This window comes from Arvicanthis niloticus, chromosome 28 (assembly GCF_011762505.2).
Source record: "Arvicanthis niloticus isolate mArvNil1 chromosome 28, mArvNil1.pat.X, whole genome shotgun sequence".
NCBI classification, from domain to species: Eukaryota; Metazoa; Chordata; class Mammalia; order Rodentia; family Muridae; genus Arvicanthis; species Arvicanthis niloticus.
The window spans coordinates 16,799,170-17,039,244 of record NC_133436.1 but is presented as its reverse complement, the minus strand read 5'-3'; the positions used below and the strand labels follow the sequence as shown (position 1 = coordinate 17,039,244).

The window sequence follows — 240,075 nt, the reverse complement described above, 5'->3', positions numbered from 1 at the left end:
AAACAAAAGGATCAAAGTTCAAGGCCAAGCTCAGCAAACGTAAGATCCAAACTAGCCTGAGTTGCATGGGAACCTGTCTCCAAAAACCAAAAGGAGAGAAGAGTTTTAAAATGGAATTATAAGGCTGAGAACCCAGTCAGAGGTTAAAAGTACTTGCTGCTCTTTCAGAGGACTGGAGTTCTCAGCACCTCAAAAACCACTTGTAACTGCAGCTGCAGGGGACCTAAGACCCTCTCCTGGCCCCTCTGCACGTGCACATACATGCATTTTTAAATATATAAAATAAAATAGAGCCGGGTGGTGGTGGCACACGCCTTTAATCCCAGCACTCTGGAGGCAGAGGCAGGCGGATTTCTGAGTTCGAGGCCAGCCTGGTCTACAGAGTGAGTTCCAGGACAGCCAGGATTACACAGAGAAACCCTGTCTCGAAAAACCAAAAATAAAATATAAAGAAATCCTTTAATTTTCAATACTGATATTACCTCTGCTAGAGAAAATAAAAATGTCCCACACATTCTGCTATAATCACATTTGTCTCAACTACATAACCATAGTATCATCAGTTATACACACTTCAAGTCCAAAGCATCAAAGTTTTAATCATAAATTTTCTAAGATAAAAAAAAAAGGGGGGGGGTTGCTGCAGAGATGGCTCAGAGGTTAAGAGCACTGACTGCTCTTCCAGAGGTCCTGAGTTCAATTCCCAGCAACCACATGGTGGCTCACAACCATCTGTAATAGGATCGGATGCCTTCTTCTGGTGTGTCTGAAGACAGCTACAGTGTACTCATATAAAATAAATCTTAAAAACAATAACAAAAAAAAAAAGTAGGCTGGTCCAAGGATGACAGCAGTGGACATGCTAACATAGAGGTCCAAACCTAGACAGAGAGCTCAAGGCAACTAAGCAATGTTACAAGTGGGAGATAGTCTTCCCCAGGAAAAGCACACCAAATGGTTATCTGAAATATGGTCAGTCCTGAAGCCATATCCATACAAGTAACATCATATGGACTGAATAGGTTTATGTAAATATTGATGTGTGTAGGAATACACACAGACACACAGAGAAAAGGGCCATGAATTTGAGGAAGTGCAAAGCGGGGAACATCGGAGGGCTAGAAGGAGGGAAGGAAAGCGGGGAACATCGGAGGGCTAGAGGGAGGGAAGGGAGAAATGGTTTCATTCTACTTTGATTTAAAAAATTAAGAAATTATATAAAAGTAAAAATCTCAAAAATACTATAAATTGGCATGGTAACCTCATGCTCAGTGGGTAAAGGCACTTGCCTCAAAGTCTGACAACAGGATTCTATCCTGGAACCATGTGGTTGAAGGAGGGAACTGAACCCCACAAGTCCTCTTATCTCTTCAGGCATGCACAAATACCACACATAAATGTGGAAGGAAGTTAGAAAAATAAGGAAGAAAAGACACATGGATAAATAAATCAAGAGAGAAAGAAAGGCAGGCTGCTAAGATTGCTCAGCGGGTAGGATACAAGTCTGATCCCAGCATCCGCATGGTCAAAGGAGAGAAACGACTCCTGAAACTTGTCCTCTGTCCTCCATGTGTGTATGAATGCCTCCCAATAAAACATAATAAAAAAGTAACATAATTCAGCTTTCCAGTCATAATTGAAAAATTTGAAGTTTGCCTTGTTTTATTGTCCCAGCAAATATTACACTAGAGAAAATGATTGGGAAAATACAAATAGAGTCATTAAAAACAAACTGATTATTTGTTCTATTACATTCAGAAATATCCAAAAACAGTTGTTATATTGCAAAGCTGTAATTTTCTAGCAAAGCATTGTTTTATAAAATGGTAGTGTTGCCGTTGATTCCATTTTAATACAAAATACTTATATACATAATACAATATAAAAGTAAACTGGGTAGTGCCCTCCACAAAGGAATATACTAAGGCACTTTAAAAATAAACCAATATGTTGATCCAAATTACATTTTTAGGTTCAAAAACAAACTGTTTTACTTTAAATATCAAAGGGATTTTTTTTTATTAAAGAAAAATTTCTAAAGTACCTTGGGTAACAGCAGCAGCATATCTAAAAACTCCTCCCACTGGCTTTCTAATTTCTAACATATTATTAAATCAGAATAAAACATTTCCACTCACAGTTTTGCACTTCTCAACAGCAGAAGGTAAATAACTTTTTTAAAAAGTCAATCTCAAAGTGACTTCTTAGTCATACATTCTATAGTTTCTATTACAAATAGGAAGGTAGGACAGATACAGCAACAGGGCCTGCCTCAGGACATCACTGAACAATACGCAACAGTATGTACAAGTACATAATTATAGAACGCATTTTATAAATACCACTGATACACATTAAGGGGCAAGCACAGGAGACAGCAGATTTGAAGGGAGAGCTGGAGAACAGCGTCTTTGCCCTGTTTTAGTTAAGTGTCTGCATTTTTTATGCTCTTCTCATTGTTTGCTCAGAAAGCATCAGCTCCTATGCTGGGAGAACTGGTGTAGTCAAGGGGTAAAATAACCAACATGAGCATTCAAAATGTTAAAATTGTGGATAAAATACTAAAATCACAGATTCCAAATCCTTGTATACTGCCTCCGACAAACGCTAGCAGCTTATACTGTCAGAGGGAAGCATAGAAGGACATATAATCTGTAGTGTTTACATTCTGAAGAAACATGGTTGTGGAGAGGAGGCAGCACCTTAGCAGTCCTGCAATGTGAACATGATGAAGCTGGTTTTCTCCTGTATTGCACCATAATCCAGGTGTAAAACCACTAAATGGAAAGTCAGTCTGAGTGAAGAGCCCAGAGAACAAGAGGGCTGTCCTACAAGCGTGGGAACCGAGTCGAACATTCCTGAATACATGTTCTGTATAGGATTTTATAGACTCTCCAAATGCTCCATGTTGTAAAGACTGTTTGGTGATAACACATTCTCTTACAGTTCTCATTAGGAATTCTCACAAACATAAGACATTTCAGTGCCGTCAAAATAGTGTCTAAAACATGTCAGTGTTGTGCCCGCCTTCATAGGGTCATTCCAATAGCAGACCATTATTTTACAAATGTGCTCATTTGAGCACTGTGCAATAAATTAAAAGGGAGTTCTCACTTTGATATAGCAATTTACTCACAGGATGTAGGTCTTTAACCTGTTGTCTTGAAGTTTTATCACACCCAGGGTCTCTTGAGAATGCATGTAACACTTTTTAATGTATGTGTTGATACACACTTTTTTCAGTAGGGCCTGAGTTCACACAGCCTTTATCTCAAGAGAACCCATGGCCCAAAGGCTCTCTTAGACATGTGACAGGTTCCAAGCTCTACATGAAAGTGTTACCTAATAATGTTTTTCTCTCCTCAATTCAATCAAACAGCTTTGCCTTTAATTTTACTATACATACGGTTTTAAACAAATTATCTTTTATAAGAAAGCAAGATAGGTAAATATCATTCCTACCCATAAACATTAAGTCTGATAAAGCAATTCATGTCAATAAACCTTGAAAAAAATGAACTAATATACAAATTTTACTAAGGTCAGAATACAGCCCCATTCTTCCTAAAAGATGTTACTATGCATTTGTTATGAATTCACAATTCTTCCTTAGAACCTAAACATTATATAAATAGGACATTAATCTTAAATAACTTAGGAAGTCTTCACTTTCTAAACTACTATGTATCTAATTAGGAATGGTCATCCCAATTAAAAGTTAATAATTATTTTTTAACCAATTAATCTACTCTTAGGTATAATAGTGCCAAATAGTTACATTTCCTTTGCCAAAAATTTGTATTGTAGCACTGTTCTGAAAGAGGAAATCTATAGCATCGATGACACAATCAAGATTGGTTGGTCACTGTATGACAAAGGTACCTTTATGTGGCAGAGGCTAGGGATTGAACCCAGGGCTTTGTGTATATTAGGCAAGTGCTCTACCACTGAGCCATATCCCCAGCCCCTAAAAAATGTACTTACTTAGTGAGTACATACATGTAAATTCCAATAAAAATTTTACAAACTGAAAATAATTTCTTTGCTTAGAAGATGGAACTTTTTCTTCTAATTGTAACATACAAATATTATAGACCTTAGTTTTCAGTTTGAAAATTCAATTTATGGCAACTTTGTTCCCTTTTAAAACTGGAAACAGCTGGGTGGTGGTGGCACATGCTTTTACTCCCAGCACTCAGGAGGCAGAGGCAGGTGGATCTCTAAGAGTCTGAGGCCAGCCTGGTTACAGAGAGAGTTCCAGGACAGCCAAGGCTACACAGAGAAATCCTGTCTCAAAACAAAAAACTAAAAAAACAAACAAACAAACAAACAAAAAACATCCCCCAAACCAAAAACCAAACCAAACCAAAAGTCCCAACAAAACAAAACAAAACCTGGAAGCAGCATTAAAACCAATACGGAAACAAAACTAGTAGTGCCCTGGCTTCTTTTAAAGCCGGTATTTGAAAGAAAACTGCTAGGTTAAAGACTTCTGTGGCGGGAAGGGGTCAGCCGCAGTATTTCTAGTGAACGTTTCTGCTCTGTATTTGTGATTCCAGGATATGACTTCAAGATCAGAATTACTCTAGAACATCTTCTAAAATGATGGCTTGATTTCTTTAGCTTATTGTGAACTAAAACCCAAGTTACAAGAGAAATATCGATATGTTTCATATTTGGTTAAAGCAAGATAAAACTGTCTTTCAAAAATCTTCAAAAACTCTTGAATTTTAAAATTATTTAGCATATATACAAAAAATACCAGGCTTCTCTTTTTAAACAGAGCACTATCTTTTAAGTACTTTAAGTACCAAGAACTGACTATAATACTCAGTTCATAATTTATTCGTAACAATTTATTCTAAATTACTGAATTAAAAGGGTGGAATAAATTAACATTTTAAAACAATTTTCCATAACTTAGGAAAATAAAATATTGTATACAGAGCACACAAACTCTGTCACATTTGCATAATCTTCTCAAAACCTCAAAAACCCCTGCATTTCAGGCCTTTCTGCAAATTCTAGTTTATTAAACATACACTAGATCACGGTTGTTTACATCTGAGCCTGTGTGTTGATCGTCTTCATCAGACTGTTGCTCGGAGCCCTGTGAATTAATGTATTCATATTCAATAGGCTTTGGATAATTATATGGGTAGCCATTGTCATCAAAAAACCTCCGAAAGGTAAACTCATAGAAAGCATGCTCAGGATGCTTTCCGTTTTTATACCATCCGTTCAGAGTGTCATTGATATTTTCTTCTTCGTTATCATCGCTCCACAACTTATCAGGATCAACGGGGTCGAAATTGGACGTATCTGTCGGATGCGTGATTCTAGGGATGTATGAAGCAGACTGCTGTCGCAAATCACTAGAAAAATCAATGGTCTTAAAAAATGGATGCGCCTTTATTTCATCAGCACCATTCTTGCCGAGGCGGTCTTCTGGTCCTCGGCAAAGCTTGATAATGAGGTCAGAGGCTTCAGGACTCAGCTTAGCTTGAGGAGGGATGTGAAGAGAAGTTTGCCAGTTGATAACCTTTAGAGAAGAGTTTTAAAAATTAGGAAGAGATGAAACACAACAATTTCTAAAGTTTTGTACCAAGTGTCTTACTGGACTACTTGATTTTCTAAATAATTTGCATGGTACTTTACCTTTAATAGTAAATCAATGCCAAATATACTTTTTTCTATCCTCTCCTTGTGAGAAGACTCACAGTAAGGTTGTTTTGTTTGATATTTATTGTTTTGTGTTTTGAGACAGGGTTTTCTGTGTGTGGCCCTGGCTGTCTGTAGAGCAGGCTGGCCACTAACTTAGAAATTCGCCTGCTTTTGCCTCCTGAGTGCTAGGATTAAAGGCCTGTGCTACCACTGCCCAGCCATTTGTTTGGTTTTTGAGACAAGATCTAGTAACCTTGGCTGTTCTGCAACTTGCTAAGTAAATCAGGCTGTCCTGGTACTCACAGAGTTTGTCTACCAATTCCTAAAATTAAAGGTGTGTATAGGTATGCTAGGCTTAAACAAGTTGAACATTCCCAATCCAAAAACTTCAAACTCTGAAACACTTTAAAACATAAAAATTCGGGGGCTGGAGAGATGGCTTAGTGGTTAAGAGCATTGAGTGCTCAAGAAGTTCTGAGTTCAATTCCCAGCAACCATCTGGTGTTTCACATCTGTAATGGGATCCAATGCCCTTTTATGGTGTGTCTGAAGAAAGCTACAGTGTACTCATATAAATAAAGTAAATAATTAAAAAAAATAAAAATTCTTAATGTTGCTATGATATCATAAATAGAGAGCTCTATACCTGAGCTATGTTGATTACATTCACAAAGAATTCACAGGAGCTGGGGTACAACTCAATGGCAGAGCAGAAGTTTGGCATATCCAAGGTCCTGGGCTTGAATCCTACCGCTCCAAAAAACCAAAACAACCATAAACAAATAAAGGTACACTAAAACTACAATATAAAATTACCGTCAGGCTGGTTAACATGTACAGTGATTTCATGTTTGAACATGGGACCCATCCCTAAGAAATCTCAGCGTGTAGATATCAACATTTAAACACCTGGAGGCAGAGCAGACCTCCATGAGTTTGAAGCCATCTGTCTATATGGTGAATTCCAGATCACTCAGAGCAACACACTTGAGACCCTGTCTCAAAACAAAACAGCATCTGAAAGAATGTGCACTACTTCTGTCTCAAGTGTTTCAGGAAAGATATATAAGTACTAGAGCACATTTAAAGATTTATGGGATGACTTTTCATGCAGGTCCTATATCTTACCTTCATTTGTGTTTCTAATGGTGTTTGTGCCAAGAAAGGAGGTTGTCCCACCAACATTTCAAAAAGAATAACACCAACACTCCACCAGTCACACAGCTGTGTATATCCTAAAGGTACCAAAATTATACAGTTATTCTCAAGAATGCTTTTAAAAATGCTCAGATACAAACATTAGCATTAAGTCAACAATTTATAATGTAAAACCAGCCTTTTATCTTAAACCTGAAAGAAATACGGTATATTCTAGAGTAAGGTTGGCTGATTTAAAATACTACAGAAATACTGATGAAAAAAACTGCTTTACCTGTTCGTAGTAGCACCTCAGGTGCAATATAATTGGGAGTCCCAACCAAAGAATGTGCTAGACATCGCTGGTGCTGGCGGGCAGCTCTCCTCTCTAGTGGCTTCAGTCTGTCCCCACACCGACAGCTGGAAGGATCCCCCCATTCATTACTGAAATCCATGCTATCTTGCCGTGGGTGATCCCCTGTGCAGGAAAAAGGGAAAAATGAAATGAAAGCAGTAGGACAAAAATAACTTCAAGTCTGATAGCCTCTGGTCATGATGCAGGGCCAGTAATATTTTCCCTGTGATGGATAAGTGCACGAAGGACATCAAATCACTGGCAGTGGTATTATACTGATGGGAGACTGCTGTGGTATCAATAAGAAAAGGTTTGAACTAAGAGACATTAAAGATTCAATAATGTAGTCAATGTTAAATGATAATGTAAATCATGAGTAATGGAGAAAGTATCTCATTCAGACTGTTTTATTATTTTTTCCCTGGGGATAGTTTAAAATACATTTCATCAATTTTATTCATTCAGCAGGTGACAATCAACAGAAAGATTCTTCCCTCAGCTCATACCCTGTCAGGGGAGAAGCACAACAATCCAACAAACATGTAAGAAACAGCTGATGATGAAGGGTGGGGGTGGGTCTCAGCTTGCACTGTGTTTGCCTTGCCTGGGCTTCCATGCCCAGACCTGCAATGACTTGGCTTGGTGGAATGCACCTGCAATCCTACCATAGCTTTGTTGGCTCCTAGTGAGTTTCTTTTCTTTGTGAAGATATCTTCATTATGTGTACACATGCTGGTGTATGCACACGAGTGAGTACAGTGTCCTCAGAAGCGGCAGTGTCAAGTCTGCTTGGAACTGGAGATACAGGCGGTGTGCACTAACTATATGGGTGATGGGAACTAAACTCGGGTACCCTGCAAGAGCAGTGTGCATTCTCAACTGCTGAGCCATGTCTTGAGCCTTAATTTTTTTTGAGCCGGTGTCTCATTATAACTCAGTCTGGCCTCAACCTTGCTATGTAGCATGACTTTAACCATTTAGGAGGTCTCTGCTGACTTCAAGGCCAGCCTCATTTACATATTGAGTTCCAGGAAATCGGAGCTTTGGAGAAAGAACTTGTCTCAAAAACAAGAGGACCAGTAAGACAGCCAGTCCTCAGGACCTGAGTTTACTCCTCAGGTGATGGAGAAGCGACTGTGGCAAATGACCTCTAATTTCCACATGCTCACATACACAAAATGAAGGTCATACAGTAAATATTCAACAAGCGTTAGATCACCTTACACTTCCATTAGTGCTTGAAGGGTTCTTGGTGAGGCAGTGTGGTACGGATAACATGGGCCCTGAAATCAGACAAACCTGGGTTCACAGCATAACTGCTGTCTGACCTTGGATGAGCTACTTCACTTAAATCTCGCCTCTTCATTCTGCTTCAGTGTCATATGACTAAATAGCAACTAAACAGGTTGTATGCTCTAAAGAGCCGTGAAAACAAACGTATACACTGTCACAGAGAAACCTCAAAAACAAAAGTAAAAAAAAAAAAAACACAAAAATACAGAATGATTATATAGTTTTAAGAATAGAAAACAATGAAGTAATATATTGTTGACAAATACAATATATAATGCTATCAAGTATGGTGTTCAGGCCTAGTCCCACAGGCCTGTAATCCCAGTTACACAGGAACCCGAGGCTGATGGAACCCAAGTTGAAGGCTTATACTGAGTAGTCTGGGCAACCTATTGAGATGTTTCAAAACAAAGAATACAAATGGTGAGCCTGTACTCAGGGTAGAGTACTGGTCTAGCAGGCAGGGACTGAAACAACAGTAGCAGCAAATCAAGAAAAGTAAAGAATGGATCACAAAGTTCTAAATAATAGACGTCTCTGGAGGAAAGAAGGGAAAATAGTTATCAAGGGTGTTTACCATTTACTAGTTAGCTTGGTGGAGAGATTTCATTCAAAAATTATTTTAAAAATTGACATTTCAAAAGTGACAAAATTTTGTAGTAGTTACTTAAAAACTTTAATAATATATAAAAATAAACTTTATACACTGTTTAACGTTATAAATGTTCATGCTTAAGGGATTTATCTAAATTTATTGAGAGTAAGAACCAACCTATGTCTACTGGTCTCATCCAGTGTTGAAGCCATTGTAAACCGTACTGCATAAATGAAGGATACTAGGGTGAGTTAATGGAACTTACAAGCTCACTTACCACTCTGGTAGTACTTGGAGTCATGTGTCCATCTGAAGCCAGTGCACAAGCCAAAGTCAGTCAATTTAATATGGCCATCTCGGTCAATCAAAATGTTATCAGGTTTAATATCTCTATGAATAAAGCCCATTTTATGAACACTTTCAACTGCACAGGTAAGTTCTGCTATGTAGAATCGTGCTAGATTTTCGGGAAAGATGCCCATTCTAATTAATAGGCTCATCATATCACCTCCGGGAATGTAGTCCATCACAAAGTACAAATTGTCCTTGTCCTGGAATGAGTAGTACAGGCGGACCACCCACTCATTGTCAGCTTCTGCTAGGATATCTCGCTCAGCTTTCACATGAGCCACCTGATTGCGGAGCAGAACGTCTTTCTTTCGCAGAGTTTTTGTTGCATATAAAGCTTTAGTATCGACTTTTCTTGCTAGGCAGACTTCACCAAATGCTCCTATTCCTAACGTCTTTATCTTTACAAACATAGACTTGTCCATTTTAGCCCTTTTAAGACGAATATAGTTAGACTCTTTCTGGCAAAGCATCTTTCTCATTTGATCCTGGGCATCTTGAGATAATCCGACCTAGGTAAATAAACTAGAGGTTAAATGAGGAATTGTACCAAAGGGTAAGACATAGCTTAAGAAACAACTCAGGCATATTTTTGAAAATTAAATGCATAATAATTTTTAATAAAGCATGTTAGAATTCTAGAATGTATTTCAGCGAAAAATTAATAATCAAAGTCAAGCTTAAGAGATAGTAAACAATACGCAAGGTGAGTATATATGCAAACTCAGCTGTGGGGAGCAAAAAGAGGATGTCAACAGTCAGGCTTCTATTCCTCTCTAAAGCATTCAAGGAATAGTTTCCAATGCACAATAACACAAGTGTCTGTGAACAGGCATTCTCAGCTCTCTCCATGCATATCCCCAGACTACAGGGTTAGACGCCTTCATTAAATCCTCTTGGTAGACTGGCTAGGCCACAAAAATCTTCCCCTTGACTTTCTTTCACAGAAAGAAATTCTTTCACTCTAGCTTCAATCATTCTTTAAAACAGAGAGAGAGGAGGAAGGGGGGGGAGAAAAGGAAGGAAGGAAAGAAGGAAGGAAGGAAGGAAGGAAGGAAAGAGGGAAGGAGGGATGGATGGATGGACAGAAGGGCTCAGCTGGTAAAGGCACCTGTGGCCAAGTCTGACTCTCCCAGTTGATCCCTAGGACCCGAATGGTGGACAGAACCAACTCCTTCATGTTGTCCGAGGCTAAAAAATATACAAAAGTCATGGTAATCTTGTTTTTTTTCCTTAGGGCATCAGCATAAAGGTGAGACTCCTAGTCCACCCCTAACAAAGTACAAAAGGGACAACATGCTTCTTAACTTTTAGATATTCTGAAATACTTTTTAAAGTTATTGTGAATAAGGGCATTATGAAAACAGATGAACACAAAGGTCAGCAGTGACAGAAAGCCTGAACTAAGGCCTGCAGGGGTTCTTCAGCTAATGAAGAATTTACTAAAAGTGAAAAGGACAAGACTTGGAAAAGTAGAGTCTGATTTTAGAAATGCAAGACTAATTTCAATACAGCAACCTCATGCTTCTGTTAGGATGTGCATTTGCATGCAAAGTCTTTTCAGAGTGGTAGCATGCCAGACTTAGTGCAGAACTCTTTCTCTTAAAATCTTACTTGCCTACACAGTAATGGAGGCTACAGAAGGCAGCAAAGCTTCCAACACCATGAAAGTTTAAGTCAGCTATTAGTGGAAGTGAAGAGGAAAAAGGAGAAATAAACTAAGAAAATAGACAGACTTAAGTAAGAAATTCTAAGAACAATATGAAAAAGAATTTGGGGTATTTCTCATTTAACATAATTTTTTATAGTTAGAAAATTGGAAAAGAAGCATAATCTTCTTACACTTTGAATGGTTGATGTCAAAGGAGGCATTCTGAGCATATGACAGCCATGATGATGACAGCTGTACCATGCATGTACCTACCAAAGAGCTCCCGAGAACAGAGCAAAGCCCATCTGAAGGGACCCTCTGCTCTCCTCCCCCATTCAACATTTCAGCACATTTTTCCTCAAATAAAATTAGAACAGTAAAGTGATGATTTTGACATGTCTTTTTATTTTTGTTTTAATTTTCTCTTTGTGTGTGTGTGTGCTTTGCTATATAGCTGTGGCTGCCTTGGAACTACAGTGTAGACTACTGGCCTCTGCCTGCTGAGTGCTGAGATTAAGTGTGGGAGCCAGGAGCCACCATGCCTGGTGATTCTAACACCTTCTAATAATGCGTATGTAAAGAATAAATACCAAATTCTCAACCAAGTAACAAGGCTTTTTATATGTATCAACAGGTAACTCAGATTTCCTAGCTCATTTTTGTATGTTGTAAAATAATACATAAAACCTAGAAACTGCTGGACACTGGTGGCATATGCCTTTAATCCCAGCATTTGGGAGGCAGAGGCAGGCAGATCTATGCGAGTTCAAGGCCAGCCTGATCTGTAGATCGAGTTCCAGGACAGCCAGGGTACACAGTAAAACCCTGTCTTGGGGAGGAAAAAAAAAATTAAAAATTAACCCTTGTTTCAATTTCCATATTTCATATACTTTATAAAGTATATGATTTAAAGTCACATAAGAACTTTATTACAGGAAATGCTGAATAAATCACTGAAAATGATATAATCAAAAATTCTCAAATTATTGACAACACACTACATTTACTACAAGAATACTAGAGCCTAGTATTTTAAAATACCAGGAAAGAGATGATGAAGTGTGAAAATATTTCAAAGTTTTACCCGCATCATTTCATTTTCTAGCTGCTTCTTCCGATGCAGACGCTGCTGATGAGACTTCAGGACGTTCTCTACGTGCTGCTCCATGAAGAACTTAAAGGCCTGTGGGGAGTAACTCTGAATCCGAGACTCTCTTCGCTCTTCATCTTTCTTGTTCTTCCGAACAGTGATAGGTGAAGTTGTGATCTGTTTCTTTTCTTTATCCCCAGAGTCAACATTGTCCAGACTCTTTTCACTATCCTCTTCCTTGGGTAAGCTAGGTTGGTCATCCTTGACGGGCTTACTTACTGACTCATATGGAGGAACAGACGGATTCTGGTGTAGCAGATGTTTTGGGTAAGGCGGTGGTGGACCTTGATAGCTCGGCGCTTCAGCAACAGGTGGGATGACAGGCACATTTGAAGCTGTACTCTCAGAAAAAGGATTAGGCTGCACGGTCTGAACTGGCTGTGGTATCCAAGAAGGATGGGTTGGGGCTAAAGCAGTCTGCAGCTCTGGCTTCAGAACGCGCATGCTTTTCACAGGCTGTTGAATAGGAGCTGGCGTGATCGCAGTGACTGTAGTGGCAGAAGGCTGAGAATTAGTAGAGTGACTTGCTCTACTTCCTAGTGGGTTATTAAAAGAATTTGACCTCACTGGTATGTTAGGTTGCCATGTAGGAATTTCATGCCCACCGCTTGGGGATGACTGCACAGGAGCAGAGGATGACGGGGGCCACGCTGTTGGCAGTCCAGGGACATTAATATTATAAAGCTCCATGTTGTGACTGTTCCTGTTCGGCACCATCATCGACTGAGGAACATTTCCATTGGCATAAGATGGTGGAGCAGCAGAACCCCCTGTTTGTAAAGAAGAAGGGCTTTGTCCATTAGCTGGGGTCAGAGGATATGGAGGTGGTGGTTGCCGATTCACAGCCCCAGTGGGGACAACATTTTGGTGCATCATAAAATCAGTCTGGCCACCACCATTCTGAACTCCAGGTCTCCCTGGTGTAAAGTTAAATTTGCTAGTACTCTGCATGATGATTGGCTGTCTACCGACTGGCACAGAATTAATGCCTCTCTGTCCCTGGGTAGGGGGATTCATGGGAGAAGTGTTAAGAGGTGGTGCAGAGTAGCCCTCCTGCCACGCCCCAGGTGGAACAGGAGAGATTCGGGAGATTACGTATTCCATGTTCCCAGAGTAGCGCTTTGTCTGAGAGTTTGGCTCCCATGAGGGGGGAGGTGGAGTTGTGCCCCGAGGAGGTGGGGTCTGGCCTCTCGGAGGTGGTGGAGGAGTAACACTCCTAACTTGAGGTGGTGGTGGTGGGTTCACTCTCTGTCCATTGCTTGGGTGAGCTTGAGCAAACGCTGTAATGCTGGGCCCAGACAGGGGTCTTCCTACATCCGCCTGTGAGTTGGGGCTTTCACAACGATAAACCACATTTTCTCCTAGAGATGGGCCGTGTCTCTGAGGAACTAAAGATTCTTTAGAACCTTTCCAGCTTTGTTTTCGGTTAATTGAATGTTGCACATTTCCTATGATTATAAAAAAGAGAACAGTCATGTTTTTTAACCTCTCCTTTAAAGTAATTTATTTCAGAATTGTGATACTACTGATACTCAAGTTTAAAAATTGTAGAAAAGGGTTATGTCAAGAGATCAATGTTTACTACAGTTAATAAAGTATATTCTTGGGCTGGAGAAATGGCTCAGGGTTAAGAGAGCCTGCTGCTCTTATCGAGGACCTATGTCCAGTTCCCACCACTCACACGGCAGCTCACAATGGTAACTTCAGCTCCTGGGGACCCAACACCCTCTTTTGAGCTTCACAGGTACTAGAAACTTATCCGTCATACAGCCCAGGCTGGCTTCAAAGTCTGGCTCCTCCTGCTATAAGAAATAGACTATCATGTTCTGGGAAAACCAAGATATACCAATCCTGCCCAGATCTAAGAGAGCGGATTTTAAGTACTCCCATCAAACCCTCCTGACAGGTGAGATAATTCATATGGTAGTTAGCATGATTTAGCCCTTGTCCCCAAAGGTTATGAAATAAAATTTCAGCAAGTGGCTTTATTTAAAACCATGTTTATTATATCTTAACTTTGTGTTATGTGCGTTGATATACATGTGCCACAGTATACATGTGTAGGTCAGAAAACAACTTGAGGGAACTGGTTCTCTCCTTTCATTACGTAGGTCACAGGGATCACTCAGTTCCTCAGGCTTCGCAACAAGCACTTTTACCCAATGAGCTGTCTTTCCAGCCCTTATTTTACTTTGTTGGTGGTGGTGAGGAAAGACAGGGAGTAATGTTCTTTGGGACATCCAGGATGATCTAGAACATACCAAGTTTGAGGCTAGTCAAGGCTACAAAGACCTTGCTTTTTAAATTATTATTATTATTATAAATATTATTAGTATTCTCTGTGTAGCTCCGGCTGTCCTAGAACTCACTCTGTAGACCAGGCTGCCTGTGAAGTCAGACATCTGTCTCCCTCCCACGTGCTGGGATTAAAGGTGTGCATCTCCACTACTTGAAATTATGTGTATGTGTCTGTGCCATGAGTGCAGGTGCCCTTGGGGGGTTAGATGCATCAAATCTTCTAGAGTGGGAGCTGTAAGCTACTGGACAGGGGTGGTAAGACTCAAACTTAGGTCCTTTTCAAAAGCAATACCCATTCCTTTTTGATTTTTGCTTTTGTTTTTATTTTAATCTTGGTGTGGGTAGTTTGAATGAAAAAATGAGCCCCATAGGCTCATTGGAAGTGGCATTATTTGAAAGGATTAGGACTTGTGGCCTAGTTGGAGAAAGTGTGTCACTGGGGGTGTGCTTTGAGGTTTCAGAAGATCTAGCCATGCCCAGTGGCTCACTCTGTTTTCCTGTTATCTGTTGATCCAGATGTAGAACTCTTGGCTCCTTCTCCAACACCACATGCCAGGCTGTCTGCCACCAAGATGATAATGGACTAAACCTCTGAAACTATAAGCCCGCCCAAATGAAATGTTGTCCTTTATAACAAGTGCCATGGTCATGGTGTCTGTTTACAGCAGTAAACCCACTTCGTTTTTACTCCCCACATCCCCCACCCGAAAGTATACATTCTTAACCCCTAAACCTGGAGACCTTGTCTCAAAACAACAACAAAAATTTTAAGGGAGAAATTAGTTTTGTTGGTGTTCTTTTTTTTTTTTTTCAAAACAAAACAAACAAAAATGTGGGCCTCAAATTTGTTGAGGCCCACACAGCCCCACGATTTGGGGCTAAGTGCTCTGGTCAAGAGAGAGAGTGGGGAAAGAAGGGGAAGAGACATGAGGAATGGAGACAAGCCAGGGGGTCTGATCACGTCTCTTTTAGTTTATTGTCACCTCACTGTCTCCTCCTCTCTTATTGTCTCCTCTGCTGCAAGGAAATCCTGGGTATTTATGAGCACGAGCAGGGGACCACAGGTGAAGACTCTTTACCACGTGCACCATGCAGCTGGGGTCACTAAACAGCAAAACAAGCTATGTGGGATAAACAAGATATTTGTCAGAGTGTGCTCAGCTGTTGTAGGCTGTTGAAAAACAAGTCTCTATCAGGGTATATGGTTCCAGATGGCTGCAAAGTTGATAGCTGCTTTCTGCTAAAAGTCAGCTCCCAACACAAATTGGGGTTGTTTTTGCTTTTGATTCCTTTTACAAAGCTAGTTCTTCTGAAGTATTTCCTACCTAGAGGGACACACTTAGATTTTCTCACATGATAAGTCTCTTCTCCTCTCCTCTTTCTCCTTTCTAAGGACTAAGGACTGAACCCAGGGACTCACATTTTTTGGTTTTGCATTTTGAGACAGGATCCTACAAAACGGCCCAAGTTAGCCTTGACTCGTAGCAATGCTGCGTCTGCCTCAAGTGCTTCAATTATAGACATGAGCTCATGTGCAGCTTCACTTTGTCATTTACAATGGTGTTTGATCTACCCTCACATCTGCTATCATTATATAACTGCAACATCTAGATGGATCGAGATCCGCTGCCTTCATCTCAGCTTTATCAACTCCTGTACTTTATAAAATGAAGTTCATTGTGGTGGTGCATACCACCAAATATGTGAGAAGCAGAGGCAGGTGGATCTCAAATTCAAGGCCAAACTAGTCTACATAGAGTTCCAAGCCAGCAAGAGTTACATAGTGAGACCCTGTGTGTCCATAATTCATGAATAACAAGAAATTGAAGAAATCTGAGATCCTCCTCCACTGACAGTTTGATTTGCATTGTTCTCTTCAATGTCTTCAGTCTGACCTAAGAAAAACATCTCTGAAGAGTTATGCACACTTTTGCTCCTCAGTCAGTTCTGGCTATAATTATGGTCCTGTGAATGGATGGCAATGAATCATTCAGGTGTTATGTGCCAAACTGTACCTGCAAATCACTCACTATGCTGAAGTCCTAATGCTGTTCCCTGTCCCTGACATAAATAACACATGAATAAATTTTGCTATAAGGTTAAATGATATTGTATGGGGTAGGCTCCATGCAGTATCACCTGTGTTCTATAAGAGGACGTCTGAAGCCAGGGTAATGCTTTCATGCCTACAATCTCAGCATTTGAGGAGCTAGAAGCTACTGTCAATTCAAGGCAACCTGCTCTATTGTGAGTTCTGGTCCATCGTGAACTACATGGCAAGGTTCTGTCACAAAATAAATAAACAAGAAAGCAAAATCAAAACAACCTACACACTACACACACACACACACACACACACACACACACACACACATATCCAATTCTTAGGGAGTTTTCCTCTGACCCTGATCTTCAATATATTTTTTTCAAGATAGGTTTGCTATGTAGCCGAGGCTGACCTCCAGCTCATGAGTTACTGGGATTATAGATGTGACCTATCATATCCAGCTTGATCTTCTTGATTAAGGCAAAAACAAAAAAACAACAAAACAAAACAAACAAACAAACAAAACCTCTCAAAGGAGTCCAATACCATGTAATTCTTTCCTTTTTTTTTTTTTTTGGTTTTTCGAGACAGGGTTTCTCTGTATAACCTTGGCTGTCCTGGAACTCACTCTGTAGACCAGGCTGGCCTCAAACTCAGAAATCCGCCTGCCTCTGCCTCCCAATTCTTTCCTCTTTACTCACATAACTATAATGCCACATGTATTTTGATTGTCTGGGTTCTGATAACTAGAATATAAATTCTATACATTACCGGGATCATACTCAACTAACAAGAAAGGTCTCAAACAGTGGTTGGTCAAAATTTGTGTTGAACAAAAGGAAAAATGAATAAAATCCTCTTGTAAGTCAATGGCAAAGAGAAATACAATTGAAAACAGTTAAGTACAACATATACTTACTAGTATGTGTGAGGCCTCAAATTCAACTTCTGACACCAAAAAACAAACTACAAACACTACAAAAAATACTAAACAGGGATGAGAAAACGGCTTAGTTGGGAGAGCGCTTTTAACAGTACCCATGTAAAAGTTGGGTGATGTGCAGGAAGCTATAAAGTAAGCACTGGGGAGACAGGAAAAAAAAAAAAATCTATGGGAATTGCTGCCCAGTCAGTCAAGTGAAATTCGTGAACTCAAAGTTCAGTAAGAGACACTGTCACAAAATACAGGGTAAAGAACAACTTAGGAAGACATCTGACAGTCACCTCTGGCCTCCAAACACATGTGCAATTACACATTACCCCAAATATTTACATGTGTCCACACACACACAACCAACCAAGACAAAGCCATTGAACAAATGCTCATCAGTGCTCAAAGCAATGTTAACATAAAATGAGATAGAGCAGGGCATGATGGTCTGTGTCTTTAAACCCAGCACCTGAAGGCTGAGATGCGTGGCTCCCTAAAGTTTGAGGCCAGCCTAGTCTAAACAGTAAGTTACAGGCCAGGAAAGGCTTCAAAGTGAGACCTAGTCGCATTCATAGATAGATAGATAGATAGAGATAGAGATAGAGACAGACAGACAGACAGACAGACGTGGAGAGCTCTTGGGGCCACTTCTAGAAATTTGGCAGGAATTAGACATCAGGGCAGGACACAGAAGTAGGCTCAAGATGAATACAGCTGAGGAATGTGTTCTTTGTATCTCAATGGGTCTTGTTAGACACTGAATACAATGATCATGAGACCTTTGTTTTTGCTGTGTTTGTTCCTTAACTACTCTGTTTATGTCTTAAGACTGACCATATTCTTTGTATGTACCTAAAATGATATAAAAGCAGACTGGAGAAAAATAAACCTGCTTCAGCCTCACAACTGGTTGGAGTTATAACGTTGTCTAATTGTCTTTTTCTTTTCAGTCCTCACTCCCTCCCTCGAGACCCTGTTGACTGACTGAGCTGGCTTGGTCACACAGACAGATTACTGGTATCACCTTTTCTGAACAGCATTATCTATGAAGAACCTCAAAAAACTGCCAAGTTCTTTGAAATTTACCATTAGGAAGTTCAAAGCCTTAGATGTACAGGTTTAAAAAGAAGTGGAGGTACTTGGAGATTTAGCACAATGATAAAACCACTTGCTTAGCATGCCCAAGGACCCAGGTTCAGTTCCTAGAACTGGGCAGAAAAAAAAAAAAAAAAAAAAAAAAAAAAAAGAAGCAAGAACATCCCCTACAAATGGTACAGTGGTTACATGAAGCATGAGTGAGTGTCAATGGACTTAACAGATTAAGGTGTTTTATGCTTTACCATAAGAAAGGAATAGCTGAGGGAAGGATGATCAGTCACCTGGTTTCATGGTGGCATTAATAGGTCTGGCAGCTGCTGCAGCCATCTGCTCTCGACGAGAATCTTGGTAACTCATTTTACTAATGAATTCAACAGCTGCTTCTATGCTTCTGTTATTGGTTTTCTGAAGAGCTTGAATAACCATGTCCTGATAAAAAAATATTTACAAAAAGAAACATAGTTTAAGTATAATTAGCAAAAGGAAAGAACAAAAGTAGTAAGCACAAAAGTGAGCACATGAATTCCTAGATATGTAAGACAGTGCCCAGAACTCGGCTGTGTCTACTTCACCCTCATTTACTGTGTGTGCGCGAGCGTGTGCGAGCATGTGCATGGATGAATGCCAAGGTGAGTGTGTGAAGGTTGGAGGACAACTTGCAGGAAGCAGTTCTCTCTGTTCATTATTCAAAGGTCCTAGGGGTCAAGCTCAGGTCTGCAGGCACCTTATTTATTAAGCCAACTAGCCAGGCCCCAAGACATATTATTAGTGTCTTCTTTGTAATTACTAAATAAATCTCAAATACTACTATTTATAGGTATTTGAGATTTATTTAGTAATTACAAAGTAATTACTACTTTGTATTATTACTATTATTTAAATTACACTTTAGTATTTAAATTATTACTATTTAAATACTAAAGAAACAAAACAAGCCTTCAAATCTTAGAAGTGTTTCTCTAACTTATGTACCACATCTGCCACTTGATTCCAGTATTAACTTTTTTGAACTAAAAATAATAATATAGTTTTATTTTTCATTCTTGCATAAAAATGATAATCATTTTAAAAATCAATAAAAATACTGAAGATGGGCAGCAGATAAATGTGCTGGCCATGCAAGCCTGGCAACTTGAATTCAATCTTCCATAAAAATGAAAGGAGAGAACTGAATCCACAAGGCTGTTCTCTGACCTCCAAGTGTGTGAGAGCAGACGCCTGCCCCTTAAGCACACACCCAAACAACAATAAAACATTAAAAAAAAAAATTTTAAAGTCTAGAAATGACTTTTTTTTTTTTGCATCATTAAAACATTTTATTAAGAACTTTTGCCAGTATGTCTAACTAAAGAAATTCTTAACTTGTTTCTTCTCTTAAGTGGTTACATCTGCCAAGCATAGGGCTAAAGCCTTTAACCCTCTGGCAGAGGACCTGAGTGTGATTCTCCGTGCCTATATCAGAAAGTTCACAACCTCCTTTAAGTTCAGTTCCAAGAAATCCAATGCCCTTTTCTGGCCTCAGATGGCACCTATATATACACATAATTTAAAATAACAAATAAAATAAAAACAAAATTTCTAGCTGGGCAACGGTGGCACATACCTTTATTCACTGTACTTAGGAGGAATGGCAGGCAGATCTCTGAGTTCACGGCCTGCCTGGTCTACACTGAGTTCCACAACATCCAGACATATACACAGAAACCCTGTCTCAAAAACAAACAAACCAACCAAAAACTAACCAAATAATCAAATCTTAAAAAAAATAAAATCTAAAACAAATTAAAAGCTGTCCCTTGTATTCCCAGTGAGGCAGAAGCAGGTAATTCTGTCTCTATGTCTGAGTCCAACCTGGTCTACATAGCAAGGTCTAGGCCAGTCAGAGCTATACAGTGAATTCCTGTCTTAAAAAAAGAAAAATAAAGGGGCTGGGATGCTGGCTAGAGACAGCTCAGTGGTTAAGAGCACTGACTTCTCTCCTAGAAAACGGGATGGACTCTAAGCACCCTGCCTGTAACTCCAGTTCCAGGAGATTCCATGCCCCCTTCTGGCCTCCCCAGGCATTGCACACATGTGGCACACAGACATACATGTAGGCAAACCCCAAATACATAAAATAATAATTTGTTTAAATAAATTAGGTTTACATTGCAAAGAAATATATTTATAGGAACATAAATACAGAAAAATGACAAAAATATTTAGACTAGATATGATGAAGACTTTTAGGCTAGATACTAGCTGAATCAAATATACATGTTATTTTGCCATTTTTAAATATAATTTATTTATTTTTATCTGTACTGGTGTTTTGTCTGCATGTGTGTCTGTGTAAGAGTGGTGGATCCCCTGGAACTGGAGTTATAGGTAATTGTGAGATGTCATATGGGTGCTGGGAATTGAACCTGGGTCCTCTGGAAGAGCAGCCAGTGCTTTTAACCACTGAGCCATCTGTATTATTATTAACAACTGTGTTTGTATGTCTGTGCACCACCAGTGTGCCTGGTACCTGAAGAGGACAGAAGAGGCTGTCAGATCCCCTGGAACTGAAGTTACAGGCCACTGTGAGGGGTCATGTAAATGCTGGAAGTCGAATCCAGATCCTCTGGAAGAACTAGCTCTTCTCTAACTGAGCCATCTCTCCAGCCCTGAATAATTACCATATTCAAAGCATTAATTGAAATTTTTGTTAGAAGCACCCAAACTCAATCTGTAACTGACACAAGGCATACTGTGGGCATGTTTTATGCCAATCAGATTTTGTAAATCTGTAATAAGATATGAAGAAATTACTCTCACTTTAAATGTTAGTTTAATTTAAAAACTAGTTAAATCATGCAAACTGTAATGATGCTATTATGTTTATCAATATTGTGGGAATCCTATTTTTGTTACATGCTCTAGAATTTCAACCTATGGTTGTAGTGATGATTACCCTGGCTTCTGTTTGTGTCAGGATTTCCGGTAGCACGAAGTAGTCTTACACCGGATATAACATTTAGGATGACGTTGATCACCCCACTGCTGTTGATCACGCCCAAGTGCTGTGATCACAAGGCAGCGACTATCACACAGCCTGCTCTACTACACTAGCTTGAATAGAACCCTCAGATCAGCTCCTTTCATACAAGTGCTGCCATTAAAAAAAGAAAAGCACACAGTTATGCCTCCATTTTCATGTTTGTAGGAAACAGACTTTAGTGATTACATATTTACGTCCTCCACAAGGCATCAATGCCACTTAAATGTCCCCAGCTTGGCCTGTGAGCTGCAAGCTCTTGCAGCATTTTGCTAATTGATGATTGATGTGAGAGGGCCTCGCTCACTATGTGGAGCTACTTTGGACAGGTGATCCTGGGTGCTCTAAGAAAGCAAGCTGAGAAAGCTATGAGGAGCAAGTCAGCAAGCAGCACTCATCCACAACTTCTGCTCCACTTCCTGCCTCCAGGTTCCTGCCTTGGCTTTCTGAATGATGGACTTACAAATTTTAAGGTGAAATAATCCCCTTTCTCCCCAAGTTGCTTTTCAGTCATGATGTTTTATTATAGCAAAAGAAACTATAATTCGTTGGTGCCAAGTTCACGGGATAGTGTTGGGACAAGACCTGACCATGTTTTAGGACTATGGAAAGACTGGAATTCTGGGTAAGATAAGCCATGGAGAAAAGCTCATCAGCACTTATGAACTGCCGTGGCAACCTGGAAGATAATGCTAGGGCTGAAAAAAACAGCTGTGATTAAGGAGAGACCAGCATCACTGAGGTAAAGTATTCTAGGAAGGGGTTCCTCAGGATAAGTACACAGAAGCTGTGGTCCAGAGGAAGCCAAGGATTTACCTTGTGCTAAGAGCCAAGCTCAGCAATGTGTAAGTTTCCCAGGTATACTACTTTAGCTGAGGCTTTGTACTGGGAGAGGTCAGGAAAGGTCAGTGGTGAATGTGCAGCCTCAGTTGAAGTAGAAGCCCCAGGAATTTGAAGAGGTCGTGGAGAGATGTTGGAAGCTTGACACCAAGTAGCAGAGTCAGAGTCCCTGAGAAGGGCCCAGAACATGTAGCCCAGTTATACTGGAGACCCAAACACATTGGAGATGCCAGTATAACCGGATGACTGCCAAGGACAGTAGTTGCTGTGGAGTGGAGCCAGCCTGAACCTAGAGGACAAGCTATAAGCAGTGTGGATGGCAGAGCCAGAGAGCCATGAGTGGGATCCCATATATTAAGCACTGAACTTTTTTTTATATTGCTGAGCTTTGGTTTTGGTTAGATCTGACTGTAACTCTGCCCTGGACCTTCCTTTTTGAAATTAAAAAGTATGTAAGTTATTATTATTATTTTTTTTTATAAGAGCCCACAGTTATCCCAGAACTTAAAATCCTCCTAACTCAAATGTTCCCAGAGCTAGCTAATCGTGCCTGGCTGTGACTCCTGATTTTTTTTACCATTAGTTACATATTACATAGCTAATTTTTAAAGATTAATTTATGTGTATGAGTATTTGTCTGAGTGTATGTATCTGCACCATGTGCTTGAGGAGACCAGAAGAGGGTAAGGAATCCCCTGGAACTGAAGTTATATAGATGGTTGCAAGTCTCCACGTAGGTGCTAGGAATCAAACCTGGGTCCTCTAGAAGTACAGTCAGTGCTCTTAACCTGTGAGCCGAGGCGCTGGTCTGTACACAGCTGATTGTATCTAAAATGATTTCCACCATCTAAAATACTCACAAAGTATGTTGTTGTGAGAAACAAATTTTATTAATAATCTAAACAAAATGTGATTAACTATGAAAAGGCTTCACAAGGAGCTCTGGAGTAGACAGTAAAGACTTGGTTTCTTGAACTAAAATGTAGTAGTTAGGGAGAATTTAAAACTGGATCTGAGTGATATAAATATACTTCTTAGTTACTGTAAGTGTCTCCCTACAATGAATCTAGACTTCACAGGCTTGGCACTACCACCTCTGCAGCAACAGCCGAGATCACAGTGTCCATATTACAGGCTGCGACCAAGCCCATCCACACCTGCAGCCTTCTTCAACTGCACCTCCACTCTGGTTTCATGACCTCACTAAGAGAAACTCAGGTTTAGGGGCTAGCACTGAAGAAACTAAAGAAATAATAATCATTTTGTTATACTAATTAGTAAGATTATTAATATAGTATTCCTTGTTAACAGAACACACACATTTAAATGTACAATTAAGTCTTCTCAGAAGAAACTTTCTTTTAAGCTCTCCTGGAAGTCGTTTGTATCACAGGATAAGAAAAACCATTTGTGGGTTGTTTGTTTGGTTGGTTGGTTTTGTTTTTTAAAAGTTCTTGCCTCAGCTGGGCAGTGGTGGCGCACACCCCCTTTTAATCCCAGCACTAGCACTTGGGAGGCAGAGGCAGGTGGATTTCTGAGTTCAAGGCCAGCCTGGTCTAGAGTGAGTTCCAGGACAGCCAGGACTACACAGAGAAACCCTGTCTCAAAAAACCAAAAACAAACAAACAAACAAAACAAAACAACAAAAAAAGTTCTTACCTCATCAAAGCCAGCAGCCTGCAAATCCTGAAACATCTGTGGATTAACTTCTGAAGGGCTCCGGGAAGAACTCGCCTCGTTTGCAAATGGGAGTAGAGAGTTTCTGATTTCCTGCAGAGCTTTATGATGTGTGCCAAATTTGGGTGGATTTCTCACCTGCCTGGGATCTTCAGTCGACATCTTGTTCAGGTTTTGCTCAGCCTTCGCAGCATCAGATGGTTTTGATAAATTCCTAAGGGATTCTCGGATTTCCTGCAGCATTTGTCGGCTGCTGCCAGGGTAGTTGCTGGCAGGAAAGGTCTTAGGCCTCATCTGTCTGTACCCTTCTGGCTTTTCACCCCTCTTCATGAAAGCATCTATATGTGGCCCCTTGCAAAGCACTTCTTCAGGAGCTAACCCACAGACTCAGAGCTTCCTTCTGAGCCAAAGTGAAAGAGGAAGTCCCCAGGAAAGTTAAAATCCTTTACGGTGGAAGTAACTAACCTAGGAGAGAAAATACAAAACCAAAGCTAGAGTGATCAGTGAAGCAGTTGGTTGTGTCAGGGGAAATCCCTACTGCTATAGAGTTGACAGCTCCCAGTGGAAGCTCAGACTTCATGACATAGTGCTGTAGGACCAGAGTACGTTACTACACCTCTCTGTGCCTATTTCTTAGTTTCTAAAGTGGGTTTACATTATTTCTAACTAACAGCATTTGTGATAAATAAATAAATCTTGAGGCTGTTTTAGAAAGGAAAGCATATACAAATGTAAAGGTGAAACCAAGTGAACCTTAGGCAACTCCCTCCTCCAATTTTAAATCTTGGAAATTAGACCTCTGTTTAAGATTTACTTAGAAGGGTATTAGTTCTTTTAAAAGGGTTATACATTAGTTTTTCAGAAGATTCAAAACTTATGTTTGGGTTTACTCCCCAAACTACAGAATGTGAAGAAGAATATCTGTAACATGGGTTAAGACACAGGCGCAGGCCTGCAGTAAATGCTTTTCCTTGATGAGCCATCTCACTGGCCCTCCAATTGCTTTAATAAACACGCTGCAGCAGACTGCATTCACATAGTGCCTCCTGCCTTTTAATAAACACGCTGCAGCAGACTGCATTCATATAGTGCCGCCTGCCTTTTAATAAACACGCTGCAGCAGACTGCATTCACATAGTGCCTCCTGCCTTTTAATAAACACGCTGCAGCAGACTGCATTCACATAGTGCCTCCTGCCTTTTAATAAACACACTGCAGCAGACTGCATTCACATAGTGCCTCCTGCCTTTTAATAAACACGCTGCAGCAGACTGCATTCACATAGTGCCTCCTGCCTTTTAATAAACACGCTGCAGCAGACTGCATTCACATAGTGCCTCCTGCCTTTTAATAAACACGCTGCAGCAGACTGCATTCATATAGTGCCGCCTGCCTTTTAATAAACACGCTGCAGCAGACTGCATTCATATAGTGCCGCCTGCCTTCCTGGGCAACTCCAAAAATGCCTTTTCAACAGGTGTCACATGTCTCAGTTTTGAACTAAGGCAGTTAAAAGTTTGAGTGCATTGCTTGCTTCAGGTACATTAACAGGACTCATTTTGAAATAGTGGGATTATAACATGAAGGGAGGGAGGGTCTCTAAATTACTACACTCAGTTCCTACTGACTCCCATTAGACATGTGAGCAAGACAGAAACCTCTGTTGGATTAAACCATCAATATTTTCTTATTTTTATTTCTAAAAAGCAGTATTGTTATAGCTTGAATATGACATGTCCCAGGGACTTTAAGAAGTGCATCCTAAATGAAGAAAGGTCACTGGAGGAACATGCGTGGAGGGCTGTATTTTGTTTCAGATCCCCTTCTGTTCTCTTTACTGGCTGTCATGTGAGATGGTCTGCCATGGATCCCTAACTGAAACCTCCAAAACTATGAACCATCATCATATTTTCCCCCTAACTTATCCAAAGTAATCTGTCACAGTGGCCAAAAGTCTAAGAGAAGTGCCAGTGAGATATCTCAGCAGGTGAAGGTGCTTGCTGCCAAGACTGATGACTGGGTTTGATCCTTAGGATCTACTGTGCAAGAAGACAGTAATTCCCCAAAGTTATCCTTTAACCTTCACACGTGCCATGGCATACAAATGCATACACATACATATAAGTAAATGAAAAAAAAAAACATTTTAAACTCTTACAATCATTTCTGGGCCGTTTTGCTAACACCAAATGTTGTATTTGTTCTTATTAGTATAACATTTGATTCTCCCTCTGAGAACAATATATTAGATAGATATTTGGAGCTGAAATATGGACTGGCACTTGTCTTATTCACTCACACACCCCCCTGATATTGTGTACCCTCAGGCAGTCATCCTTCAGGGGACTAAAAACAGTAGATGCTCACTTTGTAGCTAACAACACTCTGAAGGTCTTACTTTCTATGTTGGAAGATCACATATGCTTTGTAAGTAATCAAGTGTGTTTGAACTCAGTGAACTGTTTTCCACCTTGGCTGTAAAGCACACAAAAGCTTGCTTGTATTAAAATATTCTTAAATTTAAAAAATCTAACAGAAAATTAGTATCAAAGAAAGGGGGTTATTGCTCTGAATGACTATATGGTTCAGGAGCCTTGGGGATTGGTTTATAGGAAGATTCCGAAAACTTTGAGGATGTGGCTAGAGAGGCTCTGGAGTGATTCGAACAGAGCCCAAGGGGCAACTCTGGTACAAAGGCAAAACCACAACAGTAGGAGAAACACAGGTAGGAAAGGCTTTCTATGCTCATGAGATTTCAGGCTGGAACAGGAACTCTACTGAGAACTGAACTAAAAGTCATTGTGTTGCATTCTGACCAAGAATGTGTCTGGAGAAATTTCCATTAGGCTGAATGTAAAGATGATGGATTAATCAGTTTAGAGGAAAAAGTTTCACTGGAGTTCACACTATGCTTTGATTATTGTTGGCTTCCTTGGCCGGACTTAGTATAAGAAAATTTGAAGAAGAAAAAAAAAAAAGTAGTTTGGTCAGAAAAGGGAAATAGTTTTAGACAATAATGGTATGGTTTTGGGCTGGTGTTAAAAACACTGAGCTGCCGGCGATGGTGGCACACGCCTTTAATCCCAGCACTTGGGAGGCAGAGGCAGGAGGATTTCTGAGTTCCAGGCCAGCCTGGTCTACAGAGTGAGTTCCAGGACAGCCAGGACTACACAGAGAAACCCTGTCTCGAATAACAAAAAAACAAAACAAAAAACCAAAACAACAACAAAAACCACTGAGCTGAGTAGTGGTAGTGCATGCCTTTAATCCCAGCACTTGGGAAGCAGAGGCAGGCAGATCTCTGAGTTCAAGGCTAGCCTGGTCTACAAAGCAAGTTTCAGGAAAGCCAGGGGTACCACACAGAAACTTCCCTTGGGGGGCGGGGGTAAAAAAAGAAAAGAAACCACAAGGCTGGAAAGATGGCTCAATGGTTAAGAGCACTGACCAAGATTCAGAGGATCGGGGTTCAGTTCCCAGCATCCACTTGGCAACTCATACCACCTGTAACTCCAGGCACAAAAATTAAAGAAGCTAAAACATGCATGGTGGCTCTCAGCTCTAAGTCCAGCTCTTAGGAATCTGAGACAGGAGGTCAGATGCAACTTCCAGCTACAGTAGTTAGAATCCTAGTATTCTATATAATCCTGCCACTGTTGCTTGTATATTTATTATCTGATTATAAAATAATGCTGGAGGCTAGGAAAATGGAGAACTGTTTCATGATGACAAAATATTTCAACAAGCCTGGTTTGGTACCAGGCAATGTGGGGAATGCATGTAATGCCAGCAGCTGGGAGGCTGAAGCAGCATTCTCAGTTCTGGCCCAGTCTGGTCTACATAATACTCTGTCAGAAACAAAGTATGTGCTGCTTATGTGCTTGTTATAGCTAACATGATGATAAAGAACCTTACCTTGTAGTCCTATGGAAAGATTACAAGAGACTCTTAGAAGATTATATTGACTACTATTGACTAATGGATAATGTATAGTCATGCCATATATTGATCTTTCAACTAACAAAAGGCAGTGTCTAAGACAGTACTCCTAACACTAAAACAACTCCCTATCACCAGGTTAATGCCATCTCACCATGCATCACTCTGTGATGTCTGTGATGATGTAAACACACTACTTTGCTGACAGCTGTACAAAATGATGACAACATAATTATGTTCAGTATGTAATACTCAACAATGAAGACAAAAGACCATGTTACTGGATTATGTACTTCTCATGCTTATCACTAGAGTATACTTGGTAGGGACTGAGTGAAGTCTCAAGTGGATATGTATTGCTGACATGGGCACTGCCATGTGAAGGACCAATGCCCCAGACCTGCAGGCATGGTAACACCTTCCCAGGTGAGGCTCAGAGGGATGGCAAAGCCTTCCTCATGTCTGAGCATCATGTTGACAGTGTGCACAGAAAAATGTCCACCATATCCCACAGCCCCACCCCAGAAATGTTTACAGCCTGAAGGATGCTCCCCTAGAGACATTGCTCCTAAAATTAGCTAAACCTGTCTTCTTGTTCAGTTGTATACCATAAACTCAGCCTCCTATTCAACTGTATATAATAAGCAAATACACTGAGCTTCTGAGAGTACTTCAGCTTCTCTGAGAGCCCAGACCAGCAAATGCCAGGTTTTCTGTGTACATCCTTTCTATATTCCCCCATTGTCCCTCATCACCCTTTACCGGGGTTCCTGAACCCAAGCTGTGCAAGGATGTGGCACTTATTAAAGCCAAAGTTTATATGCCAAGGGCCAGCAAGATGTCTCAGTAGAAAAGGTGCTTGCCACCAAATCTAAAGAGCCGAGTTCAATCCCCAGAACCTCTGTGGTAGAACCAACTCCCACAAGTTGTCCTCTGATCTCCACATTTGCCTGTAGCAAGAACACACAAATAAATGCAAACTAAGCAAACAAAAATTCCACTACTATGCCAGGTAGTATAAACGTGTGTTTACAACATCTGCGATCTAGACCTATCTGAGGACAGAGAACCTATCTCAAAAATAAACAAATGGGGTGGGGGTATCAGCTAGTAGAGTGCTGTCCTAGAAAAGGCCTAGGACCTCTCTCCAGCACGAGAGTAAACTGGATGTGATGGGACGTTGGTCTGCAATCCCAGTACCTAGCACTTGGGAGGCAGAGACAACAGGATCAGAAATTCAAGGTTATCTTTGGCTATGTAGGAAAACTGTGGCCAGATGAAATGAGACCCTGCCTTAAAAAATAAAATGAAACAATAGTTGGTAAAGTGCTTGTCTAGCAAGCATGAAGGCCCGGATTTAAATCCCTAGTATCATATAAACCAAGTAGAGTAGTGCACACTTGTAATCAAAATTCAAAGACATCCTTAGCTACATAGTAAGTTCAAGATAAGCCCATGGGATATAAGACTGGTAACCTCAATTACATGACTATTCTACTTCTCAGAACGGGGGAAGTCAACGGATGTTCATTAATTATGCTTTATAGTTTACATACATATAACATAGTCCTTGAATATATCAAAGTCAGTTAATAAAAATATGCCACAGGCCAGACAGATATGGGGGTGGGGGGACAGGTCTGTAACCCCAGCACTATAAAGCTGAAGGAAGTAGGAACATGAGTTCTAGGCCAGCCTGAGTTACACGGCAAGATCATGCCTCAAACAAAAGAAATCACCTCTACCAACCATGCAACAAACATTTTTGTGTACAGTGTTGAGTACTCCTTCAGGTAAATTCTCAGAAGCAGAATTGCTGGGTCAAAGAACTTATGGCTGTAGGTGTAGTTCAGTGGAAGAATGCTTAGTATTTGAGAGGTCCTGGGTTCTAGACCCAGCACTGCAAAAACAAACAAACAAACAACCCTACAAATATATGTGTTTATGAAAGGAAACACTTTTAAAATCAGGACACTGGGCTGGCACTATATCTCAATAGTAGAGAAATTGTCTACTATGCCTAGAACCCCAGGCTTGATCTATAACACCACAAAAAAATTAGTTAAAATTCTGGAACTGTAAGCTCATTTTCCAGGAAAGTATACTAATTTACAACCCCTCCAACAAAGTATGGCCAACTTCGGCAGTATCAAGTCTTAATAATCTTTATTACTATGATATGACAGGCAGAGAGAATCTTAAAAGAACTCAAGGCAAAACAGCTTACTGCATTAGCTCAAGGAACAATGGTGCCAGATTAGAATTTATAATGAATAATTCAATCATGTTACTTCCCTACTCCATAACTATAAATGACTCCTTCCTTCATGGGCTCTTCAACAGCACACTGCCCAGGTAGGAAGCTTAGCCTTCCCTGTGACCCCCACTCCAGGGTCTCTGTGTAGCCTTGGCTGGCCTAGAGCTTCCTATGCATAAGAGATCTGCCTGTTTCTGCCTCCAGTTGGACTCTCAGCTTTTCAAACTGACTAGCTGTGTGACCTTGGGCAAGCTACCTAGCTTTTGTGCCTATTTTTCATCTTCAAATATGTGCGAAAATTGGGTCTATTTCATAGGGTTGTTATGAAAATCAAATAAGTTCAATTGTGAGTTTTCAACAAGCACTGGACCAGCTCCCTTCAGCACGGAGGAGTCCTGAAAATTGGTAGCCTTACTCTTACCTTTGTACCTCAGGTCCATACTTCTCCTATCTCTACACTTGTACTTCACATTCTGACCAAGCCAGATGATTGGCTCTTAGCTGAGATGCTTCGTGCTTTTCTACTTTAATGCCTTTACTCGTCTGTGTTCCTGAGAGAGCCTCCGCCATATTTCTTGTAAAAATTACACTCAACTTTCAAGGCTTCATTTAAATGCTTCCCCTAACAGAAAATCTCTTCAGGTACTACTTATTACCTGAACATAAGATGTATTTTACATGACTCAAATAGAATGTATGCTTTTGTTATATTTTTATTTTTCCTAGCACGCAGATTCAGAGGATTTGGTGTCTTGAGTGTTTCTTTAGTGGACAAAGAAATAGATCTAGAAGTAAAATGCCTTGCATAATCTACTTGCATAAGGTTATCTTGTAGCCAGCTGAAAGTAATGCTAGAATGGATTCCACAGACTCTAACCTAGCCCAGGGCATTTTCATCATGCCAATGTTTTAAGCTTTCTAGATTACACTCAACCTTGGTAGGACAGTTAAAGTGCTTTAGATTGAAATAAAGCTTCCAACCTTCTTCAAAAATGCATTAAACAAAAACAAACAAACAAACAACAACAACAAAAACCCTAAACTGGTACAAATATGAAGTAAGATTTCAAATCGATAACATTGAAGCCGGGTGTGGTGGCATACACCTTTAATTCCAGAACTCCAGAGGCTGAGGCAGGAGGATGCCCGTGAGTTGAAGGCCAGCCTAATGTATAGTGAGTTATAGGACTGGTAGGGCTACTACAGTAAGAACCAGTCTCAGAAACAAACAAGAACAAAGGTGACTAAAGACAGGATGTATTGTTCCTCAGCAGCAGTCTCAGGTGCCAAAGAGAGCAATACCGACACATCTGTCCACTGACAGTTTCTCCCAATTACGTTACAAGAATTAACTGATCAAGGGGCTAAGAGATGGATCTCAGTGATTAGAGCACTAGATGATTTTCCAGAGGACATGGGTCCCAATCCCAACACCCATAATCAGCAGATCAATTCTCTGTAACCCGAGTTACAGAGGATCCAACTCACTCTTCTGACCTCAGTGGCACTAGGCACATACATGGTACCCAACATACATGCAGGCAAAACATCCCTCCACACAGAAAACACCTAAGGAAGGAGCCGGAAAACCAGGGCTAGGGCCATAGGTGGGTTTACAGCACTGCTGGGCATGCACACAGCCAAGGATTAGACATCCAGCACCACCTAAAAATGGGTTTGGTGGTTATGTGATTACAATCTCAGGAAAATAAATTAATGGTCATCCTTAGGTATAAAGGAAATTCTAGGCCAGTCTGGGCCACAAAGACCCTGAAAAAACAAACAGAATGAAAACTGCTGAATGTAGTGCCAAAAACCTGGGCAACTTAGTGAGGTCTGTCTCAAAGAAAAATGGGTGGCGTAGAGGGCTTCTTTACCATCGTCTATAAGGCCCTACCTACATACAGTGCTCAGTACAAGAAGAACAAATGGAAACCATCACTTACATTTGTATATTGATACTGAATAATGATCATTTCTACTTGATAGTATGTATCACTAAACTTTTGTGGTGTACAAAAGTCATCTATATATCACATCTAAATGAAATTAAGTAATCACAGTAGGAACCACTCAAGATTATATGTATTTAGAACAACAAGGACTAGCATGAAAAACAGAAACTTAAATGATGAAAATAAAGCCAAATAGCTTACACACAGCTTAGAAGAAAAAAATTATCACTTTGAAAAGTCTCAAATTGTATTCGGTCAATAATCAGGCACAGAAAGAGAGCACCTTTCCCAGCCTGGGCCAAGATCTAGTTTCTTGCAATTACAGCCTGTAAGAGAAACGCAGACTAGCCTGCCTGCCTGCCTGCCTGCCTGCCTGCCTGCCTGCCTGCCTGCCTGCCTGCCTGCCTGCCTGCCTGCCTGCAAGAATCACCTAGCCCATATTACCTACCTAACTACCTACCAGGTAAGAGAAAACTTTAGTTAAAGCAATAAAACTGAAGATATTAAACAGAGAGCCATAGCTCAGGAAGGAAAACTGATTTTAAAAGACCAATAACCTTAACATTTGCAGGGCATGGTGGCTCATACCCCAATCCCAGAGGCGGGCAGATCTTTTTGAGTTCCAGGTCAGCGTGGTCTACATAGTGAGTCCCAGGCTAAGGAGTACATACTGAGACCCTGTCTTAAGAAAATTATAATAACCTCCAATAAATAACCTATAAACATTTGACAACCTTCATGCCAGGCATTCGGGCTAATTTCCAAGCCTTGAGTGATACCATATTGTGTGAGGGTGTACTTACTGTTCATCTGACTTGTAACTTCTAGCGAATACAGGTATTTTAAAAAGTCATATGTACAAATGGAGACACATATTTTAACCCCGTTCCCTTAGAAAATGATTTTCAGCTGCATTAGTAGGAGAACTGGGAGACCCCGAGAGCTTTTCTTTTCCTCCCTCTTTTTTTTCAAGGTACAATAAACAATCTTCCCTTGATTGTGTTTCCTTCGTTTTCCAGTACTTAAAAAAAAAAGGAACCCCGGACAAGTGACACCGGCTCTCCTACCCCCTGCCACTAAGCGGCGAGCACCACATTGCAGCGGGCTGGAGAGATTCCCGGGACGGCTTCAAAGGTAGACCCCGACTGAAGGCCCGCTGCGAGGCAAAAGAAGTGCGGCCGGTTTGCTGCAACCTGGCGTGGAAAGCCACCCTTCGCTTGTCTCCCCTCTAAACCTGGGAGGGATGACGGTTGTCCCAAGCCCCGACCCGCTCTCCCCAGCCGAGCTCGCACGTCCGAGGCCTCAGTGACCCCGCGGGCTCTCCCTGCGGCGTCGGGTGCGGCCAACCTTCACTTCCCCAGGGCCGGGCTCAGCTCTGGTCAGTGCAATCAGCCCAGTCGGGCCTGGACCCGGCCGGCCGAGCCCGCCGGTCCACAGCGGGAATGGGCGTGGGCCCCGCCGGCCACCGCCCCGCCACCAAGGGACTCCCGAGGAGCCTGAGCCCCACCCGCGGCGCCGGCTCCGGACCTACCTGCAGGGGACAGTGAGGCTTCTGGACAGCGGCCGCGGGCCCGAGGACCGGCGCCGCGGCGGCCCGGAGCCCGTCCCCCGGGGCCCCTAGCGTCGTTCGGGGTTCCGGATGGGACAGGGCGGGGACACACGCCCGGGGGGCTGCGGCCGGCCAGCGCGGCCCGACGCGGGGTCGCGAGGACCTGGCTCTCCCCTCAGCACCAGGCCATCGCTGCCGCCGCCATTTTGCCTTCCACTCCGTGTCGCCACCGCCGCCGCCGCCGCCGCCGCCGCCGCCGTCCGCCGCGGGTTTCCCGGATGTGGGCATTTCCCGGCGTCGCTTGCGCGGGGGCCCGAGGACTGGGGGCTTCAGGCCGCCCCGCTGCGCTGGGCCCCGGAGCGAGTGCTCCGCTTGTGGCCTCTCGGCCGAGGCTCGCTCGTCCGCTGCCCGAGGCGGGTGAGTGTTGCCCAGACAGTGGAGTCTGTATCTCCACTTTCTGGCTCCCGGCGCGACACGGCGAGCGTGGGTCACACCAGGAAAGGGCGGTGAACGGCGCTCCGAGACCTCGGACTTCATGAGGCAAGATGTGTAGGGCTTGAATAAAACCCGAGTCTTCGCGAGCTCGGAGCGAATGTGTTTTTGGAATAAGCCACGTGCAGTGTTCTTGAAACTGAACCTATGGGTTCGCAGAGTTCCGTTCGGCGGATTTGCAGGAGAGGTCATTGTAGCCATAATTGGAGTAACGGGGCCGCTGTCAGAAGTTCTGTTTCTCTTGAAATTGAATCTGCCGTTCGAGATGCATCATTGACTTTGGTTTTTAAATGCATTGTTCTCTTTTGCGGGGATTAGGTCCAGATAGGGGATCTCTAGACCGCACCAAGTGGGCCAAACCTCTCAATCTCCTGCCCCGCTCCACCTTTCCTAGTGCTGAGATTCTACATGGTGCCAGCCAACACTGGCCTGTCCCCTGTAAATATGGAAACCATCCCCGGTTTTGCTGGTAGGTAATATGTGCAATTATTACTCCCCCCCCCATACTCTTTTGTGTTAGACTAAAAAAGTAAAAACGTTGACATCCCTGTGTAACCAGGAATTGAACCATGTTATAGCTCTACCACTGAGCCATGTCCTCAGAACATTTTATAGTTTTTATTGCGACTGGGCCTCACTAAGTTATTTGGATTGGCTTTGAACTTGTGATCCTTCTGCCTCAGTCTTCAAGGTAGCTGAGGTAACAAGCCTGCTCCATAAAGCTTAATTCTGCTTTTTGCTGAGGTACTGTATCCAAAAGTTCAACTATGAAAACCTCAGATGATCAAATTTAGATGTCAGGGAAATGTTTTAGTGTAGCTGCTGCCATTGCTTTAGATTTGTTGTCATAGTAAAATCCGTAATGTGGCCTCAGCCCACTCTGCTGTTGAAATCTTCCTACAAATCGAGGTCCCTACCATGTGCTTTGGTAGGTAGGTGCAATTTTAAGTGACATGTAATTCAATGGACCATGCCTGATAATTTGAACCATTAAAAATATTTTAACCACACGGAGCTGGAGCTGCTTCTTGAGAAGGCTAAGTCACTGCTCCATGCCAGAGTGGATTGAAAAACCCTCGGGAAAGAAGCACAGTGAGGAGCGGAGGCCAGGCCAGAACCCAAACCCACACCTCCAACCTGGAGTTAAGGCTGGGAGAGCACCAGCATTACCAGCTTTGCAATGATGGTATGGTTATTTTGTAAATATCTTCAACTTTTAGTAATCATAATAATTACCTTTGGAGCACTTTCTATATTAGCTCATACTTTTTTAGATGTTAGAAAACTATCACTAAACTTAAGAGAAGTTATAATTCAAGGATATATATTGTTCACAAGCATTGATGTGAAAATATTTGGCTCAGGTAAGAATGCACTGAGAAGTGGGGCAGTGGTGGCGCACGCCTTTAATCCCAGCACTTGGGAGGCAGAGGCAGGTGGATTTCTGAGTTCGAGGCCAGCCTGGTCTACAGAGTGAGTTCCAGGACAGCCAGGGCTACACAGAGAAACCCTGTCTCAAAAAACCAAAAAAAAAAAAAAAAAAAGAATGCACTGAGAAGCTGGGGAATCTTGGTATATGATGTAGCTGGTTTTCGAGGGGCAAAGCCAACATTTGCCAGCCTTTGAAATAGCTGAACCCCATATTGCTCCATGTGCACAGCAACCTCCTTCCACCTGTTTCTGTTGACTATATAGTTTTATATAGTTTTCTTTTCTTTTTTTCATTTTTTGTGTGTGTTTTCTTTGAATGTGTATGCTATGGGTGCCTGGTACCTCCAAAGGTCAAAAGAGGATGTCAGATACCCTGGAACTGGAGATATGGATGGCTTGAGTCACAATGTGGATGCTGGGGATTGAACCTGGGTCTTCTGCAAGAGTAGCAAGTGCTTTTCTTTTGTGTTGTTTTTGTTTTCCCAGAAAGGGTTTCTCTGTGTAGCTTTTGCTGGGTTGGGACTTTATAGACCAGAGGCTGGCCTTGAACTTTGAGATCCATCTGCCTGCCTCTACCTTCAAAATGTTGGATTAAATAAAGGCCTACAAAGGCCCCACTGAGTAGCACATGCTCTTAACCACTGAGCTATCTCTAGCTCCTGGCTATATAGTTTGAATTCACAAAATTCTATGTGGATTCTACTTTCTACTTTGTAGAAGTGTTAAGTTAAATGGAGGCATGTATTACAGTACTGGGACCCTCCAATGCTCTCCTGATCTTTTGCCATCAGTCTTTGATCAGATTCTAATAATGTTGGGGGAAGAAGCAACAAGCCAACATTGGGCACTAACATTAACAGTTTATTGTTTCCTTACAAATACCACTTTCTGATGATAAAATTTTGCACAGGTGTGATAACTATAGGTTTTTTCACTTTCATGAAAATAGTTGTCTGGTAACATAAATAGCTTCTGCATCAGTTCCACAAACAAGACAGGGACCTAAAACATCCAAACTGTTTACAGACAGAGTCCTGCTAGGAAGCAAGCTTGTGATTTCAATTCGGTCTTTGGCAGGATCTGTGCTGAGCCAGGAACTTATTAGAGACTGATGAACACTGGCCTGGTTATTCATGCTATGTGACAGGAAAGTACTACTTCTTCCTCCTGTGAGAAGAAAAGAGAAGGGGAAAGAGATGGTAAGACTGTCTTATGAGATACCATGTCCAAGGCAACTTATAATAGAAAATGTTTATTGGGGATCAGAGTCCCCATGGTTAGGGGTAGGGAGCATGGCAGCAGGCCGGCTCTGGAGCAGCAGCTCAGAGTTTACATCCTGATCTACAGACAGGAGACACAGACACTCCGGAATGGTTTTGGCTTTTGAAATCTCTGAGCCCCACCCCTTCCAACAAGACCACACCTCCTAATCCTTCCAAAGAGTTCTACCAACTGGGACCAATCATTCAAATATGAGCCTATGGGTTCATTCATATTCTGATTCAAACCACAGGGCTAACTCTGTATCACTAAATATAGTTTCTATTGATATTTCAAAATCAATTTATTTTACTCTGTTAAAGTGGCTAAAGGAGAGGGTGAATAAGCACAGATAATGAAAAGAATTCTATCATCACACTATCTTTTGTTTGTTCTTTGAAATGCCTCTGCCTCCCAAGTGCTGGGGCTAAAGGCATGCACTAACTACCATACCCAGTTTTTATCAGGTCATCTTGATTTTTTTTTATTATATTGTGTGCACACACAATGCGCACAGCATGGAAGTCAGAAGACAACCTGTAGGAATCGGTTCTCTCTTCCACCATCTGAGTCCTGCCAATCAAACTCAGTTGTCAGGCATGGTAGCAGTGCCTTTACCCACTGAGCTATGTCACTGTCATTTTTCTTATTTAGTGTTAGTAGATACTCAACATTTGAAGGGAAACTATGGATACCAAATTTGTAGTCTTTAGGGAAAACAGAAATTTAGTCGTTCTTCATCTTTATTTATTGTTTTAATGGAAAATTTAATGGAAAGTGAGGTACCATAAACAACCAAAAGTAAGGAAAGAAGAACCCAAAATGTACACAGAAATACAAGTTCCTTGCTTGGGAGGTAGAGGACCTTTGAGTTCAATGTCAGCCTGGGCTAGTGAGTTCCAGGACAGTCAGGACTACATAAAGAGAACCTGTCTCAAAAACAAACAAAAGAAGTATCTACTGCCGACTACACTCATATACACATTCATGAATATAAACATACAAAAAACATAAAAATAAAATGAGTCTTTTTTTGCATTCCCCTTTGGTTTTATTCTATGTGCATGGGTGGTTTGCCTGCATGTGTGTCTGTATGCCATTTGTGTGCCTGGTGTATGGAGACTGGAAGAAGGCATTGGATCCTCTAGAATTGGAATTACAGATGCTTGTGAGCTATCATGGTGATAGTGTGAATTGAAACAGGATCCTTTGGAGGAGCAGCCACTGATCTTAACTGTTGGACCATCTCTCCAGCCCGTTCTCCCTCTCTTGTTGTTCTTTGGCTCCTGGCTGGCCTTAAACTCTGTAGCTTAGAATGGCCTTACAGTGATCATCCTGCCTACAGCTCTCAACTGCTGAGACTACACTCTCCCTAGGCCTATCTTGCCCTTTTTATCTACCTGCTTACTCTTCTACACAGTAATTTTGTGTATTCTGCCCAATTATTTCCTATCTTATTCCACCATGGTCAGTGCTCTTAACCCCTGAGAATGTTCAAGTTAGAGATGGCATTTGCGATCACTGCACAGATATGGTGCATGCTCATACATGCAGGTAAAACATCCTTGTAAAATAACATTGAATCGAAAATAATAAGAGGATGTGGGCCAGTTTGGTAGCACACACCTTTAATTGGAGGACTCAAAAGGCAGAGGCAGGCAGATCTCTGAGTTTAAGGCCAAGCCTAGTCTACATAGCAGATTCTGGATCAACATTTAAAATGTCCTAAAGCAGCACACAAGAACCTTTACCTTGGTGAAAGAGAGAAGACTTTTCAGGGGCATTTGTGGAGGCATCCCAGTGCCAGAGGGATCCGTCTTCAGAACAAGTAAACAGATGATCTGGGTTGGATGGGTGGAAGTGAACCTCCCACACTGAAAGACAGAAGGTAATCAATTTTAACAGTCCACAGAGGTTGTTTTATGGCCCACCCACAAGTAACGGCTCTTACCTATCTGCCATCTCTTTACTTTTGAAACCTTTGACTTAAAAAGTTTATAGGTTCCCCAGCTCATCTGCACAGGAATAAGCTGCTTAGTTTTTCTCTATTAGTGTGATCCCAGTAGCAGCTGGGACACAGGCAGGTTGACTTTGAACTCCTTCCCCCAACCCCCCCCCAACCCTTTGAACACCTTCCCCCAACCCCCACCCCCACCCCCACCCCCTGGTTTTTGGTTTTTTGAGACAGGGTTTCTCTGTGTAGCCCTGGCTGTCCTGGAACTCACTCTGTAGATCAGGCTGGCCTTGAACTCAGAAATCCACCTGCCTCTGCCTCCCAAGTGCTGGGATCAAAGGTGTGCGCCACCACTGCCCAGCAGCCTTGAACTCCTAATCCTCCTGCCTCTGTGGCCTAGCTGCTGGGATCAAACATTCCTGGATGAACATTTCTTAAACTGGGTTGCGTTGCAGTACTGGTTTGACGTTTGTCTGTTTGAGTAAAGGCCAGAAGAGGGTGCCGGATCCCCAAGGACTACAGCACTCAGCGACAGCTGTGAGCCGCCATGCAGGTGCTGGGACAGAACATGGCTCCTTTGGAAGAGCAGCTAGTGTTCTTAGCCCATTGAGTCAGCTTTCTAGCCTCTTGTCTTTATTTGTCATTTTTTAAAAAAATAATGAAATGATAAAGAGTCTCTTTCTAAAAAAAGGGACTATCAAACAAAAAGATGAGTTGGAGCTTGAGATGTAGCTCAGGGAGAGTACTGCACTAAGGGCCTGGAGCATTCCCCAGTACCGGGAGTGGGGATGGATTTTATCAAAGAGTGTAGCTCATGCCTGGAATCTCAGCATTTGGGAAACTAAGGCAGGACTGTGTAAAGTCACATCTAGTCTGGGCTACACAGTAAAATCCAGGTTTACTTGGGTTACAAAGTGAGATCCTATCTTAAAACTCTACAAAATTAGTTACCTCATAAATAAATTAGCAAATATGAAGTGATAATTTTATACAGAACAGTCAGTAACCTGACAACATGCAGTATGACAGTTTGGTCTATTGGTTCTAGTTTCAGGGGGAAAAAGCCCTAAGACAATCGGCTCAGTAAGCTGAGCGTGTTGTAATACTGTAGTTGTAGATATGATGAAACAAACATTAAAGCACTTAAATATAGTAAGAGATTATCTAGCTTATACTGTTCAGATATTCAAAGCGCTGATGTGAAATGATCCTCTGAATAATTACATGCTTAGAAGTAACTCATTCAACAAAGCTTTCTGTGTCCCCACAACACTTACTTTCAGCCTCATGAGCCTTCAGTAATGACACAGGCATGGTACCTTGTCTGACATCCCAAATACTCAACATTCCATCCTGGCCACCAGTGGCTACAACATGCTGCTGGTCCGGATGTCTGTCAACACAGTGGAGTGGCACTCGGTCACCAGTCCTTTTAAGGAAGACAGGACAATATCAAACACATGGTAAAGAACAATTTATCTTTGCCTAATAAGAAACATTTCATTCTACTAACTAGATGATAAAAAGTTATGTGGCTGGACATACTAAATCTTAGTGAAAGCAAAATACATTTATGAACAATAAAAGTTTAGAATTAAAGGCTAAAATTACTCACTGTTTAATTTTGAAATACAGGAGGCAAAATAACACAATGGTAAGATGTGTAAGAAAGATTTCTATTAAAAAGTATATATAAAGCCAGAGAGCTGGCTCAGCAGTTATAGACAGGCGCTATTTCAGAGGACCAGAGTTCACACACACACATCAGTGGCTCACAACCATCCAGTTCCAGGAGCATCCTATAAACCTGTCCTGTGGGTACCTGCAATCACATGCACACAGCCAAGCCACACCAATACACAGTTTAACTAAAAATAAATTTAAAAGTAAAAATATGTATCAATCACAGCAACCATTCTTTATGCCTATATTTTTAATTAGTTCATACAACTTTTTCTAGTTTGATAGTACATTCTAGTTTCTTAAGAAAGCAGCAAAGCAGCAAAGGTTGCATATCTAGAAAGCTCTGGAAAAATGACCCTAAATTGTATTTTATCTGCAATCACATCTACAGTGTATTTTTTTAACCTACTATCATATAATCATTTGATAAACAGAAACAAGTTCTCTGTTAAATAATATATACTTCAAAGACATAAAGGTTCTGAATTAATACAGGTACTTGCTAAATATAAAATGGTAGAATCAACTCCACTGTGTTATCTTTGCTTTATCAGTTTAATCATGCATCAGTGTTTCTGAAATTCATTAAAACACAAGAGAGACATGAGTTAGCAGTTATGACCCAGGTTCAATCCCAGCACCCACATGGCAATTTCTAACTTTAACTCCAGTCCTAAGGGACCAGTGCTCTCTTCTGATCTCTGGGGGCACTACATTCATGTGGTGCATAAATATACAAGCAGGCAAAACACTCATACAATAAAAATACAAAACACTCATAAAATAAAAATACAAAATTGACTATAATAACGAATTAAACACAAAACTTACAATGATAATATCTGACAGGGGTCACTTCCTTGTTGTCTGAAATCCCATATTTTTAACTGTCCAATTGAATTTACTGTAACAATCTCAGGAGTTCGAAGGAAGGTTACAGCATGGAGTGTACTGCTGTCTGCATTATCTGCAAGTTTTAAAAATGCGTTAACAGGCTCCTGTTAAAGAGATTGCCAGCTGGGTGGTAGGAGCACACGCCTTCAATCCCAACGCTCAGAAGGCAGAGGCAGGCAGATCTCTGAGTTTGAGGCCAGCCTGGTCTACAGAGTGAGTTCCAGGACAGCCAGGGCTATACAGAGAAACCCTGTCTCATAAAACAAAACAAAACAAAACCAAAACCAAAAGGAAACTGCATTCCCCTTACTGGTTGACCTCTTGTAAATGCAGTTTCTGATGACTCAGCATAGTTTTAATGGAGAAATGGAAGTAAAATACACGTCTATACTAGTTCTTCTCTTCCAGTCTTTGGTAGAAAGCCTCACTCCCAGGCCATCTGTTTTGTAAGTACAGGGCTGACTGGCCATTTGGTTTTTTTATACTGAATTCTTCCTTCCTACTTTTCTTTTCCTCCTGCCTTCAGCTTCCAGTGATGGAATTGTAGGTGTGTATCACTGCAACAGGCACTATGTCTGAGATAGCTGTTCAAGCCCCTGTACATCCAATCTCAGCTCTGCTAGTACTTGACAGAAAACTCTACTCACCGACAGGTACAAAGCTTACTCTGATTCCATACTGTTGTACAGACTCACACAGCAGAATTTTAGTAGAACTTTTATATCTAGCATGAATCTGAAGTGATAGAACCTAAGCTTTGAAGTATCCTTTTGTCAGTGATTGTTATCTAAAATTTTATGGGGTTTGCAAAGTTTAGTCCTGAGATAGGCTTGGCAAACCAGGAAGAAACTAGGAAGTGTCCTTTAGCTAAGAACTGCTTAGGAGATGGGTCTTTCAAGACAACCCCAGATCAGATAAGAAATTTTGGTTTGTGGAAATTGATTTGCTAAAGATGCCTTTTGTATGACAATAAAAAGAGCTTGAGGGCTGGAGAAATGGCTCAGCAGTTAAGAGCACTGACTGCTCTTCCAGAGGTCCTGAGTTCAATCCCAGCAACCACATGGTGGCTCCCAACCATCTGTAATGGGATCCAAGTGTACTCATACATAAAGTAAATAAATCTTCAAAACAAAACAAAAACCAGAGCTTGAAGCTGGAACTGGTAGAGGGAAGAGCAGGGAGGCAGAGGGAGAAGAACCACCTTGGCAGGAGAGTCAGGTCCAATCTGGATGGCTAGCTCAGGAGACTGCTCCAAAGCAAAAAGGCTAACACGCTCATACTATCTATGTCTTTATTATTAAACCCCAAGTGGGATCCCCAAAAGCCCCCAAGACAGACTCATGTCAAATCCATCCATCTTCACCTTCATCAGCAGAATTCTCATCTCCACCTTTCATGACTGGTAAAATGGTCTTTAGGAAGGTTTAAGCCAGGACTTAACTATGTTGTTCAGGTTCACCTTGAATTTACTCCTGCTTCATCCTCCAGAGAGTTGAAATTATAAGAGTGTGCCCAATACCTTCCTTTTATAATGGTTCTTAAGTGTTTAGACTTGAGACACATGATAGATACTTCCAAACTTAAACGTGTGCCACGTCTGTACACTGCTAAGAGGCAACAGCCCTTAGCAATTAAGTGAATGTTGTAACTCAGAAATTAAGTAATTAGAACAAAGAACACAAACTGATAGCCTAGTTGCAGATCCTGGAGATTCTGATTCAACAGGTCTAGGGTAGGGGCCCTAGAATCTCCTTAGGCAAGTCTTAGTGAAGCATAGCTAAGAACCATCTCACTAGAACACTGGTCTAAACACCACCGGCCTCTGTCATTCCCTGCGCAAAGACTTTCAAGAGCAATTTGTTTACCACATAGAAATCCTTAGCTTCTGTTGCTATGCAGTCAATACTTTCGAAGTTGATCCCAATTTCCCTTTCCGGCTTCACCTTTCATCTCTCCAGTAACACATATCCAATGTCAGCTCACAGGAAACTGTCATTTGCTGTCTGTTTCCCATCTCCATGCTATCTCCTGTTTTCTAGTGTGTCATATATTACTATTATTTATGGTGTAGAACTGAGAATATACTAATTGCCACTTGTTCCCTAGTTACATAATAATTCGTTTTAGTTAGAACAAAACACTACCACCTACTCCATCTTTCTGCTCTGTTATAAATCATTTACACTGGACTATCTACACACTCTTATACAAAGAACCCGCCAAGTGTAATTTCCACACCTTCAAACTTTTAAGATCATGTCTACTTAGTTCAATTATTATGTAATGGCTAGAAGAAATAGGATTGATTCCTCACCTATAGTTCTTACAGCCTCCTTGTGATCAACTCTGAAGAGATTTATTCGGCCATCCTCTCCAACTGTAACGATTTCTGGGTTGTCGCATACAATTCCTGTACATGGCGCACTGCTACATGCAGGACTTCCAGGCCCTGTATGGTAGTGAGCCGCAGGCCACTGCTGACTGACGGACAGAGTCTAGGCACCAGAAATAAGCACACGGCTAAGCAGAGCAGAGTTCTAACGAATGAGCCCTTCTCTCCAGGAAGTTTTGGTTTTTTGAGACAGGACTTCCAAGTGTTTGGGACTATAGGTGAGCCACCAGGCCGACCTAATAATATTATTTTTCAGTTGTATTTCATGTCCTTCTAGAAGAAAGAACAAGTCTCCCTTTTCCTTTGTATTTGAGCATACCGATGTTTAGAAACTACTTCCCTTATGTTTTGTATATTCTGAATAGACTCAGCACACTTATCTCAAACTAATGATTTTTGTTACTAAAATTTTATGAGATTAAATTCATATGTAAGGAACTAACCTCTACATCCTTTTCTACATGATTCCATTAAGAAAACTAACTAAAGCTGGTCATAGTGGTACAGTTGGGAAGCAAATGCAGGTGGATGCCTGAGTTAAAGGCCAGGCTGGTCTAGATAGGGAGTTCCAGACCAGCCAGATCTACATAGTGAGATCCTGTCTTAAAAAACAAAAAGAACAAAAACTTTATGTGCACATGTGTGTGCCTGCCCGAGTTTATGTGCACCATACATGGGCAGGGCCTGCCCAGGCCAGTGGGATTTAGATCCTCATAAAGTGGCGCTACAGGCTATTGTGAGACATCTGATTTGAGTACCTGGAATAGAACCACGGGTCTCTCCAAGAGCAATGCACACTTCAATGGCTGAGCCACCACCCCAGCCCCAACAGAAAGGTCTTTAGTAGTAGATCCTCTCTCTTAATGAAGACATGGCTTCGCCCAGCTTTCTGTGGCATTAGATTGAGAAGCTAAGCATGCACACATGAGGTTGCTTGCATGTCTTCTCCCTTCATCCCTCCAAAAGACTATTAGAGGAGCTCACAAAAATGGCAGGAAAATTATTACCAGTAGATCATATCATTAGAGGTAATTAACACAGTTCATTTAAAGGAAACACTGATTTCCACAGAAGCAAATGTAAACACGATTGTAGTAACATGGGGCTGGGGGTGAAGCTTAGTGCAAGAATGCATGCTTACCACATCTGAGATTTTCAGCAACCCCTAAAAAGCAGACAGTATATTCTCCTTTCTCCTTAAAGTAAGGTGGTACATGTTGCCCAGGTTAGTCTTGAGCTACTTTTCTCTCAGCTCTGGAAATGTGAGAGCTCCAGGAGTGCACCCAGTGACTGACTCTCTTCATATTTAAACAATATAAAACACTGTGCACTTATTAACACAATCTTCAGTAAGCCTCCCCAGAAACAGTTAAAAATACAAGTTTACTTTCCCAACAAAGTTCTTTACCTGGTTATTTGGATGGTGAAGAAAAACGGTTACACAGCCTGTTGATGAAGCAGCTACAATTCTTTCCTGGTCAAAAAACTAAACAGAAAATTTCTGCATATTATTATAGATTACTTGAAAATATCAGCCAGGCAGTGGTGGCGCACGCCTTTAATCCCAGCACTTGGGAGGCAGAGACGGGTGAATTTCTGAGTTCGAGGCCAGCCTGGTCTACAGAGTGAGTTCCAGGACAGTCAGGGCTACACAGAGAAACCCTGTCTTGAAAAACCAAAAAAAGAAGAAGAAAATATTAACAGTCCACTGGTTCAACTTGATTAACAGCGAACCCTGTACAAATTTAAAGAAGCAAATAGCCTATATAAACACTGAAAAAAATGAAATGTGTTAACATCTGAAAGTAAAAATTTTTATACATGACATAATTTTTTATGAAGGATAAAGAGTAAGCTTAAATTTTACTCCAGATTTTTTATTTTGGGCCACAATAATAAAAGTATGGAAATATTTCACTCCTAAGTGTAGACATCTTTTTATACCAAGTAAAATACATCCCATCTGAATTCATAAGGATTTTTTTTTAATTGGAGTATGCTTGTGGGGGTAGTGGTGGTATCTGTTGCCCAAACTCATCTTGACCTCCTGTTGTCTCAGTGTCCTAAGTAGCTGGGACTGTAAGCATCCATCACCTTACAATCTTGCACTAAGCTTCACTCCCAGTCCCATATTAACTGTTTTACATCTTGATAAACCTTTAAAGTAGAAAGGCTAATTTCTATCAAGTTGTTTAAGAATCATGTAAGAACAATCCCGTACAATATTTACTATGTATGTTCAAAAGATACCAGTCCCATCTATGTGACCAGTGAAGTACTGAACTCAAACATACACTCAAAGTAGTGATCGATTCCCTTGCCCTCATGAGTCCTGAGATTATCTTCATCCCAACACACAATGACAAACCTGACTCGAAGACATGCAAAACAAATTAGCATACCTGTATAAAACACACCAAACAGCCTTTGGCACATAAATGGACAAATATTATAATGGATAAGGTTTTGCTGTATAGCTCAGGCTAGCCTTGACATCCCTCCTGCCTCTGCATCCCAAGGACTGGAGTTAGAGGCTTGTACCACCATGCCCGGTTTGGGCAATTCATTTTAAAACTGATTTACCTGAATTCCATTTCCCAGCCCGACTTCTGCGACTAATGATGTGGCAAATTTTAAATCATAGAGACTAGTCCTGTAAATCAGGGGTGAGGGTAGACAAACTATAAGGTGCTTCATTATCTCTTAATGTAGTCTCAAATTTCCAAAGTTAGCTTTAGCAGACAACTCAAATTTACCCGTAAATCCATGACATCCCCATGATGTCTAATATCGCACAGTAATTGATGGTCTCCTTCAAACCCTCCGTCAGAATCCAAGTTTCCAAAATCTCCAATGGACCACAGTGAAACGCAATTTTCCTGCAAAGCAAAGTTTTATCTTGAGGTGACGAAAACATCAACTCTAGGAATGTAAGACTCAGATTGCCTTTCGGGCGACCTTGCTTCAATAGCATCTCAGACAAACGGTATGGTTAGAGTTGAAAAGATCAGAGATATGGCCAAGTTCGGACAGTATGACTACTGACTTGGTGAGGATTTAAAACCAGATCCAAGGCTCAGACACACTACCGGGGCTCTCAAGTAGCGGGCAGCCAAACCAGACTGGCAAGCTCGCTTTCCCGCGCCAGCGCGGGGGGCGTGGAGTCTCTGCTCCGCCCAAACCCGGGTACCTCATTGTCCCAGGAGCCCGTGGCGAAGATCTCTGTGGTCTGCAGGCTCCCGGAAGGCACTGGCCGCCAACGGGTTTTGCTAATTTTCTGAGACACGAACTTAGCATAAATTTCCTCCATACTGACACCAGCAAGGAGGCTCAGCAGAAAGCACACTGCGCGCTCCACAAGCCCGCCCCTTCCTGCGCAGTTCTGATTGGATGAGACCTCATGAGGGAGACGGTGGCTGCAGACAGCCAATTCTCGTCAGGAGGACACGCCAGGCCCTGAGCTGAAAGAGCTTGTGACAAAGACCCAAACACTTTGTCAATAAGACACACTTGTAATGCCAAGTCAGTTTAGGAACACTGACAAATGTATTTGCGCAATAACTGTGAAATTCAAGAAGAATTTTCTTTAAAAAATTAGGGTTTTTGTTCTTTTTTAAAACTTTATTATAAAAATGTTGGAAATAAAAAAAATCATCACACACCGAAATTAATCTGACCCCAAAGACTAAACAGTCCAGTGTACTTTTGTACTTTTAGCACAATCATATCGAATATATTTTTATCCAGTTATCCACCACCAAAACCAAAAAATTCATTACAGATTTAGAACTCAGAAAACAGTTACCTTTATTATTCTTCTTCGATAGCTCATTTTTTAAAAAATATTTTTAGTTTTTTAAAAGAGGTTCTAAAGTTGTATTTTATATGTGTGAATGTTTTGTTTGCATGCATGTATGTGTGTGCTGCGTTTGTTTATGCCTGGTGGTAAGGCCAACAGAGGGGATTGACTGACGTGTCTGGAACTTGAGTTACAGAAAGTTATGACCTGCCACGTGGATGCTGGGAAATGAACTCAGGTCCTCTGGAGGAGCAACATGTGTTTTTAACTGCTGATCTGTTGGGAGCCGTCTTTAAGCAGAAAGCAGCTAGAAAGCAGCTATCAACTTTGCAGCCATCTCAAACCATATACCCTGATAGTGTGAGAACAAAATTTGAAAGCAGCATTGTAACAATAACAAAAATTCATGGTCAGCAAAGACCACCAACAAGTTGTTAAATATAGTCATAATAAAAATATTAAGCCCCTGCAGGGGCAGGGTGACAAAAAATAAAGGCATATAAGGGCATGCCCAGACAAGTCCAAACAAGCCCAAGTGAGTAATGGGCTATCTGGTGTTTACTTTTCTCTCCCTCCCTTTTCTGGGAGGTCCGAGTTTCTGCAAGTTCTGCCAGTTCTGCAAGTTGCTGATGTTTGAAATATCCAATCATATGTAACCGCGCCAAATTTTCCCCTACCGATAAATATCCCAAGTTCCCTGGGTCGAGGGCGCGGAACCTCTATCTCCTGTGTGAGATATGTTCCAGCCCGAGGGCCCTCGTCATTAAACCTCCTCTGCAATTGCATCAAGGTCTCTCGTGTGTCCTTGGGGCGTGCAGGTCCGGACTTGGGTGAGGGTCCCCTTGCGGGGGTCTTACAATAGAGACTTGTTTTTCAACAGCCTACAACAGCTGAGCACACTCTGACAAACATCTTGTTTATCCCACATATAAAACATAGCTTGTTTTGCTGTTTAGTGACCCCAGCTGCATGGTGCACGTGGTAAAATGTCTTCACCCTGTGTTCTCCTGCTTGTGCTTATAAATACCCAGGATTTCCTTGTAATAGTGTCAATAGGTGGAAGTGAATAGGAGGTGTGGAGTCTATGGGAGACAGTAAACGAGACTTGACTACAGATCCTCTGGCTTGTCTCTATTCTTCGAGTCTTTTCCCCTCCTTGCACCCCCCCTTGCTAGACCCTGACCCTCAGACCGGAGCAGCAGAGCAGTCTGGGACATTTTGACTCCCAACATGGGGCAGAGTGGTCCTCAACATCTTGACCCTCAACATGGGGCAGAGAGGGCAGCAACATTTTGGCGCCCAAAGTGAGGCTCCAGCATGGGTCTCAACATTTTGGCCCCCAAGCGTGGCGCGGTTGTCAACACTGGTCCATGTCTCCAGCTCTTAAAAACAACTTTTACTATTTTAATTATTCATATGTATGTATCTGCATGTGTATATGTGCACGTGAGGGCAGGTGCCTGAAGATCTGAATGTCCTGGACTGGAGTTATAGGCCATACCCTTGTGGGTGCTGAGAAGTCAACTCTAGCTCTCTGCAAGAACAGCAAATACTTTATAAATGCTGAACCATCTCTCTAGCCCTGACAGAAAAATCTAAGAGAAAAAAAAAAAAAAAAAAAAAAAAGCAGAAGGATATATCCTGCACCACCTCTACATAATAAATACTTTTGAAAACCTTTAGGGTTGTAGGGATTGCTGAACCAGTAACCGCACTTGTTTCTTGCACAGGACTTGGGTACAGTTCCCAGCACCTACATCACCGGTGGCTCACAACAATCCATTGGTACACGTAAGATGCACATACACACGTGTAGACAAAAACATGACCGGGAAGGGTGGCACATGCCTTTAATCTCATCACTCTGGAGATACAGGCAGATCTCTGTGAGTTCCAGACCAGCCTGGTCTACATAACGAGTTTCAGAACATCCAGAGCTACATAATGAGATTCTGTTTCAAAAACAAAACAACAAAACATCCATATGCATAAAATAAGCCTAAAAAATGTTTAACCTCCTCAGCTAGGACTGAGTGTGTAGTTCCATATTAGGATTCTAAGTCCTGGGTCATATGCCCAGCCATAAGAAAAAATGACCCTTAAATTATCCTGGAAGTATTTTCATTAAGGTACCAACTTAATATCATAAACTTCTTCCTCTTCTGTTTCAAAGTTCACACACACACACTAGGAAGAGCCTGGAATTAGAAATTGGAACTCTAGTTTTAGTTTGTAATTTTAAAAAAGATTCATGTATAGGTGCTTGTCTGCACATTTATGTATGCACCACATGCTTGCCTGGTGCTCAAGAAGGCAAAAAGAGGGCCTAGGATTCCCCTGGAATTGGAGTTACAAAGGATTGTCAGCCACCGCGTGGGTGCTGGGAACTGAACCCAGTATCCTCTGGAAGAGCAGTCAGTGCTTTCAACTGCTGACCCATCTTTCCAGGTCCTTTGACTTTAGTTCTTTTCTTGCTTTGTAAACCTGGTCGGTTCATTTATACATGTTATTAACACTGAGTTTGCTGAGAACTGTCACTAGGCCACGAATCCCAGTTCTAAGGTGCGTCTGTGCTCTTGGTAACACCTACCATACCCTCTACTCCTCACTATGCATAATCCTGTCCATCCTTCAAGCATCAATACCCATGTGTACCTTTTCCTGATGACTCCAGTCTATGTTGTTCTAGCTGGAACCAGCAAGCACTACTGTCTAAGTCATTAATGGCACTTGTAGTTCTCTTTCTGTTGTTTGCTGTTGTTCATGGTGCTGAGGATGGAACCTAAGGTCTTTCACTAGCTAGGCAAGGCCTCTGCCACATCCCCAGCCCACTGATTTTCTTCTAATCAGATTTCCATGACTAGGATGTAAGTCCTACATAATACAAGAGGGAAGACTTATTTCTATTCTCCTTTATATTATAGGAGTCCAAAACTGTTTTGGCCAGTTTCTTTCAGAGGAATCATGATATGAGGCTGTGATGGTTTGTATATGCTTGGCCCAGGGAGTGGCACTATTAGAAGGTGTGGCCCTGTTGGAGTAGATGTGGCCTTTTTGGAGTGTGTCACTATAGGTATGGGCTTTAAGACCCTCATCCTAGCTGCCTGGAAGCCAGTATTCTGCTAGCAGCCTTCAGATGAAGATGTAGAACTCTCAGCTCCTATACCATGCCTGCCTGAGTGCTGTCATGTTCCTGCCTTGGTGATACTGGACTGAACCTCTGCACCTGTAAGCCAGCCCCAATTGAATGTTGTCTTTTTATAAGACTTGCCTTGGTCATGGTATCTGTTCATAGCAATAAACCACTAAGACAGATAGTTATTAGATTATAAAGAGTTCGAGGTTTTTCATTTTTGTTTTTCCAGTAGCAAGCCTGTTACCCAACTTGGTTATTTCTTTCCCCCATATAATATGCCAGTCACCGAAATGATAGATTTTGCAAGACAGAACTTATGAGGTGACGAATCATTTGAAAATGGAGAAAGCAAGACCATCTCTGGACCACCTCCCCTAAACTGAGGTTGAGTGATATTTTTGGGCTGAGTGGTGGGAAAGGGTGATTGGATTAAACTCAAGCTGTAATCATCATGACCCATACAGAAAATCAGAGTCAGATGAAAGTACCTAAGAGCAAGGAGATTCTGCTGAACGTTTAAACTCAGAGTGGAAGAGCAGAAGGCACTTGATAGGAAAAAAACGGATTAGTCTAAAACTCATTTCTTTATTATTAACGTTGAAGAACACTGACATTTATAGTTACAGGAGCCATGAAAATAGGTGACGGCCATTTCAGAGTGGAAGCAGGTTGAGTGTTGGATTTGACGAAGTTTGGTAAGAGCTGTAATTTGGAAATTGCTACTGATGTCATAGATAGAACAGCACAGATGTCTTAACTTTGTTTCCTTCCTGGAAGTTTACTGGAGTCACGGTTGTGTCTCAGTTCTAGTTAGCACGAGCTGGATGCAGCAGGCAGTGTTTCTTGTCAACTTCTTAGAATGTTGCAGAGATGAAAGCAGTAAAATTCGTGCCCAGTCTAAGGATGGAATTTGTAAGGCTTAAGCTGAAACTCATACTTGGGTAGGAGTAACACTTCCACCATCGGATACTGAGTTTATTTTATAACCAATTATAGCTCTCGGCTACTTTTGTTCTCAACCAGGGAAGCATCCCTACCCTCAATTCCATGTCACGGTATTCTTCCACCTTGAATTCGTGCTTTCAGAACTGAAAACAAATCAGAGCCTCTGCTTCACCAGCACCGTGCTGTGACAGAGATCAGTGGATTTCATACTGGAGAGGGCCTTTGCCCTTGGGCTGTTAAAATCATTATTCGGGCCCCATAGCAGAAGCCTTGGCTCTACTAGCCTAAAGGTTAGTGCACCGGGTTGGACGAGACAAGACCGAGGCAGCACACTATCTAGCAATCTAGACAGCCATAGGAGCAGACCGGCCGCTCGCAACAGCTGACGGAGCGGCGACTGCGGAGCCCGAGGAGGCGGCGCACGTCGGACCCGCCATCCCGGCGCCGCGCATCAGCCGAAGCTGCGGCTAGGAAACAGTCCCACCGCGCAGAGTACCAGTTCGCCGGCCGCAGGACGGAGGCAGGTGCAGGCCTCAGCAAGGGGCACTCAGCGGCGTTGATCTGTCCGACCTCGCTGCGGTCACCACACCCGCTACTTGGCTCCGGGACTCCCCCGCCTCCGGCCTCGCCCGGCCGCACCCCGGGCTGCGCGGCGTCACAGAGCGCATGCGTGCCGCGGGGGATGCCGGGAGCGCGCAGTGGCGGCAGCGGCAGCGACGGCAGTAACAGCGGCCGCTCGAGCGGGGACACCAGCGGGGCGGTGACCGTGTGGGAGGTGGTCTCACTCTTGGGGAAGCTGCTAGGGACCGTCGCCGCGCTGAAGGTGGTTCTGTACCTGCTCCGGGTGTGCTTCGCGATGGCCTGGAAATCCGGCGGCGCTAGCCACTCGGAGCTAATCCACAACCTCCGCAGTAAGTGCCACCCCCGCCCGGCGCGGGCCATGGAGCAGGGCCGGGCCTGGACGCTGTCCCCCCCGACCGTCCGGAACGTTCGGTCTGCACCCCTGCGCCTGCTGGAGGGCGTCGCTGCGCGGTTGCACCGGGAGTCCGGAACGCCGTGCGTTTTTTGCAGTCTCCTCTCCCGGGACCTGCCACTCAGCGATGTGGATGGGAAGAGGGTTGAAGCCAAGAGGGAGCTGCTGCGGGTGGGACGGGGCAGTTGCCTCCTGGCAGGCTGCGGGGGACGGGGTGCGGCACTGGTGGCGGGGCTGTTGCTGGATTCTACGGTCCCACCGGCGAGGGGCGTGACTTCGGGGTGGGGAAGTGCGGGCTTGTGTTTCTGGTGACTGGGCTGTTAGCGAGGGGACACCACCTTGGCCTACGGGTTCTCTCACCGTCCTACTCTGTTGATTCCCTGCGAGCTTTCTGTTTTCTGCCTCCCCCGCCCTCCGTTTTTTCCTTTGGAGGGAGATGCTGCTGTCTGATACCAGCGAGGGGAGGGAGAGGACGGTCCGATTATTGCGGTTACTAGTGGCTGCTGTTTCTCAGGTTGCTGTCCAAAGTATAGGCTCTTTGCGGGGGGGGGGGGGGTGGTGGTGGTGGCGGGGGACAAGGGACTGTCAGAGCATGCTGCTCCTAAGAGACTTTGTTTGGAGCCTTTGGAGGTCCTGAATCCAGCAGACCATTGTGTGTATATAATGTTCTAACTTTTTTTCAAGACTGTCCATTGGCTTTTAAAAGCGTGTTTGAAAAGGTTTTTTGTTGTTATTTTCGTTTTTGTAAAGAATAGCATTCTCTGTAGTCGTTGTACTCTATTCCTTCCTTTGATGATAGTTTCAGGGTAGAATGAATGCTGTGTCACTTCCTTTTCTAAATTGAAATAGAGCGTTGTCTGGTTCAGAGACCAAGACCAAGAAGAGCTGCAAGTTCTTATTCTCACTCTGGTCAGAATTCACAGTTCCTTTTGCCACCAAGTTTGCAAAAATAATCATAGTCTGCCGGGTGATGTTTTTAATTTCTCTTGAGCTTTTTCCTCCTCCTCCTCTTTTTGTTTGTTTGTTTGTTTGTTTGGTTTTGGTTTTTCGAGACAGGGTTTCTCTGTGTAGTCCTGGCTGTCCTGGAACTCACTCTGTAGACCAGGCTGGCCTTGAACTCAGAAATCCACCTGCCTCTGCCTCCCAAGTGCTGGGATTAAAGGCATGCGCCACCACTGCCTGGGAGTGTCTTCTTTTAAAAGCCTTTCAGGTGTTTGTCTTACCTCCCAACTCTATTCATAATCTCCTGGAGGGCTGGAACCATAAACAATGGAATTTATCAAAGAATCGGTACTCATTCCCCCCAACCCTGACCTCCCAGGAATGCCAGTTCAGGTGGCATTAAATGCTGAGGTCTGTGTAGGGAACAAAAGGGTAAATGAGAGAAGGAGGACTATTTGGCACTTAGTAGTCATCATTGCACAGTAGTTAAACAAACATTAGATATTTACTGTTTTGCAATGAAAGGCGATGAAGTGTGTTTAGATGGCAAAATGTTATCGACCTTTGTCAATATTCTCTTTGTAGAAGTACATCTTATAGGAAGTAGATGTTTAAATACTGAGTCAGTAGTGAAAAGTGTTTATGTTCTTGTGGCTTACACATAAGCTCAGTATTAGAAATGTTCTATAAAATTTGTTAACATGAGCTAAGTGCCTCCAATTGCAGCGTATACTATTCTGAACATGAATTGTGACTAGGTAATTTCCCCCAGGAGGTTAGCACGGTAGACACTTGGCTGTGGTAGACATTTGGGATCTATCAGGCTTTTAAAGTCTCTTTTGTAGCCAAATTTGTGGTAACCCCAGACCAAATCTTTTCCGAGTGGTTTATAATCACTTTACTTTATTGTATTACTTAACTGAAACTTCTAAGGATACAAGAAGTATTTGACATTTATAGGTGGTAGATATTTAGTTTTATACTATACATCTATAGTATATAGTGTGTATATATATATATATATATATATATATATATTAGATATTTAGTTTCATACTAAGTGTATAATTCATTAGTAAGAGGAAATAAGAGAATTCAAATTACTTAGCTTTCTTTAAAAAATACTTGAACACTTCTGGGACTTTAGACTTGAGACAATTCTAATTAAACAGCTGATTTTTATTTATCTATCATTTATTTAAAAACGGTATTTACCCAAATGAAAATTGCCTTTGGCACACAATTCGAAAATATATGCTTCTGCAGGGTTGTGGTGGTGCATGCCAGCAGTGGGGAGGCAGGGGCAGGCAGCTCTCTGAGTTTGAGGCCAGCTTGGTTTACTGGTTTACAAATCAGGTTCCAGGATAGCCAGGGCTATACAGAAGAACCGTGTCTTGAAAAACAAGCAAACAAATCCAAAAAAGAAAATATCTGCGTCTTTCTTTCTTAAAGATTTTTCCTAAATTTTGTTTTTTATTCTGTGGTGCTTGAGTTTGAACCTAGGGTCTTAGACATGCTAGACAAGTACTCTCCCATGAGTGGCCTGCCAATCTCCAAAATTAAGGGCTTTTAATTGAAGTCTTAGAAATATGATCATGATGATACTGAAGTAAAGGGGTGTCCAAATTGGAAGTGATTTTTCACAAAATGTGATTATGTGAATATTGTAATTTATTGAAATTGTTTACTTTTCCTTTTGTATTTGATTTTATAGTTGATACATCATTTGAGACCATGTGATAGATTTCTTATCATTCATTGGCTTATGTTGTGATGACTGTTCTTTGGTGAGTTTGAACAGTTTTCTCTAAAACGTAAGCAGGCCTTACAGTCCTGGATCACCTGCAGAGCTTGTTATACTAGACTGCTGAAGCTGGAGACTGTAGTGAAGGAATTCTTTTTTTTTTTTTTTTAAAGATTTATTTATTTATTTACTTATTTATTTATTTATTTATATGTATGTGAGTACACTGTGGCTGTCTTCAGACACACCAGATGAGGGCATCAGATCTCATTATAGATGGTTGTGAGCCACTGTGTGGTTGCTGGGAATTGAACTCAGGACCTCTGGAAGAGCAGTCAGTGCTCTTAACCATTGGGCCATCTCTCGAGCCCAGCTAATGAATTCTTGAGTTGTGCATGTGCAGCTGCAAACCCTGGGACTACATAGACACAGAGAATTGAAAATCCCAGGACAAATTCTGCCACTGTTTCAGCTTTATCATTAATATTTTTTTAAAATAAAGTTTAAGGAAAATTCTGGTTCAGTCTTTTAGCACTCTGTGCATGGCTGACTCAGTGTTCAGGGGGCACTTGATGATGGCCAGCTTCTAGTTTGTTGGGCTGCTGCGAGGTAGTAGCTGTGGCCGTGGATGCCTCTCAGCAGTGCCTTCTTGGTTTTCAGAGCCTTCCCTTTTACTTTGGTTCTTTGAGGGGCATGAGATTCTTGCTTGGATTTCAGTGTCATATTTAAATAATTTACACTGGCTACTTAAAATAAGATGAGCAATTTCTTCTCCTCTTTCCAACTAGTTTATTCATAAAAAGGGCAAAATTCAACCCAGTTCCTTAATGTATGGATTATTTCAAAATATGTTTCCTTTCCATCCTTGATTGTTTCACTTTGCAAATAAAATGTTTTAGGATTACCAGTCACCCAGTGAGTACTTGAATGCTTTCTCTTTATTTATTTATTTATTTATTTATTTATTTATTTATTAAAATTCAGGACAAGGTCTTCTTTTTTTCTTTTTTGGTTTTTTTGAGACAGGGTTTCTCTGTGTAGCCCTGGCTGTCCTGGAACTCACTCTGTAGACCAGGCTGGCCTCGAACTCAGAAATCCTCCTGTCTCTGCCTCCCAAGTGCTGGGATTAAAGGCGTGTGCCACCACTGCCTGGCAGGACAAGGTCTTAAATTGCCCAGGCTAGTCTAGAATTGGGCCTAATCATCCTCCTTCAACCTCTTGAGTAACTGCACTGATTGCACCTGGGAGGTGGGTACTCTCTAAGTGCCAATCACTAGGGCCAGAGGAAGAGCAAAACAAATACCCTTTCTTCTACAGTGAACAGCTAAATAAAGTAAATAGAACCTCATAGGATGACCATTGTCAAAGCATGGGACAGGGGATTCGTAGTCGCAGGGGAGAATGCCTCACTAGTACCTCCTTTGAGCAGAGACTTGGTAGAAGGACAGACCAGCTAGGAGGATAGAGCTGAGGTCTGAAGAGCAGTCAGATTAACTCATATGAGTTTGATATGAGGTGTGGAGAAAAGACCAGGGACAAGCCAAGGGTATGACAGCAGAAGTTTTTAGAGGGGCACCTGGGATGCTTTGCTAGTTTCTAAGTTGGAAATAAGTGAGTGAACAGCAGACTTTGGTTTGGTTTGGTTTTTCCAGGGTGAGGAGCAGATCAGGAATTTATTTGGGAGAAAGAAGAGATTTGTTATGCTATAGTATACCTAAAGTAGAGTCCTTTATTGGTATTTGAATATATAAGATTATGATAATTTACAGTTGTTCAGTCCTAAAAGCATTTTTATTGTTGTTGTGTCCGGTTTTATCTGTTTGTTTTGTTTTGTTTTGAAACAGTTTCTCATGTACACCTAGACTATCCTCAAACTTGCCATGTAGTTGAGAGTGACATTGCACTTCTGATCCTTCTGTCTGTACTTCTGAAATGCCAGCTGATCATTCACCCATGGATCTAGACGGTTGGCTCTTCTATTTAAAGTGAAGTTAAGCTGTAGGAAGAGAAAGTTGCATTGTGCTGTTTTTGTTTGCCTGTGATTTCTGACTGAGCTGGTTTATGGGTGACAGTGGTACCAAAGACTGCTGGACATGTGTGACAAACATAGCAACAGAGTTGGCATCGTAGACGGTACTTTGATGGACTGAAGTGACCAACGTAGGAAACTGAAGGTTGTATGGAGTAATACTATACTTGAAGAAAGGAGAGGGTCAAAGCAGGTGGCAGATTTGGGCTTACTACAAAAAACTCACAGAGCTACCCCAGCCTAACCATCAGGTTTGCTTTGAAGAAGCCAGGTGGTGCTGGTACACACCTTTAATCTCAGAATTCGGCAGGCAGAGGCAGGCAGATCTCTTAAGTTCGAAGTCAGCCTGGTTTACAAAGGGAGTTCCAGGACAGCTAGGACTACACAGAGAAACCTGGTTTTGAGGGGGGGAAAAAAGGAAAAATGTTTTGACAATGATGCTTTTTGTCACTGGGTATGATCAGAGGATGGCTGACCATTTCACTGTAAGGAACACTGCAGGGGGATTTGTTGTCAGGTTTGAATATACACCAGTTCTCAGAGGAACCTTGTAAATCCACGATCATGTGATTTTATAGCATCAATGGTTAGGTGATGCTATGCAGTATGTATATTTCAGGAGCCAGACAAGTAAACATTTTAATACTGTCAGTGTTACCTACTTTATATATGGGTGAAAAGGAGCCCAAGAAGCATGGCTTTCCTTGGGAAGTTATGTTGAAACAGTTTACTTTTTACAGATCAACTAAACCGACAGGTATAGAGGGTGACAGCGTGTGTGAATAGCATCTGTACTTAGCACACTTTGCGTTGCTTGCTGTTACATAAATTACTTTGATTATAGTATGAATTTAAATCTAGTCTTTTTTAGACTTTCTATCCTCAGTGTGTTTTGAGTTTGAGTCAACTGGTACCTTATTTAACCTTTCTGGATGAAAAAAGGTGAGAATTTTGTCAGCTTGTTGATACTCACCAGGACAGTGAAGACTGGAACTCTTGGAGGAGGACTAAATGTATCCACCGCACAAAATATATTTAGTTCTCCAGGAGTTTCAGTTCTCACTGCTCTGGGATCAGTGCTCCGAAGTCCAAGGTCTCTGAGACCCAAGGCAGACTTAGCTCTGAGTCCCTGTAAGATATCAAAAGGGCACCTCACATTCTTGTAAGATACAGCATTGGGACAAGCAAAGGCATTACATTTACATTCCAAGAGGGAATAATTGGGGCATAGAACAATGGGTTGGACACCCCCTCCCAGCAGAGCAAACCGAAAGCTCCCCAACTCTGAGGTCTGGTATTCAGGTTGTTTCCTCAGAAGCTGAGGGTTTGGGCAGCCCTACCTACAGGTGTTGTCTTTCACTCTTTCAGCCTGCACTTTTCTTTGGAAGGTGTTGCATGTTGCTGAAAACTGTGACTTCCCAGGATTTTCACTGCGGCCCACACTTCACTCCCTCAGCCCCACTATTTTTACATCATTCAGGGCTCCTTACAGGGGCTTCTAACTCTACCTCACATTGCCTGGCTTCCCAGGTTTTGTTTTGTTTTGTTTTGTTTGTATTCTTAGTGGATATCTAGACTTAGACCATTACATAATTTCTATTAAAAAGATTTATTTGCTTAATGTGTCTGATTATTGTGCGCACACACACCTGTATATATGCATGTATGGGCACCATAGGGCCCGGTGCTTATATAATCCAAAAGAGGGTTTGGGATTGTTTTTATTTTTTGAGACAGGGATTCTTGGTACAGCCCTGAGCTGCCAGTGCTGGGCCCATAACTGTGTCCTCTGCAAGAGCAGTAAAGTGGTCTTATCTGCTGAGCCATCTCTCCAGGCCCAGAACTTGGCATTCTCAGTTCCTGGAAAATAATCATCAGGGTAATGCCACTGTCTGCCTCTGCGCAGTGGACTCACTACGGTTAGGACCTCTTGGGCCTTGATGGTTGCAAACAGAATGAGTCCTAAATTGATGCTGTTCTAGGTCTCTTATCTCTTTCTTGTTTCTTCTTCTTTTTGAAAGTTACTTTTACTTTATGTATATTTGTGTTTGCCTGATCATATGTTTATGTACCATATACATGTCGGGCCTGCAGAGACCAGAACTGCATTGGGAGCCACCACGTAGGTGCTGGGAATTGGAGCTAATTGGTGCTGGGAACTTCTGAGCTAATTCTCTAGCCCAAGTCTCTCTTCTTTTAATACAAGGTTGGGGGGAGTGTGTGAGCGTGGGTGAGCGTGGGTGTATGTGTACATGCACGTGGAAATCAGAGAACCACTTAGTGCCTGCCTGCCTGCCTGCCTTCCTTCCTTCCTTCCTTCCTTCCTTCCTTCCTTTTTTCCTTCCTTCCTTTCATTTTAGACTTAGGCTCTGGGGATTAAACTCAGGTCCTTGTGCTTGCAAGGCAGGCACCTTGCCAACTGAAGCTACCTCTCCAGATCCATGGACATTGCTTTTTTTTTTTTTTTTTTTTTCTTTTGACTCCAGCTCTGCATGGACAGTTTTTGAAGTAAACTTTTTATTGTAATGAATGGGGTCTTACTGATTCCCCAGATGCATACTGTTCCAGGGCAAAGCATTTGCCTTATTTTAGTGGTGTTCATCTCAACGACTGCACCTTTAATAGGTGTTTCTTCTGGCCAAACTACAAGTTTCTCAAATTATTCTGCTCTGTTCTTTTTCCTCCTACTCCTAGCTGTAAATTTGGCTAAAAGCATTTAGCTGGTAATATTCATACCACAGCTTGAATGCTGGTTTTGCTCTAACATTTTCTCTACAGATGTACAGATGTCTAAGCTCAGGCTCCCACCGTCTTGAGACATGGATAAAATGTAGTCCAACTGTTTCCTACAGGTTAACAAGGGTGATGTTTAGCCCAGTTGCCATAGAATCACTTCCATGGGCCCCTCCTTGGGGTAGCATTCAATGTCTGCTTTCCAGTCTGTGTTCTAGCCCTCTGAGTCTCCACGGGAACCACCTGTAAACTGCGCTTTAGCGCCTTTACTTTCCTCTAGTTTGCTTCTTCGGTCTTTCAGGTTCTCCCCATGGCGTTCCCAGGACTGGATTGTAGTGTTTCAGGTGTAGGTGTAGTCAGTTGTCCTGCATTGCAATGCCAACTTCTATTAGCCAGCTCTCTCTTGTTATAATAAGTACCTAAGATAATTTATGTAAGAGTATATTCTGCTTCGCAGTTTTGAAGACTTTGGTCCATATTGATTGGCCCTATGGTTTTGGACCTGTGGCAAGACTACCCAGGGATAGATGTCAGGTTGTCATGTTTGGTAGCAGAGACCCTTACCCACTGAGCTCCTTTAAAAAGTTTTTTTTTTTTCTTGTTTCTAAATCATATTTTTAAATGGCTTTCTTATTGTATCACTTTCAGATACCAGCTTTTGTCCTGTCAATTTGGCCCAGTAAGCCGAGGCTCCCCTAGTCCTCACTTGGCCACATCCTAATCCCTGGTTTCTCTTTGTAGTTTGCCTTGTAACTGTTTTAGAGGTGATGGGATAGAACCTAGGGTCTCTAACGTGGTAGGCAAATGCTCTGCTCCAAGCCCTGCCTTTGTGGTAAGTTACATCCTTTCACATTGCTTGGGTCTATAACCTGACACTACTACTTGCTCCGTCTTTTTAAAGGTCTGTCTTTTATTTTGTGTATGTGTTTGTCTGTGTGGGTGCAGGTATCTGAGGAGGCCAGAAGAGAGCATCAGATCCTCTGAGTTACAGGCACTTGTGAGCTACCTGCTGATAGTGCTGGGATCTGAACTCTGGTTCCCTGGAATCGAGCAGGGCACACTCTTCAGCCCACCCATCTTTAAAGAAAGGATGTTAGCAAGCTCTGTCTCATTTCCAGTTTAATAACAATGTGTTTACTAAAGTAAATAATGTTTTATTCTGAAAACTGAGTAAGTCTGCTCTGCCAACTTAAAAATCATAAACAAGTGACTATCACTATTCATGAGGTGCAGTGTGCTGTTTTTCTTTGGTTCCCTGCATCCATTATAACAGACCTGTCCTAGTGACACTAGACACAAAATAGCTTTCTTCTTTTTATAGTCTTATCATCTGCTTGAAACTGCCTCACCATAGTTTTATTGATGTATAAATCATGATGGTTCTGTAATTCTGCAATACTTTTTTTTTTTTTTTTTTTTTTTTTTTTTGAGATAGTCTTACTGTGTTTCCCTGACTGTTCTGGAACTATGTAGAACAGGCTGTCCTCAAACAGAGATCTGCCTTCCTCTGCCTCCTGAGTGCTGAGGTTAAAGGCATGCCCACCCACCTCCCCACCCCACTTTGGCCTCTTGTGTAATAGTTTTGTGATTTTTTTTTCCACCTTAAATTTGATTCACTCTCTGTCCTTTTCTATACCCCAAGTTGGAAAAAAAATGTATCCATTCTTAATATGGCCTTTAGTTTTTCAAACTTTTAAAATTTTGGCTTATAATTAAAATTCTGTTACATTTACTTTTAAAACTCTTATTTGGATCAGCTGCATATTTGGACCCACAATAGCCATATTATAGTTAATTAATTAGGGCCCTGGTACCCTAAGGTTGCAAACAGATTGAGTATGGGTGGGTTGCAAGTTGTTCACTATTGAAAAAGGCTAATGGTAAGTGTATGTTTAACTTCTAATTAGTCTTCACATGCAAAGCAAACAGTACATTTTTTTTGCACATCTAAAGACAAAACATTGCTATTTGAAAGAAATATTTCTGCACAGTGGTAACTAAATATGTCATAGATTGCCAAAAATTATCGAATGTAGCATGGTTTAGCCTTCTGATGTGGGTGCTGATAACTGAAGTAGGGTCCTCCAGCCCCCTATACACTGTCAGAAGCATTTTACTTGTTGTCCCACTTTTTTTTTTTTTTTTTTTTTTTTTTAACTTCTACAGTTAGAGGGCTGTGACTCACGTTTTAAGAAGCTAGAAGGGAGCCGGGCGGTGGTGGCGCACGCCTTTAATCTCAGCACTTGGGAGGCAGAGGCAGGCGGATTTCTGAGTTCGAGGCCAGCCTGGTCTACAGAGTGAGTTCCAGGACAGCCAGGCTACACAGAGAAACCCTGTCTCGGAAAAAAAAAAAAAAAAAAAAAAGCTAGAAGGGTTACGTGTGTGCCATTCTTAAATTCATGCACATTCAGAACATTTCTCCCCGAAACCTTGATAGTTGAAAGATTGACTTGGAATGGAATCCTCAGCTTACACTTCAATTGAGTTAGAATGTGACAAACCCAATGCACAGCCATCACTGAATCCTGAAAAGGATCAGGGGTAAACTTAACAGTTCTCTGACCAAATCTGGCTGATTCCAGGTTTTATAAACACTTACGGTGACAAAGGCATATATGTCGTTCACTGTGTGGCTGTTCTTGCCCCACTACAGTGCCCCACATGGCCAGCAAAGCCTAAAATGCTTCCTGTTTTGCCCTTTGCTGGTTATCACCACAGAACATTTCTTCTGGAACAATGCCTTATGTCCCTTTTGCAGCTCCCTTCACTGTGGAGTTTACCTGGCAGCGGCAGGTCGTCCCCTGCTGGGATGCTTTTGCCTAGATCTTGGTTTACTGGCAGTGCTGTAAGGTGTAGGCTGAGTGTCTGCCTTCAGCTTGGGCTGGGGCTCTTGAGGTCAGGGTGTGGCCGCGGTTTTTCCTTATTGCCTTGGGTGGTCTTCAGCTGACTTTATTGAACATTGCTTCATCTGCACTTTGCTTTGAATGTTCTTCTAAAAACTCAATGTTACCTGCCTGAGGTTTTAATTATTTTTTGTCTTTAAAATGGATCACTTTTCCAGAACATGTTTTAGAGTTGATTGTCCCTAGATTGCTTTCCAGGGCGCTTCAGATCAGCTGTGTAGTCATCGCTGAAGAGCTTCCGTCTCTGTTTTCTTTTTGGAGATCAGCTTAGTTTTTCCATTTGTCTTGTGCTTTTGTGGTGGGGGCTTCAGGCTACCCCAGGAGCTCTGTGTGATTGCAGATTTGTAACAGGTCATGATGGCAGTGCTTGACGTGAGAACTGGGAGGGGAGGAGACAGGCTCAGCTGCTGTTTCCATGGATGCTTCTGTTCCTCAGTCTCATCACCAGGAGCCACGCCCCCTCCCTGTTGAGCAGGGCACGGCTTGCTGCCTGCCCATTAAAGTGGTTTTTCCTTACCCAGCTTTACTACAGTAAATCCCACACAGTGTAATTTACTCTTTTAAGTCACATTCAAGGGTTTTGCTGTTTGCAAAGATGTACAACCCCTGCTGTGGGTCACATGGACATATTCATAGTCTAGAATGGTGTCTGGTCTCACCTTTATAGTCTCCTGCTATCCTCAACTTTTTAGTAGTTGCTTCAACTACTAATCTATTTTTTAATATTTTATTTAGAAGTCATATAATATATAGTAATTTATAACTGACCTTTTCACTCAGCATGGTTTTTCAGTTTTGTCCATTTTTATGAGTAAATACTTCATCCTGTTTGGTGGCTAAGTGATATTCCATTGTACAGATACACCACATTTTATATCCATTCATCCTTTGATGGCATTTAAACTGTTTCTACTTTTTGACTGACTATTCTAAATAGTGCTGTGATCATTTGTGTGTATGTTTTTGTTTGTTTTAAGAGACAGGGTCTTACTGTGTTATCCTCTCAAATTCCTGAGAGGACAGGTGTTGCTACTGGTGTTGGCTTCTTATGTTCCTCTTTATTATAGCCATCTTAGTGAGTAACAAATGGTATTTCATGGTGGCTAAACTTTCTGTTTTTCTGATGACTAATGCTGGTTGGCATATTTTTATGTAACGTGGATCATGTGGATCATGGGCTGTGTATTGTGGAGATTGTCTAGTTAGATCTTTGCACATCTTAAAAATTGGGTCATCTTTTCTTATTTCCAACTTTCTTTTAGGATTAAATTAAAAAAGAAAACTAATCATGAGCATTTCTACCTGGCCTCCTTGTTCCTAGAATAAAGACTTCAAGACTTAATTATGAATAAATGCCTCGGCCATAAGCTTTGGCTCGTTCTTGCTTGTAACTCAATCAATCCTATTTAAACTAGTCAAAGACTGCATAAGGCTAGTTACCTTTCCTCATTTTCATGTGTCCATCTTGCTTATAGTCTAGGGTGAAATCCCCCACCTCTGACTATCCCCCAGAGTTCCAGTCTCTCTACCAGAAGTCCCGTCTATGACTTCTTGTCTTTTCCTAATAGGCCATTAGAATTTTATTGAAAGGTGCTACTTCCACACAGTGCACAAGAGATTCTCTCTACAAATCTGTTGTGTGGAAGAGAGGTTATGTGCATATAAGTGCCTGAGGAGAGGTCATAGGCTTTCTCACTGCAGCTAGGGTTACAGGTGGTTGTAAGGCCCCTAATGCAGGTGCTGGGAATCAAACTTGGGCCTGCTGCAGTGGTAGCATTTACTCTTAACTCTGGAGCCATCTTTCCAGTCCCTGGGTCATTTTTTTTTAAAAAAAAACTTTCTGGGTTTTATTTTTGGTAGAGTTATAGACTGAATTCAGAGCCCTGAGGCATGCTGGACACGTCCTCTACCACTGAGGGTCTCATGTTACCCTGCTGACTCAAGTTCACTGTGCTGCAGATGATGACCTTGCACTTGTTATCCTCCTGCCTCCACCTCCCAAATGCTAAGATTGGAGACATGCCATCATACCTGGCCAAGACTCTGCAGATAAAGGATTTATAAATATCCTCTCCCACCAAATCATTGAGGTTTTTCCATCAGTTATGAAGCCTTCCAATTAGGGAAGGTCTTTTGATGCACAATTTATTCTATAATTGTGTTAGTTTTGATGCTTTTGTTTTGATATTTAAGAATTTATTGTCAAATCTAAAGTTTTGAATACTTGCCCACTTTCTTTTACATTTTTTAGATGTATTTTATGTGTTTTTGAGTATTTTACCTTCATGTATGTGCACCATGTGCATGCCTGCTGCTGATAGAGGTTGGATGAGGGCATCAGACCCCATGGAACCCAACCATGCGGGTGCTGGGATAGAACTGGTTTTCTGCAGGAGCCTCAGTGCTGTTGACCCCGAGCCATCTCCAGCCCTTAGCATCTCTTCTTCTATGAAGGTTACCATGTGGCTCTTATATTTAGGCATGGAGTTTTGTTTTGTTGATTTTTGAAACAGGGTCTCTCTTTGTAGTCCTGGCTTCAACTTGCTCTGTAGATCGGGCTGATTTCAAACTCACAGATTCATTTGGCTCTATATTTAGTTTTAAAAAAATCTGCCTTTAATTCATTTTTATATGGTCATAAGGGAAGGTCAAAGCTAAGCCCTTACCTGTGGCTCTCTAGTTGTCTTACTGTCATTTGTTAAGTCTTCTTTTATTGTTGGTCTTGACACCCTTGGCCCAGTGTCTTATAAGACATTTCTTGAAGCCAGTACCGTGCTCTTCCAAACCCTAGCCATGTGTTGAATATTATAGTATCTTTTGGGGAGAGGTGGGAAGGGAGCAGTCTCTGTGTCATTAATGGGGTGCAGAGAGATGAGCTGAGGGAGGCAGGAAGGCAGTTTGGTTCAACACAGTAGCTGGTAGTGGTTCAAGCTCTGGAGTCTGACTCCAAGTTGTTTATTGTAGACATATTTAATCACAGCACAATTTGGTGAAAAATATTCTGGTGGTAATTAATTCAACCCTGGGTGCACAACAAAACACACATAAATCTCCTTGAGGAACAAAGTAAGTGAAATACAAGGCAGACATGACTGCATCGAAACTCTGAAAAGTCCATAAAGATAGGATCTATTGACTGACTGAGAACAACAAACTTACAAGGGTCTTGGGGAGTTTCAGGTGCCAGGAAAGTCTCTGAGCACACAGCACAAAGGTTACCAGTTTAGAAATTTCATCTGCTCCAGCCTTCTGGGTGGATAACAGATAGAACACTTTGCCCCTTGAAGAATACCTCTGTGTTCCCCTAGTACTTACCCGTGAGCACAGGCCTCTGCCTCCTACAGTACTTAGCACTGTTAGCATCTTGTCTAAGCTCCGCCCCATTAAGCATTGTACTTCCTTTTTGGAGAAATGATTTTATCAATGTTTAATCTGTGTCTTTGCTTCCTCTTTCTTTGGTATTCTCCTTCTGGTAGAGTGATGTTTGTAGGCCATGTCTGCCCTTTCTTGATCTCAGGTTTAGGGGATTATTTTGTTGTCTTTTTTGAGCAGCTGTGTGGCCATCATTAACATTTAAAAATTGGAAGTTCCACAACTGATGATTAAATGACATAAGTTTGCATAAATATTTAGGCTACTTATGTTGCTTTTTACTGAAGTCTCATTTTAAAATAGCTATTTATAATATCAAATAAAGGAAAGTATGTTTTGGTTTAAACATTTTATTTATTCTGAACTTGCTGAAGTTTCTGTAATCTCGGTGCCCAGGGTGTTGACTCAAAATGGTAGGTTTAAGTTCTCCCTGGACTTACATAGTGAGACCCTGTCTCTAAAGAGCAAAACAAAACCAGCAAGAAAACTTTCTCTCCAGGAGTGCTGAAGTCAAGACCATTCAATCTTACTGCTTGTAGATCTGTAACTAGGGTGTTTTGTTTGTTTGTCTTTTTGTGGGAGTTTGTCATGTCCCATAGCCAATGAACACAGTTAAGAGAGAACTAAGAGCTTTATTGAGTAACTATAAGCATGGTTTTATGAGAGTTATTGAAGTATTTGTTTTAAGTCAGTAAGAGTCTCACTGTGAACTAGCTATATAGACCAGGCTGGCCTTGAACTCAGAGGAATCTGCCTATCTTTGCCCCCTAAGCACTGAGATTAAAAGCATGTTCCACATACCCACTAAATTTTTAACATACAATATGAAATAACTAGTTGCTGGGGAAAGTAAATGTATATGTAATTGACCTTACTTCCTTCTTGAAAGATTCAATTCTTTTGGACTCTGTAACACTGTCAGCTGGGCCTTTAGCTTACCTCTCCTCTGTGGTTAGTCCTTCTGTTTGTTTCCCCTTTTTGCCTTTCTTGAGGCAGGGGTTTACTATGTAGCATTGTCTAGCTTTGGCCTCACTATGTAGACCAAGCTGGCCTCGAATCCCTGTGAACGGCCTGCCTCTGCTTCCCTAGGCTGGATTTACAGGCTTGAGCCACCTACTGAGCTGCTCATGCTGAAGGCTCCGCTTTATGCTGCTTCTGCCTCGCACTGGCTTTTATTTGCCTTCTCTCTGTGTTCTTCCCTGTCTACTCGTTATCATCTGTGTGGATGGAGACAGATTTCTAACCCAGGACTCTCTGAGCCTCAGCTTCATGAGTTGTGACCTCTCAGTACTCCTGCTTGTGTGACCCCAGCTCCCACTCATCTTGATTTCTTCCTGGGTTTTCTCAAGTCATGGCATGATTGTCATCTGTTACCTGACTTCTACCCCAGTTCAGTCATTCAGTCAGCTCAGTGTACATTATATATTACATGTAACTGACACCCTTCTCATTTTCTCCATCTGACTACTGTCAGTAGAGGCAAGTGACATTGCCTGGATTATGGCGGCAACGGTCTTGTCTGCTTCTTTCTGACCTCTGCAGTGCAGCCAGAGTAATTCTGAAATGCATCTGATGTCACATCTGCTTAAAATAACTGTCTCTTCATTTCAGAGAATGGAATCATCAAAACAGATAAAGTATTTGAAGTGATGCTGGCTACAGACCGCTCCCACTATGCAAAATCTAACCCTTACATGGATTCTCCACAATCAATAGGTAAGCTTTTTATTTCTAAAAAGAGCAGTATACATATATTGATTATAACCCCATTGGAAATGTTGTCGCCCAGTTTTATATCCCAGCCACACCCTTTGTAGCAAAATGCATCTTTTTCTGTCTTTAAAAAATTATGCGAGTTAGGAAGTTTGGGAATAATTTAAGGAAAAACAAAAGTTTAATGGAAACCTAAGAGTTGTAGCTGAGTGCTGTTTATTGAGGATCCTAATTTTGAAATTGCATATGAGCATTGATTTTTAAAATCGGGACTTAAAGGTTTAAGTAACTAAGTCACATATAGCTCTACTTCACTGGTCTCATGGATGATCTGGCTTTGTCTTTAGAAAGTGCCGCGTTTAATTCCTTGTCCTGAAGCAGGTTTTGCTGAGCTGCTGAGCCTTGGCAGTGGGCGCCTTTGAGGCTTAGAAGTGCCTCAGGATTCTGTCGGCCAGCTGCCATGTCTTCTTTTGAAGCACTGTGACAGTCAGCAAGAAGATCCTGGGGAGCTTCTGAACCCCGAAGGCACCTGCTACCACCGCTCAGTGAAAGCTGCTTCAGAGGCAGGAGCAGGTAAATAAATCTTGAAGGAAGAAAGGAAGAGAAACACGGGCTAAAACTCAGCACAAGACAGGGCTTTGCCACCGGGCGGCAGACGAGCGTGCTGAGGGCCTTGCTAGTCTCCCAAGCTGGCCGCCTGCCTGCTAGTGTTGTCTTGGATGGAAACTAATTCTGCTAAGACTTTGCAGACTTACTATACTTATGAAAGTTTTTCCTTTTATAAATATGAAGAAAATTCTTCCTGGTGTAAGCCTGTAAATCCAGCTACTTGGAAGGCTAAGGCAGTATGATGCTGAGTTCGGGCCTATCTGGGCTCATACGGGGGCACTCTCTCAAAAAGAAAGAAACGAAGAAAGGGCCAAAGCACCCAAGCTGGCATGACCCTTGTAACTGACCACGTGGGAGGTGAAGGCTGGGGATCAGGAGCCTAGGACCTACCCTGGCTACAGTCAGTGCAGACTAGCCTTGGCTTTATGAGGCTTGTCTCACTCAAGGGGTTTATAGATTGATAGGTCTCTACACGATCTAAACAAGCGGTAATGCACTCAGAGCGGTGGTGTGGAGCTTCCCTTCATGAGCAACAATGCAGAGGGCATCTTAGAAGTAGGACTTAGTCGCGGTACTAGACGAGCACACTCGCCTTTGGGTGATTGTATTTTCTAACTTCTGCCTATGTCAGTTTTCTAACAGATTTTGCTTAAAGTTCATAAAAACTGAAAAAGAATTGTGAAAAACATGTGACGGTTAGAAAAGCAGCTGCGTGCATTATGTGTTGTGTTCAGAGTGTGTAGCAGATTGGGTCAATATTCTCTTTTGTTTTATAGGTTTCCAGGCAACAATCAGTGCCCCTCACATGGTGAGTTCACTTTATTCATTTGCTCACAAACGGGGCACATTTCACTCAAGTCACAAACACTACTTTTTCTTTTCTTTTTTGAGACGGTGTCTCACTGTGTAGATCAGGCTGTTCTCAAACTCACAGAGAGGTACATCTCTGCCTCTTGCCTCCCAAGTGCTGGGATCAAAGGTGTGTACTATCATGCCTGGCCGAACATCTTATTTATATTTTGTATTTAGAAGAATTCTTGTTAGAAGCTACCTTTATTAAAGGCTTCAGTGTCTGTTATTAGTACCTGTGACATAAAATTGAACTTAGCAAAAAGTTAAGAAGAGAATATTTTACATAACACATGGCTTTGTGCTGTCTGATTCTTCCTTGGATGACGTGAACAAATGTTTGTTCACTGCAGTTAGGCTCCAGCAGCAGACCAGAGACTGTCCAACCAGTTGACTTGGTAAGCTAGTGAGCTTATTGGGGTTACTTAGATGAGAGTGGTGACTCAAAGACCACCATGTCACTGCAAGGGACACCATAGCTGTAATACACAACATCTAGGAGCCCTGAGATCTTTGGGCAATTCTATCAGACCCTTCACCCAAAGTTGTTCACTCATTGTATAACCTTGAAGAGAGAGGCAAGCAGTGTATTGCCTTTTCTGAGCTCCCAGAGTCCTGGGAGCCTTCCTCCCCTCCAGTGGCAGTGTTCTAACTTAGAGGAAATAGTTACAAGCTCATGCTGTTGGAATCTGAAGTTTTTGTATCTTATTTGGAAAAGTCTTCAGGGAATAGTGATGTGTAGATAGCAGGTGGAAAGATATGTGACTTCAAACAGACCTCTATTTAAGTCATCTTGGTGTCTCTGTGTAGCCTTGGCTGTCCTTGAACTCACTCTTGAGATCAGGTTGGCCACAAACTCATAGACATCTGCCTGTCTCTGCCTCCTGAGTCCTGGCACTAAAGGAGTACACTATCACCACCCAGCTAAAAATATTTATTTTTATTTTATGTATATGTGTAATTGCCTGCCTGTGTATATGTAAATGTACCACATACAGCCAGCTCCCAACTAATTGAGATAAGACACCTATAGATTTATTCACCAAGCATTAAGCACAATGACTGAGCAGAATTCCTGACTCTATACTATCTCCCTCCCAACCACACGCTTTAATTACTTGCAATGTGACTCATCTTGGCTTGTTCTGCTCCATGTGTCCTCATGGAGAACTCTCTTGGTGACTCTTCCTCAGGCCCAACCTCATGGCCTTCTTTTTCTTTTTCTATGTGTCTTGTGGCCCTTCTTCTCCTGGACCTTTAATCTCTGAGCCATCTCTTTAGCTCCTTAGTTATTTTTCTACTGCTGTGATAAAACATCATGATCCAGGCTACTTATAAAAGAAAACATTTAATTTGGGGTTCAGGGTTTCAGAGTATTAGAGGGTTAGAACCTATGATTCATGATGGCGAGCTTGGCAACAAACATATAGGCATGGTGCTGGAGTAGTAACTGAGAACTTACGTATGATACACAAGGAGAGAGGAGGGAGAGAGAGAGGAAGGAAGGGAGGGAGGGAAGGAAGGAAGGAAGGAAGGGAGGGAGGGAAGGAAGGGGGAGGGGGAGGATTTAACTTGGTTAACTGGAAGTGGCCTGGGCTGTTGAAACTTAAGAAGCCACCCAATGACACACCTTCTCTGTCAAGCCCAGCCTTCTTGATTTTTCCTAAACGTCTTCACCAGCAGAGTACCAAGCATGCAAATATGTATGAGCCTACTGGGGCCATTCTCGGTCAGACCACCAGAGTACTATAGACATAAAAATAAGATTTTATCCATTTGATTTTGCTTTTAAGAATTTAACATAAACCCAGTGGTGGTGGCTCACACCTTTAATTCTAGCTCTCTGGAAGTAGAGGCAGGTGGGTCTTTGTAAGTCGAGGCTAGCCTGGTCTATAGAGTGAGTTTGAGGACAGCCAGGTCTACACAGAGAAACCCTGTCTTAAAAACCCTATAGGGATTTAACATACAGATAATTCTTTTTAAGTTTTAGGGGTTTGTTTGTTTTTTGAGACAGGGTCTCTATGTAGCCTTGGCTGGCTGGAACTCACTATGTAGACCAAGTTGGAGTCTGCCTCCCGAGTAACACCACACTCAGTACTTTGTTCAACTTTTATGAAGTGTTATTAGCTTACACTTATATTTGGTAACATTATTCATTTTAATTATAGAAGATTGCAGCTAACGTCAATTTCTTCAATATTGATATTTGTTATAATTCATTCATACATACCTGAATATAGTCTAAGCTATAAGAAAGAACACATGGCTTTTTAAGTGTTGAATTTCCCTTCAAAATGTAATAAGTGAAACAGTATTTACTTGTACATAACAGACCGAATATTTTTCTATAAAAGTCAGAAGAAACTGGAAACATTGGTTGCCTTCAGGGAATAGAACTGACCAGCTGGAAAGGAAGGGGTTGAGAAGATTTTCCACTGAGAACCCCCTTTTTAATCTTGCGACTTTGAATTTTAATGTATATAGTTGTTACTTAAAATCACAGAAGCACTTTAAATGTAGGAGGTCTAATGGAACCTGAGAACTCTGATGTAATTACTATGGAGTCCATCTGTTCCCATTGTCTTCATAGTTGGTAAGAGTAGAGACTTCGGTAGAAAGTTACCAGCTGTGTTTATATGAGGTGGTATATGGACTTCAAGAAGAAATTAATATTTGGCTAATGTTCTTTCGCAGCATGCATATGCACTAGAACTTCTGTTTGACCAGTTGCATGAAGGTGCTAAAGCCCTCGATGTGGGATCTGGAAGTGGGATCCTCACCGCCTGTTTTGCGCGGATGGTAAGGACTTTATTCTCCCTTGTGATCCCAATAGAAATGTATTATGTGATTTACCTATGGTTTTTTCATACTAGTGGTTTTAATTTTTTGTTTTCTTATATTCTATAAGATGGTAATCTTATATGTATCATTTAGGATTATTGTTGCAAGTGACAGAACCCAAACTGTGGAGCTCAGAGAATTTATTCAGCTTATCTAATGGTAAAGCCTAGGGGCCTCCCTGACTTCTTATTGTGGATGGATTTAGAAGGTTAGGCTTTATTTTGGTTTTTTGAGATAGGAGCTCTCTAGATAACTCTGGCTATCCTCAAACTTACCCTGTAGACCAGGCTGGCCTCAAATTTACAGAGATCCACCCGCCTCTGCCTTTCAAATGCTGGGTTTAAAAGTATATGTTACCATGCCTGGCTGGTTGGTTTCTCTCTGGGTGTTTATTTGCCCTTACATCTTTCTGCATGTACTTCATAATTAGACAGCCTCTACCCTGTGCTCCCAATATTGGCAGTCCAGTTATCAAACTATATTTTGCTAAGTACTCATTTAACAGAAAAAAACAGAGCAGGCCTGGTTTTCAGACCATCATACTGTCTCTTAAGAATAGAGGTGGGACTTTTCCCTTAGGAGAGGAGCTGGCAAAAGCCTTTTGCTGTATCCCAGTGGCTTGTTTAGTGTAGACCCAGAGGCTTATTTGGTGATACTGTCCAGAGTGTAAGCTGGGACCACTAAGGCACATGGAATGAAGGTTCATCTGTGCTCAAGAGTCTGATCAGGCTTTGAAAAAGCCTGTGGCCACAGTGGGAGGTCCTGGTCTACTTATGCTGAGATGTATGCATCTGTCTTAGGTTAAAATTTTATGTGAATACGCTTCTACAGTATAACTGCAGAGCTGGGAACTTTGTCTAGTTTTTGTTTTTTTGTTGCTGTTGGTTAAATATCTAAGACTGGTACCTGGCCCACAGTAGAGTATCACAAACTTCTTTTCAGACAGTTTGCTTGTTTTGTTGTAGACTTCAGGTCCTCAGAGCTGGGTATCAGGAATTCTTTTATAAAAAGCAGCAAATAGCATTGAACTAATGAGTAGTTCTCTAGGGTTAATATGTTGCTGGTTTTAAGGACTGTTCATTTTTAAAATATCATTAGGGGCTGACACGATGACTCAGCAGATAAAGACATGTGCTGCCGGTCCTGACAACCTCAGTTTAATTCCTGGAACCCACATGGTGGACGGAGAGAACAGCCTCCATGAGTTCTCCCTGACCTCTCCACACGTGCCAGGGCACATGCCCCTTACATACAGATTAAATAAGTGTAGTTTTAAAAAGGTTTTCGGCTGATTTTTTTCAAAATGATAGCGCTGCTTACCAAGCATCTGCCGTGCTTGTCGGCATTCTGAGTGCTGCCATGTTTTCTTCTGTCTCTCAGATCCTCTCTACAGTATAAACCCTGGCTCTTCTTACTTTGTACTTGAGAAACATGAATTGGAGAATGAGGGGTTTTTATGCCTATGTCAGGCAACTGTGAATGATGAAATTCAGATAGAATCCAGGAGTTTGTTCAAAGCCTTGATTCTGTTTAACATGTTTGCAATTAGTGCTGACACTTAAGTCCTTCTTATTATTTATGTGTTTTCTTTTTTGAGAGACAGTGCTAGGATTAAGGGCATGTATCATCATGCCTGGTTGCTGCTGCTGCCGCTGCCGCTGCTGCCGCCTCCTCTTCTTCCTCTTCTTCTTCTTCCTCCTCCTCCTCCTCCTCTTCCTCTTCTTCTTCAAATGTGTTTTCATATTTTTATTAGTAGCAATAGCATTGGGTATAGGAATTTCACCTCATCATTTTTTTGTTTTTGATTTCAAACAACCAAGACTTGTCTGAAATTCACTTTGTACTCAGACTGGCCATCCTGCCTCAGCTTCCCAAATTATAGGATGATAGGTGAATGGTGTCTGGCTTCTTAAAAATTTTCATGTAAATATTTGATTTTTCTAAAGTTTATTTTATTTTTGGGGGACAAGGTATAGAGGTAGCCTTGACTGGCCTGGAACTTGTTATGTAAACTAAACTGGCCTCAAATTCATAGAAATCTACTTTCTAATAAAAGTAATCATATACCACCATGCCTAGCCCAGCAGTTGAGTAGTTTTAAAACTACCTTTGTCTTAGTTAGGGCTTTATTGTTGTAAAGAGACATTGTGACCACAGCAACTTATAAAGGCAAACATTTAATTGGTGCTGGCTTACAGTTTCAGAGGTTAAGTCCATTATCATGATGGGAAGCATGGCAGCATAAAGGCAGACATGGTGGAGGAGCTGAGAATTCTACATCTTGATCTTAAGGCAGCCAGAAGGAGACTTTCTCTACACTGGGCAGAGCTTGAGCATAGGACCTCAAAGTTCACCCCTACAGTGACAAACTTTCTCCATCAAGACCACACCTACTCCAATAATGCCACACCTCCTAATAGTGCCACTTCCCCATGGGCCAAGTATTTTCAAACCACCACACCTGGACCTTAGCTTTTTTAAAAACCTTTTCACAACATCTTTATAATTACTAGATTGTCGTTCATTCTAGATGTAGTCAAGTTGACAACTGAGAATAGCCCTTTTAGCTAGAGTTCATACACATTAAATATTGGTAATTAAATCCTATCTCAAAGTTCTGGACTTAAAAATATATTTAGTTTTTTGAGACTGGGTCTCACCATATACCTGTGCCTGGAACTGACTATATAGAGTAGGCAGGCCTTGAACTCACTCACATTCAGCTACCTGCCTTTGCAAGGACTAAAGTGCAAGGACTATAAAGGCCTGTGCCACCCACCACACCTGACTAAGTTCTGGATTTAAAAATGTAAGAACGACACAATTTTCTTAGTATTATAAATTTTTGTAATTTAGTTTAACTTTATAATTGCTTGAATAAAATTACTTCAAAAAGTAAAAAAGAGTTGTAAATGGTAATTATGATAAATTGAGAGTTTAGCAGATAAAAGACTTAAACTTTTTTTTTCTCATTGCAGAATATGGTTTTAATTAAAGAATTAACAAAACCTTAGAAAATCAAATTTAACCCTGTGGACTCTTGAATTATCTTTTGTTTTTCAGGTTGGACATAGTGGAAAAGTCATTGGAATTGATCACATTAAGGAACTAGTAGATGACTCAATAAGTAATGTCAAAAAAGATGACCCAATGCTTCTGTCCTCGGGGCGAGTACGGCTGGTTGGTGAGTAACAGAAAGCTTACTGTTTGTTTTCAAGAGAATTTTCATTTGCACAAGAGTAGTGGTTAGAGCTAAGAACTGCCGTCTTTGCTGGCACTGAGACACCGAGGAGAAGCAGCAGTTCTTGTCCACAAGAACTTGTGCATTGCTTATGGTCTCAGCTCGTTTTCCAGCTCGTCAGTGAGGCTGACTTTGTTTGCATTTTGCCCATTGGATTCCCGTTTGTCAAGTGCTCGTTCAGCTATCTGGTTGCTTGTATTTGTCTTTGATATAGGTGTAGTGATTACTCGGTTGCTTTACATAATGTCTTCACCCCTCGGTGGTGTGCATCCCCTCGGTGGTGTGCATTTTTATTTTATTGCTACCTTCCTTTTATTTTCTTGCCTTCCCCATGCTAGGTAGGTGCTATACCACCAAGCTGTGTCCCCAGCTTTTGTGCGGTTATAAAGGAATTCTTAACTGTAAGTGGTCAGGCTTACCATTCTTCCCCAGTCTTCTATGTCTTAAGGATATATGAAGTCAGAAAAATCTCTTACTTTACTCCATTTTCAACGTCCTGTGTTAGAATTCTTCACAGCAAGCTTGACTTGCAGAGATTTTTAGAGCGTGACTTCTTTTTCAGTGGGAGACGGAAGAATGGGCTACGCCGAGGAAGCCCCTTACGACGCCATTCACGTGGGAGCTGCAGCCCCGGTGGTGCCCCAGGCAGTGAGTTGGGATTTATTTTTTAATTTGTGTTTTAGTCCTGTAAAACTTAATATATTTTTATGTTAATATATTTTTATGTAGCAGTGAGCGATGAGTTCCAGATGAAGTTGAGAGTATATGGAGGTGTTTTTTAGGTTAAAGGAAAGTGTCTGTGTGAAAGAATTTGGCAGAGTAGTCAAAGAGGGTGTGAGGATGGAACTTGAACTGGGTCTAAGAGTCATTGGAGCCTTCCGCTCAGGACTCAGGCTGTGTCTACACAGTCTGGGCTCCGAACAGGAGTTAGACTCCCTTGGCTTGAGAACAGGAGGCGGCATAGAAAGAGCTCATTGCTTATGTGACACCAAGAGGGGAGAGATGAAAGGACTGGCTTTGGGAGCAGCCTGGGGGTGCAGGAAGAAGTCTAGTTTTCATTATAACTTTCAGAACTCAGGCACACAATTCAAAGGCTACTCAGTATTCAAGTACTACTTTAAAAAAAGCTGGGTGGTGGTGGTGCACACCTTTAATCCCAGCAGAGTCAGGCGGATTTCTGAGTTCTAGGCCAGCCTGGTCTATAGAGTGAAATCCAGGACAGCCAGGGTTAGACAGAGAAACCCTGTCTCAAAAAACCTAACTAAACAAAAAAATTAAAAATGGAAAAAAAAATCCAATGACCAAATTTTAACTGAAAGCAACCTTCTTGGGAGCAATACTATCCAAAGTGTCAGGTTTCTTACTTTCTGCTTTTTACTAATATACGGTTGTATTATTCAAAGGGTAGCATGTGATGTAACAGGAAGGGTAGTCTCAGTCTGTGGTCATAGGACTTCCTCATCATAACACTGAAGGAGTCCAGTCCAACTTCCTGCTCTTCCCGTGTCAGGAACCCTAAATGTAGCCCTGCTTTAAGGATTCCCTTCCCACTGTCTCAGAGATGCCCTAGATCTGCCGCAATCGGATAGCACTTACTTAGTGGTTCTCTGTACTTTTCCCTTCTCTGTGCTGCCTTGAACAAAGATCTGGACCATGTTACACTGGCATTAGAGTTCTCTGTTGTAGTGTGCTCTGCCCAAACATACAGCTCTTTAGCTGTACCAGGTGGCACTGTCAGGTATCATGACGACAAAGATGAGTATAACATAGTTTCTGTCATCAAATAACTTGTAGCTTAGTAGGGGAGGCAGAGAGATAAAGGGGTAAGTGGGGAGTTGGTTACTAGAACTGTGCTGTGTGTTCTTTGCTCAACTAATGGGGAATGAAAAATGTGTTTTGGAGGGGAGGAGGTCCAGAAAGTTGAAAGAGCAGCATTTAAGTTTGCTGTCACCGAGTACTACACTGAGTCTGTACAGTGGAGGAATCACAGGCCCTCTGTTAGAAAAACCAGTAACCTAGAGGTGGCTTAAGTGTAGGCAGGTGTGTCATGTGTTGTATGTGAATACTGTGCTTGTAAGAGACCTGAGCCACTGTGGATTTGGTTCTGCCTGACGGGTCCTGAAATGAGCCCCTAAGGACACTAAGAAGTGACCAGATGAGGCACATTTCTGCTTCTGCCCATGGACATTGAACATTGCTCACAGCACTGTCCCGTGCTACAGCTGGTCCACACCTGTAACTTGCCGTGTGGGGCTTTCTTTTTTCTCCTAGTTAATAGACCAGTTAAAGCCTGGTGGAAGATTGATATTGCCAGTTGGTCCTGCCGGAGGAAACCAAATGTTGGAGCAGTATGACAAGCTACAAGATGGCAGTGTCAAAATGAAGCCTCTGATGGGGGTGATATACGTGCCTTTAACAGATAAAGAGAAGCAGTGGTCCAGGTGGAAGTGATTCTTTCTTCTGCTCTTTCTTCTTCCACACATTCAAGGTGAAGGGTGTGGACTTTAAGACCTTAGCCTGCAAGAGCTGTTTTTGGTGGTTTCCTTCATGCTGCTCCATTAAAGGATCAGCAACTCATGACATTAAAGAATGACAAATGTTGCATGGTCTACCCTTCTTTCAGTTTGACTCCTACCTTTAGAAAGGGAGGTGAGACCTGGTTGGCATGGCTGCTCTGTCCTCTGGGTTTTGCAGGATGACCTTATTTATCAGACTTTCCTGCATACTTATGTCATTTATAGCTGCTGTGTGGTTATGGAAATAAATGCTTTGATCTGGAAAAGAGGCCATCATTTCTTGCTTTATTCACTCTCCCTGATACTTCTGTGACAAGGAGAAAGAAAAATATTTGGGAAGGAAAAAGATATTTGTCCCAGTTTTCAAAAAAAAAAAAAAGGTCTCAGAAGCACCATGAGAAGTAACTGTATTGGCATGTTGTAGATTGGGACAGCCAATTTTGAACACTTTTGGATAAATTTGGAGAGGAAAAGGATTCCAGAAGCTGTTGAGTGATGAACAGCCTGCCTAGAGCGCATGCCTCGAAGTGCTGCCCTCACAGCCTGTCCCCACAGCATCACATGACGTACTAGGAAGCTGTTGCCTGCTGTTCAGTGCTACTGGAGCAGCTGAATGTGAACTCTGAGGCTGACACATCGCTTTCCCCTTTCCTTCTCTCTTCTCTCCATGGAGAAATGCAAGGACAGCATAGTGGAGTGCTTTGCTGTGTTGCTTGAAGCTTGGGCCCAAATAAGGACAGTCTGTCAGTGTCTGCCTTAGAATCATTCCTAGTGACAAAAGTCTTATTTCAAGAGGATTTTTGGTTTGGTTTTTGTTTTGTTTTTGTTTGTTTGGTTTTTTTTTTTTTTAATAAGTGGCAATTTTAAGTGCAATGGAACTTTTGATTTTGCTTTCTGTAAAGAAGACAGGCACCATTGAATGATTTTTTTTTTTTTTTTAATTCCTGTATGTGTGTGTTACGTATATATTTGCATGTGTGCATGTGTGTATGCCATTGCATGGGTATGGAACTCAGAGAATAACTTGGAGAAGTCATTTCTCTCCTACTATGTGGGACCCAGGGATAGAGCTCAGATTCTGAGTATAGACAGTAAGTGCCTTTCTTTACCCACTGAGCCATCTTGCTGGCCCTTAAGAGTTTAATGGCAAAAGCAATAACTTAATTGCTTTAAAGCAATGTTTCACTTTTGGATTTGTGGCCATCCGTGAATATATTAGACCAATCGGGATGCACACTTACAAACAACCAAACCAAACCAAACCAAACCAAACCAAACCAAACCAAACAACCAAACCAAACCAAACCAAACCAAACCAAAAACCAAACCAAACACCAAACCAAACCACCAAACCCAACCAAACCAAATCAAACCAAACCAGCAAACCAAACCAAAAAAACAAACCAAACCAAACCAAACCCCAAACCAAACCAAACCATAAATCTCCACCTCTTCACAGCTAGCTGACAGTATCCCATCTTTTCCATGCTGGGACTTTGTCTGGCTTGAAGTTGTGCGTTGTTTTGTGCATGCTATCACAGTCTCTGTGAGTTCATATGTACAACTCACCTGCTCTGCTGTATCTGGAAAACAGTTTTGCTTATCGTCATCTACTGCTTCTGGTTCAGTCTTTCCAACCTATTTTTGCAATGATCCCGAGCCTTGGGTTGGGTTGTGATGTCCCATTTATGCCTGAGCACCCCACAGTCACTCATTCCTGCACACTGACTAAATGTGGGTCTCTGTTCATTGCCATCTACTGCCAAAAAGAGCTGCTTTGATGAGGATTGAAAGATGCACCAGTCTATAGGTACAATGAGAAGTCATTAGGTATCTATTTGATACTGTTATGTTAGCAGAGGAACAGTAGATTCTCCCCGAGGGCCTATGACCTGTCTAGCCATAGGTTCCTGGCCCTGATACAGGTACCAGATATGGTTCCATCTAGGAGTGGGTCTTGAATTCAATCCAACAGTGCTTGCCTACTCCCATGACATGTGTGCCACTACTGTATCAGTGTCCCATATCAGACAGTCATTGTCGTTTGCAGACTTCAGAGCTGAATATGAGATAGATGATTCCTTTCCTCCTGTCAGTGTAACATTTTCCAGTACTATAAAAGCTAGCCAGTAGGGATGAATCTTCCAGGTCAGCACCAGCTTGAGTTCCCCATATTTTATGGCTCAAGTATGTAGTGTTTCAGCAACAGGGTCTTACTGACAAGTTTCTGGAAAGTAACCAAGAGCAATGGCATTAGTTCCTAGCAAGTAAAACTGCCCCAGACTTCTTCAGAAAGAGAACCCTTCCTTTCTATTCTATATGCTTTAGAATCCCCCAGCAAAACAAAACAAAAAACAAAATCCCTGCATCTTCCTGATTCAAACTGTTAGGAAACATTAGTGGATTTGAGTTATTTCCAGTTATCACATCTTCTCATTTGTTTTTGAATGACACCGTGTATGATTCAGTATTACTAACACAGAGCTATTAAAACAACAAACCTACATGGTTGTAACCTGTTGGCTAACATACAGCCATTTTAAAAGAGCCTTTCTAAGTCTTAGGCATGCTACTTTTTTTTATTGTAAATGATCTATGAGTTTACATCAGATAAAGAGATGAGCAGAGTTTTGAACATTAGGGAAAATTTAGTAACTAGAAAATTAAATGGATTTGAGAGAATTAGTCTGTGTGGAAGTTGAGTATGTGTTCATAGCAAATGTTAGCTTTTCTTTGTACCCTAAAATTTAAAATTGCAAGCTATGAGCTTGATTTTTCTTTATTGAGAACATGTGAACCAAGTCCAGATATGTGTAGATTTCTTGCCTAGCATGCTCAAGTCCTTGAGTTTGATCCCCAGTATCCCCACCCCCCCCAAAAAACCCCAAAACCCAACAACAAAAAACAAAAACAATGAAAACAAAACCAAACCCAAAACCTCAAATGATAACAGAAAACCATATTGGAGAAGGCATTTGGGAATGTGTTATGCTGTTGATGAGCAGTAGGGGTTATTTACTAGTTATTTAGTGTCTTGTAGAAAATAAATACAGGTTTTACAGTTTAGTATCCTAATTCATATTTTAATGAACTGTGAATAGAGCAAGGGAACCCTCTGTAGGCTGATACACTAACATGTACATGAATTACAGTTGAGACTGTCTTATGCTAATGATAACACTTGTTAGAAGACTATTAGGGTGGAGAAGAGCTGATCATTATCATGTAAAAGATAACCCGGAGGCCTAAAGAAACTTGGCTTATAAAGCCATTGCTGTGCAAAAAAGGGGTTGGGGAGGGGCTGAGTTCAGATCCCTGGCACCACATAAAAGCTGGTTGCCGGGGTGTGACTCTAGCTCCGGCATTAAGTGGGTAGGGGAAGGGAGAGGCTGGTGGATTCTATAGGCTATTATGGAATCAAAATAAAGTAGAAACTAACCGAGGAAGAAACCAGACACTAGCTTCTGGCCTCTATGTACACACACGTACACACACACACACACACACACACACCCCAGTAATGTAACATAAAGAGGGGCTTACTAGAGAAATAATTATTTTTGGTATCATTTATAAAATTCAAAGGACACATTATTTGTTAAGCCTTGAACACAGCACCGCCCTGGGACATGAAAGCTCTCACCTCATGTCTCTGTCATAGGACATGAAAGCTCTCACCTCATGTCTCTGTCATAGCCACGGCATTGGCAAAGCATTCATCTTAGATTTTGCTGAGACAGGTTGGCTAGAAGAGAACAGAGCTCCTGAGCTTTGGCCTGTGGCCTGTTCCGTTTCTCTGCTTGCTGCTCACACTTTCTTTATACACAGTGTGTAGTATTTTCCTGCGTCATTTGAGATTTAATTGTGACATCACACTTATCCCTAAGAAATTGAGTGTTGAGTGTTGTTTTTATCACAAGTTACCTTCCGTGAGGCTTTCTGGTGCGTTTATTTCCGTGCTTACTGGCTTTATCAGGTTAGTTTCTATGCAGTCCAGTTGACTTTAGATGGCACTCTTACTCCCCCCTCTTCTTGAAGGCAGCTGCTGGCCTAGTGCTGCGTGTGGCCGACTGGATGGTTTCTTAGGAGAGCTGCCTTATGAATGAGCTGACAGGTAGAATAACATGTCTACAGACTGCATTTTCTCCGGAGAGTTTGGGTTGTACATGGCCCACTGTCCAAGTGCAAACAGACCCTCTAAGCAAAAGACTGCTCTTTTTATCCAGTCTTTTTAATAGACTATATCTATTAAAAAAAATTGAACTCTAAATGTTTAAATTATCATAATAAATAATGTAGATGAGCAAGATGATTCTAGACAGGAGTCAGATGTTTTCTGAATTCTTTTGCCTCAAAAGGAAGAAGTTTTACCTCCAGAATTTAAAAACAAAAAACAAGACAAAAACCAGCTTGGGGTTTTGGTTTCCTTCCATCTTTGGGAATAGCATGAAAGACGCTTGGAGTGACTAGTGTCCAGTTTTCCTTTGGCTTGGGGTTTAATGGGCTTTTATTTCTCTTATTGCGTTGCTTGGAATCTGTGTGTGTCACTGACTTGAATGTTGTGTCTAAATTGCTAGAGCGCCTGTCCGCAGCAGGTAACTCCTAATTACAGTTTTCTGCTTTCTCCCCAGGGATGAACTGTAAGAGCAGCATGAGTTGACCAGTCTGTGACACCGCAGCGACTGTTCATCTCGGTCCTTACAGCGTTTGAAAACCAACAGCGTCTCAGCTTGTTTTGGACTTTGTTACACTCTTATTTTCAGCATGAAAATGTGTGGTTTTGTAGGGTTTCCTAATTCAAAACGGCGCCGAGCCAAACTGCTGATAGAGGAGGGGCTGCAAAGCATTAACCTCGTGTGTTGTTTTAACATGCCCACGTTTCACTTTAAAACATATGAAAAGAAAGGGTTCTCCAGCTGGAAAGCTCCCTTTGTGAATTAGTTTTGAAGAGTGACTTTGCTTTTCTTGGGCACTTAATTCTGTTCCAATATTAATTTATCAGATTTTTTTTTTGGCATCAGGTAGCACCACATTCACAAGTTTAGCTTCCTTGGTAGCCGATGTCTGTTAGATGCTACTAAGAAAATAGAGATGAGCTTTCTTCTTCAAAGCCTTTGATGTGGCATCATAGGATAGCATGTCGTAGATACAATCAGCTGCTGTTACCTTAAAACTAGGTGTTTGTACATACTGAAACTTAAGACTACAGCAGGTGGTGTCCCCAAAACACTCCGCTGTTCCGATTGGACATCTCTGATGTAATTCTCCTCCCTCTAAAAATGATAGGAGGCTTGTCACTCAATATCGTTTATCTGTTTCTAGTTTGCTGCTGGTAATGTATCTGCATCTAACACTCTGTGTAAGCTGTTGTGTCTTTGCACAGTTTATGCAGCACTGCTTTGCCAAATAAAATTAAAAGCAAAAGAAGCATTGGTGGCCTTTGAATCTAGAAGAACACAGGTCTGCTAGGTCCAGATTGCTGCCCACCGTCCTGGGGAAGCATTGTATTCCGCTGCTGTGTCTGTGATACCCTAAGAGGTAGATAGATATGCATAGCATACGTCCACTGTGTGTGGCTGCATGTCTTCAGGACGGAGACTCTGTGCTCATTGTTTCTCTCTGCCTTCCTAGCCCAGGGCTTGCTATTTAATAATAGCTCTGTAGTAAATGCTAAGTGAGTGAGTGGGTGAATGTAGTATGGGGAAGAATGTGGTTGAGAGTAAACATACTGAAATCCATGTCTCATCTATAAATAGATTCATTAATTTAATAACTGTAAAATGTCTGTGAAGGTAACGGCACTTTGAAGATGTTATTTAAATATGGTTTTATATTTTCTATTAAGACTTTAGTTTTTGTGAAGATTCTAGAACTTGAGAGACGATTACAAGCTCCCAGTAAATGGGGCTAAGCAAAGCAAAGCAAATCCTTCCCTCTATGTGATTCTGACAAGAAGATTCGTAGTGTCTGAGAAGACATTCCCCACTCTTCACATCTTAAATTACTGATTTAAAACGTCATGCAGACATCACCTGACAGGCGTCTCTTCTTGGCTTAGGTCTCAGTCCCAGGAAACTAGTCTACTGTGGTCCTGGAGACTTGGAAGCCTTAACCAGCTTTGCTTTGCTGCTGGGCGTTGCTTTGGAATCCTGCCAGTGGCTCCTGGAGTCCAGGGTGCATGGTCATCTGAAGTATGTGTAAAGTCAAATGTTCATTCAGGCTTTAAAGCAAATAAATTCTTAAACTTACCCACCAGTCTGGATCCTTGGTAGTCATTGCACATTACCACACGCAGATCTCTGTGCTCGGCTTCAGAACAGAAGAAGGCTTTTCCACTTCAGTTTGCAGTCCAGTGGAGGAGACAGTTTATAAATAGGCACCATAAACTCCACCCAATTTGTACAGAAAACTCTGTGCCCAAGTGTTATTCTTAGACTTTATACTTTTAGGAGGTGAAACTTTAGGATGTTGAATCAACAGCCAGTTTTAATGGCATCACTAAGTGGGTAGAGATAGGAATAATTATTTTCATGAAGTCTGAGCCCTTTAAAAGAGTTGAATTTATGTATGTGTATAAGACAGGTAAGAAGTGCCTGATTTTCAGTGTACATAATTAACAAAGCATTTTATTTTCTGTATAGAAAGTATATCTGAATATAATTAATGTAAAGGGCAATGAAGATATTTTGAGACATTCTAGGTAGTGTGATCTTGTGAATAAACTTTTCCCTATAGATTTGCTCTTCCTAAAAGCTAAATCTAGCTGTCAGACTTGGGTAGCAATAAGCTTACGTCAGGGTTGAGTTTCTATTAAAGGCTGCTGCTCTTTCCAGGTCAAGAGCAATACAAATCAGCCCCCCGGGAAAATATCTTACAACTGGCCACGCGAATACTTCAGACCCTGTTTCCCTAGCAGCTGCCATGGTTTTTTGTTTGTTGGTTGCAGGGCTTGGGAGACAGCAAGATGGCTCAGTGGGTAAGAAGGTTTGCTGCCAAGCTTGAAGACCTGAGTTTCAACCCCCAGGCCCACAGGGTAGGACAAGTGACTCCTGCAGATTGTTCTCTGACCCTCACATGCTCATGTGGCATGGTGGCACTTGCCTGAAGTCCCAGCACTTGGAAGCTGGAAGGGTCAGAAGTCATCCTTGGCTACACAGCAAGTTCGAGGCCAGACTGGACTCCATGAGGCCCTGCCTTAAAGAAAGAAAAGGAAAGGAAGTTCCTACAGTGCATCTCTTTACTATAACATCTTCAACATGGAGTGCATTCTAAAATAGAGTAATTTTTTAAGTAATAACTTTGTAAACTCTTCAAGCTATTCTTGGTAATTCCTCAGAGTCTGTAAGGCCTTTCTCTTTCTCTAGAAGTGGTGGGTTTTTCTAGTTTCTGATCGTTTAACTGCAGCACCAAAGAAGTGTGGTCACCCAGCACTGATAAACAAATAGCAAGCATGGCTCATCGTATAAATTGTTGTAGAACTCAACAGGCTGATAACTCATTATAGGTAAGCACTTAAACTCCTGTAGCGTACAGATCATTTCTTATAGCGTACTGTGTTTCTAGTAACCTAATAGCTTAATGTGTTCCGTAGTGGAGACAGGCCCTGACTTGGACTTTGGTTGCATCTGGACTTCTACCATTTTTCAGAAAGACGGTAGTATTTTGTCCTCGGCATACTTAAAGGTTGTCAGTAAAAGGACCCACTTGAAAGGGTACTGGCCCAAGGAAGTCTGTGACTGCATTGTAATATAATAAAATGGAAACGAAGTCTAATAATTTGTTCATCTTGAATTCTTTAGTCATGTTATAACAGTTGTTGGCTGGCTCTCCCTTCCCCACCAGCCCTGGGGTTCATCTTTTTAACTGTGTTTTGTCTTCACATTAAGATTGTGTGCAATTCCCTTGCTTGAGGGGAAGAAAGCAGGATAATTGATGTTACTCTGCCAGTACTCACAGGGTGGTGCTGAGCTACGTTGGTGAACACTGGGAGCCCCTGGTATCTCTTTTCACTTGCCACTCTGCCTTGTTTACTGTCATTCAGCATTTGAGGCCCCTCAGGGCTGAGAATCTGAAGAATTTATTAAGGCAGTACCAACAGGAGGAGCAGGACACACACGAAAACTGTCAGAAGGCTTGGTGGTGGCAGAACAAAGGATATTGGAATTGCGAGCAGGCTTGAGGCACCTTATACATTTGGCCACGTCTTCCAAATGTATCGCTTGGCTTTTATTTCTTTTTTTTCTCCCCTTTTACTATTGACTTACGCATTCTCATTTCACAAGGATTTTTATCTAGAAATTCTGCAGAGGTGAAGAGAGCTCAGGTGGTAAGTGTAGCGTGAATCCACAGCTTTGAGCCATGGCACACTATGATCTTGGCTCCAGTGAAGAGTTAGGAGATGGGCAGCAGAATTGAAGAAAGCAGGCCAGGAAGTTAAAGATGGGTGTTGTACAGCATCTGTCTGTCTCTGTGTAATATAGCCTGGCCAAAATAAAAGCTGGAGGCATCATGGCCTCGGACTGGCTCATTCACTGTTCTGGCCTATCCTCTGCACAGGCCTCTGTGATGGTACATTTGGTGATGGCAGTCTAGTTTTGAGAGTTTTCAGTCACGTAAAATGATGGAAGTGTAAAAGAGGACTTGAAGCAGGCTTCATACTCAACAGTTTTTCCTAAGCCATTTTGTAAATTGTTTTTATATTAAAATTAGGTTAATGTTTTGTTTTTTCATATACAGGGTCTCACTGTGTAATCCTGACTAACCTGCATCTGCCTGTCTCTGCTTCCCGGAGTGCTGGGATTTACTACACCACGTGGTTAAAATTGCATTACACAGGGCTGTACCGTGTACATCCTGATGCCACAAGGGGCTCTCTGACTTCAGTCCATTTCTGAGACACCTGTTGTGGGTCTAACTTTATTTCTGTCATCTTTGGTTTCCTGCTTAGCTAAGAACTCTTAACAGCATCTAGGCCAGAAGTCACTGTGACCATCCCTTTTCTACATAGTACTAGACCCAACTATGGTAAGAGCTAGGAGAATAAACCATGAGGCAAGAAGTTTGAAGCCAGTTAATCCAGGTTCATGAGGCAATTTGTGAAGACACCACTGTGCTTTCCCCTTGGTAGATAGCTAGAGAAGTTCTTTGTTAGAAATTCTCATTGAGGTTTAAACAAACAAACAAACAACCTGAAACTGTACAAACTTGTGGTCCAAAAGCATAAGGGTAGTTGTGCTGGGAAGTGGCATAACATTATTGGAAACAAAACCTAAACATAAGTGATAAGGGATGATAAATTACAGCCACCGTCATCTCAGAAGCTCGGGGTCAAGGCTTATATTAAGAGCGTCCCTGGGATGCATGAAGGGGAGGACTCAATCTGTGTGATGTTTACATGAGCAATCCAGTCAAAGACAGATTGCCTTGGACAGCCATCTTGAGGGGCAAATAAGAATTACGGACCTCCATGTTTGGATCGAGGGAAAATACAGGAAAAGAGCAAAATCAGCAAGTGAAAGGTGTTGGTGTGACAAGAGAGCAAGGGGGACAGACAACTTCTCAGTCATTACAAGGAAGAGGGGGGAATGTTTCCTACCGAACAGACTATATTCTCAGAAGTAAATGACATTAATCAAACTGGCTTACGGAAGGTGGGGTTACCTGCTGTTACCTTGTCCTGAGAACTAAGTTGACAAGTGAGTTTTAAGCTTCTGGATAGTCCTTAGGAAGAGCTGTGGTGCAGCATGTTTCAGAGGTTATGTATGGGCACTATGCCCTTTTTAATTGTTTCTGAACTGAGGGAGAACATAAGTCAGAGTCACTGATGAGACATCTTAGAGGCCTCGCCCAGGCTCCAGTTAAGGAGCACGAGGTGGGCCTGAGCTTCTCCAGCAGACTTCATATGGCTTGGGGGGACTCACTTTTCTACAACCCTGTTTCCCTTGTGAAAACAGTTGGCACGATTAAATCCAAATACCAAAGTTTGGGCAAACTTAGTAACCTACAATTTATAAGAAAGGATGTTTTTTTTTTAAAGGCATAAGAATAAAATAGTTTATTAAAGGACTGATACATACAAGGCATCTTTTCTCAAGTACTTCAAAAACAATAGCAACACTAGATTGTTGTTAATCTCTTTGTATATAAAAGATGTGCAGAAAGAAACATGCCTTATCAGTTTCTATTTACTGGGTATGGCTCTAGGTGACCTCTATGAAAATGAGCCACCAGCATCGCAGAGTGCAGGCAAGTTCACTCACCGTTCATCTCTCAGACTGCCACTGTAACATTTACACCAGTGCTCAGCTCTAAACAGTCAGCAAGAGACAAAAGCAAACATGTTTTTCTAGAACTACCCTTTTATTTATTAATTCATTTCAATAGGTTATATTCCCTCGCCAAAATCAAACCCCTTGTTAAAGGAACCACCTACTTTACATTGAGTGTAAACTAATGAGACTACAGTGTTTTTCAGTGTTTTGTAATGTTTGCCACTTAGGTTAAAGAAAGTAGAACATCGTGATTATACACGGGCACCACACCATGCAGTTCCCTCAGAGTGTACACTGAGTGTCGATGGGAAAATCTGCCTTTTCTGTCTACAAACTTACGTTAAGCTAAATGCTAGTTTCCTGCAAAGGGGAATTTGTGCAAAAGTGCTTTCTGCTCTGGAAATACATCCTGACATTAGCTGATTGTACATTATAACATTTTAATAACAGAAAGAACGGTGAGGGCAGGGGTATAGATCAGTGGTAGAGCATTTGCCTAGCACAAACAGGCTCCTGGGTTCCACCTCCAGCCCTGCAAGACACACGCTGGCTCATTCCATTGGAAAGCCTGTGATACCTGGACATGGCGACATTTTTACAAACACCCAGACATCACTGTTTGGATTGATAATTTGCACATTTTCATCAGAAAGGCTCATGTTGAAAACCAGTGCATATATAAAGCAGCCATGCTGCTCCACACCATGAAACAGCACTGAGAAGATTGTCCTCACATATCCCTCGGCTGAGATTCTATTTGCTTTCGCCTGCTGGATCCTCTCCTCAGCTGGCAGCCACCTACAGCTGCCCCTAACCAAAAGGGATTCTTCCAAGGTCAGCCAGATATGGCAGCTACCACCATGGTCTGATGTCAGAGGTGGGATGGGGTAAAAATACATATTATTCTCCTTTGGGACATCACTGATCTATTCAGAATGCTTATAACATAGACAGACCTGTCACTGGTAACATCTCACTGAGTGTAAATTCACTTAAGATCCCTTCTCAGAGGTATTTGGCAGAGGAAAAGAAAGTGGAGCTCATGAGAACTCAGTGGAGAAGAGGGCCAGAGGACAAGGGAAGCTGCTAGGGGCCAGCAGTTGGCACCTCACAAATGAAAGGCAGGACTTCCATCTGTCACACCTCGTGACATGCTGACTTTCTGTCTCAGCAAACAAGCTTCAATCTCATGAATTCCTCTCTACCTTACAAGACATTGTACATCCCAGGGAAACAATTTCATGATAAGTCAAGGCTTGTGTTTGCAGTGTCTTTTAGCACAGTTTTTTTTTTTTTAAAAAAGAAAGTCTTAATTGATAGAACCCAAAGAACAGATTGTAAGTGATACCCATCCTTGCCCCCAGCTGCTTAAATAACGTTGTTACAGATACATCCCATTGATGAGGTAGTCAGATTCCTCAGATGTAATGGGACGGGCTTTCTTAAGTTTCTGCTTCACCAGTTGGAGTCGGCATGTCACCATGAGAAGTAACAATGCAGTGATGGTCAGACCTAATGCCAGGGGTAGCACCGCACCTATGCAAGGTTTGGAAAAAAAAAAAAAAGTGCCGGTAAGTGGTTGGCAACAGTGGGTGCTACTGGCTACTATGTGATACTTGGCATACATTAATTTACCCCGTCTGAATGAATCCAGTTGATGCTAGGGTTTTTTTGTTTATTTGTTTGTTTGTTTGTTTGTTTGTTTTTGTGGTTTTTCAAGACAGGGTTTCTCTGTGTAGTCCTGGCTGCCCTAAAACTCACTCTGTAGACCAGGCTGGCCTCGAACTCAGAAATCCACCTGCCTCTGCCTCCCAAGTGCTGGGATTAAAGGCGTGCGCCACCACCGCCCGGCGTTGATGCTAGCTTTACTGCTGCTTTCTGACAAAGGCACAGGGAGGTTAATTCCCCTGCATATGTCTAGTCTTTAACCAAATTCTCTACCAGGTTCTTAAAAGTTTTTTTCTTTCCAAGTTTGGCATCAGGAGTAGAAACAAACATTGCAGCGACATCACCCTTATATCCAACTATACTAGAGACTGTGACCATGGTAAATATTTTCATTATAGTCATACATGACAGTTATGGCCACACATGATCATCTTCTCATTAGCTATAGTCTAACTCCTGATTTCTGGCTCTGGTAGAGCTTAAGATATTCACTTCCAGGGCATCAGAGGTGGCTTTATAGTTAAGAGCACGTATCTCTCTCTCAGAGGACCCAGCTTCAATTCCTAGCACCCACATGGCACCTCACAACCATCTGTAACTCTAGTTCCAGGAGATCTGATGCCCTCTTTTGGGCTCCAAAGGCACCAGGCACTTGTGTGGTACTGAGACATATATATGGGGAAAAAAAAAAAAAAACCCAAAAAACCCATATACATAAAATTAAATTTTAACTTTTTTTTTTTTTTTAATCCAGGGATCCTACTACCCCCAGTAGACCATTTATTGAAAACTAACCTCAAGTTCTGGTTAGCCAACAAAATGATGGACTGGGTTTTAGGACTCTCTTGTACCTCACTGGTACAAATTGGCACAATTATGCTCTAATTGTATTTTGAGAGAAAAGTTTTTTTTAACAGGAAGGGTGATGTGTAGGAGGAGCTAAGGTGGGAGGAATACTGAGAGGAAGAGAAGGAGTAAGAAGAGGAGGAGAAGAAGGAGAGGAGAAGCTAGGTGATGAGAGAGAGAAAGTGGGGAGACAGGGAGGCAGATGTTCACGTATCTCCACCAGTCAAAGATAGTTGATATATCTAGGTTGGGTAGTGGGTTACACCTCTGATTGAGCATTACCAAATTTATAAAGCCTTTGATTAACATTTTAAAAAAGTGTATAAATGCAAAAAGGAAAAGGGGGCATGGGATAAGAGTTTTCTAGGGGAGGGGGGAATGGGGAAAGGGGATGACATCTGAAATGTAAATAAAATATCCAATAAAAAAAAAAAAAGAAAACTAACCTCAAATATGCTGGTATACTTGCTCAGTCCTAAAACCAGATGCATATTGGCAACACTAAACAGACTAAGCAGATTGTATTTATGCAAGGAGAAGCCATGAATTTTCCAGGGGTGGGAGAAGCATGGGAGAAAGGGAATGGGGGACTGATATTATATTTTAATTAAAACTAAAATTGTAAAAATCTGCTAGTATAACTTTGGCTACTGGTTTTCCCATGGGGCTGGTCCTAGGTGGCAGACCAGAATAGCCTGTAGTCTTCCAAGGTCTGGAAGGGGAATGGGAGATCTATCTCCAGTCAAGCTCAGCAGCCTCTATTCTTAGTCCCCGCCACACTGGAGTAGGGCCAGTTTGCTAGAATAAGGCCAGTTTGTGATGTGGTAAGACTATTTTTAGTTTCACCTTACAACTGGGCAAACTTGGGGAGTCAACATGTTCATGTGTAGCTTGATTCTGAAAGGTTTCCTTTTGCTTATTTATTCTGTGTTCATTAATAGCTTTCCATGTGCCAGACACTGGTCTAAGTGCTACTAATCAAAGACTAGCAATTTTTTTATTTGTTGCTCACTGTTGACGGGTGACAGAGAGTCTTATTCTAACACTCCAAGACAAGTCCCAATTTAATAGGACACAGACAGGTGCCTGACATCTTTACTTGTGCTTAGACATCAGTTGTTTAAGAATTGTAATTTGGTATCGTCCAGCGATGAAAAGACGATGATCAATGTTGTACAAATACTTCAAAGAATACTTTAGGGCGAGAAGGCAGCGTTGTCCATGTTTAGATGGGTAATTTAGGAATTTCATTTGTTCCGCTAGGTCTTTTTGCTGATTTGGCATGCAGGATTCAAGCCTCTCTACAGGGCTCTCAGTGTGCTTCCCTTCCAACTAAAACCAGCCCAGTGATGGAGCTTCCTCTCAGGCATCAGTGTTCTCCCTGCATCCGGGGCTTTCCATGTCCCAGTCATGTTCTGTCATTAAGGGCACAGAGTCTCTTCCTCCTGCCCCTCCTTCACACACAACTCAATCTTAACAGCCATCATTACACCCAAACCATGTAGTACAAGCTAGACACTGTGTTGTATTCACCTCCCACAGAAACCCTGTGGGGCAGGAATAGTTACTGTCACCTTCCCCCATAAGTCACTGGGATACAGACAGAAGAACCTGGCCATGGTGGTTGAGTGGCAGAGCCAGAATTTCAACTGTGGTGTCTGATCCATCCTGGAACTCGCTCTGTACACCAGGCTGGCCTCGAACTCTGAGATCCACCTGCCTCTGCCTCCTGAGTGCTGAGATTAAACGTGTTTGCCATCATGCCTGGCTGAGCCTGCATCCTTAACCTCCGTGTCACAAGTGTGACTTTTCCTGCAGAGTGATCCCTGGAAGTGTATGGGAGAGGTAAAGTGAGAGCTGAAGACAGTAGGCCACTATGGTAGGCACCATGATACACTGCAACCTTGAAGGTAAGAAGACATGGACTCTCAAGTGTAAGAGAATATCTTAGGTATTGTATGGACAAATCACCTATCAATTAAAAAAAACCTATGACCTATAGGAAAGGGTAGACTAGAAAGTGGGACATCTGCAAGGCAGGAAGAATTCTGGGATAGAGCCAGGAGTGGGAGTTGTAGATGGAGAAGATGTGAGGACATGGTACCTCAGCAGAGGTAACCAGCCATGTGGCAGGATGTTGATTAGTATAAATGGGTTATGTTAAACTACTAGTTAGTCAGGGAATGAGCTTAGCTATATGGTCTAAGTATTGGTAAATATACTTTGAGGCTTAGGGCTGGGAGGAAAAACAGGCCGTCTTACAACACTCATGGCTCCACCTGACATCCAGACAGGATTCAGGCGGTCGGTCCTATGTACTTCCCTGCTCCGTAGTGTGCTTCCAAGGTGTACACTGACCTGCTTCCGGGGCTGGGTGCTCCCCTCGTGCTTGGCCACTCTTGGACTTGAGATCGTAATTTCCTTCTTGGTTCTTTCCTGAGGAATTACTGTCTATGGAAAGTAAACAGATATGTTAAAGGGACATTAAAAACCACAGGAAGTAGGCAAAAGGTGACGCACATTAATCCATGACACACATTAAATATAGAATTACAGCTTTATTTTTTAAATTCAGGTATGTTTGTCTGTCTGTGTATGACATGTATGTGGGTGCCCACAGAGGCCAGTTGTGAATCCCCTTGATGTAGGTGCCAGGAACCAAACTTGGGTTCTCTAGATGACCACTAATTAATCTCTTCAGTTCCTTTTACTTTTTTAGAAGATGGACTTTGAGAAAGGAATGGCAGGATTTATTTTTAAGTGAACATACGCCAGTTGAGCATAGTAGCTCATGCCTGTAATCCCAGCTTTCCAGAGGTGAAGGAAGATGGATCTCTGTGGGGGGCACTCTGTGAGGTGAAGAAACTTAGTCATCACCATTTCAGGTGCTGGGTCAAACCTTCAAGAATCTGACTTTGTGGCTTATTCTTCTTACACATTTAAGCACAGTAAGACTTTGGGAAAGGTCTCCATGTGACACATACTAAATATAGAATGCAGGGGTTTGCACAGCAAGCTAGGCTTGTGCACCACCACTGAGCGATTTCCTCGTCCCCTTTGTTCATTTTCAGACTTAGGTACCAATAAGCTTTGAAGAGGCTCTCCCCAAACGGCCTAGAAGTGATTTAAAGAGAGCTTGATTGTCAAGTTTTTTTCTCCTGATGAAGGAAGGTTAGTAACACAGCTGGGGAAGAGACACAGTACAGTCCCAGAGCTGTGTTAGCATGCATAAGGCACTGCCTGGTTTAAGTCCCTGGGATCCTCCCCCATCTTCAATCACTGCAATGAATTTTCAATGTTTTCCTGTAGGACAGTGCTCTAAGATCACCATCTTTCCCTGTGCCCAAACGGTAGATACATGAAGGAATCTGCAGGTTGGTATAAATGACGTTTTCCAAAGATGTAAACAAGGAAAGAGAGTCTCAAAATCTCGTGGAACTAACCATTGACTATCGTTTGTGTTAGGTTTAGATGAGGAGTGAGTGGTTCAGGAGGACGCTGAGATAGACTGTGAGGACTAAGGAGTTTCTTAGGAGAGTTATTAATGCCAGAGACAGACAGACAGACAGGGAAACAGGCAGGGAGACAAGCAGGAAGACAGGCAGTAGGCAATACGTTCTGAGGAGACTTCTGGCTCCAATACCAGAGACATGGTGGAGGATCTAAAGAGAATCAGGGACACTGTGGCAGAAAAGCCAGTTATGACTCTTTAAGGCTGGGTGGTGGTGGTGGGGACACTACGATGGTTGGATGGATGGATGGATGGATGGATGGATGGACAGATAGGGATTGATGAACACAACAACATTACATTCTGCCAATGGTGTAACAGCTCTGCCATCTGATGGGAGCTCACTTCCCAGGGGAGGAATCCTGTCTATAGTGTCGCAGCAGGGTGCGTATATCTGTAAGAAGGCATTCTAACATTACGCTCTTAGGGTTTGTGATAAACGAACCTCTTCACACTACCTATTCTGTTGGATCCCTGGCACCATCTTGGGAGGACACAAGCTTTTACAGCTGGCCCTTAGATCACATTTCCATACATACAAGCTACTTTCCTAGATCTTTCGTCATATAGATTCCAAACAGTCCCCCCACAACACAAACCGTGAGAAGTCTGGACGAGAACATAAAAGAGAGAAACCTTTAAAAACAAGTCTTTAGTAGGCTCTTTTTTTTTTTTTTTTTTTTTTTTTTTTTTTTTTTTTTTTTTTTTTTTTTTTTTTTTTTTTGTGGCACCTTTAGGAGGTTGGCCATTTCAAGATGAAGCTGAATATCTCCTTCTCAGCCACTGGCTGTCAGAAACTCAAGAGAAATGGGTGATGGACACAAGTTTCATGCTCTCTATGAGAAGCACATGGTCACAGAAGCAGCTGCTGCCACTCAGTGAGGAGTACGTGGGTGATGTGTTCTGAAGCAATAGTGAGAACAACAAGCAAGGTTTTCCCATGAAGTGAGGTGTCCTGACCCATGACTGCGTGCACCCGCTGTTGAGTAAGGGGCAATCTCATTATAGCCCAAGGATAACTGGATAGAGGAAAAGCAAGTCTGTTCAAGGATGTATTGTAGATACCATCTGAGTGCTCTCAAACTTATGTTTTCTCTTATTGTTAAAAACTGGGGGAGGATATTCCTGGACTGACAGATACCACTGTGCCTCAGTGGCTGATGCACAAAAGAGCTAAGAGAACCTGAAGGGTTTTAATCTCTCACTGTCTGAAAGACCTCAAACAAAGAAGGTAGGAAGCCCAGGACCACAGCACCCAAGATTTAGCATCTCTTATTCCACATGTCCTCGACTCGGGCACCGATGTATTGCTCTGAAGAAACAATTCACTAAGTCAAGCGAAGAGGACGCTGCAGAATGTGCTAAACATATGGCCAAGGGAACCAAGACTCCAAGGAAAAGCACCAGAAACAGACTGCCAAGAGGCATAGGCTGTCCCCGCTGAGTGCTCTCCTTCTGCGTCCAGTCAAAGATAAGTCTTGAAGACTAACAAGTGTCCATTGTCTTTGGCCTACTGGCTGCTGCACCTGGTTCCCCTGTCCCCTTATGGGCTAGCTCAGTCTGGGCTAGCTCAGTCTGGTCATGTCCACTCTGGAACCTCCCAGAAGTCCCTGCCTCTGGCTATGCCTTCCCACACATCTATAATAAACTATCTTTTACCATAAAAACAACAACAACAAAACATACATAGAAAAAAAGTATCAAGTAAATGATCAGACTTGAATCTTTCAAAGTAAATAATAACCTCCTTAAAGCTGGCACAGCAGTTTACAACATGCGAGGCCGAGTTGGACTCCCAGTGTTAAATCAACCAATAAATACATAGCCTAAAAACAAAGACCTTTTATGTAAGTAACAGTTACCCCGAAGATAAGCTGTGGTTTACGGCATTAGCATAGTAGAGGAAGAACACCACGCCTGTGTGCAGAATTTTTTTTTTTTGTACATGTTTCAGCCCAGTTCCTTGAAGGACTTGTCTGATCAGCTACAGAACCCACAAACTCTTGAGCTGCCAATAGGTAGAGCCTATGTAAACGGGCACACAACACCCCTTTATGCCACTCTGCAGGCCTGGAAACCTGATTTCCTTCCTCCAGCTAGACTGGATACAAGAAGACAGCATTGTTAATGAGTGACTTGGACCACACAGAGAACAGGCCCTGCAGCTGCAACCACACTGATGACAGTCCGGCCATTGTGCCTTGAGGTGCTGAGCAAACACAGGCCACACTAGAGCTCTGTACTCTCAATGCCAGGGGCTCGGGGCATTCTAAGCATGCATTCATTGTGCAACCAAACATTTACATATGCCTATATAATCTTTAAAAACCTGTTTCTGAGGCCGAGGGTGTATTTCAGTGGGTTTTGCATATATAAAGCCCTGACTTCAATCCTCATCACACACACAAAAATGGTGCCTATAACTGAACACATACAGAAATGATCTTTCTTGTCATTAGTCCCTAAAAATACAGTAGAAGAACTATTTATTTAGTATTTACATCATATAAGGGATTATATGTAATTTGGAGGTAGTTTACAGTAGGATGCGTACTCTACTAATGAATTTACAATCAAGGAGCCATTAATTTTTTTTTTTTTTACAGTTGATTACTTTGTATGTATGTAGGGAGAGGGCATGCACGTATGCCATGGCTGTACGTGGAGGGCAGAGGATAACCTGCAGGACTCAGTTCTCTTCTTCCACCAAGTGAGGCCTTGGGTGTGGAACTCCGGTTGTTAGGATCTGCAGCAAGTGCCTGTATTCACTGGGCTGTCTCGCGCTCCTATATTGCTACTCTTATAGACGGGGCTTCAGCATCTTTGAACTGTGGTTCTCATAGCTCCTAAAACCCACGCCTCAGGGACTTTTTACCAGGCATTCATTTCCATTAGTCAACAGTTCATTTCTCTTCAGTGCCGGGGGTCAAAAGTCAAGGCCTCTGGATGCAAGACAAGGGCTCTTCCACTTACACACGGCTCCAGAGCTCCTTCATTGTAAACTCATTAGTACAAGTGTCAGGGTTGGTTTTTGTTTTTTGTTTGGCCAAATCCTTCATTTCAATTTTCATCATTCCGTCTTTGGAGCACACTTCCCTGATAGTCTTCAAGCATAAAATATAACTTTGACCCATATTAATATCAACAAATGAGAGACTAGTCCTGGAGAACTCATGTTGAGTCCTTACCTGGCTGGACAGGATTGATCTGACTCTCTGGCGCCCTCTGGGTGGAGTGGATCCTCTTCTCTGGGTGGGATACAGTAGCTGTTTGGTTGTGGGTAGTGGTTCTCTGGGATTTTTCCAACCAGGGGTCTCCTTCACCTTCATTTAATCTTGTGGCTGCTGCCTGGGCTCCTGGCTGGGCAGAAGTAGCCACTGTGTGTGTCACCAACTTGCGGTCAAGAGGCACTGTGGAAGAACTCAGTTACTTGCTGGATTTCTCTCTCTCTCTCTCTCTCTCTCTCTCTCTCTCTCTCTCTCTCCCTCCCTTTCTTCCTTTCTTCCTTTCTTCCTTCCTTTCTTTCTTTCTTTCTTTCCTCCTCCTTCTCTCTCTCCCTTCTTCCCTTCTCTCTCTCTCTTTCCCTCCCTTCCTTCCTTCCTTTCTTTCTTTCTTTCTTTCTTTCTTTCTTTCTTTCTTTCTTTCTTTCTTTCCTCCTCCTTCTCTCTCTCCCTTCTTCCCTTCTCTCTCTCTCTCTCTCTCTCTTTCCCTTCCTTCCTTTCTTCCTTCCTTTCTTTCTTTCTTTCCTCCTCCTTCTCTCTCTCCCTTCTTCCCTTCTCTCTCTCTCTTTCCTTTCCTTCCTTCCTTTCTTTCTTTCTTTCCTCCTCCTTCTCTCTCTCCCTTCTTCCCTTCTCTCTCTCTCTCTCTCTCTTTCCCTTCCTTCCTTCCTTCCTTTCTTTCTTCCCTTCTTTCTTTCTTTCTTTCTTTCTTTCTTTCTTTCCTCCTCCTCTCTCTCCCTTCTTCCCTTCTCTCTCTCTCTTTCCCTCCCTCCCTCCCTCTCTTTCTTTCTTTCTTTCTTTCTTTCTTTCTTTCTTTCTTTCCTCCTCCTTCTCTCTCTCCCTTCTTCCCTTCTCTCTCTCTCTTTCCCTCCCTCCCTCCCTCTCTTTCTTTCTTTCTTTCTTTCTTTCTTTCTTTCTTTCTTTCTTTCCTCCTCCTTCTCTCTCTCCCTTCTTCCTCTCTCCCTTCTTCCTCTCTCTCTCTCTCTCTCTCTCTCTCTCTCTCTCTCTCTCTGTTTGTATGTGTGCGCCTGTGTGTGTGTGCATACACTGCACATAGCAGCCAGAAGACAACCCTGCTGTTACTTAGGTGCCATCAACCACTGTGTTTGAGACAGATTCTCTTACTGGTCTAGAACCTGGCACAGGGAGGCTAGCCTGGCTGACCAGCAGGCTTCCTCGATCCACTTGCCTCTGCCTCCTCAGAACTACCACCACACAATGACATACTTGCATTTTTTTTTTTTTACATGGATGCTGAAGAACTATTATCTCGGCCTTGGATTTCTTTTCTGAACGTTAACTAAAATCATTGTACCTGCAGTTGATTTTAAATCATGGATATTTATGACCACTATCTCACTCAGCTAAGACAGGCAGAGCCCACTAACCCTACTTCTTAGTGTGTAGATGAGCAACGTGTTCTTTCCTCTTCCAGTGGCTTCCTAACATGGACAAGGACATACTTACCATTATAATCTTGGGGTTTTGTTTTTCCAGTCTCTCTACTTTGATTATAATGGGGTCTGAGTCTTGGACCTCGTACACTCGAGGCAAGCACTAGACTGCGGAGCCACACACTCAGGTCCTATACCTTAGGTTTTGAGACCTTCTTTTTTTTTTCTTTCTTCCTTACACTAGACTTTACTGGGTTATTTTCTACAGCTCTTCTTTCTTATGGTACGTTTAGGTTTGTGACCTTAGACAACTTATTTATAGGTCTAACTTAGCATGCCCCATGGTGTCATAAACAATCCCTAAAAATTATAAAAGCAATGCCAAGTGTGGTAGAGGCCCATGCCTATAATCTGAGGCTAAGGCTAGAGGATTGTGAGTTCAGCTACATGGCAAGACTCTCTCTCTCTCTCTCTCTCTCTCTCTCTCTCTCTCTCTCTCTCTCACACACACACACACTTATCAATGCAATTGTCAATGTACTTCAGGTTTTTTTTTTTTTTTTAAAGCGTATTACACTACATGTTGGAGATCAGAGGTCAATGTGTGAGAGCTGATCATCTCTTCCCACCACATGGGTCCTGGGGCTTGAACTCAGATTGTTAGGCTTCAGCAAATGCCTTGATTTACCAAGTCATCCTGACAGCCCCGCTTCAGATCTTAAAAAGTGCACGTTATGTGATATTTTACAGACACAGACCTGCCTATGCTGACCCCTTCCAGGTCCCTGCCTGATAAGGCCATGCAGTCGACTCACAGTTTTGACAGAAGTCTTCGTCAGACCCGTCTGGACACTGCCTCATGCCGTCACAAGCCAAGGCGATGTCAATGCAGCAGCCACTGTCACAGAAGAAATGGTAGCGCGAGCAAGCACTGGAGCATCCTGTTTGTGAACAAGTGTCAGGTCACAGGGATGCAGGGCAAGTTAACATCGCCTGTCAGGATGAAGGGGGAAGGGGACACCAAGCAGGGTAAATTGGCAGGGATAGTGGTGTGACAGAACTGGTACAACAGGTCAGAGGTTCCTCTGTCACCTCTCACTGGACTCTCAGGGCTGCCCCAGAGCTCTCTGCCCAAAGAGTGTCCTTCAGAGCTTTGGTGCCCTGGTTCCTTTGACCTCTGTTTGTTTGGCATCTATTGATTCACTCATCCATCATGGGCCCCATTTTCAGGTGGGTCACCTGATACTATCCCAACCAGTGCTGACTGTGCTTCAGGAGCAACGCTATGTTATACAGTCTGTGTCCTGACATCTTGTTCACTCTTTTTATTATTATTATTATTATTATTATTATTATTATTATTATTATTATTATTATTATTATTTTGGAGATAAGGTTTCTTTATGCAGCCTTGGCTATCCCAGAGCTAGTTAGCTCTGCAAACCAGGCTGACCTCAGACTCACAGAGCTCTGCCTGCCCCTGCCTCCTGAGTGCTGCGATTAAAGGTCTACACAGCACCACTATCTCTGGAAAATTCCTTTTTTCTAAGACTTAAAGAAAAAACAACTAGATTACCTTTCTGCTGTTGACTCCTATGTATAGACAACCATGCTGCCAGAGTTGTAGAGGACATTCTGTAGCTTCTAGGGGTGGGCTGTGAATATATTTTTGTGAAATGACAGTAGTTTTCCCTCTTGGGAATTTCAGGAGCTTCTAGTCTGCAGTGTAATTCACAGGAGCTTCAGACATTTCCTTGAAAGGCAGTTTTCTCTACTTTTGATACTTGTCTCTACTTAGTTTTCTCTACTAAGAATCAGATGGGGGCTGGAGAGATGGCTCAGGGATTAAGAACACTGGTTGTTCTTCCAGAGAACCAGAACCCACATAGCAGCTTATAACTGAATGTATCCAGTTTCAGGGGATCCAACACCTGTGTACAGAAATGCAAAACACCAATGCACATATAAACTGTGTGTGTGTGTGTGTGTATGTGTGTGTGTGTATGTGTATTGTATGTGTGTGTATGTGTGTGTATGTGTGTGTGTATGTGTATTGTATGTGTGTGTATGTGTGTGTATGTGTGTGTGTATGTGTGTGTATGTGTGTGTGTATGTGTGTGTATGTGTATGTATGTGTGTGTATGTATGTATGTGTGTGTGTATGTGTGTGTATGTGTGTGCGTGTATGTGTGTGTGTGTGTGTGTGTGTGTGTATTTCTCTGTGTAGCCTAGGATGTTCTGGAAATTACTCTGTAGACCAGGCTGGCCTTCTACTCACAGAGCTCTGCCTGCCTCTACCTCCTGGGTTAAAGATGTGTACCACCCAGCAAAAATATATAAATGTAATAATACAAAACAGAACAAACCAGGTAACTCTTGGGTGATAGGAATGAAAGGCATCCAGCTAGAAGCTGATCTTAAGGATTCTTACAATTGTTTTTTTTTTTTTTAATTTTATGTACACTGCTGATTTTACTGCATGTATATCTGTGTGAGAGTATAGGATCCCTTGGGACAGGAGTTACAGACAGTTGTGAGGCCATGTAGACGCTGGGAATTGAACCTCTGCCCTGTGGAAGAGCAGCCAGTGATCTTAGCTGCTGAGCCATTTCTCCAGTCCCCTGGAATTCTACAATTTGATGGTGACAGGATGGACTAAATGGCTCTTTCAGGAACATGACTGGCAGATTAGAAGACATTCCACTAAGTAGCTAAGCATAGTTGACATGCACAAACTTAATCTAACGATTATTTTATTGAAAAGTTGTCAACTAAAAGACTGGAAAGTGACCCTGTCTGGGTGCAAGACAATGGAAGAGTGCTTGATTCTAAAGGAGAAAGTAAAGAGGAAATAATGCAGGAGCTGCTGAGACAGCGCTCAGTTTGGCCTCCTTGAAAACGTAGGCCTGCAGAGTCAGCGACAGGCACCAGGGGGAGCAAGCGGAAACAAGGGTGCCGATCACCAAGCAATCTTACTCATGAGACAGGAAAACCCTAGACTGTAGGGTTCTCCTTACTTCTGTGGAGTTTTAGAGTCAGACCAGCATTTATATTTAATCTGTTTCTGGAATGGCTGTCTCCAAACGTTTTAAGCATCATAATCAACACACACGTCAAATTTACTCATAAATAATTTGCCTCTGCTGGTGTTTTGAGACACTGCACCCAAGAGGGACTGCATCAAGCCTGAAAACAGGAGGTCAATTCTAGGAACCCACACGGTGGAACAAGAGCAACAACACATAGTAAGCTGTCCCCTGATCTTCACACATGCCTGTGCATGTGCAGGCACACACATTGGATGAACCCACATGTGCACACACAGAATAAAAGGCATCACACACCTTATTAAACACACTGAAAAAAAATTCAGAAGATTGAAAATGAGTAAAAATAAAAGCGCAATGTCTTGTTTTCCTGCCCTAAGAATGTCCTCAGCATCAGGTGGGGTTTGTTCCTATTTGAAACCACTGTGTTAGCTCAGATTGAAGTGCTCTCTCTCCAGCCTGCTATCTGCAGAGATGGCTCCTCACATACATTCAAAAGGTATTAGAATGGTCAATATACTCGAAAACTGAACCAGGTTATAGTGTGTATGTGTGTGTGTGTGTGTGTGTGTGTGTGTGTGTGTACTACAGGAGACAGAAACACAGAAACACCTGTCTATGTCTCCACCTGTTTGCCACTGTTTATATATGGTATTTCATCTGTGACTTCATAGCACACTCTCTTATTGAACCAGTAAGTAATCAGGTCGGAACAGCAGCACACTGACTCCTTTTTTGTTGGTGTTGTTTTGGTTTTGTCATTTTATGTTGAGACAGGGTTTTCTCTGTATAGACCTGGCTTTTCACTCTGTAAACCAGATGTTGATGTGCATATAATACACATACATGTATATATGTATATACTATGTTTGTATGTATATATTTAGTACTGGCTATATCTATATCACCTTATCTACTAATTTTTTTTGTGCTAAGAATATTTAAACTTAGTCTTTTGGCTGGTTTATTTATTTGGAATATTTACAAGTATTTCCTACATAATGACCCCAGCTTTTAACCACCATTTTACCCTCTGATTCCACTGGCTGGACTGTTTAGACTGTAGCCTTCAGTTAAACACTGCAGACACACATATCAGGATTTACATCAAATCCTCTCCCAGGAAGCCAGGCACTGTCCTTAACAAGGTCAAGGAGGAAAGGCAGAAGGTCCCCATGCAGGACCCCCCAGCTCATGGTCTATGCCCTGAGAACATTCTCTACACTCTAACCAATGGGACCCAAATGGTCCTAAACGTAGAGCCTGTGTTTGCTATTATATTTTTAGCAAAATCGTCAAGTAACAATAATAAGACAGAAGAGCCCATGAAATGTGACCCCAGGTTGTAAATCCCACTGACACCATCATCTAGCCACAACCGGCTGGGTTTGCCTGGCCATGGGGGAATCAATGGAGGGACTTTCTCCTCACCTTCTGTGGAGTAGAGCCTGGGAAGCACGGTCACAGACACATTGTCAGAGCTTCTCTGACCCACGGAGTCAGTCACGGTCAGCTGGAAGATGTAAGCTCCTTCCTTCAGGCGGGACAGCTTCAGGGTTCCAGGCTGAGGCACCTGCCATAAAGCAGGTTTAGGGAAGAGAGTTGAGCAGAAAGAGCCCGGGAGCACACAGGAACATGTACACTGCCCCCTTCCCCACAATGAGCAGTCGGCTCCTCTTTTCTCCTTAGAAATGATATATAAGCCGGGCCGTGGTGGCGCACGCCTTTAATCCCAGCACTTGGGAGGCAGAGGCAGGCGGATTTCTGAGTTCGAGGCCCGCCTGGTCTACAAAGTGAGTTCCAGGACAGCCAGGGCTACACAGAGAAACCCTGTCTTGAAAAACCACAAAAACAAACAAACAAACAAACACAAAAAAGAAATGATATATAAATAACTTTGAAACAAAATAACAAGTGATAGATGACATTCCAAGTCAGAAGTTACTTCTGATGTACAAATTAAACCAAAACGTTGAAATGTAAAGAAGACAGACGGGGAGGTCCTGCATAGGAGCAGTCAGTCACGTGCACAGACACGGAAACGGGAGGCTATGATGTCGGCAGTCACGTGGAAAGATGAAGCAGGTGGTAGGAAGCCTTGCTAACAGAAGACTCAGCGTGAACCTATCCCATGACACAGCTACTAAAACAATTCGCTCAACTTTGTTAACAGGCCCTGGGACCAATGTTCACATCACGAGAGGGTGTTAACAGGGGGTCAGAAGGAACCACAGCACACATGAGAAGTTCAATTAGGGGCTTCAGATTTTATGAAGAATACACATTTAAGAAAATCTAGATGAAATTATAGTTAACTCAGTCATTCTGAATTTCTGATGGGGTTGAAAACATATAGCTATTGACCTTAAGAGAAAAGATTTGAGTGGATGGTCGTCAGCTGACATTCATCCTAAAGCCAGGTTCAGAACTAAATGTTCTAGTTAGAATAGATGATAGAGGAGCTGGTTAGACAACAAAAGGATGGACTGGGTATTAGGACTATCCTGTACCTCACTGGAACAAATTGGCATAATTATGCTCTAATTGTATTTTGAGAGAAAAGTTTCATTTTAACAGGAAGGGTGATGTGTAGGAGGAGCTAAGGTAGGAGGAGTACTGAGAGGAAGAGAAGGAGTAAGGAGAGGAGGGGAAGAAGGAGAGGAGAAGCTAGGTGATGAAAGAGAAAGAGGGGGGAGACAGGGAGGCAGATATTCATGTATCTCCACCAGTCAAAGATAGTTGTTATATCTAGGTCGGTCAGTGGGTTACACCTCTGATTGAACAATTCCAAACTTATAAACCTATGATTAACATTTTTTTTTTTTAAAAAAATGTATAAATGCAAAAAGGAAAAGGGGGCATGGGATAGGGGTTTCCTAAGGGGGGTGGGGGGGAATGGGGATAGGGGATGCCATCTGAAGTGTAAATAAAATATCTAATAAAAAAATAAATAAATGAAAATTGGAGGAAATGTAAAAAAAAAAAAAGAAAAGAAAATCTAGATGAGGCGAGAAGGTAGATGGTCCGAAAATCAGTACAAGGGTTTTTTATATAGAAAACGGGTTTTTATAAAAGGATGCGTTCAGCATTTTCCAAAGGGACGTCTAGCGCCAATACATATACTGAAGTACAGACTGTTTGCCTAAGTAGTAGAGCCGAGGTTCTCAACCTGTGGGTCGTGACCCCATTGGGGTCACATATCAGATGCCCTGTGTGTCAGATATTTACAGTATAATTCATAACAATATCAAAATTACAGTTATGAGGTAGTCACAAAATAATTTTATGGTTGGGGGTCACTGAGCAAAAGCATCAGACTGAGATCAGTGCAGTGGGCCCAGCCCATTGTTGCTTTTGTTGTGATTCCAGTCCGGGACAGGTTGGTTTTTTACTCTCATCCTCCAAGGCAGTGGTTCCCAGCCTTCGTAACGCTGTGACCCTTTAACACAGTTCCTCATGCCGTGGTGACCCCCAACCATAAGATTATTTTGTTGCTACATCATATCTGTAATTTTGCTCTTGTCATGAATAGTAATGTAAATATCCATGTTTTCTAATGGTCTGAGATGACCCTGTGAAAGGGGTTGAGAACCATTTCTCTAAGGGGAGTGGATCTGGATGAAGTGTGTGAGACTTAGTCTGGAAGTGTTCCTCTCTAGAAGTGGCTCCAAACTGCCTCATGGCTGATATATGTAGGCGTCCCCTCACAAATGGTTTGTTCCCACCCACGGCAAATCTAGCTATGGCCAAGTCAACCTGTTGGAGGGCAAGGGAGCAGGGATCAGGGCAGCTTGATGCTGTCCACCTCATTTCTTAGCACAGCGTCCACGCAGGATTAACCACTGTGTACAGTGCTTCCAGATCATGTAAAGAAAGAATGCATTCTATGATTGTTGGCATTGTTGCTTCAGCTTTACATTCCTTCCTTTCATAGTTTCTAGGCAAGTTTTTAATCCAGGGTGGCTAGGAATTGGTGACATAGTCTAGATTGGCCTTGAACTTGTGATTCTCCTGACTCGACCCAATGAATACCAGCATTACAGGCACGTGCCATCATACTTGTCCACTACCCAAATCTTATACTAAGAGAAAAGAAAACCTTTTAAAAAAAAGAACTAGAATTATTGAAACACAGCATAAGTCTTTTCCTCTGAGCTGAAGGAGCAAGACCCTGGCAAGCTTTCAAGCAAACAATCAAGACTGTTTACTGAGCACCAAAGGGAGTTTACAGAATAAAATCATTTTTAGGATAATCGATTTTATGATTTGTCCATTTTTTTGGTTTTTCGAGACAGGGTTTCTCTGTGTAACCCTGGCTGTCCTGGAACTCACTTTGTAGACCAGGCTGGCCTCGAACTCAGAAATCCGCCTGCCTCTGCCTCTCAAGTGCTGGGATTAAAGGCGTGCGCCACCCCCGCCCGGCTGATTTGTCCGTTTTAAGCACACTCTGTGTGTGTATGTGCATTTAGGACTGACAACGAAGGACATCACAGAAAACCACTTCCCAGAAACATCAGTTTTTGTTAGCAAGAATAATAAGAGTCACCTTCATGTCCACCGACGACGGGTCACCCTGCTGCAGTGTCCACTCATAAAGGACAATGGCGTGGTCATCTGTACTTTCTCGGCCGTCTAGAACTACCCTGTCTGTGGGCAGATGTAAAATCACATCCTTTCCAGCCTTGCTAACTGGAGGCTCGTCCTCATCTGTGAAAGAGAAGAGACGTGAGAGCCATGCCTCTCTGACTGCCCAACCAACGAACAGCAATATCTTGTCTGCAGAACAGATTAGTCCATTAAAAACAAAACAAAACAAAACAAAACAAAACAAAACAAAACAAAACAAAACAAAACCTCAAAGAGAATAAGTCAACTGCAATTTATCGTCCAGCTAACTTCCATTGTGTCCCCCTTTATACACCTAAACAGTAAACCAGCAACCTATTCTGACGTGGACTTTTACCAATGACGCATGTGGAAGAGGAAGTATGGAGTGCCAGTCGTCTGCAGTAGCTATAGAAAACTAATTATATAATATGAGTACACTGTAGCTGTTTTGAGGGCATTGGATCCCAGTACAGATGGTTGTGAGCAGCTATGTGGTAGCTGGAAATGGATCCCAGGTCCTCTGGAAGAACACCCAGTGCTCTTAACCGCAAAGCCATCTATCTCTCTAGCCCCATTAAATTGTTTTTAATGATTTATTTTTAAGTTATGTGCATTGGTGTTTTTCCAGCATGCATGTCTGTGTGATGGTGTCAGATTCCCTGGAACTAGAGTTACAGACAGTTGTAAATGGCCCTGTGGGTGGCAGGAATTGAGCCCAGGCCCTCTGGAAGAGCAGCCAGTGCTTTTAACCACTGAGCCATCTCTTTAGCTCCCAATAATATTTTTTAAAAACCTTCAAAGGTTTTACATGGAAGAATCAGGAAAACACTGGAATATCCTGCTTGTCATGAAACAAATTAATCTTGCCTCTCCTGAAGAAAAGTCATGACTGTCACTGACTTTTGTTTAAGTGCATCATAGATGTGACTTCTGAGCCCAGGGAAACCCAGTCTAACTTGACCTCTGAGAAAACAATTTCTCCCAAGTTCCAGTCAGGCTAATTACACTGTTAAATGTATTTTGAAACAAACCAGAGGTTATCTACACAGAAACAGTCCTGGAAGCAGACAAGGCACAACACTCTCTAAGAGTGAGATAAATGTAATTTCGAAATTCATTATAAAAAAATGTAATTGAACATGTTAAGTGCCACAGGAACACTGATTTATTTTGGAAACAAAACACAGTGGGTAAGACCTAGGGAGGTGAAATAAGACTCAGGCTGAAAGTCAATGTTGCAAAGTGGGACTTAATCTAGAGAACTTGTTAGCTGACCTCATTCCCAACATCCAGCTGTGACTGGAGCTTTCCTGATAGACCTTTTGAATCTGAGCCAAGTGGTGCAAAGGATACACACTGACTGAGAAATCAATAGAAACTGTGAGACAAACTACCGGGGCGGGGCCAGAGAAGGGAAGACAGGCCAGGATATATGCAGGAAAGGTAGCTTGTTTGTTACTCCTTTCCAGGCTGGAGAATCTATTTATTTATTTATTTATTTATTTATTTATTTATTTATTTATTTATTTGCAGCACTGAAGAAAAAGAAAACATATCCAGAATTCCAGTATGATTCTCATTATTTTTAGTATGTGGAGTCCCATAGGAAACTGTCTTTCCCATAGGAAACTAATGATCAAATACAATTATAATAATAATCATTATATAATATGCAATAATATATTATTTCTATAGTTGATAAAATTAATTTTAAAATTAAATAAATAAATGACTGTATAACAATTATGTAATATTTGTAATATGCAATAAATGTTATTGTTATATATTATATGACATATATTTTATATACTTTTTTTTTTTTTTTTTTTTTGAGAAAGAGTTTCTCTGTGTGACAGAGCCCTTGGCTGTCCTGGACTCTCTTCATACACCTGGATGGCCTAGAACTCACAGAGATCCACCTGCCTCTGCCTCTGCCTCTGCCTCTGTGTCCTGAGTGCTGTGATTAAATGCATGCACCTTTACTACTCTTACTGGTAAGTTATTTGCACCATGTAGTGTGCTGAGTGCTCTCCCAGTATCCCCTCACTTGATGTTCACTGTCAGTCTGAATGAAGCATCTAAATTTCATCAACTTTATCACTGTAAGTAATGCCACATTAATAAACATGTTATTGCTCATACTGTTTCTCTAGCACAGATTATTCTCAAAAAACAAACAAACAAACAAAAAAACCCAACCAACCAACCAACCAACCAAACCAAAAAAACCCCAAAACACCTAGAACAGTGGTTCTCAAGCTGTGGGTCATGACCTTTCTGGCAAGCCTCTATCTCCAAAATTGTTTTCATTAGGATTCATAACAGTAGCAAAATTACAGTTATGAAATAGCAACAAAGATAATTTTATGGTGGGGTGGGTCACCACAACCTGAGGTTCTGTGTTAAAGCATTAGGAAGGTTGAGAACCACTACCCTAGAAGAATCGATATTTTATTTATTTATTTTTTTAAAAGATTTATTTATTATATATCTATGAGTACAATGTAGCTGTCCTCAGACACACGAGAAGAGAGCATCAGATCCCATTACAGGTGGTTGTGAGCCACCACGTGGTTGCTGGGAATTGAACTCAGGACCTCTGGAAGAACAGCCAATGCTCCTAACTGCTGAGCCATCTCTCCAGCCCCGATATTTTAAATACATTATTTCCTAGTTAGTTTCCAAGAGGTTGGTACCAGTTTAAACTGTCAACGTCTGTGAGTATACAGTTTCTCACGTATGTGCCAAATTATGTTGTTTTTTACAATTAAGTAAGTATAAGCTGACATTTACATTCGATTATTTTGTTTTCCTCACTCTTTCTGATGGTACTGGGGATTGAACCCAGACCCTCCAATGTGCTAGCTAAGTGCTGTCCCTTGAAGCTATGCCTAGCCTCTGACTACCTTTAACTCTGGCCATTTCCTGCATTTCTCAGTTGCATGTCTTCACCAGAAAACTGTTTCCTTGAATCTTTTGTTAATTTACTTTTGTCAAACTAACGCTCAGATCTTAAGTTAATATCTTAAGATCATATTTCCTAGACTCTTTGCAATTCCTTACTTATTAACACATTTTTTTTGAATTTGTATAAAATCTTTCCTTGATGATCTAAACTGATTTGAAGACTTCTTCCTCCCAGATAGATAATACTGAATTTAGCTTCTAGTTTTTCTAACCATAGCGTAGACTATGGCTTGATTTTAAAATACTTGTGTATATAGGGCCAGTGAGATGGCTCAGTAAATTTGATAACTTGAATTCCACCTCCAAGACTCACATGGCGGAAAAAGAAAACCAACCTCCTGCAAATTTGCCTCTGTCTTCCATACATATGCTGTGGAATAAGGCATGTCCATAAACACACTAAGTAAATAAATGATATAAATGTTGGTGTTAATCCCAGCACTCGGGAGGCAGAGGCAGGCGGACCTCTGTGAGTCTTAGGCCAGCCAGGTCTATGAAAGAGTCCAGGATGACCAGGACTCTGTTACAGAGAGAGACTGTCTTGAAAAACAAAAAACAAACAAACAAACAACAAAAAACAAAAATAAATATCCATCTGGGATTTGTGTGTGGTCAGATTTGTAAGTCTCAATGTGTCTTCTCCAACACTGCCAATAAATAATCTTAGTATTGTTTATGAACTATAAGTGACTCCTGCTCATGCTAAAAAACAGGTCTGTGGAGATGAGTCAGCCTGCTGTGGAGGAATCAGGCCTGAACAGGAATGTCAGGGGGAGATAGATAGGTCTGCTTGGAAGAAGGCAGAATTTCACTCGGGGCTTTGGTTTGACTTGCAGAGTTGCCTTCCCAAACTCTATCTAGAGACACTGGATTTCAGGCTAGCTCAGTCAAAACAGCCCAAAGGTTCTGGTCCCTGAAGGCTGGGAGGTTATATTCTTAGCTCCTACAGGATCTCCAGGACTTCAGCCTCCATCCCACAGTCCTCTTAGCTCAAGGCACTCCACCGATCTTTCCAATCAATCACACCAGCCAAACAAGGTTCTGTAACGATACCACAGACACCTATACTGCCTGGAAAAATCACAGGAAACATCCACGCTTGGTCTTTATGGCAATGTGGGCTAGAACAGAAGCAAGGCATTTAAGTCCAAGATGGTTGGTTACCAGGGACTTGGTCTGGAGGACTGAGGACTTCAGGCACTCTGCCTAGCTTCAGATGCTCTAGCAGGTAGGTTCTGTCACAGCAAGAGTCCTACAATTCTCTCACTATCCCTAACAGCTGCCTCATTATGCTTGAGAGTGACAGACCCTCAGGGCTGTTAGAGAAAGTACTGTGAGCTATTCCAGGGCTCAGCTCAGCAAACTACTTGCTGAGTGGCCCTCAGGCAAGTTGCTTTCCAGGTCAGTTTTCTTTTCTTTTCTTTTTTTTGTTTGTTTTTGTTTTTTGTTGTTGTTGTTTTTTCGAGACAGGGTTTCTCTGTGTAGCCCTGGCTGTCCTGGAACTCACTCTGTAGACCAGGCTGGCCTCAAACTCAGAGATCCGCCTGCCTCTGCCTCCCAAGTGCTGGGATTAAAGGCGTGCGCCACCACCGCCCGGCCCAGGTCAGCTTTCCATACCACAGGATTTGACCTTTGAGATGTTGTGAGAAATAGCAAATAGCTTAAAATAGCTTCTAATATCAAACTCACTGAGAGCGACCAGTATACTGGCCAATATACCGGCGGATGGGTAAGCACTCTTAAATCTATTCTATCTCATCCCACCCAGTTCTCCCCTTGCGTCTTCTTAATAGACTGGCTACAACTCCCTGCAAGGAGCTTCGCTAAAGTACTGACTTATTTAGCTCCAAGCTCCACGTGCTCACAAGATTCACAAGAAAGGAGGAAGGAACTCATAATAATCCAGAAAGGAAAACTGAAGCAGTCTTACAAACAAAGAACTCACAGGGTAAGCATCTGGACAGGGGAAGCTCGGGAGTCTGAAATGCCCTTTGCCCTTCAGGCAGGGCCAATCAATGCAGCCTGTGAGCCAAGGCTTCATCACAGATTGCTTAGGGCCGGAAGAAATGCGGGCCTATCAGTGCTTCCCAGAGAGTGAGCAAGTCGCTGCTCCCCAGAGAGGAGGTCATGCCTGTGGTCATAGCAAACTCCTCCTAGAGAAAGGAAGGACAAAGGGGGAGGGAGGAGAAAAACCACTTAAATGGCTTTTGTTTTTGGCCTCACTCTTAATTCTGTTTACTTTTCTTTCCCGGGGTTTAAGGAAAGCTCTCCGGTAGCAATGCAAATTTCTTTAGGATGAGCACGGAGTACCTGGGGAAGGGGGGATAAGTTTTGTTTCTCCGCTACTTTGCCCCCTTCATTGTGTATTGGTTCTTCTAGAGCAACTGATATAAAAACCACAGGGCAAGCTGTTTAGGCCTTTTAAAGAGAGACAAACTTTACACACTATCCACTGTGTACTGAGCCCAGCGGATCCCAGTACAGAGTTCCGATCCCCTCCTAACGCAGCGGGCCCTCCTTAAATTCAGTGGGACACAAAACCAACAAGGTCACGGATGTGGGGAAAGACTTGGGCAAGGGATGGAAGAAGAGAATGGATATCGAGTGATAAGTTTTCCTTTATATTTTTATCTGAAGGAACTATGTGCAGGCAGAGAGCCAAACCAGGAAGCAGGAGTGGGTGTTAGGAGCAATTTTGCATCTAATCAAGTCCTGTCCTTGCTTTTTCCTGCGGTAAAACACGCTTTATAAAACTTATGAGACGAAATAAAAAATGATCTTTACTGGGACAAAGAAGGGTCTGAGATAACCTCTTAAATCGAATTTCCTCCAGTCCTCTCGGATCTGCCCTCCTATCTTTCCAAGGCAGCCCAACGGACCCTGCTTCTGCCCATATACTGCACTTTCCTAACGTCAGTCAAAAGTCTGAAAACAATGTGAGCCACTTTCCCGGTTACCCGCAGCTTTAATCCCCTGGAAGCAGCGGATTTTGCACGCTTGGTAGCAGGCGGGACCCTCCTCGCGGCGCTTACCCGGCCCGAGCGAGATCCCGGCGGCATCCCCCGCACGACTGAGGGTATAAGTGCGATACCCGCGGAGCGGCGCGAACTTGCAGACGCTGCGGCCGCGCGCGGTACAGTTGAACAGGTAGCAGCGGGGCGCGGGCATGGGTGCAGGCACGCTGGGCCCCCGGGGCAGCTGCACCACCGCCACCGAGCAGCTCGGCTCGGAGCAGCAGGCCGCCACGCACTGCCGCCAGCCCCGCACGGTCCCGGGTGCGCGCAGGAAGCTGGCTCCCGCCGCGATGGAGTCCTGGGTGCGGATGATGGTATCGGGCACCGCCCGGTAGACCGCCGTACCGCCAGCACCCGGGCAATCCTCCCGCGGGCCGCCCAGCAGCTCCGGCTCCAGCTCCTCGCGAGGCCGTGCCCGCTGCAGCTGCCGCCGAAAGTCCTGAAGCAGCCTATCCACTCCGGACGGCGGAGGGGCGGGCTCCGCGGCCCGGCCGCCCGGCAGCCAGAGGTAAAGCAGCAGCAGCCCGCGGAGCGCGCGGTGCAGGGAGCCCCGGCCCGGTCTTCCCGGGGCGGCCATGGTAAGAGCGCAGCCTCAGAGCTCGGCGGCCCCGGGGCCTGGCTGCTTCACGGTGGCGGCGAGCGTGCCGGCTTCGAGAGGCATCGCGGGCCGGACTCGGCCGGACTTGGCGCGGCCCTGGCCCTTCAACCAGGCTGCGGGCTTTCGGTGCCTCTATCTTCTCTCCGGCCGCGGAAGCGCTCCGAGGCGACGAGCGGCCTCTACGTGGATCAGCACCGGCGTGCGGACAGCGGCAGCGGCGGGGCGGAGCCTGGCGTGCTGGGGCGGCTCCGGGGTGGGACTTCCGCAGGCCCATAGGTCACCGTGAGGAGGAAGAGGGGACTCCCTGGAGTTGCCTAGCAGCTCCGAGGCGTGATCACACCCTCAGCAGCGTGGGTGTTTGGGCCTAGCAGGCCTTATTAAACAAGCAGACCCGTGCAAGACCATAGCTCACAGGGCAGGGCACTCGGGGTTGGAGGGGAGAGTCGGCTAATACATCAGTCTAAAGTCCGGGGCTACTCCATAGAGCGACGGACACAGCCAAGCAACCACAGAGAACTTTGCCAGTGTTTTGGCATCCAACTTCGTTGCATTATGTATCATTACTAAAGAGATTTGGACTATGGTAGGTAATAAAGGAAACAAAACATTTACCTTCAGGTTCTAATTTGCCTTTCAGTTTCGTTTAGAGAATTTAAACACCAGAAGTTTAGCAACGGAAAGCTGAACTTGTGGGGAGGCAAAGGCCAGGTGGTATGGGAAGGAGGATGGAGCCAATCGATGATTTCGCATCTGTTCACTGGGTATTGGAATAGAAGACACCTGACTTAGTTTGGACTGATAGAACACAATACTCTTCAGTGTGCAGCTTTAAGATCAAGTTATCGTATTCATGTCTAAAATCATAGATGGCCTCATTTGTTCTCAGAGTCGAAGGCACTCCTAGGGTTTCTTAATCCCACTCAGAAGACCCCTCACCCTTATATTCTAAGTCACCATTTCAATAGTAGAATGCCTGTATATACACAAGATCCTAAGTTCAGTCCCCAGTAACACAAGACTCTAACCTCACACTGAGAATTAGGTTTCAACGTAAGAGTCATATGTATTTTAGTATATGCTTTAAGTCTATGGTGACTCATGTTCAATGTTTCACATGAGTTCACTGAACTCATGTTCAATGTTTCACAGTAAGTCAGTGCCCATGAAGTGCTTTAGAAGGGCACTTCACACTGAGAATTAGGTTTCAACGTAAGAGTCATTTGTATTTTAGTATATGCTTTAAGTCTATGGTGACTCATGTTCAATGTTTCACATGAGTTCATTGAACTCATGTTCAATGTTTCACAGTAAGTCAGTGCCCATGAAGTGCTTTAGAAGGGCACCTGACACGTGAAAAGCTGAGCGTTACTGACTTTGAACTCACCTGTTGTTTTTAAATGCTTTTATTTATTCTTTGAGAATTCGATACATCTTTATATTCTAATACCTCCCCCAACGCTACCCAGATTCTCTCTCTCCTCCCTCCCTTCTTCCTTCCCTCCTCCCTCCCTCCCTTCCTCCCTTCCTCCTTGTTTCACTTTTAAAACCTAAAACAACAAAAACAAAATAAAACCCAGAAATGTGGAATCTGATTTGTGTTGACTAGCTACCGAACACTGGGCCTGCTCTGGAGCATGGGTTATATACCCAGTGTCACCAGATTGGAAAAACACTGGTCTCCTCTCTGCCCCGACAGAAAGAAGCTATTAATTGTGAATAGATTCTTGGCCAAGGGTGGGACTCTATTATTCACTTCCAAGCCTCTGTGTAAGATCTCTGGCTTCACCTTGAGCAGGTCTTGTGCATGCTGTCATAGACTCTGTGAGTTCATAATTCCCTGTTCTGTCTTGAAAACACTATTTCCTCACACACAGCGTCTTAGTTAGGGCTTTACTGCTGTGAAGAGACACTATGACCAAGGCAACTCTTATAAGGACAGCATTTAATTGGGGCTGGCTTACAGGTTCAGAGGTTCAGTCTATCATCATCAAGGTGGGAACATTGGCAGCATCCTGGCAGGCATGGTGCAGGAGGAGCTGAGAGTTCTGCATCTTCATCTGACAGCCACTAGGAGAAGACTGGCTCCCATGTGGTAAGGATGCAGGTCTCATTGCCCACTCTCACAGTGACACACTTCCTCCAACAAGGCCACACCTCCTAATAGTACCACTCCCTGGGCCAAGCATATTCAAACTACCACACATGGCATCTCACTATGTAGCACTTATAGTGAGAACTCATGAACCTCTTGCCTTCTCCTCCTGAGTGCTGAGATCACAGGCCTGCACCACCTCCGTTCTCATCTCCTTTCTTTCTTACTTTCTTTCTTTCTCTCTCTCTCTTTTTTTTTTTGCACCTAAACAACACTGCAGTTTATCAAAAAACACATAAGAAATTTCAACTCTTATCCTTTGAGTTACAAAAACCAAGGTTTGGCTAAGTTGTGAACATGTTTTTCATGTAAGCATTTGCATAACTCTAGTATTGCTCAGTGGCTTAAGATCAGAACTGGTTCTTACAAAAAAACCACTAAAACCATAAAAAGCCCCTGTATTTACCTGTCGAATATTCATTTACGCTTACATTCCAGGATTTGCTATATCAGTTATAATTTTAAAGGTCACATCCAAAGGAGAGAACAAACCACCTAGAAACTGGCATTATTTATTTATTTTTTGGCTTTGTGAGACGTCCTTAATTTGTTGATGTAGTAAACAAATTTCAACTCTGCTATGCAAATGACAGAAGGAATCTGCTCAGCAATTAACTTTGGAGTTCAAGTTCATACAGGCAACATGCTACATGTGAAAGAATCACTAACTGAACTACAGGTATTAAATACTGAAAATGATTATCAGTTTATTATAATTTATTTTATTTAACAATCTAGGAAGTTTGCAGCCATCAGCAGTTCCAGTGCAATTTCAGGTGGAATTGGGAACTCAGGAATCTCAGTGGAGCTGTTAGTATAGTGGACCTTGTAGGTGAAATGCATGCACACTTTCGATAGCACATGTGAAGGAATCTCTAAAATTGACCTCGTTGGTTTCATTCTCGGCAAACTGACCTGGACCACTCAACATGGCCTTTATTGTTCCTGATGTTAATGCATGTTCTCACTTTACGATAACTTCATGGCCATCAGAAGATACTAATTTTACATACATAGATAGCATCAGGGCCTTCACAGCCACCGTAGGTTTTCTCCTCTCCATCCACTATGTTCTTATAAAATTCTATTTAATCCCAGAGGAACTTTAGTAGTTTCTAGCCAGTCCCGCAGCCACCACAGCCATAACCCCATGTACCACCACAGCCCCTATTTAGGGCCACCCCTACCATCTCATTTCTTAATTTTACAGATGAGAAAACGGCCACACTCGCTCCTGTGTCAGCCTAGGCTGGCAAACCCTCCACCTGCAGCTGCCTCTGCTCCGGCCTCCCTTCCTGAAGCCAAATTCTCCGCCGTTGATTTTCCCTTGCCCTTGTGCATTCAATCTTTCTCTAACCCTCTCACCTCTACCCTGGAGATGTAATATAGTTATGGCCTGTCGTCTCCCCCTCCCTATGCCCATCTTCTCTCTCCTTGTAAGCCACTTTCTCAAATTAACCCTTCCCTGTCCTCAATTGCTTGCTCGGTCTTTTCCTCTATCAAAACTCCTGGGGTTGACACAAATACAAGATCCCCAAATCTCTAATATCACATTCTGTTCTACACTGCCAAAAGTTTCTTATCTCCACTTCCCTTTAACATGGTTTCACTTTTCCACTCTCCCTCCTTGGACTATACACACCTAAGACATATATATATATATAATAAAATATATATAATATTATATTATAAAATATATAATAAAATATATGTAAAATATATATAAAAATATATATAATATTTTTTTTCTTTTTCAAAGTTAAGCCTAAAACCAAACATACTAGGTAGATGGTCCTCAAACTCTTCAGAGATCTGCTGAATATGACATTTAAAATGTTTAATAATTATAGAGACACTGAAGGGCTTTCTAGTGGGCCCAAGCATGGTAAACATGGCTCTGGCAGGCCTTGTCCTTTCCCCATTCCCTCTGCCTTACTAAACCGTTAGATTACATTCCTAAAGCTAGCCACCAAGGTCTTATTCATCATCTGGCCACTTGCTCTTCCTGAAGCTGCCTATCAAGGCCCAGCTATCAGAAGCCCTCTTTTGCCTCACCTAATTAACATGCACCATTAAAATTAGCCAACTCATCCTAACACAGGAATTTCCTTTTTTCATCTACAAACTGCCATTTGCTTATAGGCCGTGTCTGTCTCCTCTCTATCCCAAGGCAGTCCTTGGTCCCTCTTGGCTCAATCCTCCCTCCCCAACTTGTTCCTTTTTCTTCTTGTTCATCCTCTGTTTCCTGTCTTTGTCTCTTATTCCCTGCCCTTTGTCCCACAGGGGCAAATAAATCTTCTCTGTTTTGAGGTGTCCTGTGCCAACTTTGAGTTCCTTTCAGACATATCCATGCCTAACACAAACCGTGTGGTCTTCAAAGACGACAGAGAGGGCACAATGATGACAGTGACTCCACCTGGATTGTGGTAACACTAACCACTAACCACTGAGCAAGTTGCCCAGGTCTCAGGGCTGTCAGGACTCTGCTCCAATGGCAAACACTTTTGGGTTAATTGCCAAAAGTGATGTCAATTTTCCCGAGTACAAAAACAAAAAAATCTCTCAAATCTGAATCTGACAGCTCAAGGCCACTGCCTAGTATGGCAGCTGAAAGCCTACCACTACTGCCCAGCCATCAAGACCCCAGGAGCCTAGGGCTATTGTCTAGGTAATGAAATGTCTCTGCCATTTTAACTGATACAGATGCCATTTAGTTTATAACTCCCAATACAATCCATCCTCAGATCTCTGATGATGTTGACTGACCAGCCGAGATGCACACTGGTCACTCTCCCCACCACTCACCCCTTTCCCTCACCGACAGTCAGAATACACAGCCAGTATTCCAAAACCCCTCCACATTCCATTGCTAACTCACTTGTTGGGGGTTGGTCTGGTGCTGTGTATACAAATCCTAAATTCTGAACCCCAAGATCTGGTTGTTCCCAGTGAGCGAATTCTCAGGTACACTATTCTTTGTTGCGTAAACCTTGTTCCCCAACATCTTGAATTCCCCCTTCTGCCCATTCCTGAGGGTGAGATCTCTGCCCCTCTCCCTGGTCCTGGTCTTTCCCTGGTCTTGGGACCCCCCTTCCCCAAGTACGAGGACCATGAGCCTCAAATCAACTAAAAACTGCTCCACTGCTCCGGCAACTTGCCAGCCCCAGATGTTCCCTCAGAATCTACATCCTAGATAGCTCCAAAGCATCCAGCCCCAGACCGTCCAGCATCACAGACTTCTCCAACGCTGCCTGCACTGGCCTTCCCTTAATTTTACAGATAATATTCGGGGTGCACAAAACTGAAAGATTACATTTCCTGCATCCAGGTGGGGCCTAACTTTCCTCGGAACAATCTAATGAATCGGTCAGTATACTTAGACCCCTTCCATCTGTACTCCTTTCATGGAGTCTGCTCTGCCTGCTGGGACAGATTTAGCTCTCAGGTGACTCCACCCCCACCCTCATGTTGGAACCCATTGTGAACACCTGGCCTAGATGAACCACTCAGAAGTTTTCTTCTTGGATATAACATGGGGAACCGAGAGACACAAGCTAAGTCAGTGTGGGAGGAATTGCTGAGAGGTCAGGTAGGCTGCTGGGCTACCTGTAAGGAGACTGCAGAACAGAGGCTGGTCCGCAGAGGGAGGGAATGCGGTCAGAGGAACAAGCTACCTGGCACTGATAAAGAGGCTACTCACCTCCTCCACTCTCTCTTGCTCTCTTGTCTTCTTGTCCTCCCTTTGTTCTCTCCCCACTCTCCCCATTCCCCTTCCCCCTCTCTCTCCATGGGTTCATGGCCAGCCTCTACTTCTCTACTTCCCTTTCTTCTTCTTCTTCTTCTTCTTCTTCTTCTTCTTCTTCTTCTTCTTCTTCTTCTTCTTCTTCTTCTTCTTCTTCTTCTTCCTCCTCCTCCTCCTCCTCCTCCTCCTCCTCCTCCTCCTCCTCCTCCTTCTTCCTCTCTCTCTCTCTCTCTCTCTCTCTCTCTCTCTCTCTCTCCCCCTTTCTCTCTCCCTTTCTCTGTCTCTCCTACCCTTTCAACTCCCTTTTCCATGCCTTGAATAAACTCTATTCTATACTATATATTGTGTGGCTGGTTCCTGTGGGGGAAGGGATGCCTCAGCATGGGCACACGGAGGCACCCCTTTCCCCTATACCTGACTACATATCCAAAACATATTCCTTCTTTCCTTATCTTTTTATAAACACAACATTTGGTGCCATGATTCAGATTTAGAAACTCTGCAGGTTTATATCCCTCTGCTACCACATGGAGAGCCAACGCTTGCTAGACCAAACTTTGGAGAAATGGTAAGCGCCCTCCCCACACTGGTCAGAGTAAATGTCTCCATGGTCCCAGGGGAGAGTTCTTGAGCTCGGAGCTCCCCCTGTGCTACCCTTGAGGATGGGGATATTTAGTCTGTTCACTACCTTTGTTCCCTTGGGTGAGATTTTCCTCTCCTCTGAGGCAGTTCTTTTATCACTGCTGAGAAACCCCAGGCCTGAGTGAACCACCCTCCGTCACTCAGGGCATCAGCCCCAAGCTTGGCCCTCAGACCTGGTGATCTGACCTGACTGTCAGTCTCTCTGGTTATTTACTGGCCTGACTGTCAGTCTCTCTGGTTATTGACTGTATCCTCAGGATGCAGATAGGGGTAGTTAATAACCCTACTCTCACCCAATGGATTGGTCTTTGCAGCCTTGTCTCTACCTACTCCGACATCCGGTTTAATTCATAGCAAGCAGCAAGCAATATCTCTACATGGCCACTAAACTGACATTTCAAAACAATTCTCTCACTAGCAATCTGTATCATAGGCTTCCGCCTTTCCCTCTCCCTTCCCCTCCCTCTCCCCTCATTCTCTCGCCATTTGCTCTGCTCTCAGTTCTCCTGGTGAAAAGCAGGTCTGGCCCCACACCCTGCAGGGGACTCTGTCTGCTGAGACTTTGCTTTCCTGCCTCTACATTTGCACTCTCTCTTGCGCGGGGCTTCTGCGGTCTGCCCACCAAGGCAGCCACTGTCCCTGCCTGGCCGCTTGAGCTCTCCTGTAGCCGTAAGAAAAGCAGCTTTTGCCCTACCTTCCCCCACTTGTGAGAACTGTGCTTAGCCCACATCGTTGGCAGGTGGGTGTTGGGCTGTAGGGAAGCCCTGGGATGACACTCCAGGGGTGGGAAAGCAGTCTGAGGTGCAGGATAGCAGGAGCTGGCTCGGGGGTCCCTGGGTCTGGGATGAGGCTGGGGCCGTCAGCCTTCAAGTTCTCAGGCTCTTGAATATCCAGGCACCGCTGGAAGCCACAAAAGAGCTGAGACCAGAGTGGGGGGATCTAGTGGGGGTGGCGTGGGGTGGTGAAGGGGGCTTCGGCTGGTGCAGGGAGAGTCCTTGGCTTGACTGCAGCAGTAGGCTTGGGCTTGGTGGTGGTCGTGGCTGGGAGAACAGAGAGGTCTTCTATGGGAGACAAGACAGTGGCTTTATAGGCAAATGCCTTCTCAATGGCTCCCCATGGTGGATTCTTTTTATTATTATTATTATAGTTATTAATGCATGTGTTTCTTGTACAAATAAAAGTATTTTACTGTTAACATAGCCATAGTCACATACACTGTTCTTCAATCATTTTCACCTTCTCCGTGGCAGATTCTCATGAAAAGAGGCAGTTCTAAGACATTTATTGTCATGGTGGAAAGTGGATGTGTAAAACCATACCCCAGTTCTCAGGATGGGCCTGAAGTTAAATACTTTTTGCAGGGAGGAGTGTCTGAGAAGGAAAGTTTATTGGCTAAGCCCTCCAGGCCTTTAGGTACCTCATTAAAATGGAGAACTGTCTTGAGACTATGTGACCACAGGTCACATCCTCAACATGTGGAGGGGATTGGGGCACTGCTCTTACATGACTGGCTGGTGGCCCAAAATCTATGGAGAGTTGTGGCTAGTGACAGGAGCTGGTATCTGGGAACAGGCAAAGCTTCTACTATCCCTTCAGTGTCTCCAGTGCTTTTAGCCTTAGCTCAACCTGGGACCACACTACCTTTCATGGTCCCACACTCAGTAATGGAGCACTGACAAAGGAAGAAGGGGAGACAGGAACTACCTGACCCCTACTTAGTCCCCAGTGGCTCCCTTGACCACATCCTTAAGAATACACACACACACACACACACACACACACACACACACACACACAGCCAGGCAGTGGTGTTCTAGACCTTTGATCCCACTTGAGAGGCAGAGGCAGGCAGATCTTTATGAGTTCAAACTCAGCATGGTCTATACAGCAAGTTCCAGGACAACCAGGGCTACACAGAGAAACTCTATCTTGACAAGCAAAAAAAAAAAAAAATCACAACACCCCACTCCAAAAATTATACTAATGTATGTGTAGGTGTACATGAGTGTGTGTACATGTGTGTGGGAGCCAGAGGACAACCTTGGATATTGTTTTTGAACACACCTGTCAGTGCACATTTGAATTGACTGTACTTAGGTTGGATACTCATTGAAGGTGGTTCTTCAGAGGTGTTTAAAATCCCTACTTCCACCCCTCTTCCTCAGACTGAGGACAGGGACTACTCACTGAGCATCTTCTGGGTACCAGACCACCCAGCCGATTTCACTTCAGCATCTCTATCATTTAGTGAGCATCAATCTATTTGTCTCCTCAAGTCACTGATGAAATACTGGTGCTAGCAAGAGTGTAACTTAGGATATATATATATTATATTATATATATATATAATATATAAGTTATATATTATATTATATATTATATATAATATATATAAGTTATATATATAAGATATAATATATATATATAATATATATAAGTTATATATATATAAAAGTTGGAGGAGCTGCTGCTTGTGAGCAAAGCGTCTAGTCTAGTGTCTTATGCTGACTCTTCCCAGGAACTAAGCATTGGATCTGAGAATGTCTCTAATTAAATCACAGCCTGACTCTAGCCTTGAGTAGACAGAGACGAGTTATCCGTTACTTCTGTGAAATCCAACCCCCACCTTCTGACTCCACCCCTTTGCTCTGCCAAAGTTCAGTCAGGTCTTGTGATTCCAGGATACTTACCAAGCAGAGTCTTCCAGCAGCAAAAGTAAGCTATGCAGAACAAGCTGCCAAGGACATCCTGTTGTCCGGACTGAAAACAAACACAGTATTGGGGGTATAATTCAGTGGTATGTACTCAATCACAGCAAGACAAAAATACACACCAACAAACATAGAGAGGCAAACAAGATGTACTCAAGGGCCCAGCTCCCAGTGCTAACAGGTGAGGTTCCCTAGACACTGACCACTAGGCAGGCCCAAACATCTGCCTTCCACCCCATTTCCAGCGCTGATAATGTACAGCCATAGACCTGGGCTGTTCTCAGTGTTGGTCAGCGAGCATCCTTCTGCAATGTGAAGCAGTCAGAGCTGAGACATAATGAGTCAGAGTGCTAAGGAATAGGAGACTAAATGCTTGGCCCTACACAGGTCTTCTATAATAACATACCCCCTCCTTGATCACCACCACCAAGATCCAGGGAACATCACTGGAGACTAGGAACTGGAAAAAAAAATATAAGTACTAAAGGATGGGGAGATAGCTGTAAAATGGTGTGTTCTGGGCCTACCTTGAATATTTTAAATGATGAACAATATGGTTATTTGCACAAAATCAAACTAGCCCAAATCTCAGCATAGATGATCTCCAGGATCTTCTGCATATCGAGAAACCATTGGTAGCTGATAGCAGTTGGATGAAGGAGAGGATGATCCTTTGTTTAAGATATGACCACTGAGCCAGACAATGGCAACACACACCTTTAATCCCAGCTCTCAGAAGGCAGAGGCAGGAAGATCTCTGAACTTGAGACCAGCCTGGTCTACAGAGTGAGTCCCAGGACACCCAGGGCTGCACAGAGAAACCCTGTCTCAGGGGGAAAAGGAAAGAAAGAAAAGAAAAGGATAGAAAAGAAAAGAAAAGAGAAAGGAAGGAAAGAAAGATGTGACCACTAGTAGGTTTCCAATGCTGCAGTAGATGGCCATGTACCCCCACACACAGCCAGCAGCAACTGCACTTAGTGGGTTGTAAAAATAAAGGAAGATGCCAGGTATGGTATGTGCAACTTTATTTCCAGCATTGGGAATGTAATTGAAGAGGGCCAAGGTGCAGCTTAATTTGGTAGCCAAACTTGGCAGTGCCTTGTCAGCAGGCATTTAGGAAAGACTAAAGGCATACAAGTGATGTTTTGGAGATGACACATGGTTTTGCTTGGTCTACAACGCATAATTCTGAATTGCACGACTTTCAGAAATCTCAAGATTGATTCCTGCAGCTGATATGCCTTTCCTGCCATTATTAAATTAATATAATAATCCCTGGGCATTATGTTGAAGTAATTATTTAAAAAATCGGCCACCAGTCAAGCCAACTACCTAAGCTGTGGTGGCTCTGCCTAACTCAGCTACCATGTTCTGAGGCTGGAGGCCACATGCGTGCCACAGCAAGAAATGGCCAGCCAGAAACACCAGCCCTGCCACCCATGAGACGCCAGTGTGGAAGATCTCCCACACTGTCTCCACAAGGCTGGGCATTGCCCAGACCATCCCGCCATCCATGCAGGCCTAGTAAAAAAAATGAGACTCTAATGCTTAAATATTAATCAAAGGCTTTATGTATTTAGTAATGCTCAATAACAATATGCCCATACAAAGAGAGTTGCTTCCCAATTAGCTAACCTAAATAAAAGTTGCTACCCACGACTGCTCTCCATACCTGCATGGCTCTCCATCACTCCTACATCACTGCCTCCCTAGCTCCTCCTCTTCCTCTCCTTACTCCTCCTCTTCCTCTCCTTACTCCTCCCACCTTAGCTCCTCCTACAGCATTAGCCCACTCTATTGGGCAGATGTTTTGCTGATGCATTTTCTTGTAGCAATGTTATGTAGACAAATTGACGATTTCATAATTCCTAATAATAATTCTATAGAATTCCTTAAGTTATACAAGTAAATTTTGAGCCCTCTATAATATAGGCTGCAATTAGGGCTCCCTAAACCTTCGTGTGTCATGAATGAATTGCACTGAAATAGAAAGCAGATGTGAAACAGACTTATGACCAGGAAAACAGTCCTTCTGGGCTGTCTATGAAGCCATTATCTGATAGCTAAAGGTCAAGAAAGAGAATGAAGTTTATTGTAAGTACAAGGACAGAAGATAAAATATTGACTGTATTTATCTATACAAAACCTCAAAACCAACGAGACACTAGGCAGATGATTTTCCTCTTGACAAAACCATGCTAATTTAGACATAAGAGTTATTGTTTTAAACATTTAATAAATCTGTGGGACTAGTGAAAGACAATGAATGTTTAATTAGATAACTAGTTTTAATGGAAACAAATGTAAAAACATTGTTGTTGTAACTTCTTATTCAATTTATGATTTGAATTTGTGAACTTTTAAATAAAGACGCTAAGAATACCATGTGATCATGTATCCTAAAAAGTGCAAGAACTAGGAACTATACCAATAAAAGAGCAAATAGAGCACAGAGCAGAGAGAACGGGCGGGTTTTTTCTTACCTTACCATGAGACCACTCTTTACTTAGGAGCTTTTTCTTTAAGGGCTTTTTTTTACTAACAGAAACACAAAGGTAGAAGCCTTTTCTTTCTCTGAGCAATCACCTTTGGAGCTTAGTTTTCATCAAGAATGAGTGACTTCTTTCTGTGCTGGTGTTTGCTCAATGAAACCTGCTCATGGGGAGCTATTGCTTCGTGTGTGTGTGTGTGTGTGTGTGTGTGTGTGTGTGTGTGTAAGTATATGCATGAATACTTGTAGAGTTGATGAGACACGTGGTCAGGCCCAACATGTCTGTGTGTATGAGTGTATATGTATCTATGAATATTTGCTTGTGAAAAAGTGCTTCTCCCTGTGGGTATGACTTTCCTTTCCTGGTTCATTAAAAGTTGATTGCTCCAAGGCTCCCTCTTGCCTGGCCAGTGAGAGGGTAGGTGTCCAGGCAAGAGTGAAAAAAAAAGCCTTAGCAATAAATCTCTATTGAATTCTTCATTGCTATATAGCATATGTTAATTGTCAGAAAATTATAAATAATAAGAAAGATAGTTCCTCGGCAATTAGTGAAGCACAGAACAGCTTAATAAAGCACAAAACAGTAATAAAGAGTTATATTTTTAGCATAGAACAGCAAGAAAGAATTAAATTTCTTACAAGGCCAGAGATCATCAGCCTTTTGGCCTATGTTCAATGCTGTGTCCCCATTCAGCACCTGTCCTAAGGGCAAGGAGTGCCCTGCCAAGTGCCATTGATATGGTCCTGACTTTAGAGTCATGATGAACACACTAGGAATGAGGTCACAGAATCTTCCTCTGAGCTTAAAGGAAGCTTGATGCCAACTGTCTTACAAGGTAGGGAGACTGTTGCTAGGCCACTACATGCAGCTGTGACATTGAAGCCTGGGTTGCACGTGTTGCAACATGTTAGAGATGCCTGAGCTGTGAGCTGCTCAAGATGGCCAGAAAGAGAGTACACAAAGGAACTTACCAAGAGTGCCAGAGGGGTAGAGGGGCTATGGCAGGCTGTAAAGTCATAAGGGCAGAGTCATCTAAGCTGTCTTGCATCACACATGGCACTAAAGGGTTTGGAGATATTCCTGTTGGGTTTCAGTCTTGCTTTGCTTTTAGTATTTCCTCATCATGCTTAGAATACTGCCCCACCAATCTCTTACCAGCGATCTCTGCCTGAGGCACAGCCAGCAGAGTTGGGTTGCCTGACCTCCATTGTCTGGCCCATGATTCCTCCTGCCTTCCTGAGAAGTTCTGCTATCATTAGGATTATCTAGCCAACACCATGGAAAACCAGATACCTAAAGAACACTGAAGGAACACAATCAACAAGAGCCTAGCCATCCTGCTACAGCAAGCCCTGGATATCAACAAAACTGAAGTACAAGAAGAGGATCTTAAATCCAATCTTATAAAGATGATAGAAGCCTTCAAAGAGGCCATGAATAAATCCTTTAAGGAAATACAGGAAAGTACATTTAAACAGGTAGAGGGCATTAACGGAGGAAGCAAATAAATGTAAAGAAATACAGGAAAATATAATCAAACAGGTGAGGGATATGAATAAAGCTGTCTAAGACCTGAAAACGGAAATAGAAGCAATAGAGAAAACACAAACCAAGACAATCCTGGAGTTGAAAAACCCAGGAAAGAAATCAGGAACTACAGACATAAGCATCACTAACAGAACACAGGTGATGGAACAGAAAATCTCAGGCACAGAAGAAACAATAAGAGAAATCAATATGTCAAAGAAAATGCAAAGCCTAAAAAGGTTCTATTACAAAATATCCAGGAAACTTGGGACACTATAAAAAGACCAAATCTAAGAATAATAGGAATAGAAGGAGAAGATTCCAAGATCAAAGGCCCAGAAAACATCTTCAAGAAAATCATAGAAGAAAATTTCTCTAATCTAAAGAAAGTGATGCCTATGAACATACAAGAAGTTACAGAGCACCAACCAGACTGGACCAGACAAGAAAATCTTCTGGTCACATAATAATCACTACATGTACAGAACAAAGAATAGTAAAAGCTGCAAGAGAAAAAGGCAAAGTAAAATATAAAGGCAGACCTATCAAGATTACACCCAACTCTTCAATCCTGAGACTCTAAAAAGCTATAAGGTCCTGGGCAGATGTCTTGTAGACCCTAAGAGACCATTGGCTTTTTCTTTTAAATACCAGTCATATTTGGTTTTATCATGGGTCTCTGGACTTCCCAGGCTCTTGTTTCTGGCCAAGCACACAGTGTCAGTCATGGGTTCCCTCTTATGATGTGGGCCCCATTGAAGCCTTCATTTAAGCCTACATTTTCACAGAATATAGAAACTGAACAACTGTGACAGCTAGCTTTCTGAAGACTTATCATTTTCTCCGTTTCCTTGCCCTTCTCCCAAAAAGGGCCAAATCAGCACGAAACAATCTTAAGAGAGTGATGTCCCATTCCCAAGACGTGGGGTGGATGTTTCTTGGTCATTCAATGGGTGACGAATGTTTATCGTCATTTTTATGGGGGATTGGTTACAAATTGTTTATGGTCTTGATCAGGGAGGCAACAAAGAAGAGAGGTTAGATTCAGGGATTTCTTTTTCCTTTTCTCTCTTCTATCCTTTTTGTCCTATTAGTGTCAGGGGAAGTGAGGGAAGGATGGATTTTTTTTTTAAAAAAAGGGAGGATATAGAAAAACTAAGAATAATAAGGATAATGGGTAGATTACTGAATCTATTTTTAGATTAAAGAAAATTCATAAGCCAAAATTCTTACATTGGTATTGATTTTTGTATGTTGATACAAAATTGAGATTATATTTTGTTACACTGGTATAGACCTTTGTATATTGCTACAGATTTAGGCTTGCATTTTACTACAACATGGGAACGTATTATACCTATGCGATTCATTTAAAAATGCATAGTAAGTTCCAGTCCTTTTAAAAGCTGCTCCTACAAACTGTTTATTATAATCAAGCAATGCAGGTTGATAATCAAATGTAAATGTCTTGTGGGCACTAGTTACTTGTTTACAAAAGTAAGCTTTAGTCAGCCAAATAATAAAAAAGTTTAGTTACTCAAATAATAAATAGCTGAAAACAAAAAATCCAGATGTACTATATATAGATAGATGACCTTCAAAACCTCAGAGATGTATAGAATATGGCATTTAAAGATATTTTATTAATTTAAGCCTTTTTTTCACAATGAGACAGGTCTGCTCCTGGCAGCATCCCCATTTTATTTCAAAGAAGAGAATGAACATTGAAGAACCTCCATTTGAAGTTTGCTTCAAACGTGGCAATCTGCCATGGGGCAAGAAAATGCCCTTGCCTAGGGTGCAGACAAAATGTTAACAATGGATAAATGGAATACAGGGAAGTCGACTGCTAAGCTTTGCCAAGACTAGGTCGGCAGTCCTCCATGATTTCTGCTTCACAATAAGATGTCTGTCAATCATACAGGGCCATAAGGCTGAAGATAGATGCTCTAACATTATATAGATAATTTTAGAAGACTGTCCAGGCAGCTCCTCTGTCATTTTTATAGATTTAGAAGCTGCTTGCCTGTATTTATTGACTACACAGGTAATATTTATTCCTTCTCAGGCCTCTGATGGGGTTGAAGACCAGATAGTTATAGTCTCACAATTAAACCTAAGTTGTTTCAGATTTAAGAAGATGGCTTTAAGTCTAAGATGTTTTAGGTTGGTAATGCAAATTATGATAGAGGTTGATTTAGATCCAGAACGCCGGAGTCACTAAGACAGACTAGATAATAGAAATAGTTTCTCCTAAGTTGCTAAATACAAATGGACAAGACATTTTGAATGTAATTCTTAGCCGGTAGTTTTCGTAACTGTTAGTATTGTATATAGCTTGCTATTAAAAGAGAAAGATCCTTTTATTAGACAAATGGGGGAAATGTAGGCTTACTGTTTCTGAGCTCTGAGTAAAGAGCAACCTTGTGTTATTCAAATGCTGATTTCCCTGCTTCTGTATCCAGCTGCAATCCAGACATGGCATTGCAATGCTTATTATAAGTGGCTCCTCTTTCAAGTTTGTGTAAATGTTGCTCCCCGTTTATTCTCTTATTTATCAATAAAGATGATCAGCCAATAATTGAGTAGAGGAGAGAATAGGGCTGGACTTCTGCCAGCCAGAGGGAGGAGGAGTCACATAGAGGGAAGGGGTGCCCCCGTCAATTGGATCAGATAATGGACCTGTCCTCACTTTGTCCATAGCTTAAATGGTCAGTAAAGCCTTAAATGTAACCTGAAATCTCCTTTGCACCGACTGACCCCAGAGCTCAGGACATGTCTACTGCAGGAATGGGACGATTAAGTCATCATTCTCTGATTTTAAAACCAGTGAAAATTGGCCCAGCCTACAAGATTGTGTTTCCAAGGCAAGCTGTGAGGCTCTCTGCAAACACCACAGCCAGCAGAGCTGTGTAGAGACCATGCTTTCGGTCAGTGAGTTACATGGATACGACTGGGGGGGGGGGGGATCTGGAATGGTACAGTAGTCCTCACAGGGAGCCGCTGACCTTCTTCTGCCTGTCTTCACTATGACAAGGGCTTAAGTCTGGGGGGCCTGGCTCTTACCACACTCTGCTCCCATCTTCTTTGGTGGCTTGACAAAATTAGGAAAGAGTTACTGTGGGAGGGCCAGGAGTGGTCTACGTGAACAAGGAGGGCAAGGCAGCAGAGAGGAGTAACTAATGACACCCTCAGCCCCACTGGGATCAGCTGATGTGATGGGTACAGTGCAGAACCCTGCAGAGGCAGTATCAGACAGCTCCCCTGGAACTAAGGAATGCTATCCTCAGAAGAAAGCCTATACCAGAGATTCCTCACAAGCTCTCCACCTTCAGGGACTTTTTTTTTTTTTTTTTTTTTTTTGGTCTTTCCCACCTTCCTGTGGTACTTCTCCAGCAGATCACAACAGATGCTTCCAGGGACAAGCTATACCACCAGCTAGCTATACCACCCTCATTTTTTTTTCCTTCTTTCTGTTGTTATTCTTTTGTTTTGAGGCAAGGCTTCACACTATCGCCCACGGAATAGAATTTGCAGCAATCCCTTCTCTCCCTCAGTCTACTACGTTCTGGAATTACAGGTTTGTGACACCAGGTCAGCCTCAATTCTAAGTGATACTTGGAATACCACCAGCCTGCTCAGCTTCCTTCCCTGCCCACTTCCCTTCTCTTCCCCACTTTCCCATCCACAGAATGCCTTTTAGACCCTTGTCCACCAGGGAGCGCTCTGTGCTCATGCCTGAAGACACTTCAGCTAATCAGGGGCTGGAAAGTCCTCTGTGGAGGACCCTGAAGTTGGTACTGGATGGGGACCCGTGGAAGCGTCTGCCCTTGGTCCCAGGCTCATGTAGTCTACCTCCTGTGGAGATGGCATCAGATAATGGTGTTCATTTAGAAAGGAGTGGGTTTGTAAATGACAGGCTCCAAATAGTTTCAGCCTGGTAAGTCTTGCCAAATCTGTCCCTGCATCAAACACTCAGTTCTGCATTTGGTGTGACAGCAGCAGAAGGCAACAAGCTGGTGACTGAGTAGCAGGTTTGCCCTCTAACCCAGATTAGGGTATTTCCCATGGATCAGTATTGGTGCCCACCCCCCAGAGTGTCTTCAACAGTACTGTGAAAGCTGCATCTTTCCTAGGCAGCAGAAGTCACAGAAATCGCATCAAGAGGCCCTGGATTTAAGGCCTCTTCACCTCTCCATAGCTTTCCAATTCCTAGGCTCTCATGGAACATTAGAGTCTCTCCTTTAAGCCTGAAGTGCTAGCTGAGAGAGAGGTGACAGCTTACTTGAGAATTGACCTCAGTCACTTCCTCTAGCTGAGATAAGATTTACAACCCTCTGGAGAACAGGAGATTCCTTGTCAGACAAGACTCCTTGTCTCTCTCTGAAAGGCAGCTCTGAAAGTGCAGTGACTTGCTATGTCCCTACAGCAATGTTTCACTTCTGGGTATCTTCTCTGACTGTGACTTGTTCATCTGAGAGGAAAAGCTCTCTTCATGATGTCTCCCTGAGGCCTGATGAACCTTCTGATAGCCCAGGACCAGAGGCTGCTCTCTCCCAGGGCCCAGAACCATGTTGTATATAACAAATGAAATTCTATGTATAACTATTATATATATATGTGTGTGTATACACACACACACACACACACACACACACACACACACACACACACACACACACACATATATATATATATATATATATATATATATATATATATATATATATATATATTGATGGCACTCCCTCTAAGAGACTACTTAACAATATCCCAATTCCAGAAAAGAGAAGCCCTCTTTTGAGTTTTTGGTCAGGGCTGTCTAAGAAAAATCCCAAGACGTATAGCCTAATTCTGTTTCCCTAGACCCTATTGCTACTGTGTACTTTAGAAACAGGGCCCAGATGCTCCTGAGCTGGGACTGACCTAAAGTCCCCTCCCCTGCGGGGCTAAATTTCATGGTTCCTAAAAGGTTACATGCAAGCTTCCAAAGAGAGAGACAACCAACAGTGTGTCCCAGCTATTGATGCTTATTGTCACATCGATGACCAGCATGATGCAATCACCCTGGTGTGCAGTACATACCACACATACCAGTGAGGGGAAGGAATTCCCCTGAGACCCCTCTAGAAGAGCAAACAATGCCACCTACTGGAGGCGGAGGCACGTGCAACTGCCCAGGAACAGTTATGAGTCACCTCCCTGGGAGGTGCTGATTGGTTAGAAGCCTTGGGAGCAGTCGGACAATGACGTCAGCACAGTCCTATTAAAGTCTCTACTGGGCACATCGAATCAGTCCGAACCTCAAAGAGGGACAAGCAAGCTACAGAGAACCCGACAATTGCTGGAGTTCACAGCCTTGCTGCCTGGCATTTTTGTGAATCTTTGAGCGGGATCCTCTCCGGGGGCGGCACAGAATCCTCACCGCTTCTCCTCGCGTCTCAGGATACACTTGTTGCTCAGGGAGGGTATGGCAAAGGATGCAGCCGCCAAGCGCAGTCTTTCCACAGGAGCTCCATGCATTTTCGTTTTTCTGAGCTGTCTGAGCTCCACGCTGTGCGCAGGTGAGTTGCAATGTTCTATCTGAAGGATGGCGCGGCGGGAGTTAGGCAAGCTTGTTGAACTACTGGGCAGCGTCCTCCCCTGTCAGCTCTCTAAAGTTACGGCTTATAGTGTTCCTCGCCCCGTTCCTCCCAACCCCCACAACAGATGCGCTTTAACAGTTTCTCTAGGAGGACCTGGCCAATAGAACAAATAATAAAGGCAAGACGCCAGAGGGAATCCCTGGCGAAGCCCTCAGTTCTCACCACACCGTGATCCACAGGAATCCTAGGCTCGGATTTGATGGGCAAAGTGCTACCCTATAATAGGCTGTCTCAGATAATGGAATTTACTCTGAGGAGGGTTGATTCTATGCTCTGAAGACTGCCTTCCCCTGGTGTTCTTTGCGAGCCCCCAGCCAGCCTGGGACCTCTTCGCCCTCAAACTTTGTTCCCTGCATCTCATGGTATTTCTCCAGCAGATCACAATAGGAGCTTCCAGGAGAAAGGCAGCCTCAGTCATTCTTGTTTCACACGTTTTACCCCTGGATTCTTGTTTTAAGGCAGGGTTTCACACCATTTCCTAAACTAGAATTTGCAGTAATCCCTTCTCTCCCCAGTCTTGCTGCTGGGAGAGAGAAAATCGGTTTTCTTCAGTGGAATGACACTAGGAATATCAAGCCTTCCAGGAAAGATTTCATGTTCAGGAGTAGTTGACCAACAAACTGTGTGTGTGTGTGTGTGTGTGTGTGTGTGTGTGTGTGTGTGTGTGTGCGCGCGCGCGCGCGCGCGTGTGCTTTTATTTGATTACAGTTGCGTTGTTTCTTTTGTTTTTTTCTTTTTGAGTGGTATTGAATTTTTTTTTTTTTTGATTTCCAGCACTTGTTATACTTGGTTTTTGGATTTTTTTGAGGAAGAATCAAAAGTCATATGTGTAGGGAGGAGGAAGGAGAGATTAGGAAGAACTTGAGGGAGGGGAAGATATGATTAAAATATACTTAAATTTTAAAATGGTTTTAAATAATAGAAAAACATAAAATCTACTTATAAATGCTAGGTATAAACTCAAAAAATGTCATGTATTACATGTAATGCTTGAGAAAAGGGGGCTTCCCTTTCCTTCCAGACCCCCATGCACACCAGCCAAATGCTCTACCCTGAGCTAGGGTCTCCTCACAAAGACCAGCAAGTACCAATCGCTACAGGTTCTTAGATGGGCTTGTGATACAGAGACAAACCGACAAGATTCCAATAAAGCTGCTGAGAGACAGAAATGACAGGTTTTAAAAAAAATGTAGTGTTTAATTTTGATGTTCTTGTAGATTTTTGTTTTTCTTCTGCCCTGGGAAGGCAGCTTCCAGACTCCTCTTCATCTGTTTTTGTCCTTAATTATTAAAGTCCAGCCACATCTGGGTTGGCTAACCATCCATCTGCATTTAAGATCGTTGTGTTCTATTAGCCATGGCCCCTCATGCAGTCAGGTCCCAGGCTGTATCTTCCTTACTCCTCAGTGGATCACTGTCCTAGATGTTACTGCTCATGACAGTCAATCCTGATGGACGTGTTCTCTACCTTATTTTCTGGGATTCAGGAATACCGTCTCCTAACTCCACCCCCAGCCTTGAGCCATCAGCATCAATCCTGAGTGTCCACCAATGCTGCTGTCCTTCTCCCTGGTCATTCTCAGCATGCTTCTCAGCATGGCAGCTCCAGCATCCCACAGAGCAGCATGGATGCTGCACATTTCCCAGAATGCTTTGCTGTTCCATCCACTCTGACATGTGAATGTCTCTGAGATTTTCAACACCACTCTTCTACTACCAGACTGAACAGTCCTAGGTTTTCTCTGGTACGGAGGACCATCCTCTGACCAGTTCTAGGAAACCATCTCCAGAATGCTGCACTGGGTCTAGCACTGTGTTGTCCTAGTTGCTGTGATAAAACACTGTGCCCAAGAGCAACTCAAGGAGGAAACAGATTGCCTTGATCAGAGTTCTGTTTGCTATAAAGAGACACCATGACTATGGCAACTCTTACTAAAGAAAGCATCTGATTGAGGCTTGCTTATGGTTTCAGTGGTTTAAGTCATTATCCTCTTGGGGAAGAACATGGTGGTATGCAGACAGACATGGTAGCCGACAGTTCTACATACAGATCCAAAGGCAGCTAGAAGCAAGAGTCTCTGGGCTTGGAATGGGCTTTTTGCCCAAAGCCCTTCCCCAGGGACACTTCCTCTAATAAGGCCACACCTACTCCAAAAAGGACACACTCCTAGTCCCTCTCAGGTAGGGTTATGCCTTAATGATCAAGCACTCAAATATTTGAGTTTATGGTGAATATTCTTACTCAAACCACCACATTGTACTTTGTGGCTCCCGCAGGCTTGTAGCCATATCATAATGTGAACATGCATTCAGTCCAATTTCAAAAGTCTCCATAGCCTATCACAGTCTCAACCCATTTCAAAGCCCCGAGTTCAAAGTCTCTTTTGAGACTCATGGCAACCTCTTCACTGTAAGCCCCCTGTAAAATTAAAATTAAAAAGCAGATTCCAAACTTCCAACTTAATATGGCGCAGACTATGCATTTCCATCCAGAAGGGAGGAAATGGAGCACAGTGAGGAAATACTGGAACAAAGCAAGACGGACGATCATCGGGTCCAACCTCAAACCCTGTATCTCCATGTCTGATGTCAAAATGCTCTTCAGAACACCAAATCCTTTCAGCTTGCTGGCTGCAGCCGACTTCTGTTCCTCCTGTTAGTTCTCCACCTGTCAGCTGATGTCCTTGGCAGGTATCCCATGACTCTGTCATCTTTGTAATTTTGGGATCTGGAATAAAATCTAGGGTTCACCTTCACAGCTTCACACAAAGGCCTCTCCTGGCCTTCATGCAGGGACATCTTCAGCACTTTTACTTAGCTAAGAATGGAGATTCCACATCCCCTCTCGTATCTTTGACTCTACAGCCGGAACCACATGGCCAAAACTGCCAAGTTTTTCTTCGTGGTTAGGCTGGAACTTGGCCCAGTGATCAAATACAGTGTCATCAGCTTTCTATATCTGATAGTTTCCTTCATTACTTAGCCATCTCTTTAATTCTCTTAAACAGAGAGGCTTAGCTGACTGAGGCCACAACTCCTTTTATTCCTTTTATAATTGAGCTTTTTTTTACTTTTTTTTTTTTTTTTTTTTTTTTTTTTTTTTTTTTTTTTTTTTTTTTTTTTTTAGCTCATTGAGTACTGGACTTTGTTATTACACTGTCTGGTATTCCCTTTTCCACGAACTGTATATTTTGTATTTTTCCCTGGTTAGCTTGCTCCTTTTCATTACAATTCTGCACAAGACTGACCACTAACAACAGGACACAGGAATACAAAGATATCTTGAAATCTATCTGCCAAAGCCATTAATCCAAAACTCTTCAATTTAGCCTTAGGCAGTTTTTTGTTAATTCTTTTTTTCTTCGCATTTCTTTTGTTTTTTTAAATTGTCAAAGAACAAATTTAATAGAAGTTGTTAAAAATACTCCATGCAGAAAACAACACGACCCAAGTAGATACAATTTCTGGATAGAATACAATGTGAGTATTCTGTCACATAAGTTAGGTGTCCCTTCTTCAAAGTGCTTGGGTCCAGAGGTGCTTCTGAGTCAGAACTGTTTTGGATGCTGGAGGGTTCAAACTGACCTTTACAATGGTATATTCTTTTTTTTTCAGCATCTGGATATTTTATTTATTTACAATACAGATGTCATTCCCTTTCCCCATTTCCCCTCCCTGGAAACCCCCCCATCCTATATTCCCTTTTCCTTTATGCTTTAATACCACTTTGATTATATGCGTGTATGTGTATTAAGGTCAGTTCTAGGTTGAGGGTCTAGCAATACAATAGATGCAAATAGTCAAGGAACAAGCAAGCCAATAAACACAAATAGTCAAAGAAAAAGCAAGGCATTAAACCCAATTATGTGACTATTCCCATGATCACTGTTTCTAAAGGCTTATCAGGATGATCAAAGTATCTGAACCAACTTCCCTGTCCTAGCCCAAGGTCATTTACATGTCTGAGACCTACTTCCTTGTTCTAGCCTAAAATTTAGATTCCTGTCTGGAAGTACTTTTTTGTTCTAGGCTAATATTTAGATTCCTGCTTGAGATTACTTCTTTGCTGTAGCCTAAGATTTAGATTTTTGCCTGAAATTACTTCTTTGTTCTAGCCTAATGTCAGATTCCTGCCTGAAGCCTACTTCCTTGTCCTTGGCCAATGTCATATTCCTGCCAAGCAGCCAGCCCATTTTCTTGTCCTTGGCCCATGTCAGCTTCTTGCCAAGCAGCCCTAAAGGCTCTCCACCTCTCCCCCTTTTTTATTTCATTAACAAAACTGAACTTGTCTTAGGCCATTCTGACAAGAATGCCTTCCTTACCAGTAAGGGAATATACATTATTAAAGGCAATACACTTCTGTCTTAGGTTGGTAAGGCTCTGTGCAGAATCTTACATGTCCTTGGCTTGCCAGCCTGTTAAATTAATAATTCTGTCTGGGGGTCCATTATCAGTTTCAAGTCATGTACTTTGGCTGCCAGCCTGTTGATGTAGTTAGAGATAAGCTTTAACATGATGGGCAGGAATAAAAGTATTCCCAGGACAAGAAGGGCTAGCCTGATCAAGCTATATATGCAATTCCTGAGGTTTGACTAAAATGGAAATACTGACCTCAGGCCATGGATAATTTTATCAGCATTATCTGCAGCATCAAAGGTCAACAGAGCAGCATTCTTTAAATTCATAATCTCACTATACAAAGTTAACACATCCAGAAAGGTGTTAGGATTATGCCAAATATCCTACAGGTGTCTTAGATGGTTAACAAAAGCAGTTGTCTTAACTCCTTGTGTCAATGCTATTGCAGAAGTAGTGGTGCTAGCAATTAATGGAATTAAAGCTGTTATACCAGCGATAATCAAGCTCGCTACCCTCTTGCTTCTGCTTAAAGCCTAATTCACTTCTTTCAGCACTTTCAAGCTTTTTTTTGGCGAATTAAGGTTTTCTTATTTTCAGGGCAATAAGACAAAAGCTGGTTGATAGACCTCCGTAACAGACATGCCAGGTTTCAGCACACTAACACAATTGGAAATTATACAGTCAATGCAACTTACAATAAATACTGCAGAGGAGACAAGACGAATTTTAGCTTGACAATTAAAAGAGCCTTACAACATGCACCAACCCTTGTTTGAAATCCAGATCCTGTTCTAACTATATCTCTTGCTATTGTAACATCATAGTGAGCTACAGCTAACTTCCAAATATGTCTCTTGCAATGTCCAGATCCAGTCTTCCAAAAGTAGACTGTTATTTCCAATATTGGATTGATTTCTAGACCAGTACATGATTGAGTCTTAATAGCTGGTCACCTTTAAGAAGAATACAAGAGACACTGTAATTTCTCTTTTTGATTCTCTATCCCACAAGGTCTAGAAACTTGAAGGAAGGAAGCTTGTCCTATCTGGGATATAGTCAAGCAAAAGTGGGTCAGGAACATATGTTCAATACAGCTCCCCAGTCACCCTTGTCAGGGCACTCAGCAAGCTCACAGGTCAGCATTATTCTATGTCTCAGCAACAGTATGTCTCACCAATCTTTTTAAAGTTCCATGGGCCTCCACCACAATACCTTGTCCTTGAGGATAATATGAAATCTCCATAATAAATTGTTGACAAAAAGTCTCAACTGCTCAACTACAATTGCCAGACCCATTATCTGTTTTTTTAAAATTGGATATTTTATTTATTTACCTTTAAATGTTATCCCCTCTCCCATTCCCCTACAAAAACCCCTTATCCCATCACCTCTCCTCCTACTTCTATGAGGGTGTGCTCCCACTATCCACCCATTCCCACTTCCCTGCTCTTGAATTTCCCAACACTAGGGAATGTCAGGAGCCATAATGGGACAAGCTAATAATGAGCAGATGATCATCCTGAAATGCTTGCCTCGGATTATTATATAATCTGCAATGAGTGTGCCCCATTAGCAAGGCTGTGGTGGACGTGATTTTAGGAAAGATTCCTGCTATTAATATGCTTTTCCCATTATTATTATTAGACGTATGCAACTATCACTAAGCAATAGCACACCCCTTTATAGCAGATCTCTGCAGATCCACGAAGATGTACTGTCTTGTAGTGATACTATATAGGCAAATAGATGACTTCTTAAGTCTTAATGATGATCCTATTATATCATGATTACTAAGCTCTTTTATAATAGGACTGCTATTAAGTCCCTCAGGCATAGTCGAAACTGCAAAGAGAACTCTGCCAGTCTCCCAGTGTTATCAGTTAATTGCCCTTAGACCTTCTCCTGCTTAGAGCACATTCTAAGAGGTCATAAAACAATTAACCAAGGGAATTCACAATTTATTATAGGTACCAGGACAAAAGAGAAAATATTGCCTGCACTTGAATTCCCCAACACTAGGGAATCCAAACTTTCAGGGACCAAGGCCCTCCTCTTCACTGATGCTTGACAAGGCCACCCTTAACTACCTATACAGGTGGAGCCATGAGTCCCTCCCTTTGTGTTACCAGGCTGGAGGTTTAGACCCTGGGAGCTCTGGTTGAGTATTCTGATACTCCTCCTAAGAAGAATCAACGCACCCACACTTTGGTCTTCCTTCTTCTTCTTGAGCTTCATGTGATCTATGTGTTGTATCTTAGGTATTGTGAGCTTTTGGGCTAATATCCACTTATCAGTGAGTGCATATCATGTGTGTTCTTTTGTGATTGGGTTACCTCACGCAGAATGATATTCTCTAGTTCCATCCATTTGCATAAGAATTTAATGAACTCATTGTTTTTCATAGCTGAGTAGTACTCCATGGTGTAAATGTAACACATTTCCTGTACCTATTCTTCTGTTTTTTTCCTAGCTTCTGGCTATTATAAATGAGGCTGCTATGAACATAGTGGAACATGTGTCTCTGTTGTATGTTGAAACATCTTTTGGGTATATGCCCAGGAGTGGTATAACTGGGTCCTGAGGTAATACTATGTTCAATTTTCTGAGGAACGTCCAGACTTATTTCCATAGTATTTGTACAATCCCACCAACATGGAGGAGTGTTCCTGTTTCTCCACATCCTCACCAGCATCCACTGTTAGCTGAGTTTTTGATCTTAGCCATTCTGACTGGTGTGAGGTGGAATCTCAGGGTTGTTTTGATTTGCATTTCCCTGATGACTAAGGATGTTGAATATTTCTTTAGGTGTTTCTCTGCCATTCAAGTTTCCTCAGTTGAGAATTCTTTGTTTAGCTCTGTACCATATTTTTAAAATAGGGTTATTTGGTTGTCTGGAGTCTAATTTCTTGAGTTCTTTGTATATATTGGATATCAACCCTTTATTGGATGTAGTATTGGTAAAGATATTTTCCCAATGTGTTTTTTGACATTTTGTCCTGTTGACAGTGCCCTTTGCCTTACAGAAGCTTTGCAGTTTTATGAGGTCCCATTTTTTAATTCTTGATCTTAGAGCATAAGCCATTGGTGTTCTGTTCAGAAACTTTTCCCCTGTGCCCATGTGTTTGAGGCTTTTCGTCATTTTCTCTTCTATTAGTTTCTGTGCTGCTGATTTTATGTGGAGGTCCTTAATCCACTTGGGCTTGAACTTTGTACAAGGAGATAAGAATGGATCAATTTTCATTCTTCTACATGTTGACCTCCAGTTGAACCAGTACCATTTGTTGAAAATGCTGTCCTTTTTCCACTGGATGGTTTTAGCTCCTTTGTCAAAGATCAAGTGACCATAGGTGTGGGGTTCATTTCTGGGTCTTCTATTCTATTCCATTGATCCTCCTGCCTATCTTTGTACCAATTCTATGCAGTTTTTATCACTATTGCTTTGTAGTACAGCTTGAAGTCAGGGATGGTGATTCCCCCAGAAGTTCTTTTATTGTTGAGAATAGTTCTCTCTATCCTGGGATTTTTGTTATTCCAAATGAATTTGCAAATTATTCTTTCTATCTCTGTGAAGAATTAATTTGGAATTTTGATGGGAATTGCATTGAATCTATACATTGCTTTTGGCAGGATGGCCATTTTTACTATATTAATCCTTCCAATCCAGGAGCATGGGAGATCTTTCCATCTTCTGAGATCTTTGATTTCTTTCTTCAGAGACTTGAAGTTCTTGTCATACAGGTCTTTCACCTGCTTGATTAGATTCACACCAAGATATTTTATATTATGTGTGACTATTGTGAAGGGTGTCATTTCCCTAATTTCTTTCTCAGCCTGTTTATTCTTTGAGTAGAGGAAGGCTACTGATTTGTTGGAGTTGATTTTATATTCAGCCACTTTGCTGAAGTTATTTATCAGGTTTAGAAATTATCTGGTGGAAGTTTTAGGGTCACTTAAGTACACTATCATATCATCTGCAAATATAAAATTTTGACTTCTTCTTTTCCTATTTGTGTCCCTTTGACCTTCTTTTGTTGCCTAATTGCTCTGGCTAGGACTTCCAGTACTATATTGAATAGGTAGAGAGAGAGTGGGTAGCCTTGTCTAGTGTCTGATTTTAGTGGGATTGCTTCAAGTTTCTCTCCATTTAGTTTGATGTTGGCTACTGGCTTACTGTATATTGCTTTTACTATGTTTAGGTATGGGCCTTGAATTCCTGATCTTTCCAAGACTTTTACCATAAATGGATGTTGAATTTTGTCAAATGCTTTTTCAGCATCTAGAGAGATGATCATGTGGTTTTTTTTCTTTGAGTTTATTTATATAGTGGATTATATTGATGGATTTCCAACTATTGAACCATCCCTGCATTCCTGGGATAAACCCTACTTGATAATGATGGATAATTGTTTTGATGTGTTCTTGCATTTTGTTTGCAAGAATTTTATTGAGTATTTTTGCATTGATATTCATAAGGGAGATTGCTGTGAAGTTCTCTTTGTTTGGTCTTTGTGAGGTTTACATATGAGCATGATTGTGGCTTTATAGAATGAATTGGGTAGTATTCTTTTGGTTTCTATTTTGTGGAATAGTTTGAAAAGAATTGGTATTAGGTCTTCCTTGAAGGTCTGATAGAATTCTGCACTAAAACCATCTGGTCCTGGGCTTTTTTTTTTTTTTTTTTTTTTTTTTTTTTTTGGTGGGGAGACTTTTAATGACTGCTTCTATTTCTTTTGGGGTTATGGGATTGTTTAGATGGTTTATCTGCTCCCGATTTAACTTTGGTACCGGTATCTTTCTAGAAAATTGTCCATTTCATCCAGATTTTCCAATTTTTTTGAGTATATGCTTTTGTAGTAGGATATGTGTGGGGAGCCAGCAGAAGGTGGCTATCACCCTTGCAGCCATCTTGAGCCATAAATCTTGACAAGAGACTTCATTACAATAGCCTACAACAGCTGAGCACACTATGATAACATCTTGCTTTAGATACCCAGGATCTTCCCTTGGGTGTGGGAGACTTAAAGGTGTGTGACTTAAGGGTGTGACTTAGAGATCAGATTTAGAGACAAGACCTAAGGGTATGACTTAAAGGTGTGACTTAGAAGTGAGACAAATAAAAGGTGAGTGGCAGACAGAAGAAATCAGTAGGAATTAGGCATTGAGGAAAAAGACACTTGGACTAGAGAACTCAGAAGAAGTGATTATTAAGTATTAGGCACCTGGAAGGGAGCTTGGAAAGAAGCTTGGAACTTGGAGGCACTAGGGACTAGGAACTAGGTACTAGGAACTCAAGACTAGGAACTTGGAGAGAAGAGAGACTGAAGAATAAACGGGATTGAATCACACTCTGTCTGGTCTGAATTCCTCTGTGTCCGTCCTCACTTTCTTTCTGGACCCTGACCCGAAGACTGGAGCAGCTTGGGGCAGTGCAGGCTCTAACAGTTTAGCCCCCAAGGCTTTTGGCAGTGCAGGTTCCAACATTGATAGAGCAGTCCAGGACATTTCTGGCCCCCAAGCGTGGGGCAGTGTGGTCCTCAACATTTTTGGCACCTAACATGGGGCAGCTTGGGCCGCAACAGATCTGATGATTTTTTGAATTTCCTTGGTTTCTGTTACCATGTCACCCTTTTCAGTTCTGATTTTAGTAATTTGGATACTGTCTCTCTGCCCTCTGATTAGTCTGGCTAAGGGTTTATCTATCTTGATGATTTTCTTAAATAACCAGCTCCTGGTTTTATTGACTCTTTGTATAGTTCTTTTGCTTCTACTTGGTTGATTTCATCCCTGAGTTTGATTATTTTCTGCTGTCTACTCCTATTTGGTGTGTTTGCTTCTTTTTGTTCTAAAGTTTTCAGGTGTGTTGTCAAGTTGTTAGTGTATGCTCTCTCAAGTTTTTTTTTTTTCTGTCACTTAGAGTTATGAGTTTTCCTCTTAGCACTGCTTTCATTGTGTGCCATAAGTTTTGGTATAATGTGTCTTCATTTTCATTAAATTCTAAAAAGTCTTTAATTTCTTTTTTTATTTCTTCCCTGACCACGTTATCATTGGGTAGAGTGTTGTTCAGTTTCCGTATGAATGTGGGCTTTCCATTGTTTTTGTCATTATTGAATACCAGCCTTAGTCCATGGTGGTCTGATAGGATGCATGGGATTATTTCAGTTTTCTTGAATCTGTTGTGGGCTGTTTTGTGACCAATTATATGGTCTATTTTGAAGTTGGTACCATGAGATGCTTAGAAAAAGGTATATTCTTTTGTTTTAGGATGAAATGTTCTATAGATATCTGTTAAATCAATTTGGTTCATAATTTCTGTTAGTTTCACTGTATCTCTGTTTAGATTTTGCTCCTATAATCTGTCCAATGCTGAGAGTGGGGTGTTGAAGTCTCTCACTATTATTGTGTGAGGTGCAATGTGTGCTTTGAGCTTTAGTAAGGTTTCTTTTTATGAAAGTGGGTGCTCTTGCATTTGGCACATAGATGTTTAGAATTGAAAGTTTATTTTGGTTGACTTTTTCTTTGACGAGTATGAAATGTCCTTCCTTATCCTTTTTGATAACTTTAAGTTGAAAGTCAATTTTATTTGATATTAGAATGGATACTCCAGCTTGTTTTTTTAGGACTATTTGCTTAAAAAATTGTTTTCCAGCCTTTTACTCTAAGGTAGTGTCTGTCTTTGTCACTGAGGTGGGTTTCCTGTATGCAGCAAAATGCTAGGTCCTGTTTGCGTATCTAGTCTGTTTGTCTTTTTATTGGGGAATTGAGTCCATTGATGTTAAGAGATATTAAGGAGAGGAAATTGATGTTTCCTGTTATTTTTGTTATTAGTGGTGGCATTGTTTGTGTGGCTATCTTCTTTTAGATTTGTTGGAAGAGGATTACTTTCTTGCTCTTTCTAGGGTATAATTTCCTTCCATGTATTGGAGCTTTCCCACTATTATCCTTTGTAGTACTGGGTTTGTGGAAAGATATTGTGTAAATTTGGTTTTGTCATGGAATATCTTGGTTTTTCCATCTATGGTAGTTGGGAGTTTTGCTGGGTATAGTAGCCTGGGCTGGCATTTGTTTTCTCTTACAGTCTGTATGATATCAGTCCAGGATCTTCTGGCTTTTATAGTATCTGGTGAGAAGTCTGGCATAATTTTGATAGGTCTCCCTTCATATGCTACTTGGCCTTTTCCCCTTACTGCTTTTAATATTCTTTCTTTGTTTTGTGCATTTGGTGTTTTGATTATTATGTGACAGGAGGTATTTCTTTTCTGGTCTAGTCTATTTAGAGTTTTGTAGGCTTCTTGTATGTTTATGGTCATCTCATTTTTTAGGTTAGGGAAGTTTTCTTCTATAATTTTGTTGAAGATATTTATTGACCCTTTAAGTTGGGAATCTTTACTCTCTTCTACACCTATTATCCTTAGGTTTGGTCTTCTCATTGTGTCCTGGATTTCCTGAATGTTTTATGTTAAGAACTTTTTGCATTTTGCATTTTCTTTGACAGTTGTGTCAATATTTTCTATGGTATCTTCTGCACCCGAGATTCTCTCTTCTATCTCTTGTATTCTGTTGGAGATGCTTGCATCTATGACTTCTGATTTCTTTCCTAGGTTTTCTATCTCCAGGGTAGTCTCCCTTTGTGATTTCTTGATTGTTTCTACTTCCATTTTTACGTCCTGGATGGTTTTGTTCAATTCCTTCACCTGTTTGGTTGTGTTCTCTTGTAATTCTTTAAGGGATTTTTATGTTTCCTCTTTAAGGGCTTCTATCTGTTTACCTGTGTGCTCCTCAATTTCTTTGAGAGTGTTATTTATGTCCTTCTTAAAGTCCTCTATCATCATCATTAGAAGTGATTTTAAATCTGAATCTTGCTCTCTTGGTGATATGGGGAATTCACGACTTTCTATTGTGGGAGAACTAGGTTCTGATGATGCCAAGTACTCTGAGTTGCTGATGCTTATGTTCTTGTGCTTGCCTTTCACCATCTGGATCTCCTTAGTGTTGTCTGCACTGTCTCTGAGTGGAACCTGTCTTTCCTATTATCTTGGTTGTATCAGAACTGTTTGAGGTTGGTGTTTCTTCAGGGGTTAGAGCTATGGCCAAAGATCTGCTCAGTGCTTGGGCCCAGACCAGAAGGAACCAGTGCTCCGGCCAGGAGCGAATTCCTGGGTCCCAGTGGGTTCCAGTTACTCCTTGTTTGGGGCAGGTGCTGCTGTCTCCTTACCTAAGATACTGCTGGGGTTAGAGCTCCTGGGAATCCCACCTCCTCTGGGTTTTATGGGATTTGGTGCAGAGCTGAAGTTCAGGATCTGCTCAGTGCTTGGGCGCAGACTAGAAGTCAGGCGTTTTTTTTTTTTTTTTTTTTTGTTTTGTTTTTTTTTTGTTTTTTTTTTTTTGTTTTTTTGTTTTGTTGTTTTTTTGTTTTTTTTTTTTTTTGTTTTGTTGTTTTTTTTTTAGACAGGGGCAAAAGACAACACATTTCTTCACCAAAAGATCACCAGCATAGACTTTAGGCCACTTAATAATGTTTTTCGCTTCTGAAATCTGGAGCCAGGCTGCCCTAAACTATATTGCTCTAGACACCACTATCTTCCAGGCCAATTCACCTCCACTTAAAATGTTCAACCGCTTTCCTACCGTAAGTCCTGAAGTCTACAGTGTGCCCACAATCATCATGGCCAGGCCTGTCATAGCAACGTCCCATTCCCAGGTACCAACTTTTATCTTGGTCAGTATCCTATTCACTCTAAGAGACAGTGTTCATTGTAACTTTTATAAAAGAAAACAGTTAATTGGTGTTTGCTTACCATTTCAGAGATTCAGTCCATTTTTTCAGGATGGGAAGCACGGCAGCACACAGGCTGATATGGTAGCTCAGAGTCCTCCTACATTCCTACCTAAGGGCAGCAAGAAGAGAGAGACTCTCAGTTGGAAATTGGTTTTTCAAACTTCAAAGGCTAGCTCCAGTGACACTTCCTTCGATAAGGCTACACTTACTCCAGCAAGGCCACACTCCAAATTTCATTACGCAACTCTGTGACATGTGGATTTCTCTGGGCCTTTTTACACATTCCCTTCACTGCAAGTTTTAGAGGTTCTGGATTTCGTATTTCATGTAGTATGGTCCAGCCTCTGATCAGGTTCTTTTCAAGCCATTCCTGTCGCAAGTAGGCATTATCTCCAATAAGTTCTGTTTGCTGACCACTCAAAGTCCTATGTGTCCAAAGCCTGAGGAGAAAGCTGAGGTAAAAGTGCCTGCATCACAACAGTGAGAACCTGAGCTGGTACCTAGAACTCATGTACAAGATCCAAGTGTGGTGCTGTGTGCTTTCATTGTTGGCACTAAGAAGGTGGAGGCAGGAGAAGCCTGGGTCACTGGCAAGCCTGACTCCTCTACTTGACAAGTCCCCAGCATCTTAGAGATCTTGTCGGATCAATACTACTGTGGCACACTTGTAAGAATACACATACACACACATATACACACATACACACACATACACACACATATACACATTCTTACTAAACTCTGGTGGTCTCTGTGTAAAAGTACTTCTAAGACATTTGTCATTATCATCACTACTATTCTCATTATTATTTTTATTACTTATTGACATACATATATGGAAGTCAGAAATGATTTCTTTATTAAGATTCATTATTACCGCTCCTCATTTAGCAAAAACAGTTTCCTTTAACAAACTTCTAAGTGCATTTTCTTACAGATAGCTATTGGGTAAGTCATCCATCTTAGTGGCAAGTTTTCGATCTGTAATTCTGAGAATAATCTGAGAATAGCATAAAGCTATTCTCAGCTCTGGGGAGCTCATTTCATCTCCCCCGAACTCTTCTGATACAGTGTACTTAGTGAGACAGAATCCCAGCCTCTCAAGGACAGATTCAAACCTTAGGAGAGGGAGGATAGGAAATGTAGAGTGGGGGAAAATAATGGAGATAGGAAGGAAACAGATTTAAAAAAAGGCAGAGAGGAGAAGGGAAGAGGAAGCTAGAAGGAAACAGGAAAGGAGTCCTCCAACCTGCATCAGTCAGTCTACCTCAGAGCAGGAGGTTCTGGGATGGAGAAGGAAAGAATATTGTTTGTTTGTGTTTTAACATTCCCTTTGCACTTTTACTGTAATTATATTGCAAACTTGTTAAAAGTTCATTTAATAAATTATTACTTAATTTTAAATTCTGGTGCTCTCACACACAAACACAGGACAGTAAATATACACATGCCTCAGTAGGTCTTGCCTGCTTTCTTGTGCATTCTGCTTAACAGGATAGCTCTAGGGTATTGTGTCCTCTTTGGCTGTTAGTGAAAGTCTGGGAAATCAGGGGCCATTAAATATGCTGGGAAACAAAGACTTAAGGGAAGATAGATTAGGGCTTCAGACAGGTCAGAAACAGACAGAGATCTCTCCTTGAGAATGGCTTAGGTGTGTGGTGTAACATGGGAGAACCTGAGATCGGACACCCAACAGTGCTGTGTGAAGGGGCCCAGTGGGAACACGGATGAGCACTGAGCTCACAGCTGGCAGCTCCCCTTCCATGCCAAGCTGCAGCCATCCTCCAGGCTCCATGTTGGATTTACCATGTGTCTATGATGCCTCCCTTTCCTCTGTGTGTTCAGCTAGATTTAAGACCCTAAAAGACAGATAATAGCTGATATACTTTATACTTCAGTGCTTGATAATAATCACTAAAAGCACTTACAAGATAAATCTCTCAGGTGAACTATGTACACTTGAGGAGTCCTACTAACCTAAGACAGCTAAAGGTGGCACAAAATTAAGGATCCAGAAGCTGCTGGACCTCTTGATTAGAGGCTTCTCTTCCTGAACCTTTTCCTGTCAGAAAGATTTGGAGTGTTAGAAAACCATGACTCCTATGGATCCCTGCTCCCACTTTGGCCCTCACCTGCATGTTTCTCTCACAGGTTCAGACTCTCTAAGTTGCAACATCCTTGTCAAATCTGCTACCAGACCTGGACAGCCTTGGTATGAAGGACCATGCTCAGTGAATGAAAAGACTCTCTTTCAGTTTAATAATGAGAGTCAGGTAACACCTTTGGGTAAACTGACAAAGGAGGGAATAGCCACAGAGGCATGCCCAGTTTTGCCCCAAAGTGTGAAAAACATTTTAGAAGTGATGCGGAACCAGCTTCGTAACATGGGTACGTATAGACAGATCACAAAGGTAGAGGTTATCAACTACCAACAGGAAGAACAGAGCACATGTAGGGAGGGGGCTTTGGAAGTATTTGCATAAAAGAACTGAATATTGACCCAACCTGGAAGTACATGGTAACTAATGTGCAAGAAACAGCAAGCCAGAGAGGAATACAGATCCCTAAGTGTGCAGAGAAAGACTGGACCATTAAGCGGGTGATGGCTATATAAAGGCTGGAAGATGACAGCGTTGTGTGTCTTTTGCAGGTACTAGTACTTTGCAGGTTGCTATGAAATCTCAATATAATCATGGACAACTCATTGATGCCTTCTGCAACTTCATCATCGACGGAAAGTCTTTCTTTAGCTTCAACTCAACTAATAATACCTGGACAGGGAGCGGTCCTGATGATGAAGATACCATGAGGCAATGGGAGAGAAACAGAGAAGTCAACCAGGGTCTAACGAAGCTACTCAGGGGAGATTTCAGTCACTGCTACAAGGAAATGTGGACACTCTGGAAAGAAACCCCAAGTAAGTCATTAGGTAGATTGTCACAAGGAAATGTCCACAAGGTGGGAAAGCCATGGCTGTTCAACTTGAAAAGTCTGGTGACTTCCCTATATGGATGTGAGAAAGTGTGCATAATGGAAAATCTGATAGACTGAGTAGTGTTTCATTGGTGGGTTTCCTGTCTGCAGAGCCAGTGATGGCCACGAGGATTTCTCTTTCCCATCTCATCTCCTAATGTTTCTCATTCCCCATTAACCAGTGGTCCAGGCTCTCCATGGCCTGCTGATGAACCCCATGTCTGTGTGCATCGCTGTAAACTTCCAGCCTTTTCTTGCTCCATTATAGCTACCCTTCGACTAATACCAGCTTCACTTTTGAAGGCCTCGTTATCTGTCTGTGGTACAATTAAACACTGCCAATTATGCCAACATCCAGAAAGTTCTATCCACAGTAAATATGTCCCATTGTTTGATACTTCAGTAGACATTTGCTTTCTTTGATAGTAAAACCAACATCTTACACATCCTATTTATTTTTCTATCCAGGGTCTGCAAAAATAGTGATCACACATGAGTTCCTTGGGCTGCCCTGAGAGAGAAGGTGCTGATGGAGGTGTGTTTCTAGTTTTAACTATATATTTTTTTTCTGATTTTTTTTTTTTTTTAAAAAAGGATCAACAATGAAGGCCTGGGCTATCACCCAGCATACATCTGCCACCCACACTCTACCTACAGTGAACAGCGCCCAATCTACATCTGGCACCCAGAGTCGAGACATGACCTGGGTGGTGATTCTACATATAGCAGGATTAATCTTCATCGCGTTGATCACTTAGGAGTCTTTGTGGTTGCTCTGATGGTGAAGAAAAAAGGTAAGGTAAGGGCTGGGCTATCACTCTTGGTCTTGGTAGTGTGAACCTGATAAGGATATAGGAGACAGGTTCCAAAGGACTGACTGAAGCACTGTCCATCACAGTGGCTCTCTGTCTACTAGAATGGTGCCTTGGCTTAGTCTTGAGTCCTGACTCTACAGTAATGTTGGAGAGGACAATTGCTGAGCACAGGAGGCAGGCAGAATCAGCATAACTCTGCAGTCTGAGGAAGAATGAAACAGGAAAATTTTCCTGAGGGGACAGAGAATTCAAGGACCAAGGATCCAAATAAGATACAAGAAAAACAGAAATAAGGTGATCCCTCTTCACATCCAACAAAAGGTTCTCCCAAGACTGTGATTAAAGTCTGTTTTCTTTCTGGGGATGACATGATCCAACACAATCATTCTTATAGCTAGGGCAAAGTCTGTCCATTAGTAGCGCCCAGCTTATGCCAGCCCTTAAGACAGAAGGATTAGAATGAGCAGACTCTTCAAGGAGTTGTCATTGAGGGACAGTCCTGTAATCTCAACACTCAGGAGGCAGAGGCAGAAGGATCACTGAGTTCAAGGTCAGCCTGGGCTGCATAGTCACATCTTGTCCAAAGAACAAAGGATAGAAAAAACATTCATTTAACTTGGTCACTCTACTTAGTCACTATGCAGTGCATGTAGAACTATGATTCCAATTTACTTGTCCTCTGAAGTTGAAGTCACCTGTGTCTATGCAGGTAAAGTGAGTCGAGTGCCCCCTGCTATCATTGTTAGCTTTTGCCATACACAGAGTCAAAATACAGAATTGTGATGAAGAATACCAATGTTCTACCTATTTTTGGTATTTCTGTTGGCGACTTTATTTTTTATTGGATATTTTATTTACATTTCAGATGTAATCCCCTTTCCCCATTTCCTCCCCACCCAGGAACCCCCTGTCCCATCCCCCCTCCTCCTGCTTCTATGAGGATATGCCCCCGCCCATCCTCCCACTCCCACCTCCCCACCCAAGATTTCCCCCACACTGGGGCGTCCAGCCTTCACTGGACCAAGGACTTCCTCACCCACCTATGCCTGACACTGTCATCCTTCCTTATGTATACAGCTGGGGCCATGGATCCCTCCCTATGTGCTCCCAGACTGGTGGTTTAGACCCTGGGAGCTCTGGTTGGTTGGTATTGTTGCTCTCCCCATGGGGCTGCAAACCCTTTCAGCTCCTTCAGTCTTCTCTCTCACTCTTCCATTGGGAACCCCATGATCAGTTCAATGGTTAGCATCTGCCTCTATATTTCAGGCTCTGGCAGACCTCTAAGGAGACAGCTATATCAGGTTCCTGTCAGTAGAGTGGGTGCTGCAGCTGATGCCCAGGTGCACACTGTAATCCACACCCCTTCTCATCAATAGGTGCTCTCTTCTGCTTCTCCACTTCTCATCACCAGCTGTGTTGGGTAACACTTGAACATTGCCTGTGGCTTCTTCAGCAAAGACACTAACACATGTATTTATGAAATATGAAATGAGGCTGGAGAGATGGCTCAGCAGTTAAGAGCACTGACTGCTCTTCCAGAAGTCCTGAGTTCAATCACCAGCAACCACATGGTGGCTCACAACCATCTGTAATGGGATCCGATGCTCTCTTCTGGTGTGTCTGAAGACAGCTACAGTGTATTCATATACATAAAATAAATAAATAAATCTTTAAAAAAATATGGAAATCTGTGCTGTTAACTTCGGACCAGACTGGTGGGCACTCAGGAGACTGATGGCTGACAGAGCCCCACGCACCAGGGCATCAGAGTGCACTAGGCTGTTGCCATCAAGGGCTTCTTCTCATTTTGATCCTTTTCATTCTCACCCTTACTTGATGACCTTGCAGAGATCAAGCTGGGCATGGTTTTAAGTTCGTCATCACTGTGCAAAACAGGACTTGCCCTGAATGACTCCATTTTACAGTTAGCAGTTGGCTCCCTTCTGAGTGCAATGCAGACACTGGAGGACATGACACCTCACTGCACACAGACAGGTGTTAGCTCAAGACTATCCATGGTACAAAGAATGACAATTAATATCAAAAGTAAAAAAGTCACCTATACTCTTATCAAAATAGGTTGAAAGCAGTGAGCACATATGCATATCAAATCATATCAGAGAACCAGCTCTGAGGATTTATCTCACCCTCACCTGGATCCCTGAAGAGGCCACCTAACTCTGCAATGTCACGGCCCCCACAAACTTGCCATCTGTTTGTTTTTTGTGTCAAGGACCCTGCAGACAGAGGACTCCTGACCATCTTAAGGCTTCAGCTCCATCCACACCGCTAATGTCTCCTCCTTGAGTCACTGTCTGACAGCTCACCTGCTGCTCCATACTACTGTGGGTCTGCATCTCACCTGCTGGATCCTGGGGTCCTGCACCTCACCTCTGCTGTTCACTCAGTTCTGAGGCCTGGTGCAGCCCTGCAGCCCTGCAGCCCTGCAGCCCTGCAGCTCTCCACTAGCTTCCTTGACAGCTCCTCTAACCACCTGCATTGAGTCTGTCTGTGTGACTAGAATCCCTCTGTCTCTGCCTCCAGTCTGGTCTCTTTGAACTCTAATGGCCACTCATTCACTCTTTAATAATGCTCTGTGATCCAGGTACATATGATAACTGTGTGGTGTAGAATGTGTGACCTGAGAGTTTATATAGTAATTAAGATGGAAGTAAGAGATCCAGGGGTTGACCAGTTGTCCAAGGTAATCAGGACAACATGACAATTACAGCCTGTAAATTAGATGGAGCTGGTAAATGAAGACACACATGTGAGCAGCTGCTTTCCTGGCATAGCTCACTCACTCAGGATTTCACTCACAGTGTTATTAACCATTTAGGGAATAAACAACCCAATGTTAACAATGTTGGAAACACATAAATTGTTTTCAAAAAAATTCAAGGCCTCCTGATGATAGAAATAAAATTTAGCATTTCTATCAAACCCTGGTCACACTGACTATGCTCCACTGACCTCACACCACAGTGTCACCTCACACTGTTCCGGGTGTCATCTGAGGAAAGTGTTAGGGACAGGGGAGCGTCCATCCAGCTACCATCATCTGTTGAACAAGGGTATTTCTCTGTGAAATGAACCATATCGGGACCTGTGGGGTCTCCGCATCCTCTCTGAAGCTGTCATATTATTTTAGAGCTATTCCACTGTCCTCTACGCTGGGACCTGGCCAGCCTGAAGGTGAAGGTGAAAATCCTCACTCTCAGCCCAGCCTTTGATCCTCATTGCTTTAGGCCTCTAGTCATGGCTATTGAAAATTCAGAACATCCGATTCTTGTCAACCAGCCCCAAAAGCTCTCTCTACAAGAAGATGGAAATGGGCTGCTTGGCAGGAATCTGACATTGGCCAAGGACAAGGACGTAGGCTTCAGGGAGAAAATGGACAAAGAAGTAATTTCCGGCAGGAATCTAAATCTTAGGCTGGAATAAAGAAGTAATTTCAGATAGGAATCTAAATTTTAGGCTAGAACACGGGAAGTAGCCTAGGACTGGGAAGTAGGCTCAGATACTTTGGTCATCCTGATAAGCCCTTAGAAACAGTGATCACAAAATTGGGTTTAATGCCTTCTTTTTCTTTGACTATTTGGGTTTATTGTCTTGCTTGTTCCTTGACTATTTGCATCTATTTTATTGCTAGACCCTCAACCTAGAACTGTCCTTAATACATGCATGTAATTAAAATAGTATAAAAGTAAAAAGGAGGATGGGGGATGCAATAGGGGGTTCTAGGAAGGGGAAATAAATGGGGAAAGGGGATGATATCTGTATTGTAAATAAATAAAATATTCAATAAAAAATTTAGGACATCAATTGTACCAGACTTGAAGAGCAAATAGTGGTTGTAATCTGTTACATAGCATTCATGAGTGACCAACTCAAACCCCAAGACACCTATGAATGTGGCTATATCAAATGCAGAGACTTTTAAAAAATATTACGAGGCAGCTTTACAAATATATTTTGGGAAATGGATTGTATGGTCCTCAAGCATGAATTATGAAGACCACTTTGTGTCATAACATCAAAAGATTAGACACTTCTGATGAACAAATATTTAAAAGACCACATTTTAAATCAGTCTTAGCTCTGATAAGACTCAATTGTTATGAGGTTAAAGACAGACTCAGAAGAAATTATAAGCAATTATTCTATCAAACTATACATGTAATTAAAAACCTTAAAAAAAAACCCATACCACTTTACATTGAGTGTTATAAACTTTGTGACTGCAGAACCTTCTGCTTTTTCATAATTTCTTAACAATCATGTTGGGTGAAATTAATTTTTTGTACAAATTCTTCTTCCCATAAGCTTATTTTCTCCATTAGAAAAGCATCTCTTTGCCTGCAAATACCCTCTAGCACCTCTTCACTGGTCTCTTCCTTCCTTGTTAAATTCCTGATGTAATTTAGGCTTCTTGTTTTCCTGGACGGTATAAAATCCCAAACACAGCATGAACATAATAATATTTTCAAGTGTTACATTGTTATTTGTTAATATGCTTTTTTCCTACCCAGCTTCAGTGACTAGGTGACATTGCTTGTATATATTTATATTTCCCATTTTCTTCACAAATTTTAAATAATCCAGTATGTTAAATTTGCTTGTATCTCATGAATTAAAAAAATTAAACTAAGTTTGCATATACTCTTGTCTACTTATTAGCCAATTTATGCTACCCATTTGAGGGAGGCACATTGTCATGTAAAGATACCTTATAGCATATATCTAAAGGTGTAGAACAGATACATCAAATCGAAGACACAAGCAACACCTGGATCAGGCCACAAAAGAAAGCTAGAACCATTGCATGTGTTTAACAGGAGTTCCCAGAAAGATGTGCAAAAGTTAATTGACTGAGTAGGTGCTCAGAGATGGGAGGTGCTGGAATGCCACACATCTTGAGACATACTTTCTTGGACCATCTGTAGTCCTCTTAGGGACTGTTTACCTCAGAATGTGTGACCTAGCATTCTTGTGACTATTAGACATGTCCTTAGAATTTATGATCAAACCCTTTAGGTTGTGCTATCCCCAAAGCTAAGAATTTTATCAGTAAGCATCTGAGACCCAGAGTCAAGATTTCCAAGCCTTGCTATAACCCATTTGCCTGGTATACTCACTGATGTATTTGAAAAATTATTGATTTATGACTTTCCTTGTTTCTTTACTATAAAAAGCTCATAAAAGTGCTGCCACATAAAAATATGGGTGATCTAGGAAGGCTACAGACAGCAGCTGATGGAAACAGATGCAGAGACCCACAGGCAAACATCACCTGGAGCTCAGGGAGTCTGATGGAAGAACTGGGGATAGAACTGAGCAAGGTGGAGGGGTCAAGGACACCACAAGAAGATGTACAGAGTCAACTGACCAGGACCAATGGGGTCTCACAGAGACTGCAGCACCAACCAAAGCGCATGCACGGGCTGGACCTAGGCTGCCTACATGTAACGTAGCATATGTGCAGCTTGGTCTTTATGTGAGTCCTCTAATAATTGGAGCAGAAGCTGACCTTGCTACCTGCCGTTGGATCCCCTTCCCAGAACTGTCTACTTGGTTAGGCCTCAGCGTGAGAGGATGTGTCTAGGCCTACTGCAACTGCATGTTTCTGTGAGGCTGTATGCAGAGGTGGGATGCTTCCTAAAGGAGGGTTAATGAGGGAAGAGGTTGGCAAGTGTGGGTCTGGGAGGTGAGAATGGACTGTTGTGGGCATGATAGAAATGTAAAATAAGATGTAATATATGTATATATATACATATGTATATGTGCACATATATAATATGTGCATATATACACATATATGTATATATAATATTATATAATATATTATATAATATATTATATTATATAATATACAATATAATATATGTAATATATTATATAATAATATATAATTATATATAATATATATATGGTCTGTATATATATGTGTGCGTAATACATATATATACATATATATTATATATAGTATATAATGTATATATACTATATATACTATATATATGATATATATGTATATACATTATATACTATATACAATATATATGATATATGTATATATATGTATTACACACACATATACAGATCATATACACATATATATACACATATACACATATATACAGACCCATATACATATATACATATATATATATATATATATATATATATATATATATATATATACATGTATGTCACCATAAGAGGCTTTTACTTCTTTATTTCACTGGGCCTCTTTTCAAGGTCCCTCTGCATGAGCTCTGCACCTGAGACTTACCTTCTATTTTGTATATATGGTTAAGCGGAGAAAGGATTGGCAGTTGTATATTTGATGTCATTGAAGAACTTATTTCATTACAAAGAAAAGTTAATGTGTGTCAAAAAAATTTGATATATGTCCTGTGGATAGAACTTTCTGGATGTTGGGAAAATCAGTGGTGTTCAATTGTGCTAGAGAAAGATAATAAAGACCTTCAAAAAAATTAGAAATTTCTAGATAAAGTTAAAACCACATCTCCATCAGCGCCTTCTTTCCCCCAGGCAACCAGAGGGACTCGGCTAACATCAACCTGGACACCTCCAGGAGCAGTGGTAAGTGTGGGATAGAATACAGAGGCAGAGACATTGGCAAGAGAGGAAGGGCAGAGCACATATGGGAATGCAATGGTGAATGGGTTGGTGTGAAGAAGCTGAGCAGTTGTGGTACCTTGCAGGCACAGGGTTCACAATGGGTAACTATTGTAGAGCAAGATGTGTGGCAATAGTACTGACACATAAGCTTGTGGAGAAGGACTTTACCTTTGAGGAGGTGATGGATGGATCAGAAGTGAAGAATGATAGTTTTTGTCTTTGACTTGTAGGTTACCCCACTTTACAGGCCACCATGCTTTCACAGCACAGCCCAGGACAAATCATTGGTGCCTCCTGGCTATCCATTATCAGTGCAAATTATCTCGTCATCTTCAACACAACAACTATGACCTGGACACTGATTAATCTTGTATCAGGGGAATATCACAAATGAATGGAATTATGATGACGAACCAATAAAAGATCTGAAGATCTCCATACCAGAATGCAGTCACTGGCTGCATGAATTCTTCAAGTAGCACAAGGAAAGGCCTACTAGGTATTGCCTAGATTATCAGAAAGCACTTCATCTAATTTGATAGGCTGAGTGACTGATTTTTGAATAGTGTTCCTGTCTGGGAAACCAGTGATGACAATAAGGATTCCTCATTCTATATCACACCCCAGTGTTTCTCATTCTCTCTTAACCAGTCGTCCAGGCTCTACATGGCCTGCTAATGAGCCCCAAGTCAGTATGCATCATGGTAAACGTCCAACCTTCTCATCCACAGGTATAGCTATAGCTGGCCTTCTACCAGCTCCACCATCACTTTGACAGTCTTTATTATCTTTCTCTGACACAATTGAACACCACTGATTTTCCCAACATCCAGAAAGTTCTATCCACAGGACATATATCAAATTTTTTGACACACATTAACTTTTCTTTGTAATGAAATAAGTTCTTCAACGACGTCAAATATACAACTGCCAATCCTTTCTCCGCTTAAGACTTTGTAAAATATTGATTATACCCGAGTCCCTCTGGCTGCCTGGGGGAAAGAAGGCAGTGATGGAGATGTGGTTTTAACTTTATCTAGAAATTTCTAATTTTTTTGGAAGGATCAATATTAAGGATCCCTGGATGTCATCCAGCTTCCATTACCCACCTAGCTCCCACCTACCAGCCGCTTTCAGCATCAGAAACTATTTATCCCTGTGGGACTCATCTCCATCTTCATAGTCTTTACTATTTGCATTCGAGTATATGTGAAGAGGAAATTTTGTACCCAAGGAGGTAAGGATCAGGCTGGGGTCTCATCTGTCCTTGAAAGGGTTGTTCTGCAGGGGACTTGCAATAGGTGGCCCACTGGGTACTGGGAATGGGAAATCCGGTCCTCTTTAAAAAATAATAAGTGCCTTTACCCAATGATCTATCCTACCAGGAGCCAATACTGACTTGTTGAGAGTCTGATTTCCAGTTCAATAAACTATCTTCTGCTCAGACCATGAGAACTGACTGAAACAGGCTTGTGAGCACCTCCCTTGCATGCTCTCCTATCATAACCCATGCAGGGATACTTTCTCTATCTTCATTCCCAGAGCAGTTGCAAAGATATTTCCACATGGCCACTTAGGACTGACCATTTACTCTCTCTGTCTATCTATCCTCCATGTTCCATTCAGTAATGGCTGTTGGCCCCAGAAATGTGTCCATCTGAGAAGTACTTTGGTGGCCTGGAACTCTAAATATTGTTCTTTAGTCATGTTCATGATATGTCAGGGTACAAGCTAAGCAATGACTTTGAGACTTCTCTGCTGGGGTAAAGAGCTAATTACTTTCAGACTGGAAGTCTGGAGACCTTTGGATCTCACTGCAAGACCTCCTCAGACAGAAATCTTCAGCAGCCCATGGACTGCTCCATCTACTGCCACAAACCACGGAGGAAAGAGAGGCCAAAGGAAACACAGGAGAGTTCCCCACAAAAGGCATCAAAATGTTGTCCAAAGAGGATGAGCCCATGACATGGGGATAAACGCATATACCAAACATCTGTATGCCCCATCCAAGAAGTGAGGAAACACCTCACAAGCTGGAGAAGAAAGGATGTAAGATCGGGAAACGTGGAGTGATTGGAAATGCTATTTTCCAACCTTGACCTCACATTGTTTTGTTGTACTCTCAGTAATTTTGAGATCTTGTATGATCCCTGCACTAGAGCAGGTCTGTCAGTCATCTCTTCATGGATCCAAACGGCATTATGAGGCTTTTCAATCACTGGAAACCTATCTGCATCAATTAATTAGTTAATTAATTAATTAATGGTTGCGGGGCAGGTAGCTTGCATGTAAGCATGGATCTTGTTGGATGGTTGTAGTCCTGCGTGTCTGCTGCCCCAGGCGGCTCAGGAAGGCGTGGCTCATGAAGAGAAGCAGAAGCGCTGGATTTTTGACTGAGTTCACTTAATGTTGTGCTTGGCAGATGCTACGGGGCTCCGCCCAAGTGCGGGGAGTTCCACAGGATGGCAGGGCACTTGATTGGACCCGGTGGCCGATGGTCTACATTGGGGCTCCCAGATGCCACTGGGGGCTTCGGACGAACAGAGATGTGAGAGAAATGAGGGAGAGAGAAAGCCCCCCACAGTGTCCTCTGTGAAAGAGACTCTTTGGTTATTGCACTTGCTTGGCTGACTTGGGCGGCCTCCATGGCGGGAACGTAGAGAGGTCCTCTGGCCGGAGATCCTCTGGCAGCAAAGGCAGCAATGGCTCACTAGTTAGACGCCTTCTCCATGGTTCCCCACGGCTGGCCCCAAAGACATGAGGAAGTCCATGGTTTTGAAAAGGTTTATTGTCATGGCAGAAGGTAGATGAATCTGGTTGTATTCCCCCAAAACTCAGGGCAGACCTGAGTTAAATAAGGAGGGAGGATCTAAGAAGGAATACTTAATTGGCTACACCCTCTGGCCTTTCGGTATCTCATTAATATGGAAATCTCTTGAGGCTGAGGCCTGTAGTCACACCCTCTACCTGTGCTAGGTGACACAAACCTCTTTGTGAGGGGCTGCATTGCCCTACGTGACCGAAAAGTGTGGATCAATGGAGATCTTGGGGCAGGGGGAAGAGGGGCCTCATGTCAGGAGCCTGGGGTCTGGGAGCATGGCGAGATATGTGCTGTCCCTCACAGGCATGGACACCTGTTGGGTCTCCAGCTATCTCTAAGCCAGTGCTCTACCAGAAACCAAGCCATCCTTTCATGGTCCCACAAATGGCCCAGGACCTGGAGAGACACTGTACTCACTGCTGTTGTTATGAGTAAGGAGTCCGTGTTTTTGCAAATAACTCATCACCCATGCTTCTATAAATAACCCCAAATGAAGCCATTGGTTCACAGAAATTTAAAAAGCAACCATGAAAGTAGAAAATAAGTCATCGGGAAGAGGAGAGATGTGGAGGGACTGGTCCGTGGGTATGAGGTGATTGAAGGGTTTATGTAACCAAAATATCTTATGCACACATATATGAAAACGTCACAGTGAAACCAACTATGCTGTATAATCACTGTGCTCATGCATTGTTAAAAGATTGACTAATTTTTACTTTCATTTGTGTATGAGTATTTTAACTGGTTTTGTGTGTGTGTGACTTGCGTACTTGATGCTTGCAGAAACCAAAAGTTGGCATGGATTGCTGGGAAGTGGAGTTTCAGAGGGTTGGGAGTACAGGAAAGAACCCAGGTTCACTCCAAGAACAGGAAGTGCTCCTAACTGCCGAGCCTTGTTTCTAGTCCTCTAATACTTTTCTAAAAAAGAGAATATAGGCTGAATATTATTAAACACAAAGCAAGTCCTACAGAAATCTTCACAATGAAGTTGAATGTGTCAGAATCAAAAAGCTAAACACATTTTAAAATGACTATGTATTATAATTCCCAGTTATGATATCATTAGTAGCAATGTACTAATGATAGCAGGTTTGATGAGAGGGGCTCACAGGTTCTTCTAACAAAAATGCCAGGTAATTTAGCAACATCTAAGGTATGTGCTGTGTAGTTTTATAACAACTTAATGTAAGGTAAAATCATATGTGAGGAGAGACCTTTGGTTTAAAATGCTTCTGTAAGACCAGGCTGTAGGCAAGCCTGTAGGGCATTTTCTTTACTACTGATCAATGGGGAGGGTCCATCCACTTGTGGTCCTTTTCTATAAGACAGCAGGCTAAGCGAGCCACGAGGAGATATGTAGTAAGCAGCCCTCACCCATGGCCTCTGCATCAGCTCTTGCCTCCAGATTCCTGCCCTCTTTGAGTCTTGTCCAGATTTCTTTCAAAAGACAAACAGTGATTTGGAAGTGTAAGCCAAAAAAACCTTTCCTCCCCAAGTCCCTGCCAGAGCTATCTAGATGCTAAAAGTAACATGTGATCTTCCTGAGATGCTTCAGCATTGGATTAAAGTCTGCAATGACTTTGCTCCTGCAGGCAAGGCCCAGGAGAATTTCATTTTAGGAAAGACTGCTTCTAGTAATATGCTTTTCTTAATCCTAACGACAGGCAGAGGCATGGCTGTGTGCATGAGTTTAAGACTATTCTGGACTATTACTTTGGGTCAGCCAATGATGCATACCTTCTGGGAGGCATCACACTTCCCTTCTTATTCAGGGCGACAGTTCTGCAACCACAGAGACATTGGTGGAAGCTCAGAGAGCACTTTCTAAATCTGACAGTCATGTTTCTGCAGTAACTAGCACTAATGTGGAAAGGTAACGTTAAGGGAATCAAAGACACTACAGCCCAGAATTAGTCTCAATACGTATCTGAAGCTAATGGTTTGGCTCTGGGAGACTCAGGAGAAGTGTGAACACTAAGTTGTAGGGAAAGATGGGAAAATATTATAGCACCAGATGAAGATGACCACGGAAAAAGACTCCAGCATTTTGGAGACGCCAGTGCTATGGGGTGACCACCAAGAACAGCACCAGCAGTGTAGTGGATGCTGACAGGGTCTAGAAGTCAAGTGTTCTGTATTGCAGGGGGCATTAGGAGAAGTGACTCAAGTGCTGATCCTGAGCCACTCGTGGGTCAGTGTTGGACCCTGCACCCAGGTTCATACTCATGGATCTCACTGGGGACTGCATCATGGGGTCTGTTCTCGATCAAGACTTTGTGATGAAGCCAGACTCCTAAACAACTGATTAAGAGCCGAGTCCGAAGAAAAGAGAAGGATTGGGAAAGTCCCAGCTGAGCACCTTGAGACATAAAGGGGAAAGTTATCCCACAAGAACAGCAGATTTGCAAGCTGTCTTAGTGTTTTATTGCTGTGTATCGACTACATAACCACAGCAGCTCTTGTAAAGGAAAGGACTTAATTGCTACACTTGCAGAGGTTTAGTCCATTGTCACCATAGCAGGGGATATGACAGCATGCAGCAGACATGGTGCTGGAGAAGTAGCTGAGAGTTCTACACCAGGATTCCCGGGCACAGAAAGAAAGAGACACTGACTGTAGCCCACCCTCAGTGATACACTTTCTCAACTAGGCTACATCTATTCCAACAAGAACAAACCTCCTCATCTTCTAAGTAGTGTCAATCCCTGGTAGTTTAGTATTTAAACATATGAGTCTCTGAGTGCCATTCTTCAAACCAGGACATGAGACCACCACTTCTGATTCCCTCCTCTGTTCTGTAAGTCCTCTCCAGAGAGCTAAAAACACACAGCTTGCAGCCTCTGGACAGGTTTGGAATCTGCTCTGAAGCTAGGTTGGAGAGAGCCTTCTCAGTCTATAGCTGGGGAGGGTCATCTAAAGCTTCTAAGTTCTTCTATCTTAGACACAGGAAGTTTGCTCATTTCTTGAGCGTCAGGAAATCTCCCCCATCCTCTGAAGACTGCTACAGTCAGAGGCAAGCAGATAAGAGCACCAAATGACATTTTTGTGAAAGCAGAGTGCTTTGTCCCACAGACCGAGTAAAGTTTAAAGCAAGCCCAAAGAGGCAACTCTGCAGAGGACCCAGGCTAGCCGATTTTCAGCCCCTTGCTCATCTGTAATACACTGAGACCTTATTTTAGGCTCAAAGTGGCAGCAAGCAAAGATTATGCTAATACTTTGCTATGAAGACACTACACAACACACTGTGCTATAAAACAGTGATTCTCAAGCTTCTTAATGCTCTGACCTTTAAATACAGATCCTCATGTTGTGAAGACTCCCAACCATAAAATTATTTCATTGCTACTTCATAACTGTTATTTTTCTACTGTTAGGAGATAGAATTTAATATCTGATATGCAGAGCACTCCAAAGGGGTCACGGTCTATAGTTTGAGAACCCCTGCTCCAGACTGCAGAAGGATAATATCTGACTAGGAGATGAGCTATGTTGCACAGAAAACTACTTTTTAAACAGTACAGCCCTGCTACTCCAATCTTAATCCAAATGTAACTTTCTGGTGATTACTTTGTAAACAAGTTGCCTTGTTGGGAAAAGAGTTTGGAGGGCTACAGTTTCCAATTACTGGACCAGTACTATTATAAGGATTAAGAAGAGAAAAAAATTAAAATAAAGTAATGAAAGACAATTCTGCACAGCGAATACTACTGGATGTGGTTCATACTTAATCACAACCATAGGCAGAGGCATGGTGTCTGTATGAGTTTAAGGCTATTCTGGACTACTACCTTGGGTCAGCCAATGATGCATACTTTCTGGGATGCATTATACTTCCCATCTTATTTAGGGCGACAGTTCTGCAGTTACAGAGACATTGGTACAAGACCAGAGATCACTTTCTAAATTTGAGAATCGTGTTTCTGCAGTAACTAGCACTAATGTGTTAAGGTGAAGTTAAGGAAATCATAGAGACTACAGCCCAGAATTAGTCCCAATATGTATCTGAAGCTAATGGTTTGACTCTGGGAGACTCAGGAGAAGTGTGAACACTAAGTTGTAAGGAAAGATGAAAAACTTGTTTCTTCACCTCATCCAACTAAAATGCCTGATTGAGAAGCAACTGTAAAATATTATAGTACCAGATGATGGTAACCACAGAAAACCCCCCATGGGCTTGTACACCAAAAGACAATGAAGCAAGCAGAGTTCCCCGGTGGTAGACAGATGCAGGAGTGGTCTCCATGCAGAAACTGAGTTTCAGGAGCATGAGTCATGACTGAGGGGTGTTCAATGACATGTGGAGCTTCTAAGGGGATGAGGCCCATTCTCTTCCCATGTTCCTTTTTGTCATCAAGTGAACGTCTCAAACAGAGGCCTAGGAGCATTGCTAGACAGCACAACCCACCGAAACATGTTCTGAAAGTTTTGAAGTGTTAGAAATTGGAAAGTATCAGGTCACATACAGTGATAACAAGCTTTCTTCTAATGATTCAGCAAAGGAGAGGTGAAATCATCTTCTCAGTTTCTATGCACTTCTGACTTCTGACTCTTTCTTTCAGAGGTAATTGTGGTTTTTTTTTTTTTTTTTTTGAAGAGAAGACACACACACAGTCCTGATGGTGGGGCACCCTCTCTGGAAAGAGCATTACACTCTGACATGCCCTTTACCCCATGCACGGAAAAAATCTTTTTGTTTTGTTTTTTGTTTGTTTAGACAGGTTTTATCTTGGTAGCTCTGGTTGTTCTAGAACTCATGTAGACCAGGCTGGCCTGAAATGCAGAGATTTGCCTGCCTCTGCTTCCCTCATATTGGGAGTAAAGGCTGGCAACACTACTTCCTGGCGAAAACACTCTCTAAACATTTATTTATTTCATGAATCAAGTCATGGCCTAAAAACCGGACCACACAGTAATGTGAATGGATGCATTGATGCCATTTTCAAATCAGCAATGAGTTCATTGTTAATTTCAAAGATGAGTGGGCCCTCACAGGCTTGCCTTCATCTCCTGGGTCTGCTAGCATTTGAAAACAAAATGTGTAACCTGCTGACCCAGGTAAGAATCTCCTGGATGACCTGAATAATCATGAGATATTGAGATTTGTTGTACAAACAACCAACCAACCAATCAAATAAACTATGGGTAGGCTTCGTAGATGGCTCTGTGATTAAGTGCACTGGATAGTCTTGAAGAGGACCCACATGATGCTCACAGTCACCTGGTACTCCTGTTCCAGTGTCTCTGACATCCTCTGTTGGCCTCCTTGGGCACTTGGCATGTACATTGTGCACACACACACATTAAGCAAAATACTCCTACACATAAATTAATAAAAATGAGAAAGAAACCATTCTATTGGCTTTTCTCCTGTGCTAAATTATAATGTCTGAAGATACTGTTTCATGGTAGTGTTAGCTTTTGAACTGTTATTTTAAAATACCATTCTGGAAAAGAGTCTGCCATATACAGGTGAAAGGATGGATAAAAGGAAATGTAAAACAATAAATGTTTACCTTCAAAGAAAACAAGGTTTCTAGTCAACCATCTTAATGTACACTCTAAAAAGAAATGCAGAACCAAGTAACTTCTGGAAAATAGAAGATAAAAACAAAATGATAAGACAAGGATCTGCAAAAATAGAAAGCATAGATACAATAGAAAAGAAAAGCAGAGAAACAGAAACAACTCAGTGCAGACTCTGGTTTCTTTAACCTTGGAGCACCCTGTCCTCACTTACACAAGGTCAAGGTGATACTTGGGTATCACTGATATTAGGAGTAGCTTCCGGTTTGCAACTGAACCCTAGGAGCAGATCATGTGTTCTAGGGTCTCCCCACACCCTGCCTTCAGCCAGAGACAGCTTGACCCGCAGAACAAAGAAAGAATATCAAAAACAGTAAGGGAAAAAGTTCAAGTAACATATAAAGGCAGACTTATCAGAATTATACCAGACTTCTCAACAGAGACTCTAAAAGCCAGAGGATCTTGGTCAGATGTCATACAGACCCTAAGTGAACTCAAATGCCAGCCCAGGTTACTATACCCAGAAAAAAACCTCTTAATTACCATAGATGGAGAAACCAGGATATTCCCTGACAAAATCACATTTAAATGATATCTTTTCACTGAACTAGCCCTACAGAGGATAATATAAGGAAAAGTCCGACAGAAGGAGGAAAACTACACCCAAGAAAAAGCAAGAAATTAATCTTCTCACAACAAACCCAAAAGAAAACAGCCACACAAATATAATTCCACTTCTTACAACAAAAATAACAGCAAGCAACAATCATTGGCTTTTAATATCTCTCAACATCAATGGACTCAATTCTCCAAGAAAAAGGCATAGCCTAACAGCCTAGATATGTAAGTTGGACCTAATATTTTGCTGCATACAGGAAACATTTCAGTAATGAAGACAGACACTACCTCAGAGTAAAAAGCTGGAAAGAATTCCAAGCAAATAGTCTCAAGAAACAGTCTGGAATAGCCATTCTAATATCCAATGAAATAGACTTTCAACCAAAAGATATCAAAAAAGATGGGGAAGGACACTTCATACTTATAAAAAAAAATCCACCAAGATGTACTCTCAATTCTGAACATCTATGCCCCCAAAGTAAGGGCAACCGCATTTGTAAAAGAAATGTTACTTAAGCTGAAAGCATGCACTGAACCGCCCACAATAATAGTGGGAGACTTCAACACCCCATTCTCACTAATGGACAGACCATGAGAACAGAAACTAAACAGAGAAACAGTGAAACTAACAGAAGTTATGCACCAAACAAATCTAACAGAGACCTACAGAATATTTCACCCTACAACAAATAATACCTTCTTTTCAGCAACTCATGGTACCTTCTTTAAAATTGACCATATAATCGGACACAAAGCAAGCCTCAACAGATACAAGAATATTGACTCAATCTCATGCATTCTATCAGATCACTATGGTCTAAGGCTGGTCTTCAATAACAACAAAATCAACAGAAAGCCCACGTACTCATGGAAGCCGAACAACTCTCTGCTCAATGATAACTTGGTCAGCAAAGAAAGAAAGAAATTAAAAACTTTTTAGAATTTAACAAAAATTGAGGTACAGCCTACCCAAACTAATGGGACACAATGAAAACAGTGCTAAGAGGTAAACTTACAGCTCTGGGTGCCTTCATAAAGTAATTGGAGAGATCCTACACTAGCAGCTTAACAGCACATCTGGAAACTCTAGAACAAAAACAAGCAAACACACCCAAGAAGAATAGATGGCAGGAAACAATCAAACTCAGGGCTGAAATCAACCAAGTGGAAACAAAGAGACTATACAAAGAATCGACAAAACCAGGAGCTGGTTCTTTGAGAAAATCAACCAGACATGTAAACCTTTAGCCAAATTAGGTAGAGGGTATAGAGATAGTATCCAAATTAACAAAATCAAAAATGAATAGGGAGATGTAACACCAGAAACTGAGGAAATTCAAAATAATCAACAGATACTGCTACAAAAGCTTATACTCAACAGAACTGGAAAACCTAGATGAAATGGATGATTGTCTAGACAGATACCAGGTACCAAAGTTAAATCAGGATCAGAATAACCATCTAAACATTCCCATAACCCCCAAGGAAATGGAAGCATGAATTAAAAGTCTCCCAGAAAAAAAAAGCAAAGCCCAGGGCTAGAAGGTTTTAATGCAGAATTCTATCAGATCTTCAAAGAAGACCTAATACCATTACTTGTCAAACTATTCCACAAAATAGAAATAGAAGAAACATTGCCTAATTCATTTTATGAAACCACAGTTACGCTGACACCCAAACTACACAAAGACCCAACAAAGAAAGCTTCAGACCAATTTGACTTATGAATATTGATGCAAAAATACGCGACAAAATTTTCACAATTGAATCCAAGGAAACATCAAAATGACCATTTATCACGTGAAGTCGGCTTTATTCCTGGGATTCAATGTTGGTTCAACACATGGAAATCCATCAACGTAATCCACTATATAAACAAACTCAAAGAAAAAAAAACCACATGATCATCTCATTAGATGCTGAAAATGACTTTGACAAAATACAACACCTCTTTATGTTAAAAGTCTTGGAAAGATCAGGAATTCAAGGCACATATGGAAATATAATAAGAGCAATCTACAGCAAGGCAAGAGCCAATATCAAATTAAATGTAGAAAAACTTAAAGCAATCCCACTAAAATCAGTGACCACACAAGACTGCCCATTCTCTCCCTGTCTATTTAGTATAGTACTTGAAGGTCTAGCCAGAGCAATTAGACAACTAAAAAAGATCAAAGGAACACAAATTGGAAAGGAAGAAGTTAAGATATCACTCTTTACAGATGATGTGATAGTATATATAAACAAACCCAAAATTCTAGCGCAGAATTTCTGCAGCTGATCAACAACTTCAGCACAGTGGCTGGGTATAAAATTAACTCAAACAAATCAGTAGCCTTCCCCTACATAAAAGATAAATGGGTTGAGAAAGAAATTAGGATAGAATTAGAAAAAGAATAGTCACAAGTAATATAAAATACCTTGGTCTGACTCTGACCAAGCAAGTGAAAGATGTATAAGACAAGAATTTCAAGTCTCAGAAGAAAGAAATTGAAGAAAACCTCAGAAGATGGAAAGATCTTCCATGCTCATATATCAGCAGGATTAACATAGTGAAAATGACCATCTTACCAAAAGCAGTCCACAGATTCAATGCAATCTCCATCAAAATTCCAATTTAATCCTTTACAGAGATAGAAAGAGAAGTTCTCCACTTCATCTGGAATAACAAAAAACCCAGGATATCAAAACCAATTGTCAACAATAAAAGAACTTCTGGGGAAGTCACTATCCTTGACCTCAAGCTGTACTACAGAGCAGTAGTGATAAAAACCACATGGTATTCCTACAGAGACAGGAAGGTAGATCAATGGAATAGAACTGAAGACCCAGAAATAAACCCACACACCTATGTTCACTTGATCCTTGACAAAGGAGCCAAAACTATCCAGTGGAAAAAGGACAGTATTTTCAACAAATGGTGCTGGTTCAACTGGTGGTTGGCATGCAGAAGAATGCCAATTGATCCATTTTTAATCTACTTGTACAAAGTTCAAGTCCAAGTGGATCAAAGACCTCCACATAAAATCAGACACCCTGAATCTAACTGAAGAGAAATTGGGAAAGACCCTCGAACACATTGGCACAGGGGAAATTTTCCTGAAGAGAACACCAGTGGCTCAGGCTCTAAGATCAACAACTGACAAATGGGACCTCATGACAAGGAAAAGCTTCTGTAAGGCAAAGGACGCTGTCAATAGGTCAAAACGGCAACGTACAGAATGTAAAAAAATCTTTACCAACCCTACATCCAACAGAGGGCTAATATAAAAAATATACAATGAACTCAAGAAGCTTAACTCTAGAAAACCAAATAACCCTATTAAAAATGAGGTACAGAGCTAAACAAAGAATTCTCAACTGAAGAATTTTGAATGGCTGAGAAGTACCTCAAGAAATGTACAACATCCTTAGTCATCAGAGAAAGGCAAATCAAAACAACCCTGAAATTCCACCTTACACCAATCAGAATGGCTAATATTAAACACTCTGGTGGCAGTAGATGCTGGTGAGGATGTGGAGAAACAGGAACACTCCCCCATTGCTGGTGGAATTGCAAGCTGGTACCACTTCAGAAATCAATCTGAAGGTTTCTCATAAAACTGGAAATTGTTCTACATGAAATCCTGCTATGCCACTACCCAAAAGATGCTCCAACATACAACAAAGATACGTGCTCCACTATGTACATAGGACCCTTATTTATATTAGCCAGAAGGTGGAAACAACCCAGATTTCCCTTAATAAAAGAATGGATACAAAAAAATGTGGTAGATTTATAGAATGAAGTACCACTCAGCTATTAAAAATGATGATTTTATGAAAAATTCAGGCAAATGGATGGAAAGAAAAAAATCCTCCTGAGTGAGGTAACCCAGACCCCCAAAAAACACATATAGTATGTACTCACTGATAAGTTGATATTAGCCCAAAAGCTCAGAATACTCATGATACAACTCACAGACCATATGAAGCTAAAGAAGAAGGAAGACCAAAGTGTGGATGTTTCAATCCTACTTAGAAGGTGGAACAAAATACTCAAGGGAGGTAGAGGGAGAGAGGGACCTTGGAGGGAGAGAGGAGGGGAAGGTAAAAAGGAGGGGGAGGCAGATCAGGTATGGGAAGAGACAGGAGAGAAGTCCAGAGGGTCAGGAAAATGAACAGAAATATGTTGCAGTGGGAGTGGGGAACGAGGGAGGGGACCACTAGAAAGTCCCAGACACTAGGGAAGCTAGAGGTTCTCAGGATCCAATGGGGATGACATTAGCAGAAATACCCAACAGAGGGGAGATAGAAACTGTAGAGACCACCTTCAGTAGATAGACATGACCCCAGTTGAGGGATGGGCCACCCACCCATCTCAAAATTTTCAACCCAGAATTGTTCCTGTGTAAAGGAAATGCAGAGAGAAAGAAATGGAGCAGAGACTGAAGGAAAGGCCACTCAGAGATGGCCCCACCTTGGGATCCATCCCATCTGCTGATACCAAACCCCTATACTGTTGTTGATGCTAAGAAGTGCTTGTTGACAGGAGCTTGGTTTAGCTGTCCTCTGAGAGGCTCTGCCAGCACCTGACTAATACAGATACAGATAGTCACAGCCAACCATCAGACTGAGGTCAGGGACCCCAATGAAAGAGCTAAGATAAGGACCAAAGGAGCTGAAGGGGACTTTAATCTCATAAGAAAAACAATGTCAACTAACTGCCCCCCCCCCCCAAGCCTCCAAGGGACTAAATCACGAAACAAATAGTATACATGGATAGGTCCATGGTTCCAGCTAGATATGTGGCAGAGGATTGCCTTATCTGGCATCAATGGGAAAGGGAGGCCCTTGGTGCTGTGGAGATTTGATGCCCTAGCACATAGAGATGCTTGAGGGGTAAGGCAGGAGTGAAGGGTGGGTGAGGGAGCACCCTCTTAAAGACAAAGGGGTGGGGAAATGAAATGGGGGTGTGTGGAGGGGAGATCTGGAAGGAGGACAACCTTTGAAATGTAAATAAATAAAGTAACCAATAATCACAAACATCGAATGGAACTTGAAAAATTTTCAATTAAAGCAAAAGAGCATGTGTGTTGGACCCATGAGCACCTTAGGTACCACTTCATTGAATACACTTATTTTTCCAGAGGGTAGGACCATGGAGATGAGGTATAAATGCTTCACTGAAGCCACATCATCAGGATGTGATGAAACTTCCCAACTCAAATGCCCAGGCTCTGCCGTGCTACTGACTGTGCCAGCCATTCTCCGAGGCTCAGGAGAATATGGCCTTAAGAAGTTTCCAGTCCAAACTATTAAAGAAGATGGAACAATCTCAGGATAGAAGTAAAAGATTCAAGTACGGAGCAGGGAGACGCAGAAAACCATTAGGTTAATTCTAAATCAGTGCTGTAAGCTTTAGAAGCATAACTAGTCAGTTTGATGTGGGCATGCGCAGGTACTGAGCACCCAGGGGGCATGCGCCAAGCAGTATGCACGGTGTCATGCAAGCACTAGTCAATATTCTAAAATCTCTGGGAGGGAGAGGAAGAGGTCAGACATTGACAAAACTTGTAATTTATAGCCTTTTCTCTCTCTCTCTCTCTCTCTCTCTCTCTCTCTCTCTCTCTCTCTCTCTCTCTTTCTTTCTTTCTTTCTTTCTTTCTTTTTAAAGAAGTAATTTGGGGGCTGGAGAGATGGCTTGGCAGTTAAGACCACATCATGTTCTTGCAGAGGCTCCTCGTTCCATCCCAATGCACATGCCAGGGGTTCATGGCACCTGTAACTCCAGCTCCTGCGGAGTTGATCCCTCTGGCCTCTGAAGAGACTTGTGCTCTCATTCTCATACCCACGCACAGACACATATAATTAAAAAAAATAAAATAAAACCTTTCTGCAGGACATTTAAAGACACTCTTATGGCCGATTTCATCTCGTTCTGGGTGTTTGTTCTAAGAAAACAGCAGGAAGAAGGGAAAGAAAGCTATGGCACGATTTGTTACTTGAAAGTGTCAGAGCTGTCTAGGTACTGACTGGGAGGCCAACAGTGTTCCTTTGTTAACAACCAAGGACAGATTACATGCATTTCCTACATGTTTGAAAAATACAAAACAAATCAAAACAATCACTCAAAGAAATTGGGAGTAATAAATCAAGTACAAAGTTGTAGTATTTAAAAAAACACCAGCAAACAAAAAAATCAGTTGTGTAAACACACACTAAAAAGTATGATCAGAAAATTCAATTAAGAGAACTGCTTCCCTGTCAGTAACATGAAGAGGAATTAAATATCTACCAATCAACTTAGCCAAATGAGTAGAAAAGGTGGGCATGAAAAACTGCTGACAAATAAAGAAACTGAAGGGGATACATCTTGTGTTCACTGACTAGAAGGAATATTGTTATAATGTTCATACTGACCAAAGTGCCCATAGACTGTATGGAATCACTATTAAATTCCTAATATTATCCATAGGGAAAAAAATTCAAGTTCATACAGCAGTATGACAGTCTTCAAAGACACAACGTATTTCCCAAGTTTTAGATTTATATATTTTACTGTATGTTTATGAGTATTTTGTTCATACATATGTAGATCTGTTCACGACTGTGTTGTGGATGTTTGTGAGCTAACAACTGGACAAACTGACCAAATGGCACATAAGCAATTACTTGAAAACAGTTGTGAGCATTTTAGCAAGAAACTCAAAGGACAGAGGTGAGTGAAGGTTTCATTGGAGTGTTTCCATAGGAGAGACTTGCACACCTCAGCCAGGTAGATCAGCCTCAGCACCCAGGAGAGACAGCTGCTCTGAGCTCCCTGCAGGAAGTTCCCAAGCCAGTGTGTGAGGAGAGTGCACTGCATAGGGGGTCTGTCACACTCATCAGTGGCTGTCATTAGCTGTTGCTCATCCCACACAGACCAGCAGTGAGCATCTTAAGTTCTTTACCTGGAATAACTCACAAGTTGAATGGCACCAGTGAATCTTCACCCAAACTTAATCTCTGTCCTGTATGTACATCCACTCACCTGACAACTCCCATACACATGCCAGTACCTTCATAAATATACAGTACCTGCAAACACACACACACATGCACACACACACACACACACACACACACACACACCTTTATGAACATACAATTCAGCTGTAAAAACACACTTTAAAAAAGTGATTTACATTTTCTACCAAGGATCTGGGCAGGATCTTATGCAGAAGAATCTCAAACAGAAAGAAAAATGTCCGTTCATTTTTGTCTCATGTGTATCTCTCTCTCTCTCTCTCTCTCTCTCTCTCTCTCTCTCTCTCTCTCTCTCTCTCTCTCTCTGTCAGTGTGTGTGTGTGTGTGTGTGTAGCATGTGAGTGCAATCAGTGCCCAAGAAGGGCAGAAGCCTGCATCTAATTCCCTGAAACCACAGTTAGAGTTTTGAGCACCAAGCATGGTGACACATGGCTTTAATCCCAGCACTCTATAGATATATGCAGGTTGATCTCTGAGGCCAGCCTGGTCTACTGAGTGAGTTCCAGGACAGCCAGGGCTACTAACAGAATTACTGTCTCTAAGTGTGACAGAGCTAAGGGGAAAAGCATAGCCCTCCTGCCCCACAAGATAGTAATTGTCTTCCATAGGGATAGTAGAAGGAAGGAAATGGGGGTGAAGTCGTGGAGAGGGGGTGACTAGGAAGCATTGGGGGAGGGGCAACAGTAGCAAACAGCAGGGCAACAAAGAAGTAGAGCATGTGCATCAGGGGGTCATGGGATAGGGACCTGGAATGACAAATGAGTGTGGTACAGAGAAGAAAAGAGACAGAGAAAGTGAGAAAGAGCTAGATTAAGTCTGAGGGAGCCTGAGGCTATGTCCCCAGGAGGAGGAGAAGCAGAGGAAACTGCTAGAACAAACACTCGGGGCGCCTACTCCCGTGAGGACAAACAAGTGAGGACCGCATAGGACTGTGTGATTCATGCGTGGGCGGGGCATCTATCTCCCTGGCGGAAACTGGTGCGCGTCCGGTATAAATTTTCCTGATTCGGATCGCAGTTTGCACAGTAGGTGCTGAAGGCGCCCACAGTATTGTTTCTTTCCTCTGTTCCCAAGGGACGCTGAGGGCACAGCTGCAGGTGAGTGAGATGAAGGGACCGCGGGGATGGGAGCCCTGCGAAAGTGTCTTCAGTACTCAGTTCATAGTCGCCTACTCCACCGGCCCTCTGGTGACAGGGACCTCGGTCCGAGGGACAAGGACCAGAGCCACGAGGTCCTGGAGGGATCTCCAGAGACAAGTAGGAAAGGGTGGACTAGGAAGCAGCCTGGCAGGAGCACGGGAAGTCCTGAATTCACAGCCCAGGTGCCCGGAACTTTCCCAGTTCTCTGAACTGGGTCCTCTGCGGGGCGGTACTGAAGATTTCTTGATTTTCTCCGCAGCTCTGGTCACATCTTAGGTAGCCGGGCTCAGGAAGGAACATGGCAAAGAGAGCAACCAGCACGGGCAGTCTTTCCCTGAATCGGAGCCTTTTGGTTCTGCTGAATTTTCTGGGGACCACGCTGTCAACTGGTGAGTTCCCAGGGTTTACGTGGAGGGGGGGATGGGGCTCTGAACAAGGACCTGGCTAAGTCAGGAAGTTCTTGCAGTCCTGGGCTGCCAGGAAGCTCCTGAGCTGCTTCTCCCCTTCACCCTGGCTCTGCTTGGCTCAACCCCTCGCCCACCCCAGGCTGCAGTGGATCGAAAAAGTTATGGACAAAGTTAAGGCGGGAGGGCAGGAGGGCCTACATGGATGAAGATCACAGCAGGCAGAAGGGAGTGCTTGGTGTATCCTCAGCACCACTGTGGTCCTTAGGAAGTTAAAGCCCAGTCTCCAGGACTGCATATGCTGGGCACAGTTCTAGACCCCTCCAGGAGAGAGGCTCACATAGCTGGCCTGGACCTAAGGCAGGCTGTGCTCTGAAGACTGCCTTCCTGGGGATTCCTCACAAGCTCTGCATCATTCCCTGACCTCTTTGCCCTTGAACTTTCTTTCCCACCTCCCCACCCACACTCCCATGGTACTTCTCCTGCAGATACCAGGACAAGGCAGCCACAGCACCCATGTCTTCAGTTTATTTTTTCCCTCTTTTTTCTTTCCCTTCTTTCCTTCATTTGTTTTATTTTAGGGTAAGGCTTCACACTATTTCCCACCCTATAGCATCTGAAACAATCCCTTCTCTCCTTTGGTAGCAAGTGCTGAGATTACAGGTGTGTGACACCAGGGTCAGCTTCAATGCAATCTCTCCAGAGAATTCTGGCAGTTTGCTGACCACTCAAAGTCCCATGTGTCCAAAGCATCATGAGAAAGCCGAGGTTATAAAGTACCTGCTTCACAACCAGAACGAGAACCTTGGGCTTCACAACGAGAACCTGATTTGATCCCTGGACTTGGTCCAGTTAAAGAGCTGGGCTTGGTGCTGTGTGCTTTCATAGTCAGGACAAGGTGGTCCGATGCAAGACAGGCCTGGGTCCCTGGCAAGCCTGTCTAGCCTACTTGAGTCCCAAGCATCTTAGAGAGCTTGTCTAGACAGCACTGCTGTGGCACTTCTGTAAGTCATTATAAAAACATTTCCCTTACTGAACCCTGCAGGTCTATGTGTCAATACTTCCTTCAAAGACATTTGATATCATTATGATTATTTTTTATTGGCCCAAATTTGAAGTCCGGCATGCTTTCTTTAAATATCCTGCAGTATTCACTGTTTCTCATTTAGCAAAACAGTCTCCCTTAATGAAACTTCTAGGTGGGTTTTTCTTACAGAGAGCTAATGTGTATTCCATGCTGATCCACCTAAGTGCCAAGGTTGTGTCCTTTGGTTCACAATCACAAATTCAGAGGGCTCAGGTTCATCTTCTCTAAATCTCCTGGTGGGTCTGCTTAGTGAGTAGGAATCCCAGCCTCTCCAGGAATAATTCAAGCCTTAGGAGTGTTAGGATAGAGAAATTACAGTAGGGGAAACCACAGAGATGGGAGGAGAACAGGTGGAACAGGCAGAGAGGGGAAAGGAAGAAGAAGCTGGAAGAGAACAGGAAAGGAGTCACCAATCCTGCATCAGTTTACCTCAAAGCAAACATTTTGGGGAGGGAAAGAGATAGAAGTTGTTTATATATTTTTTTAGCATTTTTTTAGTGTAATCATAATAAAAACTTGTTAAATGTTCCTTTTATAAAATAGTTTTAAATTTTGGATGTCAGTGCTCACAAAAACACAGGACAGTAAATACACACACATTCACTTGATCTGGCCGGCTTCTTTTTGCAGTCTGCTTAACAGGATAGCTCTAGGGTATTGTGACCTCTTCAGCTGTTAGTGAAAGTCTGGAAAATCAGGGGCCATTAAGTATGCTGGGAAACATAGACTTAAGAGGAGATAGATTGGGCTTCAAGCAGGTCAGAAGCAGACAGAGATCTCTCCTTGAGAATGGATGATGTGTGTGGTGTAACATGGGAGAACCTGAGATCAGATGTCCAACAGTGTTGTATGAAGGGGCCCAGTGGGAACACGGATGAGCACTGAGCTCACAGCTGGCAGCTTCCCTTCCATGCCAAGCTGCAGCCATCCTCCAGGCTCCATGTTGGATTTACCATGTGTTCTATGGTGCCTCCCTTTCCCCTGTGTATTCAGTTAGATTTTCATCCCCAGGAACATAAATGCTATCTGACATATTTTATACTTCAGTACTTGATAAAGCACTTACAAGATAAATCTTCCTGGTGACACTATGTACACTTGAGGAGTCCTACTAACGTAAGACCGTTAAGGGTGGTGCAGAATTGAGGATCCAGAAGCTGCTGGACCTCTTGATTAGAGGCTTCTCTTCCTGAACCTTTTCCTGTCAGAGAGATTCTGAGTGCTAGAAAACCATGACTCCTATGGACCCCTGATCCCACTTTGGACCTCACCTGCATGTTTCTCTCACAGGTCCAGACTCTCTAAGTTGCAACTTCATTGTCAAGCATCGTGCCTCAACTGGACAGTGCTCAGTGAATGGAAAGCCTCTCTTTTATTTTGATTATGAAAAACAGAAGGGAAATGCCACTGAGGTGTGTGCTGATTTGTACCAAAGCCTGAAAGATACTTTTGATACGATGACAAACCTGGAATCAGAGCGATTCAAAACCGAGGGTAAGTGTGAGACAGAATGCAAAGATAGAGACTATAAATAAGAACGAGGAAGAACAGAGCTCACGTAAGAAGGGGGTTGTGGATGCATCTGCATTAAAGAGCTAACTATTGACCCAACCTTGAGGTACCTGGTACCCAGTGTGCAAGAAACAGCAAGCCAGGGAGGAAAGAATACAGATCCTAAGTGTGCAGAGAAAGACTGGACCACTGAGGAGGTGATGGTTCTATAAAGGGTGGAAGATGATATTGTGTGTCATTTGCAGGTGATCACTCCTTGCAGGTCACCATACAATCTCAATATAATCAAGGAGAATTCATTGGTGGACTTTGGGCCTTCACCATCGATGAACAGTATTCCTTCTACTTTTATCCAAACAACACCTGGAGAGAGAGTCATTCTAATGCCATCAAGACCATGAAGAAATGGGAGAACAACAGGGAACTATCCCAAAATCTTAGGAAACTCTCCACGGGAGATTTCACTAGCTGCCTCAAGAAACCGACACACTCCAGAGAAATGCCAAGTAAGTAGTTAGGTAGGTTATTACAGGCAAAGGTCCACAGGGTGGGAAAGGCATAGCAATTCTCTTTAAAAGGCTGATGACTTCCTTATATGGATGTGAGCATGTGTACACAATGGAAAATTTGCTCGACTGAGTGAGTGGTTCATTGGTGGTCTTCCTGTCTTCGGATCAAGTGATGGCCATGAAGATTTCTCTTTGTCATCCAACCTGCCCCTCTTTCTCATTCCCTATTAACCAGTGGTCCAGGCTCTACATGGCCTGCTAATGAGCCCCAAGTCTGTGTGCATCACTGTAAACTTCCAGCCTTCTCATCCTCAGGCATAGCTGCCCTTCCACCAGCTCCAAGATCACATTTGAAGGTTTCATTATCTTTCCCTGGCACAATTAAACACCACCAATGATGCCAACTTCCATAAAGTTCTAACCACAGTAAACATGGCACATGTTTTATAGTTCAATTGACATGTGCTCTATTTGATAGTAAAATAAACTCTGTCAGCACATGTTACACACACATCCTATTCATCATTCGATCTAAGGTCTGGGAAAAAAGTTATCCACATCAGTTCCTCGGGCTGCCCAGAGAGAAAGAGTTAATGATGGAGGTGTGATGTTTCTAGTTATATCCACATTTTTTTCTGACTTTTTAAGGATCAACAATGAAGATGCTGGATACCACCCAGCCTACATATGCCACTCAGATGCATCCTATAGTGAATACCACCCAGCCTACATATGGCACCCACAATCAACCTACAGCAAATATCACCCAAGTTACTTTTGGCACCCAGAGTCTGAGTATCACTGTGACAGTGATTGGTATTGTTGGTGGACTGTTCGTAATCTCCATGGCCATCTTTTGTTTTAACAAGATGCTAAAGAAAAAAAAGGTAAGGGACAGGCTGGGCTCTCACTCTTTTCCTTGGTTGTATTGGTTGGGTAAGGATGTGGGAGGTGGGTCCCAAAATTCTCAAAGCCTGTCCATCACAGTGGCTATCTGTCCACTAAAATGATACCTTCTTAGTTAATATCGACCCCCCACTCCACAGTAATGTTGGAGATGACTACTGTTGGGCACAGGAGGCAGGCAGAGTCTGCACACCTCTGTAGTGAGAGGAAGGGTGAAACAGGAAAGTCCTCATGAGAGGACAGAGAATCCAAGGACCAAGGATCCAAATAAGATACAAGAAAACCTGAAATGAGGTGATCCCTCCTCATATCCAACAAAACCTTTCCCCAGGCTGTGACTAAAGTCTGTTTGCTTTTAGCCAATGGCTTGATCCAGTGCATTAATTCTTATACCTAAGGCCAAGTCTGTTCATTAGCAGCTCCTGGATTACGACAGCCCTTGGGACAAAATGATCAGAATGAGCAGACTAGTCAAAGAGTTGCCATCGTGGGACAGTCCTGTAATCAGGAGGCTGATGCTGAAGGATCACCAAGTTCAAGGTCAGCCTGGGCTGCATAGTTACATCTTGTCAAAAGAACAGAGAAAACAACAAAATCCATTCATGTAACTTGCTCACTCTACTTAGTCACAATTCAGTGCATGTGGAACTATGATTCCTATGTCTCTGTCCTCTGAAGCTGAGGTCACCTGTGTGTGCATAGGTAAAGTGAGCTGAGTGCCCACCACTGACATTGTTGGCCCTTGCCATATAAATAGAAGAGTCACAATGAAATTTGTGTTGAAGATGCCACTGTCATTGTGATGAAGAATGCCAATGTTCTACATATTTTATATATGACCTAAAATTTTTCCAAATAAGAATGGTTGGTACATTTATTGTCAGGTAACACACCAGATATATAAGTCAATATAAGTATTTTTAATAACTTTTACTTCATAAAATGTTTTAAATCTACCTGTATATTTCAGCAGACCTATAATTCCAGTACATGGAAAACTGAGGCAGGAGGATTGCCACAAGAGTTCAAGCTTGTTGTAAATTACATACTAAGCTTAGGGTCAGCTTGGAGGATAAAGTGAAGCCTTGTCTGCTAAAAATACAAAAATGAAAACTAAAAGGCCAGCAAAGACAGAAACACAGGTGTAATTTGCTGACCTTTTATATTTGCTGATAAATTCATGTTTTTTGATTTATTTTATGTTTTATTTTTTATTCACAATTTTTGCTGTATTTGAATTACAACTCCAGAGACATCTGAAGCGCCATTTTACCTGATCTTGTGGGAAAAAGATCTAGAAAGAAAAATGAAAGTGAAAAGGATTGGGCAGTGGATCCCTTGCTCTGTGATGTGGGGGAGTGTCTGACAAAGGAAGTAGAGTGGGTGTTGCAGCTGATGCTGAGGAACACACTGTAATCCACATCCCTTTTGTCATAGGTGCTCCCTGCTGCTCCTCTTCCTCTGTAGTCTGATCTGCAGTCCTCATCACCAGCTGTGTCAGGTGACTCTTGAACACTGCCTGTGACATCATCAGCACAAGAAGCAAATGTGATTCTGATGGCGTCTCAGAAATCTGTGCTGTTCACTTTGGACCAGACAGGTGGGAATCCAGGAGACTGATGACCAACAGACCTCCACTCACCAGGGCATCAGAGTGCACTAGGCTGCTGCTTCAGGCACTTTCTTCTGCTCTGTTCCTTTTTCTTTCTTATTGGATGGTAGTGTTGTGGAGACCAAGCCGGGCCCAGCTCTAAATTATTCATCACAGTGCAAAACAAGGGCTTGCCCTGGGTGACTTTGTTTTACAAGGAGAAGATGGCTCCCTTTGGAGTGCAAGGCAGATGTTTGGTGACATGACACCTCACTTTTCACACTAACACTTGTCAGCCCAGGACCACCCATGATGCAAAGGTTGGTAATTAACTTAATCTTAAAGGTAAAAATATGTCACCTATACACTTATCAAAGTAGGTTGGAAGCAGGGAGCACATGTGCATATCAAATCATATCAGACAACCAGTTTGAGAATTTAGCTCATCCTCACCTGGATCCCTGAAGAGGCCACCTAACTCTGCAATGGTCACATCCTCCACAAACTTGCCATCTGTCTCTTTGTGTGTCAAGGAACCTGCAGGCAGAGGACTCCTGACCATCCTTAGGCTTCAGCTCCATCCACACCACTAATGTCTCCTCCTTGAGTCACTGTCTGACAGCTTACCTGCTGCTCCAAGCAACTGTGGGTCTGCATCTCACCTGCTGGATCCTGGGGTCCTGCACCTCACCTCTGCAGGTCACTCAGTCCTGAGGCCTGGTGTAGCCCTGCAGCCCTGCAGCTCTCCACTAGCTACCTTGTCAGCTCCTCTAACCACCTGCATTGAATCTGTCTGTGTGACTAGAATCTTCTGTCTCGGCCTCCAGTCTGGTCTTCTTAAACTCTAATGGCAACTCATTCACTCTTTTGCAGCCATTCTGTGATCTAAGGGCATATGATAACTGTGTGGTGTACAATGTGTGATATGAGAGTTTATATGGTAATTAAGACAGAAGTAAGAGTGGTATAATTTGGCCAATCGCCAGTGGTAATTAGAACAATGTGGCCATTACAGACAGTGCATTGGATGAATTTGGTAAATTAAGATACACATGTGAGCAGCTGTTTTCCTGGCATAGCTCACTCACTCAGGATTTCACTCACTATAGTATAACCATCCAGGGAGTAAACAGGCCATTGGCAAAGAAATTGGAAATAAACAATTATTGTTCAAAAAATGCAATGTCTAGTGATGGAAGGAAAATTTAGCATTCCTACAAAACCCTGGTCAAGAGTCTAAGCTTGCGTCATTGACCCAGTGCCTGGCTCACACTCTTCAGGGTGAGATCTGACCAAGGTTCAGGAACAGGGGAGCCTTCCCTCAGCCTCTCTCGGGGACTGGGTGAGGAAAAATAAATAATGTAGCAGGAAGAGAAGAGAGCAAACCTCAGATCACACATCATTTATACATAAGATGGTTATAAAATTATATTATATTATCAATTATGGTGTGTGAAAGAAAACTAAGAAAATTGATAGCTTGTGTAAGAAACATGAGTAACAGACTAAGAAAAGATAAATCCTCAGTGTTGCCCCTAGGGACCCTGAGTACCACAGATAATGGTAACATTCTTAGACTAGATGGCACTGCCATGCCAGGAACTGCAAAGTGGCCTGGCACAGGTACAGAAATGTTACATTCAGTGGCCAAAAAGGATATAAAGGTTTTAGTGAGGAATAAGGGACATCGAGACAGCTCAGCCATAAGCTCAGGACCTGTTACAAGCACGAAGTCCTGAGTCCCCTCCTCAGAACCCATGCACACTGTGATGGCACATGCTTGTAATCCCAGTGTGGGACAGAGTGAGACAAGTGCATCTCTGGGGCTTCCTCCTCAGCTAGAGTAGTTCAGTTCGTGAGTTTCAGTACAGACTAGCTTAAGACACAGTGCACATAGTGTCCTGAGGAGTGACATTCAATGGTAGTCTCCATACTATGAGTATATGAACAAGCTTACACACATGTGTGTATACACAGGAAAAAGACAAACACTGTGGACCAAAACACAGCTAGTGACTTCTCCAGAGGCAATATTCCTGAGAGGAAATAAAGTTTTTTTTTAGTACTAATAATGAGATATTATGTGGCCTTGTCTTCTGGGCCATTTTAATGTTCATATTTGAATAGATAAGAAGGGAACAGGTCGTGTCTTCTTAGACAATAAGTCTTATAGAACCAGTGTTCAACGACTGACCTCTGGTTTGAGGGGTGCATAAGATTCACCTTCTAATTTTGAGGTATCAGGAGGAACTGAGTTATACTCTAAGCATTCTACTCTGGTTATTAAAAAAGAACATTTTGATTTCATTTTCGAGGGGGGATCCTTTGAATCTGCATTGAGGTCCTGAAAGATGGGCAGATTTTGCCATATATAAGTGATGCAGACTGCTTCCTTTTGCAAGGGCTGCATTGCTGAGAATGGGGTAGTGAGAGCCCTGTCTGGGGATGCTGAGCTCTCATAGGGTCATGGGACTATAAAATTTAAGAAGAGATCAGCCTACATTTTAGAGAAGAAAAGGACAGTTATTGCATGAGGTTGGAGGTTAGACTTTGACATCACTCAGAAGTCAAGTGGTCCTCAGTGCTGACAGATAGGTGTTGGTGTAGATGGTAGTGATGGATAGCCCTGCCACAACACTATCTCAATCTTAGTGGCTTCTAATCTAGAAGATAGAAATGACACTGGAGGATTAAGAGAGACCAGCTAAAGACACCACAGAATTAAACCAGAAGTAGGTTGTGAGCAGGCACAATGAACTGTCACTGAAAGAATGAGTAAATGTCTCCACAATGCTCCCAGGAATGTTTGCTGGTAGAGAGCTCTTCCCTCAGATGATTCCACAGTGGCAGCCTTATCATGACTACAGTAGTCAGGCGGGGGGATGAACAAAACCTGACAGGAGCTGGTTCCCGTGGCCTTGCATCTTAGGGAAGAAACTTAGGAGAAGTTGAACAGCCTGGTTAATAACTGGAAACTATCCTGCAATGTGGAGTCAGAGTGTGAGCTGTACCTCTCCTAGTATTTAGTGACAGGCTTGAGCATCAGTCTCAGTCACTACTGACACACAAGGGTCACTTCATCTAGGGAGGGGTCGGTGCAGAGGAAAAATCTATTGTATAGACAGCAAAGGGGTTGATAAACTTAGAATTGGGAATAATTCAGGGTCATAGATGAGGATTAATTAGAATGTGGAGGGGGTTAGGATCTTGATTTCTCCCAGTTGGACCAGATCCTGATGAGAATCCTGGTTGCAGCTGATAGATTTTCAAGTTTATATTATTTGCAGCTATATTTTTGGGTGGGTCTTTAAGACCATGTAGATGGTACCAGCTTCCTTGTGTTGTTGGCAGTTGTATCTCCTTAGTGGTTACTTTCAGGAGTGTAGGAGAGTTTCAGGGAAGACTTGTCTTTTGTTTTCCTTCACATGTCATCTTCTGAACAAGGGAATTTTTCTATGAAATGACCCAATACTCAAACTCTGGGGTCCCCACATCCTCTCTGAAGCTGTCATATCTTTTTAGAGTTATCCCACTGTCTTCTATGCACAGACATGGCCAACCTGGGGTGAAGGTGAAAATCCTGGCTGTCAGCCCAGCCCTTGATCCTCACTGTTTTAAGCCTCTAAATGTGACTATTCAAAACTCAGAAATTCAGTTAACCAGTCTTAAAGAACAAATAGTGGTTTTAGTCTGTTACACAGCTTTCATAAGTGACCAACTCACACCACAAGACACCTATGAATGTGGCCAAATTAAATGCTGAAACTTCTTAAAAATATATTGAGGCAGTTTTGCAAATATATTTTTCAAAGTAGATTTTAAGGTCCTCAGGCATGAATTAGGAGATCACTTTGTGTCTCAACATCAAAAGATTCGACACTTCTGATGAATACATATGGACCAAAACAAATTCTAAATCGATCTTGACTTGACAAGACTCCATGGTTCTGAAGTTGAATGCTTGACAAACTCAGAAGAAATTACAAGCAATAATCTTGACAAACTACAAATGTAATTAAACAAGTTTTAATTTTTGTACCATACAGTTTTAAATCAACAGCCTCAAACCTACAGAACCTTTTGCCTTTTTAAAGTCCTTTAGAAACCCTGTAGGGTGAAATTACTTTATCTTACAAATCTTTCTTACTAACAAGTACATTCTAGTCATCAGAAATGCTTACTGACATTAGGATTTGGGGGTGGGGAGGGAGGGTTGGGGGATAGGGCCTGCTTCCTTCCTTTCTTAAGTGATGATGTAATTTAGGCTTCTTGTTTTCCTAAAAGTATAAAACTCTGAACACAGCATCCCTCCTCATGTGTTGCCTTTTACAAATTGGGATTAGATGTACAATATGATCATGTGTTACATTGTCATTACTTGATGTGCTTTTCCACAAATTTAAAATAATCCAGTGTGTTAGAATTGCTTGTATCCTATGAATTAAAAGAATTTTGAAATAAGCTTGTATATTCTCTTGCTTATCAGCCAATTTAAGTTAAACCCTTTGAGAGACATTATCTTGTACGGATACCACATAGCATCTCTCTGTAGGTGGAAAATGTTATATCTAATCAAATACACAGGCAAACAACTGGGCCAGGACACAAAAAGACAGAGAAACCTCACATGTGTGAACAGGAGTTCCTAGAAAAACGTGTACCCACAAAAGCTAAGTAACTGTGCAGTCCTCAGTGGCTGGAGATGCTGCAATGCCACAGGTCCCCAGACATATTTTCTTGGACCATCTTTGATCCCTTTAGGAACCATTTATAGCCTAAGTCTATTTGTGACCTAACATTTTTGTGACTATTAGATATGTCCTCAAAATGCATGAAGAGACCCAACCCAAAAGCTAAGAATTTTATGAGATACCATCTGGCCCAGAGTTGAGATTTGCCAAAATTAATAGAATCATCTCTGTGATATCTCTTTAGATTTATTTGAAAGATTATTGATTTATGACTTTCTTTGTTTCTTCAATACAAAAAGTTAATAAACAGAAATACCACATAAAAATCTGTGTAAACTAAATGTGTGGTCACTCTCGTAGCCTAGCCATGGTCATTTTGCCTCCAGAATAAAAGTGTCTCTTACCCTTTGAAGGAAGGGTTCTTTCATGGAGGTGGTTGGCTATTTTGCTACTCCAGGAAGGCTTTCCCTGGGCTACACTCTCTTTGGAAGCGTTGTATACAGTTTAAACTTTGTAATACTTTGTATACTTTGTAAACCTTTAAGGCAGGAAAGCGCTCAGGCCTCCTTCCTAACTTAACCTAAACATAGGAGGAGTCACATTTATTTTTTTTTCTGAATTTCGGGCAGCAAGTTTCCAAGCCATTGTGTAATTAGAGGGCCTTGGGTTGGCTCACATACCACAAACACTAGGTGTGTCATTTCACTGCTGCAAACTGAAAGCAACATTTAGCATAAACCTGTAGGACAATGAGGGGAGGAAGGATGAGTGCAGGCTCCATACACCTTGTGTGTTTCCTTTATGAAACCTCATGCCACGGCTGTAGGAAGCTTTTTATTCTTGGTCTTTTTGTATTTACACTTCTGTCCCGCTTCAGAAGGGACAGATATCTTGAAAACTCTAACAGGCCATAGATACAGACTACTATACCCACAAAACTTTCAGTCACCATAGATAAAGAATACAAGCTATCCCATTACTAATTCAACTTTTAAACAATATTTATTCAGAAACCAGTGTTACAGAAGATATTACCAAAAAAAAAAAAAAAAAAAAAAAAACCTGAAATCCCAGGAGGTTAACTATACCCATGAAAAAAGCAGGAAATAAATAATCTCACACCAGGAAAACAAAAGATGGGAAACACACACACACACACACACACACACACCCTACCACCACCACCACCACTACTGACAAAAAAATAGCAGGAATTAGCAATCATTGTTCATTACTATCTATAAATATCAATGGACTAAATTTCCCATTAAAAAGACACAGGTTAACAGAATGGACGTGAAAACATTCTTCTGCTGCATACCTCAGATAGACGTTACCTCAGGGTAAAGGATTGGACAAAGATATTCTTTGCAAATGGATCTAAGAAGCAAGCTGGTGAAGCTATTCTAACAAAATAGACTTAAAACCAAAATTATTCAACAGAGATAAGGAAGGATGTCTCATAGTCACCAAAGGAAAAATCCACCATGTTGGCATTTCAAGCCTTACCATCTATGCTCCAAATGCAAAGGCACACACATTTACAAAGGCACACACATTTACAAAGGCACACACATTTGCAAAGGCACACACATTTATAAAAGAAACATGACTAAAGCTTAAACCACACAATGAACCTCATGTGTTAATAGTGTGAGACTTCAACACTCCAGTCTCACCAATGGACAGTTCTAAACTATACAGAGAAATAATGGAGCTAAATGATGTTATGAACCAAATGAACCTAACAAAAAATCACAGAACATTTCACCCAAACACAAATGAACATATCTGTCGGGCCTTGGACGAGGTAACTCCATTTAACCTGAGACCTTCAGTCAAGTAGCACACAGGTAGAGGGCGTGATTAGCAAGTCTCCACCTCCAGAGATTAAAATATTAATGAGTTATCTAAAGGCCAGGAGGCTTAGCTAATTAAGTTGTTCCTGCCCCCTTTCCTTCTCCCTATAAAAAGCCAGGCCCCCTGACTTTTGGGGGGAGCGTGCACCATCTACACCCACTCACCATGCCATGAAAAATAAAAGCTTTGGAAAACCAGACTCCACATGTCTCCTGGGCCTTCCTACACCTGCAGCCAGATTCCCAGCCTTTGAAACTCTGAACCTTGCCGATGAAGCTGCTGGTCCACCTGCAATGGCTGTGTGAATGTGGGCCCCTCCTCCAGCGGTGTGGAAAGCCTGCCTGGGACCCTGCTGCTGGACTGCTGTGCGACTTTGTCCCCGTCGCCAGACTCTCCCCACCTCGAGTTTTTTTTTTCCCACACATAAAGTGCTTCTTCTCAGCACTTGATGGAACCTTCTCCAAAAGTGTCCACATATTAAGTCACAAAGAAAGTCTCAACAGATACAAGAAAAATGAAGTAACACCCTTTGTCCTATCAGACCACCATAGATTAGAGCTGGGTTTTAACAACAACAGAAACAACAGAAAGCCTAAAAGCTCAAGAAAACTGAACAACTCTCTACAAAATGAATACTGGGTCAAGGCAAAAATAAATTAGTTTCTCGAACTCAATGAAAATGAATGCACAACATATGCAGACTTCTGCGAGTCAGAGAAAATGGTGCTAAGAGGAAAGTTCGTATCACTAAGTGCCTTCATAAAGACACTGGGGCGATCTCATATTAGTGACTTGATAGCACACCTGAAAGTTCTTGAACATCTCCTGTAGCCAGGCAAGACTTCTAATGGAGAGATTGGGACGCTATCCCAGCCACAAAACCTTTGACATAAATTTGTTTTGCCTTCATGATATGCTGGGGAAAAGATGGAGCAGAAATGGAGGGAGTGGCCAACCCATGCCTGGACCAGCTTGAGACCCAGACCGTGAGAGGGAGTCTACCCATGAGACTTCTAATAATACTCTGCTATACTTGCAGACAGGGGTCTAGAATTACCATCATCAGAGATGCCTCAGCCAGCAACTGATGGAAACAGTTGCAGAGACCCTCAGTCAAACATTAGGCAGACCTTGGGGGATCCTGTGGAAGAGTGAGGAATGATTGTATGGTCCAGGGAGGTGAAGGCCACCAGAAGAAAACTCAAAGAATCAACTATTCAAGTCTTAGAGGGGTTCACAGAGACTGTACAGATAATCATGGAGCATGCACAGGCATGGCCTAACACTTCTCCATACAAGTTATGGTTGTATAGCTTGGTGTTCTTGTGGAACTTCTATCCCTGTGTAAGAGGGCTGTCTCTGACTCCTTTTCCTGATATTTGAACCCTTTTCCTCATACTGGGTTGCCTTGCCCAGCCGTAGTATAAGAAGAAGTGGTTAGTCTTATTGCAACTTGAAAGTCATGGTAGGCCTGAGCTTTTCTGAAGGAAACTGAAGGAAGAGTGGATCTGGGGGAGAGGGGAAGTGGGAGAAGGGTCCTGGGAAAAGAGGAGGGAGAGCAAACTGCAGTCAGAATGTGATGAATGAAAGAAGAATACATAAAGGTAAATAAAATATAAAAATAAATATCACTACACACCAGAATTAGCCACATCCGAAGTCTACATCTCATTGAACACCTATAGAGTTACAACAGACATTCTTAAGCTACTGAGCTTCATAGTAACTTTCATGTTTTCTTTAGAAGACATATTTATGAAATTATCCACTCTTGAAACAAAATTATCACGGCAGAGACAATGTAGAAAGCAAGTGGCTTCACATCATTTTTCATAGCCAAAGTCCATTACCTTCATTCAGTTTGGGGTCATATATATTATAGATATCTACACACTATATATATGTATATACACACACACACATATACATATATATTATAAATACAATTTAAGAGCTTGTTTATTTCTGCTCACAAGTATAACTATTTAAGTATGACTTCTTGGAACTAGATAACCTTTCGGGAGCTGACATCCTTGAGAAGACGGATTAGATGTTTCTCTGCAACCATTGATTGCCTGTAGCTCCTCATCTAGGGATGGATCCTTCTGAAATTTCTGCTGAGATTTGAATAACCTTGACTATACTAGAACAATGTAACACTGAGCAGAGTTCCTTAGAGTATGGTATGTCAGTATTTTTTCCAGCAACTATATTTACTTTCCAATTCTGATGATGTCTGTGTACATTGTGTAGACCTAACACAGTTTGATTGCTTTTTGGTGTATTTCCACCTTTCCATTTCTTAGCATCACTCTTTCACTAAATACCCCCTTCTTAAAAACTAAGGATAGATAATAGGCAATACATAGGCATGAGGTTTAAGCTGGGAGGGTGGCTCAGTTGGTATTCTGTTTGATGCACAAACATGAAGACCTGAGTAATATCCCGAAATCCCACGTAAAGAATGTCCAAGGTGGCGGCATGTACCCGAAATCCTAGTGCTGCTGAGACAAACAGTTGAGTCCCTGGGGTCACTAGTCAGCCAGTCTAGCCTGATCTGTGTGCCCCAGGCCAATGGGATATTGTCTCAAAAATAAACTGAGCAGAATTTGAGTAAGATCATGCCCCTGCCTCAGTCTCTGACATGACATTCACTGCAAATTCAGAGTAGTTGGGGTTTGTTGTTTTCTTTTATTTTGAATTTGTCCCTCTGGATTAAACCACCTGGAGGTGTTTCTGCTCCATCCCATTCTGCCTGTTCTTAATGAATTGCTTCATACAGCTACTATCCCGTATTTGGTTTTCTTATGTAATGTGTTAGCTTCCTGGGGCTTATTTAACAACTTACAAAAAGCACACTGGCTTAAAGTAGCAGAAATGAATTCTCTCACTGCCCTGGAAGGCAGAGACCTGAGATCCAGGAGTCAGCATGGTCATGCTCCCTTAAGGCTTTGGAGAAATACTTGCTTGCCTCTGCCTCTGTTCTAGTGGTGGCAAATAATCCTTGGCATGCCTCAGTTTATAGCCGATAACTCATAGCTTCGTTGTTTTAAGATACGTGTTTGCTGTTTTTCTCGCTCTTAAAAGGACATGGCTATGATAGGTTTGTCTCTCACCCTGGTTCTTGATGACCTCTTCATATATCATAATCATTATTTCAAGGTCCTATTTTCATATAAAGAAGCATTCTGATACTCTAGGGAGCACGTCAGTATATGTTTAAGGGTACGAAACTATGAAAGGAGCTGGAAATACTATCTACTGTGTGTGTATTAGGAAGAAGGGATATTATTAATATTATATATTCCTAGATTTGAGAAATGTGTGGTAAAAACAACCACTTGAAGTTTATCAAAGAGATAACGGAACAAAACCAACAAACTTGAAATTAAAAAAAATCACACAGCAAAATTAATCATACTCAAGTCTATAAACGTTCTAATAGAAAACTGAAAAGACTTCTGGCATAAACTTAGTTCTTCTCTATACAAGTAGAATAGCCATCGTGATAAATAATTCCTTAATTTAGTTAAAGAAGGCTGTTGTCAGTGAATTCGTTTCACCTGGTACCTTAGGGGCTGCAGAGATGGCTCAGCATTTAAGGACACTTAAACTCTTGCAGAGGATCAGGATTCAATCAGTTGCCAGCACACACAGGTGGCTCACAACACCACAAGTGGGAACTCCAGGTGGGGAGGATTGTCTGGCCTTGGTGTGCACCTGCATTTAACATGTAACTTAAATCATCTGTCGATAATGTATGTATGAGATTCATGTTAGGAGAAGATTGTATAAGGTCCAATTTATAATAACAATTTTGTGACTTTTGTTAATATCTTACGAATTGAAAGCAGAACAAAATTCAGGTGGTCTCCTGTTTTGATATAATCTATTTAAACTAACCCTGTCTGGGACACTTTATTGTGTGAACATATATTACATTGTACAAAACTGTATCTGAAGGGTGAAGACAAAACTATTATATCATAGACAGAAGTAACAGCTGGCCCTGAAGACTGAACGGTACACAAGCAATTACTCAAAAAACCATCAGGACACTCTAGCAGGAAACATCTAGCAGCAAACTCAAAGGGCACAGGAGACGATTGTGTTTACATGGGGTTTCCCTCAGGAGTGTGGGAACATGGGAAAAACAAAGAACCGAAACTTTACTTTCTCCTGAGTTTGCTGTAGCTGGAGAGGCAAGGGTACCAGAATGACAAACAAACTGGTGTATCCTTTCACTGCCTTTAAGCTGTGTTTCATTTGAAGCTGGAAGACAGGATGCAGAGGATGAAAGTAGGAATCCACAGAACCTGCCTTCTGTCCTCTCTGCTGCTGGTAGGTGAAGCACAAGGCTTGCACAGCAGGCATCCTCTTTTCTGCCTGCAGGATTCTTTATACACTTGTGCTGCCCCAGCCCTGAAGGTGAGTGCAGAGGGTTGATCATGGCAGTGTGGGAAGAAAGAAGACCAGGGTCTCACTGAATGAGACCAGAGACACGTGGAGCACAGAGGCCTTGGATAGAGTTAGAAAAACAAACTGAAACTCCTAATGGAGATGGCAAGAGACATTGCTTGGGGGGCGGAAGTGGTAAGTGTCTAGGAGGAAGTGGGAAGTTTGGAGGCGGAGTCTGTTGTGGGACAGGCCAGATACTCTGAACAACAGCAAGTTTCTTTTTGAGTCAGAGCTATTTGGGTCTTGCTTTTTCTTGGCAGCTCTAGTCAGCTCATGTGTCAGTGCAGGCTGAGGATCTAGAGGAAAGCAGGGCATTATAACAGGCTTGCTTCCTAGTCTACCCTACAGGTATCTAACCCTCCCCAAACTGCAGATCTACAACCTCTTCTTCTTTTCCTGCTGACTCAGCCCTAAACTTCTCTAGCTATCATTCAGTGGGACACACACACACACACACACACACACACACCCTGCTATACTTGTTGCCTTTTAAATTCTTTTCAATTGTTATGACTGACTGACTGAGTGGGAGGATCATTTTCTGTGACCCATCCTGGCATTAAATCTGCACCAATCCCCTCTTCTGCTTCTTCATAGATTTCATACCTCAACATTTGGTGAAAGTGAGTAAGAGTCCTTGTGTGATAAATCATCTTACTGACATGGTTGCTATCTGCAGGGTCTCACCAACATAAGACAGTCACAGATGACACAGAATTAAAGATGGAGACCTGGTGGACATCTTGAATAGAGACTTGTCTTCCTGTCCTTTTGTGCTTCAGAAGGATTCTTGGAGTGACAGGAACATGGTCTGCTTCCCCTTTGGAACTCACCTGCATGTTTCTCTCACAGATACACTCTCTCTTATTACATCTTCACTTTGAGGCTCATACACCCCTGGACATCCCTGGTGTGAAGGACAGTGCTCAATGGATGGAATGGCCTTCCTTCGGTTTGATAATGGAAACAAGGCCATACCTTTGGGTAACCTGGGAAACATGGCGAATGCCACTTAAGTGTGGACGTGTTTGACACAATGGCTGGAACACTTGGGGCAGGAGTTCAGAAAGAAGTTGGCTAACATCAACCTGGACACCTCCAGGAGCAGTGGTAAGTGTGGGATAGAGTACAGAGGCAGAGACATTGGCAAGGGAGGAAGGAGAGAGCATTTGGGAATGTGATGGTGAATGCGTTGGTGTGAAGAAGCTGAGCAGTTGTGGTACCTTGCAGGCACAGGTTACACAATGGGTAACTATTGTAGAGCAAGATGTGTGGCAACAGTACTGACACATAAGCTTGTGGAGAAAGACTTTACCTTTGAGGAGGTGATAAATGATCACCAGTGAAGTGAAGAAGTAAAATGATGGTTTTGTCCGTGACTTGCAGGCTACCCCACTTTACAGGCCACCATGCTTTCTCAACACAGCCAAGGACAAATCATTGGTGCCTCCTGGCTATTCATTATCAGTGCAAATTATTTGTCATCTTCAACACAACAACTATGTCCTGGAAACTGATTAACCTTGTACCAGGGGATATTGTGAATGAATGGAAGAATGATGAGGGCCTAATAAAAGATCTGAAGATCTCCGTAGCAAAATACAGTCATTGGCTCTATGAATTCAAGTAGCACAAAGAAAGGCCTAGTAGCTATTACCTAGATTATCAGAAGCCACTTCATCTAATTTGACAGATTGATTGAGTGATTTCTGGGTAGTGTTCCTGTCTGGAGAGCCAGTGATGACCACTAGGAATCCTCATTTCCTCTCACACCTCAGTGTTTCCTTGTTCCCTATTAACTAGTGGTCCAGGCTCTATATGTCCTGCTACTGAGCCTCACGTCTGTGCGCATCACTGTAAACTTCCAGTGATCTCATGCTCAGGCATAGCTGCCCTTCCACCAGCTCCATCTTCCCTTTGATGGTCTTTATTATCTTTCTCTGGCACAATTGAACACCACCAATTTTCCCAACACCCAGAAAGTTATATCCACTGGACATACATCAAATTGTTTGATGGACATTAACTTTTCTTTGTAATGAAATGAGTTCTGTAAAGACATCATGTATATCACTCCCAATCCTCACTCTACTGAAGACTCTGTAAAATATTTTTTATACAAAAGTCCCTTTGGCTGCCTGCAGAGAGAAGGTGCTGATGGACGTGTGTTTTTAACTTAATCCAGAATTTTCCCAATTTTCTCTTTTAATGATCGATATCAAGGGCCCCAGCTTCCATCACCCACCCAGTTTCCACAACCAGCCATTTTCAGTATGAGAAAATATTTATCCATGTGGGATTCATCTTCATAGTCTTTATTATTTGCATTTGCATATACATGAAGAGTAAATTTTGTACCCAAGGAGCTAAGGAGCAGATTGGGGTTTCATCTGTCCTTGGAAGGTTGTTCTGCAGGGGACTTGCAGTAGGTGTCCCACTGGGTCCTAGGGATGGGGATTCCGGTCCTCATGCTTGCATAGCTAGTGCCTTTACCTATCTTTTCAGCAACCAAACTGACCTATTGAGAGTCTGACTTCCAGTTCAGTAAACTTTCTTCTGCTCAGACCATGAGAACTGACTGAAACAGGCTTGTGAGCACCTCACTTGCATGCACTCCTAACATGACCCATGCAGGGACACTTACCCTATTCATTCCCAGAACAATGCAAAGCTATTTTCACACAGTCAATTAGGACTGCCCATTTACTCTCTCTGCCTTCCTACCCTCCATGCTGCATGCAATAATGGCTGTTGACCCTAGAAATGGGTCTGTCTGAGAAGTGGTTTGGAGGCCTGGAACTCTAAATCACCCACATTAGTCAGGTTCATGATATATCAGGTTATAAGCTAAGCAATGACTTTGAGACTTCTCTGCTGGGGTAAAGAGCTAATTACTTTCAGACTGGAAGTCTGGAGACCTTTGGATCTCACTGCAAGACCTCCCCAGACAGAAATCTTCAGCAGCCCATGGACTGCTCCATCTACTGCCACAAACCACGGAAAAAAGAGAGGCCAAAGGAGACACAGGAGAGTTCCCCAACCAGGTCACCAAAATATTGTCCCAGGAGGGTGAGCCACAGATGTGGGGGATAAAAGCATATACCAAACATCTATGTTACCCCATCCAAGAGTCAGGATACACCTCCCAAGATGGGGAAGAAAGGATGTAAATCAGGAAGTGTGGAAAGATGTGAACTGATGTTCTTTAAGCCTGACTTCACTGTTGCTCTGTTGAACTCTGAGCAGCTCTGAGATCTTCCATGATCCCTGCACAAGAGCAGGCCTGTCAGTTATCTCTTCATGGATCCAGAGGATATTATTATGAGATTCTACAATCCCTGATAATCTATCTGCATTAGTTAATTAGTTAATTATGTAATGGCCCAGGACCTGGAGAGACACTGTGCTCACTGATGTTGTCACTAGTATAGAGCCCATGTTTCTGCAAATAACTACTCACTCACGCTTCTATAAATAACCCCAAATGCCACTGGGTCAAAGGAATTTAAAAAGCATCCATGAAAGTAGAGGGCAAGTCCTTGGTAAGAGCAGAGATGTGGAAGGACTGGGCAGGGGGCATGAGGTGATTGAAGGGTTTGTGTGACCAAAGTATCTTATGCACACATACATGAAAATGTCACAGTGAAACCAACTATGCTGTATAACCACTGTGCTCATGCATTGTTAAAAGGCTGACTAATTTTTACTTTCAATGTGTATGAGTGTTTTGACTCTGGATATGTGTGTACATGCCATGTGTACCTGATGCTTGCAGATTCCATGGAAGGAGGTACAGAGGGTTGGGAGTACAGAAAACTGAACCCAGTTCCTCCCCAAGAACAGAGAGTGCTCCTAACTGCTAAGCCTTTTTCTAGTCCTCTAATAAATTTCTGAAAAAAAAAAAACCAACATAGCCTGAATATTATTAAACACAGGGTAAGTCCTACAGAAAACTTCACAATAATGTTCAATGTTTCAGAATAAACACATTTTAAAATAACTGTGGAGTGTAATGGCCAGTTATGACATCATTTGTAGCAATGTACCAATGGAGGCTTGGTGACAAGTGCTCACACGTACTTCTCACAAATATTCCAGGTAATTCAGCAATACCTAAGGCATCTGGTAAATATGTTATGTGCTGGTAGTTTTATGTTCACTTGACATAAGCTAATGTTGTATGTGAGGGGGGGGGAACCTCAGTTTTAAAATGCTTCCATAAGATCAGGCTGGAGGCAAGCCTGTAGGGCATTTTATTAACTAGTGATCAATGGGGCCAGGTGGACTCCATTATGGTCATTCTTTTCTATAAGGGAAGCCATGAAGGGAAATCTAGTAAGCATCGCCCACCCATGGCCTCTGCATCAGCTCCTGCCTCCATGTTCCTGCCGTCTTTGAGTGCTGTCCTGACTTCTTTCAAAGGACAAATAATGATTTGCAAATATAAGCCAAACAACCCCTTTCCTTCCCAAATCCCTTTGGTCATGACATTTCATGACAGCAACAATAACCCTAACTAAGACAAGTTGGTACCAAGATAGCATGTGGTGTTGCTGCAGGGGACCTGGACATGGGTTTGGGGAGGTTTGTAGAAGGGCTTTGGACCTGTGGGCTAGAAAATCCATTGAGTGCTGAGAGGTAACTGGTCCATTCTTCAGGACCTGGATGATAGGAATGTTGAGAGCAGTGTAGACAATGCAGGTCTGGCTTGTGAGGTTTAGGGAAGCAGATGCTACCAAGTCATCTGAATTAAGGACCAATGGTTCTGGCTAGTTGGGGCTGAAAGAATCAGAGTATCAGCTGTAATTAACAAGACTCCAGAAATAATTAGTGAAACGTTTACTTTGCTGGCATACTGGATGCTGTTCGGCTGGAGCTGAGAAATTAGCAGGAAGAAAGGGGCACCTTTGAGGTAAGATCATTTGGAAAGCGTTTTCTGACACTCAGTATACAGAAGCTGTTCCAGACATTGCCAAATCTGTTCACCATCAAACTAGAAGGGTGTAAGAGCCAGTCTTGTGGTGCTAGTTTTGAGGGTGTGAAGGGGTCATGGAGAGCAGTGGAGGTTGGACACTGTGTTGCAGTGTTGGAGTCCATGAAGAGAGCCCTGGGCAGGCTCCTGGTGAACATGTGCTTGGAGCAGAAGACTCCAGCATTCTGGAGATGCCAGTGCTATGGGATGACTACCTAGAGTGTCAGCATTAGTGGACGGAGCCAACCAGAACCTAGAAGCAAGCTATCTCTACTGCAGGAGTCAAGCTGGTGACGTAACTCAAGTGCTGATGGGGAGCTAGGCATAGGGCAACCTTGGACCCTGTGTTCGGGTTTATTATATTCATGGTTCTCACTAGAGACTATGGGCCCTCTTCTCAAGACTTTCTGGTGAAGTCAGATTCCTAAAGACATGATGAAGAGCTAAGTGTAAGAAAAGGGAAGGACTGGAAAATCCCAGCTGAGCACCCTGAGACACAAAAGGGGGATGTTATCCTCCAAGAACAGCAGATTTGTAAGCTGTCATAGTAAGGTTCTGTTGCTGTGTAGAGACTACAAAACCATGGCAACCTTACAAAGGAAAGGAATTGGGCCTAGCTTATAATGTAAGAGGTTTAGTCCATTGTAAGTATAGCAGGGACTATATGGCAGCATGCAGCAGACATGGTGTTGGAGAAGTAGCTGTGAGTTCTACATCAGAATCCATGGGCACAGAAAGAGACACTGACCTGAGCCCACACTCAGTGACACACTTCCTCAACTAGATCGCGCCTACTCCAACAAGGACACACCTCCTCATCTTCTAAGTAGTGCTACTTCCTGACAGTTTGGTTTTCAATACATGGGCCTCTTAGTGCCATTCTTTAAGCAGGACCTGAGACCACCACTTCTGCTTCCATCCTGAGTTCTGCACCTCCTCTCCACACAGACTAATGGCCAGATCCCTGGTTGGTTTTCTAATGCCCATTCTTCCCTTCATTCACAGAGCATCTTTTAAAAAGGCCAGCATCCACACACCGGATGTCAGAGCTGTGCAGACAACACCTCTCATACTCTTCCACTCTGTCTGCTGAGAGTAAAACTAAGACGTGTGATCAAACAAACCAATTGTTTCTTTTGATAAATAGGGTTGTATCAGAGTTTTGACCAAGTGATATGCATCAGTGCATGCACGCACGCACGTGCGTGCGCGCACGCACGCGCGCGCGCACACACACACACACACACACACACACACACACACCACACCACATACCAGAAATAGAACTTTTGACAGCCCAAAGTACCAACTGCACAAACATCCAGCTTGGGGATCCACTGAGTTTTCTTTGGGGTTGCTCACAGGAGTTAGAGGTTACTTACAGGAGCTGGAGTGACTTACCAACAGCTATGTCACTGCAGAGCCCACCTCAACATGTGACTCCGGAAACAGCACAGCAGAAACCGCAGGGACAGGTTTGGAATTTTCTCTGAAGCTGGGTTGGCCAGAGCCTGCTCAGTCTGTAGCCTTGGAGGGTCATCTCAAGCTTCTAAGTTCCCCTTTCTTAGACCCAGGAAGTTTACTCATTTCCTGAGTGTGAGGATCCTCCTCCCCTATCCTCTGAAGGGAGGGCTGCAGTCAGAGGTAAGCAGTTAAAAGCAGCAAATGACATTTCCATGAAGGCAGAGGGCTTTGTCCCACAGAGAAGGCAATGCTTGAAGCAAGGCTAAAGAGACAACTGTGCAGAGGACCCAGGTCAGCTGATTTCCAGCCCCTACCTTGTCTGTAATACACTGAGATCTTACTTCAGGGCTCTCGAAGTGGCAGCAGGCAAAAGTTTTGCTAATGCTTTAAGATGTCTTCTGTTTCTTTAGGAAGGTGTTCCTCAGCAAAAACCACTTCAGAGCTTAACACTTCTGTCTGCAACTAATGAAAAGGTCAGGAAGTAGGGCAGGGCTGTGTTTATAAAGTATCAATTTCAATCATCTCTCATATCACTCAGAAGTCATGTGGGGTTCTCCAGAGTAACCTGGGAGCTCCAGACACATGGGAGCTTCAGACATTCAAATCTGAGAATCCAAATCAAGTCCTGCTTCTTGAGTCTGTGAACGCACCACACACAGCACACTCTGCTCTAGAGCACCGGTTCTCAGCCTTCCTAATGCTGTGACCCTGAAATACAGATCCTCATGTTGTGGTGACCCCTCAACCATAAAGTTATTTCATTGCTACTTCATAACTGTTTTTGTCTACTGTTAGAATTTAATATCTGATATGCAAACCACTCCCTTGGGGTCATGACCTACAGGCTGAGACCCTCTGCTCTAGACTGTAGAACATTAATGTTTAACTAGAAGATGAGGTATGTTACACAGAAACTAGTTTTTAAGGGGGACAGCTTCCTACTCCAGTCTTAATCCAAAAGTTACTTCCTTGTGATTACTTTGTCTCTTCAGCCACAGAATCCTACTTTTCTTGGCACTGTGAAGTCAGTGAGGGCAGAAGCCAGGGAGCTAATGGTAAACAAGCCCTCAGAGCGCAGGTTCCACCATTCACTGTTTACTGAAAACACAAGAATGCAAGTATCACCCTGCATGTAAGTGGAAGTCAGCCAGTTTCAGAATGCATAATGCAAAGGTAACCATGAATATGCAACTGTGCCATTGCTGCTGGGGACCTCAGCCTTCCTCCCTCCGTGCTCCAGAGAAGTGCCAAAAGAAAGAAAAGATGAAATTGATACAAAAGACCCAACCCTGGAAATGAGTGTTCCATATACAAGTGAAAGAAAGAATGGTTAAATGTGTAGCCCAGGCTGGCCTCGAACTCGTGATCCTCCCGCCTTTGCCTCCTTCAGCAAATCCTACCAGTGTGTGTCACCACAACCAGCTGAAGGGACTGATAAAAGGAAATGAAAAACAGTAAATGTTTACATTCAAAATAAGTAGGGTTTCTAGTCAGCCATCTTGATGCACACTCTAAATAGAAATGCAGAACCAAGTAACCTCTGGAAAATAGAAGATAAAAATAAAAAGATAAGACAAGAATCTCCAAAAACATAAAGTATAGCTACAATAGAAAAGCAAAGCAGAGAAGGAGAAACAACTCAGTGTGGGCCCGGGTTCCTTTATCCTTGGAGCACCCTGCCCTCACTGAGACAACCATAGTTAAAAAAGGTTCCGCGGTAAATTCGATGCAGCACATGAAGGAAATGAAGGGCAATGTTTCATGAGCCCTCAGCAGATGCAGAAAAAGGGGTCAAAACTCAGCACACTCTGATGGAAAGCATGTCCATACACCCACATACTCACAAGACATATAATGTAACACAGCTAACAGCATCGTTAACAAAGAGAAGCTGAGCCTAGGAGGGTGCCCACTCTCACAACCTGTACTTAATATGACACTAGAAGTCCTAGCTAGAGTAATTGGCCAAGAAAAAGAAATGAAATGCTCCCAGGCTGGGAATGAAGAGGTTAAGGGGTCCCTCCATCCATATGACATGGCAGTAACGTCAGAAAAGGCTGAAGAGCCAGCAAATTGAAATTAGGACTAAGAAGTTAAGTATAAAGTTGTAGAATTAAAAAATAACCAAACATTTGTTTAGAGTTGTTTGTCAGTCACTCGAGATTCCTTTGTTGTGAATTCTCCATTTAGTTTTGTATCCCCGGAGGGGCAGCGAAGGAGTCTGAGATGTAGAAGAAAAAGGAAGTGAGGGAGAGCAGGCTGGAGGCCTGAGAGAGACTGAGGGCCTGTTTCAGGCTAGAGAAGCAGAGGAAGCTATTCAGGCAATATTCAGGGCCACCTACTTTGATGAGCTGGATGACGTGTGCATGGGGGTGGGACTTCACTGGGTGGATACTGGTGTGGTATAAATTTCTCTCACTCTGGTTGCAGGCCGCAGCAAGCAGTTCATCAAGGTGAAGGCACCAACTTTATTCTCTCTTGCTTTACTCTGTTCCCAAGAGACTCTGAAGGCCCAGCTGCTGGTGAGTGAGATGAAGGGACTCCGGGGTGTAGAAGCCCTAAAAAAGTGTCCTCACTATTCAGTTTCTTGTCATTATCTCCAGACACCCTGGAGTGACATGGACCTTGGTCCCTGGGATCAAGCATCAGGGCCCTGGAGGGATTCCCTGAGACCAATAGGAAAAGGTGGACTAGGAACCTGCTTGGCAGGAGCAAGGAAAGTCCTGAATTCACAGCCTGGCTTTTCTTCTGGATTCTCTGAGCTGTGTCCTCTGTGTGCTGGGGGTGTGGGTGTGGGGGTGTTACTGTGGAATTCCCCATTCTCTCTTCAGCTCCAGTCACACCAAAGGCAGCAGGGGCTCAGGAAGGACCATGGCAAAGGGAGCAACCAGCAAGAGCAATCATTCCCTGAATCTGAGCCTTTTAATTCTGATGAGCTATCTGGGGGCCACGCTGTCAGATGGTGAGTTCTCAGGGTCTACATGGAGGGGGTTGGGTTACAAAACATGGACCTGGTTTAAGTCAGGAAGTTCACACCTGGGCTACCGGGAAGATGCTGGGCTTCTCTTTCTTTCCTTCAAGGACTAGGCACCTTGGCTCTCCCTGGCTCCACGCCGCCATCCAGCCTTCAGTGATTTGAGGAAGGAAGTCATGAAAAAGTTATGGCTGGGAGGGCATGGGAGGAGCTATGTGGATGAATAGCACAGGGGACAGAAAGGAGCATCTGGTGATACCCTCAGGACCACTGGGGTCTTCAGGGAGCCTAAACCAGTCACCAGACTGGGTATGCTACCCACTTTCTCACTTTTACTCCCCACCTACCCACACACCCTCTTTTTATCATTTCCTCTTTTTGTTTCAATGTTTTGTTTTAAGGCAAAGCTTCACACTACCACTCACGCTATAGAATCGGAAGCAATCCCTTGTCTCTCTTGGTGTACCAAATGCTGGGATTACAGGTGTGTGCCACCAGGCTCAGCTTCAATACCCATGTGACTCTTCAGTCGCTAGCCTGCTCAACTCCCTTCCCTGCCCATCTAGCCTTCCCCACTTTTCCATCCATTGGATGCCTTTTAGACCTTCATCTACCAGATGGCAATCTGTGCTTCTGCCTAAAGACACCTCATTTAGGGACTGAGACACCTTGTCCTCTGTGGAGGACCCTGGCAATGGTACTGGGTGGGGACCTATGGAAGCTTCTGCCCTTGGTCCCAGGCTCTACCTTCTGGCTAGATAGCATCAGACAATGGTGTTCATTAGGAAGGAGTGGCTTCTTTTGTTCTGTAAATGGCAGACACTAAATTTTTATTCAGCCTGGTGGGCTTCACTGTATCTCTAGTTCTACATTAAATACTCAATTCTGCATTTGGTGTGACAGCTGCAGAAGGCAACAAGCTGACGACTGAGTAGCAGATTTGTCCTCTAACCCAGATTAGGGTATTTCCCATGGACCAGGATTGGTACCCATCCCGTCAGAGTGTCTTCAAGAGTACATTGAGAGCTGCATCTTTCTCAGGTAGCAGTAGATTCTGTGCTGCCTGTGATTCTGGGTCAGCTAGAAATAATAGGAGGAAGTCCTGGGTTTAAGACCTCTTGATCTCTCCATGGCTGTTCAATGGATTTCTTGGATCCCATGGAACATAAAGGACTCTCCTTGAAGCCTGAGGTACTTGCCGAGGGAGAGGTGTCAACTTACTTGTGAACTGACCTCAGTCACTTTCTCTAGATGAGATAAGATTTACAACCATCTGGGGAACAGGAAATGCTCTGTCAGTCACGAGTCCTTGTCCCCTCCTGCTAGGGAGCTCTGAACACACAAATGACCTGGTGTTTCCCTGCAGCAATGTTTCACTTCTGGATACCTTGTTTGATTGTGATCTGTCCATCTAATACCCTGTTGGGAAACTGCTCACCTCATGATGCCTTCCTGAGTCCTGATGGGACTTCCAATAGCCCAAAACCAGATGCCACTCTGTCCCAGAGCCCATTAGCATTGCCAGGAGCCAGGCTGGCTTCTACCCAAGCAAGGTGATTCTCCAATTGTAAACTGTCATGAACTCCACCCAGGGCCATTTCCTAGGCTTGACTCCTCTAGCTGATAGGTTGTTCTGGGTCATAGAACACTATAGGGAGGTCCAGCCATGGTCTTTATGAGTGTTTTATCTCTGGCTGCTTTCAATCTACAAGAACAAGGATGAGCAGGTATAACTGAGACGGTCAGACCTGTAAAGATTTGAATCTTGACACAATTGCTGTATTAGTTATTTTCTATTGCTACGATAAAGCACCAGACCCAAAGTACCATATAGAAGGGAGGTGTGGGCTTATAGCTTCAAAGGTACGAGAGTCCATCAATATCACAGCAGGGAGTATGGCAGCACAAAGGCATGATGGCTGGAGCAGCAACCTAGAAGCTCACATCATAAACCTCAAGCAAGACCCAGAGATGGAGAAATGGGAATTGGATAGGGAATTCTAGCAGTTTGCTGATGACTAAATGTTCTGTGTCCAAAGCATGAGGAGAATGCCAAGTTTACACTGTCTGCTTCACAAGCATGAGAACCTGAGCTGATCCTGGCAACTCCTGTAAAAGGCTGGGCAAGGTGCTGAGTGCTTTCATTGTTAGTACCAGCAAGGTAGAGGCAACTGTGTACAACTTAAATGTCAGTGATCTCTCCCCCTCTATAGACCTCCACAGGCACTGCATGCACATGCTATACAGTTAGAAACACAGGCAAATACTGATACACATAAAGTAAAAATAAACAAGATCTGAGTCACTGGCAAACGTTTCTAGCCTACTTGGTGAGTCCCAAACATCTTAGAGACCTTGTCTAATCAGCATCACTGTGGCATTTTTGTAAGATGTTATAAAATGTTTTCCTTAGTACAATCTGGAGGTTACTGTGTAATAACTTCCTTCGAAGATGTTTGCCGTCATCGTTGTTGTCATCATCATCTTTTTTTTTTTTTTTTATTGGCGTAACTATTTGAAGTCAGGAATGCTTTCTTCAAGTCAACCTTCATTATTCACCTCTCCTCATTTAGCAAAACAACTAACTTCTAAGTGGATTTTCTTACAGACCACTAATGCATATTTCATCCTAATCCACCTAGGTGGCAAATTTGTGACATTGGTTCACAACCACAAAATTAGTCTTGGGTTTCAGAAGGCTCATGGTATTCCCTGCCAAATCTGCTGGTGGGGTGTATTCAATGAGAAGGAATCCCAGCCGCTCAAGGAGAAACTCAAGCCTTAGAGTGTTAGGATAGGGAAAGTAGGGTCGGGGAAACCACAGAGGTGGGTAGAAACAGGTAGCAGAGGCAGAGAGATGAAGGGAAGAGGAAGCTGGTTGAAGGGAACTGGAAAGGGGTCCCAACCTGTATTGCTCTACTTCACAGCTGAGGTTTTGGGGAGGGAGAAAGGAAAAGGGTTGATTTTTTTAAAAACATCTTTGTTGCATTTTTAACTTTAATTATATTGTATATTTCTAAAGGTTTCCTTTAATAAAATACTTTTAATTTCATATTTCAGTGACCACACAAACACAGGACACTAAATATGCACACACCTCATCAGGTCTTGCCAGATTCCTTGTACATTCTGTTTAACGGAATAGCTCCATGGTATTGTGTTCTCTTTAGCTGTTAGTGCAAGGCTGGGAGACCAGGGGCCATACACGTCCTGGAAAACAAGGATCTAAAGTAGGGGGGAGAGATTAGGGCTTCAAAAGTTCACAGATAGACAGAGATCTCTCCCTGAGAATGGATTATGTGTGTGGTTTAGCATGGCAGAAGCTGAGATCTGATGCCCAACAGTGTTGTGTGAAGGGGCCCAGTGGGAACACGATGAACACTGAGCTCACAGTTCCTTTTCACTGAACTCCTTTTCCATGCCAAGCTGCGCCATTTCTCCAGGAGCTCTCCTGAAGACCAGGATCCATGTTGGATTTACCATGTGTTCTATGATGCCTCCCTTTCCCCTGTGTATTCAGTTAGATTTTAATCCCCAGGAACATGGATGCTATCTCACATATTTTATACTTCACTATTTGATAATAGTCATTAGAAGTACTTGTAAGATAAATCTCCCTGGTGACATATGTGTGCTTGAAGCTGCCTACCTAACCTGTGCTAGGATCCAGAAACTGCTGGACCTCTAGATTAGACACTTCTCTTCCTGACCTTTTGTCCTTCAGAGAGATTCAGTGTTAGAAAACCATGACGCCTATGGACCCCTGCTCCCACTTTGGACTTCACCTGCATGTTTCTCTCACAGGTACAGACTCTCTAAGTTGCAACTTCACTGTCATGTATCGTGCCCCATCTGGACAGTGCTCAGTGAATGGAGAGCCTTTCCTTCTTTGTGGTGATAAAAGACAGGACTCACCTGTGTGTAAATTTGTAAAGGAGATAAATGCCACTGAGGCATGCATACTGTTTCCACGTAGCCTGGAAGACATTTTTTATCAGATGACGAACCTGGAATCAAAGCGATTCGAAACCGAGGGTAAGTGTGAGACAGAATGCAAAGATAGAGACTATAAATAAGAACGAGGAAGAACAGAGCTCACGTAGGAAGGGGGTTGTGGATGTATCTGCATTAAAGAGCTGACTATTGACCCAACTTGTAAATACATGGTACCCAATGTACAAAAAACAGCAAGCCAGGGAGAAGAGAATACAGATCCCTAAGTGTGCAGAGAAAGACTAGACAGTTGATGGGATATTGGTTCTATAAAAAAAAAAAAAGATGATGATTATTTTGTGTGTCATTTGCAGGTTACAACATACAGGCCACCATGCAATGTCAATATAATCAAGGAGAACTCATTGATGGACGCTGGACCTTCATCGTTGATGGACAGACTTTCTACTTTGATCTAAAAACCATGACCTGGGGAGACAATCATTCTGATCCCAGCAGGACCATGAAGCACTGGAAGGATAACAGTTCCCTAGGAAACGATCTCAGGAATCTCCACATGGGTCAATTCCGTAACTGCCCCTGGAGAGACATAACAAGTAAGTCGTTAGGTAGATTACCACAAGGGAACATCCACAGGGTGGGAAAGACATGGCAGTTCTCTGGAAAAGTCTGATGACTTCCCTATATAAATGTGAGCATATGTGGATAATGGAAAATTTGATAGACTGACTGATATCCTGGTGGTCTTCCTGTCCACAGAGCCAGAGATGACCGTGAGGATTTCTCTTTCCCATCTCTCCTCCCTGTTTCTCATTTGCTATTAACCAGTGGTCCAGGCTCTACATGGCCTGCTGGTGAGCCCCAAGTCTGTGTGCATCACTGTAAACCTCCAGCCCTTTCTTGCTCCATTATAACTGCCCTTTCGTCAGCTCCAACCTCACATTTGAAGCCTTTCCTGTGTTTCTCTGGCACAATTAAACACTGCCAATTATGCCAACATCCAGAAAGCTCTAACCACAGTAAATATGTCACATTGTTTGATGGTTCAGTAGATATTTGCTTTCTTTGATAGTGAAATAAACTCTGTAGGGGCATCTTACACAAACGTTCTATTCACCTTTCTATCCAGGGTCTGGGAAAATAATTATTACACATGAGTTGCTTGGGCTGCCCCTAGAGAGAAGTTGCTCCCAGAGGTGTGTTTTTAGCTTCATCCATATTTTTTTTTCTGATTTTTTTTAAAGGGTCAACAATAAAGGTCCCGGATACCACCCAGCCTACATCTGCCACCCAGATTCCATCTACTGGGAATAGCACCCAAGTCACATCTTCCACCCAGATTCTACTTACAGGGAACACCACCCAAACTACACTTAAGAAGACATGGAATATGCTTCTGGTGAAAGTACTTATACCAAGCTTAATCGTCCTTTCATTGCTTGCTATAACATGGATGGTTTTATCTTATATTTTAAAAAAAGGTAAGAAAAGGGCTGGGCCCTCACTCTTCTTCTTCTTGGTATATTATTCAGGTAAGGACATAGGAGAGGGCTCCCAATGGTCTAATCCAAGCCACTCTATCGCAGTGGCTCTCTGTCTACTAGAATGATGCCTCGGTTCAGTATTGAGCCCTCACTCCACAGTAATGTTGGAGATGATGATTGTTGGGCACAGGAGATTAGCAGGGTCTGCACAAGTCTGAAATCAGATGAGGGATGAAACAGGAAAGTCCTGAGGGGACAGAGAATCCAAGGATCCAAATAAGATACAAGGAAAATGGAAATGAGGTGATCCCTCCTCATATCCAACAAAAGGTTCTCCTAGGACTGTGATTAAAGTCTGTTTGCTTTCTGTGGATGACATGATCCAACACAATCATTCTTATAGCTAGGGCAAAGTATGTACATCAATAGCTCCCAACTTATGCCAGCCCTTAAGACATAAGGACCAGAATGACCAGACTAATCAAGGAGTTGTTATTGTGGGCCTGACCTGTAATCTCATCATTCAGGAGGCAGAGGCAGAAGGATCACCAAGTTCAAGGTCAGTCTAGGCTGCATAGTCACATCTTGTGCAAAGAACAAAGAAAACAACAAAATCCGTTTATTTAACTTGCTCACTCTATGTAGCCATAATTCAGTGCATGTGGAACTATGATTTCAATGTCACTGTCCTCTGAAGCCGGAGTCACCTTTGTCTATGCTGGTAAAGTGAGCGTAGTGCCCACTGCTGTCATTGTTAGCTTTTGGGATACACAGTCTAGAGTCAAAATACAGAATTGTGATGAAGAATGCCAATGTTTTATCTATTTTAATATGACCTAAAATTTTCCCTATAGTCATAGGCTGGTAATAGATTTACATGTAACATAGATGGCATCAGATATTTAAGTCAATATAATTATTTTTGAGTAACATGTTGCACAAAATTTTTTAATTCTAACTATATTTGGTCAGACATACAATTCCCATATGTGGAAAGGAGAGACAAGAGAATTACCACAAGAGTCCAAGCATGTAGTGGATTATATACTAAGCTAAAGACCAGCTTGGGGGGTAAAGTAAAGCTTTTTCCACAAGGAACGAAGATATGAAAATTAAAAAGGCCAGCAAAGACAGAAACACTGCTATATGTTGCTAGCCTTATATATTTTCTGAATTTTCAAGTTTCCTGTTTTTTTATTTTTTTATCTACAATCTTTATTTCAGTACACTTACAACTTTAGAAATATCTGAACTGTTATCAAACCAGAGCTTAGAGTGGCAGAAAGATCTAGAAGGAAAAATGAAAGGGAAAAGGATTGGGCAGCTGAGTTCCATGGTCTGTGATGTGGGGGAGTGTCTGGGAAAGGAAGTAGAGTGGGTGCTGCAGCTGATGCCCAGGAACACACTGTAATCCACAGCTCCTTTTGTCATAGGTGCTCCATGCTGCTCCTCTTCCTCTGTAGTCTGATCTGCAGTCCTCATCACCAGCTGTGTCGGGTGACTCTTGAACACTGCCTATGGCTTCTTCAGCAAACACAACAATGTATTTCTGGTGACATCTCTGAAATTTGTGCTGTTGACTTCAGACCAGTCTGGTGGAAACCTAGGAGACTGATGGCCAACATAGCCCCACACACCAGGGCATCAGAGTGCACTAGGATGTTGCTTTAGGCACTTTCTCCTGCTCTCTTCCTTTTGCTTTCTCTTAATGCCATTCTGTGTTCCAAGTACATATGATAACTATGTGGTATACAAAGTGTGATCTGAGAAATTATATAGTAATTAAGCCTAGAGTAAAAGGGCAAGGGGTTGGCCAGTAGTCAAAGGTAATTAGGACTATGTGGAAAATACAGCCTGTGAATTGGATGGAGCTGGTAAATGAAGACACACATGTGAGCACCTGTTTTCCTGGCATAGCTCACTCACTCAGATATTATAATTGTCTAGTGAGTAAACTGTCCTTTGGCAAAGAAATCAGAAATACGCAATGGTTTTAAACAAAAGAAATGTTGAAAGAAATTCAGCATTCTTACCAAACACTGGTCAACAGAGACTAAGCTTGCTCCACTGACCCAGTGCCTGTCTCACACCACAGTGTAACTGCACACTGTTCAGGGTAGATGGGAATGGTTGTTAGGAACAGGGGAGCCTTGCATCCATCCTCTCAGGAGCAGTGGGTTAGCAAAACTAAACAATGAAGCAGAAAAAGAAGCGAGCAAACCTCAGCTCACACATCTACGATTATTACTGTATATGACGAGTATATCGCTATACTATAGTACGGATTTATACTGCTCGAAGGAAAACCAAGAGAAATGTTAACATCTGTAAGAAACAGGAATAACAGACTAAGGAAAAGCTAAGTCCTCAAATGGTGCTGCCTCTAGGGACCACAGAGCCCAAGTACGAACACGGAACAGTAACAGACCTAGAATAGTTGGTACTGCCACGTCAGGAACTACCAGGGGGTATGGTATAGGCATAGAAATGTCACAAGAGCGACTGAAAATTATATATACGTTTTAGTAAGGAACAAGGGACAAAGAGACAGCTCGGTCATATAGTTCTTGCCCCCCACAAGCATGAGGACCTGAGTTTCCCCCCTCAGAACCTATGCACACTGTGGTGGCACATGCTTGTTATCCCAGTGCAGGGGACAGCAAGAGAGAAGTACATCTCTGGGACTTCTTCATTAGCCAGAGTAGTTGAATTGAAGAGTTTCAGTACAGATGGTCTCAAAACACAGTGGACATGGCATCCTGAGGAGTGACATCCAAAGGGAATGTGTAGTCTCCATATGTACGAGTGTATGAACGAGCATGCACACATGCGTATATACACACACGAAAGATAGACACTGTGGTCCCAAATACAGTTAGTGACATATCCAGAGGCAACATTCCTGAGAGGAAATGGCATTTCTAATACTAGTTGTGCGATATTACCTGGCCTTGTCCTCCAGGCCATTTTTATATTCGTATTTTAATAGATTTGAGGGGAACACCTCACATCTTGTTAGTTAATAGTTTTCATAGAACCATTGTTCAACTACTGGCCTTTGGTTCCAGGACTGGGTAGGATTTGCCTTCTAGTTGTGTGACTTAGCATGAGGAAGTGAGTGAGACTCTGAGCAGTAGATCCTGGTTATTAAGCGTGAATATTTTGATTATATTTTCAAGGGAGGGACTCTTTGGATCTGCATTGCTGCCCTGAAAGATCATGTTGTGGCTAAATGATGAAGAATCTACCTTGTGGAGGGGGCGGGCTCACTGCTGAGAATGGAATATTGAGAGCCCTGTCTGAAACTTTTGAGCTCTCATAGGGTCATAAGATCATAACAGTTAAAAAGGGATTGACGTACATTTAGGAGAGGGGAAAGACAGTTATTACACGAGGTTGGAGGCCAGACTCTGACCTCACTCAGAGGTGAAGTTGTGCTTGGGGCTGACAGAGGTGTTGGTGTAGATGGTAGTGATGGATAGCCCTGCACAATGCTATCTCCATCTTAGTGGCTTCTAATCTAAAGGATATAAATCACACTGGAGAATTAAGAGAGACCAGCCAAAGACACCACAGATTTAAAAAAAGGAATACATTATAAGCAGAAATAAAGAATTGTAAGCCACAGTGGTTAAAGGGGGAAACCACCATTTGGAATTTTCAGACAGGCAGGAAGTATAACAATAGTGATTGAGGCCAAGGAGAAATGATAGAAATGTAGAAGTAAGGGCTTCATAAACTGATGTAAGGACTCAGATTAATTCTGCTGTAATTTAGGCTTCTTGTTTTCCTGGAAGGTATAAAACCCTGAACACAGCAAACGTCCCCATATTTTGTGTCTTACAAAGAGGGTTTAGATGTACAACATTGTCAAGTCTTATATTGTCACTGGTTAATGTACTTTTTCACAGCTAGCTTCAAGACCCTGGTAACATTGCATGTATAATGCTGATATTTTCTTTTTTCTTCAAAAATTTAAAGTATTAATTTATGTGTTAAATTTGCTTGCATCTGATGAATTAAAAAAAATTGAACTAAGCTTGCATGTTCTCTTGGTTTCTTATTAGCCAATTTTAGTTAAACCCTTTGGGGGAGGGACATTATCATGTAAACAGTCCCACATAGCATGTATCTGTAGGTGGAAAGCAGGTCCATCAAATCAAATACTTAGGGTATAGATGTTCCAGCCCACCACACACAAACACACACACACACACACACACACACACAAACACACACACACACACACACAATTGCACAGGTGAACAGGAGTTCACAGAAAGACCCACAAAAGTTAGTTGACTAAGTCGATCCTTAAAGATGTGAGATGCTGGAACAGCACAGGTTTCAATATACATTGTCTTGGGCCATCGTAACCTGCTTAGGACCAACTTATTGCCCTCTGCCTTATGTGACCTAACATTCTTGTGGCTATTAGCTGCATCCTGAGAATTTATGAACAATCCTTTGAGATTTCCCTAACCCAGTAGCTAAGAATTTTATCAGATAATGTGTGAGGCCCACAGTCGGAATTTCCCAGCCTTGCCAGATGTACCCACCTATGTACTTCAAAGATAATTGATTCATGACTTCCTTGTGTCTTTCTATAAAACGTTCATAAAATTACTGCCAGGTAAAATTGAGGGTAACCTAAATCTGTGGTCACTCTGATAGGCTGGCCACGGTCTTTCAAGTTTGTCTCCAGAAAAAAGTATCTTTTACCCATTTGAGGGTTGGTTTTTCCTTTTTATGCACGGAAGCGACTCTCTGCACTGTAATAGGAAACATTACATATACAAATAGGAAGACCATATATCATGATGAGTTTTATCAGAGTGCACCCTGAGGAGGGACAGTGTGCAAGATGGGGGCCTCAGGCACAGAGATCATGCAGAACCCTGAAAGGGGGGCACAGTGAAATCATGGAATGAAATGAAGCCTCTTAGGGCAACTTGGGTTAGAGAAGAAAGCTCCTTTATTATTGGCAGAAGATGTTTGAGGAAGGAAGGACTGCTTATAATTGTTTCCTAAGTTCCTGTACAATGTTCTGCAGCAAGAGTGAGAGAAAGTCCATGTCTAGTCAGGAGAAGGAGCATATGAGAGGGCCCTGCAGGCTGAGGCTGAGAGGGGAGGAAGAAAAAACAAAGGGAGGCCAGAGGGTGGAGACTGGAAAGAAGTGTCAAGCAGAGGAGGGAGGGTAGGTAAGAAGGCAGAGTTTGAGCAGGGTTTAGTGGGAGGATCTGCTGGGGTCACAGGGCAGGACTCTCACACCTGAGGGTCCTATCACACAGCCATGAAGGCTTAGCTACAAGAATCAGAGAATCCTTGCCTGCATCATCACCAGAGAGGTGTGATTGCAGATACAGCTGATGTGACATAAGCAAGACAGTGCTCTCAGTGTGAGAATGGGTCCAAAAGGAAAATTGTGTTACAAAGGAAAGAAGTGTTTTCTGTAGGATAGTGTCAACATCAGATACTAGGCAGTGTTGCATATATATCCTGTGGTGAGTTAGAAGGCACTATGGCTAACAGATAGAATTGGTCCCATCCAAAATGTAATACTGAGCCTGAAAGTGACCACCCAGGCTATCTACCATTGCTCAGATCATTGGGCATCTTAAGGGAAGAACCTTCCTGGACAACAGCACAGAAACTCAGCTTCACTGCAGACATGACCTGAGCAGAAGGATTGGCAGATTAACATCAAACATGTGCTCTGGACACTTGCAACCTGAAACAGATCACAAGTCAGTTCTGGGGGTGTGCTGGTGAGTTTTGTGTCAATTGCACACAAGATGGACCTATCAGAGTGAAAGAGCTTCTACTGAAAAAATTGCTGTTATAATATTGAGTTTTAACCAATCCTACAGAGAATTGACGAGATTAATGAGTCATGAGGGAAGGCCCAGCACATTGTTGGTCATGTGCCTACATGAATAGTGGTCCTGAGTTCTGTAAGAAAGCAGGCTGAGTTAGCAAAGGGGCACAAGGGAGTAAGCAGCACCCCACCTCAGCCCACCCCCCCACCCCCACTTGCAATAAGAGACTCCAGTGCTTTGAAGGTGCCAATACCATGGGATGACCAGCAAGAACTGACTCTGCAGTGCTGGGGAGCCAGCTGGAGCCTGGAAGACAAGCTGTATGCTATGTGGGTCAGAGCTGAAGAAGTGGCCCAAGACACTGAGAGGATCTAGAAGACTGTGAGTGGATCCCAGACATTGAATACTGAGTATTTATGGGTGTAGATGGGTTTTCCTTTGTTCGTATTGCAGTGGTGCTCTCATTCTTCCTCGTGAAATAAAAAGATATTTAACTTAATTTTGGTAATTAAGTTTTAAGAAGTCTAGGTTTCTATAGAGATTGAACTTTTAAAGTGTATGAATTGGTAAGGACCATGGAAGTTTTTATATCCTTTGTGTTTTGTTTTGTGATATTGTATAAATGTGCCATGTTCAGGATAAATGAGAAAGATTCTGATTAAAATATATTGTATCAAAATAAATAAATAAACGTGTTGTGTTTGTGTGTCAAGGTGACAAGGTTTCAGTTGTGCTGGCAATTTTTTTCAAGGTGTCAGAAGCTAGAGTTTCATTCCTACTTTTCTTTGTGGCATGATGTCTTATCATAACATTAGTAACCTTAATCACAGAAAAAAGGGACTCACTGTAATGCAGAGAATCACACCCTGGTCACCCAGAGTCCCTTGCATCAGGGTGCCTGTCCAGAAACCAAAGTGGCTGACTCAAATTTCAGTCAGGCACTGTTTCCCTTCCATGCTGAAGAATAGCAAGAATTGTCAAGTAGGGAAGTGAGAGAGAGGATGATGAGATTCTCACAGTGTGTTCAGGATTCTGGAAATGAGTGTCACTCTTCCTTTACCATTAGAGTGCACCTATTATGAAGTCAGCCCATAAGTCTTGCTCAGAAGTCTGAGAGTCAGTCCTTAAGTTATATCATGAAACATCTCAACCCCTAACAAATTGAGGAAAGTCTAGACTCCAACATGGAGGGCACTGGGGAAGGGAGTAGAGAGGAGTAGGGGGGGTGGGGGTAAGAGAGAGGGTTGAGAGAGGTGGGTTGGGTGTGAAAGAGGGGGTGAGGTGGGTGAGAGAGGTAGGAAGGGGAGAGGGGGAGGAAGAGAGGGAGGGAAAGAGAGGGGGAGAGAGGGGGGAGAGAGAGGGGGAGAGGGGGTGAGAGAGGGGGAGAGGGAGAGGGAGGAGAGGGAGAGGGAGGAGAGGGAGAGTGAAGAGAGGGAGAGGGAGGAGAGGGAGAGGGAGGAGAGGGAGAGGGAAAGGGAGAAAAGCAGATATAGAAGAACTTTAAAGAAAGACATCTAGAGGGGAAGGAATGAAAAGGAGAGACTGATCCAAGGGTTGATATCATTGATTTATGTTTCATGTATGTATCAGACCAATTGTTTTGGTGACTTTCTCTTCAAATAGCTGCATGACACTGGTCACCTACACATGGAAAGCTAGGGCCAGCCTGTGTCAGTTAATGATCATCACTGCACTGGCTGGAGAATCGTGGTGGAGGCAGTTAGTTGAGCATACTGTCTACTACGGAATTACCCAGCAGCTCAATTCTATGACCTCTGTAAGACTCAGATCATGAACCACAAAAGCCTTTGTCCTGACACCAAAAGATGACTTTAAGGGTTTAGACTGTTGGTTAAGCATCAATATAAAATCTGACAAGCTCCATAGTAATCACTCTAATGTGTAGAATGTCTGCCACTCTCTGATTGTATTATCTGAGACCCAGTGGAAGGCTCTTCTCTTGGAAGCATTTAAGGCCTGTAGGGTTTGACAGGGATTAAGCTTGCTACTTGAAAAACTGGCTTTGTAAAGATTTAAAGTCTCCATGTGACTGTCATCTATATAAATCATGGAAGACTATATAAACATGAAAAAAGCAAGGTCTCTGTTTGCCTGCTTCTCTTTACCCCAGCTATTATGTGTCTTTATTCACTGGTATTGGGATCGACTTCCTTGAAATTCTAGCATAAACCTGCTGAGACATCCAGGCTCATAAACTTGACAATTTCTGGATTCTTGGACTTTCAGTACATATGCATCAGGTTGGATTAGCTAGGCTATATCCTTTAAGTCATTCTAATAAATTCAAAATATATGTATATATACACACAAACAAACACACACACACATATATATATTTATGCATGTAGATATGCATGCACCTATGTTTATATGCTTATATATTATATATGCATATATACTATACATATGGATATTTAATATTGGAAGACACACCTTTACTTCTGATCATCTGATCTGGAAAAACCCACCTCTAATGTAGGCCACACCTTTTCAAGAAGCGAATATTAAGCACATGGAAGAAGTAAATTTTTGCTATTCCCTTGCTTGCTCTGGCCTTGCTTGCAAGTCCGTTCCTTCACTGTCATTAGACATCACCACTTCAGAATTCTGATACTGAAGATCACCTGAGACATCCAGCCTTGTGCACTGGGATTTTAGTACTCATGTACTTCTGAAGTGTATTCGTTCCATTCATAACCAGCTGTTGTTGCATGAGCTGGGCCCCAGGCTGTATAGCATTCTAATACATCACCTTTCTATATAGAAAGATTCATTCTGTATGTTTTAAAACTCAAGCACCCTGGGTAACACAACGGTCAGGTGTTAAAGATCATGTAGGTTTCACACTTTAACCTCTTTCTGATGTGATCACATGAGGCTCCTTGGCACTTATTTTGAAGTACTTACCAGACCACTCTGGCCTCCATTAATTTTCTCATTCAATAATACTCTCTGCTCAAATACAAAAAGGTAATGCTGTCTGTGTGGTTTCCCTTGTGAACACTAAAGACATTTTTTTTTTGTTCTGATTCATCCTGCTTGTTACAGAGTGCATGTTGGCCATGTCCAACTTGAGAGTCAGCACACAGAAGCTGTGTCTCAGACATGGCCAAGGTTGGACCTTGTGCTGATACCTGTAGTTAGTGTAAGAGCCAGCCTGGTGGTCCCGGTTTTGAAGATGTGAAGGGGTCATGGAGAGCAGCTGAGGCTAGCCACTGTGTGGCGGTTGGAGTCTATGAAGAGAGCCCTGGACAGGCTACTAGTGAAGTGTGGCTAGAGCCAAAGACTCTAGCATTTTGGACATGCCAGTGCTATGGGATGAAAAACAAGAACAGCAGCAGCATTAGAGTGGAGGCAGCCAGAGCCTAGAAGGAAAGCTGTCTGTACTCACATGAGCAAGCTGGAGAAGTAACTCAGGTGCTGATCGGGAGTCAGGTATAGGTCAACCTTGGACCCTGCATCCAGGTTTATATTCATGGCACTCACTAGGGACTCCACAAAACTCTTTGGAGCTTGATATTTTGGCTAGAACTCATCTGATATGTCCTGAGAACTCCCCCTTGGGTGGATTTCAACAAGAAAAAGGGCAAAGTGCCAGGAGCCTTCTAATTCAGGGTGACATCCCTGCAACCGCAGAGACATTGGTGGAAGCTCAGAGAGCACTTTCTAAATCTGACAGTCGTGTTTCTGCAGTAACTAGTACTAATGTGGAAAGGTAGAGTTAAGAAATCATGGAGACTACAGCCCAGAATTAGTCCCAATATGTATCTGAAGCTAATGGTTTGACTCTGGGAGACTCGGGAGAAGTGTGAACACTAAGTTGTAAGGAAAGATGAAAAGCTTGTTTCTTCACCTCATGCACTGAAATGCCTGATTGACAAGCTACTGTAAAATATTATAGCATCAGATGATGGTAACCACAGTACCACCCGCCCTCCCCACCCCCCATGCTCGTACACCAAAAGACAATGAAGCAAGCAGAAGTGGTCCTCATGCAGAAACTAAGTTTCAGGAGCATGAGCCATGACTGAAGGGTGTCAATGACATGTGGAGCTTCTAAGTGGATGAGGTCCATTCTCTTCCTCCTTGTCATCAAGTGAATGTCTCAAACAGAGGCTCAGGAACATTGCTAGACAGCACAACCCACAGAAACATGTGAGGCATTCTGAAAGTTTTCAAATGACAGATCCTGGGAAAGAAAAAGATCACATACAGTGATGACAAGCCTTCTTCTAACGACCTAACAGGAAAGGTGAAGTCATCACTTGATTTTTAGTGCATTTCTGTTTGTCTGTCTCTCTGTCTGTCAGGGGTAGTTGGTAGTTTGCTATAGAGCAAACAAGCACACAGTACTGATGGTGCAGCACCCTCTCTGGAAAGAGCAGTAAGCTCTAGCATGCTCTGACACTCTCTTTTTTGGTCTCCATGGGTACCTGGCATGTACATGGTGCACACTCATAGAGTAATAAAAAAACACCCATACCCATAAATACCAAAAGAAGCAATTCTATGGGCATTTCTTCTGTGTTAAATTAAAATGATGAGATATATTGCTTCATTTTAAGATTTTTTTAAAAAAAATAGATATTTAAAGTAATGTTCTGGAAATGAGTCTGCCATATACAGATGAAAGGATGGTTGACAGGAAATGTAAGATAATCAATGCTTATATTCAAAGTAAATAAGGCTTCCAGTCAACTATTTAAATGTATAACCTAAAGACAAATGCAGAACAAAGTACCCTCTGGCAAACAAATATGAAAAGTTGAGACAAGAAACTCCAAAAGTAGAAAGCATAGATACAATAGAAAAGAAAACCAGAGAAGGAGAAATAACTCAGTATGGACCCTTGGTTCCTTTATCCCTGGAGCCCTCTGACCTCACTTGACATCCACGGTAAAGGAAGGGTCAGCGGTACCCAAGTCAGTAAATGCAATGCACCATATAAAAAGAATGAAGGGCAAAGTTTCATGAGCCCTCAACAAATGCAAGAACAGAAAAAGGGGTCAAAACTCAGCACACTCTGATGAAATCTGTCAGTAAACTGAGTATGGAAAGCATGTCCATATATTAACATACTCACAAGACAAGAATGTAACACAGCTAACAGCATAGGGAGGTGCCCACTCTCACAACCTGTACTTAATATGACACTAGAAGTCCTAGCTAGAATAATTGGCCAAGAAAAAGAAATGAAATGTTTCCAGACTGGGAATGAAGAGGTTAAGGGTCCCTCCTTCCATATGACATGGCAGTAAAGTTAGAAAAGGCTGAAGAGCCAGCAAAGTGAAATTAGGACTAAGAAATCAAGTATAAAGTTGTAGAATTAAAAAATCAGCAAACAAAAAATCCACACACTAATAACCTATGATCAGAAAATTAAGAGAACTGTTTCACTGTCAGTAACATTAAAAAAAAATTAACACTTACAAATAAACTCAGCCAAAGGGATAAAAGATCTCGTTTGCTTAGGAAAGATCTGTTAACAGGAAAGATATTGCAGGAGACACATACTGTGTTCACTGATTACAGATAATATTGTTGTAATGTTCATAGGAAAGAGCGTGACCTATAGACTCTATGTAACCACTGTTGAATTCCTAATAGTAGTCTCCATAGGGGAAAAACCCTCAAGTTCAAACTGAAATATGACGGCCTTTAAAGAGTTGACATAGTTTTTAATTTTTAGATTTATATATTTTACTGTATGCTTTTGAATGTTTTGTTCATATGTAGATCTGTTCACCACTGTGCTGTGGGTGTTTGTGAGCTAGCAGATGGACACACTGACAAAAAGGCACATAAGCAATAAAACAGTTGTGAGCACTCTAGTAAGAAGCTCAAAGGACAGAGGTGAGTGACTGTTTCATTGGAGTGTTTCCATAGGAGAGACATGCACACCTCAGCCAGGTAGATCAGCCTCAGCACCCAGGAGAGACAGCTGCTCTGAGCTCCCTGCAGGAAGTTCCCAAGCCAGTGTGTGAGGAGAGTGCACTGCATAGGGGGTCTGTCAGACTCAACAGTGTGTGTCATTAGGTGTGCCTCATCCACACAGGCAGTTTAGGTGCAAAAGCTCACTAAAAAAGCTCACAAAAAATGTATGTGATTCATACATGCTTTGTCAAGGATCTGGAAATTCCTTATGGAGAAGCCTGTTCTACCTCAGAAAGAAAAAGGCTCATTCATTTTTGACTCATGTACGTGAGTGTTTTATCTGTGTGTGACTCCATCATGTATGTGCAGTGCCCATGATGACCCACATCTAGTTCACTGGAGCCACTGTTACAGGTTTAGAGACACCAGATGTGGTGGCAGGTGCCCTTAGTCCCAGCACTCTAGAGGCAAAACCTCAGGTAAATCTTTGAGTTCCAGGCCAGCCTGGTCTACAGAGCAAGTTCCAGAATACCCAGGGCTACACAGAGAAACTATATCTCAAAAAAGAAAACAAAAGAAAAGTAACCCTTGAGGACGGGATTGCTTTGTGAGCACTGGGAATTCAACCTTGTCCTCCAAAGGAGCAGTGGGGATCTTAACCTCTGAGCATCCCTTCAGTGCCCAGAAGCTGCTTCTAACTGGAAAACAGCTTTTGGATTGCAGAACATTCCACAGAACTTTAGGTTCCACTGTCACAGAGCTAAGGAGAAAAGAAAACTATCCCACCAGGAAGGGAGTGACAAGGAAGCATGGGGGAGGGGCTACAGGAGCAGGCAGTGGGACAAGAAAGAACTTGAACATGCACCATGGGGTGATGAGGAAGGGACCTGGGTTGCAAAGGAGCTGGGGATGGAGAAGTAAAAAGGAAGTGAGGGAGAGCCAGCTGGAGGCCTGAGAGAGCCTGAGGGTATGTCTCAAGGTAGAGAGGAAGCAGGAGAAAATGCCAGAAGAAACACTCGCGGGGGGGGGGGGGGGGGGGGGGGGGGGGGGGGGGGGGGGCACCTACTTTGGTGAAGACAGGAAGTGAGGTTAGCAGTAGAAGTGACTCCCTGCATGGGGCATGCCTGGGCATGACATCTCACTGGGCAGGAACTGGTCCTGTAAAAATGTCTCTGATTCTGGCTGCCAGCTGCAGAGGACACAGTTGAAGACACTGACTTTATTCTCTGTTTCTTTACCCTGTTTCCAGGGGACCCTGAAAGCCCAGCTGCTGATGAGTGGGATGAAGGGACTGCAGGGTGTAGGAACCCTGAAAAAGTATTCTCACCACTCAGTTCACTGTCTCTGTCTCCAGGCTCCCAGGAGTGACAGGGACCTCATGGTCCCTGGGAGGGAGAACCAGAGCCACAAGATCCTGGAGTGATTCCCAGACAAAAGTAGGGAAAGGTGGACTAGGAACCTGCCTGGCTGGAGCATGGAAAGTCCTAAATTCACAGCCCAGGTGCCTGGAACTTCCAAGATTCTCTGTGCTGAGGCTTCTGCCTGGCTCTACTGAGGAATTCTCCACTCTATCTGCAGTTCTGGTCACACCAGTGGCAGTCAGGTCTCAGGAGGGACCATGGCAAAGGGAGCAACCAGGAAGCTCAATCATTCCCCGAATCTGAGCCTTTTAGTTCTGATGAATTTTCTGGGGACCATGTTGGCAACTGGTGAGTTCCCAGGGTCTACAAAGAGAGAGTTGAGGGACTGAACAAGGACCTGGCTAAGTCAGGAAGTTCACAGTCCTGGGCTGCCAGAAAGCTCCTGGGCTTCTTCTCCACTTCACCACCACAGCCACTGGGAACCCTGGCTCTGCCTGGCGCTACCTCATCCAGGGCTTCAGTGGATTGAAGAAGTTAAGGGAAAAGGTATGGCATGAGGGTGAGGCAGGGGTACACGAATAAAGAGCACAGGGGCCCAAGGGAGCATCTGGTGATGCCCTCAGCACCACTGGGGTCCTTCGGAATTGTAAAACCCAGTCACCAGGGCAGGATGTTCTGGGACAGTGCTAGACCCTACCAGGAGGCAGGCTCAGATAGCTACCCTGGACCTTGTCTTGCTATGCTCTGAAGACTGAGTTCTCTGAGGATTCCTGCCAAGCCATCCACCATGCAGGGACCTCTTTGCCCCACCCCACTTCCCATGGTACTACTCTGGCAGATCAAATAGATGCTTCTATTAGGGACAAGGCAGCCACAACCACACATATGTTCTCAGTTTCCCCCTTCTGTTTTTCTTTTCCTTCTTTCCTTCAGTTGTTTTGTTTTAGGCCAATGCTTTACACTGCCAGTCACTCTATAGCATCTGAAACAATCCCTTCTCCCCTTTGGTACCAAGTGCTGTCATTACAGGTGTGTGACACCAGCTCAGCTTCAATGCCCACATGGCTCATCAGCCACCAGCGTGCTCAGCTCCCTTCCCTGCCCATCTAGCCTTCCCCACTTTCCCATTCACAGAATGCTTTTCCCCATCAGTGGGCTATCTCTGTTCATGCCTGAGGAGACCCCAGCTAATCATGGGCTGGAAGGCCTTGTCCTCTGTGGAGGACCCTGGAGATGGTACTGGGTGGGGACCTGTGGAAGCTTCTGGCTTTGCTTTCAAGCCCATGTAGTCTGCCTCCTGTGGAGATGGCATCAGATAATGGTGTCCATTAGACAAGGTCCATTTGTTCTATAAATGGCGGACACTAAGTTTTTCTTTCAGTCTGGCCAGCCTCACTATATCTATTTCTGCATCAACTACTCAATTTTGCATTTGGTAGCTGTAGAAGACACCAAGCTGATGACTGAATAGCAGCTTTGTCCTCTAACCTAGATTAGGATGTTTCCCATGGACTCTGGGGGGATTGGAGCCCATCTCCCCCAGAGTGTCTCCAACAGTACTGTGAAAGCTGCATCTTTTCCAGGCAGCAGTGGGTTCTGTGCTGCCTGTGATGCTGGGTCAGCTAGATATGACAGGAGGAGGTCCTGGATTTAAGGTCTCTTGCTCTCTCTTCATGGATGTCCAATGCATTACCTGGATCCCATAGAACATAGAGGACATTCCTTAAAATCTGAAGTGATTGCTGAGGGAGAGGTGTCAGCTTATTTGAGACCTGACCTCAGATACTTTCTTTAGCTGAGATAAGATTTACAACCATCTGAATATGATCCAACAGGAGATGATCTGACACACAAGAGTCCTTGTTCTTAATGAAAGATAGAAAAATCATAAGTTGATCCCCTGAACCCTACTCTTAAAAGCAAAAACATAAAAACCTGTAAGTCAAACACTGTGTTGCCTCAGCCCCAGGAAATTAGTTGACCATTTGAACAGATGGCCCTAACTAAACAAACCTTAAGATTCATGGTGTCAGGATGCTATGGGCCCGAGATTAACCTGGCCGTGCTTTGAACTAACAGCCCTGAGACGGTTGGTGCCAGGATGCTAGAAGTTTGAGATAAGCCTGACCCCCTTGAACTGGAGCTCATGATATATAGTGTGAAACTAGTTCGAAAAAGCCAATTATAAAGTGACACACCATCTATCTTAAGAATTTGAGATCAAATGTATCAATGATCTAGTGACCTGTTCCCCCTCCTTCCTCCTTCCCTAACTCCACTCTCAGCCTTCCCCCTTCCCTAACTCCACCCCCACCTAGTTTGTAGATTCCCCCTTAAAAGCTGTAAAATTCTTTTGTTCTTGGCTGCTGAATTCCTCTGCCCAAGCAGGGGCTTGAAGGGAAGACAGCCCTGGCTAGCCAGTAAACCTCTTGTGATTGCATCAAGTTGTGTTTCTCGTGAGTGATTTGGGGTGCGTCTGCAGTTCTCCACGGATCGTGAGTTCTTTTTCTAGTGGGCTTTACACTTCCTGCAAGGGAGCTCTCAACACGTAAGTGACTTGTTATGTCCCTGTAGCAATGTATTGCTTCTGAATATCTTGTTGGACTCTGACCTGTCCTCCTAATAACCTGAGGGAATGAGCTCACCCCTTAATGTCTCCCTGTGGCCTGATGGGCCTTCCAATAGCCTGGAATCAGAAGTCACTCTCTCCCAGTAACATGTCACAAGCCAGGCTGTCTTCTACACAAGCAAGGTGGTTCTCCAATTAGTAGCTGCCATAAACTCCACCCAGGGACATTTCCTTGCACTGACACCTCAGGCTGACAGATTGCCTGGGTCATAGGACCTGTGATGCAGGTGCTGTCTTCCTCTTCACAAATGGCTTCTCTCTGGCTGCTTTTAGCCACTAAGTACAGAGTTGAGCAGGTGGAAAAGAGAACATTTTGCCTGCAAACACACCAGTATTTATATGATAATGGTATTAGTTGTTTTCTACTGCAGCGATAAGACAGATGACTGTGGGAACATACAGAAGGAAGGGTTGGGGAAGCTTACAGTTTTTCAGGGATAAGAGTCCATCACCTCACAGCAGGGGAGCATGGCAGCAGACATGGTGGCTCCAGCAGCAAGTTGAGGGTCCACATATTTGTCGTTGGGTTTGGTTTGGTTTGGATTTGGGAACAAGGTCACACTGTGTGGTTCTGGCTGTTTTAGAACTTACTGTGTAGACCAGCCTGCCTCAAATTCATTTAGAACCACCTGAGTCAACCTGTCAAGTGCTGGGATTAGAGCCAAGTGATAAGAGGCCAAGCGGGATCCCACATCTTAAACCTCAAATAAGGTCAGAGATGAAGAGCAAGGTTACACCTCCTAAACCTATGCGAAGAGCTTCTACACACTGGGACAAACATCTTACTCTATAGAGGAGAGGCCAATTCAAAACAACAAATTAGAAATTAACACTTGTGTCTAGACAGTCATACTTGAGTGACACAGTGGTAATGAAGCCATACTGAGAGAATGACTGCACCTGCTGTTAGGATGAATTGTCTCTCCCTGTTGCCTTCTTCTCACCCAATCTCCCTTCTCTTCAGGCCCCTCACAGGTCAGCTCCTCTTCTGCCAGCAGGAGAGATGATGTCCCATCATTACCCTGCTCCCTTACCAGAGCTACAGGAGTCTGTTGAGGTCAGGGAAGTCCCCTATTCCTTCCTACTCAGGACCCACAAAAATACCTGTTGCACAGCAAAGGGGGTGGAAGTCGGAGTGTTACTGAATTCCCCGAGGACCCAGAAGCTGAGGTGAGATTTGTTCAGATTTCAGTTCTAAACAAAGACTCAACTTGTGTTTTATTTTACCCCTGCCAACCACGGCTGCAGATGTGGCCCAGCCTCCATCCAGGGCATGCATGAACAGCCCCTCTGTCCTGCTGATAATGCTCAGCTGCTTCCTCCTGCACATTTTCCGTGGAGACTCCTTGACAATGACAGGTACTGGGGACAGTGTTGGAAGTGGAGGCAGGTGGGTGAGGACTGAGGCAGCAGGAGTGAGTGAGTTCCAGGAGTCTCTGGTCCCTCGGCCGCAGATTCTTACTAAGAAAGAAGGCAGGAGATTCAGAGTTCATGTCACCTGCTAGCAATAGCTTGTGAATGCCCAGCCTTGGCAGGAGAGGAATTTGTCAGAGACCAGTGGAAATGCCAAGGGAACACAGCAGGTGCCTAACCAGAGCAGATTTGTAACTATGAGGGTCCCATGCTGCAGAGGTGGCGCCAGCAGGGACATTTAAGAAGAACATGGTAGTTCCTTTAATGTGAAGAGGGAAGAGGATTCCATCCCAAAGACCAAGAAAATGAAGATAGAAACTGGGAGATGGACACTTGCTGACCCAGGTTTTATTCCAAACACCCAAATGGCAGCTCACAACCACTCCAGTTCCAGGAGGTCCAGCCCCTTCTCCACAGATAGAAGGCGTTCATACAGCCCCTTTGCAGACATGCAGGCTAACACTGCTAAACACAACATAGAAACAAACAAAGCAGCAGCAGCCAGAGCAGTGTCCCACTGGGGACAGGTGACACTGAGCTGCTGGTGGAGTCCACTGCTCCCACCTGGACTGCCCTGATGGATAAGGTGGGACAGGGACAGCCACACCCACAGCTGTGTGCCACTCTCAGATGTTAAGAGTTTTAGAATGAAGGGAGGGATGTCTGGAACCCCACTCAAGGCCTGGACAACCAGGACCCAGACTCCTCTCTGGATAGGGATTCTCCAAGTTCCTCCTGCCTCTCCCTTAAGCCTTGAGTCAGGGAGCAGAGCTAGTCATTACTACATTAACCCACCCCCCACCCTCATGCTATGCAGCAGGGCCTGGGACTGACTCTGAAAGGTGGGGAAGAAGGGAAGAAGGCAGTAGAGGCTCCAGGGATGTAGAGTTCAGGAGAGATGGGAGAAGGGAAAGAATGACCCTCAGGGAGAGCGGTTGGGGTGCTGATGACTGGTACAGTCCCCCAGGAGAATTGACCCAGGCTGTCCTCAGACCCTTCATAATATGTGTTTCCTTGCTGTAGGTAAAGATGTTGCAGGGAAAGATGTGAGACTTCATCTTTTGCAGGCACCGCCCCTTTCCGTCATCCCCTAGCACATCAGTCATCATGCAGCTGACACAGTGTTTCAAGGTCTTTCCACTCTGTGCTGGTCACTGTGGCCTTTGCTAACTAATCACGGGCTACTTTTTCTCTTGTGATCTGTCCATACCATGGAATTACTTGATCTAGAGATTAGGGGGAAACCATAGTTATGAATCCATACCAAGCACAAGAACCAGAAAAACCAGATCTCCTTAGTGGGAGTGTGAAGTTTTTACTCCTGTGTGTATATAACTCAGCAGTGTGTATGTCAGAGTAAGACAGACTAGCAGGAGCCTGTACAAGGTGCCATCCTTTACACCACCTATGAAAGATAGAAATATGTGTTATTTTATATGACTATATATGATAGAAACAAACCACTTTATACCATAAAGTGATTGTTTATAATATTATTACTACCATAGATTAGTTTGGGTGATACACACTAAGTCGTCCAGCCATGGCCATGTGCACACTGGAGCAGCAGAGAACTTGGATCTGTCTCTGTCTGACAGGCTGGCTGCTCCTGCAGTGGCAATCTGGCAGTGAAAGCTGGAAGGTCCTGGGCAGCTGTCACTACTGAGTCCACACCCTCTGACACAGGTTCTGGGTCAGCGCTGCTCTCCACTGTGCTGAGAGAAGCTTCTCTGTGCACATGCAGAAGCTGTGGCGGAGGAGAGTGAACCCAAATTGTTGTCTCTGACTTCCACATGGGCATTTTTGCACGAGTGCACTAGCACTCACACATCCTAAAAGTGTGGAGGTTGTAGAGTGTATAGTTCACTGTTGAAATATCTTGTGTTTTGAAGCAGGGTGTCACTCTGTACACCAGGCTGGGCTAGAACTCACAGAAAATCCACCTACCTTAACCTCTCAGCATTAGGCTTAAAGGTGTGTGCCGTCATGCCTGACTGACCATAGGATTTTAAGCTCTAATGGTATGCTAGTAAAGTACTAGAGAAAATAATTGGAAATGCACAATTTTTTTGTCAATTAAATTAAACCATTTGGTGATATAAATATAATTGATCACGCTGTCAACAACTCAAGAACAGAGACTAAGCTTGCTCTATTGACCCAGGGTCTGGCTCACACCACAGTGTAGCCTTATACTGTTCAGGGTGATACCTGCCTCATAGGCTGAAATGAGAGAAGCCTAAAATCCAGGGAAACCAAGAGTCAGATGTAAGAAGGCAGAGAAGGCATATTGCTTCAGTTGTGCAGGGTTTCAACTCATGAAGAATCATTTAGCAAAAATAAATAAGAAAAAAGCAGAGGAGAAAGGAAGAAACAAACTTCAGATCACAGATCTATGCTTACCCATACAGAAGGTAATGTATAGGATTACACTCTACTAAGACACTATTAGACAGGCTGAAGAAACATATCTGGGCTTGGAGAGATGGCTCCGTCATCAAGAGCATTTGCTTCCCTATCTGGGGGTCAGAGTTGGTTTGCAGCACCCAGGTCAGGTTGTAACTTTAAGTTTTTCAAATATTATTTTAAATGAAGGTTCTTAAAGGCTTTAACCTCCCTTTTAGCCACCACCCATGACAAGTAGTAGAAAATTTAGGATAAAGGGGAAGTGGACATGTTGAGAAAGGCTCTTTGGAGCAACTCCCATCTGTGTTGCCTGAAAACCAGCAGTTCAATTCCTAGCTTAGTAGTCAGTGGCAGCTCGACCCACTAGCAAACACTTCATGGAAATACCAGCTGTCCAGTTCTGTAGAGTCCCAGTTATCAACAGTGGTGACATGACCTACCAGAGACAGCCAGGCCTCAGTCTCTGCTCAAGTCATCTGGAGGAATCAAGAGGAACATTAGGAAAATTCTCAGCTGTTTCTTTCTCAAGGAATTAAAGATCAGCAAAGAACCGAGATCCACAAGCTTTCCACAGCTAGCTGTACCAGCAAGCCAAGCTCTGTCTCTGTCACTCTGTGGAGTCCTATTTATACCCTCCAAACATCAAGTGTCCTCCACAGGCCTTGCATCAGCTCGTGTCTTGCATCAGGATGTGCATCCAATCAGCCCAACTTTGTGGAAGCAACAAGAAACTACAGCACATCACTAGAAGTATTTTGGTGCGTTTCTTTTTTTGTAGCTCAACTTCAGACTGTATAGGGACCCAATACATGTGCGTTGTTAGTAAAGAATCCTACATCACGTGTCCTTTCACGTGCTTCCTTTAGCAGAACATGCTCTCTCCTGTGTCTGCATCAGTGAAATGCTCCTTCACGTGTTTGCCCCAGCAAAACCCCATTCAACCTACTTCCCCAACGCCGTCATGTTTCCACTTCATCAGGTAGCTCACACCTGCCTGGGACGGCAGTTCCAAGGGATCTGAAGCCCTCTTCAGGCATTCATGGTCACCCATATGCACATCATCACACAAACACAAATAATAAGCAATAAAGTCAATCTGAAGAAATTATATAAAAATAAAGAAAAGAATCTTGGAAAACATATTAGCTCAGAAAAGAAAACGAGGGACAGACTAAAGGAAGAGATTGTCCTAAAATGGAGCTAACCTCTAGGAATCCATGACATCTCATAGGGTGAAAAGTTAGAACAAAATGACTTAAGGTAATACCATAAGATCAGATAACAGTTCCAGAGGATAATCTCACATACAAGGATGCCAAAGCACAGAACTGAAATTACACATTTCTCAGAACAGACCTGATACCAAACTGTTAACTGAAATGACTCAGCAAGGAAAGCCACTTGCTGCTAAATCTGATGTGGTTTCATACTCAGCACCTGTGGGTAGCCAGGTAGACCAAAGTGTATCACACATGCCCTGATGAAAGGACAGAGGGGAACCCTAGTTCTGTGTCCATGACTGGAGCAGACTTGACATGGCCAGTCTGAAGCTCGTGCCAGGGCCTCAAAGGAGTTATTGTTGAGGTTTCTGGGGAAACAACTCTGGCCCTTGGCTATGGTTATCAGTCTTGAGGCAGCTATGTCTGAGATTGTCTATGGTTTTTTTGCTAACATTATCTGATTTAGCCCTCTGATGACCTTGACCATTTCCCTCCCTACCCCTGTAAATAGCATATAAGAAGCTGTAGTTCTTCATAAATGTGCTTGGCACAAGCCATGAGCTTCTGCAAGTCCTCCTGATCCCAGATACTCATTTTGCCTTCTTTATTTCTTATCCTCTTTATTTCTCATCTCTGGTTCTCTCACTCAACAACTTGCAGTTGAGAACCCTTATTCCTAACCATGTCATGCATCCATGTGCATAGATCTACAGCTACAGCACCAGCTACATCTACAAGTACAGCTGCAGCTTCATCTAATTTACATCTACATCTACATCTACAGTTACAGGTACAGGTACAGGAACAGGTACAGGTACAGATATACAGATACATATATATCTGCAGCTACAACTTAATATACATCTACTGATATATATTTAGCTAGACATACATAAATATGTTTAATAAAAATTAATTTTAATAAAGAATAAAGCATGGGGAGAAAATATGTCAGACAATAAGGTACCTGTCATACAAAAACAGGAAGATCTGGGTTAAGTCCTGTAAACCAATGTTGAAAAGAGAAAAGGCATAGGGTGGTGGCATGTTCATGTAATTTCAGCTAAGAGCAGACAGTCAGATAAAACCTTAGGGCTCATGGCCAGCCAGAATAGTCTATTCGTGATTTATAGGTTAGTGAGAGACTAGGAAATAGAAATAAAAACTAAGACAGATGAGAACCTGAGTTGTGGATCCCCAAAGTAGGACTCTTTCATCCACATGCACATGAACACAATACACATGAAAAGCTCTAAGAATATATTCTGTAGACAATGATAAAGCAAGGGAGTTATTGGAGAAAAATTTGCATACTTGGGATGAAATACAGTCTTTCGTACCACTTCAAAGAAGTTACCCTGTCTTGTTAGAAGAGCCATTTATGGGGTTGTTTTAGAATGGACAGCATATGGGATGCCTCTTATTAGGTGGTACATTGAATAACATCATTAGTCCCTCCTCATGACTATTGGCATACAGTACTAGGATTCATTAGGAGTTAGAGTCTAGTTGTTTGTGCAAGCCATCACAAATAACAGGTTTTAACTATTCAGGTCTGATTATTAGAGTATGAGAATTTTATTTTTGGCATAATTGTCTTTACATTTTCCCTACTAAATCCACAAATCAAATTATTAATGTCTAATAAGTTCCATTTCCTTTTGAATGTAATTCATTTCTTAAACATAGTTGTGGGCTGTTTGGCACTGCCAATCTATGATAGGGTCAAGTCCTCATACAGTGTAAAAATTGATTAAAGTTTAGAAGGGTGGGGTCATACTTACAGGAGGTTGAGGGCCAGATTTATAGATCATTCTGAGGTTTCGATGTTCTTATAGGTGGGAGGTTGGTATAGATGGTGGTATTGATATCTCTGCATAATGCTATTTGTATTTTAAGAGGTTCTATTTCAGAAAATAGCGGTCATAAAGGAAAGCCAAGTAAGACTGAGCCAAAGACATTTAGCAGACTTAAAACAAGAGAGAGTCAGTGAGAGATATCAAGATAACAATGAGTCACAGTGGTTAGAAATTCCACTACAGAATGATTTCAAGAATAGTAACAAGAACAATGACCACAGCGACTGTGAAGAAGTGAGTCAGTGGCCCAGCAATATCAGAGGAAAGGAAGTAAACACAGGGGTCATAGCTCAATGTAACTAAGTACTCACACTATGGCTACTTGTTGGGGGATGTGTTTGAAGATAGACATTTGAGATTTTGTGGTGGAACACACGTTAACTCTGGATAGGAGGACCCATGCTTACAGAGCATGAATCATGACCAGGCAGGGTTTAATAGGTCTGGTAGAGAACCATTTTATCCTGTGGAGGATTTGAAGATAGACTCAGGTTCCTGGGTTACATAAAAAGGTGACTCTGAAAAGATAATTATGTACCTGAGGCTGTACATATCCTAATATTCAGTGACAACCTTCATCCTCCTTGGGTGGGAGTCAGACATAGCAAGTCCTTCCCTCTGGTCTGAGCAACTGATTTTGATAGTGCGTGAAAAAAGTATCCCTTGCAGTTCCCCCACTCCAGATGACTGCAGTCTGAGACTTCTTCTCCTATAGAGACCCATACAAAGATTAGGTAACCTTATTACTACCTTCTTATCTTGATACATAGATCAAACCTGCTGCAACCTGCTGTGATTACTAGCTGCTGCAGGCACAAAGCCAAAAGAGCCTACATGAAAGCAGATCCCAGACTTTCTGAACGTGTTCCAGTTTTTGATTCATTACCTGTGACCCCAGTCAGGTCAATCTCAAATGGTCCTTTACAGGAGAGACTTAAGGGCATAGTAAAGGTTTACATGGGCTTCAAGCTGATTACCTGAAAAACTCTTAATGGGGCTTAAAACACCAGGTTCCCAAATTAAACAGGAGAAGTGAAAATCCTAGTGATGCTCGTGCTTTTTTTTTAATTTTGGTATTTTAGTTTTTATTTTTTTTTTATTTGAATGGTAGAATTTTATTTTGTGACATTATTTTGTTGTTGTTCTGTTGACAACCGCAGTGCCCCACGTTTGGGGGTCACTATGTTGCTGTCGACACTGCCCCATGCTTTGGGGCTAAGTCCTCTGGTCCAAGGGGATCAGACAACAGGGTCTAGCAAGAGAGAGAGTGGGAATGGAGGGGAAGAGATGCGAAGAATGGAGACAAGACAGGGTATGTGGTCAAGTCTCTTGTCTCTAGTCTCATTTATCGAAAGGAAATCCTGGGTATTTATAAGCACAAGCAAGGGAACCCAGCTGAAGATACTTTACCACGTGTATCTTGCAGCTAGGGGACACTAAACAAAACAAGATATGTGGGAAAAACAAGATGTTTATCAGAGTGTGCTCAGCTGTTGTAGGCTGTTGAAAACAAGTTTCTTGTCAGGGTATATGGTCTGAGATGATGGCAAAGATGATAGCTGCTTTCTGCTAGGAGTTGGCTCCCAACATTGTTCATTCACAATCATCTGGTTGGATGTTTAAGGGCATGAAAGTACCACAAATTAACTGTGTTTTGTTAAGATTAACTGAAGGTCCCAACAGTTATTTTATGGTCTTGAAAAGGCTCCATATACTTTCCAGTATTAGTTGTGCCACCTGCTCTGATGAGTAAAGCTCTTGTGTCCATGAGTCTTCTCCTGGATGCACACAGGGCAGTCCTCTTATGATGCTGGAAGCATACTGGTTCGAGACCATCCTCTAGGATCTCTAGGCCTCTGTGTTGATTTGAATGAAAATGGCCCCCATAGATTCACGTTTAATACTTGGTCCTCAGCTGGGGGAAGTATTTGGGAAGGATTGGGAGGTGTGACCTTGTGCAAGAATGTGTGTTACTGAGGGTGGGCTTTGTGATTTCAAAAAGCTTCCACCATTTCCAGTCTATTCTTCCTAAGCCCCCCACTTAGGGATTAGGATGGTCTCTCTGCTGTTTCTGCTCCCACAACCCACAACTTTACTCTGCCATTATGGACTCTATCCCTCTGAAACAAGAAGCCCAATTAAAGGCTTTAAAGTAAAACTTATTAAAGTTTTATTAGTTGTCTGGTCATGGTGCTTTATCACAGCAATTGAGAAGTAACTAAGGCAGTTGCTCTGATGAAGGTGACAGGTGACTTTCCAGATCTGTAGGCCCCCTTTTGAGGTATCTTGTCCTCTTATGCCCCTGGAACATAGCTTACCTAAGACAAAAGCCAGAATACTAGTTCCTATCTCAGTTCCATCGTCCTGTTAGTTTTGACTTCCAAGTGTAACTATGGGATTCCCAAAAGGTCAGTTATAGCATCTTGAAGATTTCTCAAAGAATGGACATCATAGAAAAACCTAGTTGGTGTATAACACTAAAAGTTAAACACAGATGTTTACGTCAATATTGACTCTGTGAAGACTTGGTTATGTCTGACAAACACAGTAAATACTTCATTACATTACCTTCACCCAACTTAAAATTTTGTTGTTTAATAAGTTTTATTTTATTTATTTTATTTTTTTATATTTTATTCACATTCCAGATGCCATCCCCTTTCCCCATCCCCCCCTTAGAAAACCCCTAGCCCATGCCCCCTTTTCTTTTTTGCTTTTATACATTTTTTAAAAATGTTAATCAAAGGCTTTATAAGTTTGGTAATGCTCAATCAGAAGTGTAACCCAATACCAAACCTAGATATATCAACTATCTTTGACTGGTGGAGACACGTGAACATCTGCCTCCATGCCCCCTCCCCTCTTTCTCTCTCTTTCTCTCTCTCATCACCTAGCTTCATCCTTTCTGTTAAAAATAAAACTTTTCTCTCAAAATGCAATTAGAGCATAATTATTCCTAATTGTACCAGTGAGGTACAAGATAGTCCTAATATCCAGTCCATCATTTTGTTGACTAACCAGAACCTCTGTCATCTCTCCTAACTGAAACACTTAGTTTTGAACCTGGCTTTTTTCTTGGCTTTAGAATGAATGTCAGCTGAAAACCATCCACTCAGATCTTTTCTCTCAAAGTAAATAGCCAAGACTGGCTATGAGACTATAGGTCTTCAACCCTGTCAGAAATCCAGAATGACTGAGTTAACTGAAATTATGGGAAGCACTAAGCATAGCTTCTAAAACTTAGCCAATTTATAGAGACCACTGAACACCTGGAAAGCCCCTATACTACCGAACGTTGGAGCATCAAATCTTCAGCCTTCTGGCCCAGAGTCATCTGACAGACCTTGGTGATGCAGAATTATTAAGGGCTGATTACTCTGTCTAGGCAGATATAATCAGTCGACTATTCTGCAAGTGTGTCCTTTTCTGGACAGTAATTTGTTTGTAGATGGAAAGAGGCAATTCTTGCCTAGTGGCTGTCACCACACAACTGGAGTAACCCCAAGGATGCTCAATTTCTTCTTAGAATCCAAGACAGGAAGCTGTCAGGAGCAGACAGGTCTCTAATCAAAATGAACATTAATATAGAAATATTTGTAACATCAATTCTATGGACTTCTGATGTTTTGAAAACCAACTATCCATGTAAGGTAACCTGGACTGTTGTCTGTTAACTCATCTCAGCTATTTCTAAATAAAATATGGAAAACACCCTAACAATAAACTCAAAGCTATGAATTTGCTATAGTCCCTTAACTCATAGGCTAATCGTCCCAAATCAGTTAAAAAAGTTAAAGAAGGACTGGGTCTAAGCCTTGTATTCCTAAATGTGTTATACAGGCACAATGCCCATGAGAGTATCAATATTCATCTCACTTTTATATCAATAAGAAGCTCATACCAATGAAAACCTTAAATTTGAAATCAAAGTAAATTTTGTACAATTTAAGAAATTATAACTTCATCTTGATATTAATTATACTGATTTCTACCAATAGGTTATGGCTATGCAATAAGTCCTAGCTAATCCTCCCTGTTCCAACAAAACCACTACTTTTCCCTAGAAAGACAGACCAATATTAACCACCTTAGTCCCCAAGCCCAGGGAATAGGGGCACAGACTCTTCTTTAACTTCTTCAAGCTGATTATGGGCATTGAGATATTAGAAGAGGGGTGGGGGGAAGAGTAAGTTGATAAGCCTCTGACACTGTGTCTTCACTGCATCCAGATGGAATTGCAGGACATTGGAGGTTTGGGCAGGTCTGCTCAGTATGCTTGATGAGTAGATACACCAAGGCTGTGTATTCTGCAATATACAATTCTCAGAACAAGTTTTAGTATCAAGAAAAAAAATTTTTTTTCCTAGAGTGCTGACATTTTTTAAAAGCTGTTGGTTCTAACAACTTTTCTCTTCTTTTTCCCTTTTTAAAATTGGTTGTAATATTTACATTTCAAATTTTATCCCCTTATCCCATTCCCCCCACCACCCAGGAACCCTTATCCCAACCCCCCTTCTTATGCTTCTATGAGGGTGTGATTTTCCAGTTTCTATGATGCTGTTTCCATTAACATAAACTGCCTCTTAAATTTCTAAATCCTTCCCTTTGTGTAATTAAATCTCCTATTTTTCTCTTTTTCTCCTTTTTCCCCTTTTTTCATCTCTTTTTAAAAAATTGGGTATTATATTTACCTTTCAGATTTTATCCCCCTACCCCACTTCCTCCCACCACCCAGAAACCTCCTATCCCATCCCCCCCTCATGCTTCTATGAGGCAGTGCCAGCACCTACCCCCCCACTACCCCTTCCCTACCCTTACACCCGCCCCGCCCCCCACTCTGTGTTCGTTTTTTATGGGATGAAGAAACTTCTATCCCACCTATGCCAGACAAGGCCATCCTCCCCTACATATACTGCTGGAGTCATGGGTCCCTCCCTATGTGCTTCCAGGCTGGTGGTTTAGACCCTGGGGGGCTCTGGTTGTTTGGTATTGTTGCTTTCCTCCTGGGGTCACAAACCCTTTCTGCTCTTAGTCTTCTCTCTAAGTTCTCCATTGGGAAACCCTTGATCAGATCAGTGTTTAACTGTGAATGTGTTAGTCTTTGGCAGACCTCTTAGGGGACAGCTATATCATGTTCTTCATAGCATGCACTTCCAGCCATCCACATCAGTGTCTAGCTTAGGTGACTGAACATGGGATGAATACCGAGGTGGAGTGGTCTCCTGATGGCCTCTCCTTCAGGTTCTATCCCATGTTTTGTTTCTGTATTTGCTCCCTTGAGTATTTTTGTTACTTGTTCTAAGTAGAACTGAGGCATTCCCTCTTGGTCTTCCTTCTTCATGAGCTTCATGTGGTCTGTGGGTTGAGTCTTCGCTATTCCAAGCTTTTGGGCTAACATCTGCTTAACAGTGAGTAAATACCATGTGTGTTCTTTTGTGATTGGGTTAACTCACTCAGGATGATAATTTCTAGACCCATCCATTTACCTAAAAATTTCTCGAATTCATTATTTTTAATAGCTGAGTAATACTCCATTGTGTAGATGTACCACATTTTTTTGTATCTATTCCTCTGTTGTGGGACATCTTGGTTCTTTCCAGCTTCTGGCTATTATAAATAAGGCTGCTATGAACATAGTGGAGCATATGTCCTTATTATATGTTGGAGCATCTTCTGGGTATATCCCCAGGAGTGGTATAGCTGGATCCTCAGGTAATGCTATGTCCAATTTTCCGAGGAACCGCCAGACTGATTTCCAGAGTGGTTGTACCAGCTTGCAATCCCACCAACAATGGAGGAGTGTCCATCTTTCTCCACATCCTCGCCAGTATCTGTTATCACCTGAGTTTTGATCTTAGCCATTCTTACTGGTGTGAGGTGGTATCTCAGGTTTGTTTTGATTTGCATTTCCCTGATGACTAAGGATGTTGAGCATTTCTTAAAGTGCTTCTCAGCCATTCGAGTTTCCTCTGTTGAGAATTCTTTGTTTAGCTCTGTACCACATTTTAAAATAGGGTTATATGGTTGTCTTGAGTATAATTTCTTGAGTTCTTTGTATATCTTGGATATTAGCCCTCTATCGGATGTAGGATTGGTTAAGATCTTTTCCCAATCTGTTGGTTGCCGTTTTGTCTTATTGACAATGTCCTTTGCCTTACAGAAGCTTTGCAATTTTATGAGGTCCCATTTGTCAATTCTTGATCTTAAAGCATAAGCCATTGGTATTCTGTTCAGGAACTTTTCCCCTGTGCCTAGGTATTCCAGGGTCTTTCCCACCTTCTCGTCTATTAGTTTCAGTATATCTGGTTTTAAGTGAAGGTCTTTTATCCACTTGGATTTGAGCTTTGTACAAGGAGATATTAATGGATTGATTTGCATCCTTCTACATGTTGACATCCAGTTGAACCAGCACCATTTGTTGAAAATGCTGTCCTTTTTCCACTGGATGGTTTTAGCTCCTTTGTGAAAGATCAAGTAACCATAGGAATGTGGATGTTAGGAGCTGACTTTTAGCAGAAAGCGGCTAAATCATCTTTGCAGCCATCTGGAACCATATACCCTGATTAGAGACTTGGTTTTCAATAGCATACAACAGCTGAAGCACACTCTGATAAACATCTTGTTTATCCCACATAGCTTGTTTTGCTGTTTAGTGACCCCAGTTGCAAGGCTTACGTGGTATCCATGCCTGCAAGGCATGAGGTACACGTGTTATCCACGTGCTATCCACACCATACATGCCTGTAAGGTGCATGTGCTATCCAAGCCTGCAAGGTGCATGGTGCATGTGCTATCCACGCTATAGACGCCTGTAAGGCTTATGTCATATCCACACGTGCAAGGCATGTGGTATCCACGCGCCTACAAGGTACATGGCAAAAGCCTATAAATACTCCGGACTTCCCTTCAATAAGAGACACAACCAGAGAGACAAGACAGAGAGACAATAAAGAGAGAGACAATAAACAAGACTTGAGACTTGACCACACATCCTGACTTGTCTCCATTCTTAGCGTCGCTTGCCCCTCCATCCCACTCTCTCTCTTGCTAGACCCTGACCCACGGACCAGAGCAGCAGAGTGGTCTGGGACATTATGGCCCACAAAGCCCGGCAGTATGGGCTGCAACATTTTTGGCCGCGAAGCGTGGAGCGGAGCAGGCCCCAACATTTTGGCCCACAGTGCCAGACAATACGGGCTTCAACATGTGGGCTCATTTCTGGATCTTCAATTCTATTCCATTTATTTTCCTGCCTGTCTCTGTACCAATACCATGCAGTTTTTATTACTATTGCCCTGTAGTATAGTTTGAGGTCAGGGACGGTGATTCCCCCAGAAGTTCTTTCATTGTTGAGAATAGTTCTCGCTATTCTGGGTTTTTTGTTGTTCCAAATAAATTTGCAAATTGCTCTTTCTATCTATATGAAGAATTGATTTGGAATTTTGATGGAGATTGCATTGAATCTATAGATTGCTTTTGGCAAGATGGTCATTTTTACTAAATTAATCCTGCCAATCTCCTAGCATGGGAGATCTTTCCATCTTCTGAGATCTTCTTCTATTTCTTTCTTCAGAGACTTGAAGTTCTTGTCATACAGATCTTTTACTTGCTTGGTTAGATTCACTCCAAGATATTTTATATTATTTGTAACTATTGTTAAGGGTGTCATTTCCCTAATTCTTTCTCAGCCTGTTTATCTTTTGAGTATAGGAAGGCTACTAATTTGTTTGAGTTGATTTTATATACAGCCACTTTACTGAAGTTGTTTATCAGGTTTATGAGTTCTCTGGTGGAAGTTTTAGGGTCTCTTAAGTATACTATCACATCATCTGCAAATAGTGAAATTTTGACTTCTTCCTTTCCTATCTGTATCCCTTTGACTTCCTTTTGTTGTCTAATCACTCTGGCTAGGACTTCCAGTACTATATTGAATAGGTAGGGTGAGAGTGGGCAGCCTTGTCTGGTCCCTGATCTTAGTGGGATTGCTTCAAATTTCTCTCCATTTTGTTTGATGTTGGCTACTGGCTTGCTGTATATTGCTTTTACTATGTTTAGGTATGGACCTTGAGTTCCTAATCTTTCCAAGACTTTTAACATGAAGTAATGTTGTATTTTGTCAAATGCTTTCTCAGCATCTAGTGAGATGATCATGTGGTTTTTTTTCTTTGAGTTTATTTATGTAGTGGATTACATTGATGGATTTCTGAATATTGAACCATCCTTGCATTCCTGGGATAAAGCTTACTTGATCATGATGGATGATTGCTTTGATGTGTTGTTGGATTCGGTTTGTGAGAATTTTATTCAGTATTTTTGCATCAATATTCATAAGAGAGATTGGTCTGTAGTTCTCTTTCTTTGTTGGGTCTTTGTGAGGCTTAGGTATGAGCGTAATTGTAGCTTCATAGAACCAATTGGGTATTGTTCCTTCTGTTTCCATTCTGTGGAATAGTTTGAAGAGAATTGGTATTAGGTCTTCCTTGAGGTCTGATAGAATTCTGCACTAAAACCATCTGGCCCCGGACATTTTTGGTGGGGAGACTTTTAATGACTGCTTCTATTTCTTTAGAGGTTATACGACTGTTTAGATGGTTTATGTGCTCCTCGTTTAACTTTAAAACCTGGTATCTATCTAGAAAATTGTGCATTTCATCCAGATTTTCCAATTTTGTTGAGTATAGGCCTTTGTAGTAGGATCTGACAAATTTTTAAAATTTCCTCTGTTTCTGTTGTTATGTCTCCCTTTTCAGTTCTGATTTTATTAATTTGAGTACTGTCTCTGTGCCCTTTAGTTAGTCTGGCTAAGGGTTTGTCTATCTTGTTGATTTTCTCAAAGAACCAGCTCCTGGTTTTGCTGATATTTTATATAGTTCTTTCTGTTTCAACATGGTTGATTTCAGCCCTGAGTTTGATTATTTCCTGCCATCTACTCATCTTGGGTATATTAGCTTCTTTTTGTTCTAATGCTTTCAGGTGTGTTGTCAAGTTATTAATGTATGCTCTTTCCAGTTTCTTTTTGTGGGCACTTAGAGCTATGAGTTTTCCTCTTAGTACTGCTTTCATGGAGTCCCACAGGTTTTGATATGATGTGTTCTCATTTTCATTTAATTCTAAAAAGTCTTTAATTTCTTTCTTTATTTCTTCCGTGACCAAGTTATCATTGAGTAGAGCATTGTTCAGTTTCCACGTGTATGTGGGCTTTCTGTTGTTTTTGTCCATGTCAAAGAGGAGTCTTAGTCCATGGTGGTCTGATAGGGTACAGGGGATTATTTCAATCTTTTTGTATTTGTTGAGGCCTGTTTTGTGACCAATCATATGGTCTGTTTTGGAGAAGGTACCATGAGGTGCTGAGAAAAAGGTATATTCTTTTGTTTTAGGATGAAATGTTCTATAGATGTCAGTTAAGTCCAATTGGTTCATAACTTCTGTTAGTTTCATTGTGTCTTGGTTTAGTTTTTGTTTCCATGATCTGTCCATTGCTGAGAGTGGGGTGTTGAAATCTCCCACTATTATTGTGTGAGGTGCAATGTATGCTTTAAGCTTTAGTAAAGTTTCTTTTATGTATGTAGGTGCCCTTGCATTTGGAGCATAGATGTTCAGAATTGCAAGTTCCTCTTGGTACATTTTTCTTTTGATGAATATGAAGTGTCCTTCTTTATCTTTTTTGATTACTTTTGGTTGAAAGACAATTTTATTTGATATTAGAATCACTACTCTGGCTTGTTTCTTGGGGCCATTTGCTTGGAAGATTATTTTCCAACCTTTTACTCTGAGGTAGTGTTTGTCTTTTTCACAGAGGTGCGTTTCCTGTATGCAGCAAAATGTTGGGTCCTGTTTATGTATCCAGTCTGATAGTCTATGTCTTTTTATTGGAGACTTGAGTCCATTGATATTAAGAGATATTAAGGGAAAATGAGTGTTGTTTCCTGTTATTTTTGTTATTGGCAGTGGAGTTATGTTTGTGCAGCTACCTTCTTTTAGGGTTGTTGGAAGATTACTTTCTTGCTTTTTCTAAGTTGTAGTTTCCCTCCTTGTGTTGGAGTTTTCCACCAATTATCCTTTGAAGTACTGGATTTGTGGCAAGATATTGTGTAAATTTGGATTTGTCATGGAATATCTTGGTTTCTCCATCTATAGTGATTGAGAGTTTTGCTGGGTATAGTAGTCTGGACTGGCATTTGTGTTCTCTTAGGGCCTGTATGATATCAGTCCAGGATCTTCTGGCTTTTATAGTCTCTGGTGAGAAATCTGGTGTAATTCTTATAGGTCTGCCTTTATATGTTACTTTGCCTTTTTCCCTTACTGCTTTTAGTATCTTCTCTTTGTTTTGTATATTTGATGTTTTGATTTTTATGTGATGGGAGGTGTTTTTTTTTTTTTTCTAGTCTATTTGGGGTTCTGTAGGCTTCTTGTATATTTAAAGACATCTCTTTCTTTAGGTTAGGGAAGTTTTCCTCTATAATTTTGTTGAAGATATTTACTGGCCCTTTAAGTTGAGAGTCTTCACCTTCATCTATACCTATTATCCTTAGGTTTGGTCTTCTCATTGTGTGTGGATTTCCTGGATGTTTTGTGTTAGGAGCTTTTTACATTTCACATTTTCTTTGACCGTTGTGTCTATGTTTTCCATGGTATCTTCTGCGCATGAAATTTTCTCTTCTATCTCTTGTATTCTGTTGGTGATGCTTGCGTCTATGACTCCTGATCTTTTTCCTAGGTTTTCTATCTCCAGGGTAGTCTCCCTTTGAGATTTATTTATTGTTTTTAGTTCAATTTTTAGGTCCTGGACAGTTTTTTGTAATTCCTTCACCTGTTTGGTTTTGTTTTCTTTCATTTCTTTAAGGGCTTCTATCTTTTACCTTTGTTCTCCTCAAATTCTTTGAGAGTGTTGTTTATGTCCTTTTAAAAGTCCTCCATTGTCATCATGAGAAGTGATTTTAATTCTGAGTCCTGCTTTTCTGGTGTGATGTGGTGTTCAGGACTTGCTATGGTGGGGTTCTGGTGATGCCAAGCAACTTTGGTTTCTGATTTTTACATTCTTACGTTTGCCTTTCGCCATTTGGTTAGCTGTAGTGCTACTTGCACTCACTGGTTCTGACTGGAGTCTTCCTTTCCAGTTATCTTGGTTGTGTCAGAACTCCTCGGGGTCAGGATGACTCTATGATCCTGAGCTCCAGCTGCTCTGGGTTCAGTGGCTCCTGTAGGATATTTCAGGATATGGTGTCTCCACGGTAGTAGACCAGCTAGGTGTTTGTTGCTCTGAATGTAGTTGCTCCTCTATGATGTTTCAGGATATGGTGTCCCCTGCTCTGCAGCTCTGTGGGCCGTGTCCTCTCTTGGATGCCTGTAGCTCTGCGGTCCTTGACCTCTCTTGGGCACCTCTGCAGGTCTGCATTCTGTGACCTCCCTAGGGTGCCTCTGGACTCAGTTTCCAGGGGGGAGCAGATTGGCTGGGAGACTGCTCCAGCCAACAGTATCCTGGCGAGGGGCAGAAGGGGAGTGGTTCTTTGCAGGGGCAGGGTCTGGATGCCATGTGTGCTCTGGGGGCTCCCTACTGTCAGTGGTGCTTCTAAGGCCTAGGGCAGTGTTTGGGTTCTCCTACCTGCTACTCTGCGGTCTGTGACCTCCCTAGGGTGCCTCCAGACTCAGTTTCCAGAGGAGAGCAGATCGGCTGGGGGACTGCTCCAGCCACCAGTATCTGGGCCAGGGATGAAAGGGGAGTGGCTCTCCACAGGGTCAGGGTCTGGATCTGGTCAAGTGCCCTCTGGGGGGTCCCTACTGCTAGTTGTGCTTCTAAGGCCTAGGGCAGTGTGCGGGTTCTCCTACCTATTTCTCTGTGGTCTGTGACCTTCCTAGGGTGCCTCCAGACTTAATTTCCAGAGGGGAGCAGATCGGCTGGGAGACTGCTCCAGCCACCGGTATCAGGGCCCAAGTTTTTTTTTTTTTTTAAATATGATTTCTTAAGTCAGCAAATCTTATTGTGAGAAAGATTTACCTTCTGGGTTGTTGATCAAACAAATGTACTTACAAATGGAAATCTTTTCTTACCCAAAAGCATTTCCTTTTTACTGTGACCATGTTTTCACAGGTAAATATCCCATGTTTCTTTCTCACAGTGACTGTGTCCCTTCTGTTTCACTTCCCTGTTTAAAATTCTTCACGTTTTGGGAACCACTTTCTGTGAAGTCTTAAGAGCCTGCATATAATGACTAGAGAGATGGCTCAGTGGTTAAGAGCACTGGCTGCTCTTCCAGAGGACCTGAGTTTAATTCCCAGCAACCACATGGTGGCTCACAACCATCTGTAATGCGATCTGATGCTCTCTTCTGGTTTCTGAAGACAGCAACAGTGTATTCACATACATAAAATAAGTAAATATTTTTTAAAAAGAGCCTGCATATAGGCCACATGTCACTATGTTCTGTCATTCACACATGTAGCTAGAGGAAGGCATCAAAGGTTGAAGTGCTGTTGTTGATTTCAACAGCCTACTCCAGTTTTCTGCTGACATTGCATGGTTTGTATGCATTATACAAGATCAAAGTTAAAGTAAGTAATTTGTTACATTTGCTCACATTCAGTGAATTAAAAGGATTTAGGACTGAATTTACTTGTAAGCATTTA

At 42.5% G+C, this 240,075-nt stretch overlaps 7 protein-coding genes, 1 long non-coding RNA gene and 2 pseudogenes across 19 annotated transcripts; 5 read left to right on the top strand and 5 right to left on the bottom strand.

Moving 5' to 3' along the window:
* Nucleotides 1-1,636: 1,636 nt before the first annotated feature.
* On the bottom strand, nt 1,637-33,923 carry Lats1 (large tumor suppressor kinase 1). 2 transcript variants are annotated; one of them, XM_076926805.1, is made up of 8 exons: nt 33,783-33,923; nt 24,086-24,568; nt 18,849-18,996; nt 12,128-13,641; nt 9,322-9,904; nt 7,097-7,279; nt 6,793-6,899; nt 1,637-5,542 (listed from the first exon to the last, which is right to left on the bottom strand). In XM_076926805.1, exons 2-8 carry the CDS (start codon nt 24,431-24,433, stop codon nt 5,033-5,035), a joined length of 3,393 nt encoding a protein of 1,130 aa, XP_076782920.1. In that variant the 5' UTR covers nt 24,434-24,568; nt 33,783-33,923; the 3' UTR covers nt 1,637-5,032. The 2 variants fall into 2 exon arrangements, with proteins under 2 accessions (XP_076782920.1, XP_076782921.1); XM_076926806.1 differs by lacking the exons at nt 1,637-5,542; nt 6,793-6,899; nt 7,097-7,279; nt 9,322-9,904; nt 33,783-33,923 and adding an exon at nt 10,939-11,073 and having other exon boundaries at nt 24,086-24,564.
* Nucleotides 26,263-26,429, top strand: LOC143440192 (U2 spliceosomal RNA; annotated as a pseudogene).
* Nucleotides 33,924-34,043: 120 nt separating the features above from the next.
* Nucleotides 34,044-84,499, top strand: Pcmt1 (protein-L-isoaspartate (D-aspartate) O-methyltransferase). 9 transcript variants are annotated; one of them, XM_076926813.1, is made up of 8 exons: nt 34,044-34,217; nt 68,094-68,198; nt 69,581-69,612; nt 72,348-72,452; nt 75,558-75,678; nt 76,298-76,383; nt 78,007-78,223; nt 82,883-84,499. In XM_076926813.1, exons 1-7 carry the CDS (start codon nt 34,079-34,081, stop codon nt 78,184-78,186), a joined length of 768 nt encoding a protein of 255 aa, XP_076782928.1. In that variant the 5' UTR covers nt 34,044-34,078; the 3' UTR covers nt 78,187-78,223; nt 82,883-84,499. The 9 variants fall into 9 exon arrangements, with proteins under 9 accessions (XP_076782928.1, XP_076782927.1, XP_076782929.1 ...); XM_076926812.1 differs by having other exon boundaries at nt 34,070-34,217; nt 78,007-78,176; nt 82,883-82,949; XM_076926814.1 differs by lacking the exon at nt 34,044-34,217 and adding an exon at nt 34,595-34,761 and having other exon boundaries at nt 78,007-78,176; nt 82,883-82,949.
* Nup43 (nucleoporin 43) lies at nt 36,564-47,273 on the bottom strand. The gene is made up of 8 exons (XM_076926809.1): nt 47,097-47,273; nt 46,663-46,785; nt 45,315-45,392; nt 43,829-44,009; nt 41,452-41,587; nt 40,215-40,366; nt 38,735-38,857; nt 36,564-36,890 (listed from the first exon to the last, which is right to left on the bottom strand). Exons 1-8 carry the CDS (start codon nt 47,214-47,216, stop codon nt 36,661-36,663), a joined length of 1,143 nt encoding a protein of 380 aa, XP_076782924.1. The 5' UTR covers nt 47,217-47,273; the 3' UTR covers nt 36,564-36,660.
* Nucleotides 84,500-88,589: 4,090 nt separating the features above from the next.
* Nucleotides 88,590-113,624, bottom strand: Lrp11 (LDL receptor related protein 11). Of its 2 annotated transcripts, none has more exons than XM_076926807.1 (7): nt 112,814-113,624; nt 106,753-106,913; nt 103,638-103,779; nt 99,975-100,100; nt 97,736-97,957; nt 93,395-93,487; nt 88,590-90,058 (listed from the first exon to the last, which is right to left on the bottom strand). In XM_076926807.1, the coding sequence occupies exons 1-7, from the start codon at nt 113,370-113,372 to the stop codon at nt 89,904-89,906; spliced, it is 1,458 nt and encodes a 485-aa protein (XP_076782922.1). In that variant the 5' UTR covers nt 113,373-113,624; the 3' UTR covers nt 88,590-89,903. The 2 variants fall into 2 exon arrangements, with proteins under 2 accessions (XP_076782922.1, XP_076782923.1); XM_076926808.1 differs by having other exon boundaries at nt 93,395-93,483; nt 112,814-113,523.
* A 2,467-nt stretch (nt 113,625-116,091) lies between these two features.
* On the bottom strand, nt 116,092-117,222 carry LOC143439965 (elongin-C pseudogene; annotated as a pseudogene).
* A 2,353-nt stretch (nt 117,223-119,575) lies between these two features.
* Nucleotides 119,576-196,845, bottom strand: LOC143440132 (uncharacterized). The gene is made up of 4 exons (XR_013108002.1): nt 196,375-196,845; nt 145,458-145,547; nt 122,620-122,689; nt 119,576-120,990 (listed from the first exon to the last, which is right to left on the bottom strand). It is a non-coding gene; the product is annotated as an uncharacterized LOC143440132 (long non-coding RNA).
* Raet1e (retinoic acid early transcript 1E) lies at nt 131,944-150,850 on the top strand. Its single transcript, XM_076926804.1, has 5 exons — nt 131,944-132,223; nt 147,590-147,826; nt 148,089-148,355; nt 149,006-149,205; nt 150,603-150,850. The coding sequence occupies exons 1-4, from the start codon at nt 132,130-132,132 to the stop codon at nt 149,167-149,169; spliced, it is 762 nt and encodes a 253-aa protein (XP_076782919.1). The 5' UTR covers nt 131,944-132,129; the 3' UTR covers nt 149,170-149,205; nt 150,603-150,850.
* LOC143440130 (histocompatibility antigen 60b-like) lies at nt 172,845-183,448 on the top strand. Of its 2 annotated transcripts, none has more exons than XM_076926803.1 (7): nt 172,845-172,941; nt 173,243-173,372; nt 175,765-175,968; nt 176,232-176,492; nt 177,144-177,382; nt 177,821-177,941; nt 178,839-183,448. In XM_076926803.1, exons 2-7 carry the CDS (start codon nt 173,282-173,284, stop codon nt 178,871-178,873), a joined length of 951 nt encoding a protein of 316 aa, XP_076782918.1. In that variant the 5' UTR covers nt 172,845-172,941; nt 173,243-173,281; the 3' UTR covers nt 178,874-183,448. The 2 variants fall into 2 exon arrangements, with proteins under 2 accessions (XP_076782918.1, XP_076782917.1); XM_076926802.1 differs by having other exon boundaries at nt 177,818-177,941.
* Nucleotides 196,846-198,866: 2,021 nt separating the features above from the next.
* Nucleotides 198,867-208,853, top strand: LOC143440129 (histocompatibility antigen 60b-like). The gene is made up of 5 exons (XM_076926801.1): nt 198,867-198,959; nt 199,269-199,399; nt 203,216-203,446; nt 203,719-203,961; nt 204,610-208,853. The coding sequence occupies exons 2-5, from the start codon at nt 199,309-199,311 to the stop codon at nt 204,972-204,974; spliced, it is 930 nt and encodes a 309-aa protein (XP_076782916.1). The 5' UTR covers nt 198,867-198,959; nt 199,269-199,308; the 3' UTR covers nt 204,975-208,853.
* The last annotated feature ends 31,222 nt before the right edge of the window (nt 208,854-240,075 follow it).

Excerpts from the sequence above, each read along its gene's own strand:
- Lats1 (XM_076926805.1), bottom strand. The coding sequence starts at position 24,433 with ATGAAGAGGGGTGAAAAGCCAGAAGGGTACAGACAGATGAGGCCTAAG. Across the intron at positions 18,997-24,085 it reads AGGCTGCTGGCTTTGATGAG|GACATGGTTATTCAAGCTCT; the intron begins GTAAGAACTTTT and ends TTTTTTTATCAG. Across the intron at positions 7,280-9,321 it reads CTCCAAGTACTACCAGAGTG|GGGATCACCCACGGCAAGAT; the intron begins GTAAGTGAGCTT and ends TTTCCTGCACAG.
- Nup43 (XM_076926809.1), bottom strand. The coding sequence starts at position 47,216 with ATGGAGGAAATTTATGCTAAGTTCGTGTCTCAGAAAATTAGCAAAACC. Across the intron at positions 46,786-47,096 it reads CGGGCTCCTGGGACAATGAG|GAAAATTGCGTTTCACTGTG; the intron begins GTACCCGGGTTT and ends TTTGCTTTGCAG. Across the intron at positions 44,010-45,314 it reads TTCACCATCCAAATAACCAG|ACTCTGTCCGTCAGTCAGCA; the intron begins GTAAAGAACTTT and ends TCTGGTGCCTAG.
- Pcmt1 (XM_076926810.1), top strand. The coding sequence starts at position 52,469 with ATGCCGGGAGCGCGCAGTGGCGGCAGCGGCAGCGACGGCAGTAACAGC. Across the intron at positions 68,199-69,580 it reads GGATTCTCCACAATCAATAG|GTTTCCAGGCAACAATCAGT; the intron begins GTAAGCTTTTTA and ends TTTGTTTTATAG. Across the intron at positions 76,384-78,006 it reads CCCCGGTGGTGCCCCAGGCA|TTAATAGACCAGTTAAAGCC; the intron begins GTGAGTTGGGAT and ends TTTTTCTCCTAG.
- Lrp11 (XM_076926807.1), bottom strand. The coding sequence starts at position 113,372 with ATGGCCGCCCCGGGAAGACCGGGCCGGGGCTCCCTGCACCGCGCGCTC. Across the intron at positions 97,958-99,974 it reads CGAAGACTTCTGTCAAAACT|TGCCTCTTGACCGCAAGTTG; the intron begins GTGAGTCGACTG and ends GTTCTTCCACAG. Across the intron at positions 90,059-93,394 it reads GCACCCAGCCCCGGAAGCAG|GTGCGGTGCTACCCCTGGCA; the intron begins GTCAGTGTACAC and ends AACCTTGCATAG.
- Raet1e (XM_076926804.1), top strand. The coding sequence starts at position 132,130 with ATGGCAAAGGATGCAGCCGCCAAGCGCAGTCTTTCCACAGGAGCTCCA. Across the intron at positions 147,827-148,088 it reads GAACCAGCTTCGTAACATGG|GTACTAGTACTTTGCAGGTT; the intron begins GTACGTATAGAC and ends TGTCTTTTGCAG. Across the intron at positions 148,356-149,005 it reads ACTCTGGAAAGAAACCCCAA|GATCAACAATGAAGGCCTGG; the intron begins GTAAGTCATTAG and ends TTTTTAAAAAAG.
- LOC143440130 (XM_076926802.1), top strand. The coding sequence starts at position 173,282 with ATGGCAAAGAGAGCAACCAGCACGGGCAGTCTTTCCCTGAATCGGAGC. Across the intron at positions 175,969-176,231 it reads AGAGCGATTCAAAACCGAGG|GTGATCACTCCTTGCAGGTC; the intron begins GTAAGTGTGAGA and ends TGTCATTTGCAG. Across the intron at positions 177,383-177,817 it reads AGATGCTAAAGAAAAAAAAG|CAGCTCCTGGATTACGACAG; the intron begins GTAAGGGACAGG and ends TCTGTTCATTAG.
- LOC143440129 (XM_076926801.1), top strand. The coding sequence starts at position 199,309 with ATGGCAAAGGGAGCAACCAGCAAGAGCAATCATTCCCTGAATCTGAGC. Across the intron at positions 199,400-203,215 it reads GGGGGCCACGCTGTCAGATG|GTACAGACTCTCTAAGTTGC; the intron begins GTGAGTTCTCAG and ends TTTCTCTCACAG. Across the intron at positions 203,447-203,718 it reads AAAGCGATTCGAAACCGAGG|GTTACAACATACAGGCCACC; the intron begins GTAAGTGTGAGA and ends TGTCATTTGCAG.